The sequence below is a fragment of the Balaenoptera borealis genome (genome assembly GCF_965194805.1).
Source record: "Balaenoptera borealis genome assembly, chromosome: 2".
NCBI lineage: Eukaryota > Metazoa > Chordata > Mammalia > Artiodactyla > Balaenopteridae > Balaenoptera > Balaenoptera borealis.
In genome coordinates this window covers 58,289,417-58,577,774 of record NC_138867.1, presented here as the reverse complement: position 1 = coordinate 58,577,774, position 288,358 = coordinate 58,289,417, and the positions used below count along the sequence as shown (strand labels likewise).

General features: G+C 42.3%; 2 protein-coding genes and 5 long non-coding RNA genes across 40 annotated transcripts in view; 4 read left to right on the top strand and 3 right to left on the bottom strand.

The window, feature by feature from the left end:
* Positions 1-3,908, top strand: part of LOC309622582 — a 17,425-nt gene extending 13,517 nt beyond the window's left edge. Inside the window, exon 2 of the long non-coding RNA XR_014240999.1 lies at positions 1-3,908. This exon is cut by the window's left edge and continues 8,813 nt beyond it. This is a non-coding gene — a long non-coding RNA (uncharacterized lncRNA).
* Positions 3,909-54,932: 51,024 nt separating this feature from the next.
* On the bottom strand, positions 54,933-140,131 carry LOC309619378. Of its 9 annotated transcripts, none has more exons than XR_014238909.1 (4): positions 131,819-137,994; positions 120,328-129,357; positions 100,260-100,342; positions 54,933-55,038 (listed from the first exon to the last, which is right to left on the bottom strand). It is a non-coding gene; the product is annotated as an uncharacterized lncRNA (long non-coding RNA). The 9 variants fall into 9 exon arrangements; XR_014238907.1 differs by lacking the exon at positions 54,933-55,038 and adding an exon at positions 139,672-140,131 and having other exon boundaries at positions 81,635-100,342; positions 124,957-125,104; positions 134,305-134,431; XR_014238908.1 differs by lacking the exons at positions 54,933-55,038; positions 100,260-100,342 and adding an exon at positions 139,672-140,131 and having other exon boundaries at positions 118,087-120,585; positions 124,957-125,104; positions 134,305-134,431.
* LOC309619437 lies at positions 55,024-164,317 on the top strand. The gene is made up of 3 exons (XR_014238960.1): positions 55,024-56,293; positions 163,450-163,679; positions 164,188-164,317. It is a non-coding gene; the product is annotated as an uncharacterized lncRNA (long non-coding RNA).
* LOC309619434 lies at positions 100,337-102,874 on the top strand. Its single transcript, XR_014238944.1, has 2 exons — positions 100,337-101,494; positions 101,841-102,874. It is a non-coding gene; the product is annotated as an uncharacterized lncRNA (long non-coding RNA).
* LOC309619267 (uncharacterized protein) lies at positions 163,816-223,130 on the bottom strand. Of its 26 annotated transcripts, none has more exons than XR_014238839.1 (5): positions 222,992-223,130; positions 219,981-220,081; positions 217,591-217,690; positions 196,085-196,224; positions 194,326-194,908 (listed from the first exon to the last, which is right to left on the bottom strand). XR_014238839.1 is itself a non-coding variant. In XM_082374337.1 (3 exons), exons 1-3 carry the CDS (start codon positions 217,782-217,784, stop codon positions 165,574-165,576), a joined length of 576 nt encoding a protein of 191 aa, XP_082230463.1. In that variant the 5' UTR covers positions 217,785-218,528; the 3' UTR covers positions 163,816-165,573. The 26 variants fall into 26 exon arrangements, 1 of the variants encoding a protein (XP_082230463.1); XR_014238841.1 differs by lacking the exon at positions 217,591-217,690 and adding an exon at positions 201,324-201,448; XR_014238846.1 differs by having other exon boundaries at positions 220,008-220,081.
* ZNF366 (zinc finger protein 366) lies at positions 170,948-241,721 on the top strand. Its single transcript, XM_082373508.1, has 5 exons — positions 170,948-173,335; positions 218,510-219,870; positions 223,031-223,222; positions 233,403-233,577; positions 236,538-241,721. The coding sequence occupies exons 2-5, from the start codon at positions 218,524-218,526 to the stop codon at positions 237,059-237,061; spliced, it is 2,238 nt and encodes a 745-aa protein (XP_082229634.1). The 5' UTR covers positions 170,948-173,335; positions 218,510-218,523; the 3' UTR covers positions 237,062-241,721.
* A 12,334-nt stretch (positions 241,722-254,055) lies between these two features.
* LOC309619426 lies at positions 254,056-274,741 on the bottom strand. Its single transcript, XR_014238942.1, has 2 exons — positions 260,118-274,741; positions 254,056-260,087 (listed from the first exon to the last, which is right to left on the bottom strand). It is a non-coding gene; the product is annotated as an uncharacterized lncRNA (long non-coding RNA).
* Between the last annotated feature and the right edge of the window lie 13,617 nt (positions 274,742-288,358).

The window sequence follows — 288,358 nt, the reverse complement described above, 5'->3', positions numbered from 1 at the left end:
CTTTAGACTGGTAATCATGTAGGCTAAAGCATGTTCAAAAAAAAATTCTACATTTTTTTTACTCCCCACACGTTTTATGATTTTGATGTTCTTTTTTACAGTTTCATGTTTATCCTTTTTCTGTTCATTGTAATTATCATCACTTTCACCAGAATTTTTTTTAATCTGTGTACTGGCTTATTTAAGTGGTTTACTTTCCAACTGTGATTTTCTCTTTTCTGTAGATTTTTGCTTCTTTTCTATTTAGAGAAGACCTTTCAGTATTTCTTTTAGAATAGGTATTCTTTTAGTTTTTGCTGTATTCTTTTTGTTTTTGGCTTGTCTGAGAAATTATTTATCTCTCCTTTTATTCTAAATGATAATTTTGTTGGATAGAGTATCATAGGTTGCAGATTTTTCCCTTTCAGGACTTTGAATATATCTTGCTACTCCCTTCTGACCTGTAATGTTTCTGTAGAGAAATCAGCTGATGGCCTTATGAGGGTTCCCTTGTAACTATCTCTTTGTTTTTCTCTTGCTGACTTTAGAATCCTCTCTTTACCTTTAACTCTTTTTTTAAAAATAAATTTATTTATTTTATTTGTTTAATTTTGGCTGTGTTGGGTCTTCATTGCTGCACGTGGGCTTTCTCTAGTTGCGGCAAGTGAGGGCTACTCTTCGTTGTGGTGCACGGGCTTCTCATTGCAGTGGCTTCTCTTGCTGTGGAGCATGGGCTCTAGGCACGTGGGCTTCAGTAGTTGCAGCACGCGGGCTCAGTAGTTGTGGTGCACGGGCTTAGTTGCTCTGTGGCATGTGGGATCTTCCTGGACCAGGGCTTGAACCCGTGTCCCCTGCATTGGCAGGTGGATTCTCAACCACTGCACCACCAGGGAAGCCCAACCTTTAACTCTTGCCATTTTAATTAAAATATGTCTTGGTGTGGGTCTGTTTGGGTTCATCTTGTTTGGGACTCTCTGTGCTTCCTGTACCTGGATATCTGTTTCCTTCTTTAGGTTTGGGAAGTTTTTAGCCATAATTTCTTTAAATACACTTTTGATCCCTTTTCTTTTTCTTCTCCTTCTGGGATCCCTTTTATGTGTAGATTGGCACAGTTTATATTATTCCATAGGTCTCATATACTGCTTTCAATTTTTTCATTTGTCTTTCTGTCTGCTCTTCTAATTGCGTGATTTCCATTATTCTATCTTCCAGATCACTTATTCGTTCTTCTGCATTATTCAGTTTGCTATTTATTGCCTTTAGCTTAGCTTTTGTCTTGGCAAATGAGTTTTCTAATTTTAATTGGCTCTTCTTTATAGTTTCTAGTTTTATTTTACAGTAATCTGCATTTCTATTGATAACTTTTCTTAATTCCTTCAGTATTTTTATTACCTCTTTTTTGAACTCAGGATCTGGTAGACTAGAGAGAGCTGTTTCATTGTACTTTCAGAGGAATCCTCTCGATCTTTTAGTTGGGAGTGGTTCCTCTGCTTCTTCATTTTACTTATATTTCTCTGACTCTATGAGGTTAGAAGAAACTGTTACCTACTGTGGTCTTGAAGGGCTGTTTTTATGTGGAAGCATCCCTGTGTAGATTGTGTGAATCTAATATTTTTGGCATGAGGGTTGTTTTTAGTATGGATGCCTTCCATGTCTTTCCTCAGTGTGCTGGCTGTTATTCCCTTGATAGGGGGTGTGATTGGTATTGTGATGACCAGAGCCTGCATTGGATATTGAGCAGAGCCTCCTCTTCACTCTGTGGTTGTCAGAGCCCTGTCTGGGACAGGGTGTGCTCCCCAGTTGTTGGAGTAGAAGCCCCCAGATCCATTTCTGAGCTGTGGTGTGAGGTAGGCGGGACTGGAACACTTCTGCTAAGAGAGGAGCTGCTGTGTATTCCTCCACAGGAGCTGTCTACTGAGAGGTGCACTCTGTGGTGTCACCTGCCACCTGTTGTGTGGGCTCACAAAGTATACTGTTGTTGGCACTGCCCCCAGCCCCACCACAACCATGGGAATGCAGGCAATCAGCCCAGGTGTCCCTCAGGTGCTGTGCTCACAAAGCCACCAGCACAGACTCATTGGCACAGATTTGCTGAAGTCAGGCACCAAGACTGCTATAGTCATGCACCTGGATTGGGAGCTATGACATTAGCCCAGACTCTGACCCCGCTTCTGCATGCACATGTGCCCTCAAAGTCCGCAGCTGCTGATGCTGGACCCACCCCAGCCATGGGAGCACCAGTAATCTGCTCAGATGTCCCACAGGCACTGAGCTTACAAAGCCATTGGCGGCACATGAGTCCACGGATAGCACAGCACTGGAAGATGGCTCAGATTTTAGTCCTGCTTCCGAAGTTGCACAGCCCCTGGGAATGGGCTCAGATTTAAGACGTGCCTTTGCAAGTGGATAACCCACTGGTGCTTGCACACTCCCAGAACTCGTCAAGGTGGAACTGTGCCTGCTGTAGGCACGCTGAAAATGAGGCTGCTATGGCAGGGCCCTGCCTCTCCCTTTGCAAACATTAACAATGTGGCTCCTATGGCAGACCCAGACTCAGTTCTGTGTACCTGATTGCAGCTCAGACCACACTCCAGCCCCTTCAGGCTGTCTCCGTGCAGCCAACCCCAGTCCTCTCTCCCGGTCTGTCTGCTGAAGCCCGAGTTTTAGCACCCAGCCCCCATGCACACCAGCATATCTGTATCTTGGCCTGGAGAGTGCAGGGAGGTGGCCAGGACCCTCTGTGCTGGTTTCTCTCTGTTCTGCCTGCTGCAGCCCAGCTGCTGCACTCTCCTCTGAGGCTATGAAGCTCCCTTTCTTCCCAGCTGATCTCCCAAGCAGTGAAGTGTGTTCCCAGGGTGAGGGAACCTTTCCTCTTTCACAGCTCCCTTCCAGGAGTGCAGGTCCTGTCCCAGTTCCTTTTTTTTTTCTTTTATCCTACCCGGTTACATGATGATTTTTCTTGCAATTTTGTTTGTACGAGATCTCCCAGCATTCAGTAGGTATTGTGTGAGAATTGTTCCACATGTAGATGTATTTTTGATGTATTTGTGGGAGGAGGTAAGCTCCACGTTATTCTATTCTGCCATCTTGATCTCTGCCCTCACTTTGGTATTATGAGACCTTATATCTATATCCATCTCTACATCTGTGTCTCTGTTGCTCTCCATTTAAGTCTATATCTTTATCCATATTTCCATATCTATATCTATCTACAAGGAAGCATATAGCTTGTATTATTTTACAACTTGCTTTTTTATTTGTGAAGCAAGTCTCAGGCACCATATCATTTCATCTGTATTTCAGAATACATACATCTTTTTCCTAGGGGTGTTCATACTGCACTGAGATGGTAAGGGAAGTGACAGTAATGTTGGTATCAGTCATTGCATTTGGGTCACGGAGAATAACTGGGCATTTCTTATTCTAATACCTTTCCAGTAATAGCAACAACAATCACTAACATTTATATAACGATTATAGCTTTTTCAATCTCATTTTCTCATTTTATTCTTTTCTCATTTCATTTTATTAGGAAGCACTTTTATTTGTATTTTATAGATGAGGAAAGAAAGTGCAGAGAAATGACAAGACTTCCTCAAATCGATGTAACATGCTATCAGTCTAGGTCTGAATCCTGTGCCCCATCAGTATCCAAGAAGATGCTTTGGGATTTTAATTGGATATTAATTAATAATTTGGATTGGAAGTGTTCTCTTATCAAGACAGAGAAGGCAAGACTGAAGTAAGTATTTGATTATACATTTAATAAGATTCTACATATAAGAACTTAATGCCAAACATACAATATAAAATAATTATTCCCCTCCCAAAGTATAAATATACCCTTAAATTTTAGAAAAGACTGCATACCAACTGGCCTAATTGGTTTTGTTTCTGTCTGTGAATTTTTGGACCTTTTTGTAAAGTAACTAACATGGTCTTCCCTAGCATATAAATTTGGTCACAAATTTTAAGCCTGAAGCCATATTGTTAAGTAAGAACAAAGAGCTAGTTAGGTGATCTGTGGAAAGGTAGACAATAATGGATGTGCCTCCTCTCCAGCAGGGGAAATCAAGCCCTTCTCCTTGTTACTCCTCTCTATCAGAGCAAACTGATTACTTGGATGTGTTTTGAATAGTTCATCTAAAATGGCTCGAGGCAAGCAGACACTTGAGGTTTTATAATCAACCTTCGGGCTTCTATGGATCATTCTTATGCACAGAAGGCATCTTTGACAGGCTTACAATCACACACAGGTTTTTCTGGGGGATTAAGTTGGTTATTTTTGTATGCTGTTAAAAGGTTTTCTATCTGAGTTGCCAGGTTTCCACGGAGAGAAAGAAACAAGTATTTTTTAACTTGAAAAATTCCATGATAATACTAGAATTAATAACTAACAATTATTTTCATAGTGCTTTGGAGTTTATCAAGAGCTTTTAATTATCTTATTAACAACAACTCATTGAATGTGGCATTATTTTCACTCTCGTATCTTTTTAAAATTAATTAATTAATTTATTTTTGGCTGCATTGGGTCTTGGTTGCTGTGCATGGGCTTTCTCTAGTTGTGGTGAGTGGGGGCTACTCTTCGTTGCAGTGCGTGGGCACTGCAGTGGCTTCTCTTGTGGAGCATGGCTCTAGGCACGTGGGCTTCAGTAGTTGTGGCCCACAGTCTCAGTAGTTGTGGCTCGTGGGCTCTAGACCGCAGGCTCAGTAGTTGTGGTGCATGGGCTTAGTTGCTCCACAGCATGTGGGATCTTCCCTGACCAGGGCTCGAACCCGTGTCCCCTGCACTGGCAGGCAGATTCTTAACCACTGCGCCACCAAAGAACTCCCTCACTCTCATATCTTAGATGAGGAAACTGAGACTAAGAGAGTGACTGAAAACTACATCTTTCAAGCACAGGTTCCAATGTTTCCTGTAACCAAATCTGTTGCCTTGTATACTCAGCAATCATAATGAACAGTGATTTCAGTTTAAGGGATTATCCTTTTATATATCAAGGGTAATGTCTCTCTTTGATGATAAAGGTTACCCAAAGAGGAAAGCATCCAATCTGTCACCTTTTCATGCTTCTGGCTCTACTGAGGGGAATGCCTTTTGGTCCCAGGGAAAATTATTTACCACACAGGCAGTCCCCAAGGAAGCCCAGGGTTTACACATGTGTCTAAACACTGCTTGACGCTCTGACCAGGAGCAATTTTCCCAGAGGCTACAAGCACCCTGCACCTTTTGGCTCAGTTTCAAACTGGAGACAGGCTTGGAAAGAAAAGATCTTTCTCCTTCATTTCCCTGGGGAAGTCTTGAGAAGATGTCTCCTTTGTTACTGGTTCCCAAATTGCCCTCTGAGTGGTCTTGGACTGATCTAGAGGGGTCTGCAAGAAGTTAATGGGTACTAAGCATGGCCTGTGAATGAGATAAATGAAGTGTCTCCCATGGAAGTGTTACTATTTTTCAAGTAAATGAGGTTGCTATTGTACTTAATTAAAATAAAAATTAATTTAAGAGCAATGCCAAATGCTTAGTAGCATTTTGCCATGATATATGTTTGTAACCAATGGTTATGAAAACTACTGCCATGATCATATGGAGAATGGCATTTTTTAACGTGCAAATCTCCTCTTACACAGAAATGCTGGGAATGACTACTTACCTCCAGAGGAGCAGGACATCAGAAGGCAGTTTATTACATTCTTTTTCATACTGCTTAACATACTGCTGAAAGTCACAATATCTCCCATTATTGATAGGATGCGGAGTTTTCTCCTATGAGGATTGAGCCACAGGGATCCTCAGAGATCAGCTAGTCAGAGTCCTCATTTTAAAGATGAAGAACCTGAAGCTAGGAGAGGTGAAAGGACTCACCCCAGGGCACACAGTTGAGGTAGGCTGAACCCACATCTGAAATCCTTTGACTCTTTGAATCCAGAGTACCCACTCTGCTGCCACCACTTATAGTAGCCGTTAATTATAGCCTCATTATCTGAATCTTCATAGTAGTCCTGTGAGGTAGATAGTATCATTTCCTCTTTACAGATGGAGAAACTGAGGCACTAAGACATTAGGAACTTGCCCAAAGTCATACGCAAATCACTACAGATTGAGTGGCTTCAACAACAGAAATTTATGTTCTCACAGTTCTGGAGGCTTAAAGTCCAAGATCAAGGTTGTGGCAGAGGTTGGGTTTCTGGTGATGTCTCTCTTCCTAGCTTGTGGCAACCACCATCTTGCTGTGTTGTCACTTGGTCCTTTCTCTGTGCACGCATGGAGAGCGAGTTCTAGTCTCTCTCTTCCTCTTCTTATAAGGACACTAATCCTATTGGATTAGGGCCCCACCCTGATGTCCTCATTTAACCTTAATAAGACTTTAACCTGCTTAAAGGCACAGTCACATTAGTGGTTAGGGCTTCAACATATGGATTTTTTGGGGGGGGGGTTGAGGGGGACACAATTCAGCCCATAGCACTCTGTGTTTCAAAATATTCTCCAGAGGCATGTAAAGTTTATGTGCCTACCATCAGTTCATAAAGAGTTTTCCCCTGTATCCTTGTGTACCCTGTATCCTTGCCAACACTGGGTATTACTATTTGAAAATGTTTGTCAATTTGATGTCCAAAAAAATGGCCTTTTGTGGTTCTAATTGTAATAATTTTTCAAACATGTATGTATTTTTGTTTTATGGATTTCCTATTTATTCCATTTGTCCATTTTTAAATTTGGTATTCATTATTTGATACGTATGTGGGCATATATACCTTTTGTCACATATTATGAAAATTTTTTTAAAAGTCATTTTTACTTTTAAGTTCTGTTAAGGGTTATCACCATTTTAATTTTGTTGTGATTTATTTGTTAGATAATATTATACTTTAAAATTGATTATTTTTCTTTTTAAATATTTTATTTATTTATTTATTTGGTTGCCCCAGGTCTTAGTTGCGGCTCTCTGTTCCTTAGTTGTGGCATGGGAACTCTTAGTTGTGACATGCATGTGGGATCCAGTTCCCTAACCAGGGATTGAACCTGAGCCTCCTGCAGTGGGAGCGTGGAGTCTTAACCACTGCGCCACCAGGGAAGTCCCTAAAATTGATTTTTAATTACCAGCATTTATCTCCCCTTCTTTATTTTATACAGGAAATAAAAGTTTATTGTAGCAAACCTATAAAATTTAGATAAGCAAAAAAGAAAAAAATCACTTAGATGTTACCTTGGTAACTGTTTTTGTGTATATTCCTCTAAACTTTCCTATGCAAATACATATATTTATGTAAATACATGTATTATACATAGACTTTTAAAAGTTGTTCAAAAAATGGGATCGTACTTGTATCAAACCCAAATTAGGCACAACCTGAAGCTGTTTGGCCCTGTTTTGCCTTGCTCCCCTGATGGAGCTGCCCAGGCAAGTCTCACCTGCCACCACTGTCCTTGCCAACCGAAAGGAGGGATGCTGCACCTGTCCTCTGGCTGGACTGGAACTGCAGAGGCTGTGATATTCCCACTGGCTGTCTGGAGAGGCTAAGTGACACAATCTAGAAAGGGGGAAAGGGCTAATGCCTTTGACTTTGACCAGTGAGAGGAAGATAGGAAGGGACCAGCAGAGAAATTGTTCATCCTTTCTCCACTCAGTGGATTGTTCTGAGGAGCAGTGTTACATGTCACCTCTCTGGGGACGTTTTGTTTGAGCAACCAGCTGTATTGCTTAATAACATGCCACAATGTATTTGCTCTCCCTCTTTCCCTGACCACTTCCCTTTTCCTTCCCTAATGCTTCTCTAAGATTGTAGCTCCAATGAAGCATTAGCACAAAAGCTTAGCCTCATTTCTATGAGATAATTTTGGCTAATACTATTTTTGTATTTTTATCCCAGGATGGCAAATAGGTCTGTTTAATCTTACACATTAATTCTGAGAATCTATATTATACATAGACTTTTTAAAGTTGTGCAAAAATGAGATCATACTCATATTGAACCCAGTTCGAACCAGTGTATTGGTTGTGGCTATTGTGAGGATTGTATTGGGAAAGATTCTAAAGCTCTATTCTGATCTCAGCTGGAAAGAGAGTTATGATTTATAAGCAATATCTGCAGTGCACGTTTAGAATGGGCTTGGCAGAGCAGTAGAATGCATGAGCCAAATTGACCTCCTGAGAAGTTATCCAAGTTTATATGGCAGGAGGGGTGTTTTTCCCACACCCAACATTGAATATTATCATTCTTTAAAAAAAAAAAAACTTTTCTAGTTTTTGGGTTAAGATAAATTATACCTTATTTTATTTTCTATTTCTTTGATTTGAAAGTAATTTTTCATATCATTACTGAGTTTCCTTTATGAATTACCCAATTTCCTTTCCTGTCCCTTCCTCCTTCCTTCCTCCCTCCCTCCCTTCCTTCCTTCCTCCCTTCCTCCGTCCCTTCCTTCCTTTCCTAAATTTTAAATTTCATTTTGAAATAAAGTAATTTCGATGTGTACTATTTAAAAGTCAGATAGTAAAATGGCTAATAACAAAGAACAGCTGCCCTTCTCCAATTTTTCTACCCCTGAGTCCTCTCCCCATAAAACCATTTCCATTTCTTTTAGCTGTCATTTCTTTTTGGGGTAGGGAGAAATTTGTCTCAGTGTTTCTAAGTAATATGCTTACACTGCTACTTCTTGATTTTTCAATTGTAGATATTATCCATGAACTTTCTACTATGGAAGATAGGAATTTATCTTCCTACTATAGAAGATAAGAATTTCCTGTCTTACATATTTCCAACTGCTATCTCCTCATACCTCCCCCCATACTTTTCCTTCTTGCATTCTCCGGATACAGATGGATAATAATTTTGGGATAAGTCAGTATTCAGGATACACATTGTTACTACTATATAAATACTGTAACAGCTAAATCTCAAAGTGTATTATGATTTCTTGTTCAACTCCCCCACCCCCACCCCACCCCAGAGTTGATTGCCTCAGTTTTTGTGTTATATCACTAATGTAACTCCAGACTCTCTGGTATAAAACCATTTGGTATAACCAAAGACTTCAGATAATCTACTGATTCTACTTTTTTCTTGAAGGCCCTTCTGAAACCCCTGACCTCTGCTCTGATCTTTTTTGGTTGCTTTCTAAGCCTGCTGCCTAGCCATTCTCCTGAGATTTTTCACCACCATTCTGAGAATTCCCTTCATCTGACTCATATATCAGATTCTTAGCTGCCTGGATTTTATGACTTCTTTCTTTGTTTTACTCCCTTATTTTGATAGAGTTCATCCTCTACTTGCTTTTTCAAGAAAAGATGCAGAGGAGGTAAATTTTTGAAAACTGGATTTTTTTCCTCTTTGGCCATTTAATGGATGGTTTGAATTGGTACAGAATTTGACAGTGCTGCATTAGTCAGAATAGGCTAACTGTTGTACCAAACAACCCTCATATCTCAGTGTCTTAACACAAAGAAAAGTTTTGCTCAGTGCATTTTATGTACAGTTGTTTGGTGGGTAGCTTTCCACATGGTGTTTTAAGGACGAAGGTTTTGTCCATCTGGAGGCTTTACCAGGATCTTGGAGTCTTCCTCTAGGTCTTCTGCATCCTTTCACATGACAAGGAAAGAGACTCTAAAGGACCATGAGGAAGATTTTAGAGGTCTGGCCTCGAAGTAGGTTTCACTTCCACTCACGTTCCATTGGTTAAAACTCAGTTACCTGGACCGCCTAAGTGAAAGGCAGCTGGGAAAACACTTTCCCTTGTAACTTTAAAGGCATTCTTGTCTTGTGTTCTGGCTTGCCATGTTCTTATTGAATCGTCTGATACAATTCTCATTCCTAATTCTTTGCATCTAGGTTGTCTCATTTGGTGATTGACTGATGAAAGTCCAGTGGAAAAACAGATGAACGAGGGAGAAAAGTCCACGAGAAATGTACTCCATTGTCACATTGTACACCTAACCTGTGGGGGGTGATTTTGCCCTGCAGGGGATATTTGGCAATGTTTGGAGACATCTATGATGGTCACAACTGGTGTGTGCCTGCAGGTGCTACTAGACTCTAGTGAGTAGAGGCCAGAGATGTTTAGTAGAGGCTAAACATCCTACCACGCACAGGATAGCCCCCTACAACAAAGAATTATGTGGTCCAAAATGTCAGTAGTGCCAGGGTTGAGAAACCCTACACTAAATGTTATGTCTGTGCTTTTAGGTTAGAAGGAATGGTTGCCACCACCACAATAGAAGCATGCATAATGGTAGCACACAGAGAGATATGATTAAATTTCCCTGGAGGATAGGGAGGGTCATAGATGTGGTCCTTGTCTTCTGTGTAAGGAACTGGTCTTAATTACGTTGCTGTATCTGGGCTTAGGTTATTGCAACAGGTGATTCTGGTCAGTACCAAATTAGATCAATTGGTGAATAACTGGCATCTTTATGATACTGAGTCTCCATGACCATGAACATGCATTTCTGTTTTATTTTATTATTCTTTTTTTTTTTGAATTTCATGGTGAGCAGATTTTGAAAATTACCAATAATCATTTATAGCCAAGATGCTATACATTTAGGTTACACTCTTTTATTTTTATATTTATTTTTGGCTGTGTTGGGTCTTCGTTTCTGTGTGAGGGCTTTCTCTAGTTGCGGCAAGCGGGGACCACTCTTCATCGCGGTGTGCGGGCCTCTTCACTATCGCGGCCTCTCTTGTTGCGAAGCACAGGCTCCAGACGCGCAGGCTCAGTAGCTGTGGCTCACGGGCCCAGTTGCTCCGCGGCATGTGGGATCCTCCCAGACCAGGACTCGAACCTGTGTCCCCTGCATTAGCAGGCAGACTCTCAACGACTGTGCCACCAGGGAAGCCCAATTTTAGTATTCTTTATTGACTTTCAAAGTAAAGTTTTTAAAATTTCCTTCATTCAGGTTATTTTCTACTTTTGTTGGATTTATTCCTCAGTATCTTATTTTTTGTGTGTGGTCACTGTAAATGTTATATCTCTGCTTTCTTTTGATAATTTGCCCAATATTTCTTTTTTATTTTTAAAAATTTAAAGTACGTAGAAAAATAGAAATAGTACAACAAACGATGATAACTTTAAAATTTTATATTTTCGACTATTTATTTACTTATTTGGTTGTGCTGGGTCTTAGTTGCGGCAGGCGAGCTCCTTAGTTGTGGTTCGCGGGCTCCTTAGTTGCAGCTCACTGGCTCTTTAGTTGTGGCACGCAGGCTCCTTAGTGGTGGCATGCAAACTCTTAGTTGTGGCATGCATGTGGGATCTAGTTCCCTGACTAGGGATCGAACTCGCGTCCCCTGCATTGGGAGCGCGGAGTCTTAACCACTGTGCCACCAGGGAAGTCCCATAAAATTTTATATTTTCTAAGTGCTTACTCTTAGTATATAGAAATGCAATTATTTTTGTTTGTTGACTTTTTATATAACTTCCTTGCAAAACTCTTCTATTAATTCTAAAAATTAGTGTAGTTTTTCCTATGTAGGAGATCAAAACATTGGCAAATAATGACAGTTTTGTTTCTTCCTTTTCAATTCTTATACTTTATATATTTTTTTCTTGTCTTACTGCCAAGGTCAGGACAATATTGAATAGAAGTGGTGAAATAGCAGACATCTATTTCTTGTTTCTGATTACAAAGGGAGTACTTCTATTTTGTTTTCTTCCTGATTATTAGGAAGATGCCTCTGTTAAAGGAATTGTTCACTGTGGAGTGTAATGTTTGCTGCAGGATTTTCAGTAGTTGTCCTTTATTAAGGAATTTAGTTTCCATGCTGAGTTTGCTTAAAAGTTTTTAGGAAAATAAATGTAGTATTTTTATCAAATACTTCTCTGCATCTGTTGTGATGTTTATATAATTTTTCTACTTTAAGCTGTTAATGTGGTGAATTACATTAATAGATTTTTCTAGTGTTAAATACTCTTGCATTTCCAGGATGAACCAATTTAGTAAATATAGATTATTTTTATTATTCACTCTGGATTTGATTTGTTAATATTTTGTTCAGGATTTTTATATCTATATTTAGAAATGCTATCGATCTATAATTTTGCTTCCTTATACCAGCCTTATCTAGGTTTTGTATTAAGATTATACTAGTCTTTTAGAAAGACTTGATGACTATTTCCATTTTCCCCCTTCTCTGGAATATTTTGCATAAAATTGGAAAGATATGACCCTTGAATATTTGTCTGAAAATATCACGTGGGTCTAATATTTTCTCTGGGGGAAGATTTTAATTACTGATTTGACTTCTTTAGTGTTAGAAGACTAGTAGGGTTTTATATTTTGGTAAGTTTTTTTTTTTTTTTTAAGAGGGAGTTTTTCATTTTGTCCATGTTTTCAAATTTGTTGTTATAAAAGTGTTATTCTTACTATCTTTTAAATCTTTTTAAAATTTAGAGTTTATTCCTAATATTGTTTTAATTTTATTTTTTAATAATTTCTTGCTTGAAGCTTTTAAAGAACAACTCTGGCTTTGGTGAGCCTCTACAAATTTTAGTATTTACCCTTGAAATTTTAATAAAATAACCTATATGTTAGTAAATATGTTTTTCCTCCTCCAGAACAATAAAAGGACCTTAAAAATTTGAAAGCCACAATCATCCTTCCTTTCTGAATTGAATCATTTCTTTTCTTTTATTGGTATTTTACCTCCATCTTTTTTAGTCCACAAATTACATATTATTGTTTGATATTGTTTTAATTTGTCAATGTTCATTTAGAGTTGCCTATATCATTATCATATTTTTAATTTTGGTCAACATTTCTGTTAGTATCGCAGACCTCCTTCTGGAAAATTTTCCTTCTTCTTGAGTACATGCTTTAGAAATTCTTTGTTGAGTATCTCAGATTTTGTTCTTCTGAAAATATTTTTATTTTACCTTTATTAATTATTGAATGGCAGGTTTTTCTTGTTTGTTTGTTTGTTTTTGATGAAATTGTAGGTCAGTTTTACTTATTTTTTCTCAGCACATTGAAGAAACTATTCCACAATGGCTTCCACTGTTGTTGAAAAGTCAGCTATGAGTCTATCTGCCTCTCTTTTGTAGATAATTTGTAGTGCCCTAGCTGCTCTTAAAATAGTCTTGCTATCCTAGGTTGTCTTCTACTTTACTATGATGTGTTTTAGGTGTGCCCTTACACTTATTTATCCTGTTTGGGATTCATTGTGATTCTTGATTTGAGAATGCATGGAATATTTTTCCCACAATCTCTTCAAATGTTGCCTTTCCTTTATTAGTTCTATAATCTCCTCTGTTCCTTCTGAAACTCCAAGTAGACATATGTGGGTCTTTCTCATTATATCCTCTGTGCCTCTAAACTTCATTTCTATATATGAAGTGTGTGTGTGTGTGTGTGTGTGTGTGTGTGTGTGTTTTGTTCTTTGTATGCTGCATTGCATATAATTTCTTTCTGGTTTAATAATTCTCTCTTCATCTATGTCTAATCTGTTGTTTAATACATCCATTGAGTTTTTTTCATGGTTCCTCTTTTTAAAAAATTAACAGACTTTATTTTTTAGAGAAGTTTTAGGTTCACAGTAAAACTGAGTGAAAAGTACACATATACCCTCTCACCACACACACCCACAGCCTCTCCCACCATCAATGTCCTGCACCAGTGTGATATATTTGTTAAACAATCAATGAACCAACACGGATACATTATTATCAACCACAGTCTATAGTTTATATTAGAGTTCACTTTTTGTGTTGTATATTCTGTGGGTTTTGACAAATGTGTAATGACATGTATCCACCTTTATAGTAGCATACAGAATAGTTTCACTGCTCTAAAAATTCCTTGTGCTTCACCTATTCATCTCTCCTTCTTCCTAAACCTGTTCCATTGAGTTTTAAATTTCAGCTGTTTTATTTTTTATTTCTAAAAGTTCTATTTGGTTTTACTTCAAATCTTGATAGTTTATTGCTTGTTATTTATTTTTTCAGTTTTTTCTTTTTATCTCTTTGATCAGATTATAATACTTATCTCAAATTCTGTATCTGGTCATTTTAATATATAAAATATTAAAATATCTCAAGTGTTTGCAGATCTGGTTCTGTTGTATATTCTTCTTGTGATTTGAATTCATGGTGGCTTGTGTGTTTTTTTTTCCTTTTTTTTGGCTGCGTTGGGTCTTCGTTGCTGCGCACAGGCTTTCTATAATTGCAGTGAGTGAGGGCTACTCTTCATTGCGGTGCATGGGCTTCTCATTGTGGTGGCTTCTCTTGTTGCAGAGCACGGGCTTTAGTCATGCGGACTTCAGTAGTTGCAGCACATGGGCTCAGTAGTTGTGGCTCACAGGCTCTAGAGCGCAGGCTCAGTAGTTGTGGCGCACGGGCTTAGTTGCTCCACAGCATCTGTGATCTTCCCAGACCAGGGATTGAGCCCGTGTCCCCTGCATTGGCAGGCGGATTCTTAACCACTGCACCACCAGAGAAGTCCTGGCTTGTGTGCTTTGTGATTGTGTGTGTGTCTCTGTGATGGAAATTTTGCTTGAAATTCTTAAGAGTCCTGGGTTGTCAGAGTGCTTCTCCAAGGAAGATCCATGTCTGCTTTATTCAGCTGTTTGAAGGTACCACAGACTTGGGATCACTAACCACAATTCTTACATTATAGTTTTTTTTTTAATTAATTAATTTTATTTTATTTTTATTTTTGGCTGCATTGGGTCTTCGTTGCTGCATGCGGTATTTCTCTGGTTGTGGCAATCAGGACCTACTCTTTGTTGCAGTGCGTGGGCTTCTCATTGCGGTGGCTTCTCTTGTTGCAGAGCATGGGCTCTAGGCGCACGGGCTTCAGTAGTTGCGGCACGTGGGCTCAGCAGTTGTGGCTTGCGGGCTGTAGAGCACAGGCTCAGTAGTTGTGGCCCACGGGCTTAGCTGCTCCGTGGCATGTGGGATCTTCCTGGACCAGGGCTCAAACCCGTGTCTCCTGCATTGGCAGGTGGATTCTTAACCACTGTGCCACCAGGGAAGCCCACATTATAGTTTTTTAAGGACCACGTAAGTAATGCAGATTTGGGCATTAAGGGCACTAGTCCTTAATCTTCTTAAGACTAGTCAGAAGGTACAGGTTCCCCGAGGAGACTTTTTATTCCTGACTTCTAGAGCCAGGATAGAGACAGATACTATTTGTTTTTCTTGCATTTTCTGTGGGTCTTTTTTTTTTTTTTTTTCCTATTTCTCTCTTTCCCTGACAGTGTATCCATTTCTGGATCTCAGATTGTCACCTCCTTCTACAAGTCTGAGACTTTGTGTGCTGGCACGAGCCTTTGTTTGTAGCCCCCTCATGTCCCCATGCTATAGACACAGTTACCCAGTGGCTTCCAAGCTTCTTTACTTTCCTAGACTCATGTTCTGGGCTTTGGCAGAGTACTCTCACCTTCTCATAGCCTCAGATATTCAATTAAATATACCTATCTGTCTATCTACCATCTATATATGCTTTATTTATATTTAATTGAGGTTTCAGGATCTCCATTCTGCCATATGCCCTCCAGTCAGTTTTTATATTCTATTATATTTGCTGTGCCTAAAATCCTTTCTCCTAGCCTTTTTCTTTCTGTAGAAACCCATCACAACTTCATTTAGTGAGAAGAGTGAAGCACTAGTTCAAAGTGATGATATTATGTGTCAAAAGTCATCAGCTGTCACCCTGGCTGTGCCAGTTGAGACTTATTAACCTCCCTGCACCTCAGTTTTTCTGATCTAGAAGGGACACACAGTGTTGCTCTAGAGATCTCACAGCCTCCTTCTAGCCTTGACATTTGATACAGAGCACGAATTCTTTCATGAGCCTGGCCCCTGTGGCTGTCGGCTCTTGATTAATGGTTTAGCACACTATTTGTCCTTCTGAGTATTTTTAAACACAGACATTTATTTTAGCTTAATTAGCCAGGACTCTTGTGTAGGCCTGTCTTGGTGCCTCGCCTAGCCTTGGAGATGTTGCTGAGCCTGTCTGAGCCTGTGACATATTGGAGAAAGACAATGTGGAGCCTTGGGGGTTGGACCGGGAGGCACACTGGTGAGAAGGACTTTGTTTTCACACTGCTGTTTTAACATTTTCCCTTCCTTCCTCCCTGTAAAGGATAAACTCAGTTTCCTCTTTCGTATGTAGGGAAAAACCCAGTTCTTTGCTACTGTTTCTCTCCTGTGAGTGTCCTGTACTACTCACACAGAACACGTGACTTCTGGCACTTCTGGTCAAATGTGTGTGGGTTCTCACCACAGCAAGCAAGTCTCCCACACAGCTGGATGTCCTACAATTTAACTCAATTCTGACCTGGAGATTGTCCGATCTCACAGGTAAGGGCTCAGTCCCGCGCGTCTGCGTGCACATACACACACACACACACACACACACACACACACACACACACACACACACACCGCGCCTTCAAAAGCCAGTCACAAGCTCAGGTCATCACCTGTGCTTCTGACTAAGAGGCTGTATAGTTTGGAGGTTCCAATGACCTCCTCCACAGATTTGATTAATTTGCAAGAGCAGCACACAGAACTCAGAGAAACACTTATGAAACAGTGCACCTCAGATTGGGATTTGAACCCCTTTGCCAGGACTCAAACCCGACCAAAACCCAGATTGGGACTCGAATCCACACAGCCGGGACTCGAACCCAGCCAAAACCCATGGTCTTCCAACTGAGATCACACACCTGGTTTCAGGACTTAATGAAGCTCGGGTTCTTGATGTCTCATCACAGAAAGAATTTAGTGAGAGACAAAGTGATGGGTAAGAAGTGGATTTGTTTAGAGAGAAACACACTCCACAGACAGAGTGTGGGCCACCTCAGAAGGTGAGAAAGGCACCAGGGTACGGGGTTGTCAGTTTTTATAGGGGTGGGTAATTTCATAGGCTAATGAGTGGGAGGAGTATTCCAGCTATTTTAGGAAGGGGAGGGGATTTCCAGGAATTGGGCCACTGCCCACTTTTTGATCCTTATGGTCGGCCTTGGAACTGTCATGGCACCTGTGGGTGTGTCATTTAGCTTGCTGATGTGTTACAGTGAGCGTATGCTGAGGCTCAACATCTAGTGGAAGTCGACTTGTCCGCCATCTTGGACCCATTTGGTTCTAATCAGTTTACATCATGTCCTTGGGCTGTGTCATTCTTTCAAAAGTTGTGCCCTGCCCCCTTCCCTCCTGTTTCACTTACTTACCTTTACCAGTGTATTAAAGAATATGATAAAGGATACAAATAATAGCCAGATGAAGAGGTACATAGGGTGAGTTCTGGGAGGGTCCCCAGTACAGGAGCTTCTGTCCCTGTGGAGTTGGGGTGTGTCATCCTCCTGGTATAGAAGATGTGTCCACCAACCTGGAAGCCCTCTGAACCCTCTACTATTGGGATTTTATGGCAGCTTCGTGTGTAGGCATGATTAGTTTTTAACTCCGTTTCTAGCTCCTCTTCCTTCTCTGAAGGATAAAGGGTAGGGCTGAAAATTCCAAGCTTCTAATCATGGCTTGATTTTTCTGGTGACCAGCCCCTACCCAGGAGCCCACCAAGAATCACCTCCTTAGAACAAAAGATGCTCCTAGTGCTCTTATCACTTAGGAATTTACAATTGTTTAGGAGCCTTGTGTCAGGAATGCAGTCAAAGACAGATATTAGAGCAAAAGATACTTGTAGTGTTCTTATCACTTAGGAAATTATAAGGGTTTCAGGAACTCTGTTCCAGGAACTGGGGGCAGAGACCAACCTATATTTTCTCACATTCCCATTCTCTCTTCTTCTCCTCCTTTCCCCTCATCTACTTCTCCCTTGTTCCCTTCTTTCCACAAATATTTATTGAGCATAAAAAGTGTGGTGTGGAATACAGTGGTGAACAAAACAGATATGGTCCTAACCTTTAAGAATCTTACAATCTAGTGAAAGACATAGATATTAAACCAATGTAACAGATATGAATTTGTGTCATAACACTTGGGCACAAGAAATGTCATGTCACTTTTTAAAAAAAATCAAATTACTTTTAGCTTGGACAAATAGTTATTTGGGTCAAGGAATACAAATGTAATTTTTGGGTAGCCTGTGTCCCTTCCATGGGGCTTGCAAAATCTAGGGGATAATGAAATTTGGGGATTTAAGACATCTAGGAAACTTGGGGAAAGGCTTCTGGTCTTTAGCCCATCAACTGGCCATGCAATAATCCCAGTCCAAGCCTGCAGCATTCACTTAAAGGTGGGAGACACATATGTATTGCAAAGCATAATAAAACCCTTTGAAAGAAAAGAAAGCATGCTCTTCTGGGTTTTTCGCTCTAGTGTGTTTTTAGTACATAGAGATACTTTTCTTCTTTTGGCTAAGCAAACAAAAGGGGTCTAGTGCTTTGATGGAAATACGAAATTTCTGCTCTGCCTAGAGCATATGCGTCTTCTCTGCAGATGTTTACTCAGTTGGCATGATGAAAACATTAAACCAGAAAAAGAAACATAAATTTATGCTTCCATTTTATGTCTTTCAAAATGGTGACTGGCATAAACTCAGCACTCACACACCGAAATGAACCAAATATATAATAAGCAGGACTAAACTTTCCTATTAGTATGTAAAACATTATTATATTCTCCCCAATTTGAAAAATTTACATATCTCATTATGAATAGGATGCTCAGAATGCTATACAGAATTTCATTTCACCCTTTTTGTGCAACACCTGGTTTCTAAGAAATATTAAAGAGAAAATCTCATAGATCTCTATTTACGGAGTCTGGTGTCTACCCTAAATTTGCATTTGCAAACTATGATTGCATTATGTTCCTAGCAGACTGGCATATGAACTTACATATACAGACTTGCATATACAGGCAGCTTCCTTAAAGCCTCCTTTATTCAGGAGTGTTGGAAGAGGGGAAATAGCCACTGATAAAGATATAGTTGAAATTCATCTGAACACATTCTTTTGTATGTGTTTAACAGAATTTAAATGTGCAAGAAGATTACATTTGACCTTTTTTTTTCCATTTCAAAGAAACTTCCTTTAAATTTTTTAGTTTATGTAGCTGAATATATAACATTCCAAATCCTTTCCTAAAAGACTGAACTGTTAAAGGAAAGAAATAAAGAGTACAGCAGTAATAGTAATTCTAACACCCTCTGGGAAGATTGCATTAACTTTTAATTTGCAGGCATTTGTACTTTACAGTGGAAATCAAATATGCATAATCTGGAGATCAAACTGTTCAAAACCCTCAACCTCATAAGTTATGACCTATTTAGAAGGCAGACAAGAGGTTAATCTTGACTCTAGAAAACGGATTTATCTTTTAAAACTTTCTTGATCCTAGAGCATCTCAAAGAATTGCCAAGGGAGGGAACAAATTGCCCTCTAGAAGCTTACATAGTAAAGAGATGTTTTCCCAAGGACGGTGTTTTGGTTGCTGGTAGTCCTGTAAAGACTTTAAGTAGTACATAGACACTTTTTAAAATGTCAGTAATTATATATTTTTTGTAATGTGTATATTTTTTGTAATTTGAAAAAAATTAACTTGGATATAATTTTTCAGGACAAGTCTTAAGGAGGTGGCAATATCAGATGCATTGATATAAAGAAAAATATATTAGCTAAATAATAATAATATGGGGGATATTCATATATGACAAATTTTCTCCACCTTCTGTCTTAACTGTCTGAACATCTTCAAAAGGTTTCCAGGCTGTTCTTTGCCAAACTTTTTATTCCAATCTCACATGTACTGACATTCTACTCTTCCCTTCCCCAGCCTCTAGTACCCTCACACCCTCTCCCTAGTCTTAGGTGACACCATGGTCGTGAGAAAGCCACACTAAGGAGCAGAGTTAAATATAACTCAGAGTCCTTAGATAATCTTCAGTGCGATGTTGCCAAAGTGGGTCCAGGAATGGCCTACATCAGAATCATCTGGGCTACTCATTAAAAATGCAATTTCTATTCTGGGGTGAGACCAAGGAAGATAGATTTTTAATAAGCACCCCAGTTGATTCTGATCCTAAGTAAAGTTTAAAAGAGAGGCATTGGTGATGGAAATAACTGAAGACAGTCCTAACTGCTTATCCCAGGGTAAGCAAAGGAACCCAGGAAACTCATCTGGGTAACAACTTCTTTATCCAATGGAATATCCTTATCATCTAACTTGAAAATTATACCTGGAAAAATAGAAGCTCTTTCTGGACTTTTGAAGTCAAGAGCCCCTTTCCAGCTTGCTGTACTGCTTCTGTCTATGGCTTGGTCCTGGCCTCCTTAAACAACAGCTTTGCATACAGGCTGCTGATGGACAAGCCAGATCTCAGGGAGATGGCAAATACCCAGCAGGAAAATCGTTATCCCTGGGCCCAGCCCAGTGATATCTACTGTAATCTTCTTTTTAAAGAGAAAGTGCTGTAGTCATAAGGCTCCTACATTCCATCCTCATAATCTTTTTTCCCAAATTAAAAAGGTTTCAATTTCACAAGTAACCTTGGTTACCTGGAAATCCAGGTAGCACGTCTACTCCCATGCTTTACAAAGGACTTGATTTCAGTGATGCCACTTTGGTTAAGCTGAAGAAACCCACTAAAGAAGATAGGGGTGAAATGGGGAGTAATCTGGAATGTGGATAGACACTGGCAAACTCCTTCCAACTGCCATATGTAACACCAGCTCCATCACCAGAAGAAGCCACCCTAAAACAAATTTCTTTGGAAACAGAGTTGAAGTACTAGTAAATTCATAGAGATCTCTTGGGGGAAGTTTATTAAAAAGCAAAAATCATTCAACAAATAATGCTGGGACAACTAAAGATATCCACATGCAAAGAATGAATATAAACCCTTACTTCACACAGTACACAAAATTAATTTAAAATAGGTCAAGGACATAAAGGTAAGAGCTAAAACTATAAAACTCTTAGAAGAAGACAGGCATAAATCTTTGTGGCTTTGGACAAGACAATGTGTTTTTTTTTTCTTCAACATGATATTAAAAGTAGAAGTCACAACAGAAAATAATAGGTAAATTGGACTTCATCAAAATTAGTAAGTTTTTTTTGCTTCAAATGACACATTATCAAGAAACTGAAAAGACAACTCATAAAAGGAGAGAAAATATTTGCAAATCATGTATCTGATAAAGGATTTGTATCTAGAATATATAAAGAACTCTTACAACTTAATAAAAAAAACCTGATTAAAAAATGGGCAAATATCTTAATAGACATATCTCCAAAGAAGATTAAAAAAAATGGTGAGTGAGTACGTGACAAGATGTTCAACATCATTAGCTGTCAGGGAAATGCAAATCAAAATCACATTGAGATACCACTTCACATTCATTAGAATAGGTATAATAAAAAAAATAGTAGCAGATATTGACAGGGATGTGGAGAAACTGGAGCCCTCAGACATTGCTGCTAAGAATGTAAAATAGTATGGCTACTTGGAAGAACAGTCTGGCAGTTTCTTAAAAGGTTAAACATAGACTTACCATATGACCCAGTAGTTTCACTCCTAGGTATACCCATGAGAAATGAAAACATACATCCTCACAAAAACTTGTACATGAATAGTCATAGCAGCATTGTTCATAACAGCCAAAAAGTGGAAACAACCCAGATGTTCATCAACTGATGAGTAGATAAAAAATGTGGTATATCCATACAATGGAACATTACTCATCAACAAAAAGTAATGAAGTACTGATATATGCAACAGTATGGATGGACCCTGAAAATATTACGCTAAGTGAAAGGAACTAGTTTATAAAACATCACGTACTGTATGATTTCATTTATGCAAATGTACAGAATAGGCAAATTCATAGAGATAGAAAGAAGATTGATGATTGCCAAGGGCTGGGATGGGGGCTGGGGGTGGGTGGAGATTTGGAGGAGAATTGGGACTGACTGCTAAAGGTTCCTTTTTAGGGTGATTAAAATGTTCTAAAATTGATTGTAGTGATGGTTGCACAACTCTTTAAATAATCCAAAAACCATTTAATTTTACCTTTAATGGGTGAATTGTTTGGTATGTGAATTATAAGCCTCTTATAAAAAATGAGATGGCCAGGTGGGTACTCTTTAAATAGGAGGAATGGAGATGTGTTTTTTGTTTTTGTTTGTTTGTTTGTTTTGGTTGCACAGTTTGTGGGATCTTAGTTGCCCAACCAGGGATTGAACCCAGGTCCTAACCACTGGACCGCCAGGGAATTCCCTACATGTGTGTTTCAATCTAGTGAGGCAAAGCTTCTTTCTGAGTTCTCAGGGAACTGAGTGGACTGTGTAAAATAGATGGTCCCCTTGAAAAGTGTTTACTGACCTTCTGAAGCAGATATCGACAGTCATGAAATGTATGTGCATGGAGATTGGGGCCAGAGATAGATTCAGGGCCTATGTGTTTTAATAAGAATGGAAATATGAATGTGTAATGGGGAGGGGAATAGGCAGAAGAAGAGGAAGAGGAGGAGGAGGGAAGGAGGAGGAAGAGGAAAAAGGGGAGGAGAAAAGTAGGTAGATAATTTGACTGCATAAAAATGGTAAGTGGGAAAACTATTAGACCTGATCAAACCAGGACTAAGAGTATCTCACCTCTCCTACCCTGGACTTCTGTCTTTCAAGTATCTGCCTCTGCTGAGAGTTCCTCTATGGACATCAAGAACAATCGTCATGCAGACTCTTTATACCCAGTTTTGGCTTCTGTTCCTCTACTTTGCTAAATTGAGCTGAACATACATGAGCCTCACTGTTCCTCAATCCCAGGATTGTGCTCTTCTAACAGTCTTACTCCTTGAGGGCAAAATGGGGGCTTCAGAAGTATGCTCCCAGTTCTCCATTCCAAAGGGAAGCAGCTAAAAGAAAGAACCTAATTTGGGTCCCCTTTTCCTAGTCATTAAAAACTTGGTCCTGTAATATGGATGCCCCACTGTATGTCCTTCAGTGTCCCTGATGCATGAGGTTAGAGTAAAGGATCCTGACAATAAGAAAAAAGGAAAGATTTGCAAATGCTTGGATTTTGTATCAAAGTAATACTAATTATATTCATTTACATGATTTGTTTATGCCTGGTTACCAGGTAGCACAATGATTGTTTGTACTGGGAAATCTGAGTCAGATTGATTTTATCGTGCATTTTGATTACTAAATTCTTTCCTTGAATGCTCTATTTTAAGAGCTTATTATTTGTGACATGGTCATGACTTCCCATAGCTGAAAACAAAATTAAAGGGAATAATTGTGTGAAATGTTTTCTACTAAACCTAATAATTAACTTTTTCTCCAGTAGTGTTTTAGGACAAAAATCACAATATGGCCACATTTATACATGCTCTTTTATCCTATGGCAGGGCTAGAATCGGAAATGGACTTAGTTTACAAATTTCTGTGATACTCATCTGTGCCATATGATGGAATTAAGGCTTATCCTATTTAGAAAATGCTTTCCTGGGGATAGAAAGGAAATCAGTGCTATTTGGTCTTCCTGGTACATCCCAGAGAGGATGCATTCTCAGTGGCATACGTAGGTCATTGTTCTTCCATTCTCTTCAGTTCTTTCTGCAACTGTTGATCAACCCTCCCTAACGACAGTGATGTTTTAATGCTCTTTTGATATCAAAGAATTTCAATCAATCCCTTATTTCCTGTTGATCTATACCCTTGATTTTCAAACCATTTTCTTGAAGGAGACTTGAGCTACCATTATTCTTACATTTTATGGCCAGTGTGATTGTCCCTTCATTTATTTTCAGCAGATCAAGCATGGTCACTTGTATACCCTTTCTTCAGTCATTAGTCATCAAAACTATCCACAGAAAAGACAATAATGGCTGGAGGACAGATGTCATCTGAGTGAATGGAGTAGATGGTGCCCCTCAGATTGAGAAAATTAGATTACGTCGTGTTAGAACCCACCAGCTATGTGTCACAAACTGTGAAGGGTCTGAAATTCTACCCTCCTTGCTAAGTAACAAGTTAGCCTGCCACAGTTTCATGGATGCTGATAGAGGACATGGGACTCCTAGGTTAGAGATAAAGAACAGTTTATAACTCAGAGCTCTAGAGTATTAGCAATATTGAGTGGGTTCCCTGAGCCCCAATTCTCATAGTGTGATACTACTAGGGCCAGGTGATACCTGCACAGGTAGAGTGTTGCATTACAGAGAGCCGTGGACTTAAAGAACCAGATCTTTTACAATGGGCAGTCAGCAAGGCTTCCCTTTGCTCTGGAGGGAGACACTAGCTCTGTCTTCCAAGATGTTTCATTATACAAACATTCTTGAAAAGGTGGTCAGGAACAAAGGGCAGTCAGTGCCTGACTTGTAGGACATGCAGAAACATGAGAAACCCACAGAAAATTGTCTCCCAGCACTGAGAACACACAGTAGCATGCTGTTCACTGCACGGACTGGCTAGCTGTGAGAGAATTACACACTAACGCACAATTCAGCACCAGAGTGAATTAATGGAAACTATTTGAGATAAATGTGCTGTATAGGCGGTGCTGAAAGAGGCATGCTCCTTTCTACCTACCTGATGCCTGTCTTGCCTCTTCAGCTGGCCTGTAAATTCCCTGTGTGTGTGTATATATCTCTCACAGAAGAGCACAGAGTTGATTGACAATGCTAAGGACAGTGTAGGAATTGAAGGATTGCTTTTTCTTCAGAGTTCAGAAGGCAACTCTACTAGGTCTCCTCAGGGCTGACGATTGTCAAGTGTTAGCATTTTCAGGATAATTTCAGGTTACTTTCTAGAATTCTGACCCAAAGTCCAGACAAACTCTTTCCAAAATATGACCACCTGGAAAATCTGTTCACACTGGTCCTATTAATAGGCACCCACATCCTGGAGGACTCAGCTGGGATCTTGTTTAAAGGGGGCAAGGATGGGCTTGCTTCTCCAGTCTGATTGGGGAGGCTTGCTCCGCAAGGGGCTGTGGAGCTGCAGAAGTCTATGCTGGTCGTGAGGAGTGAGGAGGGCAGGCCAAAAATGGGCAGGAGGAGAGGCTTCCTGCTGCTGTGAAGATCTCAGTGGTGGGGGGGGGAGGGTGCAGGGGGTTGGACACACCCTTAACATTTACCCCCTAAATGCAAAAACAGTAATGCTTAGCGAGTAAAATTTGGGAAATACAGACAAGTAAAAAGAAGAATCTGACCCCAGAGTTTCCCACAGCTAACGTCTTGGTGTATATGGAGGCCAGAAGGTGGATGGTGATGTGAACAGGGTATGTGATCAGTCAGCCTGGGTTTAATTCCTGACGCCACCACTTACACCTTGGGTGATTTCTTTAATCTTTTCAGTCTCAGGGTGCTCATACCTACCCCATTCTATCGCTCTGAGGATTAATGAAAGAGGTAGCTCAGTGCCTGGCACACAGTGAGCACTCAACAAACATTAGCTATGATTATTATTATCATTATTCTTTTCTCCCCAAAATACTATCATAACTTACATATTATTTTGTAACCTGGTTTTTAAATTTAGCGACATATCATGAACATTGCTTCTGATTTGGGATTTTTTTCTTCAGGCAAATGGAACTCTTACTAGGCAGGGGATGTAACTCAGGTTGACCACCCAGGAAATAACTAGCCACTCTCTGAAGACGTGCCCAGGCAAATCTGGCCCTGATTTGGGCAGTGGCCGGTGAGGAGAAGGTACAGGGTCATAGGAGAAACAAACAGAAAAAAACTGATCCTTTCGAGGGCTGCAGTTAGGACTCTTCAAATTCAGCCTGGGCAGGTGACTCGTGCTTTTTCACCTCCTTCTCACAGCTGAAGAAAACCTTTGGTTTGGGGACTTAAAAGAGAGTTGTCTGATCCAGCTCATGAAGCAGGGTGACATAGTGCGTTTACAGGTGCGCTGGTGTCAGACATTTTTACGTTAGAGACGACACACTTCTGTTGTTCCAGCTCCTAGCTAGAAACCTGGGGAATTCTCTCCACTGAGCTGTCCTTTGGGCCTGTGGGCACCCGCGTACAGGGCCCAGAAGACAGCTTTGTTACAAGAAAGGAAAATCAACATATTCTGCAATAGGCAAGTAAGCACCCAGAACCGCGCAACACTTCATGGCTTCAAAATAGTCACCCCTAATGCTATCCCATACACATGCTCCCCATAGTTTTCCCTGGACGTCCTGCATTGAAATCCTAGCTCTGCCATTTTCCAGCTCTGCGATCCAGGGTAAGCAACTTAACCTCTCTGTGCCTTGCTTTCCACATCTGTAAAACAGAGATGATAATACTACTTACCTCATAGAGTTGTCACAGATGTTGAGCCCGTGTATAAAGTGATTAGATCAGTGCTGGCATATGGTAAATAATGATGATTATTGTTTTTAATCATTATCGTCATTACACAGGAGCCCCAGGGTCCGTGGCTTGATTAGGGCCATTATTGCTGATTTTCCACCAGTTTGTCTAGCTCCAATACACACTAGGTTAGGGTCCTTCCTCGCCTTAGCACCTAGGAAGGTGGCTTTATTTCTCTGTGGAGCGGTGACTCTCCCTCTCTGTGCTGGGGCTCACTTTCCCTTTTGATTGTGGCAGAAGCAGTAGGGTTTGTTGTGTTTTCTAAAGAGCCCACTGATCACCCCCAGTCTAGTCCCATCTTGACAGCAGGATGGTGTGGCCCCTCTTACAGGTAACCCTGCTGTCTAGGAGCCTCCACTATGCTCTCACTCAGTACAGATGTTAAAGTAGTAGGGATTCTCTCAGAAAGCTTTTCTGTGCCCTGCAGGCCCGCATGCGTTTCTCCAGTGGGAGGTCAGAGCTCCCAGGACTTGCTGCTGCCAAAGAGGGCTCTGTGAGCCTAACGGCAGCACGGCTTTCAGGCATTTGCCCCCTTGAATGAGTTTTAAACAAGTCTCTTCTGGAACACGTCTATACTAATAATGCCTTGTGGTTTTGCGGTGATTATACCCCGAGCCTGGCAGCTCCGTGACAGGACGGGGCCTGACAGGGCCTCCTCCCTGCCGCAGTTGTGTGTAGGGAGATAAGGTGTCTTCAGCCCTTCTCTGGAGCAGGAAGCGCACAGCTGCAGCTGAGGGGCAGCATGGGGGTGCGTGTGGAAAGCCGCTTCCCGGAATAGCACCATGCTGTGGCGCTTACCCTTAACGAAAAGGCCGGGGTGGCAGGACTGAAGGTTTCGTGCTGCTCTGCGACGCTCCCAGGGTGGCTCTAGCGGGACAGTGGCGGCCACCACCGGCTCTGGCGCTGCTAGCTGAACACAGCCCAGGGCTCAGGACTGGAGTCCTGTACTCAGCACAAAGAAATAAACACGCAGGGATGGCGAAGTGCCCGGGGCGCCCGGTTTGTAGGGGTCGGCCAAAAAGTCCGTTCGGGTTTTCCATTCCGTAGGATGTCACGGCAAAGCCCGAACGACCTCTTTGGCCAACCCCATAGTATTGTCCGGCCCTTACCCAGCCTGCCCCTGGGTAGCAGCCCCAGCTCCTGACCACTGCACAGTTCTGCCCTGTCTCGGAATGAGATTCCTGCATCTGCATCCCAGCCCCATCCCCCAGGGCGACTTTGGGTAAGATTCTTTTTTTTTTTTTTTTTTAATTTATTTATTTATTTTTGGCTGTGTTGGGTCTTCGTTTTCTGTGCAAGGGCTTTCTCTAGTTGCGGCAAGTGGGGGCCACTCTTCATCGCGGTGCGCAGGCCTCTCATTATCGCGGCCTCTCTTGTTGCGGAGCACAGGCTCCAGATACGCAGGCTCAGTAGTTGTGGCTCACGGGCCCAGTTGCTCCGTGGCATGTGGGATCTTCCCGGACCAGGGCTCGAACCCGTGTCCCCTGCATCGGCAGGCAGATTCTCAACCACTGCGCCACCAGGGAAGCCCTGGGTAAGATTCTTGACCTCTCTCAGCCACGGTCTGATCCTCTGTAAAATGGAGATAGTAGTACCACACTCATGGTAATGAGGATTTAAATTAGACATTTTACCTAGAGGCTGAGCAGAGGCCGGGCCCATGGCGACTGCTCGATGAGTGCCAGCCAAGGTGTCACTGTTGTTACTCCTCAGAGATTTGAGCGTTCGCCTCGTCCTGCATGTCAGCCTATCAGCTTCCTGAGTGAGGAGGAGCCTCCATCTCTCCTCTGCGTGGCAGTGCGGTGAAGAAGGGGGCACGTGGACTCCGGAGTCCCTCTGCCTGGTCCAACCCTGCCTCTCCCGCCATCCTGCTGTTTAACTTCCGTCACATTCCTTAACCTTCCTGTGCCTCATGTTCCTCTCCACGCGTGGGAGAGCGACAGGATCTGCCTTCTAGGGGTGTTGTGAGGATTACTGCGTTCATCTACAAGAAGCCCTTCTGCTTGGCACTGACGAGTGCCCAGGAAGCGTTAGCCATGATTGTGCATGTCCAGGCACAACCTGGTACAGTGCCACTCATCAGTTTGGCACTCAACAAATGACTCTGCTGGGTTGGGTCCAAAGTGGTGGACCAGCCACCTTTCGTTCTGTCCTCTTCCCCACTTCTCCCAGTTTCCACTGAAAGTCTTTAAACATATGGCCCACGAGAGGCAACAGAACTATGCTGTGGTGGCCAGCTGCCCTTCTTTGCCAGAGATGGAGCGACTTCTCGGGTTGCAGGACTTTCCTTGCTAAAGCAGGAAAGTCTTGGGTAAACTAGGATGGTTGCTCACCTACTACTGCTCGCATCTGCCATTCGTGGGGCTGGAGCTAAGCTGTTTGCTCCTAGAGCTACTGCATGGAGGGGCTGCAGTTTACGGGATGCCTTTCCCCTGCTCCCACCCTTGTTATGAACGCCTCCCCTTCCCTCAGTGCTACGGAATCTGCTTGCAACCCGACTGTGCACCCCCCAACCAGAAATGCTAGCCTGGGAGCCCAGGGCGTAGAACATGTTGGCCCGGGTGGTGGAAGAGTATCTTGAGCAGCTCACAGTTTGTCTTAATCATGCTCCTGGGCTGATTTCTTGAAAGGATGGTGCTGGTGGGAACTTGGGGTCCTATTTAGCACCAGATTTGAAGTTGATACATCTGATTCTTATCTCCACTTTCCTTTCTTTGAGCTATGTGACCTTGGGCAAGGCATTAAACTTCTGTGGGAATACATTGTCTTTACCTGTAAAATAGGAAGGAATTGGATAATCCATCTAGATCATTCCCTTGTGCCCAGCAGGGCAGTGGCATTGGCTTTGCTGGCTGGGGCCTGCAGTCTGGGGCAGGTGGTGCTGGCTGAGAGGTGAGGAGGGCAGGATGCTGCCCGGCTCACCTGCTTGTGCTGTGGCTGCTCTGCTCCTTCCTGGTGAACACTGGGTCATTTCCCTTTGATGGAGGCCCTCAGTGGGCCCAGTGCCTTCACCTGCTGTTACGTGAGGCTACCCCCTGACAGCATGAGGACGAGGGCTATAGCCTAGGGATGGTGGAACCTAGAGCTGGAAGGAGCCTAGGCCCCTCATGACATTTTGGAGTCACCAGACTCTAGAATTCTTATTTTATAAGGGAAGAAGAAATCTCTGCTGGACTTAAGTCAATATTTTAAGTCTCAGTTACTAGCCGCCAAATACAATTTCTAGTTGATCTATCTAACAGATGTGGAGCACAGTGCAGAAACAGATCTAATTTTTTCCCCTAAACGTCAAGAGTGAAGGTCATAGAAATCTAACAAATAAGAGCTTAATATTTAAACACAAGACAGTCAATCTTTCCCCGTATATAACAAGAGAAGCTGACTAAGCCTGCCTTTTCCTCCTATGTCCTCCATAAGAATGATGCTTGATATACAGGTTTCCCCCACAATCTGAAAGTAGAGAAACGTTTGCTAAGCTGAAATGGCATAAATCGAAGAAGCAGTTAGGACACATGTTGCTAACGGATGCACAAAATAAATCGAAATAAAGCACATATGCTCACAGATGTTTTTCAGAGCTATGGCGGCTTGATGCTGAGATGCTAAGTGTAGATCCTGGGGAACGAGCTTGGTGGTGCCACTCTCACTGCTCTGCTTGGGGTGTGCACTGTCTCCATGACTCCTGCAAAACAAATGTTGAACGCTATTTTCACTTTCAACCTTTCTTTGTAAAAGCTAAAATCCTCTTCTGATTTCTTTCAGTTAGTGAAAACAGGTACTAATGTAGTTCTTTTGTAAAAGCGAATTAGCATAAAGTGAACTTTGGAAAAGTGGAGGTTACCTGTACCCTTAAATCCCAGTCCCTCTAAGATTTGACATCAGAGAATTAAATTCACAGAACTACGTTTTTTTTGTTTTTTTTTAAATTAATTAACTAATTTATTTGGCTGCACTAGGTCTTAGTTGCGGCACATGGGATCTTCGTTGGTGCGTGCAGGATCTTTTAGTTGTGGCATGCGGGAACTTTAGTTGTGGCATGTGGGACCTTTAGTTGTGCCATGTGGGACCTTTAGTTACGGCATGCAAACTCTTAGTTGCGGCACGTGGGATCTAGTTCCCTGACCAGGATCGAACCTGGGCCCCCTGCATTGGGAGCGCAAAGTCTTAGCCACTGGACCACCAGGGAAGTCCCCTAAGTGTTTTATTTCATCTTTGTTGGTATTAGATGGTAAGCCCGATTCATCTTTTTTTCTTAGTAGAGTATTCACAAAAGCTCAAAACTTTTATCAGAAGTCCAGATTGTTTTATCTATCTGCATACCACAATTATGGTTGTATTTTTAATAATGTTAGTGGAACTAGAGTTTTTAAATTCATCTAGCACACATTTTTACTCATTCCAAGCAATAATAAGAATACCTTGTATTTATTGAGTACTTACTCTTTGTCAGTCACTGATAAACACTTAACCAACAGTCTCATTTAATCACCTCAGCATTCCTACAAGATAGATGCTATTATTATCGCCATTTTGCAGACGGGGAAGCTGAGGCGAAGGGAGTTTAAGTAGCCTGCCCAAGGTCACATAGCTAAGAAGTGAGGATGGGACATAAACTCAGCTAGTCTTAAAAGTAAACTATCCTGTCCTGAGATAGATGAGTGACTTTGAACAAAGCTATTTCCTTACATATCAAAAAGGAAATGTATTTTCTAGAAACTTTACTTAAATTTGCCCAAAGACATATTGAATTCACCCAAGATCTTGGGCAATCTCTAGGAAGCCCCTGGTCTTAAGGGATGGTAAAAAGGATATTCCCTTACTTGAAGGCAAGTAACATCACATAAAATATTTGTGCATTCACATTCTCATTTAGAACATCTGCATTCCATAACCATTCAGTTAGGTAGGGTAGGAAGGCAGGGGAGACATTCAGTATTCAATGCCTGGTAAGTAACCAGATGCTTGTCAGAGCGGTAACCTGCTTTATAACACACCATTTATTGGCTTCCTTCTCTTACTTGTCTCACTTCCCTTCTTCCTTATCAGCTCCCTGGGATTACCTCCCAAGTAAATGACTTGCATTCAAATCTTTGTGCTGTTATCTGCTAGGGAACTCAGACTAAGTCTCATGTTATCTACAACATCCGTCATCCGTCCATCTGTCCATCCATCCATCCATTCATCCATTCATCCATCCAACCTTACTAACCTATATGCCTGGAAACATATGAGGTACTCAGGATAAGAGATAATTAAGTCACTGCCCTTGAACTAAAGTTGTTCCATTGAATGGCTTTATGTTTCCCATATCACCAAGCAGAGATATTGAATACACTGACTGCGAAAACAGCATTGGAAAGACTGGAGAATTCCCTTCTCAGAGTCTTGAAGAGGGCTTTCCCAGCAGAGTCACCCTTGCAGGGGCAAACAGTGCCTGCCATATGGTGGCTGTTCAGGAAATATTTACTGAATGAGTGTGGAAATGGGCAGAATGAACAGGTGGCTTAATTATAAAGTAGATCAGGTTTTCTCTAGGATCCATCTCTCTTGTTCCTGAATCCTTGCCCCCAAACATTGTAAATTTATATCTAAAAATACAGTCTCAGAAAACTCAAGAAACTCACTCAGGTAAGATGGGTGTAAAATCTCTCTTAACAAATATTTTACACTTGAAAGAAGAGGGGCAGGGAGACAGTTGAACCCAAAAAAGGCCCTCTGCACTGGTGTGGAGAGATTTGAGGGTGACAGTCTTTTCTGGTACATCTCAAATCGTAGAATACAAATAAGGTTAGCCCCAGCTGCAAGAATGAACAGGGCCACGTTTTGAATTCTTGTTTTATCAGTTACTATGTGCAATCCATGGGGTGTTGCTTACAATTCCTGTACGTTTGGGAGTTCTAAGAATGACAGCTCTTAACCCTCTCCACCCTGCCTTGTGGAGAGACCTGATGAGCCCTGATCCCTTCAGAGTTGCCACAAAGATGAAGCGTTCAAATAATCAGTGTTACGGGAGAGTTCAGAGTGGGCTTTTGGTTCATGGTGGGCTCTTGGAGTACTTTATGGAAGAAAAGGGGCTTGAGCTGGTTCTTGGAACATGGGTAGGATTTGGCTGGATGGAGAAAATAGTAACAAGTCCTCACTTATCAAGTACTTACCGTGTGCAGGCTCTGGGGTAAGGGCTCCCAAACAGCATTCATTTAATCCTCCCAAACCCAAACAAGCACCTATATCATTATCCCTATTTTAAAGATGAATGTTAGAAAAGTTAAATAATATGCTCATATCAAAACAATGAAAAAAAGGCAGAGCCAAGGTCAGATTCAGGCAAACTGCTATCCCAGACATTTTGAACTGCTCTACAGCTATGCTATTTCTTGGGGGCCAGTATGGAGGGAAGTTAGAAAAAAAAGTTTTCTGCAATGATCATGGCTTTGAGAGTCCATCCACTGCATCCTTGGTAGTGTGTTTCAGACTATAGGTCTGAAACAGTCAGAGTGGAAGCAGGAGCTATCTCTGTTCTGTTAATTCAGTGTGTAACACACCACTAGGCACTCACATCTGCGTGTTGGCAGTGGGTCCTTCAGGTGTGTGCTCAGGTTTTTTGTGCAGAGAAGGCCTCAGTGACCCAGGTGAATTCTAAGAGGGAAGTAGGCTAAATTTTTCTGACCAACACTGAGTGCAGTCCTGGGCTGTGGAGCAGAACTGGGCCCTGTCTTCATAAGGGCTCATCCTGAGACACACTGAGGGTCAAGTACTCTTGTTGTACCGTGGCCTTGCCACCAGATTTGTTGGGACACATGAATATGGAATCCACACAGGCCTTGCTTTCCCATGTGCCTCATTTACTGCCACTTGTTGTTTCTTTCTTTTAAAAATTTTTAATTGTTGTAAAATACGTATAACATAAAATTGACCACCTTAGCCATTTTAAGTCTAGAGTTTAGTAGTGTTAAGTACATTCATATTGTTGTGTAACCAATCTCCAGAGCTCGCTTCATTTTGCAAAATTGAAACTCTATACCCATTAAACTATTCCCCATTCTTGATTCCCCCAGCCCCTGGCAACCACCATTCTATTTTCTGTCTCTATGAATTTGACTGCTTTAGAAACCTCAGATAAATGGAATCATACAATATTTATCTTCTCCTGACTGGCTTACTTCACTTAGCAAAATGTCCTCAAGGTTCATCCATGTTGTAGCATTTGTCAGAATTTCCTTTCTTTTTAAGGGTGAATAGTATTCCATTGTATGCACACACCACATTTTGTTTATCCATTCATCTGTACATGAACACTTGGGTTCCTTCTAACTCTTGGCTACTGTGAAAAATGTGGTTATGAACATAGGTGTGTAAATATCTCTTTGAGATCCTGCTTTCAATTCTTTTGGGTGTATAGGCCATTGTTTCTTATGTCCAGTGACCACAGTATAGGGAAAAGAAGGAAAAAACTGCACACACACACACACACAAAAGTAAAACTTCACAGATGACCTCTTAAAAAGCCGTAAAGGCAGTGTAACAGCCCAGCCAAGGGAGGAAAGGAATCTGCAGCCATACTAAGCAGTTCCAAAGGCAATTTCTAAGCCCAAAATGTTGGGCAGCAGGCAATCCTTGTGGGGCTAGAAAAGAATCTGGAGCTGCCATATCTAATTCCCTCATGATCTCTTCAGTGGCACCACTGTTGGGTCCTTGTCTTAGGTCCTGCATTCAGCTGGACAGTATTTGGAATTTGTTCTCATAAAGACATGAGTCTGGATAGGAAGTTCTAGATCCAAGCCATAACAACCAGCTACTTCCAGCTGTGCTCCAAAGACCCCAGACAGGAATCAAGAGTCTTGAAAGAGATTTTCCTGTCTCCTTAGCTGTGGAAAGAAAGGCTCAGCCTGTCACCAGAGCCCAAATGCACACCATCTGAGCTCTCAGGGCAAGCTGGATAGAAGTGTGATTTGCTCCAGCCTTGCTGTTTAGGGCTAGATGCATGGCAGATGTCCTTTACAGAGACCATATGTTCCCCTCCCTCTTCAGGGAGAGGGTGGAGGGCTGTAGGATGGTTCCATGTCCCTTAAAGGGGCCTAGTCCTGGGGGAAGAAAGATAGCTCTCAGCACAAGGTGATGATGCCTCATCTCTCTGGCAGGGGCTGTCCCTTCTAAGGCTCTGAGCTGCAAGTGCCAGGCTGCGACTGGCTCCAGGGAGATGAGGGTGCAGCAGAAGGCAGTGGAAGCCAGCTCAGGGTCCAATAGTTTTGTGCAGAGAGCCCACAAAGGAAGCTCTGGTGCTTTTTATTTTTTTATTTTTTTGTTAGTTTCTGCTTTATAACAAAGTGAATCAGTTATACATATACATATGTTCCCATATCTCTTCCCTGTTGCATCTCCCTCCCTCCCACCCTCCCTATCCCACACCTTTAGGTGGTCACAAAGCACCGAGCTGATCTCCCTGTGCTATGCGGCTGCTTCCCACTAGCTATCTATTTTACATTTGGTAGTGTATATATGTCCATGCCACTCTCTCACCCTGTCACATCTCTCCCCTCCCCCTCCCCATATCCTCAAGCCCATTCTCTAGTAGGTCTGTGTCTTTATTCCCGTCTTGCCACTAGGTTCTTCATGAACTTTTTTTTTTTTCCCCTTAGATTCCATATATATGTGTTAGCATACTGTATTTGTTTTTCTCTTTCTGACTTACTTCACTCTGTATGACAGACTCTAACTGCATTCACCTCATTACAAATACCTCCATTTCATTTCTTTTTATGGCTGAGTAATATTCCATTGTATATATGTGCCACATCTTCTTTATCCATTCATCCGATGATGGACACTTAGGTTGTTTCCATGTCCTGGCTATTGTAAATAGAGCTGCAATGAACATTTTGGTACATGACTCTTTTTGAATTATGGTTTTCTCAGGGTATATGCCCAATAGTGGGATTGCTGGGTCATATGGTAGTTCTATTTTTAGTTTCTTAAGGAACCTCCATACTGTTCTCTGTAGTGGCTGTATCAATTTACATTCCCACCAACAGTGCAAGAGTGTTCCCTTTTCTCCACACCCTCTCCAGCATTTATTGTTTGTAGATTTTTTGATGATGGCCATTCTGACTGGTGTGAGATGATACCTCATTGTAGTTTTGATTTGCATTTCTCTAATGATTAATGATGTTGAGCATTCTTTAATGTGTCTGTTGGCCATCTGTATATCTTCTTTGGAGAAATGTCTATTTAGGTCTTCTGCCCATTTTTGGATTGGGTTGTTTGTTTTTTTGTTATTGAGCTGCATGAGCTGCTTGTAAATCTTAGAGATTAATCCTTTGTCAGTTGCTTCATTTGCAAATATTTTCTCCCATTCTGAGGGTTGTCTTTTGGTCTTGTTTATGGTTTCCTCTGCTGTGCAAAAGCTTTTAAGTTTCATTAGGTCCCATTTGTTTATTTGTGTTTTTATTTCCATTTCTCTAGGAGCTGGGTCAAAAAGGATCTTGCTGTGATTTATGTCATAGAGTGTTCTGCCTATGTTTTCCTCTAAGAGTTTGATAGTGTCTGGCTTTACACTTAGGTCTTTAATCCATTTTGAGTTTATTTTTGTGTATGGTGTCAGGGAGTGCTCTAATTTCATACTTTTACATGTACCTGTCCAATTTTCCCAGCACCACTTATTGAAGAGGCTGTCTTTTCTCCACTGTATATGCTTGCCTCCTTTATCGAAGATAAGGTGACCATATGTGCGTGGGTTTATCTCTGGGCTTTCTATCCTGTTCCATTGATCTATATTTCTGTTTTTGTGCCAGTACCAAACTGTCTTGATTACTGTAGCTTTGTAATATAGTCTGAAGTCAGGGAGCCTGATTCCTCCAGCTCCATTTTTCATTCTCAAGATTGCTTTGGCTATTCGGGGTCTTTTGTGTCTCCATACAAATTGTGAAATTTTTTGTTCTAGTTCTGTGAAAAATGCCAGTGGTAGTTTGATAGGGATTGCACTGAATCTGTAGATTGCTTTGGGTAGTAGAGTCATTTTCACAATGTTGATTCTTCCAATCCAAGAACATGGTATATCTCTCCATCTATTTGTATCATCTTTAATTTCTTTCATCAGTGTCCTATAATTTTCTGCATACAGGTCTTTTGTCTCCTTAGGTAGGTTTATTCCTAGATATTTTATTCTTTTTGTTGCAATGGTAAACGGGAGTGTTTTCTTAATTTCACTTTCAGATTTTTCATCATTAGTATATAGGAATGCAAGAGATTTCTGTGCATTAATTTTGTATCCTGCTACTTTACCAAATTCATTGATTAGCTCTAGTAGTTTTCTGGTAGTATCTTTAGGATTCTCTATGTATAGTATCATGTCATCTGCAAACAGTGACAGCTTTACTTCTTCTTTTCCGATTTGGATTCCTTTTATTTCTTTTTCTTCTCTGATTGCTGTGGCTAACACTTCCAAAACTATGTTGAATAATAGTGGTGAGAGTGGGCAACCTTGTCTTGTTCCTGATCTTAGTGGAAATGGTTTCAGTTTTTCACCATTGAGGACAATGTTGGCTGTGGGTTTGTCATATATGGCCTTTATTATGTTGAGGAAAGTTCCCTCTATGCCTACTTTCTGCAGGGCTTTTATCATAAATGGGTGTTGAATTTTGTCGAAAGCTTTCTCTGCATCTATTGAGATGATCATATGGTTTTTCTCCTTCAATTTGTTAATATGATGTAGCAAGTTGATTGATTTGCGTATATTGAAGAATCCTTGCATTCCTGGAATAAACCCCACTTGATCATGGTGTATAATCCTTTTAATGTGCTGCTGGATTCTGTTTGCTAGTATTTTGTTGAGGATTTTTGCATCTATGTTCATCAGTGATATTGGCCTGTAGTTTTCTTTCTTTGTGACATCTTTGTCTGGTTTTGGTATCAGGGTGATGGTGGGCTCGTAGAATGAGTTGGGGAGTGTTCCTCCCTCTGCAATATTTTGGAAGAGTTTGAGAAGGATAGGTGTTAGCTCTTCTCTAAATGTTTGATAGAATTCGCCTGTGAAGCCATCTGGTCCTGGGCTTTTGTTTGTTGGAAGATTTTTAATCACTGTTTCAATTTCAGTGCTTGTGATTGGTCTGTTCCTATTTTCTATTTCTTCCTGGTTCAGTCTCGGCAGGTTGTGCATTTCTAAGAATCTGTCCATTTCTTCCAGGTTGTCCATTTTATTGGCATAGAGTTGCTTGTAGTAATCTCTCATGATCCTTTGTATTTCTTCAGTGTCAGTGGTTACTTCTCCCTTTTCATTTCTAATTCTATTGATTTGAGTCTTCTTCCTTTTCCTCTCGATGAGTCTGGCTAATGGTTTATCAATTTTGTTTATCTTCTCGAAGAACCAGCTTTTAGTTTCATTGATTTTTGCTATTGTTTCCTTCATTTCTTTTTCATTTATTTCTGATCTGATCTTTATGATTTCTTTCCTTCTGCTAGCTTTGGGGTTTTTTTGCTCTTCTTTCTCTAATTGCTTTAGGTGCAAGGTTAGGTTGTTTATTCGAGATGTTTCCTGTTTCTTGATGTAGGCTTGTATTGCTATAAACTTCCCTCTTAGAACTGCTTTTGCTGCATCCCATAGGTTTTGGGTCATCGTGTCTCCATTGTCATTTGTTTCTAGGTATTTTTTGATTTCCCCTTTGATTTGTTCAGTGATCACTTCGTTATTAAGTAGTGTATTGTGTAGCCTCCATGTGTTTGTATTTTTTACAGATCTTTTCCTGTAATTGATATCTAGTCTCATAGCGTTGTGGTCGGAAAAGATACTTGATATGATTTCAATTTTCTTAAATTTACCAAGGCTTGATTTGTGACCCAAGATATGATCTATCCTGGAGAATGTTCCATGAGCACTTGAGAAAAATGTGTATTCTGTTGTTTTTGGGTGGAATGTCCTATAAATATCAATTAAGTCCATCTTGTTTAATGTATCATTTAAAGCTTGTGTTTCCTTATTTATTTTCATTTTGGATGATCTGTCCATTGGTGAAAGTGGGGTGTTAAAGTCCCCTACTATGACTGTGTTGCTGTCGATTTCCCCTTTTATGGCTGTTAGTATTGCCTTATTGAGGTGCTCCTATGTTGGGTGCATAAATATTTACAATTGTTATACCTTCCTCTTGGATCGATCCCTTGATCATTATATAGTGTCCTTCTTTGTCTCTTGTAATAGTCTTTATTTTAAAGTCTATTTTGTCTGATATGAGAATTGCTACTCCTGCTTTGATTTCCATTTGCATGGAATATCTTTTTCCATCCCCTCACTTTCAGTCTGTATGTGTCTCTAGGTCTGAAGTGGGTCTCTTGTAGACAGCATATATATGGGTCTTGTTTTTGTATCCATTCAGCCAGTCTGTGTCTTTTGGTGGGAGCATTTAATCCATTTACATTTAAGGTAATTATCAATATGTATGTTCCTATTCCCATTTTCTTAAATATTTTGGGTTTGTTATTGTAGGTGTTTTTCTTCTCTTGTGTTTCTTGCCTAGAGAAGTTCCTTTAGCATTTGTTGTAAAGCTGGTTTGGTGGTGCTGAACTCTCTCAGCTTTTGCTTGTCTGTAAAGGTTTTAATTTCTCCATGAAATCTGAATGAGATCCTTGCTGGGTAGAGTAACCTTGGTTGTAGGTTTTTCTCCTTCATCACTTTAAGTATATCCTGCCACTCCCTTCTGGCTTGTAGAGTTTCTGCTGAAAGATCAGCTGTTAACCTTATGGGGATTCCCTTGTGTGTTATTTGTTGTTTTTCCCTCGCTGCTTTTAATATGTTTTCTTTATATTTAATTTTTGATAGTTTGATTAATATGTGTCTTGGTGTGTTTCTCCTTGGATTTATCCTGTATGGGACTCTCTGTGCTTCCAGGACTTGATTAACTATTTCCTTTCCCATATTAGGGAAGTTTTCAACTATAATCTCTTCAAATATTTTCTCAGTCCCTTTCTTTTTCTCTTCTTCTTCTGGGACCCCTATAATTCGAATGTTGGTGCGTTTAATGTTGTCCCAGAGGTCTCTGAGACTGTCCTCAGTTCTTTTCATTCTTTTTTCTTTATTCTGCTCTGCAGTAGTTATTTCCACTATTTTATCTTCCAGGTCACTTATCCGTTCTTCTGCCTCAGTTATTCTGCTATTGATCCTGTCTAGAGTATTTTTAATTTCATTTATTGTGTTTTTCATCGTTGCTTGGTTCCTCTTTAGTTCTTCTACGTCCTTGTTAAATGTTTCTTGCATTTTGTCTATTCTATTTCCAAGATTTTGGATCATCTTTACTATCATTATTCTGAATTCTTTTTCAGGTAGACTGCCTATTTCCTCTTCATTTGTTAGGTCTGGTGGGTTTTGACCCTGCTCCTTCACCTGCTGTGTGTTTTTTTGTCTTCTCATATTGCTTATCTTACTGTGTTTGGGGTGTCCTTTTCACAGGCTGCAGGTTCGTAGTTCCCGTTGTTTTTGGTATCTGTTCCCAGTGGCTAAGGTTCGTTCAGTGGGTTGTGTAGGCTTCCTGGTGGAGGGGACTAGTGCCTGTGTTCTGGTGGATGAGGTTGGATCTTGTCTTTCTGGTGGGCACGTCCACGTCTGGTGGTGTGTTTTGGGGTGTCTGTGGCCTTATTATGATTTTAGGCAGCCTCTCTGCTAATGGATGGGGCCGTGTTCCTGTCTTGCTAGTTGTTTGGCATAGGGTGTCCAGCACTGTAGCTTGCTGGTCGTTGAGTGAAGCTGGGTCTTGATGTTGAGATGGAGATCTCTGAGAGATTTCCACCGTTTGGTATTACGTGGAGCTGGGAAGTCTCTTGTGGACCAGTGTCCTGAAGTTGGCTCTCCCACCTCAGAGGCACAGCCCTGATGCCTGGCTGGAGCACCAAGAGCCTTTCATCCACACAGCTCAGAATAAAAGGGAGAAAAAAATAGAAAGAAAGAAAGAGGATAAAATAAAATAAAATAAAGCTATTATAATAAAAAATAAGAAAAAAATTATTAAGAATAAATTTATTAAGAAAAATTTTTTTTTTAATTTTTAAAAAGAGATTAATTTTTTTATAATAAAAAATAAGAAAAAATTATTAAGAAAAAATTTATTAAGAAAAAAAATTTTAAGTTTTTAAAATAAAAAATATGAAAAAACTTATTAAAAAATTTTTTTAATTTCTAAAAATAGAAAATAAGGAAAAAATTATTAAGAAAACATTTATTAGGAAAAAAAATTTTTTTAAGTAAAAAAAAAAAAAAAAAAGAAAAAAAAAAAACCAAAAACGGAGGGACCTAACCCTAGGACTAATGGTGAAAGCAAAGCTATACAGACAAAATCTCACCCAGAAGCATACACATATACACTCACAAAAAAAGGAAAAGGGGAAAAATTAATATATCCTGCTCCCAAAGTCCACCTCCTGAATTTGGGATGATTCGTTGTCTATTCAGGTATTCAACAGATGCAGGTACATCAAGTTGTTTGTGGAGCTTTAATCCGCTGCTTCTGAGGCTGCTGGGAGAGATTTCCCTTTCTCTTCTTTGTTCATACAGCTCCCGGGGTTCAGCTTTGGATTTGGACCCGCCTCTGCATGTAGGTCACCTGAGGGCGTCTGTTCCCCGCCCAGACAGGACGGGGTTAAAGGAGCAGCTGCTTCGGGGGCTCTGGCTCACCCAGGCCGCGGGGAGGGAGGGGTACAGAGGAGGCGGGGCGAGCCTGCAGCGGCAGAGGCCGGCGTGACGTTGCAGCAGCCTGAGGCGCGCAGTGCGTTCTCCCGGGGAAGTTGTCCCTGGATCGCGGGACCCTGGCCGTGGCGGGTTGCACTGGCTCCCGGGAGGGGCAGTGTGGAGAGTGACCTGTGCTCGCACACAGGCTTCTTGGTGGCGGCAGCAGCAGCCTTAGCATCTCCTGCCCGTCTCTGGGGTCCGTGCTGATAGCCGCGGCTCGCGCCCGCCTCTGGGATTCACACTGATAGCTGCGGCTCGCGCCCATCTCTGGAATTCGTTTAGGCGGCGCTCTGAATCCCCTCTCCTTGCGCGCCGCGAAACAAAGAGGCAAAAAAGAGTCTCTTGCCTCTTCGGCAGCTGCAGACTTTTTCTCAGGCTCCCTCCCGGCTAGCTGTGCTGCGCTAACCCCTTCAGGCTGTGTTCGCGCCGCCAACCCCAGTCCTCTCTCTGGGATCCGACCGAAGCCCAAGCCTCAGCTCCCAGCCCCCGCCCGCCCTGGCGGGTGAGCAGACAAGCCTCTCGGGCTGGTGAGTGCTGCTCGGCGCCAAGCCTCTGTGTGGGAATCTCTCCGGTGTTCCCTCTGCGCCCCTGTTGCTGTGGGATCCGCGCTGATAGCTGCGGCTCGCGCCTGTCTCTGGAGCTCGTTTAGGCGGCGCTCTGAATCCCCTCTCCTTGTGCGCCGCGAAACAGAGGCAAGAAAAAGTCTCTTGCCTCTTCGGCAGCTGCAGACTTTTTTCCGGACTCCCTCCCGGCTAGCACCGAAGCCCGAGCCTCAGCTCCCAGGCCCCGCCCGCCCCGGCGGCTGAGCAGACAAGCCTCTCGGGCTGGTGAGTGCTGCTCGGCACCGACCCTCCGTGCGGGAATCTCTCCGCTTTGCCCTCCGCACCCCTGTGGCTGCGCTCTCCTCCGTGGCTCCAAATCTTCCCCCCTCTGCCACCCGCAGTCTCTGCCCGCGAAGGGGCTTCCTAGTGTGTGGAAACCTTTCCTCCTTCACAGCTCCCTCCCACTGGTGCAGGTCCTGTCCCTATTCTTTTGTCTCTGTTATTTCTTTTTTCTTTTGCCCTACCCAAGTACGTGGGGATTTTCTTGCCTTTTGGGAGGTCTGACGTCTTCTGCCAGCGTTCAGTGGGTGTTCTGTAGGAGCAGTTCCACGTGTAGATGTATTTCTACTGTATCTGTGGGAAGGAAGGTGATCTCCGCGTCTTACTCTTCCGCCATCTTGCCCAGACCCCTCTGGTGCTTTTTGTCTCCACTCTGCATTCAGGGAGTTTCTAGCTGGCACTCCCCTATGGGCTAAGTGAAACAGGCCTGGTCCTAGAGGTGTGCATCCCGAAGGCTGTGTTTTTTGGCTTGGGATGGCAAGGGCTCCCTATGGCTGCACAGACTAGCCCCTCCTCAGGGTTTGTATTTAGAATCCTGTTAGAGCTGGAAGGGGCCCTAGAGATCATCTGGTTCAAGCTATTTTATTGAAGTTTTAATCAAGCTAGACATGTGAATGACTTGCCCTAGGCCACAGCATTAAAAAAGAGCAGATCCAGCAGTTTAACCTCAAAGTTTCTTTCCTCTGCCCTACAGGACCTCCTCCGAAGTTAAGAATACAGACAGTCTCAGGCGAGTTGTCTCCAGCATGATAAACACAAGCTTCAATCTGAATGAGGCCGTCATAAGGACCTACACCATGCAGGCAGGTAATAACAGGTGCATGCAGGAAACGGAAAATTGGGCTTTGGTCAGTTTAAGAGATGACTCTTCTTAAAATCTCCCCCAGGTAATAGTTCTCTTCTGAGACTTCAAATCTGTAAACCTAAATGATCTTTTCTCTTTGTGGATCTGTCTTCCGTTTTCTCCTTGATTGGCTTTCTGGACCTGGACATGTCTGACCTGTCCTGAGAGAAGCCAGGTCAGGAAACATAAAATCTCCCACACGCAGCCCAGACCCTCCGGATTGCTCACCTATGGCCAGTCCCTGCGGGTCTTTTGTAAAGTGTCTTCCCCCTACCCACCGTACCCCCTGCCATGCCCCAACACTGGTGAGATGCTTGGAGGGGGGTCAACCATAACACGCAAGACCCCAGGATTCACATTGTTTATAAAGGGAGCCCCAGAAACTGGGCATCAGTTAGCCCTTTGGTATTATTTGAAGCTGTATTTTGAGGACTGGACTTCGGGAGGAACAATCATGGAAGGGGTTATCTCAGCTGCCTGTTCACCATGTCACATCTAAAGGGATTAGAGCTGAGGTATATCTACCCGCATCAGAAATCTTCCCCCACTAGACAGAGAGTAGTTTGAAGAGAACACCGCATTCTCTCAGAGAGTGATGCCCTCTGTGCCTTTCCAGGGACACAGCAGCAGCTCCTATGCCTGCTCCCTCAGAGGTGTGTCCATGAGGGAGCTTGGGAGGCACTGGACCATGGAGCTGCAGGGCTGGAAGAGACCTTGGAGATCATCGAGACCTGTGATTTTCAAATGTGTCTTCAGCAGAAGAAACTATCCAAACAGAGTCTTACAGGGAGGCTGTAGCAGGTGCTAGTGGGCTACCTGAATATATCCCCTCAGTCCACCCCAGGGGTGACCTGCAGCAGATTCCAGATGCTCCCAACGCTCTAACTGGCCAGGCCTAATTCTCATGTACTTTTTGGAATTAAAGGAACAGTCTAGTCCCTGCTGTACATCCTGAGACTGGGAGAAGGGGTTTCCTAAGGCACATCAGGGGGTGTTATTGGAAGAAGAGTAAGTAGATGCTGATCAGGCAGAAACAGCAGTTGTCAATTCTAGCAGTATTACTCAGATTCTAACGTGCATACAAGTTCCCTGGGAATCATCTTAGACATCGATTGCTGGGGCACGCATTTGAAGATTCTATTTCAGAAAATTTGCAGCAGAGCCCATGAATCTGCATTTCTAAGGAAGCTGATGTTGCCCGTGCCTGGCTATTGCACTGTGGTATTCAGTGACCATTAAATTTCTCAAGCCACTGCTGAAGCTCCTGAAGCAGTATGCCTCTGGAGACAGGCTTCTTTCAGGAGTTTGCAGAATATGGCCGGAGGGAAGTTTGCTCTGCTATATTTCCCTGGGTATTACCATCCTCTCTGCTCTTCCTGAAGATCAGAAGATGATGAGACTTGGCTGAAGGATGCCTGTGTAGGGTACCCAAAGCTGTCACATAAAGGCTTGTCCTCCAGGTCTCTTCAGGGCAGGCCTCTTTCTGCTACAGATCCTTCCCTGGGAGGTGGCCTTCTATCTTGGGAGGAAAAGAGAGAAAGGGAGTGCAGTGGAAGGACCCAGGGCTAGGTTGGGCCATATGGGAGTGATTTGTCCTTCCTGAAGAAGGAAGTTTCTGAAAGGGGAGCTAGTGACCTTCGTCTCCTAACCGCTCACCTTCAGCGGAGGGTAGGGAGGGGTTGGATTTCTAAGACATTTGAAAAAGACCCATGCCCTGGTTTTGCCACATGCTGGGATAGGCTCCTTTCAAACACATCCAGACGAACCTAAGAACAGACCCACTGTGACAGGAGCTGAGTTGAGGTGAGATCTGATCAGTTCCATGGCTGCCAAGGCAGAGGCAGCAAACTCAAGTCCTGTCTTACCTACCTGAGCCAGCAGAAATGCTAAAACTCCAGGGCAGCCCAATAGAAATACAATGGAGATGGCATATGAGTCATATATGCAATTTAAAATTTTTCTAGTAGCCAGATTACAAAAGTAAAAAGAAAACAGGTGAACTTGATTTTTTTTTTAAAGATGTTTTTGATGTGGTTTTTAAAGTCTTTATTGAATCTGTTACGATGTTACTTCTGTTTTATGTTTTGGTTTTTGGCTGCGAAGCATGTGGGATCTTAGCTCCCCGACCAGGGATCCAACCTGCACCCCCTGCATTGAAAGGCGAAGTCTTAACCACTGGACTGCCAGGGAAGTCCCTGAAGTTGATTTTAATAATATATTTTATTTACTCCAATCTACCCAACATATCATTTCAACACATAGTCAATTAAAAAATCATTACTGAGATAGTCTACATTCTTTTCTTCGTATGTTATCTTTGAAATCTGGTGTGTGTTTTACAGTTGCAGCACATCTCACTTTGGACTAGCCACATTTCAAGTACTCACGAGCCACAGGAGACTAGTGGCTGCTGAATTGGACAGCATAGCTTTAGTTCCAGCAGGCCAAAGCTGTCCTCCGTCTCTTCCCCATTTTCTTCCTCTTCCAGAATAATGTGGGTGTCACTTGGATGCTGAACCGAGATAGTACCAGAGTCGGCAGGCAGAGGCTTAGCTGCAGAAAGCTCAGACTGAAGGATGGCAATGGCTTGTTCTGTGATCAGTTCTCCTCTCTCTTGGTGGCTCTGTGAAATGTGTGAGTCATCATGGGGCAGGGAGGCTGGCAGGCATAGTGGGTGAGGTCCTCTCTATTCTGAGGTCTCCTTGAGGGCCTTTGTGCGTGTGAGGGCGGGAGGGAGGGAGGGACAGACACAGTGGAGGATGGGATGGTGAGGGAATATGGAGGGATGTGTCTGGATTCACAAAAATAGACCTGTATCTGTGGGCTGGTTTCAAAAACTCAAAATACCATTTCCTTGTGTAGGGGAGGAGCAGGACGAAGGAGATATTAAAGAGCTACATGCTTTTGTGATTAAAATACTGAGGAAGGATAATGAAGACCAGGGCCCTCGGAAATGTCAGGATCTGGGACTCTCTTTTAAATTGGATCCTAGAGTTGTCTCAATTTTCCAGAGTTGTGTCTGAAGAGCCATTTTTCTTTCCTGTGTCACATCTGTTTTCAGTACTTCCTATTTCATTTGAACATTTAAGAAAATCTGTCTCATGTACAGCCTCCCACTGGCTTCTAAAAGATGCAGATGTGTTATCTTTGAAAAACAATTGGTCATTTTGCTCCCTCACAGGACGTGGTTACAGAGTTTGGAATCTTTTGGGAGGAGTGCTTTACTCCATTAAAAGCAATAGCCATCGCCAGGGGCTATGAGTGAAAGCTAGGCTTGAACCCCAACTTGTTACTTGCTAGGTGTCTGCCAAGTTACCTAACCTCCTTGAGCCTCATTTTCTTCTTCTACCGCATGTGAATAATAGTTCTTACCTCACTGGGATGTTGGGAGAATCAAGTGAATAATGTGTGTACTGTGCTTAGCACAATGCCTGAGCCACGCCAGTATGATCGTTTCTCTGTAGGAAACGCCAGCTCTTCTGTAGCTCAGTGCCATGGCTGGCCAGGTGGAATCCTCTCATTTACCAAACTACAGTATGTTTAAATTAGACAGTGCAACATGAGAGATGTGGAATATGACACACAGAGAAGAGGGATTTGGCCACAGCTGTTTAGGGAATTGGTGGCAGAACTCAAGACAGAACAGAATTTCTATTTTCCAATGCTTATTTAACAGGGTTTTCTGGGTCTCAGAACCAGTGTCTTAAATTTCAGAAAGCATAAAGAGGAAACAAATAAGGCAGGGTGTGAATATATAACCACAGAGCAAACATAACAGCCTAATATAAAAAGGCAAAAAAGAAATTCTGAACTATAAGTGCCAGAAATTCTATAGGATGGGCTAATATGTAGTCACTAAAAATCTGTATGCTGAATATTGATTTGACATGGGGAGATACTTTTGATCTGCATCAAGTGAAAGAAAAAAAAGGAAATAAAATTTCCACGTAATTTAATGCTTAAAAACTAAAAACATTTTACATATATATATAATCTCTAAAACCAAAATACTCTAAACCAGATGTTATGTTTGCTTATCTCTGTTGGATAATAGTTTTTTCTTGGTGCTTTCATGTATTTTCTATAATGAACACTCGCTACTTTCATAATCAGGAAAAACAGTGAAGGTTATGAAAGATTTCCAGTCTCTAGTTTCCACCAGGGAGCCTGTAGCTCATTCTCATCTCTCTCAGCCTTGCAGAGCTCCTAGTGGCTTCAAAGCCTGCTTTGTTTACAAAAGGATGATTATGTGGGGTGTCCAGGGAGATTGACTGAGAGAGAACAAAGTGAGACATGTTTTATTGAAGACACTATCCAGAGTCAAGACACTTTTCACAACAAAAACCTTTAATGAATTCAGAGGATGGCTGTTCTAGTCAAAGTAAATTGGGTAAATGGGAAACGGGAATGTTAGCAAGCTCTGTGAGGGAGGACGAGAGACTTCTTTGTTTTTCTCTATAGGGAAGAGATTACAAATAAAGTTCATGGTGATCGTGATTTTTATTTAGTTAGGGATGAGTTAACTCAGTTTATCAGGACTCTGATGAGGTCACTGGCAGGATTTCATCCCTCCCCCTCATTCCACTGGCTTTCTGACCACCTTCCTCCAAATCATGTGTGGATTCTGCTGCTGCTCTCCCAGGCCTCAGGGTCTCACCTATGGCTGTCTTCCCAAACCTGCCTAATTCTGTTAATGCTGCTCAATTGAAGTTCTTTTGCCTTGGATCCCGTGGTTCCTCTCTGCCCAACCACTTTGAGTCTGTCCATTGTTCCCACATTTCTTTGTTGCATCCACCCCTACATTTGACCCTTTTCCCATTCCTCAGGTCCCTGCACTGCAGCTTTGGTGCAAATGGACACTGACCGCTCAACGCAGGCCCACCCTATGAACCTAGTTCTGCCACCTCCTGATTTTGAGACTTTGGTCAATTTACTTAAGCTCTCTCAGCTTCAGTTTCCTCATCTGCAAAATGGTGATAATAATAGTTACCTGAAAAAGTGAACAATTACATGTAAAGTGCATCTAACTCATCTGGCACATAGCTAGCATTCAATTAATATTAGTAGTTACAGTGCTATTATTTTATTACAGAAGCAATGGTAACCCATCACGTAGTAAGAGCACAGGCTGTGGCGTCAGACAGACCTTTTTAAACTGCACCTCTGACTGTGGCTACGTGTGGCACACCTGTGTGCTTCAGTTTCTTCTATAAAATGGGATCACAAAGAGTACTGACTCTAGGACTTGCTGTAGAGACTGGAATGAAATAATGCACATGAAGCACTTACAAAATGCCTGGTACAGAGTGCCACAAAATGTTTGCTATTGTTTGCATTATAGATGACGGATTTTTCTAGGAAGGATGACTATGAAATTAGCATTCCAGAGTTACATTTGAATTCTAAAGTAGATCAATCAAGATTTCATGGTTGTGCTGAAGAATCATAACAGTACACGAGTGAAATTAGAATAAAAACTGGCATGCTGAGTTTTTCCTCTGTCCAGGAGAATGAGCTCATTTTGTCCTAAACCAGATTCTATTTGTCTCAAGTGCACATGAACTGAAACCAAGGGAGCTCTGAGTGGGTGAATCTGGCGGCTAATGGTAATGTGTTTGGATGCACATGTAGACCGTAATGTTAAAGATATAGTCTCTTTGCTTTACATGATATAAAGTAAAAATGGTAATTCAGAAAATTATGTTTTGTTCAAGGCTACAAAAGTGATTCAAAATCATCCCGGAAATCACTAGGAACAGAAAAATACAACTTTATGGAGTCAGCTAGGGGTGGCTAGTCATCTTCTAGAGAAAGCCAGCCTTTGGCATCATTACAAACGCTCCCTAATTTAGAATGACCATAAAACTCAAGGAGGAAGACTTTCCTCCTTGAAGGAAACATGTTTTATGAAAACTATGTCTGGTCACCACTTAGTTCAGCTACACATGAATTTCCATTTCTTAAAAGCCTCTAAAGTGAAATCTATCTGTTAGAAAACATCATAATTGAATTCTAGATTTACCAAAACAAATCACTCAAGTACTAATGCAATAAGAGGGTTGTTTTGTACATGAAATGGGGCTTTTACAACAGATATTAAAAAGATTTTATATCCATTGACTCATTAATGATGACTGGGCTTTATGAACCAGGTACTAGATGATTTTTCGAAGAAAAAATAAGCACCAAGGAATCCAGGGACCAGGGCTAGGCTCTGAGTACATCAGTGGAGAGTTGCACATCAGACTGAGACTTCTGTTTTCAAACCTGGTTTCCGGGGCCACATGATTTCCCCACCCAATACCTAGGTAATTGGTTTCTGCAGCAGGGAAGAAGTCCTTGAGGTTAAACCTGTTTACAAAGAAGCTCAACAAAGAACAACTGTTGTTCTTGATTTCAAGGTCTATATGAATTCAACAGAGATGATTAAAAAGGAGGGGAAGAGGGACTTCCCTGGTGGTCCAGTGGTTAAGAATCCACCTTCCAATGCAGGGGACACAGGTTCGATCCCTGGTCAGGGAACTAAGATCCCACATGCCTCGGGGCAACTAAGCCCGCCTGCCGCAACTAGTGAGCCTGTGTGCCACAGCTGCTGAGCCCGCGTGCTCTGGAGTCTACACACCACAACTAGAGAAGCCTGCACGCTGCAACTAGAGGGAAGACTGCACCTGCATCTGGGACCCAATGCAGCCAAATAAACAAATAAATAAAAATTTAAAAAAAGAAAGGAGGAGAATATTCAAAACCAAATAAAAACACAAACCTAGCAGCTATCCTCAACTAAAGAGTAGTTTGCTTAGCAGAGACTTAAGTAAAAGTGGAAGAGTACGCTTTTTAAAAAAAAAAATGGCAGTATAAGGCCTATGTGTAAATGCTACAGTCAGTATTTTGTATGTCTCACAATAACAATTATCAGAGAGTGTTTAACTCCCATGTGTGTCTAGTGCTATGGTGCTATGGTACCTGTCATACAAATCAGTCTAAGCAGAAGGGAGTCCTTCTCTTACACTTTAGCGTGCTAACCAGTTGCTGCAGGTGCTTCTTAAAAACACTGACTCCGGGCTTCCCTTGGTGGCGCAGTGGTTAAGAATCCGCATGCCAATGCAGGGGACACGGGTTTGAGCCCTGGTCCGGGAAGATCCCACATGCCACGGAGTAACTAAGCCCGTGCGCCACAACTACTGAGCCTGTGCTCTGGAGCCCGTGAGCCACAACTACTGAGCCCACGTGCCACAACTACTGAAGCCCACGCGCCTAGAGCCTGTGCTCTGCAACAAGAGAAGCCACTGCAATGAGAAGCCCGTGCACCGCAACAAAGAGTAGCCCCCACTTGCCGCAACTAGAGAAAGCCTGCGCACAGCAACGAAGACCCAACACAGCCAAAAATAAATAAATAAATAAATCTGTTAAAAAAAAAAACACTGACTCCCAGGCATCACCTCCAGAGGCTCTGATCCTGTAGGTCTTAAGTAGCTCTGGGAATCATCATTTTTCTTAAAGAATCACATCAGGTGGTTCTGATATAGATGGTCCACAGACTGCACTTTGAGAAACACTTGATGTAGCAAACACAGTAAGTTATAAACCAAATTAGAACACTACACACATTGCAAAGGAGGAAGACTAATAAATCCAACAATATAGTTATATAACAGTTCCATAAGAAAGGCAAGATATTTAAAAGTTGTCTGAAATCTGTGTTTTAAAAAACTTGCAGGTAAGTATTTAAAGGGGCTCGTTAGCCTCTACAAGAGGCATAAAAGTGAACCTAAACCTAGCCAGTTTATTTAACAAATGATATTATTTGATACCATGCATATTAGTATTTAGTAGTAGTTGAGTGATTCTCTACCTTGGATGGATGCATATTAGAATCATTTGGGAGCTTTTAATAAACTGATCCCTGGGCCCCAGCTCCAGAGATGACGCAACTGATCTGGACTGGGGCCCAGGCACGGGCATGTTTATAAAACTGCTCAGGTAACTCTAATGTGCAAGTAGGGCTAAGAATCACTGTGCACCTCCTGTACCCATCCCCCCCCCCACACACATGCACACACACACACACACACACTTTTTAAAAAGATAGGTAAGGAAACTACATTGCAGAGAGATTAAGCAATCAAAGGTAGGCTTGTCAGAAATTAGACAGCAAAATGCTCAGGGGGGAGGGAAGATACGCTGGTTGAGAAGAGTTTGTGAAATCAAGCTGCTACTGGTCTCCCTGCAGCCCAGGAGATGAAAAATCTGCACTAAACAAAGGGAATTGCTGGAAAGACTATTTTGTGGGGCTTAAAATCTTCAAAAATGTGATGTTTTTCTTTGATGAAAAGGGACAGAAAAGCACTAGAAGGTGTTCCAAGGAGGCAAATTAATGCCTTTCCTCTGGTATGTAGAAACCAGGCGGTTGTGTTGCCTGATATTCAGGAGGCAGCATGGCACCTACCACCCTCTGTCTTTTTCCCCACCAGAGGTGCTGGCTCAGTTATCCTTTGTCAACAGCACTCTCTTCCCTGAGCCTAGGCCCAGCCCCAAAATGCTTCTTAACAGAGCACTCGCCCACCACCAGTGCATCACACTGGGCACATGAATTGGAATCTACCCGCCTTCTCTGGCATTGTGAGAATAGTAGGCTCTTTGTACTCAGACTCAGCTTGGCCCATTCCTAGCTGTGTGGTCTTGGGCAAGTTACTTAAGTTCCCAAGTCTCAGTTCCCCCCTAAGTTAAAAAGAAGCGAAACAAATGCCCATACTGTAGTATAATGTAAGGTAAGTGACAAATGGAGTGTCTGGCACATAGTAGGCCCCTAGTAATGGTAGCCAGAATTATAGGTTTTCTGTAAAGTTGTGGGTGTGAATATGATTGTCAGCAACCTTGAGCTAGAAATATAAAACTAGGTGAGACTCAAACATGGAGCCTTGGAAGGCCTCATCCAGTAAGAGCCCAGGCCCATGTGGAACCCTATATTTTACAAAAAAATTTCAAGCTTTGGATGAAATCAATGGGATTTGCCAAATCACATGAGTTCACTGCATGGCCCGCTGACTGTACATGGAGCAAATGTTCATACTACCGAGCGATTCTCTGCTCCATGATGTTCGCAGTTAGTCCCTGAATTAAGAGAGCAGCAGGAAAACCTTTCCAACAAGAACGAGAGATACTCAGGAGCCAGAGTGTGAAAAAAGGAAGCAAATGGAGAGAGGTCTCTGCCCACCCCCTTCTTCCACCTCCCCTGCCCAAATTGTCATCTTCTCTCATTTATCCTAACCATAGCCCCCACAAGGTATGTTATTATGATGATGGTACCAATTTCACCAATCAGAAAACCCAGGTCAGAGAAGATAAATGTCCCTCATGGAAGTGGTGGAGCTAAGATCTGAGTTCAGACAGTTAGACTCCAGAACCTGAGCTCTTTGCCAGGTACTAGAGACACAGTCATCAAGATTCCTTGCCAAATTAAATAAATAAATATATCCTTCCAGTGGAGCATGTATGCCATATTCTTTTATTTCTTGATCACAGATTATTGAAATAATCTATAAGCAACAGTCCACTCTCATTAAGAGCCCCGATCCTTCCCTGTCAGTTATGTTTGATTCATCTAGAGAATTATAGAGGGCCAAGGAGTTGTAAGCTAATAAGCAGTGGTTATTTGTGGATATTTATCAATTGGCTTTGATTTTCCCAAGTTAAAGAATGAGGAGATTAAAATGCAATCTTTTAAAATACCCTTCTATGTGAGAAACCTCATAAAGTAATGCTTTGGGTCCTTTAAGAATTAGAACTGCTGTCATTAGTGAGGAACACAGAACCCAGTCTAAAGAAAGTAAAATAAAAACAGTATCTTTATATGCTGTGTGCTACAGAATCAAGGTAAATTCTCACGGAACAAAAATAAGATAAATAATTAAGCATGCAAAACAATAGTTTTTCCTTTCAGTGGATTATTATGTGCACTGTGGTGTTGGCCTCTCCGGACTGGTGGCCATGGACTTGGACCTCACTGCCACCAAGCCATGGGAGCATTTGTGGAGGGGCTGGGGTTTTGTTAGGTGTTTGAAAGAGAATAGAGCTGGCAGATGCTCAGAAATCAATGGGTTTTAAACCTGTACAGAATGCACTTTCTTTTCCTGCAGATATAAGATAGAGGATTTTATTTTAGAGAAGGATTTGTGGTTTGAATTAGAATAGCACTATTGTGACAAATCTGGCTTTCAGTCTGAGTGAGAGATTTGCTGAAAATTATATCTATGCCTTCAGTGGGAGCTCACAGTAAGTTGTAGCTTACTCCTGTGTTTTGAAAATATGTTCATAAGCAGTAAGAGAGCAGAAGTTCTTTAGAGTAATATTGACTTAAATGTCATTTTCTGTCAGCCTAGGAAATTATGATGATTTAGATTTGGTTTCCTGGATGAATGCTAAAAGTAGTTCGTTAGTATAGCAATAGAGTTTTGGATGCTTCTAGGGTTTCATGGGGAAAAAAAAGGCATTTGGTCATATTTGGACTATAACCTTGAAGTGCTTAAAAGTGTGGTGGGAAATTTGGACCAAATTTTCTAAAACAGTGTATATTTCTCTCTCATAAATCCACCTTTCAAAAGGTGAAGTAAAATGTCACATTGGGTAGATCAGAGATTATTCATTTGGAAAGTTTATGAGATGATATGGTCCAGGCAATGAATAGGATTAAGTATTCCATGACACCCAGAGAAACATCAAAGAGAATCAGACTAGAGATCTCAGAATACCAAATAAATCTTCAAACCTATCGGTTTCCTTCAAGCTCTAAAATGGATGGATTGCATGACCTGACAAATATTAATAATGGCATCTAAAACCATTTCTGCCAGAATTCTCATGCCCTGGAGGTTGGGTTGGGAATGGGCAGAGTATGCAAGGCATAATTGGAACTGCTTAAACAAAAAAGTACCTAGAAACCTCAATATATTTAGAATAATACTTTCCTCATTAGGAAATTAATTAAAGTACGGACAATTATATTATCAAGTCTTTAAGAATTCTTTAGAGAAAACAAGGCTAAGTAATGGTATCTTAAACTGCAAAGACAGAAACCAGGAATTGCTATGTTTGAACATTTGACCCATAAATTCTAAGGAAACTAAAAGAAACCAAAAGCTAATTTGTAATGAATTAATTGAAGATACAAGCACTATTCTAGAAATTGGTTATGAATCACTCAAATTAGGGACATTAAGAGGAAAGTAGATTATGGTATTCTGGGTATTTTGCTTCCTTTTTCACTTGTTTTTATTATTTTATTTGGGTCTGTATATTTTTTTTACAATATTATTGGATTTTTTCTCAATTCTTTGTAACTTTTTAATGAAACTAATCCATCAGGTTATAATTCAATTTGGGAAATAAATAAACAATAAAATATTTTTGACATATTTTAATAACAATGTTTTCTTAGGGGGTGGGGGAGGGAGTACCAGTAAACAAAGGAAATAAATTACATATTGTTGGTCCTAAAATACCTTTCATAGTTTACTGTGAATCTTTTTATATTTAAAAATTTGAATTTTCTTTGTTTTCAAAAACTAATTGACCATGGAAATTTCTTTTAAACATTTCCATATGCATTTCCGCCCCATAATTAAATCAACTGCTGATGTTACGTTCCACTACATAAATCAAATTTGTTCCTATTTCAGGAACCTTGCAAAACGTCTATAAAGCAATAATTGGAAAGAAAATGCTGGCCAAAACATTGTTAGCAAAATAAAATCTAGTGAACGTCAAATTGATCAGATAATTCCAGAGAGCTGGGAGCCAGTTCTTTGGCCACAAGGACATCAGACTTAAGTTGAACAATTCAGACCTATAATATTTCCAAATGCTTTGCCCATCTTTAACTTTGCATGACTTCTGGATTAAGTAGACAACTAGCATGTTCTATCCTAAGTACAGTTGTCTCTTGGTATCTGTGGGGTACTGGTTCCAGGATCTCCCATGGATAACAACATTCTCCGACGCTCAAGTCCCTTATATAAAATGGTGTCGGAGGGTCAGCCCTCCACAGATGTGGAAGCCATGGATACGGAGGGCTGACTGTGCAGTCCTTCTCTGCAGCTTTGTTGCGCTCAAGGGAAAAAACCTGATAATTATGACCAGAAGGGAGGAGTAGAAACTTCTAAGCTCTCAGGTTTTAAAAAGCCACGTTTAGAAGTGTTAAATTGACTTTCATTTTCAAAGAAGGCATGTTCTAGGGCGATCCCTCAGCCTGTAATAGTTACAGAGCTGCTGCTAATGCTGGCCGGCTCCCCCTTCAGCGGGACTTCAGAGAACAGTGAGCTTGTCCTCCGTGGTTTGTTCACGCGAATTCTTCTTTTCTAGTAGCTCACCTGTAAGAAAACAACAACAACAAAAAAACAAAACAAAACATGAAAACCTTTCCAAACCGAGGATTATGCACGTGATAACTAGAAGAGGTTAAAAACAATCTCATTCCTCCAGTCCGTTGGCTGAATTAGCTTATTTTACTGGGCTCCTTGGCTATCCTTTCGTGGTTTTTCTGTGCAAAAATACTCTTAGCATCTGCATTTAAAAATCTGCAGCATCTCCTCTCAGTTACTCTGGATGTAATCTTAATCCACACTGTCTCATAAATTAGAAGCCTGTGATCCCTACTACCTCCTTTCCCTACAGCCATTGTCCTGTGGCTCCTGAAAGCTGTCTCTCAGATTCATCCCAGTCCTCTGTCTCTACTGACAAAGTCTTGGTTCAGGCCAAGCAGCATTAACCTGGATTTGTGCACTATTCTACTGAGTCTCTTCCATTTCTTGCTCTCTTTACACGGTCCCTGGTCCCCTGTGGGATCTGTGTTTAAAAGCTCTAGTGAAAAGGCATTCAGGACTGTCACTACTTAGCTTCTAATCTACCTCCCTAGCTTCTCTCAAAGCGCTACCATTTACCTCTTTGTACAGGCCTCAAAACATGGACGTTTTGGGGGAAGTTTGGGCTTTGGGGGCAGGTCATGGTTCTAATTCTGACTCGGCCTCTTATTCATTGATTAACTGTGGGCCAATTAATAACTCCATATTTCATGCAGTGTTCTGGGCACTGGGGTTGGGGTAGAGTGGGATGGGGGTCTATAGTGAACAAAATAGACCAAGTCCCTGCTCCTATGGAGTGTGTGGTCTAGTGGAATCACTAGGTGCTTAGGACAGCATGTTTCTAATAAGTAAATTGTGTCAGAGATCATTAGTTGCCTACCAAAATATCCATTCTCCCCATCTCCCAGATGGGAATTTGTTCTGCTGAAAAGATGGAAGTTCCCATATTCCCTTACTGCTTGAGATGGTCACTGCAATGTAATTGAAAGTCATTGAGTGGGGCTTCTGGGAAATCTATTTAAGACGGGGCTGACTCAGTTGGAAAACACTTCCATTTGCAATTTTCTCCTTCCTTTTTCTTCCCAGTTAGAATACAGATATGATGGTTGGAGATCCAGCAGCTATCTTGGCCAATGAGGCAGTTTTGAGAATGGGAGCCTTTTGCTAAGGAAGGTAGAAGACAACCAGGTTACTGGTGACTATGGAGCCTCCATATCAGCCTTGGATTACCTGTCTTGCGACTTCTATGGGAGAGAAAAATTCAGTAAGTCTCTATCTCATTCAAATTTTCTTGAGTTGAGTTTTCTGTTTGTGTAGTTGAACCCAAGCCTAAATTATATACAATGTAACTATACACAATCACCACTTAAATGCTAGATTTGGAAATCATGACTTTAAAGAATAAGTAACAAATTACTTAACTGTACTCTTGATAATCATCTCTTGTTCTAGTATCATTTAAATAATCACAATGATGATAATAATGTTTAATAGTAAGATAATATTTATGTAAATAAATCTTGCCTTGACATAATCTACCTTAAATCAAACCTCAAGTTATCTAAAAATTGAGGACAAACTTACAGTACTGTACCTCATTCTTGCTTCAAATTGGTCTTAGTTTTCTCTACGTAAATTCTGAATTTTCATATTTATTTCAATTTCTGAATATGGCCCAGGATTGCCAAATACTTAACATACATGCCACCAGTGCACAATCCTGTGTCCATGCCAGACATTAATAATTGATTATGGCATTTTCTCTGTCTCAGGCTCTTTCTCATATACCTTTTCAGCACAGTGCCAGGCAGCTCCTACCACTGGATCAGAATTGGCAGCAGACATATATTTATTGCAAGCCACTTTCAATAACTGAAAATGTTGGGCAGAGTTGAATATTATAAGTTAATTTTTTTCTTCGAGTTTTCTTTAAGTATTGTACTCTAAACTTCCCGTTCATTGAGTGGGCATTGCTTTTATGTCTTAGGTTTAAGGAAAGGCAAATGGGGGCATATTTGCTTACGGTAGTTCTAATATCAGTATAGGTTAGTGAGCTTTAGGGAGTAGGTCACATTCATTTGGGCACCTACTGTTTTTAAAGCATTAAATAATAAGGATATAGAGAGAAAGAGGGAAATATAATGGTGTCTTCTCTCCGTGGATTTATAATCTAATAAGAAGTATAGGATAAATCCAAAATTTAAAAATTATAGGGCTTCCCAGGTGGCGCAGTGGTTGAGAATCTGCCTGCCAATGCAGAGGACATGGGTTCGAGCCCTGGTCTGGGAAGATCCCACATGCTGCGGAGCGGCTAGGCCCGTGAGCCACAACTACTGAGCCTGCGCATCTGGAGCCTGTGCTCCGCAGCCAGAGAGGCCGCGATAGTGAGAGGCCCGCGCACCGCGATGAAGAGTGGCCCCCACTTGCCGCAACTAGAGAAAGCCCTCGCACAGAAACGAAGACCCAACACAGCAAAAATAAATAAATAAATTAATTAATTAATTAAAAATTATAGATATCATCAGTAACAGCTAATGGTGTGCCACAGATCTACAGGGAAGAGAAATTTAAATTTCTAAATGCTACCTCTATCATAATCATTGAAATAATAATAGCTAACACCTCATGAGGACTTCTATGTGATGGACCCCATATACTATGGTTTTTCTATACATAGAGGAGGCTGCATGGTTCATCCAGATTCCTCCTTCCCCAGGACCTCCCTCTAGATACACAAAGGTGGACTCGCAGTGTCATGTCCCCTACATGACTGTTGGGGCTTCTCCTCATCCCATGGTTGGTTTACCCAGCTGATTGACTTGATCCAATCTGAGCCAATGAAATTCTCTCTCCCTGGAATTTACATGGGCAATGAAGAGGCCAGGGTCTGTAACCGTTGAAACTGAGCCACATATCCACGTGTTCCAGAAAGAATGGGCACCACTGCTGCTGCTGGGATCCCGGAATGGTACTAGTTCTTGCTCTCTCAGAGATTTACCAAGCTCGACACCATAAGAACTGTGGGGAGGTCTGTATGTGATATGAGTGTTTTAACCCACTCTTTTTCCCTTCTTCCTTGAACACCGAGGTACCCCACTATTTCAATACTTTACTTCTTCTTCTCTTTCTTTTTCTTCTTCCCTCCTTCCTTCCTAGCCAGAATCAGATGTAAATCAGAATCATATTTGCAGTGAAAGAACTTTTCCTAATACAGATACGTTATTTTCTTTCATTCTCACTACAACACTAGGAGGAGATAGCGTATCGCCAATGATCAAATAAGGGCATTAAGGCTTAGCGAGATTATAGAATTTGACCCAAGATCACCCAGCTATTAGGTGGCAGAGCCAGGATGCAGACCCAGCTAGATCCATGTGATTCTAGAGCCAGGACTTTAGGAAAATGTTTGGTCCTACAAGTGGTGAAGCAGCATTTTCCCATCCTCTGTTCTCTAGAAGATCAACAGATTGCTTTCAGATAGCCATGGTTCTGGACACAGCATTATTAGAGCTCAGGAAAAGCCACCCCTGAAATGTGGATCTACCTCATCTCTTCTTTTTGACCTCACTGTCATTGGGGTGCTTGCTTTCAAATACAGCAAAACCCAAGTGGAAGATGATAGCACATAGTTTTTACTCTATTTGATATAGCGGGTGATGTATTTGTGCTGTATTTGATAGGGCAGATGAAGATGATAGCAACACCAATAATCTCTTCCATCAATAATCTCTTCCTATGATTTTCTTGAATATCCCCTAGCCATGCCCCCTTCTTTCTTAAAACGTAGCTTAAGACTTACTTCCAGGAAGATTTTCTCAATTGATTTTATCCCATGCTTTTAAAATTTTTAACAGAGGTTGGAATGAAAGGGAAAAAAAAAAGATGCTCATGCTCAAATCTTGATGCATTGTATCCTGGGTATCTTCCCTGTTTTGGAATGGGGTGTATCCTCCTTTGTCCCTCCAGGGGGAGGGACAAAGGAGGATTATTCTACCTGCTCTCTAGCCAGGAGGCTGACTTCCTTGGACCACATAAGGGGGCTTCATTTGGTCTTGGCCAATGAGAGAGGGAGAGCAGTAGATTAGGGAGAGGAAGGAGATGGAGATTGGGGTATTACTCCCTGTCTTCTCCCTATGGGGTCACCTCAGGCTGGCTGTTTCTCTGGACTAAAAGTCACTTCTCTTACATTATGCTTCTTCTCAGCACTTCTCAGTTTGGGTTCCAGTAATTGCTCCTTCCCCTCTCTCCTTCAGCTCTAGGAGTGGTAGCAGCTCCACTAGTCCTTGCCCAGGGGTTCTGCACTACCCCTTATGGTTTCCTGTGTCCTGTCTGCTTCCATAAATAGTCCTTCCTTGGATCATCCTCATGTAGTGCACTTCTGTTTCCTGCCGGGGTCCTGAGTGATGCTATTTCTAAGTGCTTCTCCTAACTAGTCCTTCTGTGCCCTCTTGCCCTGCATTTTCATTGACATGCAAACTTGTTTTGTGTTCAGTACTCTCTGGGAGAGTCCAGTCATTCAAAACTAGCCATTAAAACTATTATTCAATAGGCAGTCACTCTGTAAATATATATTGCATTAGGCTAACCAAAAATCATAAATTCACATTTAGAGCGAAGACAATGTTGGTAGTGAGTCTGATTTACGGAAATCATTCATTGTACTCCTTTCCCATCCCTGCCCCTTTAATGGTATCACTGTGTGTATTTTCAGGGGACATCCACATGTCTCTGTGTAGAAAAACTGGAAGGACTGTGGATGTCGATGTTTTTTGGACAAGCACTTACTGGGTTTGCTCTGAAAATTCCGTTCAGTTGAATTCCTCAGGCTACCTGGAAAAATATGCATAACCCTGAAATTTGAGGACAAAATCAGACTTCCATCCCAGAGCTGTCTCCAGATTATGTGTCATAATTTGTACCTAATATTTTTACAATCAAATTAGAACTGACCTGATTGTTAGAAGCTAGCATGGCTTTTATTTTTCCAGTTTTTTTTTTCACACTTGCCAACTTATAGTTAAAGATATGGAAACTCAGAAGGTCAGACAACATCATCCAATGGTAACTTACTGTGCACAATGACTGTCTTTGAATTTAGTTGTGTTGCCCTCAGTGGGAATGATTTGGTTGTCCATGAACATTAGATCCTGAGAAAGGCTATTGACTATGGGACTTGCTTATGATGATTTGACTATGATTTAGGATATAGCTAGCTTTATGCAGACTTATTCAGATTTTGTAACTGAATCATTTACTTTCTCTATGGGGGAAGGTGTGGAATTCATGGCATAGTAAGCTGATTGAACCATGAACACAAAAGCCCTGAAATTTAGGGTAGAGAATTCATGCAGAAAATACACTATCAGTAAAGTCATCGCTGTTTTGCTCAAAAGGGATGGAAGGTATGCTTGATCAGATTGCAGCAGGTACTGCCTGGCTTGAGAACATGAGCCCTCAGGAGGGGGTCAGACAGAGCTTTATTTTTTCCTGGTTGAAGTTCTTGTGCACGCGGTAGATCTCTTAATTTATTATGCAACGTCAGTTTCTCTATATACTATTTCTTCTGCCAAATCACCTATTCTTTGTATGACTTCATCTCAAAAGTCTGTTCCCAGTCTCCAAAATCATATGTACATGTAGATCTGTATTCACAAACAGCCATGTTCCATCTTCCTCAATGTTGGGTTCTACCGCTAGAGTCCTTACCAGGATGGCTGCTCTTTAACAATTAAAGAAAAAGAAATGGAGATTTTAGAGATTCTGCTGATTCAAGATTAAGAGAAAGGAAGGTGTATGACAGGTCAGGCTTCTGTGAAGCAGACTCTCAGATGGAGATTGGGGCGCAGTATGTTTATGGGGGAGTAAGGGAAGCAGGCTCAGCGGAGGGATAAGCTGGCCTGTGATGCAGCCGCAGCAGACGCTGCCGCCAGCCCCACGGTGAGGCTCTGGAGCTGGTCTGGCCTTGCAGAGTTATCTGCGGTTGAGGCAAAGGGCCAGGTTTTTATACTGTTGTGTACTGATGAGAAATGCTATTTCCCAGGCAGCCCCAGGGAATTGGGGTGTGGCCTTGGGTTAGGCAGCTGTCTTCAGCTTAGGCAGTCACTGGTATGAGGGCTCAGCTGTGAGCTAGCAAGACCCAGCAATCAACACTGCCAGCAGCTGCTGGACTGAGTGCTTCCGTTCTGAAGGGTGGAGAGCAGCACGACTGCTGGGCGCTGATCCCATTTGTTCCTCTTGGTCAAAGTCTCCCCTCTCTGTCTAGTTGCTCTGGTCCTTAGCTAGGAATGTGAACAGTAGAGAGCTCTTGGATTAGAAAATATTCTCTTTCTTTTCAAACTATGCAAGAACTTTCTAAGATGACCAACCATCTTAAAGTGCAGATGAGCTTCATTTGTTCAAAATATAACTTGCCTGACCAAATATATTTTCATAAAGAGAATGTTCCCAGGGACACCCCCGTTACATAAGGCTGAACGCATGGGCATATGGACGTGGGCTGTGTACATTTCACAGAGGTCTTCCCCAGGGGACTTTAGCTTCCAGTGAGGTCAAATCTTACCCTTCTCCAGAGGTAGCTCAAGATCTGGCCTTTGGAAAGTCACTGTTTTTGGATTGGTAAACTTGAAAACTCACTTTTTTTTTGGTTTTAACTCTTCTTGAAAAATCTCACTTTTCTACCATAGGAAGTGAAAGCACAGAGGGTCTTTCCTTCAGAGGCAGCCTGGGGTTATGATGTGAACATGGCTTTGGGGTCAGAAACCTGGTTCCCTAATCTGGCTCTTCTGTCTATTAGCTCTATGACCCCCAAGCAAATCCCTTATTGTTTCTGGGTCTCAGTTTCCTCAACTTATGAGATGAGTTGTAGTGAAGATTGTGTTAATAAACACGAAAAGGCTTTGTAAATTGTACTGTACAGTTCGAATGTCTTGTTACACTTGTTAGAGCTGGAAGAAAGCTGGGTGATTATCTTGGCAAGATCTTCAGTGGCCAGATGATGCACAGAGTCCCAGGAGGTCAGAGGACTCGCCTACGTTTGCACATCTGGTTAGTGGCAGAGCTGGAGCCAGCCCCCAGCCCTCTCAGCTCCCAGGCTAGTACTTTTCCATGACACAAGTCTGCCTCCAGTCTCTCTCCCCGCAGTTCCTCTCACTGCAGCATGGAGAGACTGTGTGTGCTGCTCACTCCCATGGAGCTGCCGAGAGGATTTCAGAATGGCATGATGTTTGCCAAAGCTTTGAGTCTGTAATCTGGAAACAAGACACTCTTCAAATCTGAAGAACTCTTATTCAAAAATTGTTACCTTAGTCATAATGCTAAAATCCCCTTGGGCTACAGTAAAGAGAAGAGCTCATCTTGTACTGGTAATAGAATTACTGAGCATGTACGTCTATTTGTGCATGCGTGTGTTTGTGTGTGTGTGTGTGTGTGTGTGTGTGTGTGTGTGTGTGTGTAGCTAGTCAGACAGAGGAAGACAGGGAAAGAAGAGGAGAGAGAAGAGAGTCTCCTTAAAAAACAAATTACTGTACCATATATTTTGTATAATTTCCTACCCCCTTTATTTAATAAGTCCAAATTAAGAGTTCTTGTAATTCTCTTGCATCAGGAGATAGGCTCTCAGCATCCTTGAGTGCTGCAGGGCCTGCAGTTTTTCTGCTTTTCTGTAGATATTCATTTCCAAAATTTCATTACCATCCCCCATGTGAGTCACTCACTCCCATGCAATCCATTTAAAACATCCAGCACACTCTGGGGGCCGGAAGGACAAAGCTCAGAAAAGGCCAAGCCTATTCATTTGGTATGTTGAGGAGTTGCCAGTGTGAAATGGGAGAGGAGACCCAGCAGGGTTCCCCCAAGGTAGCCAGCAGACATGTGGCAGCATCTGATCCCTACCCACCTCCCCTCTCCAGGAAGGTGCCCTTTTATTTTGCTGTATGCTTCATGCGTGGGAGTCTGGAGGCAATACAATTGGTGAGCGAGAACAGAGATGAGAAAAATTCCTCTAGCAGGATAATAAAAATGTAAGCTGAATATTGTTAAGAAATATTTGCACATGCTATGTACAGGCAATCGCCTCTATTCAGGAATCAGAAGACTGGGATTCTAGCGCTGGCCTTGCCATCAGCTGGTCGTGTGATCTGGGGCAAGTTTGTGTTCGTTTCTTGTGTTGTTTTTTTTGGCCACGAGGTATGTGGGATCATAGTTCTCTGATCAGGGATCGAACCCGTGCCCCCTGCAGGGGAAGCGTGGAGTCTTAACCACTCAGCCACCAGGGAAGTCCCTGGGGCAAGTTTTTTAACCTCCCACGAACTTCAACGTCTTCAGTTATCAAGTGAGGATAACGAAACTTGTTTTAGTTATTGCACGATGAATGTAGAAGTGCTTGGTGATGTGAACAGCTTTATACAAATGTAAATTTATTTCATTTATTAGCTATGAATTATTTACCTGATTTCAATATGCTTCTCCTATATGATAGGCAAGCATGTAGCCTCTAAGGGGATCTTGGTGGCTGGCTCCCTTTGCCTTTGAAAGTACAGAGCAGCACAGCAATGCTGTCCTGCTTTTCCTTATTAAGAAGGAAGTCATCAAGGGGTAAATCTGACAAAGGAGCCTCATGGAAGCTTTTGAGCTATTGCCTTGGGCTGCCCTAACATTGGAGTTTGGCATCTGGGGCTGTCATGCTAAGCAGGCCAGGAGATTCCTCACAACAAGGTGTCACTAGAAGGTGCCACAGCGTAGCCCTTTGGCATCAATCATTTCCAGCTATGCTTAGAAAAGCTAATCAATTTTTCATCATCCCCTAGGAGTACCAGCTTGAAAAACACAGTGTGAAAAATGCCCAAGGGATGCCCATTCTCTGCCTTCTGCCATAGAGGGGTCCATACAGAGAGTCCTGCTGGCAGGGGTAACTCCCACAAATGAGCTACTGCCTCAGGAGCAGGTGGTGAAGAAGGAGGGGGGCATGGCTCCCATATCCTTATTAGCAATTTTCTGTGTGTGGCATTTAAAACTGAAGAAGCAGTTAGATACTAGCTCTTGCCTGAGCCTAACACTCAGAAATTCATTCACTAGGTTGCTGCTCTCAGAAACACTATTACCTGAGCACCAAAGTGCTCTCTGCCCTCAGAATGGACGTAACTGTTTCAGAAGTGGTTCTGTTCTTGTACCTGAATATTTTCTCTGTCCTCAGAATTCCTCAGTGGGGAAGAGTCATGCTGCTCTATACATAAAAAATTCAGCATATGGGTTCAAGAACTTTCAGGGACTGAATACATCAGTATACCAGAGTTGGGTTGGGTGTATTGATGTTTGGTGGCTAAGAGATTCTTTCCTTAAGCTCTTCAGCATCTAGCAGAATTACTTCAATTTTTATGTTGGAGGAAGAAAATGGAATTTGTGGTCTACAAGAGGCACAGCTAACCTAAACTTGGAGAAAAGGGGGAATTCCATGACCTTGGCATGGAGTTAGGCCCAAGAAGTGAAATGCAAATCTTTTCTGATTCACATCATTTTGTAGTATGGGTTCTCTCAGATTCTGGAAGCCTGGATTCCTTCAAATCTGTCTATTTAGTTCTATAGGAAGAAAATTCCAGAGGTTGTAGAGAAAGTAAAAATTAGAGACAGAGACAAAGTGAATTGTAGGTTTAAGGTAATTGGAGTAAGGGCTTGATGATCCAAGTTAAAATCCTGACTCAGGTCAGAGACCCTAGGAAAAATCACCATTACTTATCTGAGCCTTAGGTTTACCTGGAAAAAAAATGGAGGCAATTGTAGCTGCCTTCTCCACTAGCATCCCACCTATGTCACAGTTGTTATGATGGGCATGAAAGTTTTTTGCAAACTATAAAGCACAATGCTTCCAGGATGAGACATATCTTGCTCATGTATGTGCACATGAATGTATGTAAGTGAATATGAACCAAGCATTTCGTTCACATGTGGGTTTGAGGTTTTTATTTAAATTTTCTTTTTGTTTGCTAATGGGGTAAATTAGGTGCCAGTATGTCAGGGAAGAGACATCATCCGCGATGTTTATGACAGGGTGGACGCATCAGCCAATCTGTACTCCCCTGTAAACTGGAAATCTACAAGTGCAGAAATTATGTCTCAGTTCAACTTTGTCCTGGGGTGGGTGTCACATGAGTCTTCAGAGAGAGACAGGTGGGCCTGTAACAAGGCCCCAAGCGTCAAAGCCCTGCTGTAAGAGAAGAGTGTCAAAACCACAGAGGGGACTCAACATTCCTTTTCTATTCCTAGAAAGTCCCATGATGGTTTAAAATATTTTCCTTCACATCTTCCTGGTCTGACAAAACCTTTATCTGACCTTAAAAACTATTTTCAAGAACTATTTTAAGGTTCTGTTTTGATTTGGTTTTGGATGAGATTCTTAGGGAGAAAGAAATCTTTAGTTTTTTCTTTTTAAAACAGGCATTTTTACATGAAAATCCCCTTGAATTAAAGCGACAGTCTCTATGTAGGGAGAGATCACTGCTCTGCAATGGTCATTATAGAATTAGTCACAGACTTTATATGCAAAAAAAAATTGTTTTCCCTTCCACTACAAGGAAACTATCGAATTCCAACTCCACAGTATTAGGCCAAGTTCACTCAGTATGGCTTTCAAGCACAACAGACAAAGCGTTGAATAAGCTTCCCACTGGCATTGCCCTAAAATTGCATCGCTAACCTTGGAAGCTAAAGCCATTGAAATTAAACAACAGACCAAACGTAAAGACAACCTATTGTGTTTCCATGTAAAAAGGACCCTCAGGTTTCCTTGCGAAGTTCAAGACCAGTGGAGACTTAGAAATGTTTCCCAAGAACAACATTTTTTTTAATCTTTTTTTTTTAATTGAAGTATAGTTGATTTACAATGTTGGGTTAGTTTCTGATGTACAGCAAAGTGATTCAATAATATATATATCATATATTTATTCATACTCTTTTCCATTATTGGTTCATTACAGGATATTGAATATAGTTCCCTGTGCTATACAGTAGGACCTTGTTGTTTATCTACCAAGAATGATATTTTTAAGTGAAAGAGAGAGACTTAGTAGACAAATTTTGTGGCAGCTAGTATTAATAGTATAAATGTACACTTTATAATGGTACCTTTTATCCAGAGAACTCAATGAACCAAAGTATCAAGTACTCACCAATTTCTTAGTCCTTACATCTTTAAATTCATTTTATCCATAGACTTTATGTAATTTTCTATCAGCTTTTGGATCTGGATGGCGGAGGTGGTGGTGGTGAGGGGGACATTGTGTCACCATTGGATCTCTTTATCAGTTGAGATGGAACTCAGATTCAGAGGATCCTTCTTCCTGCAAGTCATATTGAGTTTTTTAGTGGACCAGAGACTAGAGATCCATTGGCAACAACCTCTACTTCTGTTGATCTAAACTCCTGATGGTCTTTTTCAAAAGTGTATTTCTGTATGGTAATAAGTTACTTGAACCAGTAGAGCCTTCCGTTGCTCTTCTCTTCCACTTTTGCTTTCAGGGTAACCAAAGCTCTTGACCCTCATCAACGTGAGTGAAATAAGAGAGTGAAGGACTGAGAGGTGGTTGGTTTCTCCATGTATTGAATAGTTCTACTGGGCTTTGATTCGTGACTGGAAAATCACTGGCTTCTGGCTAACCTGAATTTCTGTGTCTTCATTTTTAACCTAATATTGCTGCCTTAATTCAACCTGTAGGTGTCTGTAGTAAATAAAATCGCCGGTAATGACAATAAAGCAAGAGATATATACTTTGAAAATGTAACCTTGTGGCTGTTATAAAGTACTGTGAATTGTCTGCCAGCACACTTCGTAATATCTTGCAATTTTAGTAGGAGAAAAAAACGTTAGCCCCTATTTTGCTGACTAAGGTCTTGCCCCTACCATCTTATAATTGAGAATGTTCAAGATGGTCTCATTTCAGCATTAGTGTACATTGAGTATCACATTCCAAGAATTAAATCAGATGAAGAGCTAAGACCTTGTTCCAATATTATGAAGAGGCCAGGGGAAGAATGGGACCTGATAAGCCATCTGCACTCATGCTCCCAACAAATCTGCACAAGTTGCCTGTAAAGTCATGGTCAGTGGCAGCCACCTTGATGGGAGGTTCTCTTGACCTTGGGGCATCTCTGAGCATTTGCCTTGGGGCAAATGAAACCTGAAGCACCGTCTATACTTTTCAACATGCTCAACTTACTCTAAGTCCATGGATGATCACCGTGCTGCCTGAATTCTGTAACTAGCCTGTGGCCAACTTTGAGAGTGGTGGCTGGTTCTGGTCCAGTGACAACCACTCCAGCTGCAGTTATAAGTCATGGGGAAGTTGTGAAAGAGCCTCTAGCAGAGGCTAGCAAACTTGAAGCTGTTCGTTTAGAGACCACAGAGAAACTGATACCAATAGCTGAACCTGTCCTATCCAGAGGAGGGCGCCAGCTTCAGACATTCCTCTCAATTTCAGTCTCAAGCCCCATCCTTCTCCTCATTGTTTCCTTTCAGTGTGCCAGTCTGTGTTCCTTCCCCATGACAATACTGTCTTGGTTTTTAAAGAACACAACATTCTGCTGCTGTGAATAACATCATTAAGGTTGTTTTGAATTCCAGAACATTTGATTGAGGTGGCTATTGGTATAAGCAGCATCCTTTTCTCCAAGGAATAAATTCCCAGTCCCCCCTTTGGAAACTGACTCATAGCAGGGCAATGGCACAGAAGTGTGAGAACTGGAGGTGAAAAGTTGTGTCTCCAGTTAAAATTGGAGATGATACTTAGAAATTATTATTTGAAACCCTGAAAAAAAAAGAGTGTTGTGTTTTTTTTTTTAACCTACTGACTCACTGATCCTATTTCCTTAAGACTTTCAATTCAGAGTGATATAATTTACCTACAATTATCAAAACATTTTTTGTGTTTTACTATATCAATAGCAATCAACACTATAGAAATTCAAGACAATGTAATTTCATATAATTTTAGAAATGATGTAATTAAAATGAATCCTAAAACCAAAGGAAAAAATCCAAGGAAAATAACAAAGAGAAATAGATTGGCGGCATAAGGACCCAGGAAACATTTTTTAAAGAAAAACACCTAAACTATTTTGATTTGATTTTTACCCTCCTGTGAAGGTAACAAGGTTGTCTGAAACTTGGGAAACCATTGGTAGAAAACTGAAATGAAACAAAACAACACAAAACAGAACTGGGATCAAATCTTCACCAAATCTGTTACCCTCTCTAAGAGCCAAATGTAACTTTGAAACTTGATGCCAATGCACAAGTGGTCCAAGTTACTGCCTTTGCTCTTTTTAATATGTTGGCTGATTATGGAGCTAATAATAAATATAATTGAAAATCACTGTTGGATCCTTTGAAGCTTGCTGCCAAATAACGTTTTGTAGAAGAATATATTAAAAAAAAAACCTTGAGGGAAACTTCAAACAATACTTTAAATACTTCAGAATCAACAGTCCTAGTGTTAGATTTACCTCAAGAAGTTCATAGTGATTGTAAAATATAATATTAACTCAAGAAAGCACTCACTCTAATTTCCCATCTCTAATAAATGTCACCAGGGCAGTCATTGTCCTAATTACTTCATTTCTGCCTGGCTTTGACTGAAGTTAATTTTTTATTCTGAAACAAATATGTGACCAGGACAAAGTACCCAAATTAATCAGCTATTGTTAGTCAGTTTCATCCATGGCTTTGGAAATGATGCCATTAAGACAATGTGGCTCTTTAGCAGAAACAATGTCATTCTGCCCAGACTTTCATTTTAGGACAGGGTTTCTGCAGTGAATTAAGAGTCTCTGGAAATGGTGCAGAGCTACAATAACAGCTTTCTGGTTTTGATTATAAGGCAGAATGATTTCCGGTTTTCTGTAATATTTGCATTGTGAATGGGATTCCATTTTTTCTCATTTAGATGCAGTGATCAGATGAGAGAAATCTGAGCCCATTCCATCAAAGCTCCATATTGTGACCAGAATACAAATCACTCGATTCTGGTTCCTTAAGAAATATAGCTTATTTTAAAACAGAGAGCGTATTCGGGGCACTGCACAAATGAGAATTAGAGATGGTGTTCAAGAAACCATGCACACTTGAGCTGAAGTCACGATGTATTGCTCTGGGTTTCATGGTAGCTAAGAGCATATCTCTAGCAAAATGCTTTCATAACACTCTTCTAGGGCACTGAATTTTGAAAAGCAAGTGTATACAAATAAATACAGCTTAAACAGAGGCGGGGTGGTGGGATGTTATCCCAACCATCACCATATTCATGACTCTAAGGAGATGGCTAACTGAGATAAGAGACATCAAAGCCCATTGATTTCAGCAGAGGTGTGAACAGTGAGAAAAACGGCGTGGTGAGTTCTAGTCTCCATTCAGACCTGGGAAAATTACTGAAGTGCCTTTCCTTTACTTAATTTTCATCCCCTGAAAATGGGATGGTGATGTGTATACCTAACCACAAGGCTGATCAAAATCTCTGGAAAGGGCTTTTTCAGAGACATGGTCCTCCATGCCCAATGATCAAAAAAAAAAAAAAAAGGCTCAAGGCTGAAGTAGACTTTCTTCAAAGTAAAGTGAAACCTCTTATTTCATTATTATTGTTTATATTTTCAGTCAATTAGTGCCTCTTCCAAACCCCTGGCATTTCCTGTGTAGAAAGATTTTTTAATGCCAGTTTGGCTTCACATTGAACAACGTTTATTTTTCTCCCATGTGACTGTCCTAAAAATATTTGAAACAGCTGTCATGATGCCCTTAAGTATATTCTCTCCAGGCTAAACAAGTCCAGTTCTTCATAGGCCAGGGTTTTAAGTTCTCTTGTTGTCTTAGGCTCTCCTAGCTGGATGAGTTTAAGTTTACAAAGGTCTTTTCCAATGGTGAGATATTGGGAGCAGAATATGGGGCTCAATTGTGACCTGTCCATGTGGAATCTGGCAAGAATTGTTGCTTCACATATTCAGCCTACCATGGCTCTTTAAAGACAGCTGAAGTTGAATCAGTTATTTTTGGAGGCCACATCATATCATTGGCTCATGTTGAACTTGGAGTCAATTAAAACCACAAGTCTTTTTCACACATGCTCCTGCTAAGCCACTGTGTGTGTGTATAGCTATATATAGTTATTATCTGTTGAGTGCTTATTATGGGCAAGGCAATGTGCTAAATGCTTTGCATCTTTTGCATCTCATTTAATCCTCACATGAACCCAATGACGTAGTAAGTATCCGTAGCCCCTATTGTGGGTAGACTGAGGCTCATACAAGCAGAGACTTGCCTAAAGAGGTCTGACTCCAAAGCAGATACTCTTGAACTTGAGGCTATTTGACCTTCTAAAATTGCATGATGTTTTTGTTGCTAACATTTCTTGGAAGGAGAATGCAGAGGACCCATCATCAAAGAGCAGAACCAGTAAATATAAATCAGGTTACACTTGCCCTTCCTTTTAGCCAGCTGAGATCTTTTTGGATCCTGGTCTTGTCCCCAGATATATTAGCCATTTCCTTAAAGCTGCATGCACCCATGTATTTCATCAGCTGCCATCGCTACTCTCATTCAAGTCATTGCTTCAAAAAATAGAACCAGGCCAAGGACAGAGCCTCTCAGTCCACACCAGAGCCTCCATCAAGTTGGCATTGATCACCACTCTGATCACGTTACAAATCCATGGTACTGTGATTCAGCTCACATTTTTTTTTCCTCTTGTCCATCATGAAGACCTTGCCACATCCCTTGCTAAAATTAAAGTGCAGAATTTCTAAGCCATGCTGCTATTGAGGCTAGCATTACTGCCGCAGAGAGCAAGAAGGAGTGTTCTGGCAAGATTTGCTCATTGTGAATCTGTGTTATTTTTAACTGATCAGCATTTCCTGTGCTACGGAAGCATGGTCCAGTCCTAACTCTCCATTCTAGCCTCTGGTTTGGGACTGATATCAAGGTCACCACTTTCCAGTTTATAGCATCAGCCTTCTCCTCTTTGAACATTTGTTCTACATGTGACCACATTTAGTTTTCCTATTTTTCAAAAGAAACATTAGTTACTGTGGTTGGGTGTGCAAGTTCTTTTTATATCTTGGAAGACATTTTTTCTTGGCAAGTAGATTTGAACATATTTAGGACACCTTATCATATTTGCTGAACTTTTTTTCAGGCTGAATATAATTTTATTTTACAAAGGAGACAGAAGTAAAATGATCTGCATTTTATTTCTTTCAAGCTATTGAGATGCATTTGGTCTTATCAGTAAAGCGTAATACATCATTACTTCTCAGTTTTGGATCTGCTTTTAAAAACTGGTGTTCCAAGGTATGTACACACCCTTCTGATATGAAATAAAGATAATAATATAGGATGCATCAGTATCATAGGAAAATAGCAGATTAGGAGGTAGAACTCATACTATACTAGATATTTGCAAACTGTAGTATACAGTATAACTCAGCTGAATGGAGAGAATAGAACTTCTTCAGTTTTTTGGTAACTAAATGCCAAACCTTTACACTAACTTTAGTCTGATATGAAAATTTAAATTGTTTCTCTAGGAAATAATGTCATTGGAATAAAAACCATCAGTCTCTAAAGGTTGCTTTCACCTTTTCTTGCTTCTTTCCCCAAGATGATATTCCAGTAGGAGGGGAATTTTTATGTCATCACAGCCTGTGCAAAGATGGAATGACTGGCCTCATGCCAGTTCTCTGTTTACACTGTCTCCTTCATGATTGGCCTCTAACATGATGGCCTGGGAACACTTGGCTTTTGGCTTTCTGGGTGCTCTGGTGGCCTCCAGATTTGCTATACATGACCAATGAACTTATGATCCATTCTTTTGGTTTGTATGTGCTCCCAAGAAAGATAAACCAACCCTCTGGATGACTCAACTTTCTTTCAGCTCTCACAGGAGGCAAATCCTAGGGTTTCTATGACTTCTCTATCCAATACCCTGGGCGGATGGTTCATCCCAGCCTCTGTTTCTAGGTCAGCTTGTCCTACCACACTGGACCTCATAGCTTGTGTTCCATCAAATATCCATCCCATACAGGAGCTGGGGTTAGCTCATGAGTGCCAATTAGACTTCTCTCTATGTGATCATGCATTTTGACCTCTACTCCCAGAATCCAATGTGGGAACTAAGCAAAGATAACCTTGCCCTTAGTGCTCCCTCAATGTATTTAACACCCCCGCTTCTGCAGGCCAAGGCTCATAGAGGAGAAGTCAGGAACAGATCTTACTGTTTACCCCTTTGACTTCTCTCAATTCTCCTCTGCTCCCTTTCCAATTTCTCCAAGACAGGAAAAGAGCTGGCATTTCTTTGGTTTCCCCAACATTATGACTTAGTTCTTTCTAATTCTGGCTAAGCTATAATGGTAGGTGTTAGTATCTCCTCCATGTAGCAGTAATTCTTTCTCTCTGAGCTGAGTCCACAGAGTTCAGTTGTTGATAGACTGAGGGGAAGACAGAAGAATTTGAATAATTTTGCCTCAAGGCAGTGAATGGCCTGACTTTCAAGGCTATCTTCCTGCTGCTTATTTTTATTTTATCTAATCTAATCTCATCTAACCTAATCTAATCTAATCTAACATACATATGTTCTATATATACACAATATATATAACTATATGTATATATATGCATGTATGTCTGTATATCTGTATATATGTCTGTATTATAACTTGTTTAAAGGTCTATTCCCTTGGGTGAATACACAAAGCTTCCTTACTGTGACTTATTCTGGCCTCTCTAATGAAGTACCTGGCACTAAATGAGTGGGGCGCTTGGGTTGTATCCCTCTCCATTTTTAGAGAACTGCCTTCATTCGCTTAGGGGTAGACAGCAATAATTACTGTTAGACAAGGAAACAGGAAGTTCCAGTATCTTTTCTTTGGATGTTAAAAAAGTGTATATTGCTCTCATAAAAATTTGCAGCAAATGACTATGTTACTCTTGGGAAATGTATTTTGGATTCTGAAGTTTCACTTTCATAAGCCTCAACAATGTGCATTTGATTAAAGAGGAAATGGCAATGGGTCAAGGCAGGAGGATGGATTTGAAGTTAGGAAGGCTGAATCCTCAACCATTGGTAGTAACTTGCTGGGTTGACTCAAGCCAGTTGCTTGATCACTGCCTGCCTTGTTTCCCTGTGTCTAAAGAGAGACAAGAAATCCTTCCATGGTTAACACTTGCAAAGTAAGATGACACCAGGAAAGGAAGTGACTGCAAGTTGCCTATGCTTTGCCCTATCACTTTTGACCTCTTTTTCATATATGCTTTGCCAGTTGCCTCTAAAAATACAAATCCGCTGGTTCCACAGTTCTAGAACCATGTGACTGTAATCCAACTCCTGGACCAAGTAGAGAAAGTGAAAATATTCCTCTTACTCTTCTGCCCTTCTATCAATGACACAGCGGGTAAGCAAGGCCAAGATTGAGGGGCAGAAACTCATAGATGATAAAATTAATTTGTCTCCACAAAATAGTTGGAAAATTTGTATATATATATATATTTTTAACAACATATATACTCCATCTATTTCTTTTAAATTTTTAAAATTTGTGCTTGGTCTACATGTAAAGATAGAGAAATGGGAATATTTTTTTCCTATTATTTACAAACTAGTATTAACCCTTTGGGTCTTTTCAATCACTGCCTCCTTCCAGCAGTCTGGGTCACTGTCATTTGGGGTCACTTTTGGCCCCTGGAGCCACATCCTTGTGAGGCTGGGATTGTACCTCTAGCTGAGAGTGAGCAGAGAGAACTGTGCTCCATCCTGGAACTCAGCAACCTCTCAGTTCACCTTAGAACTGGCCAGGCCTCAAGTCGCTCCCAGGGCACTTGTCAATAGACCTAACCTCCTGAGGAAATGGAGTCTGATTTCCCTTGAAGTAAAAGTTTAAGCATTGATAATGACCCCAGATTATACCAGGCTAAGACAAAATCTCAGGAGCCAATGTAGGGAGCAAAGATATTTCTTTCCTTTAAGGAAAGAGGGTAGTTCCCCATCTCTCACCTTTAGTGAAGGCAGGCCACAAACCACAGCTGATGGTGGGATTTGATGTGGTAACAGCCCAAATGCCCTCAGCTTCCAGTCAGTGCACAGGGACTTTATGATCTGTGGTTGGTGTAAGCCTGTGCTTTTTATGTCTCTCCCCATGCTCTGTAGCTTTTGATTGATTGTGGAAAGGAGGAGGAAACTGTTAAATGCATGTATTCGTCTTTTTATCCCTTTGCTTATATCATTCTCATCACTTCTCCCGAGTCACACAGGAGGGTCTTTCCTGCTTATTTCCATCTGCAAGCCTGAGACCCAGGGGAGCCAGTAGTGTAGTCTGAAGGCCTGAGAGCCGGAGAGCTGATGGGGTAGATTCCAGTCTGGGTCTAAAATCCTGAGAAGCAGGAATGCTTAGGTCAGGAGAAGATCGATGTCCTAGCTCAGCAGTAAGGCAGAGAGTGAATTCCTTCTTCCTCCTCCTTTTGGTCTATTGATACCCTCAGTGTGGGTGGACGATACCTACCCACCCTGGGGGGGGCCCTCTGCTTTACTCAGTCCACCAATTCAAATACTAATGTCTTCTGAAAATACCCTTACCAACACACCCAGAAATAATGTTTAACCAGCTACTTGGGTATCCTGTGACCCAGTCAAGTTGACATTTAAGAGTAATCATCACACCGTCTCCACAGGGGACATTTTTGTTGGATTTGAAAGAAAATATTCTATGTGCAAGCCAAATTCTTTTCAAAGTTAAGCACCAAATATAAGATGTTAGCCACATGATTTATTTACAATTTGGGATAATCCACACAGCTTGTGAATGGATCTCTCTCAGTATATTCCTGCTAACCAACTTTAGTAGCCTTTTTCAGATCTCCTTGCTTGATCGATCAATACTATATATGTCCTTTGATTGCCTTAGCAGCAAGGTTAGAATCTTAAAGCAAAGGTAGTTTTATTTTGTTGGAGGGTGCAGAGAGGAATTGACGGAAGGAGTTCGGTGCCAGGAAGGTCCCCATGACTCTTCAGTGATTAGTGTTGTTCCATCAGCAGGTACAGAGCTAAGGGACTTTGACTCTTACAATCCTTAAATCCCCTGGGGATAGGATTCATCCCACTGAGCTGGCACAGAATACAGGCTCACTTTGCTTCTTGGGTGAATGAAGGAAGGACTGCTTTGGCATGCTTGGATTTGACCTGTCTACCCCTTCTTGGACTTGTTCCAGCCCTTTCCCAATCTTAAGGCTCAATACCTTATTTACTCAGGGTAAAAAAAAAGTGGGTATAATCAATTTAATGAGTTAATGACCAAAGCTCAGATGCTACGCCATAGCTAAATACCTTGGTGACAATTTATGAACCTTGAATCCTAGTGACCAGCCCTTTTCTGCTTGTGAGCAGCATTAGCTTGAACCACATATTGGGGATTAATTGTTCTTTACGCTTACGGGAACCCAAACTAAGAAATATTTGGTTCTAATGATGGTGAAGGAGAGTCAATAGGTTGTATTATGGTATAGATTTCCCCTTGTTGTGTCTCTTTTTTTAAAGTTACAAAAGAACTGTTTTAGGCTTAGACGTATTCACCAGCCATTTAGTACTCTTAGACACATTGCATATTTAATGTTCCACTTTACTGCTTGATGAAAGAAATAAATGCATAACAAAATGCTTTGAAAAATGCTCAATTTTTCAACTGTTGATTTAATATATAATGGTTCAATAAGGTGATGAATCGCCCTGGTCTACAACTACTGAAAAATAGAAAAATTACCCACACTGATATGTTGAATCTGTGAATATTAAGTTTGTCAATGTAATTTATGACTAGGCAGGTAATATACCGGTAATTTGCATACTAATTGCTATGGTGGAAGCCAAACGACTTTAATTCAGCAAATTAGTCTGCTTAAGCAGAAGCCAGCAATTGCCTCTCTGTTATAGAGAGACGAAGCTTATTTAGCAGTGAGAAAATGGAGCTCTGGCCAGGAGGTCTTTCAGAGCTGTAGAGGCCCCCTGGTGGCAGGCAGGCCACATGGTTGCATAGCCAAGCAGCGCTGCGGAGAGCCTACCGTCAGCTTCTCAGAGCCAAAGCCCAGTGGATTTTCCCAGTGATTCAAATTCAGAAAACAGAAGAATGAGGTCAAAGCAGTTCACTCTGGGTAAAAACAATACACGCTTGTGTGTCCATAACAGAAGCAAATGGAAAATTGAAGGCAGAAAAATAATCCATTCTGGCTTCCTTGAAGAGGTTATTTTAATGTGGCATATTTTCTTTAACTCCTTTAAAAACAGATTTGATTTTCTTTTTTAAAATAGGAGTGCGTCTGGAGAGCTGTAGGATAATCAAATGATATTTTAATGCTACGGGAGCAGGAGGCATACAAAAAGATGTTCGGCCTCCTCAATAATAATGAAAGAAAAGCAAATCAAAATAGTGAGGTGTAATTTTCTAGCAAAAACGAAAAAGATTAAAAGCTTTTATTGTTGTCAAGGGCATGGAGAAATGAGCATATAAATTGGCATAACCTTTTAGGTGAGCAGTATGGTGGTAGCTGCAAAATTTTAAAATGCACATATGCTCTGACTCACCAATCCCACATCAAGAAGTGAATCCTATAGAAATATAAATGTATAATGTGAACTATATGAAATTACTGTGATCAACCATTTTGATATACAAAAACAGCAACTTAAATGAGTCAACCTAATACAAGGATGTGCAGTGTAACATCTTGTAATGATTACAGTCTGGAAAAAGCCTAAATGTTTAGCAATAGGAAACATTAAATAAATAGTGGTACATATTTTATGAAGCTTTTAAAAAGCATGAGGTAGAGCTAATCTACACTGAAAAGGAAAGGTGACCATGGAATATTAAGTAAACAGACCAGGTTGAGCGACATTATGCGTAATCCAATTTTTGCTCTTAAAAAAGTATTTGTGTGTATATATATTTATGTATTTCGATTTGTGTATAAGGTAGGTATAGGAAAAGATTGGACAGTTAAATCCTAACATTTAACCACGACTACCTTTAGAGAGTGGCACTCAGGATGGAGTCTGGGGAGAGGCATCTTCTTTCAACTTTTTGTACTGTTTGAATTCAACATAGCCAATGTGCCCTTTTCATGGTTAAAAATCCCCCACAAAAGATAAGGAAAATAAGACATAAAAACTATGGGGGATTTACCCAATTAAAAAGAACAGTTTGTGAACTAAGTGAATATTCAGTGATATAATATTTGCTCTGTTTGGCATGTTAAGATTTTTACATATTAACATTTTAAAAAGTGGGGCACACCTATATGTTTTGCGTGTGTAAGTGTATTTTACTAGCCGGGGTAAAAATTAGGATAAATGTTGTATTAAAAGCAGTGATATATGAACTAAATAAGCTCATCAGCTTCAAGAGTACCCAGTGCCAAATCAGCTATTTTCTATAATCATGGTGACCCTCAGTTTTAGAAAACAGAAGGACTTGCAAAGGTACATGAGGGCATGAAAGTCAAGGAGGATCCACTGGGCTAGATCACTAATTGAAAACACTATTTTATCCTCCATCTTTATTGCTACTAGAGCTACAGGAAACTTCATGGTTCTTAAGTGTATACTTTGATGAAATTTGACAAATGTATTCAGAGATGTGCTGATAAGCTGGCTCTCTAGAAAAAAAAAAAAGCCTGATTTGTAACATTTGTTGATTTTCCTGGTTTAAATAATCCCACCATGGCTGATTTCAAGCTAGCAATGGTTTAACAACCGGCTCTCAAAATTATCCTGATTATTTAAGAATTGCCTCTCAGGAGCATGAGAGCCAGACTCAGCCCACTGCTGAATGTATTCAATTGCGTAACCATCACCCAAATGAAGATGCAGAACCTCTTCATCACTCCAGAAGTTTCCCTCATGGTCCTTTCCTGTTAATCCACTCCTCACCCTTCCCTAGAAAACCATAATTCTGACTTTTATTGCCAAAAATTAGTTTTTAATGTCATATAAATGAAAGTCTAGAGAATATTCTTTTGTTTGGGGCTTCTTTTGCTCAACTTAATATTTTTGAACTTCATCCATGTTGTTGCAAAAGACACTATTTAAAAATCATTGCATTTTCCTATAAATCTATCATCTGTGTCCTTGTATGGATCTTTGATCCATTACTGGAATAGAATCTACACTTTAAAACATAGTTTTCCTTCTTCAAAACTCCTCTTTCTTATTTTCTTCCTCTAGTTGCTCAGTGTGTAATGTTGGACACACCACACATAAGATGTAAGAGAAGCAGGAGATTCTACAATTCTTAAATATTTCTATATTTCAGATCTCACATTTTATCAAAATGAGAATTGAGTGGGGAAGAAAATCATGGAATATCAGCAGACACCGTTCCCCATTTGATTTCTCTCTTCATAGTGCGCGCATGTGTGTGTGTGTGTGTGTGTGTGTGTGGTGTGAATCTCTGAATATGGTTAAGCAAAGCCTGGCCACAAGATAGTATGTACCAGTCAGACTCCAACCTAAAAACAGCCTGACTTTGGTCCACCAGCTGGGAATGTTTTCCATGGCAACACCCTAGTCTCATCATAAAGACATTAGAAGCCAGAGGATAGGGATAAAGGCCTGTAATGTCCAAGCAGAGGGCCCAGGGACTGAATGCAGGAACTTCTTAGATAAATTGAAGAGTCTGATGGCCATGATGCTGTACACTGTCACTAAGCATTTCTATGACACTTTATACCATTTCATGGTATTTTTAAGTCATTTCCTTGGGGTTTTCCAAAAGAGCCATTTCTAACAGTCCTAGAATTGTGACTGTTTTTACCAATAAGAAGAAAAACAGTGTGATCTTGAACCAGTGGGCACTTCAAATCATCTGTTCCCAGTGGGAGCCCACCTCCCTAAATTCTGATCAGCATTTTTAAATGTATCACTTGGGGTTAGGTGAAAATTGGGAATGGATTTCAGGGAAGAATTTCTGAGTGCTTATGTTGATTGGGTTTTTATTATAAACAGAGCTAAACTTTTAGGTTGAAGTAAAATGCTGTAGTCCCAGAACATAGCCCTCCCCTTTCAACCAGGACTAGCTGAAGCCTTGAGATCCCTGGATCTTGAGCACGGGCCAAATGGCTGTCCCAAGTGCCTGCGGGAGACAGGTTTGAGTTTCCGCAGCTCCCTGCTTTCCAAGCATGGCCTCTCTCTGCTCTGGCCTAGCTCCACTCAGATGTCTGCTTGTCCTTTCTTTCCTGTTCTGGGAGAGTGCTGGGCTGAGACAGGGCAGTTTAAATTGTTGAGCTCATGGAGACCTGGGGGAAGAACAAATACCACAGCTGCATCTGCACTGAGGGCATGTCTCCCACAGGCTGCTCCCGGCCAGTGACCACCTGTGGCAGGGAGGCTAAAGCACACCCATTCCAGGGAAACATGGGACTACTTTGCCAGCTGACTTTGGCCTCAAGAACCTCCCAAAGGTTTTGCTGAAACTTCCTTGAACTGCACAACAGTCTAGGATGCTTTCACCCAATCTGCTCCCTCTGTCTGTCATTTAGGGTCCGAATTGCATGTGCTCTCCTAGCCTTCTCTGGCTCCCATTGTATTTCTTTCATTCAGGCACCTCCACTAATAAAATCCTTGCACCTTTAATCCTTGCTTGACATTTGCTTCTCAGAATATCCAGTCTAATACAAGCTATTCAAGAACCTCCTGCACGGCTATAGGGAAGGATAGTGAAGGTGGGATTCAAATATCAGGTAGATGGTGACTTGCCGACCTGTAGGTTCTCCCCCAACGCTGGCATCTAGAATCCACTTTTCTAAGTACCCTGAAGTGCTCTCCCTGTCTGTGGCCAAGGAAAGGCTACTCGGCAGCAGCCAGGAGAGGGGACTGTGGAGGAGCAGCCCTCAGCGTTGCCTGGCGTGGTGTCCTTCCCCAGCGTGTGCTTTCATCTTTTTCTTGTCCATGCCATCTCTGTGGTATGCAGGACACCTCCAGACATAAAAGGGAACCTGGGCTTGAAAACAACAATGGAGGTGGGAATGAAGGAAGAGCAGACCACCCTTTTGGTCTCATCAAAAAGACATTAGAAGCCAGAGGCGAGGGGTGAGGCCTGCAATGTCCAAGCAAAGGCCCGGGAGCTGAATGCAAGAGCTCGCAGATAAATTGAGGATGTGAGAATCTGGACCAATGTCCTCACTCGCTTTAGAAACAGCCATAAGACAAAAGAATGCTGTCCAGACACTGCTTCTTCCAAGTGAGCATCACAGAAGGCAATAAGAGTTTGCCAGCCCGTTCAGATTTCAACAATAGGCAGTAGATGATGGAGGAGCCAAAGAATGAGAGAGAAGAGACTGAGGATCTCTGCCTTTCCATCACATTTCTAGCTTCTACATGTAGCCAACTATTGAAAATCTCATAGGAAAGTAGGGGGACAAAGATTCTAAAGCAAAGATCTCCCACCCTCAAAGGGCCACTGACTCATTAGGTCCTAAGAATGTGGTCAGAACCAAAGTGAGGTGAAGAAGCCTGCTTTCATTTCGGGAGGTCCAGCTCCACCAAGATCTGGTCATTCTGGGTCTCTGGGATTCTCGGGGTTGGTTTGTTCCAATCTGGCTTGTTCTGGCTGGTTTGTTCAAAATCTGTCTCTTTTATAGTGGCCCAGAGCCCAGGTCAGTTCAAGGCCTTGCTGGAGGCAGTCAAGAGACAGCCACAGCTGGGTTCAGCTTTTGAGCCCAACCCAATCCAGATTATACTCTGGGGACTGGGCTGAGCCATATTAACATCTGCAAATTTGAGCAGGATTTGGGACTAGAAAGGGGTGGCTGATATTTTCCAGGGCTTATGCTTGGACCACAGCACAGTTAGGCTTTGCTGGACCCCCCGAGTCTCTCAGTTTTGAAGTCTCTCTAGTTGTATAAAGAAGAGACCCTTGTGTCCCAGGCTATTACCTTCTTCTCTTGCTAAGGATTTCATCAGGGCTGAATCTGCACACATGTAAACCACCACAGAAATGTGTCTGGTGAAATTTTCGGTTTTACTTAATTTTACAAAACAAGTAGGCATCTTTTCATCAAAATCATAAGTTGGAAAGATGAAACAGAAATTTCCAAACTTGGAGGACAGAGAAGGGGTATAGGGGAGGCATAGCAGCTTGATGTGTGCTTCTTAAAACATCAGACTTTGAGAGCAAAATTAAACTGTTCTCTGTCCCAATTCACAAGGCAACCCTAAGCATTTAGACACATTTGGCTAAGAGGAGCTAGACACACTGAATTAGCTTCCAGATGCACAATCTAAAATATAGGCATGCAGTTTGAATACCAATTGTCCCCTTGCCAAACCTAGTAAATAACAAGCCTTCTTGGGGAAGATGGTCTCATTTCAGTTCATCCTGCTTTTGAAATCTTTGCAGCCGGCAGAAATTTGACACATCTATATCTTTCCTCCTCTCTGAGGAAAGAAGTCTTTCCTAAAGTTAAGCCCCTTGGCAGGGTCCTCTGAGGTTGTTCTATTATGGGCTGTAGGACATGAATTAATTCTCTCATTTCTATTCTGGACACAGTTGCATGCATTTGAATTCCACAGGTGCATGCTTTTTATTTTAAAAAAAAAAAAAGGGCAAGGGAAATGGAGTTAGACTTTGGGAACAATTTGTTCCATAGAAGAGAGTGACTCATCGCCCATAATGAGCAGTGTCAGCCAGAGCTGCAGCAAACACTGAACGGTCCCATTCATCAATTATTCAAGGGCCCTCTGCCTACCAAGGACATTCATTAATATATTGAGGACCAATTGGTTCTTCCCCCTGTTACTTGTGTCCATCCAAAGGATCTGGACTTGCTCGCCATTCTGACTCAACAATGGAGTGCATTTCCACTGAAGATAAGGGGTTTGGTCAGGGAGAATTTCCACCAGAATGTTTCTCCCCTTGTCTGAGGACCCAGTGGCATGTGCTGTGAAGCCCTTTTTTGAAGCCCAGGAAGCAGAGGAGGACTGTGCTCTGTAAGTCTAAGTTCCAGGAACAGCTCTTGTTCAGTCAACAAGTCTGTGTGCTAAGGCCTTGCTAGCATGTGACTGGGAGCTTGCTAGATATGCAGATTCTCACCTCCACCCAAAACCGACTGACCCAAATCTGCACCCTAATGAAAGTTAGCTGTAGGAAGTGAGAGGATAACTGAATGCTGGGGATACAAGGTATCCTGGCTGCTGCCTTCCCAGAGCTGTGGTCTGGCGGTGGGCGGAAGATGATGTGTTACAGAGAACTCATTCCATGGGGGGAGCGCTGAGGTAGAGATCTGTACAAAGCCTAGATAACCGAAGAGGCAGTGGTTCATTCCTCCGGGGGCTTGTCAGGTGAGGAAGCGGTGGTAGATCTCCCACTGCCTTAAGCCAGCCCTTCATCATCTCTTACTTGGACTGCAGTAAGAGTCTTCTTGCCTCCACTCTTTGGAGCCCCTCAAATCCACTTCCTAAAGTAACCCCTGAGTTAGCTAGCTAAACACCAACTATCCCTCCTCTGCTTAAAGCAAAGTGTAAACTCCTCAGTTAGCACACAAGCCATTTATCTGGCACACACAGACCTTCCAATGTCCAATTCCTGCTCTTCTCCAGCCTGCCTCCTTCGCCCAGCTCTCCAGAACTACCCATGAATTCCCTCACATGTCTTTCTGTTTTTGCCACTCTGCCTTTTCAATGGCTGTTTCCTTTTGCCTGGACTGTTCTTCCTCCATGTTTACTTGGTGAACTCCTCTTCATCCTTCAAAGCCTTTATTACATCCTCTGTGAAGCCTTTTGTGCACTACTCCTGGAGAGCATTAATAATTTCCCACTTTGCTCTACTTCTGCACTTTGCAAATCTATTATTTTATTTATCAGATTCTATTGTTATAATTTGCTTAATGGGAACTTCACCTATGATGGGAGCTGTGAGTTTGATCTTTAAAGGCAGGAAATGTGTTCATTTGCATACCTGGACTGACACTTGTTTTTTGGATTAACTATGATTGGGAAAAATCTGGAAAGCATGAAGATGCTGGACATGGTGAAAGATCTCAGTTCTTTTGGTCTGTCTTGAACACTAAGTGAGTGAGTGGGTGCAGATATTAACTGAAAAGGGAGGAGGGGCCTAAGTTGGGAAGAGTTTGAACCCTGAGAAATGCTTGATGTTATTTACAACTGGAGAACCATGGGACTAGTCTTTGTTTGGGTAGCTGTCTGGGGACAGATTGGATATAGGTGTCAGCAGTGGGGGAAACAGGAAGCACTGAGACCTGAGAAGCTGCTTTCATAACAGCCTGGGAAAAGAATGACAGAACAAGGACTAAACAAAGGGTAAAGAGTCAAGTGTTAGCTCTCAGAAAAGTACCTTAAATGTGGGTGTAAGCAGTGATCTTACTGTTTGGAGTGTTTATGCTGAGGCCAGTGTGTTACCGGAGAGTTGGCTTTTGTAGAGCAGAACTTTGAGAAGTTGGGTCAGTGGGGGTGAAGCGTGGGGTGGGGGAGGGCAACAAAGCGGGGATTCTGATTAATTTAACTTTATGGTTAACTCAGCTTTTGTGAAAACTCGTCCATTTTGTTTTCATCAATATTGAAAATTTTTTTCTACCATGACTGCTCTCCTACCCTAACTTATACAGTAGAAAGAGCATCTCGCATTGGCCTTTGAGTGGGCCATTGGTAAAAGGAGCACCAAGCATACACGGGTGATTTGATTGTAGTTATAGCTCTCTCATGACTTTATGCAAGTCACTTAATCTTCCTGGGCCGCAGAATCCTCACTTTAAAACGGAGGCATTTGCCTCATACAGGGCTGATGGGAATGTAAAATGGTGAGCCGCTGTGGAAAATAGTCCGGTAGTTCCTCAAAAAGTTAAGCAGAGTTACCATATACCCCAGCAATTCCATACCTAAGAGAACTGAAAACAGGTTCAAACAAAAACTTGTACATGGATACTCTTAGCAACATTCTTCATAATAGCCGGAAAAAATGGAAACAACTCAATGTACGTCAACTGATGAATGAAAAAAAATGAATTTTAAAATGTGGTATATCTGCACCACAGATATATTCAGCCACAAGAAGGAATAAAGTTGTAAAAAAGGACACAGGACATGGGTGAACCTTGACAACATGTTAGTGAAAGAAACCAGAGACAAAGGTCACGTATTGTAGTACTTCATTTACATGAAATGTCTAGAGCAGGCAAATCTATAGAGAGAGAAGATAGATAAGTGTTTGACAAGGACTAGGGGGAGGGAGAGATGGGGAGTGACTGCTTAATTGGTACAGGATTTCTTTGGGGGATGATAAAAATGTTCTGGAACTAGATAGTAGTGAGAGTTGCACAACATTGTGAATAAACTTAAAAAAAAACCCCTACTGAATTGTACACTTTAAAATGGTTAAAATGGTGAATTTTATATTATGTGAGTTTTATCTCAACTTGAAAAATGAGAAAGTTAAGCTCAAATGTTTCTTAAACTCTAAGACTCTATAATTTACTGAAACCTCTCTAGCACACAATAGGTGCTCAAGAAATACTTGCCGAACTGAATTGAAAGGAACACTGGAGTGTGATTCTTTGGATGAGAGACAATACTTTGCTACGTGTAGAGATATCTGGATCAGATGACATCTTCAGGTTCTTAATATAGTATATCTGTGGGGCAGAATCACCTTTAAATGAATGCACTTCATCAATGGTGTACTGGTAAAGGGAAAAAGGAACCATCCAATAAGCTTTACTGATATAAAGGATGTGTAGCACACAATTTACAAATAATAATAAAATATAAAATACTCTTTACTGTAAATTCCATATAGCCAATTGATTCTCACAGAATGCTTTAATCGATTTTTGCTGAACTCTTGAATCTGCAGCCAAGCTATGGTTGCAATTGAACCATGATTTAACACATGGAGTTGCATCCCAGTCTTCTAACTCTTTTCCCAATCAACTTATCATCATTTCTCTGATATGTAATCTATTGTTCAACTATTTCTTTCCCTTGTACAGATTACATCCATGAAACTGAAACCTCTTTCAGTTTTGGCACTATGCATTTCAGAAATTCACTTATTCATCAGTGATGTTAGCAATTTCTTTGCTGAATTGGATTATATTTTTGAATACTGGAAGAATATTTCCTCATTTTGTGTGTGTGTGTGTTATTCACAGAGCATTGTCTATAGAATGACAGCTTTCAAGTTTAATCTACATTATTATTTTCTCTATCTTTTTTGTAAGTCTAGACAAATGATAAAATAATAAATCAAGCCCTGAGTTATAGCATTTTCTGATTTCCATAGTGTAAGTACTCCCGTCGTGACTGATTTCAAGCTACCAATGTGACATCACTGAACACGCAGTTGGGGAGAGAAGCACAGTAGCTCACCATTATATAACATTTCCACTATACTGATACAATAGACATAAATCATCCACAGAACACAGATAATAGTAAACTAAGTACACAGTAATGAGTTTTGAATATTTATTACCTCTGTTTTTAATAAAACATTTAATTATAAGTTCATATGATTTTATTTTTAATAATGGCTGTTTTTTATCAACCGGCTCTTAAAATTCCAGGAAATTTAACATTGGTTCACATGAGCCAGTGCAAGCTGGCTTCAGCACACTGGTGGCCGTTATGATATTTAGTGGCTTATTATACGTTTTTTAGTTAAAGACCCTACTAGTAACTTTATAAATATACTCTCATAGAGATATCAACACTCTTCTTACTGCAAATTCTGTAGTTTAGTGTTTCTTAAACTTTGTGCTACAGAATATTTTTCCCTTGAGATTGTAAAAGGCACTCCACGTTGAGAAAAATGGGAAGGGGTGGCATTCTAGACATAAAGAAGTTTTGAGAAATGTTGTAGGACTTCTCGGAGTCTGTAATATGCTAGCACACATTTTGAATCTATCAGAAGAGTATATAATATTCAGTTATTATATTTATTTAGCAGGATATAGTTTAGAAAATGTGGCTAAACCGTGCATGGACTCCTGGTAACACTGCAGCTTCACCACAGCAGTCTCTGTACTGCTCCCCCAGCACTGTTGAGGCCCCCCAAATCCCTACAGTGGAAATTAGAACTGCACTCCTCTAGATCCCACACCACACCGCGGTCCTTTGCCGCACTCTTAGGGATTTGGGGGTCAGCCTGAATGATTCATGTGGTTAATGAATGCTTGGGTTATCATCTTATTATCCTCTTAGGATGGAGGCCCAATCACACAGGTTGGGCCAATCACACAGGTTCCAAGGAGTTTGTGGTCCCTGTATCTGCTAGGGGACTGATACATCCTTATCTAGAACTCCTCTTCGTCGTATTACTGTAGGGGCACGTGCACGGAGGAGGTGGTGTGGGAAACTGATTCACACACTCCAGTGCTATCCTAGGCCAGTTTACATTCAGATCTTTTCCTTGCTCTTCCTCTGCTTTGCTCTGTAACATAGGTGGGGGTAGGGGGCTGGAGAAGGTGGAGGGTGAGGGGGTGGTCACCAACCCTTGCAGACTCCACTTTCCAACTCCCCTGTTAGCTGGCTCCCAGCTAGGTTTGGTCTCTGGTGAGAGACTGGAGGGAGGAAGAGAAGAGCCAAGGTATTTGCCTCCTGCTTCTGCCTTGGGCGGTGTCTCTGGCAGTGGCTGCGCTTTCTCCATTGTTCTGCTCCTGCAGGACCATCCTTCTCTTCTTCGTTCCATTTACTGCCTGTGGTCCCAACCCCTGGATCCAGGAGCCTGGCTTCCCACTGATGTCTTTGCAGCCTAGAAGCGGTACACCCTTTCTGCTGTTGCACATCTCTGGGTGGCCTCACTGTCTTTTGTTTGGCTTCTCAGCTCTTCCGTCACCTGTTGTAACAGACACTAGAGCATGCTACACTTATCCTCTAGGTAGCAAATTTACAAGCCAAGGCTACTTACTGGAATACCTGAGACTCGCTGGCCAAGTCTGGGTCTGACCATTGGAGAATATTCAACCTGTGTTTAGCACAAGCTGGAGAATGAATGTTCCCAGAAGTAGCCACAACTCAGAAGGAGTGTTGATACAGAAATACCCCAGCTCCCTTTCCCACGGGGGTGGGGATAACCCTGAAGCTACACTGGCTTCCAGGGTTCCCTGGGATTGGGCTCTCTTTCCACACTGGGATTATGTTTGATAATGGACCCTTTAGACTGGTTTCCTTCCCTTGCCCATCCCACTACTTCTCTACCTGTATTCCCTGGGATCACCTCCCAGTGAAACTGCTTGTGCGGGAATCCTTGTCTCTGGCTCTCCTGGGGACCCTAGCCAAGAAAACTGTAACTTACTTCCTGCATTAAATCCTCTCTGCTTTAAGTACTTGCTTGGTTTCTGTTTCCTTGGTTAGGCACCAACTGACACACCTGCACCCTGACACAGGACCGCTGCTGTAGCCTACCTTTCTGCTTTGCTGGGAAGGGGGAGGAGACTTGCTAGGCTATCGTTTCTCAGCACTGCCCCCAAAAGGTAGGTCTGGTGCAAATTATGTATATAAGAGGCAGAGAATCACCATGACCACTATGCATGACATCACTTAACAACTCTGCAAGGCTGAGGGAAGGGTTTGATTCTAGCCTGTTCCATTTCAGATTCTTTCAGATGCATCACTCTTCTAGTGGGGAAATCTTAACACTCATCTTACTCTTTTGTTTCTCAGGATTAAATATGCCCACTCCCATTCTCTGGTACATGGGGGCATCTGCCAAAGCAGGGGGCTGCGAAGAGCCTTCTGGTGACTTTGCTCAGTGCTGGATTACTCAGTGGGTGGGCTACTCATGAGTTTATGGCACTAAACAAAGAGCGTTGGAGGGGAATCCATATGATATTTCAAAACAAGTATTAAAGTCATCATCATGAGAAAAAGCCCCAGAATTTTGATGCACTTCGTTACGGTTGTTTTATGGCTTAGTGTTGTGGTTGTTTTGTACAACATCTGTACATCACATGTGCGACTATCAGATGGATACACAGCCCTGTGTGAATGATGCCCCCTGGAGTTGTGGGATGCAGCAGCCCTGGGAGAAGGAGGCACGAGCATAATTTTGATGCTGATGGATTTCAATCCAGTCTTGGGTCTTTAACCTACAGGGGAAGTCGAAATCAAGACATTACCAGTGACTGCGTGGCAACCTGATTCCTAGGAAGTCAAAGGAAGAGAGATCTAGAAAAAAAAAGTGTCCGTTTAAAAAGAACCCCTCTGGTCAAAGGGGAAGCAGGCTTGGTGAGATGTACCAAGGGAAATCTCCCACTTGGGGTGTTCAGCACAAGGAGAGCTGAGGAGGAGAGAGGGCCCTTGGCTCACACAGCCAATTGCAGGCAGAAGGAAAGGAAAATAACATGATTAGCATGTTTCTCTCCTTCTCTTGATTAAGATGACAGAAGCAGGCAATCTGCTTTTGGTGCAGAAAGGCCACCAGGAACGAGGGAAGAAGCATCTGTTCTGAGAAACTGCTGTTTAAAAATGCAAGACGTACACAAAGCAAAGGAGGAACGCTCCATAGGGCAGGCCACTGGCTTGGGAAACAGGGAGAGCCGGAGGGGTACCCTCTGAGCAAGCCTCAGGTTGCCCCGAATCCCAGCAGTGGGGCTATGTGGTCGCATGGAGGGCCTACTGGTCTTTCCGCCAGATGGCTCTTGGTGGTGATCCCTGGCTCTGAGGTCCAGCTAAGGGACGCCTTCTGTCAAGAGAGAAGTGCCACCCCTCCCCCTACCTCTGTGGCCAGCCATCCTCACTCTCACTGACCAGTGCTGTCCATTTTCAGAACGAGTGACGGTGCCCACCCTCACACCTTCTCCTCTGTTCTCTGCCCAAGGGGTGACGGTAACTATTTTTGACAGAACATAGGATGAGACAGTGTTTCCAATGACCTTCAATGACGAGGTCACTCAAAAGCCCCCAGATTTGAAGAGCCTGCATGTGTCTAGAAGAATCAGGAACCTCATTCGAAGGTGCCAGCAAAATGGCCTGCTAGCAGGACCAACTATCTGAGGCCCTGAGAGTTACACTTGGCCTCTAAACCCTCCCTTTCTTGGGGGACTCAGTCCAGGTACAAAGCAAGCTCCCCTATCAGGCACCCCTGGCTGCCTTTGATACTCAAGTTCACCACCACAAAGACTGTTGGTCAGAAGGGATGTAATGTGACCCAAGGTCACACCTTTCTGAGGGCATGTATATTCTACCTTGGTTAATTTGTAGACCAGACTAGATTGTAAGCATGTGCAGAGAGGAGCCATCTGTGCATTCCTCGTGTGATTGGCTTAAAGCTCTTACCATAGCAGGTACTCAATCACTATTTAAATTTGTGAATAATCAATTGGTCCTCAGGTCTTGCAACTCTCCCAGTTAAAGTAAACCAGCCTTGCAAATAAGAACAGAAAATGGAACAATCTTCTTTTCCAGAGTCCCAGGGTCTTTTTTCCCCTTCTCACCTGGTAGAAAGGATCATCTTCAACCAAGATTTTCACAGTAAAATGGGAGTAATAATAGAACATTTTTACAAGGGTTTAATGAAGTCAGGTGTATAAAACAGCACAACATATAATGATTACTTCTATTATTGTTGTTATATTATTATTATATCGTTATTTCTAAAATGAAGCATATTTTCTCTAGGAATTCTGTGAGCAAAAGTGGAGCCCTCCTACCCTCCCCTTCAAAAGAGAAGAGGGCGCCATATAAATGTGGCAGATGCAGAAGGAAGCTTGTGATAGTCAAACTGATATGCCATCAGCTCCTGGCAGCCAGTTCTCAGTGACTAAGCATTTGCATTCCATAGCCTGTCTGCAAATCCAGTGGTATCCACAGACACATGTCTTTCCTTCTTTTACACTCTGGCCAACCATTGCCAATTCCTTGAAAGAAGTTCGGCCTGCAGCCCTGCCCTGTGTTTGGATGGGCACTCCCATTTGCTTGTGGCTTGCTTTTAGGTCAAGACAACTTATTCTCAGGTTCCAGGCTGTAGAGATTACTAGCAATCGTAAAGGAAAGACTCACTGGCATACTTGTGCTCTGTGACGTCACAGCCCTGAGCATCACTTGTCTGAGAAGTCCAAGAGGCAGGTGGTCAGCCAGGATGACTTTGGTTTCTTGACCTGCCTTGCCAAAAAGGCCCTTGTTGAATTACATTTTAATGTTGTCTCCTATTCTTTTAAATCAAGGGTTAATGTAATAACAGTCATTTGAAGAGTGTTTATGTGTGTTTTATAAAACCCTCGTAGAACGCACTTTTATTATTGCTGGTGTTGGTATCCTTAGTCCTAGCTCTAGTGATAATATCTTACATTTGTAATATGTTTAGTGGGGCAAGTCATATTATAGATGAATAAATGAAGTGAAAGAACTGAAGTGACAGTGTGAGGCTGAGCTGAGCCTCAAGCAAAGTGTTCCAGGTGCTTGCACTCCCTAAGCTGCCCTCCCTTTGGACCACACTGGCTAGCACGCTGTTTTATATATAATGACCCATATGATAAAGTCCTCTAAGAATTGGGACCAGACAAAAGCCCTAATCGCCTGTGTTCTTGTATCAGATCATGTTTTCTTTTGGCTTTGGGCTGCCAAGCAGTGGAGAAGCAAAGTAAAGATCAACCACAACCGTATGGCTTTTGGAATTCAAACTTCCTCATCCCTTTCTATTTCTTTTGAATTTCTTTTTCTATGTTAATGGGCTGATTGTCTGTGCCTTTTATTTTATGCCATTTCAATCCTTTTGGGAAGTAAATGGAGAGTGCATTTCAAGAAAGACAAATTAGTCAGCCACTTCAGTTTTACCCAGTAGGAAAAAGGACCACAGAACTTTTCCTTTATTCCAGATGTTTTGCTGCTCTGCTCTCTAGGGAAAGATCTTTTCAGAGTAAGGTTGCCAGATAAAACACAGGACACCCAGTGAAGCTTGAATTTTTTATAAATAATGAATAATCTTTAGTATATTGCATACTAATTTTATACTAAAAATTATTTGTTGTTTCAAATTTACCTAGATGTCCTACATTGTATGTCAAGAAAATGTAAATTTTTATGTCAATTAAAATTTACCTCGATGTCCTATATTTTATCTATTAAATCTGGCAACTCAAGTTCAGAGTGACAAAAGTCCTTGCTTTTGCACCTATGCATAGAATAGTTAACAATAAAAGTGCAAAATTCAAAACAAGTTTATAATAAGAGTTAAAACCCCCCAGAATGAGCTGGAAACCTTTAAAGTCAAATTTTGAATAAATGGCTTTTGGAAAGTTCACTGTCCACGCCTAGAGGTGGCAGGCTCTACTGAGGCTGGATCTGACTGCAGTTTGGGACCCTTGAAGACGACGTGGACCTGCTTATCATTTCCCAGGAGCTGTAGAGCAGCACTTGACTGGGTCAGCCTCTCCGCCATGTACCAATACAAGTTTTGGCCAGTTTCCCCAACCTTTGATTTAGAAAATTGCAAATTTAACTCCTACCTCCATGTAAAAGAGGCCAAATTCTTTCTCTACCCCAATAAAAAAAAAGTCTGCCAGTTACTTCTGGGATCCCTAGGGGTATTTTATAGGAGCTCCAGAGTGGTCTTGGGCCTCCCCTCCGGTCCCATCATGGTGGTCTGCAGCCCTCATCCATATGAAGGGGGCCTGGCTGCTGAAACACAGTCAGTGAGCGAAGTGGGTGTGTCTGCTGGCTCTCTCTACCACCGGGCCCCCTCTGCCTGAAACCCCAGAAGATGACTTCACAGTCCCATGCTTCCTCCAGCCTCACCTCCCTGCTGTGCTCCAGGAGGAAATGGAGAGGATCATCTTCCCTGCACTGTGTCCCACTGCTAATGCAGGGGCCCTCCACAAGCCGTCAAGTGCTTCAGGACCACAGTGCCTTCTGCCTCTTCCTGAAATCCTCTCCATAGGACTTAAATGGGGGCAGGGCAGGGGACAGACACCCCATGTCTGCTTTCTTTCTCCCAGAGAGCAGAGCTCAAAGCTTCCTCCCTATAACAATAAAAGCCTTCATGTAAATCAGCTTATGATATGGACTGGTCTTGAACCTTTTCCAACAGTTTGCTAAACACGCTTAAACTTAACTGAAATTCAGTAGGGAGCAGACCCTAAAGCTCACCCTGTGATCCTCTTGGCAAAAATCATGTCTGACAAGGGAACCCTAGTTGGTCTTAGAGAAGGCTATGGTTGTGATCTTAATCTGCTTAAATCTGTGTCTCAAGGACATTGGTACAAAAGGACATTAGGCTGCTTGTCAGATGTTATTTTCCTTTCCTCTTGATGCTTCTCTTTTGGGGACATGAAGTCCGAGATGTCTCAAGCTTCCCGTGGGTGTATAGTGGTTTACCAGCAGCCGACAACCAAAGCTGCTGCAGGAGTGATCTTGTGTCCGGGGGCGAAGTGTCCAGCTGAGTCAGAGTGTGCTTCCCACTGCAGACATGGACAATCAGTAGCTAAAATCAGGCCTTTATAGGGCACTGTACCACAACCTCTCCTTTTCCTCCTGTACTCTCCCCTCTCTCCTCTTGTGTGGGCAATGGATGATGGTGCCTGCAGAGCACTTGGAAATGCCATCTCCATGTGCCAGAGCTTCACTTCTCAGCAGGGTGCTCTGGCTTAGCTTTGCCCTGCAGGTGTCCCTGGGTGTTAATTTCCACATTAAATTCTGACCTAAAGGTACTGAAGGGGACAGCCACATGATGCATCCGTCCTTCCTAAGGAAGGCGCCTCTGATTTTCTCACTGTGATTACTCAAGTGAATCTGCAGCCTCAATAATAATACACATGTGCTAACCACTAAGTCAAAAGCCCCTGGAGGACAGGTTCCCCCCCAAAGCAGAACCTGAGACAAGGATTTGGGTGTAATTAGTTTACTTAGGAAATGATCCGAAGAAGCACGGTGAGCAAGTGAGGAGATGAGACAGGGAATGGAGGAGAGACAGTAGAAGGAGCATTGATGACATTTCTGCTGTAGGGCTCCGTTCTCTTGGGGGCGGGGGGGGGGGGCTTGAATAGTCCGTAAAGAGCATACCTCACACTGTCCCACCCAAGGGCAAGGAAGCTGGGGCACATATCCACTAACTTCCTCCCTGCATGGGCTGAGGGGCGCTCCTCTGCGTGGGCCAAGCATGCCAGGGCCAGAGAGCACTCTGAGGCACAGAGAGGCCTGAAGCCTTTGGCCTGGATGGGACCTGTCTGCAGGTGACCTCCGGGATGGGCAGACTATGAGTGGGCTGCGGACAACTGCGGCTACAGAGACTGTGCCTTCTTCCTCACTACATCCTTAGCACCTAGACCGCGCCTGGCACTTCATGGATGTTCAACAACCATTAGTTGGATGAGCAGGTGGATAAAGGAAGAGCACATATGCACAAATATAGCTTAATGGTTCAGCAAAGGCTGCTCAATTGTCAAAAACCTTTTGGGACCTTTTAAAACCAACTCAAGTGTCAGTGACAGTGGTTAGTAGTGGGCAGGTCAAGATAATCTGCTTGCAGTTTGAAGTCCTTAACCAGAGTAGGTGGGGAGGAACCAGCAGGGCCATTAAATCCAAATCCAAGAAAGGGAGTCTCCCTATAAAGCACCTTGGAAATGATAAAGTGGATGTAAATCGAAGATACTATTATATTATTACCTATTTTCCTGGGTGTTTCTGGGCACAGGGGATTCAGAACCCCACTGGGCTGCCTATCTCATTGTTATGAAGCTTTGGTAGTTAGACAACCTCTTTTATTTTATTTATTTTTTTAACATCTTTATTAGAGTATAATTGCTTTACAATGGTGTGTCAGTTTCTGCTTTATAACAAAGTGGATCAGTTATACATATACATATGTCCCCATATCTCTTCTCTCTTGCATCTCCCTCCCTCCCACCATCCCTATCCCACCCCTCTAGGTCGTCACCAAGCACCGAGCTGATCTCCCTGTGCCATGTGGCTGCTTCCCACTAGCTATCTATTTTACGTTTGGTAGTGTATATATTAGACAACCTCTTTTATATTGAACCATAATTTGCCTCCTAATTGCAAATTCGTTTCCAATGTCTTCAAATTCCACTCATCACTATTTAGCTGTGTGTCTGTGGTTCAGTGGCTTATAGTTTCTGTGTGTTATCTTCCTCACCTGTAAGATGCCTATGATAATACTGTAATACTTTCTGCCTAAGAGCTGGACTCTGCTTTTCAACTGCATCATTCAAATTCAGGCTCCACCATTTAATAGCTTGACTTAGAATGGGTTTCCTTAACCTCTCCATGCCTTTGCTTCCTGATCTGCACAACAGGGATAATAATAGTACCTAACTCATGAGGTTGTTGTAAAGCACTTAGTAAGTGATTTATGTGTTAGTTATTATTTTATCTCTTAGGGGTGTTTAGGTATTAAACAAGATAATGCACATAAAGCTTATGTAGAGTTCAGTGCCCGATACAGGCTCAATCAATATAAGTCATTATTGCTACTTTTTAACTGCAGCAATATTAAAGTACTTTGTCAATTATTTGTTCCTCTGGCTTCCTCTCTTTTTCAGCTAAACATCCATTCCTCCCAGCATGCCTGGTAAAGTTTCCATCCCCATATACCACCTGACCTGTGCAAATGTGGTGTGACCAGTATCCTGTCCTCCCTACACTGACGTGCAGCATGACTGCTGTGATTGTGTGAGGTGTATCCTTTTAACTTTCTTTGCAATCCCTCACACAGCAATTATCATCAGCAAATGGCATCTAATTAAAACACTTACAAAAAGACTGGAAAATAAGACTGTACCCTACAGTTCCTGCTGTGTCTGCAGAAACCCAGCTTTATCTTTTGTCAAATAGCCTCATTTTTTTTTTCTTTTGTCCAACAGATACTGCTCCTTTAGCCCAGTCAAAACAAACAACAGAACCTATGTTAGGAGCTGATAGAGAAATTGCATGTAAGAGTGAGTTAAACTATGGCCAAATTGTGAGATTATGAGAGAGGAAGAAGGTGTGAATTTTAAAAAAAATGAGAAAGTTGAGATTCAGGTGAAGGGTCATGTTGCAGAAATGAGGTTTCAGGATTCAACCTGGACAAGCTTCTGCTATGGCTACATCCTGGACACTGTCATCCATCTGACATTAGCTTTATTTGGGTCCTAATCACCAATCATCCTTTAGATCTCCTTTTCTCCCCCAGCTTTTGATCTCTCTGAGGCCTTGGGCCTTTGGTTCTATTGACTGCAGTCACCATCTTGTGTTCCCACCTCCCTGGTTTACCTCTTAAGCTTATAGTAGCTCTTTCTCAAGTTCTTTCATGGGCCTGCCTTAGATCTTAACATCCTCCTCTATTCATTCCCTCTATATCCGTTCTTGCGTATTCTTAATGACATCCGTGCCTTCAACTACCATCCATGCTCTTACAACCTCAAAGTCTAAATCCCTACTCCAAACTTCCCTCTTCTCTTGTAGACTGGCCCATACATTTTTTTAAAATTAATTAATTAATTTATTAATTAATTTATTTATTTATGGCTGTGTTGGGTGTTCGTTTCTGTGCAAGGGCTTTCTCTAGTTGTGGCAAGTGGGGGCCACTCTTCATCGCAGTGCGCGGGCCTCTCACTATCGTGGTCTCTCTTGTTGCGGAGCACAGGCTCCAGACGCGCAGGCTCAGTAATTGTGGCTCACAGGCCTAGTTGCTCCGTGGCATGTGGGATCTTCCCAGACCAGGGCTCGAACCCGCATCCCCTGCATTGGCAGGCAGATTCTCAACCACTGTGCCACTAGGGAAGCCCCATGGCCCATACATTTATATCTTCTAACTAGACATTTTTATCTAGATTCCCCCCAAACTCAAAATGTCCAACCTGAAATTCTTTACCTCTTCCCGCATCCAACCTCTTTATCATGCTGCATTTCCTATTTTGGATAATGACACAGCTATCGAAGCCTGAAACCTAGGAGTCATTGCAGATTCCCTTCTTCTCCACTCCAGTGAGATTCCCACTGATTGTATTTTTTTACATATCTCTTGATTCAGTCTTGTCTTTCCCTTGATCCTTGTCATGGCCATTATTCAGACATTTCCCCACCTGGACCATTTAAGCAGCTTCCAATAGATCTCCCTGCTATCATCAGCTTTCCACCTCTTTTCTCCTTTTAGCTCTAGCCTCCACATGCCTTCAGAGTCATTTTCCTAAGCTGCAGATGTTGTCATCTTCTTTGACATGACATTTACAGCTCTTCATCAACTGGACTCTCCTTACCTCTCCAGCTATTTGTTAATACTTAAGGATTAGTATTTTATCTGTTGAAATCAGTCAATTAAAAATATTTCTTAACACCTTCTGCATGCTTAAGATTGTGTTAGCTCTTGTGGAGGTCATAGAAGAAGTTTAGTACATGATCTTCAACTTCTAAGGGCTTTGAAACTAACATGAAAAGAATTAGTGTATAATTAAGTGCTTAATTGTGTGGTGTAGACCATAAAAGCAATATGAAATATCTTTCCAAATTGGTTTTCTAAGGTTCACAAAAATCTACAAATATGTGTACACATATAAATTACGCATGTGTAATTCCTTCATAAAATGTTTATAATATGGATTTGCCTGGGTAATGTTAGTTATTTATACCGTGAAGCAAGAAGGAGGTCACCTCTACCAGGCAACAAGCGTTTATTAGTTTGAGTGCTTACTTCACAAAACTACTTATTTTATTGCATATTCATCCTACTCTTATCTTAGTAGGAAAGAAAATGATCTCTGTAATTGAAATAAAAATGGGCTGTTGCCTATACTTCTTGGAGGGATATAAATCAGACAAGGTCAATGTCAGGTCAAATAGGCAAGGTCAGGAAGAGCTCATAACTGTGTTATGAACTGCATGCTTGTGCTGCCCACCCCATTCATATCTTGAAGACTAATCCCCAATGTGTTGGTATTTGGACCTGGGGCCTTTGGGAGGTAATTAGGTCATAAGAGTGGAGCCCTCATGAAAGAGATTAGTGTCCTTGTAGGAGGAGATGGGAGAGAGAAGGCCTCTCTCAGCCACATGAGGGTGCAGGAGAAGGTAGCTACCTACAAGCAAGGAAGCAGGCCCTCAATAGACACCAGACCTGTTGGTGCCTTGACCTTAGATTTCCCAGCCTCTAGAACTGTGAGAAATAAATGTTTGTTGTTTAAGCCACCCAGTCTATGGTATTTTTATTATAGCAGTCTGACCTGATTAAGACAAACTCATTAGCCTGACAACCTAAATCAGTGTATTGCCCAGCGGCAAGACAAAGAAATCTAGCTCAAAGCAGAGAACCTCTCCAACAGATGGGACCCCTGTGCAGTCTAATGCAGGTCTAGCTCTCTCATTATGAAGCCTTGTCAGCCTGCCCATTGTGATGCTCTCATCTTGTTAAATCCCTGCACAGAATTCCACAGGGAGGTCGTAAGCACCCAGTTTCCTCCTCTGAAAATAGATTCGGCTTTGCAAAAAGGAAATCAATTTAGACAAAACATGGTGCCCATTACTTTCCCTGTGAAAATTGTTCTTAGGGGAGATATCAGAAGTCCAGGGAAGTAATATCATCTCTCCTTGTTCTTGCTCATTAACTTGTACCTTGAAACAAAGGGAACTGGTGCTGATGGGTTTAAATCATGCTGGAAGGTTTTCCTGGAGTGGCCTGAGCTTTAGACTATGAGCCAGGAAGCTTGAGCCTCGTCCTAACCCTGCTGTTAACCAGTTGTCTGTGCCTGGTAAGCCCATTAACTTCTGGAGTCGAAACCTCCTTATTCCTTACAAGGTCTCACTAGCGATAAACACAGTTTATGTGAAAACATTTCAGGAAGTTTGGGGCCCTAAAAATGTAGGATATCTGAGATTCCTCCTGTGACCCTTTAAAGTGCGCTTGAGCCATTTATTCCCAAGGGCCATGACCCCTTTATGACTTGCCTCTATGCCGCATTTCCCTTCATGATAGCACCTGCTTACTTGTTCCAGGGCCAAAAATATCTTTAAAAGGACCTGTTGTATTAATATAGTGTTTTCAAGTTTTGAAAACACTTTTACACATAGCATTTCATTTAATCCTCATAATACCACTTTGAAATAGGCAGAGCAAATATTACTTATTCTTATTTTAAGGATGAGGGAACTGAGGCTCAGAGTCTAGGAGTGTTTCCCTTCTTTTGACCTCTCCCCACTCCCTAGCTTCTCTCTCTGTTTCTCCTGAAGTTCACATGTCATCCTCTGTGCCTTCCAGGTTAGAGCCCAGAAGCTTGGATTGGTCTCCCTCATTTCTCAAACACCCCCCTGCCCAAGACAGATGTACTCTCTTGCTCCTTTAAATCTCAGGTTTTCTACAATTCTTTATCTGGGAGAAAAAGAAAAATCCCAGTCTTTCTGCAAGCATATTTATTTCCTGCCTACCCTAGGCCGGGTACTCTGCCTGTTCTCATCCTTCCTCCCTTCCTTTTTACTCTCTATCACTATGAAAATAATTTACTCAGCAAATATTCCTTGAGTTCTTACTTTTTTTCAGGGCACTATTTAGATATTTAGTAGTGAAGGTAGCAGGTAGGTGCAAGATGCTCACAGTTGGTGGGGGCAACTATATTTGCATTTTTAAGTGGTGTGTCTATTTTATGACTTCCCTGTGTTCCTCTACGTTTGTATTTTCAGTCTTGGATTGTAAATTACATGAGGATGGGTCCCTGCATTTTGTTTCTTTTTTTAAAATTTTTATTGAAGTATAGTTGATTTACAATGTTGTGTCAATTTCTGTTGTACAGCAAAGTGATTCAGTTTTTTATATATATACACATATTCAGTTATATATACATATATATGTATATATATTCTTTTTCATATTCTTTTCCATTATGGTTTATCACAGGATATTGAATATATTTCCCTGTGCTATACAATAGGACCTTGTTTATCCATCCTATATATAATAATAGTTTGTTTCTGCTGATCTCAAACTCCCAGTCTTTTCCTCTCCCACCCCCCTTTCCCCTTGGCAACCACAAGTCTGTTTTCTATGTCTGTGAGTCGGTTTCCGTTTCATAGATATGTTCATTTGTGTCATATTTTAGATTCCATCTATAAGTGATATCATATGGTATTTGTCTTTCTCTGTCTGACTTACTTCATTTAGTATGATAATCTCTAGGTCCATCTGTGTTGCTGCAAATGGCATTATTTCATTCTTTTTTATGGCTGAGTAATATTCCATTGTGTGTGTGTGTGTGTGTGTGTGTGTGTGTGTGTGTGTGTGTGTGTGTGTATGTATCCCACATCTTCTTTATCCATTCATCTGTTGATGGACATTTAGGTTGCGTCCATGTCCTGGCTATTGTAAATAGTACTGCAATGAACATTGGGGTGCATGTATCTTTTCAAATTATGGTTTTCTCCAGGTATATGCCCAGGAGTGGGATTGCTGGGTCATATGGTAGTTCTATTTTTCGTTTTTTGAGCAACCTCCATGCTGTTTTCCATAGTGGCTGCACCAATTTACACTCCCATCAACAGTGTAAGAGGGTTTCCTTTTCTTCACACCCTCTCCAACATTTGTTATTTGTAGCTTTTTTAATGATGGCCATTCTGACCAATGTGAGGTGGTACCTCATTGCAGTTTTGATTGGCATCTTTAATAATTAGTGATGATGAGCATCTTTTTATGTGCCTATTGGCCATCTGTATATCTTCTTTGGAGAAATGTCTGTTTAGGTCTTCTGCCCATTTTTCAATTGGGTTGTTTGTTTTTTTGTTATTGAATTGTAGGAGCTGCTTGTATACTTTAGAAATTAAGCCCTTGTCTGTCGCATAGTTTGCAAATATTTTCTCCCAGTCTGTAAGTTGTCTTTTCGTTTTGTTTATGGTTTCCTTTGCTGTGCAAAAGCTTATAAGTTTGATTAGGTCCCATTTGTTTATTTTTGCTTTTATTTCTATTGCCTCGGGAGACTGACTTAAGAAAACATTGGTACGATTTATGTCAAAGAATGTTTTGCCTATGTTCTCTTCTAGGAGTTTTATGGTGTCATGTCTTATATCTACGTGTTTAAGCCATTTTGAATTTTTTTTTGAGTAGGGCATGAGGGGGCCTGTAAATCACTGATTTACAGGCAGGTGTCCAGCTTTCCCAACACTTCTTGCTGAAGAGACTGTCTTTTCCCTATTGTATATTCTTGCCGCCTTTGTCAAAGATCAATTGACCATAGTTAGGTGGGTTTATTTCAGGGCACTCTATTCTGTTCCATTGATCCATTTTGAACTTACCTCTATTTGATGTATGGAGAGAGATACTTCAACAGGGCATTTTTGTCTACTTCAGTGACTTCCACCAATATCAAAACTCAGGACTGGTAGAAACATGAAAACAAAACAAAACAAACAGTTTGTCCTAAAAGAAATAGCTGAAGAAATGGTGGCAAATACAAGATCATTTTAATTATTGAATGGGGTACGTTCTTTAATCATTACTCGTAAGACTACAGAGATTCTCCTATACCCAGCTGCTGGGTTAATGGAAGTTTTCTATAAAGAACCAGCTATGTTTACAAATGTTTATTTGTGCATCTGCTACATGAACCCTGTAGTGAAGTGTAAGTTCAAAACCTTCTTAATTCATTAGTTGGTAACTTATTGATTCTGAAAGCTACAGACCCTGTGCCTTGTCATCATTTTTGTAAAGCATTCCTCAGGGTGGTATTCACTGTAAAATATTGAGCTAATTAAGAGTTTTGGGACCCCTGATTAACTTGCACAGCAAAAGCTGTGTTAAGTAAATTAGGTCCCAAATAAATCTAAAATGATCGTGGAAAGTCATCAGCTAAATAAAGACGCTGACAGCTCACATAACAAGATGCAAAGCAATGGTAATTAAGAAAAATAATCACCTTTGCTGCTGAGAGGACAGGTTTGACCCCCAGTGAAGTAACTTGCAAGGCATCTGTTTGCTATAAGAACTCTCACTGCTTTGTTCTGCTGTGAAGGGCAAGAGGGGCAAGAGACAATTTTCTGTATTCCAATATTCACTACATACTCTAATGGAGAGAATTATGTTTAAGGAATAACCCTGTTTGAGGCAGAAGGACAGAGTCACAGAATTACCCAAGGTCTCCTTTAACCCGAGGTGTGGTAGACTCACAACTCCCTTCTCCCTGCTCTCCTCTATTGAAGAGGCAAGAAAACTAAAACTTCATCTTTTACAGGTAGGAATTGTCATGTGACCCAGTTCGGCTACTGAAATGTGAATGGGAATTGCTGGATACAGGTTCTGGGGAAGCTTTTCCAAAGGGACAGTTGTGACTGACTTGCCCATTCTGATTTTGCTCCTTTCTTCCTGCTTGGAAGGTGACCAGGATGCCCACCTGGAGTAACCATGTTTGAAGGATGGCAGAAGAGGAAGCCAAAAGGAACCCAGGTTGTTTACTCCTGGGCACTTTCTCACTTGAGAGAACTCCTATCTGCTTAAGCCATTTTCAGCAGGGCTTTTGTTGTTTGCAGTCAAAGTATAAGCCTAATTTTTTTTTTTTTTTTTAATTTTATAGCTACTTTATTTATTTATTTATTTTTGGCTGTGTTGGGTCTTCAGTTCGTGTGAGGGCTTTCTCTAGTTGCGGCAAGCGGGGGCCACTCTTCATCACGGTGCGGGGACCGCTCTTCATCGCGGTGCGCGGGCCTTTCACTATCGCGGCCCCTCCCGTTGCGGGGCACAGGCTCCAGATGCGCAGGCTCAGTAGTTGTGGCTCACGGGCCCAGCTGCTCCGTGGCATGTGGGATCTTCCCAGACCAGGGCTCGAACCCATGTCCCCTGCATTAGCAGGCAGATTCTCAACCACTGCGCCACCAGGGAAGCCCTAAGCCTAATTTTAGGATCTTTCAGCTCAGAGGATAATTCCTCAGTGGTACTGTTGGGTTCAGTAGAAGTAAAACAACAACGATATTGTATTCATCAAGGTAACAATTTACGTTAGGAATTTTCAGACAATGACATGAACTCTGGAGAACTCAGGGCCAGACCCACAAATACAGACCCAGTGAAAGCACTGTTTCCATTGGGCCCTTAAACCTCTCAATCTGGTGACAATACTCTTCCTATGAGATAACTTTCCATCAATTCCAGTGGACTCATTTGAAAAGCAGGATTATATCTTCATTACTGAAGTCAGTAATGATCTTACTGACTTCTTGGAACAATGCAGCTATGTTTGCTCTCTTAGGATCTAGTATTTAAACCCTTCCTGCTCCAAGGAATGCTTCTAAAGGTACAAAGATAAGGTGCGGTTTCCTGGCTATATCACTCCACCTACCATACTTGAGTTCTTTCACATAATCCCAGAAAATGAAGCAATGAGGACAAAGACAAATTGAGACCTAAAAGAGAGGAAAAAAGGGAGAATGGGAGGATGATGAGCATTAACTCCTATATAATATGATCTCCTAGGTCACGATCTGTTTGTCGTGCCCCTCCACATATACATTGGTCACTCCTTGAGCATTCAAGTAACAGGACGACAGTGGTCAACCGGTAAAGTGAATCATGATACTTCTGCTTGCTTCCTCATTGTATTAGGTGTCTATACAGAAGAAATGGATTAAGAGTCCATTTTTCTCCCTTCCAATAGCCTAGTTGGATACATTTTAGGAGACTTTTTATACTTAATTAAGGGGCACACTGGGGATTTGGTTATATTCCTTCTTGAGATATTATTTCTTTACTTTCCGCAACAAATATTTATTGAACACTATATTAATTATCTATGACTCCATGACACAATACCCCCAAACTTAAAACAAACTTAAAACAAAAAAATAAGCATTTATTATCTCACACAGTGTTTGAGTGTCAAGAATTTAGGAGCAACTTAGCCCAGTGATTCTGGTTGTAGTCAAGATATCATTGGGGCTGCAGTCATCCAAAGGCTTGACTGAGGCTGAAGGATCCACTTCCAAGATTGTTCACTCACATGACTATTGGCAGGAAGCCTCAGTTTGTCACAGGCTGTTCATAGGAGACCTCACTAGATAGTGCCATTCCTTCCCAGAATGTTTCTCAGTGACTCTTAGCTCCACCCTCTGAGTCATCTTTCCTTTTCCATCAAAGGTAACTCGTGTGCAGCTGTATAGTTTTCTCAGCTTGTTTCTTCCTGTAGAAGTTTGAGTCGAGAGGCTGCTTTCGCTCTTATACTATCTCTGTCTCTTTTAATGAAAGCTGGCTATATTTCTGGAAATACAATCTGTGGGTCTGATAAAACTTTGTAGGTTTGCAGTCTTATTGGGGTTCACTCCATTAGCAACATCCACAAATTGCTTCAAGATAAGCCCTTCTTTTCTTGAGCTTCTCTGAGACTGTAGAGGGACAGCATCCTTAAACTTCTTAGAAGCCCTGTTGACTTAATAGTTCTCCAAGCACAACCTTGGATCTTTCTGAGATCTTAAAGGATTTAATAGTCAGTTCCTTGGCTTCATCTTTAGACCATATTTTTCTAAGAGTACCCTCAGAAGAGTTTCCTAGAAGGGCAAACCGGGAAACTTTAAATAAACACTTCCTGGGATTTTTGTGTTTATCAGTCCTTCCTTTAGCTTATCTCTCTCCTCTTAAATTTTACCATAAGCAGCAAGAGGAAACCAGGTGGCAGCTTCAACACTCTGACTGGAAATCTCCTTAGATCAGCCAGTTCATCAGGTATATCTTCTAATTTCTATTATGTTGCTGAACATTTTGCCACTTCATAAGAAGGATCAACTTTCCTCTAATTTCCAATAGCTTTTTCCTTTCTTTCCTTTAAGCCTCACCTGCAGCCTCCTCAAAGGCTATCAAGCTTCTACTGTCAGACCCTTCGGGGCTGTTCAGGCTTCTCTAATAGTTTTTTCTAAGTCCGCGCAACTTCTGCCTGCTTCCCTGTTTCAAAGCCATACCCATGTTTCAGATTTTTATTATAGCAGCACCATTGCACTTTCGGGTACTAAAATCTGAATTAACTATCTATTGTGTAACAATTGCTCAAAAACTTAACATCTTAAAACAAAAAACATGTATTGTCACACACAGTTTCTGTGGGTAGGAATTTGGTAACAGCTAGCTGGGAGGTAATGGTGCAGGTTCTCTCATAATATTGCAGTCAAGATGTCAGCTAGGGCTGCAGTCATTGGAGGGCTTGACTGGAGCTGGAGGATCCATTTCTAAGAGAGCTCACTTGGCTGTTGGCAGGAGGCTTCAGTCATAGGGCTGCTTGAGTATTCTCATGGCACGGCAGCAGGCTTCTCCTAGAGTGAATGATCTTGCAAGAGAAAGCAAGGCAAAGCCATAATGTCTTTCATGACCAAACCTCAAAAGTCACAAACCATAATTTCCTCAATAACCTTTTGGTGGCATAGGTCAGCTCTATTCAATATGGGAAGAGACCGCACATGGGCACGACTACCAGAAGGTGAGGATCTCTGGGGCCGTTGCAGAAGCTGACTACCACAAACATTTATCAGGGCCAAGGGTCTATGCAGGGCACAACTGGGGACAGAAGAAAAGGTCCCTTTCCTCAAGGAACTTTTATTCTAACTTCGGTGATTAGACATATACACAAAATAATGTGAAAAAAATCATTGTATTTTATAACCAAATTGCTGGGACTGTAAGGAAAAAGCACTCACTTGATGCTGTTTCTGTGTTTATTTCTTCTACTAGTTTATAAGTTCCTGGCAGGGCCTCACTCATCTTTATTCCCCACAGGGCTCAGCTCAGGGCCTTGCCAAATAGATGTTTAGTAAATAGTTCTTGAGTGAACAAAACCCTATAGCCAGGTCAAGGAAAACTAAAAACTAAGAATAGGCCGTTGGGTCTAATGATTAAATCTCTATTGTTTTAATTGTTTAGAAAAATGATTTCAGGAGGCAATTGGAATAAAATTGAGATTACAAGGAGTTAAGGAGGTGATGAGAGTAGATCAAGTTTGGCAGTAAAAGGAAGGATAGAGATGGGGTTTAGTTTAAAAGGAGTTGGCTAAAAGCTTGTGTTCTAAGTTTAAGGGAAATTTGGGCATTTTTCTAGGCAAGAGAGGAGTCAGAAAGAAGAGAAGGGAAAATGGATGAGACAGGAACTTTGATAATTGATGGAACAATGTCCTAGGAAGGATTCACAAGCACAAACAGAAACTTGGAAAAGAAAAGGGACATTTCTTCCTTTGAAAAAAGGATAGACGATAAAGAGGCATTTTAGAGTGATGAAAAGGGAAGTTTTGTTAGGTCATGTTGAATGGCCTTGATTATTTTTCAGTGAAGTTGGGACACTGGAAGGGGGAAGAGCTGTTGGAAGGAGCTTGGGAAGGAGTGACCTCGATACTCCTGGATGGTAGTGAGCAGCCAGCTGAGGTTGGGTCATCTGGGTCTCTAGGGGAACCAACGTGAATGGTGGCATGATGCCCTCTGGCTTCACGCAGCAGGCTGTGAGGAAAAGGACAGGAAATGGATAGAAAATAACAGCTGTTGATACAAATGGCCATGGTGGGGAATCTTGGGAGACCTGGTGCATCTGATTCCCACCCTGATTGTTCCTGTCACGTGGTGTGATTTCTTTCCTTTGAAAATCACTATAAACCTTAGGCTGAGAAGAAATGGCATAATCTGTCACTTAAATGTGTGGTGTGTGATGGGGAAAACACGGAAAAGGCTTTAAATCTTTTTAACAATTCTTAGCATGAACAATTTAAGATTCAGTCACTGATTAGCAGTGCTTCAGACGAAGTAAATAATGTCAATATCCTCTTTATAATTCAGCCCCTAGGAAATAAACACTGAGTTTTCATGACCTTCCATAGGTCCTATAATGAAATACATAAAGCCAACTGCATTTTATGGAAAATATTCTCAAAGATACAGGAAATAGTACTGGACCAGGACTTAGAAGACCTGGGTTCCAGTTCAGCTCTGCCACTATCTATCTGGCTCTGGGGAAGTCACTTAATCACTGCTGGGCCTTAATCACTCATTTGTAAAATAGGAAACTGGATTAGATGCTCTCTAATGCCTTCCAGCTCTAGCATTTCATGGTTCTATGGTTTCTAGCCCATCAAATCACCTAGATTTTCCTCTGTGAGTGCCATGAAAGTTGAACACTAGGGGTCACATTTAGATAACCACTCACACATTTGTCTGAGTCTGGTAAACATGCCCCATTTCCTTCAATAGATGGTTCTCAGCAGCTAGATGATGATTGGTCTTGTTTCTCACTTAAAATGTTCTTAAATGGGATTGTGTTGTTTCCCTTTCTAGGGGGCTGAGGATTCTGGGGGAAAGTGAGGAACTTTCTTGATTCAGGCCTTTCCCTTTGGGTTCATGCTATTTTTTCTTTCACACAGGACCCCAAATTAGGCCTGTTGTTCATTCACAGGGCAGATAAATTCTTCCTGAAGCTTTCATATTTTTCCTCGTCAATACTCTTTCTTGGCTGGGTGGGTGGTACCCCCAAAGTAGATCACTTTTAAAAAATCAGAGTTGCCTTCATGGAAAACCATTTTTGAGAGCTCCTCATTGAATGATCCGAATTTCTTCCACAACCTGTTTTCGTGATCTATTTTGCTTTCAGGAGAAGGCACCTAGAGATGGGCTCCTTCCCCAGTTTCTTTGCTAGAAGGTCTCTGCAATCTTTCTTTATCATGTTCCAATTTCAGCATTCCTCTGTCCAGCCTAAGTCACATTTCTCCTACCTTAATGTTCAATTCTCAGGGAAGGTGGGGAATTAAAATTATTAGTCAACACAGGGAAGGAAAATGTTATAAACCATTCCCACACTTAATAGCAATGCTTCCTTGCATCACAGTTTTCCAAGTGTTTTTACATATATTATTTCCTTTGAGTATCACTTGTGTTCCTTACACTCCCCCCCCACCCCATCACGTGTCTCCTTTGCTAAGAAATAAAACCTAAGAGGGACACAGGACAGAAGGTAAAGCAGTGAAGGCAGCCAGCCTGGAAAAGTGGGTGAAACTCTCATCTTGGCAACCTGGATTAAGTCCTGACTCTGTGCATCTCTGGGCAAGTCACGCTCACTCTCTGAGCCTGGATTTCCTCACCTGAAAATTACGGATATGAATCCGCCCACTCTACCCACGGGCTCTGGGCTATCAGGAAGATGGTCGTTTCTTACCTTCCTGCAACCGGTTTGCCCTGCTAACTTCCTGAATGAGAGCTTAAAGGAAATGCCAGTCAGAGGTCTACTATTTACTCCTGACTGCCCCCTCCTCCCAATCCTGGTACTCTGAGCTATGAAGACAACCTGGAAGAAAATCAGAAGGACCTTTCCTTCCTCCCTTCAGGCCTAGAGACAGCAGGGGGACCGGGATCCCTGCATCCTCTCCTTAAAGGACAAAGACAGTCCTCTCCTCTTTCCTCCTGCTCTTGTTCCCCCAGGAGCCTCAGTGCCTGCACGTTACCGTCACCTCACTACTCCAAACTCCTCAGATCAGAGGACTCTGGGGGTGAAGCTTGGGTGACACGATGGACCAAGACTTGCACACCCCTTGCTTTTTCTACTAATGCTTTGCTCCTACTGCAGTTTTGTGGTAACTCTCCCAGGGTAGGAAGTTGTTTAATTTCCTCCACCTCTTTTCTAGACTTAGAATACTCTCCTTTATAGCAAAACATGCTGGAAAGTATTGGTGTTGGGGTCAGAAAGATCCATGTTCCCCGGGCAACTAGTCGGGCAGGTTATTTAACCTCCCTGAGCCCTGGTTTTCTGTCAGTGCAGGATGTGGCACAGTGTGGGGACTCAGGATGCTGCGTGGGACTTTTCCTGTTGTCCCAGGATTTTGGAGAAAGCAAAAGTGAGCACAGTAGGCACTAAGCACTCTGCATTTCAAGTTCCACGAACAGTCAGTATGCTTAGGAAGAAAAGAGAAGGAACCTCCACCCCATCTATAGGCTGGAAGGATGTAGAAGTGGATCCCTGTGTCCATAAAGAGGAGCTCAGAGGGTAGTGGAGAGGCAGGAGGTGTGGGGCTGCCAGGTGGCCTCAGGGTTCCGTGATGGGATGCCCAACCCAGCAGAAGAATCGCAGTGTGTGGGTCCCAAGGGAGATACAGATGCCCCTTTGGGGAAAGAGGTTCAACAATGGAGGGGCTGGAGTGAAGCAGAACCCCACCCTAGGAAAACCTGGAGTGCCATCTGTGTGTAGAACACCCATTAGCAGAGGCCACCAGCAGTAGGCAAGAGTTTGGCCCGGAGTCGGAAAGGTGGAGAAGGAGAAGGTTCAAAGGCAGAAAAAAAGAGAAAACAGTGTGAAGAACAGATTTCATTTACTCTCATCCCAGAGCTGAGGGGAGAGGAAGAGCTGAGATTGGAATGAAGTTTTAAAGTAAGTAAGATTGAGACTTAAATATCAAACTGAGATGGCTCCAAACACTATAGGTGGTTAAGAGTGTTAGCAGAGAGAAGCTGGCAAAGGGGCATTTATGGACCAGTTACCATAAATAGGAAAGGAGGGTATCAAGAGAGCCTATTTAGGAGTAATTAGGAAAACTAAAAAAAAAAAAATTAATTAATGTTTATGCCTCAGTGAGCTGAGTTTTCTCCTCAGTAGTCCAGTTATATCAATAATTGGTAGTTTATTGTTTGGGTGGCACTTAAACCCTTTCTAGCTGCTGCTGCTTTCCCCATAAGAGAGATTCTCTTTTTAAAAATATTTTTTCATTATTTGCCTTTCTATTTGGCTCCCTTTCAAATCTCTGTGCTCGTTTCTTCAGAATGCCCCATTTTGCCTAATGAGTTCTATTTCTTTTCTCATCTTGATGAATATTTTAAACATATTTGTTTGAAAATCACTTTCAGATTAATCTAATACTTGTAGTTCTCTGGGTATAATTTCTCCTGTTTTTGTACTGCTGGTTATCTCTGAGCAAACTGCATTTCCTTATTTGCTTCAGCTTATGTACAGTGGAAATCATCTTCTTCAGTGTCCTATGCATACCTGGGCCATGGAGAGAGCCCTTCAGCTCTGTTTTGTGATCACCTCTGACAGGGTCCTAAGATGTTTGCCAGTTTCTCAACTCTGTGCTTCTCTCTTTGTGTCTATGTCTGTCTCTCTGTGTGTGTGCAGGGAAGGGTCTGGCCATACAGCTCCATGCACAGCAGTCTGGGGGCTCTGATTTTTCATGGCTGACTCTTCTACCAGTAACAGGGATTGGCAGTTGCTTCCAAACCAAGTCTATGAACTGCAGACAAAGATTTCCTCAACTTCCAGCTTTGTCCAGGGAGTCAATTCAATTTCCCCACTTGTGCAGGGCCTGTGGCCTCTGTGACGGTTAATCTTATTTGTCAACTTGGCTAGGCTGTGGTGCCCAAGCGTTTCATCAAATACCAGTCTAGATGTTGCTGTGAAGGTATTTTTAAATGTGATTAACATTTAAATCAGTAGACTTTGTGTAAAGCAGATTCTCCATAATGTGGGTGGGCTTTATCCAATCAGTTGAAGGCCTTAAGAGCAAAGACCAAGGCTTCCTGAAAAAGAGGGAATGCCTCCAGATCGTAGCACAGAAATTCTGCCTGAGTTTCTAACTTTGGCCTCAAAACTGCAACATTACCTTTCTTATTCCCCCCAATTTAAAAAATTGGGGTAAAATGCATATAACATAAAATTTACCATCTTAACCAGTTTAAGTGTACAGTTTAGTGTTATTAAATACATTCATAATGTTGTACAGCCATCACCACCATAATATTACCACAACTCTTTTCATCTTGTAAAACTGAAACTCAATACCCATTAAACAATAACTCTTAAGTCCCCCCTTCCCAGAGATCCTAGAAAACACTTTCTATCTCTATGATTTTGACTACTCTAAGTACTTCATATAAGTATTTGTCTTTTTTATGACTTTTTTATGACTGGCTTATTTCCTCATAATGAGCATAATGTCCTCAAGTTTCATCCATAGTTTAGCACGTGTCAGAATTTCCTTCCTTTTTAAGGCTGGATAATAGTCAATTGTATGTGTATATTATGAATGTATACACCACATATTGATTATCCATTCATCCATCTATGGATACTTGGTTTGCTTTCACATTTTAGCTATTTTGAATAATGCTGCTATGAGCATGTGCGTACAAATATTTCTTTAAGACTCTGCTTTGAATTCCTTTGGATATATACCCAGAAATGCAATTGATAGATTGTATGGTAATTCAATTTTTAATTGTTTGATGAACCCAACATTCTGTTTTCCACAGTGACTGTACCTTTTTGCACAAAGGTTCTAAACTTTGCCAACACTTGTTATTTTCGATTTTGTTGTTGTTGTTGGTTTTGTTTTGTTTTGTTTTTTATAGTAGCCATCCTAACAGGTATGAGGTGGTGTTGGTGCTGACTTGCAATATGGATTTTGGACTTGCCAGTCCCTATAATCATGTGAGACAATTCTTTAAAATAAATCTCTCTCTCTCTGTGTGTGTGTGTGTGTATATACATATATATATATGTGTGTATATATATATATATATATATATATATATATATGTTCTCCCATTGGTTCTGTTTCTCTGGAGAACCCTGGCTAATAATCCACACCCTGCCGCCACCCCATGATGGTTCTCTCTAGAGAGCAGTCAAAGGGAGCTCCTTAAAATGAAAATCAGCAAGTCACTATTCTGATCAAAAAAATGCTCCAACAGCTTCCCATTTCAAACAGTGCAAAAGCCAAAGTATTTACAATGGCCTGCAAGGCCCTAGGTGCTCTGGCCTGCCTATTCCTTTTCTTTTTCTTTCTTTTTTTTTTTAAACATCTTTATTGAAGTATAATTGCTTCACAATGGTGTGTTAGTTTCTGCTTTATAACAAAGTGAATCTGCTACACATATACACACGTTCCCATATCTCCTCCCTCCCGCATCTCCCTCCCTCCCACCCTCCCCATCCCACCCCCCAAGGCGGTCACAAAGCACCGAACTGATCTCCCTGTGCTATGTGGCTGCTTCCCACTAGCTATCTATTTTACATTTGGTAGTGTATATATGTCCATGACACTCTCTCACCCTGTCACATCTCACCCCTCCCCCTCGCCATATCCTCAAGTCCATTCTTTAGTTGGTCTGTGTCTTTATTCCCATCTTGCCACTAGGTTCTTCATGACCTTTTTTTTTTTTTTTTCCCTTAGATTCCATATATATGTGTTAGCATACTGTATTTGTTTTTCTCTTTCTGACTTACTTCACTCTGTATGACAGACTCTAACTCCATCTACCTCATTACAAATACCTCCATTTCATTTCTTTTTATAGCTGAGTAATATTCCATTGTATATATGTGCCACATCTTCTTTATCCATTCATCTGATGATGGACACTTAGGTTGCTTCCATGACCTGGCTATTGTAAATAGCGCTGCAATGAACATTTTGGTACATGATTCTTTTTGAATTATGGTTTTCTCAGGGTATATGCCCAGTAGTGGGATTGCTGGGTCATATGGTAATTCTATTTTTAGTTTTTTAAGGAACCTCCATACTGTTCTCCATAGTGGCTGTATCAATTTACATTCCCACCAACAGTGCAAGAGTGTTCCCTTTTCTCCACACCCTCTCCAGCATTTATTGTTTGTAGATTTTTTGATGATGGCCATTCTGACCGGTGTGAGATGATACCTCATTGTAGTTTTGATTTGCATTTCTCTAATGATTAATGATGTTGAGCATTCTTTCATGTGTCTGTTTGCCATCTGTATATCTTCTTTGGAGAAATGTCTATTTAGGTCATCTGCCCATTTTTGGATTGGGTTGTTTGTTTTTTTGTTATTGAGCTGCATGAGCTGCTTGTAAATCTTGGAGATTAATCCTTTGTCAGTTGCTTCATTTGCAAATATTTTCTCCCATTCTGAGGGTTGTCTTTTGGTCTTGTTTATGGTTTCCTTTGCTGTGCAAAAGCTTTTACGTTTCATTAGGTCCCATTTGTTTATTTGTGTTTTTATTTCCATTTCTCTAGGAGCTGGGTCAAAAAGGATCTTGCTGTGATTTATGTCATAGAGTGTTCTGCCTATGTTTTCCTCTAAGAGTTTGATAGTGTCTGGCTTTACACTTAGGTCTTTAATCCATTTTGAGTTTATTTTTGTGTATGGTGTCAGGGAGTGCTCTAATTTCATACTTTTACATGTACCTGTCCAATTTTCCCAGCACCACTTATTGAAGAGGCTGTCTTTTCTCCACTGTATATGCTTGCCTCCTTTATCAAAGATAAGGTGACCATATGTGCGTGGGTTTATCTCTGGGCTTTCTATCCTGTTCCATTGATCTATATTTCTGTTTTTGTGCCAGTACCAAACTGTCTTGATTACTGTAGCTTTGTAATATAGTCTGAAGTCAGGGAGCCTGATTCCTCCAGCTCCATTTTTCATTCTCAAGATTGCTTTGGCTATTCGGGGTCTTTTGTGTCTCCATACAAATTGTGAAAGTTTTTGTTCTAGTTCTGTGAAAAATGCCAGTGGTAGTTTGATAGGGATTGCATTGAATCTGTAGATTGCTTTGGGTAGTAGAGTCATTTTCACAATGTTGATTCTTCCAATCCAAGAACATGATATATCTCTCCATCTATTTGTATCATCTTTAATTTCTTTCATCAGTGTCCTATAATTTTCTGCATACAGGTCTTTTGTCTCCTTAGGTAGGTTTATTCCTAGATATTTTATTCTTTTTGTTGCAATGGTAAACGGGAGTGTTTTCTTAATTTCACTTTCAGATTTTTCATCATTAGTATATAGGAATGCCAGAGATTTCTGTGCATTAATTTTGTATCCTGCTACTTTACCAAATTCATTGATTAGCTCTAGTCCTATTCCTTTTCTAATGTTGTCTCCTTCTAGTCTCCCTTTCAGACTGGTTCAAGTTAAAGAGTGTTGCTGTAAAGATAAAGTGGGTAATACTGTGGACATACGTGGACAATACAAAGACAGGAAACAAATGACATGTCAGAGATCTAACAGACTCAGAATTGGGAACTGGTAACTTGAGGATCAAGGCTACTGTTCTGTCTCCCAAGGGTTCATAGTCTCTCTTTGCTCTGCTCCACACACCCCCTCCACCCATGTGTGTTCCTTTCTCTGCCCTCTGCTCACTCATCTTGCACACGGCCTCCAAGTGCCCCAAGTCATCCTAACATGTAGCAGGCACTGATCTAGGCCCTCTGGACAAAGCAGTAAAGAAACCAACAAAAGTGATTGTCTTTCTAGAGCTTATGTTCTAGTGGGGTGGGGCGGGGGTAGGGGATAGGGGAAAAATATAAAATAAGATGTCTATACAAAGTATATATTACACCACAGGGCTAAAAGTGCTGAAACACCACAGGGAAGAAGAATAGAGAAAATTGGAGAGGTGTGATGCTAAACAAGGTGGTAGGGGAAGGGGTCATTGAGATGATGATTAGAAAAATCTGTGGGAAGTAAGAAACCAGGCAAAGAGAGAGGGGTGGCTGGGGAGAGTAGGAGTGAGGTCAGATTGCTGCGGGGTAGAATGCAGATTAGGAAGGGCCCTGAAGGCCACGAAGGTTTTGGCTTTTACTTTGGGTGAGATGGGGAATTTTGAGTAGAGGAATTCTCTGATCTGGCTCCTATTTTAACAAGATCACTCTGACTGCTATGTTGAGAATAGACTGTAGGGAGACAAGGAAAGAAGAAGGGAATCCCTTTAAAAGGTTATTCCAATAATCTGGGAGAGTGATCTGGTAGCTTGGACCTGAGTGGAAGCAGCTAGAGCCTTTTACTACCCTGGTATGGTTTGGGGTCAAATCTTTTTAAAGGGCTTGTGGAATGGATGGGGCAGAGACCAAAACACGATAAAAAATGATTAAAGTCCCCTTTTAATAATCCTACAGATTGTTGCCACACCATCTGTGAGCAGATTTGATCACCAAAGACTCATTTGTCACTCCCCTTGCCATCTCCTTGAGGGGTTGGATAGCACTTGTTCTAAATGTGGAAAGTACATTTTAAGGAAATTTGTTCAGTGAATAATTTAATTAGAAAGGAGCCTTTGCATATTTCACAGGCTTTTATCTCTATTCTGAAATTAGTTGATAACTCCTTCCTGGAGACCTGTAGTCATCCCTTGATATTAAACAGATCACAATTGCCCTGATGGGATTCCAAAGCAAGATTATGCTACAAGGTATTAACCTCTGCAGACCTCACCATTTATCTAGTTGATGCATAGGGCCTTGAAGTAATTTTAAAACTTTTTCCCACATTATCTTAAGAAGATAAATGAAATGAATTGAAACACTGGGAAACTTATTAAGATAGTCTGAGGATCACTCTAAGTGGAAAAGTCAGATTACATCCAGGAATCTCACTTTGGAGGACTCATTCCTTCCCTTAACTCGTGGGGACACCTCCTTTTGTGCACAGTAGGCCCTCCAGGGACAGAGGGAGGGCGAAGCTCTCCCTGGTAACATATTTCTTTCTGGTCTTCAATGGTGACTGTGCGACTTCTGCTCAGGGTCCATAAAGAATGGAAGGAACCAGGCCTGGCCCCGAACCCAGATGTCCCGGAAGCCTGTACCTGATTCTCAAAGTCTCCCCCAGTATGCCTCAGAGTTTGGAGTTTTAGAGAAGGAAGACAAGGCCCGAACAGGGGCTTGGGAACCATGTGAGATCTAGCTTTGTCGTCCCTGAGCACAGGCCAGCGATGGGCAGTATGCAGGGAGAAAGTGGCCCATTGTCTTTTCCACAGCGCCCACAGTGCCTTTCAGAATGAAAGATCTGAATGTTGTCTCCATATTGCTGCTTCTCAGACTTGTGAATATTAACATTTGGTGTCTAAAAGGCCATGGCGGGGCTTCCCTGGTGGCGCAGTGGTTAAGAATCCACCTGCCAATGCAGGGGACAAGGGTTCGAGCCCTGGTCTGGGAAGATCCCACATGCTGCGGAGCAACTAAGCTCGTGCACCACAACTACTGAGCCTGCGCTCTAGAGCTCGCGAGCCACAACTACTGAGCCCGCAAGCCACAACTACTGAAGCCCACATGCGTAAAGCCCGTGCTCCGCAACAAGAGAAGCCACCGCAATGAGAAGCCCACGCACTGCAACGAAGAGCAGCCCCCGCTCGCCGCAACTAGAGGAAAGCCTGTGCACAGCAACAAAGACCCAATGCAGGGGCTTCCCTGGTGGCGCAGTGGTTGAGAATCTGCCTGCCAATGCAGGGGACAAGGGTTCGAGCCCTGGTCTACGAAGATCCCACATGCCGTGGAGCAACTAGGCCCGTGAGCCACAACTACTGAGCCTGCGCGTCTGGAGCCTGTGCTCCGCAACAAGAGAGGCCGCGAGAGTGAGAGGCCCGCGCACCGCGATGAAGAGTGGCCTCCGCTCGCCACAACTAGAGAAAGCCCTCGCACAGAAACGAAGACCCAACACAGCCAAAAATAAATAAATAAATTAAAAAAAAAGAAAGCAAAACTTAAAAAAAAAAAAAGACCCAATGCAGCCAAAACTAAATAAATTAATAAATACATAAATGTAAATAAAAATATGTTTAAAAAAAAAGCCCATGGCAAATTTCCTTTGGCTTTATCCTATTCATTAAAGAAACTAACTTGAAAGAATACACACCCCGACAGGAATCCATGAAGCCATGCTCACTTTGAATGAAATAGAGGGTAGTTTGTAAAGATATACTATAACTTTCCTGAACTGACTGAACTTTGAACAAAAATCTATTGCTCACCCTGGGCTGAAACAAAGGCCCTGAAGATGAGTAAGGAGATTCACGGCGGCCCAGGGCTGATGTGGGGCATAAGGCTGCCTGCCTGTCTTGGGCATCTGTCTGTGGCAGGGAGGGTGCCCAGGCCCATCTCTGGTCTAGATGGGGGGCTGGTTGAGATTCAAGTTTCATCTTCAATGATGGCTTGTGTACAGTGTGTGTAAAATGACTGTCAGCTGAGCTGAAGGGGCTCTGCCATGGTGACGTGTCCTACACGAAGAGATGTCAAACCTAAAGGCCTTACATGACTACGAAAGGCGTATTGGAGACCACTGGGGCAGTGTTCTCCACAACTGGTGGTAGCTTCCCGGTTTGGGTGAGAAAGATAGAAAATGGGAAGGAGAACTCCAGGCTGGGTTCAAGCCCTGTGGCCCCAACCCCAGCTTTCCCTTTTGGGGTGAATAGCCAGGCTGAGCCTAAGAGGAGGAGGAGAGAAGCTTGACTTTCTCCTGCAGTGGGTTAGGAGGCCAAGGTTTGGTGACCACAGTAAGTCCCCAGGATGCTCTGGAACTGATAATAAGGCTACAAATCAAATTAGTCATGCCTCTGTCACCCTCAAGGAGAGATTTCCTTTCCCTGAAGACACAGGCAGAAGCCACATCTGGTTCTGGGGGCTGTCTTCTGAAAGGTATCTGGTCTGCCTCCGCAGAAAGAAACCAGAATGTCCCAAGGTGGCTGTGGTTCCTGGCGCCTGAGAGACCTTTCTGGCACTGTGTTAGAGTTGGAATCCTGGGGCCAGGCCCAGAGGAGTACATTTGGACAACTTCAGAGCAAGCAGGCCTGAGGCGTGTATGGGAGCAAGCTGGCAATGTCCAAAAGCTGGAGGAGGCAAGAGCAAAAAGTGCGAGCAGGCAGGTGGAGCAGGCACTGGGACAGCAGCTGGTTCAGCAAGTTCCCAGGAGCCCAGCTAAGTGCGCAGGCAATCTGGTTAAAGGCTTGGGACCAAATGAACAGAGAGGTCTTATTCCTCACACAGTAGAGTGAGGTGTTGAGAAGGCTTACCAGTCTCAGTGTCTCTTTACTCACCCCCTCAGGAAAGAGAGGCCAGTACCATGTTTCTAAAGTCTGAAAGGCCCTCACATAACAGCCTGTGCTGAAAAACACCCCGCTACGCCCCCAGCCCCCTCCCCAGCCCAACATACACATATACCTCTGGGATGGGAAGTAAAGAGCTTTCATGTTTTCAGGCCCCTTGAGGAAGTTTAAACTGGGTACTCCCTCTGGAGGGGTTAAGGTTGATAGAGGATAGGTCTTGAGTCAGGGATGTAGAAGTGGCTGGACCCAAAAGGGATTGCTGAGGGAATTCCCCGAGCCTGGGAAGATGGAGAAGAAGCAGACAGGGGACCGCAGCACGAGAAAGTGGACTGGATTTGCACTTGATCCCGTGATCAGCCAGCCAGCCCTCCTCCCCTTACCAACGTGTCCTCATTCCCTTCCTCAGTGACCTTTCTCTGACCTCTCACCCAATATTCTGTCTCCTCAATTCAGAACTTAGCGAAATGGCCATGATCTCAGGAACACAGAGGCTTAAAACAATCTTCTAACCATTGCTTTGTCCAGACTATGCAAATTCTGCTTTTGCATCTAAGTGTCAAGACCCAAGAACCCTTTTAAAAGGCAACCATCCTTTGGAATTAAACCTCTCTTAATCTTTTAAATTGAAGATAGATTCCAGGGTCAACATAAAAGACAACCAGAGAAAAGCCTAATCCCCATTGTTTAGCATTTTCCAAAGTTCTCTTCCTTTTTTTTTGCCTTTGCACTATATATGTGTGTTTATGTACCCAGAAATAGTCTACATTAAGTTATGGATTAAGTTTGTTTTCAGCAATAACGCAAATGTCTGAAAGTCTTCAGACTCTCCAACAGCTAACGTATTTCTTTCTGTTATTCATACATAAAAAAGTAAATTTTATGGCCTTGCAGCTGCTAACTTTGGGGTTAGAAATTTGTCTGGTTTAGAAGTTTTAATGTTTCTAGTGGGATATATGAGATTTTGAGGTCCAGAATACTAAGTCTATGAGATAGCTCAGTTCTAGGTTGGCTCTACTTGTCTCTCTCCTAATCTTTCTCCTTGTCAAAAAATAAGAAGAATATATTGTTACAGAAAATAGTTTGCTGAAAAATATTCATTGCCAACACATTGGCATTGTGTTGGTATTTTGGACCATTTGATTCTTTGTGAGCCTGATTTTTATTTATTGGAACTCCTTAAAACATCAAGAGATTTTCAGATTTTGAAAATTACACCAGACTAAGCCTTTTACATAATTGATGCTCCCATTGATGTTAAAGGTAGTAAATGTTGCAGTCATTAGAACTAACTTTTGTATATAAAAATTTGAATACAAATGGGAATAGAGTTTATAACAAATTAGGTTTTTTTGTTTGTTTGTTTGTTTGTTTTAATGATTTATTCTTATTTATTTATTTATATATGGCTGTGCTGGGTCTTCGTTTCTGTGCGAGGGCTTTCTCCAGTTGCGGCAAGTGGGGGCCACTCTTCATCGTGATGCACGGGCCTCTCACTATCACGGCTTCTCTTGTTGTGGAGCACAGGCTCCAGACGCACAGGCTCAGTAATTGTGGCTCACGGGCCTAGCTGCTCTGCGGCATGTGGGATCTTTGTAGACCAGGGCTCGAACCCTTGTCCCCTGCATTGGCAGGTAGATTCTCAACCACTGCGCCACCAGGGAAACCCGGTTTTTTTGTTTTACATAGCCCATATGACTTTTTGATGACTTTGTAAAATATCCAAACCTTAATACTTTATGAAATATGAAATAGTCAAATATGAAATAGTGGTCAGCTATATACTGAACCACTCACTAACTTAATTTTATAATCACTTATTAGGTAGCTTTAATGTACCTGTCACTCTATCAGGGGCTAGGAAGACACAACCCAAATCTTGCTTCTAAAGCACTCTTTTTTTCTCCTAAATCACTCTTTATACTAGTTGGAAAGCATCACACACCTGTAGCAAAGAGTAAGAGAGTAATTCAAAGCAAAACAAGTGCTATGAGTATTCAAAGTTTAAAACTTGGTCAACTGGAACAATAGTCATGATGTATTATTAAGTAAAAAATAGATTATAAAACATTTATAGTATAATTTCATCTTTATTCTGTATTTATATACTACAGATAGTACTATGTATACTGTATTTAAATAGCATATATGTATTTATTATATACCAATATGAATACACATGAAAGGTTAACTGAGATATGGGATTTATGGGGGCTAGTGATTAGCATCATTTCTAAAGTTGTAAGAATAATATGCACAAGCTTGTTTTGCCAATTTCTAACAGTTTCCATAATTGAAACTGGTGTTTCAATTATTCAAGAAAAATGAAATAAGAAAGTTGTATAATGAAAAAAAAAAAAAAGTAAATTTTACTTAATGCTGTTTTGAGTCCTCATCATAAGAACTGTCCTCTCAGTTGATTGGCTAAAGTGAAAAACTAAATGCTAGTTGATTTTCAAAACAAGGTTTTGAGTTCGCTTTGTTCACATGTGATCACGTGTCTTGCTGTGAACGTATATTCAAAAAGAAAATCTCTACTCATTGGATTAACTCTAAAAGATAATGTGTAGCCATAGTAACCTCCTAGACATCACTTTATTAGCCACAAAGCTTAGAATAATTGTTTCTGCATCTATTTATTAAGTGTACACCTCTACTTCCACAAAGGATCTGAAGCAGCCCTTTGGAATATCAATAAATATCTATCTCCAGGTCACACATATAACAATAGCTCACAGTAGTACTTATATGTTTTCATTTTTAAAATATTTAAATGATTTTGTCAAAAGCTTAAAAATAATATATTTTTATATATTTTATATTATTTAAGTTAACTGTAATTTTGTACATTTCCGTGTTCCTGAATAATGTAACCCTATGGAACTTGAAATTCACATTATCACGAACAAGTCGACCATATGGCTAGTTATTATGTGAAGGCCAGCCAGAAGACCCAAGGTCCCCACACTTCTCCCTGTTGTCTTGGACCAGCCGCAGGTGCCATACTGGTTCTCACTCATCAGTATCAAGTACTGGGGAGAATCTTATCGGTTCTCTTTTTACTCAGCTAGTTGGCATGATTTCTTCTTTAATTGAAACTCCATTATTGCATATTCTGTAAACCACCTTTCTTTCTTATCCCCCTTCCCTTTTTTGGGTATCTTCCTCAAACTTATCTTTAGCCCAACTATCTCTTTCTGTGACAAAAATGAAATTTTGTCACAGTTTTCCACCGTAGCTTCCAAGGTCATTTGAAACCTGTGTGCTAGTTACAATTACCAGTCTGCTGTCATGTTAGAGCAAAGGCAGAAATTGTAATTCATTTTATACTGGCTTTTCTCAAACTATATTCCACAGAACACTAGTTCATCCAAATGTCAACGTGCGTTATGAGAAAAGGCTCCATGGTGAGTATGGTTTGTGAAACACTGGTGGTTATAACACACATTAGCATTTTAAAGACTCCAAGAAGTCCTACAGTCAAGAAATTTGCTTAATTTGACTCTTCCCACATTTACTTGCCACAGACACCCCCACTAATACCACTTTTGTGAAATACAATTTGGGACGTAAATACTCACGGTTCTTACAGCCTACCGGGGTAGACAGTAATTATCCAGATGATGCAGAGGAAGATATATTTACAAACTGAGATAATTACTCTTAAGACCCTGACTTAGGCTGGAGGTTGGAGAATATCTTTTCAAGGATGTCACTCTTTGCTCAAGACCTGATTGGTGAGTAGGAGCTAGCGAGGAGTCTTCCTCAGGTCATGTGGTCCATTCGTCTGTCTCAGTGGAATGGCTCCTAGGCTTCTAGGTCAGCTCAGAAGACACGGGCTGGGAAAAGATATTTCATTCTCTGTGACATGTGGCCATCCATTTTAGTCCCTGGTAATGTTGAGATTCCCTTAGAGAGGGAAAGGGAAAGAACAGAGAAGCCACAGAAGCTTTTTGGGGAAACAAGAACCCTCATAGGATTAGGAGACAGCTGGGATGTGGGAGGTGGTAGCTGGAGGGAGGAAAGAGGGAGATGCCAAAGATAGCATCCATTTTTATAAGACTTAAGTTATTTTTACAAATGATCGTACAGACCGTTCAACTGTGGTCTGTGAAACATAGACTGTCACTCGTCAGTCGTTACAGGATATTGTGTAGTACAAACCTCAAGAGTTTGGTATATTTTCCATCGTACACTTGTTACTTGAATGCTGAAATTATCCACCTTTACAGACGAATGGACTAAATTTAGTATTTAAAGGATTGAGACCAAGTGCAGGAGGCATTCACAGTTAGGGAAGCAATTATGGGTTTATTTAAAGACCATAAAGTTGAGAATTCTTTCTTGATTTTTTTTTTTTTCAGGGAAGATGATCTGAACATTCTGCTCCCTTGGACAGGGTATCTAGTTTTAAGAAATTTGATATTCACCTACTTCTAGGCTCCCCTAAATGCAATACAGTACAGTAAGGCAGACCTTAGTGCAATGTTAAACAGATGGTGGTGGCTTGTCAGGAGTAATGTGGTTCTTGATGACTGACCAACAGAGGACTATTGATACATGATTTACCTTAGCAGGTAAATTCTGGCCTGGGAGATCAGATGGTCAGAAATCCAGGAATCTAGCAGAGAGTGACAGAGAGAAAGAGAGAGGGAGAATGAGAAGAAACAAAACACTTAGACCAAGTAGGGAGTGCAAGGAGGACAGATTTTCATGAAAGGATAGGGTCTCCAAGGGTTGAAGCTTAGGGAAGGGGCAAGAAACTAAGAGTGTTAGGAAGAGACTGTATTGCTCTCAAGCAGTGCAAACCTACTGCGCAACATGAGATTTAAGCTTGCCTCAATGGTGCACACTCAGTGTTGTGAGAACTCCTCTTCTGGCAGCAAATCCAGAGCTACTAGACTGGCCCTGAGGGTTTAGGGAACAGAATCAGAACAGAACAAGTTAAAGAGTTGTGGTGCCAGAGGCAGCCCTTAGAAATGAACTCTTCTGGCCGCATTTTGATTTTTGGATTGGTGGCATTGTAAAGTTAGCATGTGACTTTGAGTAGTAAAAACACAAAGGGAGAAGCCCTCTCTACAAGCTTCCTCTGGAGGAAACCTCACTAGTTTGTAGTTGAAGTCCAGAGAAATCTGTCTGTCATTGAATTGTCAGTGTTATGTGTTCTTCAGAGTGTGGGTTCTGGAATCAAACGGACTGAACCTCGAATCCTCACTTAGCCACTCAGTAACTGCTGTATCAGTCAGGGTCCCTTCAGGAAAACAGAGCCATGCCAGTTACTAGATGAGACTTAATACAGAAAACAAATTACAAACGGAATGAAAGAAGTAAAAAGCTAAACAGGAGACAATGAGAACACCCAAAGAATAGCAAAAGTAGGAGCCTAAAGAGTCAAAGGGAGGATGGGAACTGGGAACATGGAAGAAAGGCACTCTTGTGGGATCTGGGACATGAAGAAGATGCAGTTATTGCCAGAGATGCTACCCAAAGCATGGGGGAAAAATATCCTGGCTTCTCCCTTCCTTCAGCTCTTCAATTTCTTGCCAGTGAACCTCTTTGTGAGCCAGAAGCCAGTTGGCAAGGAAACCTAGGAAATACAGTTGCACAGCCAGCAAAGCAGAGGAAGGCCAGGAAATAAGTATGAGAGCAAACAGGCAAATGACCAGCCCAGGAGCTATGTGATCCATCTGCTTAATGTTTATAGCCTCAGTTTCCTCATTTGTAAAATGGGAATATTATTCCTACCTCTTATGGTGTTGGGGTGATTAAGTGACTTAACATATGTTTCGGTTGAGTTTTCTTGCTTGTAAGGAATAGTCTCACACACAGAACTTCAAGTAATTGGAGTGGCAGAAGGGAGACAGCTGAAAGCTATGCGTGAAAGCAGGGAAGTAGAGGTCCAAGCCCAGGGCCAAGCTTCATAGTAACCAAGGTGGAGCCAAACAAGCAGCCTCTGGGAGAAAGGGCAGAAATGACCGCAGAGCTGTGTCTCCTGGAGGCTGAAATCAGAAAGACCCCGGCAATCGCCAGCACTCCTCTGGATCTCTGTGGTGCGAGTTGTAGGATTTTGCTTTCTTTCCTACATTATCATGACTCCACATTTCTCTATGGGTTTGGTTTCCTCTTTCAGCTATCAAGTTGCATCTTCATCTTCCACTCTAAAGCTTGTAAGTTTTGTGATCTCAGGGTTTCTCCTTCCTCATGACTTTGGCTTGACTGTGATCCATCAGAGCCCTTTTGTCTCCTCTCTGTCTCAGGATCTTTCAGCTTTAGTTCGCACCGAAAATTGTTTACCTCTTCACATATTTCCCAATTTAACTTCATTGGGTCCAGAATCTTATAGGGCCAGTTCCTTTTCATCTGGTGAAACTTTTCATTTCATGGCCCCTCATAGAAGCCCTATGGCTTGGATGCCTTTGGGTAAGGAGCCCACCGTTGGTCCAGTCAGCAGTTTTGGAGGGAGTAGGGCAGGGTGATATGGTCCAAAATATGGCTTCCTAGCACTGTCCCTTTAGAAGGGGCTGTGGATTGGTAACCAGCAGGGGGCCTCGCTTCTGTCCCTGGGTTCTCAGGGGTATTTTGGTTCCTGTTATCCCACAGGAGCTAGAACTCCTGGCCACTTCTGCTCACTTATGGTTCAGACCTCAATGGTCCCACTTTCCACTTTTTCTCCTCTGATTATAGCTCATAGAGATAATTATCTTGTTTGGAACATGGCCATGCCTTTTTTTTTAAAAAAATTATTTATTTATTTATAGCTGCATTGGGTCTTCGTTGCTGCACACTGGCCTTCTCTAGTTGTGTTGAGCAGGGGCTACTCTTCATTGCAGTGCATGGGTTTCTCATCAGTGTGGCTTCTCTTGTTGTGGAGCACGGGCTGTAGGCGCGAGGGCTTCAGTAGTTGCAGCATGTGGGCTCAGTAGCTGTAGTTTGTGGACTTAGTTGCTCTGCGGCATGTGGGATCTTTCTGGACCAGGGCTTGAACCATGTCCCCTGCATTGGCAGGCGGATTCTTAATCACTGCGCCACCAGGGAAGTCCCGGCCATGCTTTTCTATTTCCTTTTTTTCTATTTTATGTATCACAACAATGCCTTTGGAGCAAAACAAAGCCTCAAATTTTGAACTTACAACACCATCTTGACAAGAGTTCATGCCAATAATTTCTAAAATTTATGACTAATACAAAGCTGGAAGTTATCAAAAGTAAGTTCTTATGAGAAACTCTTTTAAGAAGAATGGGTGACCAAGTGGAGAAAAGACAAAAGAGATAAAGGTAATCTTAGCTCACAGATTGAGGGAACATGGTGTTGATACCAGTGAAGGTACTAAAAAACTAGAGTGTTGTGAAGAATATAACTTCAGGCATAGGCAGTTTTGGAGACTGAGGTCTCCTTATCTTAAAATCAATAACTCTCTTACATTAACAAAACAAAAACAAAAACCCATAAACAACAGTAACAATAAAATCAACAAACAACTGAAAGACTGGTACTGGTGAGTGGATGACTCAAGTGATAAAGGGAAAATGAGCTCAAAGACAATTTTAGAGATTGAGATGAGGGTGAGACACTTTGTCTTAAAAATCATCAAATCCTCCTTGCCTCCTCCCAACACACTGGCCAAAAAATCCCAAACCAACCGATAAAAAATCAAGAATAGACTGGGACTAGGCAATATATGAAACCATGTGAAAAAAGTGAATGACCCATGGGGTTTGTTGTTGAGTGAACAGAGTTTCTAGGGAGAAAAGGATTATAGCAAAGGATTTCTCAGCCCATCTCAGTTTCTGCCGTACAGGTAGACAGAAAGGAGGGGAAGGCAGAACTAACCAACTCAACTCTGTCCACCAAACTCCAGGGTCTGTGTGGGTCCAGGGCACTGCCCCAGACTGGCTGTGCATGAGGACTCTGTCTTCCCTCAACTTCTCGATGGCCTGTCAGGACTTACACCTCTTGTTTTCTTCACCAAAGCATTTGGGGGAGTCCTCTCACCTTCTGGAGGCGGGGGTAGGGCAAAAGAGGACTGAGAATGTTCTGGCCTCGGCATCTCAGGGAGAGAAAAGCAAGGCTTTCTGAGGATTAGAATGTACACTGTGGGGCTTTTCACTGCCTTTCAGACTTACAGAGTGAACCCAGATTGATTAAGGAGTGAAAGAACTGTCTTCAGAGATGGAACACTTCCTGGTTGGAAATTTTCTGGCTGGACTTACTGATTGGAGAAAGGAAGGCTCATTTAGTGCTGCCAGAAAAGAAAGGTCTGGCTGACATCTGCGGGGTTGTTCTTGTCTTCAGAGTAGACAGGATATTGACTAGCTGCCTCCTGGATGATTGTACTGGGGCTGAAAGGTGGATCTGGCCCTGGAGAGTCAGAGGGGATAAGTCCAAAGTGAGATGAATCTGACATGGAGGAGTGGAGGGTTAGCAGGGGAGTCGAGCGACCTGAGACCCCTTCCGGTTCCTGAGACCCTCTCACAGTGTGGCCTGGACTTTCTTTCCTCTTCAACAAAAAGGAGGATTGCACAAGATTATTTTCAAAGTCCCTCCAACTCTAATACTCATTCATATAGGTTGGGTAGGGGGATGAGGGCAGACAGGGCACAGAGGATGGTTCAGCTGGAAGCCGAGGGTACAGTTTGACTTTAAACATCAAAATGGCAAAAATGGTAAAGAGAAGAAAGGACCCAGTTTCTCTCCTCTCAGAAAGATCAGGAGATTTTAGATTTGATTTCATCAAAGTTTTTTCTTTTTTCTTTTAAAAAAAAAATAAAAGATCATACTGTATTTTACACATAATCCCTTCTAATGACTTCAATACTTCACCAGCCTCTGTGTAGCTACTGGTTTTCACATTTAAGGTGGGAGGTCTTCATTTAAGGATCTTAAAAGTTTGGATATGAAGCTCACTCATGGCCACACTCTGGGAAATTACAGAGGTTGTGTCTAAAGTTTTTGTTCCTTTACTGTTTATTCAGGTCCATCCCTCACCTTTTCTTCCAGATAGAAGAGTCCAGAGGAAATGCGTCTTTAGATTCATTCACTATTTATCCAATATTTGTTGAGAGCTGCTAGGTGTTGAGACCTAGCCCTGAGATAGATGCTGGTGACAAAGGAGGAAACAAGAGAGATGTGATCCCTGGCTTCTTGGTAGCTACAGACAGGTGTGCATGTGGAGGGGCACAGCCTGGAAACAAGAAAGCAGAAAATAAGTTATGTGATTATGTACTGTGATGAGAGCTATGAAGTACACAAAGGGCTGAGGGAGGGGAAATGGTCGGGTGAAGGTGAAGCCATCTGGGTGTGGGGCAGGGGTAAGAGGAACTCTTCTGTATGGGAGAGGTGTCTTTGCAGAGGTCACATTTCCTCTAAAAGTTGATAAGGGAAAGCAGTTATGCCAAGAATGCAGACCTGATTCTGGGCAGAGCAAAACTGTAGTGGCCTCTGGCACGTAAGAGTGACTAGTGAAAGGAACTGATGGATCCCCAGAGCACTGGGAAGATGAATGCACCTGCTCTTTTCTACACACTGTCATATATGGAATTTTAATTTGTAAGATTTAGTTTAGCTATCAAGAATACCTTCCTAAGTTTACATATATGAAACACTGGCAAAGGCTCTTTAAGATGAGTCTGGAACTGCTCAGCAGGCCTGAACTTCTTCAGCACAGGACCTGTCAGAAGTGGGCTCAGCGTGTTGTCTCTTTCCGTGTGAAGACCAAACAGGGATACTTGTTTGCAAAGTTTGGGAGTGGAAAAATCTCCACTTTTTTTTTTTTTAAATTGTTCCATCAGTGGAAGCCCAAAGAATGGAAAATGAATTCAAATGATAATAGTTAACCTTTATTGAACCTAATCTTTGCCAAGCTCTTACTAATTGTTTTACGTGTTTATTTTAAGCTTCATCTTTATGAGGTAAGAGTTATCATTATCCCAGTTTTACACATAAAGGCAAATACAAAGAGGTCCATCTGACCTAAGACCCCAAGGCAGTAGGACTCCAGACCCTACTCCCTTAACCATTAGGCCACACTGCTCGAGGCATCAGTTTCCCATAAGGAATTTGGCTTATACAACATTAGAAAGGAGGCACGGAGTTTCTCTCTGTTTCTAGAGTTCTTTAAAAGAATGTCAGTTTTCCATCCAAGAGTGAGACTTGTGGAACTCAGGAATTTGTACTTTTAGATTGTTGTCTAGTTGATTCTAAATGCTATTGGCTAATGTTTGAAAAGCACACACAGGGACATTCACAAGTATGGAGCCAAGAGGCTGGATGGACTCTGAATTCCTTCAATAATAACAATAACAGTAATAATAGTAATAGTATTAGCAGTAGTAGTAGTAGTAGTAGTAATGTCATTTCTTGAGTGCCTTCTCTGGGCCAGACATTATATGTGTTTCCGTGTGTGATTTTATTTAATCTTGACAACTCTGCAAGGAGCATGTGAGTTTACATTTTACAAATGAGGAAATCAACTCAGAGACAAGTAACTTGTCTAAAGCCATGCAGACAGTGAGTTGCAAAACCGATGTTCAAACCCCATCTGCCTGCTCATGTTCCACAACATCATACTTGGTATCTCTCATTCTGTAGGGTCATTTTTAGAATCCTGGGTAGCCAGATCAGTCTCATTTTTTTTCTTGTCTCATCTCAAAACATAGCCAAATAATTAAATGAAATCTTTCTAGATACCTGGCCTTTGGCAAATTGTTTAGCCTCTGATTACCTTATTTGCAAAATGGGAAAGACAAAAGTAGTGCCTGCCTCATATATTTGTTGTAAGGATTAAATGAGATAGTCTACATAAAGCATTTAAAGAAGTACCCAGCATTCAGTAAACACTCGATGAATGTAAGCTACTATTACTATTACTGCCATTATACTGACCAGATCTTCCTCAAATGAATTTGTACAGTTGTTCCATGATCAGAATTTCTGATAACCAAGATTGATTGCTGGTTTCCTCTTGGCCCTTGTGAACCAGCAAAAATCAGCCTACTCCTTAAAAAGCAAAAGCAAAGAGTCCTCAGATGTCTTTGACCATCCCTCACAAGATATCAAACATGGCATAACATTTCTCAGCTCAGTACCCTCCAGTGGAAGTGGAGCTCTAGTTTGCTTCTGCAAGTTCATCTTCTCATTCCTGCTGCTTTCCCTTTGTCAGGTAAACTTATACTTTTCACTAATCATTAACATCCTCTCCATCCATCCATCCATCCATCCGCCAACCCATCCATCCATCCATCTAGCAAATAATTGTTGAGGACCTAATCTACACCATGCACTCACTCTTCCAGGCACTGTAGATGCAGCAGTGAACAAAACAAAGATCCCTGCCGTCTTGGAGCTTACACTCTAGTGGGGGCTGAGAGATTAACATAAACAAATAAGGCAAGTATAAAATATGACAGAAGCTGATAAGTTCTATGGAGGAAACTAAAGCAGGGAAAGGATATAAGGAATGTCAAGGGGTGCATTTGCATTTTTGGAGAGTGTTTTCAAGGAAGTCTTCACCAAGAAGGCATATTTCAGCAAAGGCTTAAAGGAGATGAGGGAGTGAGTCATGTGGATTTCTGGGGGAAGAACTTTCCAGGGAGAATTTCAGCAAGTGAACAGTCCTTGAGGCAAGCATATTTGAGTGGGAGAGACCGTAATGACAGTATAGTCAGAGGGGCCACATAGAACATTTTAGGCCACTCTAAGTCTTTGGCTTTTACTCTGAGTGACAGGGGATGCCATTGGAGGGTTCTGAGCTGAGAAATATTATGATTGACGTTTTCATGGGAAGACTCTAGCTCCTCCATTGAGAATAGGTTACAGAGGGGCAAGGATTGAGGTAGAGTGGCAATTACATGACTGCAATAATGCAAGGTCATTTAAGGAAAAAAGAAAAATTTTATTAAAAGAATATTGGGTAGCTTATCAAGTATCTGAGAGGTCTAAAAGCCAGCTCTGTCATAGTGTATGTCTCTCCACTGCCAGCACTGCACCCTCAATGTTGTAGCCTGTGCTCCAAATGCCATTGAGGCTGGACCCGTCTGCTAAAAACCACTGCCTAATGTCATCATATGTCACTTCTGATCACTGGGCTTCTAATTCTAGGTCTGGAGGTTATCTGTGATTGGTGGGGCCTGGGTCAGGTAGCTATGCCCATGCTCTAGCTACAAGGGCAGGAAGCAAAATAAGTGTCTGACACTCTCAGCTTCTATAGTGGGAGATGGGTGATTCCCCACCATAGGGACACGGATTTAAAATGTTAATTGGCCATAAAGGAATGACAAGTATCCACAACTGGTGGGGTCCTTCTGTTCCTTAGCCCTTGCACTTCTGCCTGGTTGTGTACCAAATGGCAGTTTGGGGTAAGTCTTCTCATGGTTTTTCCACAAAGGCAGCAGCAGTAGAATACAATTGTTCTCATAGTTATCCACACAGCTATCCACCCCGCACCTTCACAATGTTGGTGATTCAGGTACATGATGTGAGTCATGCTGAGATGTTATTTCCATTGTTCTATAACATTTTACCTATTCCATCATTGAAGGCATATTGATTCCCTCCTCCTGCTCCTTTCATATCACTGTAAATGACAGTTCAGAATGGTGAATATACAGGGAAATCTATTGAAAAGAGATATGTGAAGTCAGGGATGAGTAATGAACACCCTGGTATCCTCACAGCTGTCAATATATTTATCTCAAATCACTTTGTCAAAAGGTGGCTTGTTATTGAATGAACCAAACATTTGAGATAAACAGAATTTACAATCTGCCATTCCTCACTTATCTTAGACTAGACTACCAGGCATTGTGTCACATCCTGTAAAGACTCCTTCTCTCCCCCCGCCCATTTTCTATTTAAATTCAATATTAATAGGTACACAATGACCAAGAAGAATTCACATTTCAAACCCAGAAGCTGAAATGGCCCCAAAAGCCTAATTCATTGTCCCTACTTGCAAAATTGTTAACTCAAAAGTTAATATTTGCAGATAGTTGTTAGAGACTGGGAGTATATTACCCTCTTCCACTCTTGTTTGATCTTATGCTTTCAATTTTTACTCCTTGCTTAAAACTTTCAGTGTTATTAAGTAAAACCTTGATGGGATTTTAGAAGACAGTTCCCCTGCTGAAATAAACTGGGGAGCTGTTAAAAATGCCTGTATCTGGGCTCACTCATGACTAATTAAATCAGACTCTCCAAGGCCCAGCGTCCCACCCTCCTTCATTCTGCAGCCAGCGGCTGAAAACCACTGGTCTAGGCCTTGGAAGCATTTGAATTTGAATCAAAGAACATCCAGGTGGTGGCTCAGCTGGTAACAGAACTTGACTCAGACTAGACAAGGCAATGTAGCAGGTAGTCTAAAGATAGTGTAGGCTTTATATCAGTGGGGGATAAGGTACTAACTTAGGGCTGTGAGGGGGTAAAGTGGTGAGGTTGCAGGAAAAACCGGTGCTTCCTGCCAAGGTCACACTGTTCTATTCTTGAAGAATTTGAATTTCATCCAAGGGTAGAATCAGCCTTAACAACAAGATGGAGGAAAATGGGTTGGAGAGGGTGGGCCTTGCCAGGACCAGAGAGAGATCTTCAGGGATGATAACAGAGGGAACAAGAGGCTTTGGTTTGGAAGGCGTGGCTGCAACGAAGGCGGTGTCCTGAGAAGTGTAGCTCTCAGAAGCAGCGATGTCAGAAGCCTTAATGAGGCACTGCAGGCTTCGGACTAGTCAAGCGATGGGGCCTGGGCATCTCCCGGGAGCACTGGTAGTGTTATTTGGGAAGCCTTCCCGTTTCATAGCCTCCAGGCCTTCCTAGAGATTGTGGTCCCTCTGCACGTCTTAATAAACTGCTGTTGTGATTAAGGCAACTGGGGTAAGCCCGTGTTTCAGTGAAGACCTCTGAATGATACACAAACATGCTTATTTAAGATTCGCTCAACTCAACAAGACAGAAGATATTATTCCTACTGAATAGAAAGAAAAGTGGGAATCAGAGAAGTTAAGAAGCTTCTTCAAGGCCAGACAGCCAAAAAAAAAGGGCAAAACTGAAGTCAAGTTCCCATGTGAATTATTCCAGAGCCATGCCCTGTGCTCTGTACAGAGTCTGGAAAGGGGCCACATAGGCTGTTGGGGGGAAGTTTGAGTATCTTTGGCTTGGCAACCTTCTCCTTCATGGTTCAGCTGAGGGCAATGACGTGGGGCTCAAGGTTGTCTAAAATTTGCTAACAAATGTTTGGCCTCTATCAAAGTTATTCAAAGAATGTGGGGTCTGACTGGATGCTTCCATGGTTTTGTGTTTTTGTACCTCATAATTTCCTAGCAAAAAGCCTTTCTGAAAAATTTCTTCCTTTTCAGCATAGAACTTACAGGAGAAGGGATTTTTCCTACCCCTCAGTCAGTATCAAAGTGGTCTCATGCGTATGGCCTGGGGACCCCGTTTTAGAAGAGCTGGGTAGATAGTGAGTGGCCAGGAGAGAAGAAGCCAGGAGTCACTGTGGGTTCCTCTTCCTGGTGACCACTCACAGATGCCACCCACCCGTAACCTCCAGAAACAAAACATTTGGACCCCAAACCACTGTAGCCAGAGCAGCTCTATCCAGTAAACCAACTCTAGCTCTCCTTGGGAAGTCCATGAATTTAAAAGCTGGAAGGGACCTTAAAAATCTCATCTTGCACATGAGAAAACCATTCCAGAAGGGTTTTCCTGAAGTCACGCAATTAGAGGCCTGTGCTGGCCATCGCTTTGGGTTGAACACAACAGGAACTAGAGAAGCACTTTATAATCAGAAAAAGAGAAAGCTTAAAAAAAGAGCATATGGCTGTTTATGTGTTTTATAATTTAACTGGGGAGACATATCACATACTGAGAGATGAATGACCGTGTGAACTGTGAAAGCGCTGCAGGAATTCAGGGACGGGGGAGCCACGAAGGGCGGGGTGGGCAGACCGGCGTATGCGGAGGGGCCTCCGGGGAGCAGGGCAGTCGGCCGGCCGAGGCGCGGAGAAGGGCGGAGAGCGCAGCGGCGCCTCTGCGGCCGGGCCCAGCCAGCGGAGCCCGCGCCCCCATCCAGCCCGCTCTACCAACCTGGGTCTCGGAGCAAAACTGGGAAAAGCCGCGGAGACGCCTCTGCAGAGTGAGCCCTCGCCTTGCCAGCGAGGGCAGCGAGCCCTCGGGTAGGGAGCGGCTTTGCCATCCCCGGCTCCCCGCGGCCTCTCCATCCGCTTCCTTGGTCGCCTGCTGCCGCTTTAAGCCGAGACGACCCACCGCGGGAGGTACAGCACACCCGGCCTTTTCCAGCTAACTGGGGTGGGGACACGTGCGGAGCCGGCGCTCCCCTCTTCTCCCCCCGCCGCCCCCTGCCCCTACCCCTGCCCTCGCCCTCGCCCTCGCCCTCGCCCGGCACTCCGAGACCTGGGACCGCATCCCTGCGCGCAGCCCCGCCCGCCTCCGGTCTCCAATCCGTCCTCTTAAGAACGAGATCCTGCAACTGAAGGTGCAGCTTTCAAATCCCGGTTTCAATATATTTGTGTTTCCTGTCTACCGAATCCCACTAACTGCTAGTCATGCTGCAGGACAAAAAAAAAAAAAAAAGGTGCCTTCATCCTTCTTCAATGTATTTATTCACAGTAGCCATGATGTGGAAAGAACAGGCACACAGTATAAAATCCAGGAATAGGGCTGTCAAGAGAATGGGAGCAAGACAAGCAGGTAACACAGCCACTATTCCAGAAATCGGGAAGGACCTTGCCCTCCCTTCGCTGCCTTGGCCTCCTCTGCGAGGGAGAAGGGGAGAGGGGCTGGGGGAACACCCCCCCCCCCTCCACCCCATCTTTGCTTTCCTGTTTGCAAGAAAGATAGAGTCGCAGTCAGTTGTCCAAGTTTTGGTTGATTTTGCTTTTTGGAGCCCTTGCTAAGGGCCACAAGGTCCTTCCAGGATCGATAGAAAGCTTTTTCCTCTGAAGTTTTCATTCATTCATTCCACAAATATTTACTGAGTGCCTAATATGTGCCTGGCACGGCCCCAGTGAATAAACCTAACATCTTTGCCCTCATAAGAATTTACATTCTCATGGAGGAAAAAGAAAATAAAGAACATACCTAATAAATAAGTGAATTACATGTTAGAAGATATTTTAAAAACGTAAATCACAGGGGGGACTCAGAGTATGATAGGTTCCTATATAAAATCAAGTGGCCTAGGTAAGCCCGGGTAGGACCACACAATGGAAAGGTGCCAGGCAGGAATGAGACCATCTGCAGATTAGTTACCCCTGCCCCAGGGCAGTCCCTTAGGAGTGCTTCTCTGTGTCCACAGATCTGCATTGAGCGAGACCCTTGAAGTGGGTGGCTGTCTTTCACTTCTAGAGTAGGATGGGAGGCGAAGCATCAATAATTCATATTTTAATAGAGCATTATAGCTCTGACTTCCCCAGCTTCCATTCCTAACCTCTGGAGAACTGGGGAAAGGGTTGTGATTCTTGAAAACAGGTAGGAAGCTGGGGGAGGGGAAAGATGATAAAATCCAAGGAGTTTTGTGCTCTGAGTCCTGGCCCAGGAGTCCTGTGGTTGGCTTCTGAGAAAGCTAGTGTGAGGTGGTTCCAGCTTTAGGGTAGGAAACAGCTATATATGGCGTGAAGTCAAAGGCCATATTTTAATAATAACAACAATAATTAAAATAGCTGGTGTTTATTGAGAGCTTACTATGGCATTGTGCACAGGTTTCACAGGTAGCCTCTTAGTCTCTGTCTTTTCTTCAACTGGGATGTCACGTACGCTCCATGAGAGAGAGGACTTGCACTGTTCACCACTGTGCCTGGAACAGTGCTTGGAACATGGACGGTGCTCACTGAATGCGTGAATGATTGCAAGGCGCTCTGCTGCGGGCCTTACAGTGAGATGCTGAGGAGGTTTTAGGCCCTTTATGTTCTTCAGAGTGTGGCAAACATAATGATATACCTTTTTATTCTTATAGTTAACTGTTCTGCAAATGACTCTAGGCCTTCTTAGAGTGCTTTTTCTTCTCTTTACCATGCTTACCACAGGCAGGGGAAGAAAAGGTGAAACGGAAACTGTGCCCCCTAGAGAAACAGAAACTGATGGCTAAGAGGAATCCTTGAGCTTGTCTTGCAGAGCAACAGATAGGGGAACAGTCTGTTAAAACCCCTCTGCTTGTAACCTGCCTTCACTGATTAAGCTCACTTAAGTTATTTTGTTTTTCTTTCTCTTTTCCTCTCTTTAACTGCCTTCCCTCCCAGCTTCACACAGACCAGTAGTTTTACAGGAATATGGAATCAGCTCCTGCCCAGCGTGAGCTGGCTAAGGCTGCTTGGGACCACCCACCCTCAAACTGGGCCTGTGGAGGTGTCCAGGTGAATGGCCTTTTGACGTCAGAGGGCTGGAAAACTCCACCCTCAGATCGTGCTAAGCGTCTCCATTTTGAATAAACAGAGCATGTAACCCAGAGGGGCCTGCACAGAACACCAATGACCGCACTTTTTCCCTACCTCCAATCACCTTTCCCCATGCCTAAGACCACCCTGCTTATCCCATAAATACCCCAGCCCTCTCACCTTCACGGAGGTGGATCTGAGACCTATTCTCTCATCTTCTTGCGTGGCTGCCTTGTGAGTAAACTCATTTTTGGCTGTAAACCTCAGCTTCTCAGCATTTGGCAAGCTGCTCATCTGGCAAACAGACCTGGTTTGGTAACAAAGGGAGAGGATGGAGGGGAAAGAAAACCTTATCTTGCCATTTATCCATTACCTCATTTAGTTCTTACAACACCTATTTTACAGAAGAGGAACTGAGACAAGTACAGTAGTTGCCAAGGCCTTATGGCAAGTTAACGCCAAGGAGCTTCGGACTCCAGAGCTGTGCACTTACCTGTCACAGTAGCTGGGAGGACAGAGAACACATGTCATTATTTGGATTGTCTCCACTGTCCTGCTTACCCCACCTCCAGGGGCAGGGCAGTATTTAGGGCAGTTTCCTTGCTCTTTAAGGGACTCTTTAAAAGCATGCCAAATCCTTTAACAATTAATTCAGAGCAAGAGACTATGTTATTTTATTTCTTGGAACCAACAGTGAACTGGGTTGAGTTCACTATTACTTATGCTTGGCTCAGTGCTTAAGGAGTATCGGGCCTCCTCAAGATAATTTAGGAGCAGGGTTTATGTTATCACCGTTTGACCTGTTTACCTCCTCTGAGGTTTTCAAGCAACAAGGGTCCATTAATGCCTGTTATGTACTTGGTGCTAAGCAAGTCACTGAGTGGGGAGCAGCAGGAAGGATGAACGTTGCATCAGAAATCCTCCTACCCACTCTGACTGCAGTGATGCTTGACAGTTACTGTGGAAAATAACTAAAAAATGATACTACCTAAAATTTTTTATTTTAATTGTATGTATACATGTAAATTAGTAGATGCACACATGAATTCATATAAATACCTATAAATGTAAATTCACTTGCCGTCTTTTCATGTAAGGCTAAGACCTTTGCTTTGATTATGGATTGGCTGATTGGAGTTCTGTATTGTCTTTCTGGAATAAATGACACCCATGGTGAGTCATCTACCATTTCCAATTTGGGTTTCTTTCAAGTGAATCAACAACCTAAAGACAATTTTCAAGTAAGCTGAGTACAGAACACTTCTAGATTTTGGGGATATTTCTCCCTAATCTTTTAGAGTTGTCTTTATCACAATCTGATTTGATAGCGAGGTTTCTGGGTGTGTGAGATTCAACTTTATGAGTCTTTTCAAAGCATTCAAATTAGTTTTTGTAGAAACAGTTCTTTTTTTTTTTCTCTTTACATGCTTTGAGTTTACCTATCAATTAATTAAATTATATAATTATAATAATAACGCTCCTGGTATAGACGGATATGGGAACAGACATATACTTGGCAGGCTGATCTTTGGCAAACTGTGTGACAAAAAAGTTGGGGCTGAAGACTCCATGAAGGTCTGTAAGTAAGCTCAGCTATAAGGAAGCAGTAACCATGAAGAAGCAGATAAAAAGTTAAGCGAGGGAGGGTTAAGGAGCCTATATGCAGAAAGAAGCAGGGTGTCTGGGAATACTGTGATCCAGGAAGAGGAGGGAATAGCCAACTGCTTGAGCCATCTTACTTCCTGATGGCATTCCGGTTCTAAATTGTGTTGTAATACACATGGATTATTTCAGTACCTTCCTTTTTTTCTACGCTCATGAGTGGATCTCTGTCCCTTGAAGCTCAAAGGACAGAAATGGAACAAGGACCCTTACTGAATACTATGTACAGGCCCTGATGGCCGGGGGGCCAACACTGAAGGTTTCCAGTCTGCTCGGCTCTTTGGGCTGCTACTGTTTTTCCTATGTTGTCTTCTGGGTTTCCCTAAGTCCCTTCTCCTCACTCTTGGGGACTCTCTTTCTTCCTGAATCATCAACATTTCTAGCTTTGCTCTGGCTTCTCTTTTTTGCCACTTGCTTCTCATTTTTCATCACGTTTTTCTGCTACTTCTGTTTTTCTCCCACTTAACTCGCCTGGGCTTTTGAGTTTTGACATTTCCGTGGCTGACTTTTATAACCTTCAGAGGTCCTTCTCTCCTGGGTGTGCTCTATTGTCTGGGGGAAGAACTGATTGTCTTATGTCTTCTGTAACCTTCAAGGTTTGATTCTTCCCAGAGTGCTCACTCCCAGAGGCTTTTGGAAATATTTTCAGGTTTGCAGCTGTAGTGGAGAATAGGGGGTGCCAGATGTCAGAGTAATATCAGTTGGCTCAATGCATTATTATTATTATTATTAGCAGCAAAGTCTTGCCTTTGGAGTCCTTTGCTTATTTTAAAGTTAGTTTGCTTTCCACTCGCTCAAACTAGTTGAGCACCGGAGGGCAAATGAGCCAAGGTGTTTGTTGTGCTAAATTTCAGGAAAAAATCAACCTGAATTAAAAACTGACCTCAGGTAATGGACAGAATAAATATTGTTATATAATTAAGAACTGATGATAGTGCTGATTCTAATACTATCTAGAAAACACTTGAACATAGTAAGCAAATATTCTATCAGGAAATCTGAGTCCATTTTCTTAAGAGATTGGAAAACCTATCCTTTGACTAGTTTGGGAAGTCCCATGGGTCTTTTACATCTCCGATAAAGCTGGAAATAGGGATTAGCTTGGCCTAATACCCAGAGAAAGTAAAGTGATCCAACATCTTTAAAACACCACTTTCTCCTCTGCATGATTATAGAAAGAAAATACGAAACAAATTGGTTCAGAGCACAGCTTTCCCCCTTTCCCTTGTCCCACTTTAAAGGGTAGAAAAACAGACTTCTCATCCACCCTGGACCTCACTGTGGAGCATTATTACCCTGGAGTGTAAAAGACTTCTGAGCACCAAACAAATAAACATCCAGGAATGCATCCCTTCTGAGAGAGTCACATGAAAGCAAAGCAAAGGGAGCTTTGGGAGGAAATATTGAAGGTGTGGCACTTTGTTTCATTCAGGGGAAAAGGTCATGGTGAGTTTCCAAGTCTCCACCCATGCCTTCATCCCTCCCTCCACCCCTCCCTCCATCCATCCATACATGTAGTTTAGGATTAAAGTTTAGATGTAATTTTTGCCAAGGGATGTGTATTAACATATTTATTTGAAATGATAAAAATTTAAAAATACAGAAAGCCATATCTGAATGAAAGTAAATCTGACTTTGCTAATTAATTTTCAATAAAGACAGCTTTGCCAATTATGTAACATGGTGGACCATTTTCTATAAATTGTATGAGCTAAGCTTGTAGTTTGTTTTTTTTTGGGGGGGCAGAACAACCTGTTTATTGACAATAATGATACTTCCAGGGAATATACTGGAATAACTAAGGTTCAAGGCAATATTCCACACATTCTAGAATGAATTCCATGGAGGAATAAATTGCATCTCACTGACTCAGAAGCTATAAATATTTTTCAAGTAATATCTACACAGGATGTTGAATTACAAAGAACTTTGGAAAACCACTAATCATTCACATTCTTCCCCATATGTCACACAGTGTAAAACTGACGGATCTTTTGTGACCTGATGACATTTGTCTCCCTTTCTAAAGGTATTATAATGGAAATGCAGTCTTCTATCATCCTGCTACAGTTGGTATAAATCCACTAGATACTTTTTGTTTCCTGCATTTTATTTATTTTAAGCTTGTAGTTTTAAAATTTTTAAAAGTTAAAATGTTGATTTAAAACATGGTGGAAATTCTACTCTTTACATTTATTTAAACTGATGATATATCTGTCCTCTTAGCGCAGCAGGCAGCGCGTCAGTCTCATAAACTGATGATACATTTTTTAGATGCCAGCTTAAAAATGTGTGAATGGGTATAGAGTTTTCCAAAAATATTTTACCCTGGGGATATCAAAGCCAAAGAAGAGAGTACAATTGCTGTAGAGAATTGTTAAGGGAGCAATGATATTTTAGTTAGAGAAGATGAAGAGAGGCGAGAAATGTTGCTGGTGTGTGTGTGGGGGGATTGTTCCCAAAGAATTCAGTGCAGTTGAACAAATGTTGTAATGACTTGCTCTGCGCAGGACAAGGTGCAATGGGCACACAGAAGTGAGTAAATGCTGATGACATTGCTATGTCCTTAAACTAGGTTAATTCTTATTTTTAAAAGTCTATACAATACACCATTTGGGGAGGAGAAGATGCTCTAATGAAATAAAAATAGGGTATCATAACTCCAAAAATGTTGTGAATCTTGCGAGTGAACCATCTTCCTGGTAGAAAGGGTCAGAGCAACAATAGGCAGCACTGCATCAAACTTTTAAAATATGATCTGGCATGTGCAGGATGTTCATGGCAACACTCTGCATGCCATGGCAAACCAGACTAAGTCAAACGTCCTCTCCCGTAGACTGGATATACGCATCCTGTACGTTTAAGCAACCGAATACTTTTACAACAACCTTCGAAAGAGTCAACAAACTACAACTACACACAGCAAGATCGAATCTCACAAACACAAGGTTGAGTAACAAAAATGACAATGAAGAGGATGCAGTGTAGGACTCTAAGTCCAGAAACAGGCAAAACGAATCCTCATGGTCAGAAGTCAGTCAGGGTCATAGTTATCCCTGAGGAGGCAGTCGCTGAAAGGGACTTGAGGAGGCTTCTGGGTGCTGACCATGTTCTGTCTCTGGACCTGGCTGGGTATAAAGCTGACTGCTTATGATCTGGGTGTTTTTGTGTATAAATGTTAGGCTTAAAAAATTAGATAAACCAACAAGAAACAACAGTAGTCTGGTGTTAAATCAGTCTTGGATTGAATGGACAGCCTTGCTAGTCTGAGAAATTGGACCTGAAATAGGAAATAGAAATAAAGTTACGCCAGATGGTGGGAAGCCATTTGAATGAGTTTAGGATTTGGGGGTGCACATTCAGAGTTCTGCTGGTACTGTTTCCACCCCATCAGTTGTGAACCATAGTCCTTCTCCTCCTTATCCCATTCCAGCTCAAGGCTCTCAGACCTCTGGCTCTTATTTAAACTGTAAATCTCACACAATGTGGAGCTCACCAGCTAGGTCAGAGGCTCGGCCATAGTCCAATTCTACACAAGCCTTTCCTCAGTTGTCTGCAGTACAAACATCCATTCCCTTCACTTTCCTTCAGAATCTGAATAAATCATGAGATGGCTGGAGAGGAAGCTTCACCAGCCTGAGTGACCTGATGAGAAATCTCTCCCGTGAAACCTGATGGGAGGGACTTAGGAATCTCAGCTCCTAGACACCCAGCGGGTGATTTTACAAGTAGTAGGGGATCATCTTCGTATGACTGGCAGAGCAGGGAAAGAGGGAGAAGCCCGTTCTATGACTCTCACAGGAGGGTTACAACGAGCTATGCGAATGGAACAGCTGGGCACAGGCAGGGCTGAGAATCCCTTTTGAAAAACCGTGGCTGACTTACCTAAGACCCATGCTGCTTCACAGTATTTTGAAAACACTAGAAATCACCTTCCAGCTTTTCCAGAGGTGAAGTCACAAGCTCCCAGCTGGATGCAGCTCCATGACATCAAAGCCGTCCAGCTCGGATGGCACATGTCCCCATCCAGGCTGTGTTTGGGCGGGTCAGCTGGCTTGGAGAAAACAACACGCCTCAACGTGACAGTCCCCACATTCTGCAGACTTGAAAGGGAAATCCTCTGGATTCTGACTGGGCTCCTGGGGCTCAGCCCTGGCTCTGCCCTGAGGCTGCAAGAGGAATATGAACACGGAAAGGGCTGCATGTTGCTGTCATTGCTTCTCCAGGTGATCAGAGACATTTGCAGCCCGAGCTTCTTTGTTCTTCACATCCCCTCTTTGCCTCCGCTGACTGGTGCCTCAGAAACCCAGCCCAGCATTTCCCTCTTTCTCCTCACTCACCCTCACCTCCCTCCCACCTACTTCCACTTTTATTGTACATTTCAGCAGAGCGCTTCTTAAACCTCACAATTACTCAAAGGTTTGCCCCCAGCATCGCTGTTGCTCTACAAGGATCAATTCCTATCCCTCCCCCACGCCATTCTTTCATGTTGTCCTCTTGCTTTCTCAGATTTTCATTTTCGTGTTCTTTCCCATTTCTACAAAGGCAGGATACAGAGGAAGGCCAGCAGAGGGCAAAGGGCACCAGAGCTGAATCAGGAGAGAGATGAGCATTTTGGTTTCAGTCACTATGTGTGTGACTTCGGGCAAAGAGTACAGAGTCTTCTCTGGGCGTTAGTTTTCTCATCTGTAGATGGGGTTGGATCACCCATGGTAGAAATCCAATGCCATGTGTTGTGTCAGTATTGGTGACATGGGGATGCAAAGAATAAAACTCTGTCCTGGCTCTTACAAACTTACTGAATAACATTACATTTTTTCTGATACACACACACACACACACACACACACACACAGCTAGAGACTGAATCATAGTAGCTCCTTGCTGTCAGGTGTAACTTAACACCACATTTTATTTTTCAAACTTTGGTGAAATGGAGACAATTCAAGGCTGGTTTTCTTTTGCTGCCACAAATGTCCACATAACTGCTGAATCCTCATAGTGGAGAAAATGGTCTTTGTCCTTACTCAAGGCAGACAAGGACATGACAGCCAAATCCAGAGAGATGGAGTAGACAAAGCAAATCAGAGATTTATAGAGCAGAGTCTGGCAGAACCAGAAATAGAATTATACTAGGGAAGAGCACTGGGTTATATTTGAATTTTTGCAGAATCCACTTAACCTACTTCCTACTTGATTCCTTATAGCTTCCACTAACCCTCGTCCTCAAAGGGACAATCTTCTTTTGATTAACCAAACCCAGATTCTTCCTGTATTTGCACCCAGGCTCTGATAATGATGTGAGCATATTTTGATTACCTTCACATATCAAGGATTAATTAGAATAAATATTTCTCACTTTCTAAGCAATTTACATGGAGATGGGGTTTTGTTTGGGACTAGGGAATGAATGTACACGGGGATTTCTCTATGAATACTCAAAACCCAAGCCAAAGAGACTGTCAAGTTTATTCTGGACTCAATACTGATGTGAGCATATTTTGATACCTTCACATATCAAGGATTAATTAGAATAAATATTTCTCACTTTCTAAACAATTTACATGGAGATGGGGTTTTGTTTGGGACTAGGGAATGAATGTACACGGGGATTTCTCTATGAATACTCAAAACCCAAGCCAAAGAGACTGTCAAGTTTATTCTGGACTCAATACTGCTATATGACCTAAGGATTAAATTTCTATCAGAATATGAAACATGTTGCTTTCCATTAGGAAGAAGAAGAAAATAAATATATCTCAGTGCCTGCTGTGTGCTAGGCACTTTATATTGATATATGTTAATTTATTTGATCCTGACCATAAATCCCCAAGGAGATATTTTATTCTCTTTTACAAATGAATAAACATGAAAAGCATACACAGCAGCTATAGAGCCAAAGCCAGTATTGTAACCCACAGTCCAAAGCCACTGTTCCATGTGGTCTTGTCAAACCACATCTCTGCCATCTTCTTTCACCACATTCAATTTAGTTTTAATTCATTTTGTTCCCGGTACTTTGCTAGTGGTGTGGCAAATACAAAAGAACAAGATGAACCCTTTTTTGGAGAGGTTACTAATTTGAGAGAAATTAGAGCCACAGAAATGAAGTGATTAGAGCATATTATGTATATAATCAACATGTAGGAAGATGTTGCGTTAATGAGTAAATGAAATTCAACCGAGTGAAAGTAGATGGATGTTAAATGAGATCTTATTAGGGAATCCATCCAAGAACAGATATAAAAGGTGTCATGGGAGAGGTGGCACTAGGCCCTGAAAGACAAAGTTAGCAAGATGAGCAAGGAGGTGTGGGCTTACTGGTTGGGGTTAAGAAATTCAATCCTCTGCAGTGTTGAGTAGTTCTTTTTTCCTTTGGCTAGACTGTCAGAGATTGAAGGCAAGAATTGAGGCATCTTCTGGTAATTACCATAGTCCAGCACTAGTCACACAGTAAAAATAATTGAATACTAGTTAGTTGGTTCACTCATGCAATGTATGAAAGTATATATACACCTGCAGGTCCTTTAAATTTAAATAAGAACTCGAAGAAGGAAACGTAAGTCGTAGGTCATCTCCACCATGACTTTCTCGCTTATTCAGATGATTTTGCAACTGTGTCAGGCTGTATAGTTTATAAAGCATCTTCAAATGTGATGCTTATTTCATCCTCACAGTAGACTTTTGAGTATAGAAGGCAGGGATTAGATCTCCATTTCACAGCCGAGGAAACCAAGGGTAAGGAATTTCCACATGGTTATAGGGTAGCATGTTGTGGAGCCGAACTAGAGCGTAAGCCTTTCAAATCAATTTTCTTCCATAAAGATCTTACTACATCCAGTGCTGTGTATAAAACTGGAGTTTGGTTTAAAGTAAATTTAACATATATTCTTGAGCATTATGATCTTCCACTTTTATGACCAGGCTTAAATAAGCCCGGCAACGTGGCAATTTTAGCTTCTTTTGCTTAATGCTTAAGAGTTTAGATACTGTTGTCAGCCTGCCCAAACCTCACCACTGAAGCTCTATAAGTTTCAGTTTGCCCAACTCTAAGATTGAGATAATAATTATACCTACCTCATAAGCTCTTTGTCAAGGTCGAATGAGGAAACATATAGCAAAGAATGAGCATAGTGCCTCTTTAAATATTAGCAGTAGTACTTCACTACTCCTTTGTAATTTTTTCTTTTTGCCTTTCTTGTAAATCAGTTGCCACAGTTTTGAAACTTCATTGGCTTAACTCTTTTTTAAAAAAACTTTATTGAGATATAATTTACATATAATAAAATGTACCCACCAGTAAGATGTCAGAGTTTTAGTTGCTCCATATCCTTACCAATCCTCCTCCTCTTCATTTTAGCTTTTCTAGAGGTTTTGTAATTATATCTCATTGTGGCATTTCCCTGATGGTCAGTGATGTTGAGCATCTTTTCATGTGCTTTTTTGCCATTGGCATGTCTTTTGTGAAGTGAATGCCCAAATCTGTCTATTTTTAATTGATTACTTGTCTTATTATTGAGTGTAAGAGTTCTCTGTATATTCTGGTGCTTCATCAGATATATGTATCATGAATATTTTTTCCCAGTCTGTGTCTTGTCTTTTCATTTTCTTAATGGTATTTTCCAAGGAACTTAAAGTTTTAATTTTGATGAAGTCCAATTTGATAAATTTTTCCTTTATGATTTGTATTTTTGTGTCCTATCTAAGAAATCTTTACTTACTCCAAGGTTGCAAAGGCTTTTGCCTAGGGATATCCAATTGTTTCATCGACATTTATTGAAAAGATTATCCTTTCCTCATCAAATTGCTGTGGCACCTTTTTTTTTTTTATTTTTATTTTTTAAACTTTTTACTTTATATTGGAGTATAGCCGATTAACAATGTTGTGATAGTTTCAGGTGCACAGCAAAGGGACTCAGCCGTACATATACATGTATCCATTCTCCCTCAAACTCCCCTCCCATCCAGCTGTGGCACCTTTTAAAAAAAATCTACTGTCTATGTGTGGGCCTATGTCTGGACTCTCCATTGATCTATATGCGTATTGTTCCACTGATACCAGACAGTCTTGATTACTGTAGTGTTATAGTAAATCTTGAAATAAGGCAGTGTAAATCCTCCAGCTGTGTTCTTTCTCAAAATTGTTTTGATTCATCTAGGTTCTTTGTATTCTCATATAAGTTACAGAACCAGCTTGTCAATTTCTAACAACAACAACAAAAAAAGCCTGCTGAAAGTTTGAAAAGAATTGCATTGAATCTATATATCAATTTGGGGAGAATTCACATCTTAACAATATCTAGTTTCTCAATATTGAGTAGAGCATATCACTACATTTATATAGGTCTTTAATTTTTCTCAGCAATATTTTCTAGATTTCAGTGTAGGAGTATTGCAAAAACTTTGTTAAATTTACCCCATTTCGTGTTTTTAGATGAACTTATAAATTGAATTTTTAAAATTTAATTAACTAATTCTTAATTGTAATATATATGAGTACAGATGATTTTTTTTTACCTTATATGGCCTTGCTAAATTCACTTATTAATTTGTAGATTTCTTAGGATTTTCTGTTTACAGCTATGTTTTCTGCAAATGAAGCCAAATTTACTTTTCCCTTTCCAATCATATATTTTTATTGTGCGTATTTGTTTGTGTATTATGTATTGTGTAGTTTGTTCCTTTTGTTGTTGAGTATTATTCTATTGTATGGAAATACCCCAATTTTTTCATCCAATTACCTAGTAATTGATATTTGGGTTATTTTCAGTTTTGAGGATTACAAATAAAGCTACTATGATCATTTGTTTACAATTCTCATTGTGGACATGGGCTTTAATTTCTCTTTGGTAAATACCAAGGAGTAGAATGGCTGGCTCATGTTATAGGTATACACTTACCTTTGTGAGAAAATGCCAAACTACTTTCCAAAGTAATTGTACTATTTTACATTTTCACTAGCAGAAAATTCTATGAATTTCTTCATTGGTATGTGTTTCCTGTCTGGCAAGTTAAGAGTCAGCTCTCATTTTGTCACTTTCTGTAACGGACATTTTCTTCCTTTTAATACATTCCGTCTTTAAATGCCTCTCTATGCTCCAGCCACATGGTCCCCTCTAAGGGGCTTAAACACATAGAACTACTTCCTGCCTTATAACCTCTGTACAAGTTGCTTCCTCTCCTTTGAACACTCGCCCTTTGGCTCTTCATGCGTGGTCAATTTCTTGTTGTTGAGGTCTCATGTTGTCTATCACTGCCTCTGAGAGACCTTTCCTAACTGTCTATCTAGTTAGCCTCCCATCCCACACCATTCGTCTCTATTGCTTCTTTTTTTGTAGCACTACTTGGAATTATATTATTATTTGTTTATTTACCTGGCTGTGTCTGCTTCTCTCACTAAATAATAAGTTCAGTGAGAACAGTCTTATCTATCATATATTTGCAAGTGCCTAGATTAGAACGTAGTAAGTGCTCAATTAATGTTTGTCAAGTGAATAAATGAGCTTCTCCCCTGGGAGAACCTCAGAGTCCTTGCCATATCCATGGCCTCTGTTCTACACTTGATTGACAGGCCTTGTGCCACCTGACACCCTTGGTGACTCACAATGCACACTCCCATGTTGAAGGCTCTGAAAAGCCTTGGCAGAAAAAACAGATCTGTTTAACTCAGTATTTCTCAAAAGTATTTAATCATTAAACCCTTTCTTTGTGACTTATGTTTTGACCTCCTATACAAAGTGTACTCTAGAATCTTTATTTGGGAAATGCTAGTTAAATTCATAGTTAAGACCCAACTCAGTTAAGCAGAATTGAGTATATGGAATAATGGTCATCACAACTGACTTAAAAAGTTACGCTCAAAGTTAGCTCTAGGAAAATGCCATTAAATCTGCCATATCTCTGAGGCTTTGTAGTTTTAATTGGGGAGATGGCTTAAAGAAGATGGAACACTTTCACTATTTCTACTCCAAGTACTTGTTTTCCTTTATAATAATTAGTGGCATATGGTTTTATTAAAAAGGATTGAAACTGCACACATCACAAATAAGACTCAGTAATGGTTAATACTGGGATGCATACATGGCGTTTTGATATGACCTAGAGAAAAAGATTAAACTTTCAGCTTTAAAAATAATTCAGGTAATTTGTTCATTTGTCTCCAGTTTTATTCCTGAATTAACAATTAAGCTTTCTATGCTTTTTAAACCATTTTTAAAAATTAAATCTAGTTAATTTACAGTGTTGTGTAGTTTCAGGTATACAGCAAAGTGATTCAGATATATGTGTATATATATATATATATATATATATATATATATATATATATATATATATATAAATAACTCTCCTATTAATGATTACTGGAAGACAGTTGTTTGAAAACACAGTTTAACTTTGTGAACAGGATTAAACAAGGAAGGTTCTTATATTTCTATAAAAAAGAAGCTTAGAGGGTTTAGGAAAGGCAATCCAGTTAGAAGATTGATGCCAGAGGGACGTGTCTTAAAGCTGCACTTGCCAGAGAGTTGACTGATATAGGGGGATCTTAGGGAGGTGACAATGGAGATTATGGAGATGCTAAAAAAATCCTCAACTTTTGTCAGTGCCCCATATTCCCTTAATTTTCCACCCTTCTCTGGAAAAGATAGCTCTTTTTAAAAAAAATTTTATTGAGGTATAGTTAATATATTACAATGTGTTAGTTTCAAGTGTACAGCAAACTGATTCAGTTATACATGTATATGTGTATATATATGTTCAGTTATACATATACATATATATGTATAACTATATGTATATACATATATGAATGTTCTTTTTCAGGTTCTTTTCCATTATAGGTTATTACAAAATATTGAATATAGTTCCCTGTGCTATAGAGTAGGTCCTTGTTTTTTATCTATTTTATATATAGTAGTTTGTATATGTTAATCCCAAACTCCTAATTTATCTCTCCCTCCAACCTCCCACCAACCCAGTGCTGCAATTTATGTCAAAGAGTGTTCTTCCTATGTTTTCTTCTAAGAGTTTTATAGTGTCCGGTCTTACATTTAGGTCTCTAATCCATTTTGAGTTTATTTTTGTGTATGGTGTTAGGGAGTGTTCTAATTTCATTCTTTTACATGTAGCTGTCCAGTTTTCCCAGCACCACTTATTGAAGACATTTTCTTTTCTCCATTGTATATCCTTACCTCTTTGTCATAGATTAGTTGACAATAGGTGTGTGGGTTTATCTCTGGGCTTTCTATCCTGTTCCATTGATCTATATTTCTGTTTTTGTGCCAGTACCATACTGTTTTGATTACTGTAGCTTTGTAGTATACTCTGAAGTCAGGGAGTCTGATTCCTCCAACTCCGTTTTTTTCCCCCAAGATTACTTTGGCTATTCGGGGTCTTTTGTGTCTCCATACAAATTTTAAGATTTTTTGTTCTAGTTCTGTAAAAAATGACATTGGTAATTTGATAGGGATTGCATTGCATCTGTAGATTGCTTTGGGTAGTATAGTCATTTTCACAATATTGATTCTTCCAATCCAAGAACATGGTATATCTCTCCATCTGTTTGTATCATCTTTAATTTCTTTCATCAGTGTCTTTTAGTTTTCTGCATACAGGTCTTTTGTCTCCCTAGGTAGGTTTTTCCTAGGTATTTTATTCTTTTTGTTGCAGTGGTAAATGGGAGTGTTTCCTTAATTTCTCTTTCAGATTTTTCATCATTAGTGTATAGGAATGCAAGAGATTCCTGTGCATTAATTTTGTTTCCTGCAACTTTACCAAACTCATTGAATAGCTCTAGTGGTTTTCTGGTAGCATCTTTAGGATTCTCTATGTATAGTATCATGTCACCTGCAAAGAGTGACAGCTTTACTTCTTCTTTTCCAATTTGTATTCCTTTTATTTCTTTTTCTTCTCTGATTGCCATGGCTAGGACTTCCAAAACTATGTTGAATACTAGTGGTGAGAGTGGACATCCTTGCCTTGTTCCTGATCTTAGAGGAAATGCTTTCAGTTTTTCACCATTGAGAATGATGTTTGCTGTGGGTTTGTTGTATATGGCCTTTATTATATTGAGATAGGTTCCCTCTATGCCCACTTTCTGGAGAGTTTTTATCATTAATGCGTGTTGAATTTTGTCAAAAGTTTTTCTGCATCTTTTGAGATGATCATATGGTTTTTATTCTTCAGTTTGTTAATATGGTAATCACATTGATTGATTTGCATATATTGAAGAATCCTTGCATCCCTGGGATAAATCCCACTTGATCATGGTGTATGATCCTTTTAATGTGTTGTTGGATTCTGTTTGCTAGTATTTTGTTGAGGATTTTTGCATCTATATTCATCAGTGATATTGGTCTGTAACTTTCTTTTTTTGTGATATCTTTGTCTGGTTTTGGTTTCAGGGTGATGGTGGCCTCATAGAATGAGTTTGGGTGTATTCCTTCCTCTGCAAATTTTTGGAAGAGTTTGAGAAGGATGGGTGTTAGCTCTTCCTAAATGTTTGATAGAATTCACCTGTGAAGCCATCTGGTCCTGGACTTTTGTTTGTTGGAAGATTTTTAATCACATTCTCAATTTCACTACTTGTGATTGGTCTGTTCATATTTTCTATTTCTTCCTGGTTCAGTCTTGGAAGGTTATACCTTTCTAAGAATCTGTCCATTTCTTCCAGGTTGTCCATTTTATTGGCATAGAGTTCCTTGTAGTAGTCTCTTAGGATGCTTTGTATTTCTGCGGTGTCTGTTGTAACTGCTCCGTTTTCATTTCTAATTTTATTGATTTGAGTCCCCTCTCCCTCTTTTTCTTGATGAGTCTGGCTAATGGTTTATCTTCTCAAAGAACCAGCTTTTAGTTTTATTGATCTTTGCTATTGTTTTCTTTGTTTCTATTTCATTTATTTCTGCTCTGATCTTTATGATGTCTTTCCTTCTGCTAACTTTGGGTTTTGCTTGTTCTTCTTTCTCTAGTTCCTTTAGGTGTAAGGTTAGATTGTTTACTTGTGATTTTTCTTGTTTCTTGAAGTAGGCTTGTATTGCTATAAACTTCCCTCTTAGAACTACTTTTGCTTCATCTCATAGGTTTTGGACTGTCGTGTTTTCACTGTAATTTGTCTCTAGGTATTTTTTGATTTCCTCTTTGATTTCTTCAGTGATCTCTTGGTTATTTAGTAACATATTGTTTAGCCTCCATGTGTTTGTGTTTTTTATGTTTTTTCCCTGTAATTGATTTCTAATCTCTTAGCATTGTTCTCAGAAAAGATACTTGATATGATTTCAGTTTTCTTAAATTTACCAAGGCTTGATTTGTGACCCAAGATGTGATCTATCCTGGAGAATGTTCCATGTGCACTTGAGAAGAAAGTGTAATCTGCTGTTTTTGGATGGAATGTCCTATAAATATCAATTAAATCTGTCTGGTCTATTGTGTCATTTAAAGCTTGTGTTTCCTTATTACTTTTCTGTCTGGATGATCTGTCCATTGGTGTAAGTGAGGTGTTAAAGTCCCCCACTATTACTCTGTTACTGTCGATTTCCTCTTTTATAGCTGTTAGCAGTTGCCTTATGTATTGAGGTGCTCCTATGTTGTGTGCATATATACTTATAATTGTTATATCTTCTTCTTGGATTGATCCCTTGATCATTATGTAGTGTCCTTCCTTGTCTCTTGTAACATTCTTTATTTTAAATTCTATTTTGTCTGATATGAGTATTGCTACTCCAGCTTTCTTTTGATTTCCATTTGCATGGAATATCTTTTTCCATCCCCTCACTTTCAGTCTGTATGTGTCCCTAGGTCTGAAGTGGGTCTCTTGTAGACAACATATGTATGGATCTTGTTTTTGTATCCATTCAGTGAGCCGGTGTCTTTTGGTTGGAGCATTTAATCCATTCACATTTAAGGTAATTATTGATATGTATATTCCTATGACCATTTCCTTAATTTTGGGGGGTTTGTTTTTGTAGGTCCTTTTCTTCTCTTGTGTTTCTCACTTAGAGAAATTCCTTTAGCATTTGTTTTAGAGCTGGTTTGGTGGTGCTGAATTCTCTTACCTTTTGCTTGTCTGTAAAGCTTTTGATTTCTCCATTGAATCTGAATGAGATCCTTGCTGGGTAGAGTAATCTTGGTTGTAGGTTCTTCCCTTTCATCACATTAAATATATCCTGCCACTCCCTTCTGGCTTGTAGAGTTTCTGCTGAGAAATCAACTGTTAACCTTATGGGAGTTCCCTTGTATGTTATTTGTCATTTCTCCCTTGTTTCTTTCAATAATTTTTCTTTGTCTTTAATTTTTGTCAATTTGATTACTATGTGTCTCGGTGTGTTTCTCCTTGGGTTTATCCTGTATGGGACTCTCTGCGCTTCCTGGACTTGGGTGGCTATTTCCTTTCCTGTGTTAGGGAAATTTTGGACTATAATTTCTTCAGATACCTTCTCAGGTCCCTTCTCTCTCTCTTCTCCTTCTGGGACCCCTATAATGTGAATGTTGTTGCGTTTAATGTCGTCCCAGAGGTCTCTTAAGCTGTCTTCATTTCTTTTCATTCTTTTTTCCTTATTCTGTTCTGTGGCAGTGAATTCCACTATTCTGTCTTCCAGGTCACTTATCCGTTCTTCTGCCTCAGTTATTCTGCTATTGATTCCTTCTAGTGTATTTTTCATTTCAGTTATTGTATTGTTCATGTCTGTTTGTTTGTTCTTTAATTCTTCTAGGTGTTTGTTCTTTAATTCTTCTAGGTCTTTGTTAAACATTTCTTGCATCTTCTCGATCTTTGCCTCCATTCTTTATCCGAGGTCCTGGATCATCTTCACTATCTTTATTCTGAATTCTTTTTCTGGACGGTTTCCTATCTCCACTTCATTTAGTTGTTTTTCTTGGGTTTTATCTTGTTCCTTCATCTGGTACATAGCCCTCTGCTTTTTCATCTTGTCTGTCTTTCTGTGAATGTGGTTTTTGTTCCATGGGCTGCAGGATTGTAGTTCTTCTTGCTTCTGCTGTCTGCCTTCTGTTGGATGATGATATCTAAGAGGCTTGTGCAAGTTTCCTGATGGGAGGGACTGGTGGTGGGTAGAACTGGGTGTTGCTCTGGTGGGCAGAGCTCAGTAAAACTTTAATCTGCTTGTCTGCTGATCGGTGGGGCTGGGTTCCCTCCCTGTTGGTTGTTTGGCCTGGAGTGACCCAACACTGGAGCCTACCTGGCTCTTTGGTGGGGCTAATGGCAGACTCTGGGAGGGTTCACTCTAAGGAGTACTTCCCAGAACTTCTGCTGCCAGCGTCCTTGTCTTCACAGTGAGACACAACTACCCCCTGCCTCTGCAGGAGACCCTCCAACACTAGCAGGTAGGTCTGGTTCAGTCTCCTATGGGGTCACTGCTCCTTCCCCTGGGTCCCCATGCTCACACTACTTTGTGTGTGCCCTCCAAGAGTGGAGTCTCTCTTACCCCCAGTCCTGTCGAAGTCCTGCAATCAAATCCCACTAGCCTTCAAAGTCTGATTCTCTAGTAATTCCTCCTCCCGTTGCCAGACCCCCAGGTTGGGAAGCCTGACGTGGGGCTCAGAACCTTCACTCCAGTGGGTGGACTTCTGTGGTATAAGTGTTCTCCAGTTTGTAAGTCACCCACCCAGCAGTTATGGGATTTGATTTTATTGTGATTGCGCCCCTCCTACCATCTCATTGTGGCTTCTCCTTTGTCTTTGGATGTGGGGTATCTTTTTTGGTGAGTTCCAGTGTCTTCCTGTCGATGATTGTTCAGCAGTTAGTTGTGATTCTGGTGCTCTCACAAGAGGGAGTGACCACACATCCTTCTACTCTGCCATCTTGAACCAATCTCATGTGAAATAATTTTTTATCGTATCCTTGACATTATGAGCAAATGTTATAGAGGATCTTGATTCTGTTATAAGAACATTGATTTTTCTTTTTTTTTTAAGCAGGAAGAACCAGAGTCTAAAACATCAGTTCAGTGCTTTAGTCTTAGCAGCTGGGTTGCTTGGAGTTGGCCCTGCACGTGAACAATTCAGAGGTCAGCCAGAAACTTAAGCAGAGTTTATAAGCAGTTTTTAAGGGCTTCTCTTCTCTGACTCTGCCTCTGGAATTTCTCCTCTCCCTTTCCAGATGCTACAGTTGCCCTGAACTCAGCCCCCTGGTTCTTCAAGCATAAGATTACAGGTTTCTATGACCTGCAGATTGGGAACTGGGTCAGCCCTCAGGCTAAAATTTGTAAAACAAAACAAAAGGGACTTCCCTCGTGGCTCAGTGGTTAAGAATCCGCCTGCCAGTGCAGGGGATATGGGTTCGAGCCCCGGTCCAGGAAGATCCCACATGCCACGGAGCAACTAAGCCTGTGCACCACAACTACTGAGCCTGCACTCTAGAGCCCACGAGCCACAACTACTGACGCCGCATGCCTAGAGCCGGTGCTCTGCAACAAGTGAAGCCACTGCAACGAGAAGCACGCACATGCAACGAAGAGTAGCCCCTCCTCGCCGCAACTAGAGAAAGCCCGCGTGCAGCAATGAAGATCCAACGCAGCCAAAAATAAATAAAATAAATTAAAAAACAAAACAAAACAAAAAATAGGATGCTCACCCAGTGTCCTTCCCTTCTTCCAGATTTTATACCCTCTCCAACATCTGCCTGCTTTTTCTTACTCTTCAATGCTTTTAGGTAGTGGGCTCTTAATACCCTGTTACGGGTTTATAGTTATTATTTTCAGGGGGGTTGATTCAATAAGAGTGCCTCAGATATTGCTGGAAGTGGGCCCTGTCCTTGTGGGAGGTGTCCAGTTCCTATAACAATTCAAAGAAGATCAAAGAGGAGAAGAGATATAAATATAGGCTTTCTTATAGGTCATATGATAACTTGTGATAACTCATGTATATGTGAGTCTCTAGAATGGCTTTCCCTGTTTTTTTTTTTTTTTTAAGACTGCCTTACATTTAAACAAGTTAATTTCCTCTCAGAGGCCATTTGCCAGGACTTCTTGCCTGCTTGCAGGAGAGTGCTCACAGAATCCTCCCACAGGCTAGGACTGGGTATGGAGAGTCAGCCTGCAGAACAGCAGTCCTTTAGCAACGTGTCCCCGGAGGCAAACACAGACCAGGGACCTGCCTCCTCTATGTGCTGGACTGGACTCTCCAGTGGCTGCCCCGCTCCCCGGGAATCCTGCCTCTCTGGGCACATTTTGAGTGACTGATAATTGGTTCACCCAGCATCCAAAGTCACTCTGAGTGGCAGGAGTTCAAAACAGCTCTCCTGCTCAAGGAATGTTACCAGGCATCACAGACACCAGAGAGGGACAGGAAGGACAAAGCGAATAGAGCCAACAGTGCCACTCCCTGGGAGCACATGTTCTTCTCAGAACCCTGTACACAACTTGGTGACTAGTTCTTATGCACAATATCATTAGACTGGAAAGAACCCTACTGGCATCTTTCCACCCACACTGAACAACGTAACACTTTCTTCTCCCCACCTTCTCCTCTGTTCTGCTGCAGGAGTATTACTTGGTTTTTTCCAAAGGTCAGGCCTCAGCAAGTACACTGAGGGATGTTATCCCCATTCCCAACATGTAATCCCCAATCCTTCCACCCCTACCACAAAGGAAAGACCAATCATGATTAACTCTTTGAAGCACAGGGCCACAATGAGGGATCTATTGGAAAACAAGAAGTGGGAAGAATTGTTGAGCAGACAGTCAACAGCACCAACTTCACCTGGATATTTTGTATTAAACCTATTTAATGTTTTAAAGTCGTTGTTAAAAAGGACACCATGAATTTCATAATTTACTTGTTCTCAAACCTCACTGCACAAAGTGATCATGTAAGGGAGCTTTAGAAAATGCGATGCCAGGGTCCTTCCTCCAGAGATCCTGGGTTAATTGGTCTGGGGCACAGCCTGGGCATGGGGATTTTTAAAAGCTCTCCAGGTGATTCTAAAAACAGGAAAATTTGAGAAACATCATCATAGTACATCATTATTTTACACATTCTACATAGAAAACAGAACTAGATATGTAGTTGCAGTTAAAAGCTAATGTCAATAACTACAGATGGTCAATATCTGGTGTTTCTTATCTGCTGTAATTGTATGGGCTGCCATGTGTATAAACAAGGTTAAAACTCAATTTTAGTGTTCAGAATAATCATGTGAGCCTCCCCACACCCCCACCCCGGAACCAGCACTAATTCATAGGAAACCCTACATCCCTCTCTAGACCTCCCCCCTCATTCTGACCTTGGAATTGTCCAAGAAAACCCCTGCAGCTTACTCATTCCTAAGGGCCATTCTGATTCTAAGCATCTCACAGAGAAAGAGATGTAGAATTTGTTCCCTCCTCCAGCAGGTCCTCTATCTTTTCCTGTCGTTACTTCTGTTACTGCCACATGACACCCCTTATTTAAGGTAGGTTGATGCACTGTTTGTGGCTACCTTTGCTGGAAGCAACCAGCAATAGCTCTTCAGCTATTAGAAAAATAATAAAGTTAGACTTCATCAGGCACCTACTGTGTCTATTTATCTACACTTCCAAATCTCTAACTGAAAGAAAACATGAAAGGTTTTTTTTGTTTGTTTTTTCAGTTTTGTTTTGTTAGCTGCTTAGATGGAACTTGTGCCAGAAATGCTTCTTTTTAAAAGTAGCTACTGATTTCTTTGCCTGCCTGGGACTTAAGTGTCCCCTCTCAATTATCCAAACATAAGATGAATTGGGACTTAATGCCCTGGAAGGTAAAATGACATTTATGGCCTAAAAAACAAGTTTCTGCCCATCCCAGTGGCCCTTGTTATGAAGAGGTGGCCCATAAAGAGTTAAAAAAAAAAATTGTAAGGAGGGAGATGAAGAAACTTTCTGGGAAGAGAGATGTAAGATCTCTCTTCTGTTTTGAAGTCCAGTGTGATCCTGACTGAAGTACGCACCAGCAGGAAAAGACATCGAGGGCTCTCTCAGGAAAGCCCACAGGGAAGGAGGAGGGTCTGGTTGGTAACCTGGGCTGAGTATCAGGCCTGGATGTCCTTGTGAAGAGACCTGGTCCAGGTCAGCCCGTGGTTGAAGCTGGAACACACCCCCAACTTCCCAGGTATAATGGACTCAACCAAAATGCTTATCTCGGGAGCCCCAGCAGGGGTCCCCACTCAGTCCATTTCCAATCCTGAATGCCCCAGTGAGAGAGGCAGCCCAGTCCCCAGCGCAGCCTGCTGGAGAACCTAGATCAGCAGCCACTAGTCACACATGGCTTTTTTTTAAAAAATTTATTCTATTGAAGTATAGTTGATTTACAATGTTGTATTTCTACTGCACAGCAAAGTAATTCAGTTATGCCTATATACATTCTTTTTCATATTCTTTTACATTATGATGGCTTTTGAACTCTTGAAATGTGGGTAGTGTGAATAAAGATATGTGCTATAAGTGTAAAATGAAACCTGGATTTTGAAGACAATACAAAAAAAAGATCGTAAGATATCGCAATAATTTTTATGTTGACTACATGTAGAAATGATAAATTTTTACATACATTAGGTTAAAAATACATTATTGAAGTTAATTTCATCCTAATGTGGCCACTAAAAAATGTTCAGTGACATACGTGGCCCATACTTGCAGCTTTCATTGTATTCAGTATTTCTATTGGGCAGTTCTGGTCTAGATGATCCTGTTCTCAAGGCTGGAGCCATAGCAGGGATTATCAGTTAGGATGCTTCAGTGTTCAAGTAGTAGCAACCTCAACTCAAAGTGATGTAAATAATAATGAGAAAACAGTACGGGGCCTGGGAAGCACTCGGGTTGATTTTTTTTTTTCATAAATTTATTTATTTTTATTTTTGGCTGCGTTGGGTCTTCGTTGCTGTGCGCAGGCTTTCTCTAGTTGCAGCGAGCGGGGGCTACTCTTCGTTGCAGTGCACGGGCTTCTCATTGCGGTGGCTCCTCTTGTTGCAGAGCACGGGCTCTAGGCATGTGGGCTTCAGTAGTTGCGGCATGTGAGCTCAGCAGTTGTGGCTCACAGGCTCTAGAGCGCAGGCTCAGTAGTTGTGGCGCACAGGCTTAGTTGCTCCGCGGCATGTGGGATCTTTCCAGACCAGGGCTTGAACCCGTGTCCCCTGCATTGTCAGGCAGATTCTTAACCACTGCGCTGCCAGGGAAGCCCCAGCACTGGGATTGTTAACACAGTAGCTCAGTGGCATCATTAGGACCTGGTGCTTCTCACTTTTCCACTTTACTCTGATCTGGCTCAGCTCAAGGGGAATATATCTGTGGAAGTCCCAAAAGTCACATCCAGACATTTTTAATGTGCAGAGGAAACAAAAGGGGAAGGAGTGGTTACCTGTCTTATCTCTCTTATTAGGAGTGAGGAAGTCTTCTCCAGATGTGCCCTCCCTTCCCACCTCCCCCCTTGCTCTCTTGTCTAATGGGCCAGAATTGGGTCAAATAGTTTATGCTAAGCCACTCACCAGCTCAGTAATCGGATACTGCATGGCTTGAAGTAATCTGGAGTGAGACATCTGTTAGAAAGAGAACCAGGACCATGACAGGAAGAATGGCTATTTTGGACTAAACAACCCCTGACATTCTTGGACAATTCAGGGAGAGGGCACATGTCTCGCAAGGGTCATTACACATTCTGCTACCCCAGCTGAGCTGATTTAGCTTGAAACACAATAGAGCTGCTATTTTATTTGATCCCCAGGCTACTGAAGCTTAATAAATATGTTTACATAAATAGACCAACAAAGCAAATAAAATCCCATAGCTCAGTGTGGTGAAAAGGAGAGAGCACTGTATCCTAATCAAGAGACCTGACTTTAATAACACCTTGCTGTGGCACCTGTGAAGCTCAACGACCCTGTCTGGGCTTCAGCTTGTTAACCTTCCAAATCAGTGTTCAAAGATTCTGAGTCAAGATAGCAAAATAATCACATGAATATTTCTCCCTACTTTAATACATAGGAATGGTGATATAAATGGAATACAAAACATTAAAAAATATGTCATACCAAAACGTTCAGGACCCAATTTTAATGTGGAGAGGGACGCAGGGGATGGTTTCCACACACCACCAGGCAATTTTGGGGACACCAGCTTAGTGTCCTACACTCAATTCTGACACTGTGTACCTGAAGATAGTGTCAGATCCCACCAGTTAAGGGCTCAGCCCCACAAGACTGCCCACACCCCACTCGTGTCAGACACCACCTGAAAATCCGAGTTGTCACCTGTGCTTCTGACCAAACTGCTAAGGCTCAGAGGTTCCCACCACCCCCTATTCAGGTTCCACTGATTTGCTAGAGTGACTCACAGAACTCAGGAAACCAGTTTACTTACTAGATTACCGGTTTATTATAAAAGGGCCTAAATCAAGAACAGCCAGATGGAAGAGACACATAGGACAAAGGTATGGGAAAAGTTTGAGGAGCTTCCCTGAATCTCAATGTGTTCCTCAACTCAGAAGCTCTCTGAACCCCGGACTTCTGGGTTTTTATGGAGGCTTTATTACATAGATATGATTGTTTAAGTCATTGGCCATTGGTGACTGATTCAACCTCCAGCGTCTCCCCTCCCCGGGGGTGGGACTGAAAGTTCCAGCCCTCTAACCACATGGTTGGCTTTACTGGCAACCAGCCCCCATCCTTAGGTGCCTCCAAAAGTCAAATCCTTAACATAACAAAAGACACCTATTCGCTCACACCACTTCAGAAATTCCAAGGATTTTAGGAGCTCTGTGTCAGAAACAGTGGAGGAAGACCAAATATACATATTTCTTATTACAAATCACAATATCACTCATACTCAGAAACTAAAGGAAAAATCTCTTTTTAAAATTAAAAATAGCAAATGTTTGGAAAGTTGAAGTCATGGAGCATGTGGAAAGTAGGTTCTGTCAAAGTTCCATTGGAAATGGGGCTAAGCGGACTGTATGCATCATGGCGGACCAGGTTTTCTGAGTTAAGCTGGGTGCTGGGACAGCACCTCCACAAGGGAACTGGGACTGAAATAACCCTGCCTGACCACCCAGCAATGGCTAGACATGTCCCACTTGCCTAGAGGACACAGACTGGAACTGGAGTCTCTGTGTGACTTCAGAGCCACTACACCACAGTGCTCAACCCTTCTGGTCGAAGGACCTGTGGCTACTCGGTTCCCAGGTAGCCCTAGGATTCATGTCATTCTCAAGGTCAGCCCCAGGGATCTGGGTTTTAACTAGGCCTGGGGTCTCCAGATTTCTCTGTGTAGTGCCCACTCCCTACCCCCACCCCACCTCCAAAATGTCTGTTTACTAATTATACACACAAGCAATCATATTAGCTTATTATAAAACAAATGCAAAAGAAATTTTTAAAGGATGGGAAAAATTGTAATAAATCATACTTTAAGGTTTCCTGCTAACTACAGTGGCCCTATTCGATCATGAGCGGATATCAACTGATATTAGTTGAGGTTTTCCTTATTGACATAAGGTGTAAATCTGTATTTCAAAAAGCTTTCTTGATAGTATTTTCAGCAGGCCTCTTTGCAGATCTGAATAATTATTTTGTTTTTACTTTGTAATTTGGATGAAGGCGTAGGAAAAAGGTCAGCGCTGCCATTTTCTTGCTCTTTGCTTAAGCTTGTACTATTAATATTCTATTCAATTTGTAATTTTTTGGCAGGAATATTTTTAAGCCAATTGTTCAAATTGTTAGTTGGCAACATACAAGCTGTATTATGTTACAATACACCGAAAGCCAATGAAGGAATGATGGTATTCGGGTGAACCCCTTTCCATTGTGGAATTCCCAGTTTTCCCTCAGAATAGCTCCAGCTCTGTTTGTGACCTGTGACAATCTTACATATGAACCAAGTGAGGGCACCAGTGTGATTAGGTATACTAAATGTTGATAAATCTAAATTTCTTATGCAGGAGGATGAATATAAGTATCTTTGGGAGTTCTGCCCAGCCTTCTTTAGAGACCAATGAGTTGCATCTTTCATTTGCTAACTCAAGTTGGAGATGCTGGCGAGAGTATGAACAGTCATTTAAAGGGTGTTTATGCTACCTTTAACTAAGGCCTCTCCACCTCTAAATATACCATTTCCGTATGCCATCTCAGATATCTTCTTGCCCAGTAGCTGACAAGGGCTTAAGAGAATTCAATTTTATCTCAGCAGAGGGCGTCCCTTCCTTCTAGGAATGTAGCAAGCCCTTAGCAACAAGAGGCTGTCTTAAGACCTAGGACCTATGAAAAGAGGTCATGAGAGCAGTCTCTACATCTGTAAGGGCTGAATGAAGCTCAGTCTCTATTCATTATTCATTTCTTGGGGGAACCGAAGTCCAGAGAACTGCTCAGAATTCCATGGCTAGCTGATAACTAAACCAGCACCTGAATTCAAGCTCCCCACCCTCTGCCCAGTGCACTCTCTAATATTCTTCACAGCCCTCTTATGTGTACTTGTTAAGCAATAGTAACGCCAGCCCATTTTCATTTAATGTAATTATTGATATATTTGAGTTTTAATCTATCATCTTATTTCATGATTTCACTATGTCCAACCTCTTCTATGATTCTTTGTCTTTTGTTTTCTGACTTCTTTTGGATTGACTAAGATTTATTATTATTTTTTCTTATTTACTATTTTGGAAGATTTACACTAGTTACCTCTTCTTTCAGTGTTAAAAGCTTAGAAACTATTTTTTTTAATATTTATTATTTTATTTTTAACCTTGCATTGTTAACTTATCTAAGTCTAGTATAAATATTGATCTTTATCACTAGCCAATACAATTCAGAAACATAAGCACACTTTAACCCCATTTACCCACATCCCAACTCATTTGCTATTGTTGTCAAAATTTTAAATTCTATATAATTTTAAAATTCCATAGATACTTTAATTGTTTTTTTGCTCTTCATATTTTTCTGTATCCCAAACTTTCCATCTGGATCATTTTTTAGAATTCTGACATACATCTTTTAGAATTTCCCAAACTCTCTCTTTAAAAAAAGTCTTCATTCATCTTTATTATTGAGCACTCCCTCTCTCTCTCTCTCTCTCTCTCATATATATATGAGAGTATATATATATATATATATATATATATATATATATACTGGGAATAGAATGCTAAGCAGGCTATTGCTTTCTTTCTGCCTGTTGATGATACCATTTCACTGTCTTGTGACTTCCATTATTGATTTTCAGAAGTCAGCTGTCAATTTAACTTTATGTCTTTGAAGGTATTATGTCCTTTCCCCTATGACTACTTTTAATGTATGGTATATATACAGTTCTGTTTCTTTGGCTTGCTATGGTTTTACTATGATGTGTCTGGAAGTGCTGAATGGATACAATGTGTAGAAACAATTAGGCTTCTTGAATCTATGGATTGATGTCTTTCATCAGTTCTGAATATTCTCAGTTATTATATCTTAAAAAATTATTACCTTTGGCTCTCTCTCTTCCTCAAACATAAAACCTTCTTTAAACAAGAGTCTCCCTCTTGCTCTCTTCTTCAAACATAGCAAGGTGGTTTTATAGTTTGTGTCTAATGATTTCAACAGATATTAACTCCAGTGCTTATTTTAATTTTCCAGAGCCTATTTTAATTTTCTGTTGTTTCTGCTGGTTCTTGCTCAATGTATTTTGTTTCCCTGTATGGCTATTGATTTTTGATAGTGGTTGGACCTTGTACTTCAAAAATTATTTGTAAGAATAATTTGAGGCTTAGTATTATAGCGTCTTCTTCCAAAGAGGATCTTCATTTGCCTCTGCCAGACACCTGAGGTCCTACCAGTCTGGATCCATCTCAAACCAAGTTCAAGGCTTGAGGTTCCTTGGACCACCCAGATAACATAAAGCTAGAAGGAAATTATGTGCAAGGATTGGTTTACTCATGATTCACCTTACCTGAAGCTGCACCTCTTTGGGACCCCAGTTTAAAGTGGAGGTAGTTTATTAGAATTTCTACCTCTGGTAGGTTGCATGTCTTGCCTTTTGCTCCCTGGCCCCAGAAATTTGTTGAAAGTACAGCTCAGTTTTGCAGCTGTTTCTCTAGGACGGGCAAATGCTCTTAGGGAGAAATCAGATTTAAGTATCAGTCCTGTTCTCTGAGTTCTTAACTTCCAGATTTTGGCTTTTAAACTCCTCACTACTTGGTTAACATTTTGATGCTTTTAAGAAAATATTTTTTATACTTTATACAGTTTTTTAGGTTTCCTTGGTGGGAGGGTTGGTCTAAATTTCCTAGTCATCAATTATAGGGAGTAAAAGTTACAATTTATATATTCATCAGAGGAAAGAAAATTTTTCATAGTCTTCTATCTCTACTTCATGCTTACCAATTTGTTAGTTCCTATAAAGCACTTTACACATGCCAAGGATGTAATATATTCTGTAGAACCAAAATTGCTATGTAGGACTCATCAAATCCTTTAAAAGAACCCAATCTGGTATGAAATGAAATAGTTCATAAAACAATTTGAAGTCATGACTACTTCTGGCCTTTGAAATTCTGTATAATAAACTTATGCCCCACCTACTCATAAGAATATAATGGAAGATCCAGTGATCCATATATAACATATGCACAAAATATATACTTATTGAGGGCACTTGATCTTCCCACTGCATGAAAACCTTTCCCCCTTACCTGGCCTCTTTCAGGTATTTCCTCTATCCTCACCTTCTCAATGAAGCCTTCCCTAAACATCTCATTTGAAATTGCAAACTCCCCCCCATTCCCACACTTCTTTTTTTTTTTTGTATAAATTTATTTATTTATTTTTGGCTGTGTTGGGTCTTGGTTGCTGCACGCGGGCTTTCTTTAGTTGTCGCGAGGGGGGCTACTCTTTTGTTGCAGTGGGTGGGCTTCTCATTGCGGTGGTTTCTCTTGTTGCAGAGCACAGGCTCCAGGTGTGTGAGCTTCAGTAGTTGTGGCACGTGGGCTCAGTAGTTGTGGCACGTGGGCTCTAGAGCACAGGCTCAGTAGCTGTGGTGCACGGGCTTAGTTACTCTGCGGCATGTGGGATCTTTCCGGACCAGGGCTCGAACCCATGTCCCCTGCAATGGCAGGCAGATTCTTAACCACTGTGCCACCAGGGAAGTCCCTATTCCCACACTTCTTAATCTCTTCCTGTCCTGTTCTTCTCTCCATCACCCTCCACCGTATTACATACTATATATTATATATCCTGGCTCTATTTATCACTACCTCTCCAATCTTGATAAATCTGCTTAACCTCTCAATTCTTTGATTTTTCTAGATGTAAAATTGAGCTAAGAAAATTATCTCACCATTCTTCATATGGATGTTTCACAGATGAGTATGGTGATAGATCAGAAAATGATTCTTAAAAAACTATTTAAAAAAATGAAAATTCTAGAACTGAAAATGGCAATATCCAAAAAAAAAATTTACTGGTTGTGCTTAACAGTAAAATAGAAAGAACAGAAAAAAAATCAGTGCACTTTAAAATAGTTCAATAGAAATGATCCAATATGAAGAACAGACAGAAGAGAGATTAAAAAAAAAAAAAGAGCAGATCCACAGGGACCTGTGGACAGTATCAAAAGGTCTAATATATGTGCAATTGGAGTCACTGAGGGAGAAGAGAAAAAAAATGGTGCAGCAAAGAATATTAAAAAAAAATAGATAAAGAATGTACAAATTTGGAGAAAGAGCTGAATTTACGGACTTAGGAAGGAGAGCAGGCTCCTCACAGAACAGATTTAAAAACACACACACACATGCCCAGGCATATCAGAGTCAAACTGCTAAAAACCAAAGTTTAGGAGAAAAATCTTGAAGAACCCAAAGGATTTTGTTACAGACTCATTCCGCACCAAGTAAAATGCTGCAGCTAAAGTTTAGTGGACTTGGAGTACTGGGGGGAATATTTCAGGGGAGGAGAAATGGCTGCTTTTCTCTACAGCACATCCTTTATGTGAGAAGCTCGTTGACAATGAGTGCCAGGTAGGATGGAGGTTTGTGGCTGGAAAAGAGATTAGCAGCCCTTCATTTCGATTTTGGTTGGGTAAGGTCTTCTGGAGGGAGCAGGACGCTGCAGGCTCTGTGGAAGACATAAAGATTTTGACCCAAATGACTCTAAAATCAGGGAAAGAGAAGTGAGCTCCTCATGGTAAACTTGAGAATGGTCTGAACAGAAAGTCTAGAGCTTCTTGGAGCCAGGTGAATTTTTGAAGTGGAATTAGAGAAAATAAATTTGGGGGAAATGGGAAAGACCCAGAAGATTTTGATTATTTGACAGCATTTGCTCCCTTAGCGTGATTTTCTTCCTTTCTCTCACAATTTAGTCTAACCCTTCTTGGGGTGGGTAGGTCTCATGAGCAAGCGCTTTGAAAATATGAAGGCAGATTCTTTCCCTTCCCTTTCACAAATAAATCATGCAGTTCTGGAGGTAGCTGTAGATAAATCAGTTTTCTGGGGCAGAATTTTGGTCCTATTTTGGCAAATGTGGCCTCTTTAGTTCATGAAGGATGATTTTAATGACCGAAAACAAATAAGACCCCCAAATGTAAACCCAAGGTTTGCTGCTTGTTATAATTGTATTTTCCATACTAGACTGGAAATAAAGTCATGGTGTTTTTGTTTGTAATGTAAGCCTCTTTTTCTCTTTTTGTTCCCCTTTCCCCGTCCTATCGGCCATCCCTCACCGTCTTTGTGCTTTAGGATCAATATCCCTGAGGGAAGGGAAGAATAGGCGAAGTTCAAGAAATAGCTGGAGGCGGGTTGCCTGATGTGGAGGCAAGGACCCAGTGTCGTCCTGGGGCTGTGCATGGCGGGGAAGGTGCATCTCCGCAGCATCGTGGCAAGTCTTCCAGACCTGTCTGCAGCTCTTCCTGTAACCAAGAGGCCTTTTCCTGTGTTTGAACTCACCACCAATGGCTGTCCTACCAAAGGTAAACAGCAGCGGTCTAAGCAAACTGCTCTTTTTCCAAAAGAAAGCTTTTAACTTTTCTTCTGGAGGAGACAGAAGGGGGTTGTTTGAGGACTGGGCAGAGGAGGAGCAGGGGGCGGGGAGGCGGGGGTGGTGGTGAGACCAGAGGAAGCCCAAGTGACCCCAAGCCCTGCCCTGCATATTTTTCTTCGTTTCTTCCTTCCTTTCTTTCTTTCTTTCTTTCTTTCTTTCTTTCTTTCTTTCTTTCTTTCTTTCTTTCTCTTTCTTTCTTTCTTTCCTTCCTTCCTTCCTTCCTTCCTTCTTTCTTTTTCTTTCTTTCTTTCTTTCTTCCTTTCTTTCTTTCTTTCCTTCCTTCCTTCCTTCCTTCCTTCCTTCCTTCCTTCTTTTCTTTCTTTCTTTCTTTCTTTCTTTCTTTCTTTCTTTCTTTCTTTCCTTCTTTCCTTCTTTCCTTCTTTCCTTCTTTTTTCTCTTCACCTCCCTCATTATTTTTGGCTAACTCCTTTGTGCAGGCCACCTTCTATTCACGGACAGCGGCTTTGAACATCAGTCAGATCAGGTCATCTGCCAAGCTGTGCGCCTCTGGTCACATCGCTCTGAGGCCTCCTGTTTGTCAGCTTCAAAGTGCCTCACAAGTGGTGACTTGCCTCCTTCCGGGTGAATGTTAAAAGAAGGGGAAGGCTGGACATACTCATGACACTGCTGGAATTAAGGCTGGAAGCTTCTATCTCATTTTGCAGAAGAAGAAATCAGGACCAAAGAAGAGCGGCTGAAAACCACTGCCAGGCCTTGTGGCCAGTAAGTGGAAGAATGGGGGGGCCAGGTCTGCTTGTGTTTAGTTCCAAGGGGTTCTTGCCAGGCCTCACATTTAGAACTGTGTTTCTCAGGCAGTCAGCCTGCCTCAAAAGTGCCTCAGTGATGGTGACATTTGAGAGGCGATGGGGGAAGGGAGGAGAATGCTTACTGGATGGAACTCCACCCTCCTCCTCCAATGGAGTCTCTTCTCTTTGGTCTCATTCATTCATTCACTCATTCATTCATTTAACAAATGTCTATTGAGCAGCTTCCATGTGCCAGTGACTTCCAGACACTGGAGATACAGCAAGGAACCAGCAAAGCCTGGGTTCCCACGAAACTTATATTCTGTTTTCTGTATTAGTTTCTAAGTAAGATTACTTTTTGGTCAAAGGGTTCTGTCAATTTTTTTTTTCTTTTAAAGCAAATAAAATCTTTCCAATATCTAGCTTTCAAAGCATTAACTGGTACCTATCAAACACTCACAACATTAAGTAGAGATTTTGCCACTACATAAAACAAATCAGCTGCTGATCTTCCAGACTCTGACAGTTTAAAATCTATCAAGAAAAGACACCTAAAAAGAAAACTTGCCCAGACAGTATCACTCACTGACAAATGTGGGAGTGAAATAAAGAAAGAAATTGATGGTATAGATGATGAGCTGAACTCTTATAGTCCATTATATTGGTGCCAGGGGGGGTCACTAGTGCATTCTCTTCTCAGGAATTCCATGTAGAATAGGATAAGCATGTGATCCTTTAAAGTTGACCCCCTTTGTTTGGTGGTGAGTGGAGGTGGATGTAACAGTTAACAGCCTTGTTGAGTTTCAGAGTCAAATTGTGATTGCCACGAGCAAATATTCCTACCTGGGAGTTTTGGTTTGAAAAGATAAGGCCAAAAGTCGTAAACTAGCAGCCTTCCTGATGCTAATGTATTCATTATCTTTTGGGGTATAACAAATTACTCCAAAGCCTAGTGGCTTAAAAAAACAAATGTTTATTATCTCACAATTTCTATGGGTCAGGAGTTGAGGGACAGCTTAGCTGGGTGGTTTGGCTCAGGATCTCTGGTGAGGTTGCCGTCGGAATGTGGCAGGGCCTTCAGTCATCTGAAGGCTTGATTGGACTGGAGGATCCATTGCTGAGATCACAGCAGGAGGCCTCAGTCCCTGTCCATGTGGCCCTTTCCACAGGTGGCTTAAGGGTCTTCATGGCATGGCAGCTGACCTCCCCCAGAGCAAGTAATCTGAGAATGAGGGAAGAGAAAACCTTAGTGCTTTTTGTGCCCTGGTCTCCTAAGTCACTCCACATCACTTCTGCCTTATTCTAGTGTTGGGAACAAATCACTAAGTCTAAGTGGTTAGAATTAGACTCTGTCTTTCAAAGAGAAGAGTAAAGAATTTGTGGGCATAGTTTAAAACCGTCAAATTTAGACTCCCTTCAGATTTAAATTTTACTTTTTCATGTAGTGTCTTAAACAAATCACATTTCATTTGTGAATACTTCACTATATATTTAAAAAGCAAACCACCACACCATGATCACACCCCAAATGATGAATAATAATTCCTTAATATCTTTTAAAAATAGTCTGTTTTCAATTCTAAAATTTTAAAATCAAGAAATTCCACATTAAAAGTTCAGATGTTCAGCTTTTTTTAAAAAAAATAAGATGGTCTGGGTCACACTAGGCCTATGTTCTCACATGGTCACAAACAACTTTAGGTGGGATATGAACTCTTCGATTTGCCTTGATCCCCACCACACCCTATTGTATTACACATGGGGCACTGGTTAAATGAACCTGCTTGGTTTGTTTAACATTTGAGTTTACCCCTGGTCTAGGTCCAAGGAGGCTGAAACGTGTGGCAATGGGGTTGAAGAAGGGGGTAGCTTGACCCCTGGTGTGAGTTGGATCCCAGAAGATTAGGAAAGAAGACAGGTTGCAGCAACCTTGGGTCTCATCTATGTAGGGCTGTAAAGACGATAAGGATAACCGTAGAGGTCTGGTCAATATGGTCTTGGAAGTTTGGGTGGGCGTTCCTGTGACTGCACTTGGCACTGAGGGTGTAGAGGCACGAGCAGAGCCAGCCACCTCTGAGGGGACCATGAATCAGCCAACATGGATCAAGCCCCAGTGCTATTTTCTTAGGGCTGTGAAAGTCCTGGGTCTGGTACAACCTAAGGAAGAGTGTGAAAGTCATGAAAAATAATGATATAGAACTGTTAGCCAACTTTACCAAGGAGGGGGAACTTTAATCACACTTAATGTAATGTATAAAAATAAAGTTATTTCTTGTCTCTTGTGTGTCACTGAAACATAGGATCTTAGGGTGCTTGGAGAGAGCCTGTAAGTAGAAGAAAAGGCCTTTATGACCACTCTGGAGGAAGACTGTGGAAAAATGAGCCCTACTGAATAATGGAAGTGAGTACTGGAGGAGGACGCTTGCTCACCTCTGGCCTGACAAGAAACCCACAGGTGCTTTTTAATACAACTACTGCCATCCCCCAACTTAAAAATACTCATTTGCTTCTATCAGATATTTGGAGCTCAGAATGCATTTTCCTGTAGAAACCATGTGTTCCTTGGTGATTAAATCCACAGGCCAGTTCTTAAGATTTAGTCTTGTAACTAAATCATAACCCTATCCATCTACCACATCTAACAGACTTTCCTTAGAGAATTTCAGCCCGGGTCCTAACATGGAATACCTAGAGTACATTTTCCCCAACCCTAGTAGTTCAAACACTGAGTTCTGCTCTATCCCTCAGACTCATCCCTCTTGGGCCAGCTTTGAGAATGCTACCAGCTTTTCAGTAGCAGCATGGGTGTGTGCTGGAGAAAAGGGAGCTCTGTTGGGTGAAAATTAAGAAATGCAGGCACGGGATACACATGAGGACAGTGAGAGTAAGGCAAGCCGACCAAGAGGCTAGGGTGGAGCAAAGGCAGGTAAGTCCTCAGCTTCGGAAGCTCTGGAGATTGGGGATGGGGGTGGGGGCATGGTAGAAGGTGCTGCTGTTCAACAGTGTGAATCTTTCATGAGCCAGCTGTTTGCGTGCCAGGCACTGCCTATATTCACTCTCCAGTAAACCCTTGTCACACAATGTATGAGGGTGGCGCTCAGACTTTACCACCCATGACCTCTCTAGGCACCAACATGTCCACCTGCAGCTCCTGACAGCCCTTCTCGACACAGCCAGATTTGGGCTAGACTTTACAACTCTTCATCTGCTTCCACTCTTGCCCCTCCACAAGCCATTCTTTGCACAGTGACCAACACAGGCTTTCTGAAATGCAAATCTGATCATGTCCTTCTCCTGTGTAAAATCTTTAATGATTTCCCGACCATCATAGGATCAAGTTCAGAATCTGAACTCGGACCCCCCAGCTGCCCGTTGCAGGAGCTGCTGCCTCCCCTCCTTGCCTGGCACATGCCTGCTCATTCTTCAGGTGTCCGTTTATGTTTCATTTTCTTAAGAAGACTTTCCCTGACCTTTTGTACAGATTTGGTACCTGACTACATGATCTCCTAACTCTTAGGTTTCCTTCTCAGAGCAGTGACTGCAATTGTAATTGTTCAGATATCCAAGCATGATTTATTTAACTGAAAGTGTCTCTCTCTGCCAGGAAGTAAAATCCATAAGTGCATTGCCCACTCCTAGCATGGAGCCTCTGGTCCATAAGACATGCTCACTAAATGTTTGCAGAATGCGCCTCTGTGCTGTACATTTTTACCTTTTATGTTATACAACATGTTCTCCAATTCCTTTTATGTTATACAACATGTTCTCCAATTCTAGGGACCAGTTTTTACTGTGTGACAGGCAGTGTTTGTTAGCTTTTGGTTGAAATAGGGCTCTGAGCCAGAATTCCCTGGGTTTGGAATCTTACTAATTGTGTGATACTGGGAAGTAGTGTAACGTCTCCATGCTTCAGTTTCCTCATCTATTAAAAAAGAGGAGGACGGGCTTCCCTGGTGGCGCAGTGGTTAAGAACCTGCCTGCCAATGCAGGGGACACGGGTTCGAGCCCTGGTCTGGGAAGATCCCACATGCCGCGGAGCAACTAGGCCCGTGAGCCACAACTACCGAGCCTGCGCGTCTGGAGCCTGTGCTCCGCAACAAGAGAGGCCGCGATAGTGAGAGGCCCGCGCACCGCGATGAAGAGTGGCCCCCGCTCGCTGCAACTAGAGAAAGCCCTCGCACAGAAACGAAGACCCAACACAGCCAAAAATAAATAAAATTAAATTAAATTAAAAAAAAAAAAAAGAGGAGGAGATAAAGGGCAACAATAGCACCTACTTCAGAGGACTGTTGTGACAATTAAATAAGTTGTGACATGTAGTATGTTTAGAACAGTGCCTCACACATGGTAAGTGTATGAAAGATTTTAGCTCCTCTTCTTCTTTACTCCTAAGAATATGAAAAATAGGTGTTATGTTATTATTCCCACTTGTCAGATAAGGAAACTAGATGCATAAAACAGGCTTTCTTTAGTAACCTGTTTATAATCTTTCATATCATTTTTTTCATGCTAAAAAAAAAAAAAACTAAAAAGAAAGAAAGAAATGAATGTTCTCACGTTTTGGGAGTTGGGACTTGGAGGATATTAGGGCCTGGCAAGATGAAGAGAATAAATCAAAGAAACAAAGGAAGTTTCAAAGCTGTTTCAGGCCCGGGACTTGGCCCTCTCTTCGCACGTTAGTCTAATGCGTGAGAAGCCTACACGAGGGAGGGGAGACCCAACTGCCACAGAATCTGGAAGGGAGGTGGCGAGTCCTTGGAGAGTGACTCAGAGAAGCAGGAGCTAGCATCTCCAGGTTGTAGCAGGAAGTGAGAACCGTGGCTCCCAATCCCTTCCGAAGCGACTCAGGAACTCTGCCAGTGTCTCCAAAGGCATCACCATGTCCTCAAACCAAATCCACTTGAATTAAAGAAAAAAAAACTATGCCATGCGTCCCACGTGAGAGGAAGTAGGTGCAAAGAAACCAAACAAAAGGTTGTGAATCACTGGAGTGGACAATCTTCCTGGAGAGAGGGGAGTCCTGCACCAGGCTTTAAAAAGACATCTGGCAGCGACAGGATTATTCCTGGCAGCCCGTTGTTAATGGCCCCGAAATAGAAACAACCCAAATATCATCTTCAGTAGAGTATATATATAAATTGTGGTACAGTCACAGAATGAAGTATTCTCCAGCGATGACAGTGATTGAGCCACAAGTACACTCAACAGTAGGGGCGAATCTCACAAATATAATACAAAACAGAAAGTACAATTTGATGCCATTTGTTATGTAAACCAGGTAATATGCATCTACGTCAGGTTTGAGAATTTAGGACCATGTGACCCTTGAGGAGAGGTAGAAGGCTGGAGGGCCACAGGGGGTCTCCTGTTAGGTTTCTGTTATTTAGATGTGTTTGTTTTATAAAAATTCACTGATGAATACACTTACTTTTTTGTGCACTGTTCTGAACATATGTTATATTTCAATTCATTCTTCACTTCCCCACCCTCCATGGCCAGGGGTCAAATTAGTCCTGGGATGAACAGATAGCCCTAGAGCTCTGGATATTCAGAAGTTGGAGAAGTACCAGTTAGGATGCTTCAGAAGTGGGAAGCCGTTTTGAGTAGAGCTCATGTTTCTGCAGTGCTGGTTCTGAGTCTTGGGTCACTGCTCTTGTCTCAGTGAATTTTAACCTTGGTGTTTCTCCTTGCCCCCTGACCTTGTAGCCCTCTCTCTCTAATCAAATGATCTCTATAATATCCAGTGCAATGTGGAGCTCACCTGCTGGGTCAGAGGCTCGGCCATAGTCCAATTCTACACAAGCCTTTCCTCAGTTGTCTGCAGTACAAACATCCATTCCCTTCACTTTCCTTCAGAATCTGAATAAATCATGAGATGGCTGGAGAGGAAGCTTCACCAGCCTGAGTGACCTGATGAGAAATCTCTCCCGTGAAACCTGATGGGAGGGACTTAGGAATCTCAGCTCCTAGACACCCAGCGGGTGATTTTACAAGTAGTAGGGGATCATCTTCGTATGACTGGCAGAGCAGGGAAAGAGGGAGAAGCCCGTTCTATGACTCTCACAGGAGGGTTACAACGAGCTATGCGAATGGAACAGCTGGGCATAGGCAGGGCTGAGAATCCCTTTTGAAAAACCGTGGCTGACTTACCTAAGACCCATGCTGCTTCACAGTATTTTGAAAACACTAGAAATCACCTTCCAGCTTTTCCAGAGGTGAAGTCACAAGCTCCCAGCTGGATGCAGCTCCATGACATCAAAGCCGTCCAGCTCGGATGGCACATGTCCCCATGCAGGCTGTGTTTGGGCGGGTCAGCTGGCTTGGAGAAAACAACACGCCTCAACGTGACAGTCCCCACATTCTGCAGACTTGAAAGGGAAATCCTCTGGATTCTGACTGGGCTCCTGGGGCTCAGCCCTGGCTCTGCCCTGAGGCTGCAAGAGGAATATGAACACGGAAAGGGCTGCATGTTGCTGTCATTGCTTCTCCAGGTGATCAGAGACATTTGCAGCCCGAGCTTCTTTGTTCTTCACATCCCCTCTTTGCCTCCGCTGACTGGTGCCTCAGAAACCCAGCCCAGCATTTCCCTCTTTCTCCTCACTCACCCTCACCTCCCTCCCACCTACTTCCACTTTTTATTGTACATTTCAGCAGAGCGCTTCTTAAACCTCACAATTACTCAAAGGTTTGCCCCCAGTATCGCTGTTGCTCTACAAGGATCAATTCCTATCCCTCCCCCACGCCATTCTTTCATGTTGTCCTCTTGCTTTCTCAGATTTTCATTTTCGTGTTCTTTCCCATTTCTACAAAGGCAGGATACAGAGGAAGGCCAGCAGAGGGCAAAGGGCACCAGAGCTGAATCAGGAGAGAGATGAGCATTTTGGTTTCAGTCACTATGTGTGTGACTTCGGGCAAAGAGTACAGAGTCTTCTCTGGGCGTTAGTTTTCTCATCTGTAGATGGGGTTGAATCACCCATGGTAGAAATCCAATGCCATGTGTTGTGCCAGTATTGGTGCCACGGGAATGCAAAGAATAAGACTGTCCTGGCTCTTACAAACTTACCGAATGACATTATATTCTCTATGATACACACACACACACATACATACGCATACACACACATCTTCAAGTAGAGAGATAAATTGATAGATAACTACTGGGGGAAGAAAACTGGATAAATGAATGATCTTATAGTCCATTGAATCCAATTAAAGTCTTACAGAGAGACTGAATCAGAATCATTCTTTTCCTGAATTCACTTGATTTGCCCCTTGTGCTCAGGTGTGACTCTCCACCCCATTTTTTCATAATTGGTTGAAATAAGGAAGTACTTAAAGCTGTTTTTTCTTTTGCTGCCACAAAGATCTGCATAACTGCTGGTTCCTGTTCGTGGTGAAAAATGGTCTTAACCAGATGAATGAAGGGCATAAGACACAACAACACAAATCAGAGAATTTTAAACCATGCTTATTCCTAAGTGAAACAAACCCTAAACAGAGCTCATGCTTGCCCACTGAACTCCTAGGGCCCCTAACTTGGTAAAGGATATTCCCTCCATTTTCTAGCTCTTTGTATTCAGCCTCCCTATCCCTTTTCAAAAACTGTGGCTCATAGCACAGGGAGATCAGCTCGGTGCTTTGTGACCACCTAGAGGGGTGGGATAGGGAGGGTGGGAGGGAGACGCAAGAGGGAGGAGATATGGGGATATACGTATATGTATGGCTGATTCACTTTGTTATAAAGCAGAAACTAACTGTAAAGCAATTACACTCCAATCAAGATGTTAAAAAATAAATAAAATACAAAAATAAATTTTAAAAAATCTACATATTGCTGAAAAAAACCCCACAAACTGTGGCTGACTTATCTAAGACCTGTGCAATATTTAGAAAATAAATTAGAAATCACCTTCCAGTTTTTCCAGAGGGGACCAAATCCAAGAAACATTAAGAATGTAAAGGATGGGACAATGTAAACAACAGTTCTGAGATAACTATGTCCAACAGCAGTGTGGCAAGTTGGTTTCTTTTTTTTTTTTTTCCTTTTTCATCCACCAGCAAAGATGGAAGCTTGTTTTAGTCCATTGTCTTGGTCCATGGCAGGGACCAGTGCATGAATCTGTTATTTGATCTGGGAAGAACTCTAAGGCTCTAGAGTCAGGCTGAAGAACTGCAGCAACGCTGGCGTTTCAGAGAGCCTAGGAAGAGCTGCGCATTCTGGCTGACCCGCGTGCTGCCTGGCCTCACAGGCTGCCGCTTTGCCTCAGTTAGCATGACAGACCAGACTTTCCCTTGCTCAGAGTGGACAAGACATGATTTGTTCCCCTTTGGCTGTGTCAGTTCTGCAAACTAGATACCAGAGGCTGCAAGCTCAGGAGAGCCTGACTTTCTGGAACACCATTTGTTTGGACAGGCCAAGCCAGTAAGGCTTTTCATCTCTTTAAAGCTCCCAGGGCAGAGAGCATATTTGAGGAATTCCTTTTTTCAAAGTTTTTTTTTTTTTTTTTTTTTTTTTTTGCCCCTTCCAACATTTTGTTTAAGAGAAAATGAGATGTCTATCTTCTGTTTCCTTATTTTTTTTCAGGAAAGCAAAGGGTTGTTGACTTCCTCCCTCTCCCCTCCCTTCCTTCCTTCTTCCCGAAGGTACTCATCTGAGAAAAAGAGAACGAAGTATTGTTCCTGTTCTCTTTCTTAAGTCATTTGAAACACTGTCCCTGCGAGTTCTTTAAGTTCCCTGCAATCTGTACACAAGACAAGGAGGGAGAGAGAGAGGGAGACAGAGAGGCAAGGGATCAGGTAAAGCACGGGGGCTGCTGCAGCCACTGAGACTCAGGAGCTGGTAAGTTACCCATGCAATCCTTTCTACTTCCATTTCAATGTCCCTGGGATGGATATTGCTGTGGGCATCTTCAACAGAAAATGCTTTACTGGGTGTAATCCTTAATCAAAGTGTACGACTGAAGGATGGCCCAGAATTTAAGCTTATATGTTTTTTTTAAGAGAATACTGATGTTTTGCAGAGCTGAGGCTGGCAGAACTGGGCATAGAATTGCACTGGGCTAAGGAGGACATTGTGTTAAATCTGAATTTTGGCACAGATAAGATGGCCGGGTTAACCAGGAGCCACTGGAATATGTGATATGTCTCACTGAAGAATTCACTCTTCCTCAGTGCTGTGTCCTGAGAACCTTATCAGGGTGTCTGCTAAGAGCTGTGGTTTGCTCTGGGGATTTTGTTACCCATTGTCTAGATTGAGGTGCCTTCTCTTGTTCTTTTCTTTTCATTCAGCATCCCCCCCAAAGAGAACTGTTAATTTATGATTGTTATTCTGCATCACTGAGGTAGGAGGTAAAAAAGAAGGGAATGTCACTTCGAAGTGTACTTCATGGCAGGGGGGCTTATGTGTTCAGGTTCCACATGAGGGTTGAATGTAAATTTATTATCCACTGTCAGTGGAAGATGTCATCTGCCACGCAAAAGAAGGCGAAGATTTTGGGGCATGTAGCTTTAGTTTTGGAAAACAACATGCCACTAAGAGGAAGATTGAGATTGATCGCTTGTGTCAGTAGGAGTGAAAAACCAAGCTAAATGTTGAAAAATATTTACCCTGCGCCTGGTTTTCGAAGCACCAAATAGAATACAGCAAACTAGTCAAGATTACACACACAACTAGTTTTTAAAAGTCTAACTTACTTAATTAAATTCGGCAGAAAGTATAATGTTATGAAGAAATCATCATGGCAAGCCACAAGGAAGCCAAGATCACATTGTCAAAAACAGGCCAGCAAGGTCACTCTGAAAGACTGTGTATATTTACTAATATTAATCATTCAACTCAGAGAGGTGTTGAATGGGTGAAAGACAAAGGACAGGCAGAGGTTTTCTCTTATATTCATTTCTATGAAATTTACTGATTGAAGTCATCTGGGATGTGAAGAGTGTGATAAAAATAGCTGTTCTCTCATTTATAAATTAACTTGGCCAGACTATGCATTAACCACAATCAAGTAATTAATCTTTATTCGAAACCGAGCCATCATCTTAATAAGAATAAGAAAATATGATAGAACTGGACTGTTATGTGGGTTTTGTTCCATTAGTCAGACTTCTTTTTTCTTCTCCTTTTTTTCAAGAGGCTTTCCTTAGGAGCACTATAAAACGAGCAACGGAAAAGAGATGTGATTAGCGTTTGCCTGCTGAGGAGGCAAAATCATGCTAATAACAGTTGGAAGTGTTCTCCAGCTCCCCTACCACCTACACAGCCACCCCATTTCATAGATCTTCAGGTCAAAAGGGAGCCGGGACTGATCAGCTTGGGCAGTTTTTTTATTTTGCATCTTTTATCAGCAAATGTGACACCAGTAGAAAACTTAGGGCTTCGAGTTTTCTTGCTTCTTTCAGTTTCATTTTTCCTTGATAATGTATTTGATTTTATGCCCAATTAGAACAACATCAGAGAACACTCTCTCATTTGGGTTATTGAATAAAAGCATCAGATGCAACACAATATGAAAAAAATGACAGCAGAGTCACACTGACCAAAGACAAGTAAGGCAAAAGGTGGGTATGCCAATGGCGCAGAAAACAGCCTCGAGCGTGTGTCTCCACTATGGCCCAAGATTAAGGAGCTCAGGATAGATTCTTTCTTTAAAAGAAAAAATATGTATTCAGTATTTCCATTTGAGTCGTTAAGTCATTGCCATGAGAATATTTGTTGGATACTGGGGGGAAAAAATCAGCTCCCTAATGAAAAAAGCCATTGACTCGTTTAGGCTAGTTGCTACCAATCTGTCTTCACTCAACTCCAAGGAGTGAGTTGGCATTTGTGGAAACTTCCAGTGTGTGATTCTTCTTTGGGGTCATCAGAGGCTCTTCTGTGATAACATTAGGGGAACTCCAGCTTGGAATGAGCCATAATTTGACACACAGAGGTTGCATTAATTAATTTGTGCCCAAACTGTACATATAACTAAATTATAAATTTGTCATATAAATGTTAAATTATGTTAGGATGTGTCCTGTAGGTCTGTGTGCTGGGATGTGAATCAAATGAGAGCAAGCAGAACATCAAAAGCACAGGCTTTGTTGTTATACAAATCTGGGTTTGAATTCCAGCTTTGTTGCTTACTGTGTGACACTTACTTCGGCCAGGTAATTACTCTAAGCCTCAGTTTCCCCTAATGTAAAATTGCATCTACGTTATAATAGAGTTGTTGTGAGGATTAAATAAGATTATTTATGTAACATGATTAACACAAAGCATGGCAAGTAATAGGAGTCAACCAATGTCAGTTGTTTTATGTTAATACTTAAGGGTACTGTCTCTTTGGAATGTAGAGAGTAGACTATATCCCCATAATTTGTGTCATTATCCATGATCAATACTATACCAAGGGTCTGTCAGAACAAAAATCATGCCTCATAGCTTTGGAGTTGGCCACACATTGAGTGAAGCTCAATTCTTTTAAAACAAAGGAAAGCAGAGCTTAATATTTTGATGTTCATCTTCACTAATGGCAGAAACGCCAGATTTAGCCTCATTAAAATGCCAGCTGTGTCCAATAGAGGGGAGAGTAGGGAAGAGTTTGTCTTGGGATAAAAGTCTTGAACTTAGATGAATGTTTGAAGAGACTACATGATATTGTAGATATTTCATTCTCCCTTTCACCCACTTCCCCAAGCTCTCGAGCTCTGTGCTCTTGGTGACCTTTTCCCTGGCAGTGGAGGGCTGGAGACTTTTTTTTTGGAGACCATTGTGGCAGTGACTCAGCCAGAGAGAAAAGGACTTGAAGTGACATGTTCTCCCCACAGTGAAGGCTAAGAGATCCCTCTCCTCAAATATTTTAGCGGCAAGCCACTTACTTTATCACCGGTATCACCACTTTGTGGGTGTGTGTGTGTGTGTGTGTGTGATCCAACTGCTATTTTTCTCTCACTCTAACCTTTAAAACCTACATCCTGGTTAGTCTGTTAAGTAATAATGATACTTTAACTTAGGTCTTAGTTAAACTTCCCTCTCCATCTTCCAAAAGCAAAACACACAACCACAGCAACAACCAAAATCACCAATAACACAAACCTTTGAGGTTCTTTTGTTAGAATAAGAGGCTCTGATACAATAGAGACTTGTTTGGACACCTTAACCCTCAGAGAGCAATTTGAAGCTGGGTTTTTCTACCCTAATGTGCAAAATGTGTCTTCTAAGGTGGCTTAGAGCAGGAGAACAAAGACCAGTTTGGGAGTCAGAACACTTCTGTTCTGTTTTGTCCAACCTCTGCTGCCCCCTATACGTGTGACCTGATAGGTTTCTTCACTTGCTTGGACCTCAGTTTTCTCTGTAAAATGATGAGGTTGGACCAAATCAGTGACTCTCAAAGTGGTCTGTGTGTGTGAGTGTGTATCAGAATTCACCTGGGGCTTGTTTACACTCTTCTCCCCGGCCCACTGCACTGGATGATCTGTGAGATTCTTATGCTGACATCCTGTGATATTCTAAAACAGATGGTCACTGTCTTGCTCTGTCTTCTTCAGGATTGCATTGACATTAAATTAAAACGTATGTTTTAAGAGCCATACTTTTAAGCATAATTCCTTTTCGGCATTTGATGTTCTCTCCAGAAATTAGTTTTGGACGTATCAATTGTTATTCTAGAAGCTGTTAGCATTATGGAGTAAGGACTATGCAACCAATCGGATAAGACTGATGAATGTTCTATAACAACATATGTATCATAAAAGAGCAATTACTTAGAATTATAAATATTGTAATTCTGTGTGAATAGCACTCTTCGATTTATGCATTTATATATTATTTGCATCTTACATTAAGATACAAATGCATTCTTTCTTTAATCAAGGAAAACACAGATACTATTTTTTTCTATTCACTTAAAAAAAATATTTGTAGATTCAATCTTGTAAGTTTTTTGGTTTTGTTTTTACCTTTTTACAGTGTGTGTTGTGCTGAGCCTACTTTAGAAGTTAGATCCTTGTCCCTAAGTTAATACTGACATGGAAAGGCAAAAGATTGATAATGGCGTTTGAAAAACCGGCACCCACAAGTCCTGTTAAATCTGCTTTAATCATAAGAAAAATCTGTAGCTTAGAGAAAAATTTCTGATTTCCCTAATTTCATTTCTACCCAAATCTCTTGAATTTTTTTCTCACATGTTTATATGGCTAATAAGTAGAGCAGCACTGAACACAGGTCTCCACCTGACAGAAGCAGAGAGGCAGCAAATATTTTGATGTGCACTCTCAGAAACAGCTAGCCTAATGATGGCTGTTCTTTTTAACCATTCAAATATCAAATACATTTAGATAAAACAATGACATATAGATAAAAGGATAAGATGTCTTCATCAGAAGTTATGTATAATACATAAATTCACTAGACAGTAAGCACCATGAGGACAGGGCCTTTGTTCGTTCACTGCTATACGCCTAGGGCCAAGAATAGTGCATGGCATAAAATAGATGCACAATAAATATTTGTGGAATAGATGACAATAAATAAGTGGGCTATAGAGTGAAATATGCTATCTTAATATAATGCTAAATACAGCAGTTAGTAAGTTGAAAATTAGTCAAAGTTTCTGGGGTTCTGGACAGTGCCAAACTGCCAGCTTGACATGTTTATTCCCACCTGAATTGACTGGAATTATGGCTTGTTCCACCATTACATGCATGGGGCTGTTACATGTATATTAATGTGTCATCTTGGCAAGGAGCCCACCCACTTGCTTATGGGAGATAAACATTTATCAGATACACAGAAATGACTTTGGTTGCATTTTATTTTCCATTTGTTTTCTGGGCAGATGATGGGTTAGCACATTGTTTTTGGCGACAGAGAGAGACAGAGAGAGAGTGGTCATTTGTTTCTCCTTGACTAAAAGAGTTGTGAGCCAGGATTTAGCCTTGTAGGAAATGCTCAGTGCTCTCAGGTTTTTTTATAGGCAGGGCTGTAAATCCAAGTTAAAGGGATGCCACTGAGTTTACACAAACACGAAGGAGTGAATTCAGGGAGGGAAATGTGATATACTTGTGGCACACAATACCTTTTCCTTTATATAATTAGGCACTGGAGACAGCCAAAATGAACAAATCCTGGACTGAGGCAGTTTTGCACTTATTTGGCAAATTTAAAGTGGTAGATACAAGTATGAATATAACAACATTGGGGTCTTAGGTTTCCATTATCCATAGTAGGAACAGAAAAACCTCTCTTTGTTCACATTGATAAAGCCTGTCTCTTTAGTGCCAAATACCAGGGCCACACAAAGGAATTCTGACCCCTTCTCCTATTTTCCTATGATCTGCTACGGCCCCGCTTTGACCTCATTCTGTGACAGCCACTGGTATTAATGGGAGAATGAGATAACCACAGGATCACCACCACCCGCAACACTTATGGAGGAGTCATGACGATGTTTGGGGACTGCCAAGAACTTTACATACATTATTTCACTTAACCCTCCCATTCTAAGAAGTAGGTGCTTTATTCTCCCCATTTCAGAGATGAGGAAAGGCAACTACCTTGTTTAACAGATAGGCTAGAAAAAGTTAAGTGATTTACTCAAGGTCACTGAATTGATGTTCCTTGTTTGCAGGTTTCTCATTAAGGAGGAAGCAGCTAATAATTATTTTTTTTTAATTAAGTATCCCTTAAGGCAGTGTTCCTCAAGTGTAGTCCAAGAACCAACAGCATGGCATCACCTGGGAGTCTGTTAGAAAAGCGGAATCTCAGGCTGCACCCCAGACCCCCTGAATCAGAATCAGCACTTTAACATGATCTCCATATGATTCAGGAGCACATTCAAGTTTGAGCAGCACTGCCTTAGGGCTTTGATCTGTTGTATACACAGATTGACTTCAGAATGTAGGTCCCTGTTCTACAGAGTCCTTTTTTATTTTTTTTATTTTTATTTTTTTTTAATTTTTATTTATTTATTTATTTATTTATGGCTGTATTGGGTCTTCATTTCTGTGTGAGGGCTTTCTCTAGTTGCGGCAAGTGGGGGCCACTCTTCATCGCGGTGCGCAGGCCTCTCACTATCGTGGCCTCTCCCGTTGCGGAGCACAGGCTCCAGACGCGCAGGCTCAGCAATTGTGGCTCACGGGCTTAGTCGCTCTGCGGCATGTGGGATCTTCCCAGACCAGGGCTGGAACCCGTGTCCCCTGCATTGGCAGGCAGATTCTCAACCACTGCGCCACTAGGGAAGCCCCAGAGTCCTTTTTTAAACTTTGAACTTGTCCAAGACAACATAACTCCCTCTTGGATAATGGTGTTACTGGACAAGCCTCAAGTCTATTCAGCTCTGAGCAACATTAGGCATGATTTTTGTGGTCTCACCTAGCAAGTTAACGCCATACCAAGGTACCCTAATAATCTCAGAGAGTAAAGGTCTGGGGTATTGTTTTTCAAGTGTGTTCTGAGAACCAAACATCAGAATCACCTGGGGCCGATAACTAGGTCTTTCCCAGCTCTAATGAATCTGGGGAGGGGCCTAAGGCTCTGACTGTCCCACAGGCTACTGGCTCAAGGTAAGGAAGACCCAGCAGGGGCAGTGACAAGTTTTGAGAACATCATTCCAAAAAGGTGTCCAGCTTTTTCAGCGGTTTGAAAAAATATCTAAAAGCAACGGTATGAGACAGAGTATCTCAGAGCCCTTCTGGGAAGAAGAGGTACGCTGCCAGCTTCTCCCTTTGAATGCTGGAGAATGGGGACAAGAAACCCTGCTACCTGCCTCTGGGAGAAGGTTGGGGGGCGGGTCCCCAGCATCACCGCCAAGGAGCAGATGCCAGCACACACCCCTCACTCTTCCCAGTTCGAAAGAATCCTTAGAGCTTCCTTTGCACTGGGGACTCACCGTTCTCACTTAGAACAGAAATCAAGAGGGGCTATTGTTGGAGGGGTGGGGGAAAGGAAGCAGGGCCGGAAGAGAGTGAGGGAGAGGACCGGAATAACCTCTGGTTTGCTTCAGCCTGGACACAACGCCTTTGCCTGGATGGAGATGGTGGCTTCTCCCCCTTAATCGAGGCCCTCTGGCCTTCCTCACGGGAAGTGCAGGGAGAGAAAGAACTCTGCGTTTTCAACGCTGTTTTATGGAACACCCACCACAAAAGCCACTGCTTGTCTCTTACTGTTTTTCTAATTCAGGCAGTTTTCTTCCCCACAGCATAGTGGAGCTCCCTCCCTTCCCCTCCACCCCTAATAGCTTTTTCAGTTAAAAAAATGTACAAAGGGGGATCTTTCAGCATTATCCTGAAAAATGTATGCATTGAAAACTTTTAAGGTGCTAAGGAGCACCATACTTAACCCATCAAGGTGGGGTTCCTGAGCTACTAGAACTTGAAATCTTAGGGTGAAGAACATGCAAAAAGTTCTACAAGGTTACTCCTAGGTATATCCAGAATCCTGCCTCCTACCGGACTTTTTAAGAGTTGGGGGGAATTCCCTGGCGGTCCAGTGTTTAGGACTCTGCGCTCTCATGCAGTGCAGCCAAAAAAAAGAGAGAGAGAGAGAGAGAGTTGGGCAAACACCATCTTTCTTAACACTCAGGAGATATTCAGTATGTAATGCAGCAAGCAAGTCGGCGTCTCCTCCAACATCATCCAGAGCTCTCCTGCATCCCAGTCACATCAGCACAATCCCCTGTCTCTGGGTCCCCAGGGATGGAGAGTTCTTATCTCCTAGCTGTAGCCTGGGTCGTGAGTCTTAGAGAGGATGTTGGAGAAGGAGTGGAGAGCCCAGTGTTTGGAAAAGAAGGTGCAGCTCAATATTACATCATTTTGGTTTGTCTTTACAACCTTTAAGTGCTCAGGCATTCCACACTTTACACTGGCTCCTTGTGCTCTCTCTGAGCCTCCTAGGAGAGGAATTTCAGCATCACATATTCAGTACCTGCAGTCAGGAAGGACGTTCTGCTGTGAGCAAATCCTATCCCAGAAGGATTAGGACATAAAGTGCTAAATTTATTTGCTTTACAACCAGTATGGATTTTGGGGGAGGGGCAGTTGGTTTACTTAATAGTGTGTTATCTCTCCTGTACATGGCACATGTGCCTTACACATGTGTGTATAAACACACAGACACACACACACACACACACACACACACACACACACACACACACAGACTATCCAAAATCATTGGCTGTTATGGAAGGAAACTGTGGTTTAGCCCCAAACTGTTTATTTGACTCAAGAATGTAGTATCTGATTCTCAGTCCCCTATACTTTCAAACAGATTTACTATCGTAATTATATTTTTCTTAGCTATAATAAAAAAAAGAGCTTGAATTTTGTTAGCTAGTGGCAGTAGGGGAGAAGGTGAGAGAGGACTTAAGTGTTATTGCAAGAAATTCGTAAAGGGTTCCATTCACTTATTGTGTGTTGTTTTGAAAATGTAAGTAATGCAGAAGAGAAGCCTAAACTTGGAGTCAGAGATAGAGGCTTGAGTGTGCTCGCTGACACATGAATAGAAGGCAAGTCAGTGAACCCAAAAGCATATGGAAATTTAGTATATGACAAAAATAGCATTGCATATCAGAGAGGAAAGTTGGATTATGTAGTTAATGGTGTTGGGACACCTAGGTAGCTATTTGGGAAAAAACAAACATATCTCTTCTTTATTTCTTAAGTTAAAATTCCAGATAGATCAGAGATTTAAAATGTTAAAAATAAAAGCATAAAAATAATAGGAAACTGGCAGATTTATTTTTTTTGAATCGCAGGGTAGGAAAAGTCTTTCTAGTTTTATCTAGAAGCCTTAACATTTATTATACATTAAAATTAAAAAGCTTCTATAGGGCCCAAACTCAATAGGCAAGGTCAAAAGGGCAAACAAAAAACTGGGGGAAACATTTTAAACATGTATCACAAAGAACTTAATATGACCAGAAAATGGACAAATGACATGAAACATATTTCACATAAAATGAAACATATTTGGTTCTTAAACATGTAAAAAATAAAAGATACTCAATCTACTTCATAAAAATGGATGCAAATTAAAACTATGAGATACCATTTTTTACCTACTTGATGAAACAAAAGATAAAACATTTATTAGCATATTTGTTTCTGGGGATCTGGAGAGTACTGTCATATATCGATGGTAGAATAGTGAATTAGTAAAACTTTAGAGAGCAATTTGTGAGTGTCTATCAAAATGTAAAAGTGACTCCTCTTGGAAATTATATTACAAATATACTTGTAAGATGTAAAAAGACATACCTACAATGCAAGACAAGAAAAAAAAAACAGATGAGGTATAGCATAATTGTCCAATAAGGGATTGGCTCAATTAAGTACAGTACATATATATAATGAAAATGCTTCTGATTTTAAATTCCGTGCTCTGATAATTTCTTTAAGGATGATCATTTCACATCCATCTACATTCCTCTTGTCCTTTCCCTGCCCGCATGTCACTAAATGCCACATACAAAGCCACAACCAAAGGCTTTGTTCCTTCTCCTTCAGTTGACTCTCAAATCATAGGGTCCCCATTCCCTTGGCAACATGTAAAATATGGGTGTCAACCAGGGTGAGAAAGCAGGCCAGAAAGCCGAGTTTGAGAGGGGAGTGGCAAGGCAGTATAGAGGAGTGGTTACAACCCATGTTCTGGGGGCAGCTGCTTGAGATCAAGTCCCCATCCACTCGCTTGCCAGCGGTGTGATCATGAGTAGTTTAATTTCTTCATCTGCATGACAGACATAAAATAGCACCATCCTCTTAGGGTTTGTTGTGAGGATTAAGAGTGATAATCCATGCAACTGCTTAGCACAGTGCCTGCCTTATAGTAATATTCAATAAATGTTAGCGCTTTTAATTATTTATCTGAACTCTCCCTGCTCATGGATCTGGAGCCTTCCTGGGGAAGTGGGGAAGAGAGGCATCTAAGTCATCAAGCTGTGTACTCATTAGCACCACGAACTGAGAGTCCTGGGGTGATTCAAAGGCTTTTTTTTCCCCAATCCAACAACACAAAGGTAGAGATTGGAGTAATTTCTGCTGCACCCAAGCTAGTATCATTGAGGGAAACTACTTCCACAATTCTATCCCCTGGAGTCAATTATATCCTGAAAATGTGATAAATGCAGGCTGGAAAATTGCAAGATTGTGACATTATGCTGGGGGTTGAGCCAGTTAAATTAATCAGCAAGTTTCAATTTGCATGAAAAATGTTCCTTAAATTACATTTGGATCAAAATATCATTAAATATTAATATTAGGGCCATTGTATAACTTCCTCCCCATGGTAGTCATTTAATAAATATGAGTTGCAGCTTCAAACCAAACCAAACCAGGCCAAAAATCTTCCATCACCATGACGTGCATATGCCCGTGTCTCCCAGCTTCGGTCTCAGTGCAGCCCAGCAAGGGATGTATCTGTGCATCCCTGTAACTTCAAGTGTCTCAGCCATAGATAGCAGCCCTCCAGCAAAAACAATAAAAAATATTTGACGGCTTTTAAGTGAATTGAATTTCCCGTCTGTGTGTAAGGTGATAGTGAACACTCTTTGCATACACTCACTGCCTTATATATTATCAGATCACATTCTAGAACTAGATTCCAGAAGGCATAGTTTAGCTTAGTGGGTTGCCCTGCCTACTAATTCTTTCATGTGTGTCTGTTCTCCCTAACTACATTGGAACCATATTTGTCAGAGGCTGTTTTTGACTATTTTTGTACTCTCTCAGACAAGAGCCCTCCAAATTCTTTTTGGTTTCACATTAAAGCTCTTATTATCCCCACTTTAGAGATGAGTAAACTGAGACTCAGAGAAGATAGGCGATTCGGCAGAAGTCGTAAGTTCTGTGAATCTCCAGGGTCTGTGGAGTTATTGCAAGGAGTCAAGGGGTCTGTATTTGGATGTCAAGTACCTACTGTTTGCACACTGACTAAATAATGTTTTGAAAGTACACTCTGCTTTCAAATCTTGTTATATAGTGGTAATTAGTAAAATATGAATTAATTTCAAATGTTGCTGAATTAAAAATAGCTTTTGGTTATTTTGTATTTTTTCAAACTTTCTGGGGATTTGCAAAATGGGTTTATTTATTTATTTATTTATGAAATTTACAAAGGGAATCATGCTGAAAAACCTGGGAACCACTGTCTGTAGACCAAAGCTGGTGTTCACTAATAAATTACAGGGCGGTATTTTGAATAATCTAGGTCTTCTGGTGGCAGTGAGATTTTCCACTCTTAAACTGCTACCTATACCTATATTTGATAGAAAGTGTCTGGAAGTAGTCATCATTATTGTTTAATTTCTTCCTTCGTCTAACAACTGTCTCCCTAAAGATTCCTTTCTGACCTGCGTGACATTGGGCAATCTCCTTAACCTATTTGCGTACTAGTTTCCTTATTGACAAAATGGGGAAAAGGGTAGAGCGTACCTCATAGGGTGCTGTGACAGTCACGTGAGTTAATGCACGTGATGCCTTAACACATTCTTGTCACATAGGAAACAGCAAATGTGGTCTTGTTGTGTTAGGCACCACTTGCTGCTGCTTTTTGTCACGTAGTTGGAACTTGATAGACATTTGGGGGATAAATTAATGAATAAGTGAAAATGTGGAATAGGAAGAAAGGGCAATTCTAGATATGTAATTCCTCATCTACATTTCCTTAGTCACAGGCAGGCAGTTAGGACAGCAGCTTTTATGCAGATGCTGTGTTTGGGAGTATTTGCTTCAATGAGCTCAAGCTAGAGAGACGATGATGTTTCTATATCTTCTGGTCCAGTAGCTGTTACAAATCTATCAACTTTATGCATTAAATTCATCAAAATATGCATTTAATAGATCAGGCAGGAAGAGTTTGGGCTTGGAGCAGATGTCAAGTACAGGCTTTATTCCTCCTTAGAAACTATAAGAGGAAACAAGATCAGTAAACCATCTAGATAGGAGGAGAGAAGCAATGCTTTCTTGCCACAAACCAAAATGCTGAGGATCACAGTTATAAGAGGGTCAAAGGAAGTCAGAATGACCTTTCATAGCAGGCTCAATGTTTATCTAGCTTAAAATTTCACTTCCAGATCATCCCATGGATAGTTATTTAGCTTTATGCCATGAACAACCTTTGAGCCCAATAGAAACTTTTTTTTTTTCAGTGTTTGCAAAGTGAGGTGTTTAAGGTAGAAGAAAAGAACCCGTTGCTAGACTTTTAAAAATGGGCTGCCCTGAGTGTCACTACTGCCTGACATAATTGTTTCTAACAAAGGTCTCAGGCTGATGGGCCAATGAAGAGATAATCAGCTTCTCCAAACTGGCTGCTTTTCCCAAGACCAGGCAGTAATAATCCTAGCAGCTACTCATCGTTGGCTGTACCACGTGGGCAAGGCTCTGTGCTGGTGCTGTGGACACTACATGAATAAAACCCAGTTCAAGCTTTCCAGAAGTTTCCAGTAAATTAATGGTTATACTGAATGGAGGTGAATATGCTTCCCTGTCACCTCCATCCACTGACACTGTTTCTACTCACTGGGACCACACAAAACAAATCCAGTCCTTCCAAGTATCGGCCCTTTGAAGTATTCAAGTAGAAGCTATCAAGTCCCCAGACCTCCAACACACCTCCTTCTTAACACTCCAGGTTCTGTCAGCCATCTCAGTAAGGTGTGGTTTTGCATCTCCTCACCAGCAGGTTGCACTCCTCTGTGTGCTCTCCAGTGTGTCCCTGTCCCTAAGGTTTGACCCAGAATGCGCCGCCCCCCCATCCCAATGGTTTGGCCAGTGCACAGTAGAGAGAGGGGCTCTCTGAGGCCCATTTTCAGAGCTGCAGCAATTGCTGAGATTTTCCCTCAAAATGTCCAGATGAAAAGGCCTGCAGTAACAAACTAGCAACTTGGAATGAGCATTATTGATTTGTCTTGTTATTTTTCTAGATCTCTAGCCCTAATCTTGTTTCAGGTCTTCCTCCTTCCTCTTTACAACCATGGGAATCTCTTCTTACTAGTATTGTTAGGAAGCCAAAAATACTAGTATAGTTATATTTATTGAGTGCTTTTTTTTCGGTCAAGTGTTTTGTATATCCTATTTTATGAAATCTCATAATTAACCCCGTGAGGTGGTTTTCTTTTTTTTGTTTGTTTCAAGATGAGGAACCTGAGGCTCAGAGATTAAGTAACTGGTCACAGCTGGTAGGTGAAAGACCTACAGTTCAAACCCTGGGCTGCCTAACTTCTCAGTTTATGCTCTTTCTACCTCACTCAGCCTCTCTGTGATATAGCACATTGGAACATTCCTAGCGCTTTATCTGACCATACTAGGTGCTCAATAAATGTTAGTTTCCCTTTCTCTTATCAGCCTTTCTCGTCCTCCAACTAATGCAACCTAAAAATGAGGAAGAAAGTTGTGAGTTGCCAAAAGTATGTGCCAGACCCCTGAGGTGGCCGTGCGCCATCAGTTCCAACATGATGTGCCTTTAGCCGTCTAAGCTCCTTCCAAGGAGCTGTGGACCAGCTCTAAAGGGCCCCTGTTAATCTACTAGCCAACTAGCTTACTATTGAGGGATGTCTAGCGGTTCTTTCTAACCAATCCGCACCCCTTAGAGCTTCCTCCTCCTCAAATAATTCTATTCATTCCCCAAACTTCAAGTAAATTCAGAGTATCTTCAGAGCCACCAGCACCTCAAAACTAGTCCTGCCTTCTTTGGAACTTCGGATCTGTAAATCAGGGCAAGATGTAGGCAGCAAGTGCCATCTCAGGATGAACTTCTCTTTGGCTCCTTCTACTCTCACTGGGGTCCTTTATGCCCCTTTGAGAGCTCTCTAATGTAGCACCGTCAGCAACTATCATACTCAAGTTCAGTAGTTCTCAACTGGGGACAGTAGAGTTCCAAATGCCCCAGAGGCATTTGGAAACAGGGAGATTATCACAATGACCAAGGGGCGCTATTGGCATCTAGTGGTTGGGGGTGGGCAGGGATGGTAAAGTTCTGCTGTGAACCCACACAAAATAGCAATAGTGTCCGCTCCCCTTGAGAAAGTCAGGACCATGACTTTTCTCACCATTGTCTATCCATGCCCAGCACAGCACCTATCCTTCCACAGATGCTTAATACAAATCTCTGAATGAATGTTCTCCTTTGTCACCTTTCCTGTTTTTCTGCATGTCTCTTCTCTCACTGGAGGTTCTGAAATAGAGCTGTCTTGCTTGCCTCTAATTTCTGGAAGTGACTGCAAAAGTGGAGGACTTATTAAGATCTGTCTCATATATATTCTCTTCCTCTTTCCTTCTCTTATGCTCGAAATTTTCAACAGTTTAGAGAACCACGGACCTAATGAATGCCTTCTAAATTGATCAATAAACATTTACCCTTTGAATAGGTCTCAAAGACATGGCTTTCTAGGGTAAATTTAGGTAGGAAATTTTTCCCTCCAATGTGTAGCTAAACACCCTAAAAAAAGTATTAGGTTGATGGCCTAATTCAATGAGTTGTTAATGATTAAGTCTAAGTGATTTGGCTAAAGCAGCAGCAGTGGCCCATTGGCTTCCCCTCTCAGACCCATGAAGCTACAGCCTGGATTGGGTAGAGGAAGGGAGAGGCCTCTTAAGAAGCCAGTGAGGAAAAAGCTAAAAGTTTGAGCTCTGACCATCTTCATCATTCTTACTGAAATGTCATAAAAGCAGGTACTAAGTAGATCAAGGACTCCACCTCCCTCCAGGACAGATAGCCTGTTAAAGGAGAGTCAGAACTGGATCCCCATGAAAGGTCTGTGCTCCCAGCTCTGTGATAGAGGCATGTTGCTGTCGGGTGGAGCATTCTCTGTGGTTGGAAATTTTCAGAGTTCACTGGTTTTACTTTCTGGCTGATTTCCTTGATAAGACACTTAGCTCCTTTCTCTTTTATAAATTTCAGAGAGGAGGTTCTCTTCCCATCATGGGAATTCCCAACTCTGCTCCACTCAAGGGCTCTCTCGTTTTCTTAAAGTGTATGAAGGAATACTTTTAAAAGTCTTAAAATGAAGATTATTTTCATTCTTCTCAAATTGAAAACAACCATCTGAAGAGCAGCATAGCTCAGGGCTGATAAAGAAGGGCTGGGAAGGATCACAAAGCAGAGAAATTTAAATTTAGTAAGGGAGGAAAGAACTAGCATTTATTTAGCACTTGCTATGTGCCATGCAGGTACATAGCAATAGTAACAACTATTAGGTATCTCGTTTTAGTCTTTCCCCAGATCCATGAAGTAGTGTATTAGTCAGGATAGACTAGGTAATGTTTCAGTGACGAGCACACTCTAAATCCCCACAGCTTAAAAAAATAAAGAAAAAAGAAAGAAAACAAGGATTTATATCTCCCTTCCATTACATATCCGTTTCGTAAATAAACAATGGCTTTGACCCAGGTCACCTTAGCTTTAGGACCTAGGTTGACAGAACAGCTATACTGGAAATGTTTCAGGTTGCTATGGTAGAGGGAAAGAAAATTATGGGAACCATGGACTGATTCTCAAAGATTCCACAAGGAAATGACATGTCACTTGTACTCGCATTTTGTTGGCCAAAGCAAGTCACATGGCCATGCCTACAAGTAAAGGGAATAGGGACGTGCAATCTGACTATGTGCTCAGAAGAAGAGCTAGAAATATTTGATAAAGTGTTATTATCCTGTTATTACAGTTAAGAAAAGGGAGGCTTAGGAAAGTTAGTAGGTGGGGGAGCTGGGATTCTGACTGTGTCCTGAGCTCTTTGCTCTTCTATAACAAGTGCATTCTACAGGCACGTTACATACATGGTGCTATACCTTATCTCCACATGCTGTGATGAGCTTAAGTATCCTTGGGGCTTGAGAGTATGTGCACCTCAGTGTGGACAGGTTAAAGCCAAATCCAAGTAATCGTGGCTTAGCCTTTATTTCACATATTTCCATTCTCTTTAAAGGTCTTCAACACGTTCAGTGTGAAATCAGTTTGTAATAGAAATTTCGTCCTTGAACACATGCCAGATTTTTCTTTTTAATCATAGTCTCAGGTATGATAAGTTTCCTTGCTTATTTCTTTTATTTGTTGAATAATGAGAAAAAGGCCACTCTGCCCTCAGTTTGGTAAGGCTGCTGCCTGGTGGATGTTCAAGATCCAGAGGAAAGGATCCCCAACTTCCCTCCATCACCTTCCAGACAGTCCCCAGAAAAAAACATTCCTTGCTCAAAGGCACAGTAAAATAACAAGACTGATTCTACCAGCCCTTAGAAAATCAATCCTGATATTTCACCTCCATGGAGCTCAGAGGAAGTGCCGTGTTATATCAGTTCTTCTTAGACTTTTCTAATCCAAGTACTGCTAATGGGAGAGAAAAATCTAGAAAAGAAATCCTAAGTAATCTGCTTAGGTAGAATTTCAGCCTTTAACCTGTCCTAATTTTTGCATTCTGCTCCATAACATATCCATATTGGTTTGCATTTTAAATGTTTTAAATTACTCACCACTAAAACTGATAAGCCAGAAAGATATTATACAACTTATTCTTTGGTTTTCTCCACCCATTGGAACTTGACTTCAAGCCTTCATAATCTATTAATGACAATATGCTTATCTCCTGAAAGTAGGTCCCAGAGAAACAGGGATAAGGGTAACTGTCAGGTTGGGGATATGGTGGGTTCCTCCTGGCAGCTGGAGTATCCCAGACCCAACAGAGAATAAAGACGAAGAAGAGGAGGAGGGGTAGGGGTTGGGGACAAAGAAGAAGAGGAACATGGAATGGTATCTGGAGACATGGAGGAGCTAGTACAGCCAAGAAAGAACTCCAAACATGGCCTTAAAAAAACACACAGAAAGAACTCAAAACTAATTGACTGATCATGACAGTTGCTAAATAACTACAATTTTTATTAGTTATATTTTCCTCAGCTATTAAAAAAGACAAAGTACTTTGTCCAAAGCACAGCTAGTCATGGCCTTAGGCAAATTAACCTTGCTGGGTTCTCAGCCATAAAGCATGAACTCGAATGCTGCTCAGCTTAATAGAGTGTAAAGTTTGCAAAACTCTTCGAAGGCAGAGAGTACAATTTAAGTATTACGTATTATTAAATAAAATGCCTATTTAGGAAAGGAACTCTCTATTAACGTTACCTTAACTTATTAACGTTACCTTAACTAGTAGTCAACACCCGGGAGAGCTCCTTGTCAAAATTTTTATGACAGAAGGGATCCAGGTGTCCATCACTTAAAATGGAAAATCAAAGAACAAAGAAACAAGCCCAGGCAGTAACGAATGGAATGCACCATTAAGGCATTGGCTTGGTTCAGAGATAGATTCCTGAGCTAAAGAAGGCCTCATTTACTGGAATGGAAAAATATAGGGCCAGGAAATTGCTCAGAGGTCTCTTGTCTTTTCCTGTGCACATGGAGATGCACTATGTGTTGGCTACTGTTTTGGATCAGAATCTCAGTTTTAGAAATAGCCTGAGTTGTGTCCTTGGAAAGGGAGACGGTTGTGTGGTATATTTGTGTGTGGTGGGGATGGAGGAGGGGGAGGTGGAGAGGATGTCGGGGGGAGCCATTTAGATGCTCTCTGGAACCATATTGCTTCCTTGGCCTCACAGACAGTTACCAGAACTGAGCTAGGACATTGGGCAGCTGACCTGGGCTTAGAGAGCCTCCAAGTCTCCTGAACTAGCTCTGAGGCAGAGCCAAGCTGGCCCTGCTGACAACACAGGCCAGTTCTGCCTGGTCACGCTGGATGGCTGGGTGCAAGCCTGCCTGTTTTTCAACAGACATTTATCCGGCAACAACCTCTTGATAGACAGTGTTTTAGGCACCTCTTGTTAGACAGTGTTTTAGGCACTTTAGAGAGATCTGATAGACAGATCTCTCTAAATGTAGAGATCTGAGAGGTATTTTGAAGGTAGAACTTGCTTTTAGATTGGCCATGAGTTAGGGGATATAACAGGAAACAGAAGACAAACATCCCTGTCCTCTTGGAGCCTGCATTCTAGTAGAGGGAAGTGGACAATGAATAAAATAAATAAGTTATATAATATGTTAGAAGACATGGAGAAAAATAAACAAGGGGGCTTCCCTAGTGGCGCAGTGGTTAAGAATCTGCCTGGCGGGGCTTCCCTGGTGGCGCAGTGGTTGAGAACCTGCCTGGTGGGTTCGAGCCCTGGTCTGGGAAGATCCCACATGCCGCGGAGCAACTGGGCCCGTGAGCCACAATTACTGAGCCTGTGCGTCTGGAGCCTGTGCTCCGCAACAAGAGAGGCTGTGATAGTGAGAGGCCCGCACACCGCGATGAAGAGTGGCGCCCGCTTGCCGCAACTAGAGAAAGCCCTCGCACAGAAAAGAAGACCCAACACAGCCATAAATTAATTAATTAATTAAAAAAAAAAAAAAAAGAATCTGCCTGGCAATGCAGGGGACACGGGTTCGAGCCCTGTACCGGGAAGATCCCACATGCCACGGAACAACTAAGCCCGTGCACCACAACTACTGAGCCTGTGCGCTAGAGCCTGTGCTCCACAACAAGAGAAGCCACCGCGATGAGAAGCCCACGCACCGCAACTAAGAGTAGCCCCTACTCTCCGCAACTAGAGAAAGCCTGTGTGCAGCAACGAAGACCCAACACAGCCAAAAAATAAATTAATTAAAAAAAAAAATGAATAAAACAAGGAAGGAGAAAGTATAGGGAGTGCAGGGGTGGGGAGCAGGGCGGGGTTAGGGTGGCCTCGTTGAAAAGGTGATATTGAACAAAAACTTGAAGGAGGTAAAGAGAGAATCATGTAGGTATCCAGAGGAAGGGCTGTCCAGGTAGAAAGGGCAGCAGGTGCAAAGGCCCTGAGGCGGGAGAAAGCCTGGTGTGTGTGAGAAAACCCAGAGGTCATTGGGATTGGAGTGGAGTAAGCCAGGGAGAGTGTGGTAGGGTATGAGGTCAGTGGGGTAACGACATCATGGAGATACTTGCAGACCACAGGGTGGATTCTGGCTGTACTCTAAAATAGAAGATTGTTGGAGAGTTTTAGGCAGGAGAGTGAGAAGATCTGACTTACACTTTAATATAATCAGTTTGACTATTGTGTTGAGTAGGCTACAAGGAGCCAAATGTGGAAGTAAGGAGAAGAGTTAAGAGGCTATTATAAAACAATTTTCCATTATTTCAGAGTAAAGCTCAAAGTTCCTAGAAGAAACCTGTGGCTTGGACCACAGTAGAGGCAGTGGAGGTGGTGAGAAGTGGCTGGATTATGGATAGACACTGAAAATAGAGCTCATAGAATTTGCTAATCCATAACTGGGGTACTCAGGTAGTCTGTCCAGGAATAAGTTAACGAGCTGTGAAGGAATGGTGATGAGGGGTGTTCCTCTCCACTCAAGAGTAGTAAAGAAAGAAGAGCCAGGATTCTGTTTTTTTTTTAATTTATTTATTTTTGGCTGCGTTGGGTCTTTTTTGCTGTGCGCGGGCTTTCTCTAGTTGCGGCGAGCAGGGGCTACCTCTCATTGTGGCGCACAGGCTTCTCATTGCAGTGGCTTCTCTTGTTGTGGAGTACGGGCTCTAGGTGCACAGGCTTCAGTAGTTGCAGCACGCAGGCTTCAGTAGTTGTGGCTCACGGGCTCTTGAGCGCAGGCTCAGTAGTTATGAGCTCTCAACCACTGAGCCACCAGGGAAGCCCAAGACAGGATTCTTGTTGGTACAACCACCTCACCTTTCTTCCTTTGTCCTTCCTGTTAATTGAGGGCCTATTATGTGCCAGGAACTGTGCTGGGATACAATAGTGAATGTGAACTAATGGGATCACTGCAATTATGGAGCAAACAATTTACAAAGGGAGTTAGACATTAAGTGAATAATCACACAAATAAGTGAAAATGACCACTCTGATCTGTGCTGAGTGTTGAAATTAGTATGCCTGCCCTGGTCAGGAAGTGCTGAGGAAGGGATGCTTTGAACTGGATCTGAATAAATATGTATTGATTAGATAAAGGTAGATGGAGGGAAGGGAAGAGTTTTCAGGCAATAGGAATGACATGTATGGAGATTCTGAAAGGAGGGGCAGCACGGTATGGATGAGGAACTGAGAGAAGGCCAATATGAGTAAAATGCAGAGAGCTTGGGGAACATGGTCAAGATGCAGCCGAAGAAATGGATCAGACCATGCTGGGCTTGAAGGCCATGTTCAGATTTTGAATTTTATCCTGAAATAAATGGGAAGCTACTGGAGGCCTTCAAGGAGGGGAATGACATGGTCATATGTGCTCTCTGAGAAGCCACTGCACTGCTTCGTGGAGAATGGATTACAAGAGTGGAGTAAGAATGGTGTGGAAGACTAATTATGAGACAAACGCCGCAGCTAAGGTGAGATCGTGGTTGCTTGGACCAGGCAGTTGGTTGGGGAGGTCACGATGAGGATAAATGTAGAGATCTGAGAGGTATTTTGAAAGTAGAACTTGCTTTTAGATTGGCCATGAGGGTTGATGGAGGGAGAGTTCAAGAATAATTCCTAGTGCTTTGTTTAAAATACTTGCACAAGTAGATGTATGACTCTCCTACTTGTAGAACTCACCTACTTATATTAGGCAACGCCATGGGAAGTTAGAAGTTTTATTTTTCTACAAATATTTAAAAATAAGATTTACTGTAGGGTGGTTTAGTTAGTTTCCAGCCTTAGTGGTAAGAGATGGATAGGATAGGTGACCTCCCCCAGCCCTCTCCAGCCCCAAGGCCTGGTTGTGTAATGAGTTGATGGAATCCTGCCTGGATCAAAAACACAATCTTTAAACCAGCATTGTCCAATAGAAACATAATAGAATGTAAGACACAAATGTAATTTTATATTTTCTAGTAACCATATGAAAAAAGTTAAAAGAAACAGGTGAACTTAATTTGAACAAATCTATTTTATTTAACCCAATAACTCCAAAATGTTATTTTAACATTAATCAATAAAATAACAGTTAATGAGATATTTTACTTTTCCTTTGCCAAATTTTTGAAATCCAGCATATACTTTACATGCATAGCATGTCTCAAATCAGATTAGTCATATCTCATGTGCTCATGAGCCACGTGTGGCTGATGAGCACTGAATAGGACAGCACAGCTCTAAACCATCAAAGCAGCGACACAGACCTTAAATCCATGCACAAAGCCCTGGAAATAGAGGTCCTTCTAAAACAACTTTAAAAACAAAATAAGTAATATCTTAAATAGAGCCTCTTAAATTTTAAAATTGAATACTTTGTCGTTAATTAGCTGTGTGAATTTGAGGAAGTCAGTTTACTCCTCTGTGCCTCAGCTTACAACAAGGAAGTGTGGTGGAGCTGGATAATGTGTAACAACCTTTTCAGTCTCAACACTCAGTGACACCAGGTTAAGAAAGTCCAAGTAGTTCTTCCTTCTCTTCATTATCAGAGCTCCCAAAAGGATCTTTCTTTTCAACCTTTCAAACTCTTCTATGATATCTGAAAGGTGGAAAACGGGCTAGTTTACTAGTAAACTGACACAATTCCAAGAATGTTTTTCATTCCAAGGCAAAAAATTGGATTTTCTGGTGAAATTTGAATACTGATTGGATATTTAATGATTAAGGAAACTACTGATTTATTTTAGATATTACATATAGTATTGTAGCTATGTTTTAAGAAAAAAGTGCTTATATTTAAGAGATACATCCTAAAATAGGTATAGATGGAATAATAAGATGTCATGGATCTACTTCAAAATCATCCTAGTTGGGAGGTAAGGGAGTGAGTAGGTATAGGTGGAATAAGCTTGGTCATAATGGAAACTTGGTATGAGACATGGGGATTCATTATATTATCCTCTTTACTTTTATAGTTTGATTTTTCCACAATAAAAAGTTTTTTTAAAAGATAGATTTCCAAACTTTCTTAGGTTCTACTACTGGTAGGATTTTCAAATGTTCCCCTTAAATACTGTGTATCCTTTACAGTACAGATGTAAACGCCTGCTTCAGCTTTGAGAACACACCATTCTTATTTAATACTGCAGCAGAACGAAGCCCCAGGCACAAAATTCCCATCATAGTTTAAATATGTCTGGTGGTTTTAGTAGTAATGTGACCTTGCCCTCTTGTCCTTCCCTTTAGTATGGGTTTTGGATCAATATTTATAAGCAAAAGGCTGTGCCCCCTGTGTGTCAGGGAGAGCCCCAGACTCTGCCCAAGCCATAGAGGGGCTCAGGGAGCATAGTGATATAAACACATAGGCAAAGCACATTGCAAATCCAGAACAGTGCAGATGCTTGAACCATAGGCATAAAGATTTACTTCTTGTTGGCACCATGGAGGCCATATGCTGCAGAGGTAGGTAGGGGCAGAGGAGCAACTCAGAGGGAGTGTGACCTCAAAGGTCACAAGGCCCACCGGCTGGGACGCACAAGGGAATGTGTGAGTATAGGTCACTTGTTGCCCTGGGTTGCCAGGGCATTGTCTAAATTTCTGGTGTAATGCCCTCTCTAAGTTCAGTGAAAGATTTCTGGCCTCCTCCTCTCCCCCTTGCCCTCTTGAACATAATGATGGTGGATGAGTCTGGAGTCTACCTCCAAGTTTCTGCCAAGACATTGTCTGGAGCTGAATAGTAAACTAAGAACACAGGACTATCTTACAGGGCCAATACCTTCAGGCTCCCTTGCCTTACAAGCTGGATCTTCTGGCTTCCCCACCTTTGGGTGTTTGACCTCTCACCAAGAATTACAGAGCAGGCACTCATCATTTTCTCTCCCCAAGATAACTGCTAATGTCTACATAAAACATTGTCTACAAAGAAAGAGAACAGCACTCAGTCTGAGAATGTTTTCCTTTTGCATTTTCATCAGCCAAAGTAGTATTGATTTTAGGGTACCAACATATGGCATGAATGTTAATTTTAAGGAAAATCTGGTACACTCAACGTGCTGAACCATGCTACTTTCTATACACATGATATTTGGCTTCCGTGGTGGCAATACAGCACCAGATTTTCTTAAATGTCAGGCATTTTAAGAAGTGGTTCCTCCGAATTTAAAATTACAGACACACAAAATAAATGGAAATGCTATGGAGATGTTTTTAAATAAAATAAATTTGACCCCGGGGGAAAACAAAGCAACAACTGACCAGAGACCATGATAGACCATTGGTTGATCATCAAACATCAGCAGAGTGCTGTTTTAACTTCTATGCAATATGTTGTAATCCACACTGATTTAGGCAGATGATAATCTGTAAAGAATGTCCAAATATTTGGGGTGGAAGGAGGCTTGATGGTTCTTCTTGAGGATTCTTCCTGTCTATTGACAGAACTCACCTATGCTACTTAAATCGCGTGAGCAGGTGAGAATTACTAGCGGAAACGATTCCCTCTGAGTCTCTGCATACTCCAGCTCTCAGCAGTCCTCATGGTCAGAACAGTACAGTACTAAAATATGTTGAGCCTGGAGCTCTAAACTTGTTCTCACCAAGTTTCCCTTGCCCACTTTGGTTTATCAAGTTCACCCCAAGTTCTAACCTGACTCTCTCAAGTCCATTGGCTCATTTTCATCTACATACTCTTGGGGATACTTTTCTAGGTCATCATCCACATCATAGATAAAGTGCTTGTTTCAAGTTTGCTTTGTCTCTGCTTATGAGTCTCAGTCCAGATTTCCAATTATTTGCATATCCCTATAATAAGGAGAGATTGAATGGTGTAGTTCCCAATACATTGATAAAACAGTGCAGGGGGAGGAGGAAATTGGGAGTGACACAAAACCTTACATGGACCAGTATAAAGTCAAGGTCATCAGTGGGAAGGTAATATATGAACTGAGATTCCAAACACTTAGGCTCTAGAACTTTAAAAGTCTCATATCCTCCCTGTGCCTTTGTCAGATGGAAACATTAATAAAATCTGAACAAGATAATGCCTGAAACCCTCTCCCAAAGCTTAAAACATTCTCTAATTAATTCTATTCACCTTATGGGATTTTTTTGTGGGGACTAAATGTAATAACGTGTATGAAAGTATTTGAGAAAGTTGAGAATTATCTCAGTATAAGTTACCACAAAATCACAAAATAATTCTCTCAATAAACCTGGATTTGTTTTTTATTCCTATTACAATACTGAGCCAAGTTTAGGAGATTATTTAATTTCAAGGGGAAAATGAAAGGCTCTATAGAAGGTAAAAAGATGCATTTAAAGAAATGGATAATTTAAGAATAAGTTAGGTTGACCCTCCCAGAAATCAATTTAGTGATACGTGTTAAGACCTGAAAATTCATATCTTTTTTTTTATTGGAGTACAGTTGCTTTACAATGTTGTGTTAGTTTCTGCTGTACAACGAAGTGAACCAGCTATATGTATACATATATCCCCCCACTCTTGGGCCTCCCTGCCCCCATCCCACCCGTCTAGGTCACCACAGAGCACTGAGCTGAGCTCCCTGTGCTATACAGCAGGTTCCCACTAGCTATCTATTTTACACGTGGTAGTGTATATATGTCAATGCTACTCTCCCAATTCATCCCACCCTCCCCTTCCCCCCATGTCCACATGTCCGAAATTCATATCTTTTGACTCGGTAATTCTATTTCTAGAAAATCTAATCTAAGGAAATGATAGACACTCAACCAAGATTTACGTACAAAGTTGTCTACTACAGAGTTAATTGTATATTGCATAGAGGTATATAGTAAATAATCAGTGTTGTAAAAGAAAATGTATTCATGCATAGAGGTATATAGTAAATAATCAGTGTTGTAAAAGAAAATGTATTCATGCATAGTAAAAGACTTGAAAGAAACAAACCAAAATATTAACACAGTTACTCTTGGTGGTGGTATTATTGATTATTTTCATTTTCTTTTTTTTTTAAATTTATTTATTTTTGGCTGCGTTGGGTCTTGCTGCACGCGGGCTTTCTCTAGTTGTAGTGAGTGGGCTTCTCATTGTGGTGGCTTCTCTTGTTTCGGGGCACCACGGGCTCTAGGCGCACAGGCTTAGTTGTGGCTCTCGGGCTGTAGAGCGCAGGCTCAGTAGCTGTGGCGCACGGGCTTAGCTGCTCCGCGGCATGTGGGATCTTCCCAGACCAGGGATCGAACCCGTGTCCCCTGCATCGGCAGGCACATTCTTAACCACTGCACCACCACCATTAAGAATTTAAACATTGCAGTATTAAATTGTAAAATGGTAATGAATTTATATTATTTAAAGGTTATTAAAAATAAAGTGTGTAGAGTTGCTCATCTTAATCTAATTCTGGTGCCAACTCATTTTGTCTTTTAATCCATCTTGATCAATAGCCAGCTTATCTCAACTGCTTTCATGACTTTCTCCCAGTTTTTCTGCTAACCACGACACTGTATGGGCTTTGTATTATGCCTGTCATTTGCCAGCAGCCTAGATAGGGCCAAGAGAGCTGAGTCACCTGTCAATTTTAAGGTGTCCACATATGGTGCTCACTCCTTCTTTGAATATCCCACACACTCTTCACATGAAGTTCAGAAAACATGAATTGGCCCAGGACTCGTTTCTTCTAGAATAAGATATACCAAGGGTCACTCTTACATTGTGGTTTGCTTGATTCTCCCTAAGAAGTTCTAAGGCAGGAACGTTCTCCACTCATGTTGAATTTCCCGTCAATCCCTACAGAATAGCTGAAACTCAAAGATTTTCGAAATTATAGGCAATTCCCTAACCTCTAGATTGGATTTGTTCATATTTTTGTTATCATTAAATGGACCCAAATGAGCTACCTCTTACCAGGTGAGACCCTCAGTAGAAAGGTGCTTACTTCTGTCTTAAGTTAGCCTCACCAGTTCTTCAACCAGGACAAATGAAGATGAACACTTGAAAGGGGCCATTTCTCAAGTGCCCCATTAAATGATGTTATCAAATGCACTCTTTTTATAAGAAAGAGAAGGTTAATGATCTAACAGAATCAGCCTATTATTGGAGGGGGCGAGGGGAGTCAGCCTGTTGTTGGTAATGGAGGGGGAGAGGGAGAGAGAGAGAGAGAGAATGCGAGAGAGCGATTGAGATCATCAAAACCAATCATTCCCAACCACTCAAAGTCAAAAAGCTCCAAAGGACAGAAAATAGGCTTTGGGAAAGCACTCAAAAGAACTCTTTCTTTTGCTAACCCTTCCAAGGAAACATCTTTACCCAGAATCTTCTAGATTTGGTCTTGTAGCATTCAGATTCTCTTGACAGGCCCATCAGTACCTTAATTGGCTTTTCCTCACCACCTCATCGATTTGTCACACAATTCTTATTCAATTTAGATCCAGCTATTTCTGCACACTTTTACATTGATTTAGAAAATGTCCTTCACACTAGTTTCAGTCTCTACTCATGAAATGTCATTTGCATTAAGATGACTTAGTTTCATGATTTTGCCTTAGATGGAGTCTCAGGCCTTATATACTTCATTCCAGACACTGTTGCAAAACAAGAGTTTAAGAGGCTGCTTCCTCCCTAAACATATCTGCTTCTTTCTCCCTTTGTCAAAATTCTCAGAGTTGAAATCCTGGCTATGTTTGTATCTGTGGTTTTCATAAGTTTTAAATCTGACATTCAGTCCAATCATCATCTCCAATATCATTCTCTCCAGTCATCCAAATTGTCTCAGACAGGTGTAGGTTTATACAGAGAGATTACACACACCCATGTGAGTGCACACACGCACACACACACACAATTTAAATATGCCAGTGTAATTCTGTATGTTTTGTCTAAACATTTCCTTTATTGATGCTTCCATAAGAATTGGATATCTGGTGTTACTTCAAACTAGGCAAAAAGTTTTTTATAATTTGTCTTTAGAATTGGTCTTGTGCATTGCCTTTTGATGGCTTTTTCCCCGTTTTCCACTTTAAGTTGTCACTTTTGTGATTGATTTGTAGAAGATCTTGGATACCGAGTAATACTAGTTCTGTGTCCTGTGTTGCAAATATTTTTCCAGTTTGCCTTTTCCTTTTGAATGTTATGTGATTTTTGACATACAGACATTTTTTTCCTAATATAATCAAGCTATTCCACTTTTCTAGTTTCTAACTTTCAGCCAAGAGTTTTGAAAAGTCACAGGTTTGAGGCAAAGACCCATGAAAGCCGTCTCACACCATGTTCCTTACCACATCGTTGAAACAACTGGGCAGGGGTTAGAGCTGGGAGAAAGGGTTGGATTTATACGTATCCTGAGGAGAAAGAGCCCTTTTTGAAACTAGAGGAATAGAAGTAGGAGGAAGGTCCCTTGGGAGGAAGGCGGTGTGGGGAGAGATGGTGACGACACTTATGAGTGCCTTCGTAAGAGTCATTTATGTGAATAGAAATTGGATGACAATTCTGTTAGTTTTCCAAGTTCCTGAGCTTTGGGCTGACTTCAGGGGATTTTAGGGGGCCAATTCCTCTCCACACTTGGGCAATCTGAATGATTCAGTGGCCCAGAGTCCCCTGGGGGCAGGGGAACCCTCTCAGTAGCCAGCAGTGTGGTGAGGGGGTGAAAGCTGCTGCCTCACCGCAACTCTGACCAGTCCTCTGGCACATGCCACCATGGCACCTTGGCAGAGTTCCACGCTTTGCAAGGATCTTTCACGTACTCTACCTCGCTTGACTATCTTAGCAACTATGTCAAGCAAGTAGGATACACCAAGTTTCCTATCCTCATTTTTACAGAGTAGAAGCAAACAGAATTTCAAATTGAACTGACTTTCCAAACTCATTCAATGATTGAGTTATGAAGTGAGGTGAGGCGTGCAGTCCACTGCAAAGGGGCATTGTAGCCAATCGGAAGGTGTACCGGCAAAGAAACTGGGCACGTCTGGGGTGAAATGCTCAGCCACTTACTCGCTCTCTGACCTCAGGCAAGTAACTTCCCTTCTGAGCTTCTATTTCTCACCTATAAAATGGAATAATGGTGCCTGTCTTGCAGGATTGATGTGGGGATTAAATGATACAGTGCTCCATCTTCTTCAGTTCTTTTATCTTGTTGACGTTGTGTGTTTTTGAGGGCCTCCTTGAAGCCTGTATGGAAAGAGTGGTATATAGACATTCTGAGGACATGGAGAGCATGAAGAGCCTCTGCACAGGGCCTGGCACAGAGCGGATGCTGCGAAACCCAGCTCCTCTCCCACCGTGCCAGCTTATAAGCTCCCGAGAGCTAAGATGCACACGGAGGCTCTCCTCTGAAGAGTCTTGGTTGGCTTATAATCCCACTCATCCAGAAGCTCTTTCCTATAACATTTAGAGTATTGCTGGCATTAAAGAATATGACTTATTAAAAAATCACAATTATTTGCTCAGTAGGTCATTGTGTAAGTAGGCTCAATGACTAATACGTAAATGTAAAAGATCTTGAAAGAGGATTATTGAAATAAAAGAGTCCAGCAACAGGCCTCAAAACAGAGCTTAGCATCTTGGCTAAGAGCAGGAGTGAGCAAACTACTGCCCCAGGGCCAAATCCAGCCCACCACCTGCTTTTTTTTTTTTTTTTTAACATCTTTACTGGAGTATAATTGGTTTACAATGATGTGTTAGTTTCTGCTTTATAACAAAGTGAATCAGCTATACATATACATATATCCCCATATCTCCTCCCTCTTGCATCTCCCTCCCACCCTCCCTATCCCACTCCTCTAGGTGGTCACAAAGCACTGAGCTGATCTCTCTGTGCTACGCGGCTGCTTCCCACTAGCTCTCTATTTTCCATTTGGTAGTGTATATATGTCCATGCCACTTTGTCCCAGCTTACCCTTCCCACTCCCCGTGTCCTCAAGTCCATTCTCTGCATCTGCCTCTTTATTCCTGTCCTGCACCTAGGTTCTTCAGAACCTTTTTTTTTAGGTTCCATATATATGTGTTAGCATACGGTATTTGTTTTTCTCTTTCTGACTTACTTCACTCTGTATGACAGACTCTAGGTCCATCCACCTCACTACAAATAACTCAATTTCATTTCTTTTTATGGCTGAGTAATATTCCATTGTATATATGTGCCACATCTTCTTTATCCCTTCATCTGTTGATGGACACTTAGGTTGCTTCCATGTCCTGGCTATTGTAAACAGAGCTGCAATGAACATTGTGGTACATGACTCTTTTTTTAAAATTTTATTTATTTTTTATTTATTTATATTTGGCTGCGTTGGGTCTTTGTTGCTGCGCATGGGCTTTCTCTAGTTGCAGCAAGCGGGGGTTACTCTTCATTGCGGTGTGTGGTCTTCTCATTACGGTGGCTTCTCTTGTTGTGGAGCACGGGCTCTAGGCACACAGGCTTCAGTAGTTGTGGCTCGCAGGCTTCAGTAGTTGTGGCTCATGGGCTCTAGAGTGCAGGCTCAGTAGTTGTGGCACATGGGCTTAGTTGCTCCACGGCATGTGGGATCTTCCTGAACCAGGGCTTGAACCTGTGTCCTCTGTGTTGGCAGGCGGATTCTTAACCACTGCTCCACCAGGGAAGTCCAACTCTTTTTGAATTATGGTTTTCTCAGGGTATATGCCCAGTAGTGGGATTGCTGGGTCATATGGTAGTTCTATTTTTAGTTTTTTAAGGAACCTCCATACTGTTCTCCATAGTGGCTGTATCAATTTACATTCCCACCAACAGTGTATGAGGGTTCCCTTTTCTCCACACCCTCTCCAGCATTTATTGTTTGTAGATTTTTTGATGATGGCCATTCTGACTGGTGTGAGGTGATACCTCATTGTAGTTTTGATTTGCATTTCCCTAATGATTAGTGATGTTGAGCATTCTTTCATGTGTTTGTTGGCAATCTGTATATCTTCTTTGGAGAAATGTCTACTTAGGTCGTCTGCCCATTTTTGGATTGGGTTGTTTGCTTTTTTGATATTGAGCTGCATGAGCTGCTTGTAAATTTTGGAGATTAATCCTTTGTCAGTTGCTTCATTTGCAAATATTTCTCCCATTCTGAGGGTTGTCTTTTCGTCTTGTTTATGGTTTCCTTTGCTGTGCAAAAGCTTTTAAGTTTCACTAGGTCCCATTTGTTTATTTTTGTTTTATTTCCATTTCTCTAGGAGGTGGGTCAAAAAGGATCTTGCTGTGATTTATGTCATAGAGTGTTCTGCCTATGTTTTCCTCTAAGAGTTTTATAGTGTCTGGCCTTACATTTAGGTTTTTAATATATTTTGAGTTTATTTTTGTGTATGGTGTTAGGGAGTGTTCTAATTCCATTCTTTTACATGTAGCTGTCCAGTTTTCCCAGCAACACTTATTGAAGAGGCTGTCTTTCCCCCATTATATATTCTTTTTTTTTTTTTAAAGGTAAAGCTATTTTAATTATTTATTTATTTATTTATGGCTGTGTTGGGTCTTTGTTTCTGTGCGAGGGCTTTCTCCAGTTGTGGCAAGTGGGGGCCACTCTTCATCGCCGTGCGCGGGCCTCTCACTATTGCGGCCTCTCTTGTTGCGGAGCACAGGCTCCAGACGCGCAGGCTCAGTAATTGTGGCTCACGGGCCTAGTTGCTCTGAGGCATGTGGGATCTTCCCAGACCAAGGCTCGAACCCATGTCGCCTGCATTGGCAGATTCTCAACCACTGCACCACCAGGGAAGCCCTCCATTGTATATTCTTGCCTCCTTTATCAAAAATAAGGTGACCATATGTGCATGGGTTTATCTCTGGGCTTTCTATCCTGTTCCACTGATCTATATTTCTGTTTTTGTGCCAGTACCATACTGTCTTGATTACTGTAGCTTTGTAATATAGTCTGAAGTCAGGGAGTCTGATTTCTCCAGCTCCGTTTTTCTTTCTCAAGATTGCTTTGGCTATCCAGAGTCTTTTGTGTTTCCATACAAATTGCGAAATTTTTTGTTCTAGTTCTGTGTAAAATGCCAGTGGTAGTTTGATAGGGATTGCATTAAATCTGTAGATTGCTTTGGGTAGTATAGTCATTTTCACAATGTTGACTCTTCCAATCCAAGAACATGGTATATCTCTCCATCTGTTTGTATCATCTTTAATTTCTTTTATCAGTGTCTTATAGTTTTCTGCATACAGGTCTTTTGTCTCCTTAAGTAGGTTTATTCCTAGGTATTTTATTCCTTTTGTTGCAATGGTAAATGGGAGTGTTTTCTTAATTTCTCTTTCATATTTTTCATCATTAGTGTATAGGAATGCAAGAGATTTCTGTGCATTAATTTTGTATCCTGCTACTTTACCAAATTCCTTGATTAGCTCTAGTGGTTTTCTGGTAGCATCTTTAGGATTCTCTATGTATAGTATCATGTCATCTGTAAACAGTGACAGTTTTACTTCTTCTTTTCCGATTTGGATTCCTTTTATTTCTTTTTCTTCTCTGATTGCTGTGGCTAAAACTTCCAAAACTATGTTGAATACTAGTGGTGAGAGTGGACATCCTTGCCTTGTTCCTGATCTTAGAGGAAATGGTTTCAGTTTTTCAACATTGAGAACGATGTTGGCTGCCACCACCTGCTTTTGTTTTAAAGGATTTTTTTCAAATACACAATACAGTAGCCTTTAAAATTTAATTTCATAATTTTAAATTTTATTTATTTTTTTAACTTTTCTTCCAGTTTTATTGAGATATAGTTCTCTCTCTCTCTCTCCCATTTATATACCTATCTCCAGTAAAGTTTTACTGGAACACAGCCACTCCCATTTGTTCACATGGTGACTATAGCTGCTTTCGTTACAACAGCAGGGTTGAGTAGTTGCAATGGAGTCTGTAGGCTTCACAAAGCCAAAAAAATTTACTCTTTGACACTTTACAGTAAAAGTGTGCCAACCCCTGGCTACGAGCTACTACTTCCAGGCTATGTGACCTTACACGAATTATTTATACTCACTATGCCTCAAATTCCTTATCTATAAAATAGGGATAATGATAGTAGTGATTGAACAAGATAATCTATGTAAAATCCTTGCATACGGTGAGTCCTCAGTTAACAATAGCTATCATTATTAATACTTAAACCATTGATTTACAGCAAAGCTCCTTGGGTAAAACACTCACCCAGACTCAGGAACAAAAACCTGTGTGTTTACCCTAGTTTCAAAGGTCCCCCATGCAGATATCAACAGCAGCTAAAATAGTCACCCTTTCTTGGCACAATCATGTTTTCTTAAGATCAGACATTTCAATGCCATTAGCTCAGCTTCCAGGATATTAAAAGCATACTCTACCTTTTCTCCACACTTACTGTGGACATTTGGATCAGTGTCATTGAATATTTTCCAATTGTCTGTGTACCCTATCTGGGAGAGGGGGAATTGAATGAAGCATTTTGTTGGAATTAAACGTCAAGAGTACCAGCTGCTTCCTTCTGAAATTATGAGCTAGATATTCCAAAAGGTGTGAACCACAAATCAAAGTACAAGGGAAGATTTTACATCTAGTTGTTTACTGTTAGAAAACTAAAAAAAAATTTTTTTTTAAAGAAAATCAACCTTGACAAATAGCATTGAAAGCCATTAAGGAAGCTGAAAAAATAGCCGTTCCACTTGTCTCCTAAATATAGTGGGAAATGCTTTCTCAGTGTAAAGAAGAAGTCTTATCCTACAGTTCAATCAGCATATGGAGGTGATTTCCAGGAGAGAAGTGAAAAAAAAAAAAAATCCCACAGCTCAACCTTTCAGAAGTATCATAATCATGTGGGGAGAAAATCGTCTCATACCTCTTCCTTATTGTCAATCTTTGCAGGTTAAAAGAGCCAAGAAGAGCCATCCCTGTGGTGGGGGGTTGAGGGTGGGTGCAAATCTCCAGCTCAGCTTCTTGCAAGGTGGCTAGGCAGGGCCCTGGGGTGGGTTGGTGGCCTGGGAGGAGGAAAAGGGGTCAGGAGGGTTCTCCAGTCTAGGACTTGTATGTGTGCAAATAGGGCACTGTGGTGCCCTCCCTCTCACCAGGTGCAGCATGACCTCTCCAGGATGCTTTCCTTTGTGGATTACCTGGACCCCAAAGTGGCCACTGCCATGGGCTATGCTTCATCAACTCAGCCTTGGCATAGAGGAGAATTTTCTCCTCACCCTCACACCCCATCACTAGGAGCCTGGGCGGGAGGCGGAAAGGCAGGGATGACTGCAAGTCACAGGGATTCTTCCATCAGAATCCCTCCTTTACCGCCACCCTCATGCCCGCTCGTGCTTCCCTAATTGTGTAGGCTCTGTATCGAGCACCTCCCTAAACTAGTTCTTAACCTTGAATGGCCATGAGAATCAACTACAGAGCTCTTAAAAAACACCAATGCCTTACCTGGAGCCCCACCCCCAGAGATCCTGATGTAACACAGGTCTGGGGAGGGGTCTAGGCATTGCATTGATTTTGGGTGTGTATGTGTGGGGGCGTGTTACATGTTTAAGACTTCCCAAATGAACCTAATGTGTCAGCCTACTATGTGCCAGGCACTCTTCTAGGTGGGTAAAACAGTGAAGAGCATAGGCAAGGTACCTGGTCTCACAAAGCTTATGGTCCAGTGGGGCAAGACAGACAATAAATAAATGAATGGCCAAGATATATTCTAATAGTGCTGCCAGGAAAGTAAAGCTGGGACTGTGAAAGAGAGGTGGAAGATGGGGAGATCTGTAACGTTAGATTACATAACTTTAGATTGACTTAGGTTGTTTTCATACCTTGGCTATTGTGAATTATGCTGCAGCAAACATGGGAGTACAGATACCTCTTTGAGATAATAGTTTTGTTTTCTTTGGATATGTACCCAGCAGTGGAACTGCTGAATTGCATGGTAGTTCTACTTTTAATTTCTTAGGGAATCTCCAGGGCTCCATGAGATGACACAGTAGGATTTATCTTCTTGGGAGAGATAATTGGGCATAAGAGTAGGGAAAAAAGTTTCCAGAAAGAGGCTGAATCTAAGTTCAGTCTGGAAGAAGAGGTGGGTCAATAGAAAGAATATTCCTGGATGACCAACCAGTCTAAGTAAGGGAAAAGAGGTAGGAATTAGTTTGCCCCATGTAGAGAATAGTGAAGGCCTGGTCTCAACTGGGGTTGAGAGAATTTTAGAGAAAAGGGGAATTGAACTGGACCTGCTTATAAAGGACTTTGAAGGTCAGGGAGCGATGTTTACATTTGATTTGCTCTGTGTATCAGATGGGGAATGTGTTTAGTTACAAACCACAGAAATCTGAATACATTTTCTTAAGCAAGTAAAGGATTCATTTGCTCAGAAAGCAAGAAGACTAGCACCAAGTGGGTTCAAGAGTTCCACAATGACACTTTCCCTCTTCCCTTCTGCCATAATTTGTGGAAGGCATTGTCATTAACTTTATTGCTTCACGGTTCCAATATGACTGCTCCACCTCCAGCTTCATAACCACATTTCAGGCAGAAAAAAGAGACAGGAAAGGATAAAGTGGGTGGTTTCTGCATTAGGAACGCAAAGGCTTTCTCAGGTATTCCTAGCAGTCTTCTGCTTACATCTGTTTTGGCCAGAACTGTGGCACAAGGTACCCTAACTGAAAGAATGTCTGGGAAGGTTAGTGTTTTTGCTGGGCACATTGTCACCACAAGCAAAATCAGGGTTCCATTTCTCAAGGAACGGGGAATGGATATTGGAGCAGCAATTAGCAATCTCTACACACGATGTACAGCATCTCAACACACGATTGTTGTAGGATCCTGAACAGAGAGTTGTCTTAGGAAAAGTGATGAATTTTCAGGGAATTCCCTGGCGGTCCAGTGGTTAGGACTCTGAGCTCCTACTGCAAGGGGCCTTGGTTCAACCCCTGGTCGGGGAACTAAGATCCCGCAAGTGTGCAGTGCAGCCAAAAATATATTGAAAAGTGATGAATTTTCAGAAGATGGAATTGGCATTGGTATTCAAGGGATTTGGAAGGAAGGAGAAGGAAGATCTGGAAGAGTGGATGGAAACTGTTGAAAGTAACCCTGCAGTGATGTGGTGGGCACTTGAACTAGAATACTAGGTATGGGAATGGGAAGAAGGTGAGAAGCTAATAGTCATGTCCAAGGAACAATGAACAGGATTTTGTAAAGACCATCCAAGAATGAATGGTCAAGATGGAAGGTGTGGACAAACTGACTTCTTGATCCTTTTTCCTATGTAGAAAGTTAACATTTGGGGTGGATGAGACAGAACTTATTAGAAAGGAGAAATTGATAAAGAAAAATCCCAGAATCAGAGACATGTTGAAGCAATAACAAGTCCTAGAGTATATTACATTATATATTATTACATATAAAAACAGAATGAAGTCATTTTAAGACTAGAAAATTATTGCGATTTGAAAATGTATCACTTAAAAATGTTGGTAAGTACCAGTCATTGTACAAGTCAGCGAAGACACAGAAAAGTCTGGGAATTAGTCCCGACCGCAAGGGGACCACAGTGTGTTGTGGAGGCAGATGGCTGCAATACTCCGGGCGGAGGCTACATCAGGAGCGTGGGTACAGACTCGGGGGCTGAGAGGAAGGAGGGACTAATCCCATCTGAGGGCTGGAGCATGCTTTGCGCTTTGACATTTTATGATTCTGCAGTGGCATAAATAGGATCATACTTTTATCCTTAGCTACCTTGAGGCCCGGGGGGAGGACCTGACATTGCCCCCAATCCAACAATCTCATCCTTAGCGTCTTAGTGTTCCCTCTCAGCATTGGGGAAGGAGCCAAGGAAAAACTCAGGGGTGGGTAGAATGGAGAAACTGGATTAGTCATATTTGCAGTGTGATTCTGTAATTACTGTGAATCTTCAAGTCAGACTCATCTTTATCTTAACTTCCAAGGTTGAATGTAGTTTATTTGTGACTTATACACACCTGACTTTCTTCATGCGGTCTTTGTGGTTGCTTATACTTATTTCCTTGTTGATATAAGCCTGGGTCATAAAGCTGCATGCCCAAAGTATAAAGCAGGGTAAACTCTGCCAGGGGCAGAAAAATGGAGAGTCCAAAGAAATGCTTCAAGAGAATTGTTCAGCATTCAAAAGGAAGGGGATTTCAAGACTAATTTTGTCTGAATGTTTGCTGTTTGAAAGACAATATGCATTTTTATATTTTAAATGCAAGTATTTGAATAGCTAAGGCAGTCAGAGTGTACAAAAATTTAAGTTGAAAGGGTATACATTTAAAAGTCTCCTCTCTGCCCAGGGAGCTGTACAACTGAGCAGCACCTTCCTACAGACTCTGATGGGACTGGTCCCCCCTAAAGTGGGTAACCTGGCTGCCAGATAGACTCCCAAGCCTTCCACCCTGAGCCATACAGTCTTGTAATATTACAAGATTCCTGTGTTTCTTGCCAAAAATAGGTTATGGGTACAAGCACATGAGGAGATAAGTCTATATGTTTTGTAAGTATATATATTTTCCAGGAATGATTTTAGTGGGCAGAATCAATAGAAAAATCAACATAAAGCAGATCAGTGAGAAGATCTTGAACTAAAAAGTATAAGGGATAAAAAGAAGAGTAATTATTCATCAGAAGGCAGAAAAAGAACAGGAATCCTACCCATGTAAAAATAAAAAGAAAGGGTGAGGTCACAGATCCATCTGCCCATTAGGATGGGTGTTTCCACAAAGCTAATGAGCATTTGCCAGGAGAGCATGGGGCACTTGCAGTTGTTGAGTAAGTGAGAGAAATGGTGCTGGCCTGCCCCCCTGGGATATTGTTTGCTAGAACGTGGGCATGTTGTGCTCTACGGTGACACGTTCCCTGGGAGTTTCAGCGGCATTTGATCACTGTGTCCTTGGGCATTTGCAGAGCCCTCCCACAATCATTCATATTACTTCAGTGTAATAAGACATTCCATCTTCCAGGTCAAAGGAATACAGCACATACTGGCCAAAGATTCTGAGCCAGGATAAAGCAGAGGGGGCCATGTTTTCTGAAAAGCACAACCCTAGTCATTGCTACACATTCACTAAACCCCTCTCCTCACTGGAGATGTTCTTGGCAGTTTATTGATGTGAAGTTGGCTCAGGATGAATTGGGACAGGCCAAGTAAAGCAGTTATTCCTTCTTTCATGTAACACAAAATTCTGCTTGGGATCACGGAGCAAGAGCAAGCTAGAACGTGGCATTTGTCAAATAAATTCCCAAGTAATGATTAGATCCCAACAATAGATAAGGCAATAGGCAAGTTTCTGACTTTCTACCAGATTCTGTTAGAAATATAAGCTACCCACCCACACAGAAAGGTGACTAGCAGCACGGGACCCAGTCAATGAGTGGAACATCAAACAAATGTGATAGACTTCAGAGAAGTGAGGACTTTTCTTCCAGTTCTGGTGGAATGGAAAGTTTCACCTCTAAGTCTCCATAAAGCCACCAGTCGGTGAGGTTCTTTCCACCTCCTGCCCTGTAGAAACTTGGGACAGTCTGGCTAATATAGTCAGTGAAAGGTATCAGAGAAAGAAGGCAGCTGGCTGCTCAGGTAGACTTCATGGGGTAGCAGCTCCTGGTGGGGCTGCCATGAATCAGGATTTGGTCAGTGGGTTTGGAGATTCATGAGTTCCATTTTGTAAGAGCACTCAGTTAATCAGTCTCAGGGTAAATGATTCATTCATAAGAGTGATCTATGGACCTAACTGTCAATATCAACCTATTAATTGACAAGGGGTAGGAGTATATTTTCTAGTCACCAGAATGATCTTATCCACTAATAGCCAACTACTTTACGTTCAAAGGGTGTTGGAGGAATTAAAGATTATTTGCTGAACATCCAAGAAGGGCCAAAGATTAGAAGACCTTGAAGTATAACTTAATGCACAATCCCTGCCTCACAATGTTCTTGTTGAATAGAATACATGCAAAAAAAAAAAAAAAAAAAGCTAGTATCTGCCATATATAAAGTCTCCCCTTTGGATAGAGCAGGAATTTAGATCATCAAATTATTAAAACCCAGTACCCCTCTTTATATACCATATGCATATTATTGGATGCATTCCAAAGATATGAATTGATTAGAGAGTAGAATCTGGTCACCTTAACTGTTGTTGGATATTTCCCATATATCCTCAATTACTCCTTTTATAATGTACAGAGTAACATTTGTTGTATGCTTCTTTTATATTTTTTAACTTATTTTGAGTTTATATACAGTAAAATTCATTTTTTGAGTTCTATTTGAGTTGTGTAACCACTACCACAATCATGATACAAAAGAGTTTTTTACTCCCCTCCCCACAAAAATATTGCCTTGAGTGACATTTTTAAATAGGTTCCTTCCACAGATGGCTAACCTCATCTATTATGTGTTGATTCTTACTACTTTTGCTTGCCAGATGTCATATTTTCTGGTATTATCTACCAATTCTAAGGCCCACCAGACCATGTATGCAGTCATCCTCAGAGACAGACAAAATGAAGCTTTTGAACATGCATGTGTTTATTTGCTTGGCTAGGAGTGGGTGTATCAAGTTTACTTGATCTGTGAACATAAAACAACAACAACAAAATTGAGATATATTCTAAGGACATTACTCTAAAGAAATTAGGAGAAAAATTCTAACATTCCAGTTGGAGCTCCATCCCCAAGAGATATATTAGCTCTGAGAGATGGGAGAGAGAACTGCTAAGTCATATCTCCAATTCATTTCCTTCCTTTAAATGGGTCATGAGGGCAGTGATAACCCCAACATGCTAGCAACTGTTCCAGGGCTCAAGTAATTATATTTATCCCTGCTTTTCAGAAACTAGACCTAGGCATTAAGCACTTTCCTAAATGAAACCCATATCCATTTAACCTATGCAAGTTAGTAGCTGAATTTCTTGTTGCTGTCTTAATAAGGGCTCTTTACAAAATATATCTCTATCTATATGTAAATGGTATATATGCATGCTCATTATGGACAATTTAAACAATGGAAAACTAAACTTGACTTTATGTTATGTCTTGGTGGTATTTAGGAACTTAAAAAAAATATGTGAGTTCAATTGACTGTTTCACATGTGAACAGGTCTCATCACCAAGTAATATTTTCTGACCAACCTAGAAAACTCAGCTCATGCCATGGCTGACAGATCACATTTTATAACAAAACGCAAGGAATTCAGGTTTATAAATTAAACAGGGGCCACAGGGGCATCCAGTAGGGCTCTGCGATCTGGCTACCAGGCTTCTGGTTCCCTCTTCTTGACTCTACCTCTAACCCAGGGAGTGACAAGGCAGACCATTTATCTCTTTAGAACATATTGCTCTACCTGCCAGATGCATATGGAGATCCTTCTATTCCTGCCAATATCAGGAATGCGAGACTGAATCATTACTTGCCAAACACCTGCAGATGAAGAACTCAACAGTACAACTACATACATATTAAAACAATTATGTTGAATCATTAGAATGTTTAATTCTACGACTCAAAGTCTCTTTCTGTTGTCACAAATTCAGAAAGAACCAGGTGATCCAATAAAATCCCACTTTGGAGGAGCCTTATAACAGGATCCCTTTGTATGAACAGAGAGACGTTGGCAGTTAGTCCATACATTTCCCATTCTGTCCTTCTGTTATCCTCCCACAACTCTCCACCCTTCGCTGCTCTCAGCACTGCTTCTTATTCTTAAACTTCTCCTCCACTTGCACCTCCTCACTGCTTCCGTCTTTGTTGAGGGCAGAGCTCCAGGGCTGACCACATAAGTAAAGTGCTATTCTCTCAAAGTAAAAGGCAAGTCAGTGTCTCCAGTAGTAAAATGTAATGTTTTCCAATGAAACACTGGAAACCTTCAAGGAATAAAGAATGTGAGAGAATATATTCTTTCATGAATTTCAGAATGAATAGAAATCAGTGTTGTAGAGTGGGGATAAAGAGATCTGCCCCTGGGATGCTGACTCACAGTGACTCTTCTAATAGCATTTACTGGACTGACCTCCGATTCCAATGAGAACCACAAAATACCAGTAATTTTATCTGGGGAATATTTATATTTTGGTGCAGTAGGTGAATTCCCAATTAAAGGGCATTATTAGAAGAATTTTTTCCCCAAACTAAAAGTAGTTTCATCTTGGTTAAGCCTTGCATTTCTAATTGGTATTTATGGTTCAAAGAGATTTTGTTTTTGTTTTTAAAATCCATTCATTCCCCATTTCCTCATAACTAACTCTTATGGATAATACCTGTTACAGAAGACATCCTGAGTCCCATTTTCCCCTAACACGGATCAACCCAATATTTTCCTCCTCAAACCATTTGCTTCCTGACTTACAGCCTATTGGGTTTGGCGATTGAGTATATATGGAAGAAAGCCAGGAACCTTAGAGCATTGTCTGACTCTAGCAATGAAGATGCCTGATTATTCGGAGGCCTCTCCCTCTCCACCCCACGTTAGTACAAAGGGTAGATGCTACCAACTTCCCAAACATTTCCTTGGGGTGGAAGAGTGCGGGGTGACCACCCACTCCTGGTTTATGTTTCCCAGTTTCAGTCCAGGGGTCTTTCTTTCTATCTGCTGCCTATTGGACTTTTCAGGCATCTGTTTTCTGACTGAGGTGCAGAATCTTGTATCCTAGCATTAGTATAGCCAGGATTTAGGGCTTACCCTAAACCTGAGGGTCAATTCAGAGAGTGGTATCCTTGGGAACGGAGCCAATCAAGGGCACACACAAGGTGTGTAAGTCAGGGTCTTCCCACAATAACTACCCGAGAATTTATGAGTGTGCTCATGATCTGATTAGGGATGTCCCCCAAAAGTCACCTGCAGTCTAGATAATGTAAGATAAAATTAAACATTTAAAGTTCCATATGGAGACTTTAAAAACAAGAACCATTCATTCCTTCTCTCATCCCACAGCAGTTTATTGAGCATCTACTTTGCATCAGGCATCATGCTGGGGACTGGAAACCCAGCAGTGAATCAAACAGACCCAGTCTCTGCCCTCACAGTCCCACAGGCATTGCAAGAGCTGGTTTGCCAGTGTTGACCCAGCACTGTCCCAGTGTCTGAGACTTTGGGTTTGACAAACAGGTCCTCTTGTCTCTGGGAAGGTGACCTCTGATATTAAAATAGGGACAATTCCTCAGCTTCCCAACGACTGACTAAAATAGCTCATGAGACCACCCAGTCCCCTTCGTCCCCACCCAATCCCCAATCCCTTTTGTAACCAAAGTCATCTGTTACTAATGCAGGCTTGAAGATATGTCCGTAAGAGGAAAGAGCCATAGCGAAGGGATGGGGGAGTATTCTTATACTAGAAGGTTGATCTCCACACTGAATAAATAAACTCATCCTGGCTTTACCCATTGGCCTTTTCTAGTGTGGTTCACATTCACTGCTGGGATAAGACCAGCTCGGGGTAAATGGGTAAAGCCTTGGTTTTGAGGAGGCCCAGATACCAGTCACTGTTGACCAAGAGCTTCAGCTTGGAAAACAGAGATGAGGTCAGTCAGCTTCAATCCACTGATCATCACCCCAACCCTCCTCTCGTGTCTATTCTTTCTTACCACTCAAGAGTACTACCACATTGTCCAGTGTTAATAAGCTTTCACGTACACATTCTATTTTAAGTCTCCAACAATCCCATGGGGATATCCCAACCCCTATTTCATGGATGAGAAAATCAAACCTCCAAATTAATTTGCTCATTTTCCCACAGCTGCTAACACAAAGCCAGCGTTCAAGCCCAGATCCTCAGGCTCCAAACCAACGCTCTTTGCACTCTCCCATAGCTGTCTACTTTGACAATTTCAGTTCTTTATTTTTGCACATTATTTCAGCACATCCTGGTGGGGAATGGTCTTCTAACCTGCTGGTTTTCTGGGAGCAGCCACAGATTACTGGCCAGGGGAGGGGCTGCGGTTCCCCCACCCCCTACGCTGCCCCCAGCACTCTCTTGCCTCCTACATAGGAATCCCACATCTGTCATGGATGCCTGCGGAGCTATTTTTAGAGACAGAGGGGAGCGTGGGGTGGCACACATTCAGGTTTTCTAGGAATCTGTTAATATTTTTGTAGAGGCCGTTCAGAGTTTTAAGTTGACTGATAAATGACCTCCAGAGGAAGACATCCTTTCCCTGCTCTTCCCTTCAACACTCTCCATCCCTGATATGGATTTGTTTTGGGGGTGTAATTCTTTTACCCACCCCCCAGGGCTCTCCTTGGCACCCTGGACTCAAAAGACAGGGATATTAATAACTAGCGGCAGCTACAGCTGACTTATGTCTCAAGAAGTTCAGGAGGAAGCAGACCTAGTTCTCCTTGACCTCTGTAGGGATTGGCAGTGCTCCTTCAGATCTTTATGCAGAAAGGGGCTGCTGTTTTACAGGTCTGGGAAAATGTCCATGGATATATCTCAATGCTTTCTGAAACCTCCTGAGTTACTGATTTTATTCTAGAGCAGGCAGACTACTATTTTAGAGGTGGGGTATGTATATGCACAAGTCAGAAACTGGGTAAACATTTTTACCATATTAAAATAGGGAGGAAATTAAAATGTACATATGTAAAATCTCTGGATTTGGGAGACATAATTCTGCCGTTTATGTTAAAAATCACATCAGCTCTGTTCAACAATGTTTCTTTGCTTTACTAGGTCAATGGTGACAAAATAAAAATGTAAACACTGACAATAAATATGCTTTTGAACTTAACATTATATTAGAAGTGTCACTCCTAATATATTAAAATGAGTGAATTAGTAGACTATGTCACAACTAAAAACAAAAATATTAAACAAAGACCATAATAATGTGTACAAACCAAAATAATTTCAGTTTCAAAATTAGTGATAACACTCCTTTCCAAGTAAGTAACTTTCTGGTATGATACAGCACATGGTATAAAGGTACCAGACAGCATTAGCCGTGCACTTTCAAATAGCTTTTTAACAATAAAATACACAAAAAACTCAATAAGTTATGGCCCATGTTCTGATATGTGTCTATTTTACCAATTCTCCAATCAAGCTCTCTAATATGACGTAGGAACCATTGCCATTTTTAACCAGATAAGAATAAAGCAAAACCTGTTTGCGTTTGGATGGGCTCTGCTGTGGATTGCCCTAGTCACTGCAGCCTGGAACATTTCTCTCCAGTCTGAGCAGCCTTTTTGCAAATAGGATCTCCTATACAACCAACTGTGGCCAAAATGAAATTCCAGAGAAAGGAGCTGCCACTTTTTCCCCTCTATTTCAATAGGACATATTAGCTTTGTCTGAAAGCCAATTATTTTTATAGATGCAACAAATTCGTGGACCAGGGCCACCCCCTCGTTAGCTGTGTGTGAATCCAGGGCTCCAGACCTGATGAATTAGGCAAGAGATGATCTAGGAAATGATCCAAGAGCCTCTGTCCTCTCCGTCCTTGTCCTGGTCCTTTCATAGCAGCTGCACTACTCCCCTCATTTTGATGGCATCCCCACACCCCTCCTGGACTCACAAAGCTAGACACTGCATTCTTGTACTGCTCTCATCCCTTCCTACAAGTACGTGGTCCTTGAGGCAGCAGTGATAGAAGACCTAGCATTTCAGTAAGAATTTTAGGAAGAAGGAAAAAAAGGATGGGGCACAGGCTGGACAGTCAAACTCCCCCTCTTAATTACTAAGCCCCAAACCCACAGAAAGAAGACAAGTCCGGGCTATCTTCCCACTCACAGAAACACAAAGCAAAGACTAATTGACATTATGCTTTAGTTCTCTAACACTTTCACATAACAGTTTTAAAGAATGTCCAAATATTCATATAATAAGGGCACATATTTTTTCCCTCAGTCAGATTTCTGTGTATGAATTGGTAATCCAACAAAAAAGACCCATTTCTGTTCTAATTGTGCTGTGGTTCTCAAACCTCTCATAAAGACACACATGCTATTTGGGAATATCCAGGTACTTGTAAAAACTGCATTTGCCTCACCAGGGACTACAGAAAATCACTGGTCCTCTCACCCCTGGAACCCTCACCCTGCACTGCTCAGCATGTAGTCATTCCCGGGGCCAGAGACCTGAGTTAGTCCAGAACCTATCCCAGCCCTGTCTTCAGTGGCCTGAGGCCAGACCTGACACCTGACCAGGCTGAGTGGTTCTGTGGGAGCCTCTGCTGAGCAAAGGGGACCAATCCCATTCAAGCTCAGAGGATCTAGGTAGAAAGGGCCTTCACTGGAAATGTGAAGTCAGCCACTTGGCTCTTTCCACTTGCATCCAAGTGAGGAGGATAGAAAACTGGCAAGGAGATGTGTGAAAGGAAGCATGGCCCCTGGTTTAGATTCTGGCCCTACGGGCTCTCCTAGATATACCTGATGCTGTCACCAGGACACAGTAACTGGTTCAGCAGGGAAATGACAGGCACCACAGGAGTCACCAACACCAAAGGCCAAGCTTTATTCTGAATGACACCTACGTGAAGGAAGAGACACAAGTGCAGTTTTAGAGACGCACGATCTTGGATTTTTTTCCCTGAAGTTGCTTCAGGTGGAGGATTAGAATGCATAAATTGCCAGGATGACTCTGTAACATTGGATTATATGCTTTTCTTAATCACATTGATCTCATCTGCTCGATATACCCCAGCAGCACACTTTGCTGGGGGTGGATACTCAGAAAGTCTGAGATCTGAGTTAAGCAGTAAAGTCCCTTCTCCTGTGTGGCCTTCAATATCCCCATCCTCCAGCAGCAAAGGCCCCTAGACAGGCAGAGGCAGTGGAAATCAATTCACTTAGAGAAGAACTGACCCTAAAAGACATTTAAAGTGCCATTTGGCAGATGCAATTCCATCTCAGGCTGAAAAGTCGCAGAAGAATGTGTCCCAGTTCTGACTCCTGTTCTGAGTAGCTGTGGGACTCAAGCACGTTGCTTCATCTCTCTGGGCCTTGGTACCCTCATCTCAGATGGGGACAATGGCCAGATGAGGTCTCGGGTTTCCTCCCAATCCAGCCCACTCTCATACCTCCCCTCCTCCACCCCCAGCTATGGTTTTGTGGCTGTGATTTACACTGGAGCCCTAGGGTCCCACTCCAGGAGGCCAGTGCTTTCCACATTAGTAACCGGGTTTGCAAGGGGGAAAATATGATATTTTAAACAGCCTTAGGATAAATGGGGAGCGGTATTAAACAAACATTACTCTTCATAAATTAGTACTGACATCTAGCCACAACTCTTCATGGAAAAAGGGATTTTTTTTTTTTTTTTTAACGATAAGTTTCTTTCTCTTTAAAGGAAAATTGCCAAGGATGCAGAAGGAAATGAAGATGGTCAAAGACGAGGATGTGCATTTCAGTTTGGGCGCGAAGAGGGCCCCCTCCTTCCCCCACGGCCTGCAGCCAGTGGTTTCCCGAGGAAGAGCTCCTCCAAGACACCCCTTCCCGGAAGCTCTCCGGGGGCCGTTTTCCCAGTTCCGGTATGAGCCTCCTCCAGGAGACCTAGACGGATTCCCGGGGGTCTTTGAAGGAGGAGGGTCTCGCAAACGGAAGAGCATGCCCACCAAGATGCCCTATAACCACCCCTCGGAAGAAGCCGCTCTTGCCCTGCACCCGGAGGAGAGCAAGAACCCCGGGCCCCCGGAACTCCGCCTGCTCTTGCCGCCGCCGCCGCCGCCGCCGCCGCCACGGCCCAAGTACGACTCTCGGATGATCGACCTTTGCAACGTGGGCTTTCAGTTCTACCGCAGCCTGGAGCACCTGGGGGGCAAGGCCGTCAAGCAGGAGCCCGTGAAGCCCAGCGCCACGTGGCCCGCGCCCACGCCCCCTCCGTTCCTGCCCACGCCCTACCCCTATTACCCCAAAGTGCCCCCGGGCCTGCTGTTCCCCTTCTTCGTGCCCTCGGCCTCGCCCTTCCCCTTCAGCCGGCACACCTTCCTGCCCAAGCGGACCCCGGAGCCGCTGCTGCCCCGCAAAGCCGAGCCGCGGGAGAGCGAGGAGACCAAGCAGAAGGTGGAGAGGGTGGACGTGAACGTGCAGATCGACGACAGCTACTACGTGGACGTGGGCGGCGCGCAGAAGCGCTGGCAGTGCCCCACCTGCGAGAAGTCCTACACCTCCAAGTACAACCTGGTGACCCACATCCTGGGCCACAGCGGCATCAAGCCGCACGCGTGCAGCCGCTGCGGGAAGCTCTTCAAGCAGCTCAGCCACCTGCACACCCACATGCTGACCCACCAGGGCACGCGGCCCCACAAATGCCAAGTGTGCCACAAGGCCTTCACCCAGACCAGCCACCTGAAGCGCCACATGATGCAGCACAGCGAGGTGAAGCCGCACAACTGCCGCGTGTGCGGCCGGGGCTTCGCCTACCCCAGCGAGCTCAAGGCCCACGAGGCCAAGCACGCCAGCGGGCGGGAGAACATCTGCGTGGAGTGCGGCCTCGACTTCCCCACCCTGGCCCAGCTGAAGAGGCACCTCACCACGCACCGGGGCCCCATCCAGTACAGCTGCTCCGAATGCGACAAGACCTTCCAGTACCCGAGTCAGCTGCAGAACCACATGATGAAGCACAAGGACATCCGGCCCTACATCTGCTCCGAGTGCGGCATGGAGTTCGTGCAGCCCCACCACCTCAAGCAGCACTCCCTCACGCACAAGGTACTGCGGGGCCCCAGGGGAGAGGAGCGAGTCCGGGGCTGAGGGCCCAGGAGACCTGCGCCACTCCCCACCCCTGACACGTGTAACCCTGGGCAGGAGGCATCCCTTACCTGAGCCCAGACGTTCTTCTTCCTCACCTTGAAATGGGGGAGAGTGAGGAGACTAGCCATCAAGCCCTTTCGCATCTCGACTTCTGGAGTCTCAGACCGTCCTAGAAAGAAAGAATGCAGTTTGGAGAGGAGGGTGCGGAAAGATGAAGGAAGCAGCTGCTGCTTGGGCTGTTGCTTCTTCACCTCCCAGAATCCCTAAAATTTTATTTGTGGAAACTTCATCCGGGGCGCTAGCATGAGGGTGCATCAGTCCCTATCTACCCAAGACCAGCTTTGTGCCTGGGATACACTAATCGGAGCCTTCTAGAAAACTCTAGAAAATTCTCTTGGTCTTTTTCTGCTAAAGCTGTGGCTACCTTTTGCTTTATTTTCTGCCTCAACTGCTTCATTTGCAGGTGGCTTTGAGGGCAGCAGACCTGGCCTGGGTCTGGCGGGGTCTGTGCTTCCCCCATTGAGCTGCCTAGTTGGTGGCAGTGCTCTATGGTTTGTATTATAGGAGGCATGAGAGAGCATTCTTCTCTGTTGGGTTTGGTTTTACCTTCCCCAGCCTCAGGTCTTCAAGGAGAAATATAGGCCCGTGTGTCTAAGTTCAGCCTAGTTTGCAAACAAAGCCCTGGAGTCATTCAGGATGAACTAAAACAAGGCCCCAGTGCATTCTTGAAATCTTACCCAGCTAAGCTAACTTGGGTCTGCTTTGAGCTTCCAAGAGGGGAAGTTTGCCCCACTGACCTCTACTCTCACACCCTTGACCTCAAATGGTTTTCTTGGCAGAAGAGACTTCTAGCAAGCCAGAGTTTCTAAAACATTCTTTCATTCTGAAAGGTCAGTGGAGGACTTTGCTCAGCCAAGATAATATTTCTGCTCTGGCATTGTGGGTTTCATTTGATAGGTTAGGACCAAATATGGGCAAAATGCGTGACTGCCTTGTGGGCTCTGCACAAACAGCTGCCCTGCAAAAGGCACCTGAGATGCATCCAGAGAGGAGGTGCCCGCCTAGTGCAGGAGCCGTCAACAAAGAGCCTGAACTGAGAGTCAGCCAGCAGGGGGGCCATGTGCTAATTTCAGGGACTCCTACATGTGTGGAAAAGGAATCAGAGATGCATTTTAGAACAGATAAAAATTCTGTAAGATGGTAGAAAATGAACTCAAAATGGAGAAAACAGCCTGGTATCTGAAATAGGTCTTGTTTGAATTAGGAAGCAAAATGCATTTTAATTAAAGGAGTCAGGAAACAGTGAGAGGTAGCATTTACTGAGCACTTGCTAAGTGCCAGGTACTCTACTTCTCATTTAATCCTCTTCAACAACTGTAAGAGCTACCTATGGGTATCGTTACTCCAGATTTGCAGATGAAGACACCAAGCCATGGGGAAGTCACCCAGCATCTCTGTCTCTAGCACCTGAGCGCTTGAACACAACTATCAAGACTACTCCCTCCTTCCCTTCACCCAGCAGCTCCGCAGGTCCCCTCTCTGAGATTTCATTGATCTTATTAAAGACACAGCAGCTCCCTTTGTTCCTAAAGCTGTGTCCAGTCTCTCATTTACTTGAGGTCTAGGCCAGCCCACATGTGAATTTTACTTTGTTCACAGAATTCTCTTTAGAGAATTCCAAAAACAGTGATAAGTAGGTACTAACTAGATCATAACCAAGTATAGGGACAATCTTGAGAAGAAAGATACTGAAGTAAATTTTAAACCCATCAAGAAAATAGTTTTTATTAATTTAATACTTTTAAACTCACTGTTTGAATATGCAACACATTTTAAAAATTCATCTTCTTAGGAGGACATTAAAATTTAGATCTCTTCATTAGCATAAATCCATACTCATCTGCAATCATCTAGACTAGACAGTATTCCAGTTAGAAAGAGCCCCCGGGGTCTCATGTCCCAGCACTTCAACTTGAGATGAGGAAGCCTTCACCAGGAAAGGCTGCGGGACTCATTTAAGGTTATGTAGCCAGTAAACAGCTGGGCAGAGACCCAAACTCACCCTTTAGTGCCATGGGCTCACCTAAACTGAGGAGTGGTACTCTCTTACCATGTCCCAAATTAAAGAAATGAAAATATAGGCAGAGGGAACCTTGGAACCCCTCCTGCCTTAGGTCACTATGAATATCAGGCCATGTGGGTTTTATAAGATACAGTTGTTAGCCAAATGACTTGTTCTAAACCTGTAATAACCTTAGTTTTAATACCACGGTTCTGGGTCCTTCCAAAAAGTCATTCTGGGTCAAGATTTTTTGTAACAGCCGTTTCAGAGAAGCACTGGTTAGTCAGGATTAGGTAATGCTCTACTCACGCCGTGAGTCCCTAGAAATGCTTTCAGTTGAGGGCATTGATGCTTAAGTATTAAAACACTTCACAAACAGCAAGGGAACTAGAAAATCTTCTTCTTTCCCGTTTTCTAATTCAGAAAGCTGTCCTCTGCCAAATTGCTCTGTCGGACAGAAGCCGGCTTGGAGGAGGCTCCACAGCCGAATCACATAGAGGCCACTGTGGCCCGTGGGAGCCCAGGGGACCATCTCAAGTGGCGATTATCGAGTTGGAATTTTTTGCAGTGTGGATGTGAGTTGTTCTTCTTGGATTTTCAAGTCCATTAATGAGAACTCAAGAGAACATTGGTTTTCATATGGGAAATGATATTATCAGTTTAGGGGGCTTTGTTTTTTCATTATCATGAAAGCCGGATTAGACTCATTTCACATACCATTCATTCCATGGTGCTCTTACCAAAATCTTATTAATCCCTGAGAACTGTTACCATAGAATTAACCCCAGCAGCAGCAGGAACAACAAAAGCAGTAGCTTTCTCTTCCTCTAACAGTCTGGCTAGTTTATGGTTTTTAGAAGAAAAAAAGGATTACGTAATCAACACTTTTCAAGAAAATAGTAGTTTAACAAGGCTACAGCCACACCATTTGGAACTCAACATCTTTCACCAAATCCTTCGTGGATTTATGTGGCAGAGAGAAAAGCAAAGACCGCTGTCCTGATGAAAGTCTGTTACCTGCTAACCACGGTTCTTTCACCTCTTGCCCCCTTCCAGGGCGTGAAGGAGCACAAGTGCGGGATCTGCGGGCGGGAGTTCACGCTGCTGGCCAACATGAAGAGACACGTGCTGATCCACACCAACATCCGCGCCTACCAGTGTCACCTGTGCTACAAGAGCTTTGTGCAGAAACAGACCCTTAAGGCGCACATGATCGTCCACTCGGACGTGAAGCCCTTCAAATGCAAGGTGGGCGGCTGCCCGGGAGGAGCGTGGAGAGGGAGGGCTCAGAGGGCTGTGCAAATGCGCAGGAAGAATCTCCAGGGAACCTTCTATTCAGTCTCATCAGAGGAACCTCTGCGGCTCAGAGTAGGTCTGCGGCCAAGCCCAGGCCTGTCTGCTGCTCTGTGCCTCTCTCCGCCGCAGCTGTGCTCAACTGAGCCCTAGGAGCTGCCCTGTGGGTCTCGCGGCGGAATCAGTGCACAGGGCGTGGAGACAGCCAGTACAGGGAGTGCTGAGGGTGGAAGGCCCATTTGGCGAATGAGGTCGTTAAAGGATGAAGGTGGTGTGAGAGCTGGTGCTCTAGAAAGCAGCAGTCAGGTGTAGCCCTCTTCCCCTTACAAGCCAATGAGTAGAACACAGAGAGGAGTCAGAGAAGCTTCCAGCCCTGTCCCCTTCCCTTCCCACTGCCCCCGCTCCTGCCCTCCTGACACTTGGACTGAGCACTGTAATTTGAGGGGCAGGTCTCCCGGAGGGGATGGAAGAGATTCCAAGGCTAGTCCCTCAGGTGACCTCAGAGATGCTTGCGTCGGCCGAGGAACAACTGGGTGCAAGGTCAGCTGAAGTGCTTCTCGTTTATTACTGAATATGATGGAGCGTCTTCGTTACAATCTCTGTGTCACATTAACTTGGTGGGGTTTTTATTTCATGCGCTAAGGTAAAGTGTGAGCTGGAGATTTGTAAAGCCCAAGGCACTGACGGGTATGACGCAGAAATGCTCAGGCTTCCCAGGCTGGCTCCCCTCCCCCCACATTGTTTCTCTTCTCCACTTCTAAGATGAGAAGGAAGCTTGCTCAGGATTGGGCAGTTTAACTCAAGGAAGGTACTGGCAAGTGACACCTCAGTCACGAGGAGAGGGCTGAGGGGGAAGCAGAGGGAAATCACCACGTTCAGATATCGTTAGAGCCTTTCTGTTTGAAACGGATTTGCCTTCTCTCTGTCCTGCGTGTCTGATGGGGTCCAAATGATATTCTTTGTCAACCCCTGTTTCTGGAGTAGGGTTCCCTGCTTCCAGGGGCTGTTCCTGCCTTAATCCCTCAGCAGCATGTCCCCCCACTTGAAGGAACCCCCTGTGAAGCTGACTTCTTTCCTGTGCTGGCCACTCCTGGACGGGGTGAGAGGGGTCAGGAGCCAGAGCTTCCCTAGACCTGTGTGGGCATTCTCCGGAGGTGGGGGAGGGAGGGGTCTCCCTCCAGCCCTTTTCCTGCCACCTACTGTGTTTCCCCTCCTTTCCTTCAAGTTCCCAGTGGTTTGAAAGTCAACTTATGTCCATCTTGAGTGATCTGAGCTGAAGGCGGAGGCAGCTGCATGCAGGATGGTGTACATAATTCGCAGGGCCTGGTGGAAAATGAACACGGGGCCCCCTTGTTCAGATGCTATTCAGAATTTCAAGACGATGAAAGCAGAGCGTAACACCAAACCCGGGACACTTCTGAGTTCAGGGCCTCGTGTGACCACACAGGCCACACACCCGTCAAGCCAGACCTGACTGCGGGACCCTGTGGACTCCACAGGCCAGCTCTTCTGTCTCCCTTTAGACACGCCTTTGGTTTCCCTTCCGCCTCACTGAGTCCCTTGAACACTTCACTTTTAACAAAGCTGTTCCCGCCTGCCGGGGGTTTACTGTCTCCTACAGTAGAGGTGCCATCAGGGGCTCATCGCCCCTCTTCATTCCTTGTGTTGAGTTTACTCTTGGGCTTCGAGCATGAACTGTATTTTTATCAGCTGGTGGCGGGGCACATAAAGTCGTTAAAATATTCAGGAGCCATTGCATAGCTTGTAGTCCCCTAAAAATCCACGTCCATCCAGCCCAGCCGACTCCCTTCTCCACCTCACCAATTCAGGGCCAGCAGTAGTGGTTAAACCAGGCAGAAAACATCTCTGAAACAGAGGGATACATCAGGGCAGAGCCAATGCAGGAGAAGGGCTTGCCAGCTGTGTGTGATTTGGGGGCACAGAGGCAGTCCTGTTTCTCTACCTCAAGGGCCTCAGAGGGGCCTGGAGGATCTTGGACCAAGTGGTCCTTGAGGATTTAGAGGGTTCTCTCTGGTACCAGTGCATAGAGACCGGACATGATGAGACATGACGGGCCCAGTGATGACAGGCCTCCCTTCACCCCAATGATAGCACACCACACATGGTTCAAAGGGTGTCTGCTGGTCAACTACACAGTTCAGAAACTCAATCTGACGTCTCCTTGAGGGTGGATAAGGCTCCAGATATCTGGTCACACCATCAAACCCCATAAGAGAGGCGCTTGTAGCGTGAAATGCCAGCTGTGATAGAATACAGTTTAACTCTCCAGTGGGAGTTGGGCCTGGCACAGGAATTGGACTGGTCATCTGCAAAGGTCACTTCCTCCTGAGGAGCAGTTTCTCTCAGGAGACCACAGGAGGTCAGAGGCTACCTAGAAGGCAGTATGTATCATTTGAACAAAAAGAACTGGATGTTAAAGTATGTTTTTCAAACTTAGGTGGCCCCTCTCCATTCTTAGACATTCCTGAAATAAGAACAGGTGTCAATCACCTCGATCAGGAGCCCTCTGTCCCCTGGCGAGTGCCAGAACATACTGCCAGGTTCTTCCTCTCTTTGTCCCCATCTCCCTGCAAAGTGCCACCTGCTTGGTGTCCTCTTCATACCATCACCCTTCTTCATTTCAAAGGAATTTCAGAGCATGTCTGAATTTACAGATTATGTAATGGGGCCCTGTGTATTTATAAACTAGCTCCAGATCCCACTGTGGGATAGGCCATCTCCAGATGGTGTCCTGTGGACTTTGCTTCTTACTCATGTTGTGCTGTATTCTTGGAAATCTGGCCCTGGGTAGGGGATCCTGGGGTCTGAGAGTTGGGAGAGGAATAGAGGGCCATTTGCTCATCACCATGCAATTCACAGCCCTCAGAGAGGAGTGGATGGCTGGCTACACGGTGATGCTGGAGAACAGGCCCAGACAACTAAACCCGAGCTGTATTGCGGTAACAGGGAAGGGTTATTCCATTTATGTGACTGACATGGCTGGAAAAAAGAGGCAGACCTTTCTCCAGCCATATTCCAAGAGTTGACTCCATCTCCTTTACCCCAAAACTTGCCAAAAAAAAAAAAAAGGGAGAGTCTTTAAGTAACAGATTCTAATTTCCTGGGATTCTCACCACTAAAAATTCTTCCTAACATAAATCCCTCCCGCTGTGGCCACATGAACTGGTTCTCTCTGGCCCTGGCTCAGTGGAAACAGCTGTCCACAGCAAACAGAAACATTCGTTTACTGCGGGATTAGGCATTAACAATAGGATGGAAAATTCGAGGAGAGGAAAGGTTTCTGTTTTTTTTTTTCTTATAAAAAAATTACTGCCCTTCTGGGTTCTTTTGCTATTGGCTCGACTTCTGGACTGCTTGCTTCTTGGAGCCAGCTGGAGTTTCTCCAGAGACCTGTGCCTGTAGACTTAAGCCATGTTTCAGAAATATGCTTCCCAGATCCTGCGTAAGCACGCAGGGGTTGATTTGGATGCTATCCTCGTAGCAGCCACACTCCATAATAGCAAAGAACCAGCTGCTGTCTTTGGGAAACCTGTCCAGGAAAAGTAGTCATCCAGAATTTCCGGGACAAATTCTCCTTTGAGATGGGTGAAGCCGGGAGCTGCCTATGTTATGAATCACCAGGTCATCTGCAGCCTGGCCCGAAGCAGAGGGCTGAAGGCTGAGGCAAGAACAGATAGAAAAGGATGAGGTCTCCCTGAAAAGGGTCCCCACCGCCTCTGCCAAATTGGCTCCATCTCCCCCCTCCAGCTCTTGGATGCTCCATCAGGGGAGAAACCCAGTGGGGACTTGTAGGGGCCCAGTGCTTGGGATCAGGGTTCTCAGGCTGGCATTGAGGGGGTTAAGGCAGTGACCAGATAGCAGCCTTTTGGCAGCAAAGCCCTCCTCAGCAGAAGGAAGGATATAGCTGTATGAACTGCCTGCTTAACAATGCCCCGCATGTCCCCAGGGGCCCGCCTGCAAATAGATTTCATCTTGCTTTCTCTTGTACTTTTCAAAGCTTCCTGTTTTCTCACGGTCCTTTTGGACAGTTTACAGTCTCTCTCTCCCTCCCTCCCTCTCTCTCCCTTTGAGGAAAGGAACACCCTTCTTATTAAAAGAGAGAGAGAGAGAAGGATGTAAGGGAAGGGCAGTTTAGCAGAGGCCATTCTCCGAGGCTGCAGGCTGCAGCTCTTTGACCTTTCCTCTCAGAATAGGGAAACACAGGCTTCCTGGTGCATCGCAGTCTCAGTAGCGTGCCTCTTTCTGGCTTTGTGGGCCTCTGGCCCCAGCCCAGTGGTTGCCCACTGCCATCACTCTGCCTCTGTGCACAGAGACTTCTCTGTGACTCTGGCTGTCAGTGCTGTCTCTGGGACTCACAGGAAGTTGCCTGGACCCGGGAGGGAAGGGGCGTCAGGAGGCCAGAATTAGGAGCTTCTATGAAGATAAGGGACAGGGCCTCTGCCAGCTGTTTAAAGGGCTGACAGAGGATCAGAGAGCCAGATAATAGGCTCCCCAAAGCCTGCAATCTAGGATGAATCTTCTCTTTCCATCCACATTACCTGGGCTGCGTCAGCCACACCTGCTTCCATTTCTCTTATGCCTCAAGTAACCTGGGAGGTATTTACTGAATACCTTAATATTGAGGTCCTTCCTTAATATTCCTTCCGCATAATTTGGTTTAAAAAGACAGTACCCTTATCCACAAAGAACTTGCCATTTCTAGAATGTAAAATGTACATGATAATGATAGTAATAAGAGCTAATATTTATTGAGCTCTTACTATTTGCCAATCCCTTTACCTGAATCAAAAACCTTCATAGGAGGGGCTTCCCTGGTGGCTCAGTGGTTAAGAATCCGTCTGCCAGTGCAGGGGACACGGGATGGAGCCCTGGTCCAAGAAGATCCTACATGCTGCGGAGCAACTAAGCCTATGCGCCACAACTACAGAGCCTGCGCTCTAGAGCCCATGAGCCACAACTACTGAAGCCCGCATGCCTAGAGCCCATGCTCCGCAACAAGAGAAGCCACTGCAGTGAGAAGCCCGTGCACCGCAACGAAGAGTAGCCCCCTCTCACTGAAACTAGAGAAAGCCCGCGTGCAGCAACGAAGACCCAACGCAGCCAAAAATAAATAAATAAAATAAATAAATTTATTAAAAAAAAAAAACCTTCATGGGAAACTAAGATTATCATCAACATTTTACAGAAGAGAAAATGGAGCAAGTTCTGTATCCTTCTGGGGTCTCCCCACTGCCTCTCTGCTCTGCCATCTCAAAGCCTAATGATCCATGCAACCCATTTTTAAAGGACAGTCCAAAACATTTGTTCCAATTTTCTATTACATTTTGAGGTCCATCTCTCTCTCTCTATTTATGTATTTATTTTTGGCTGCGTTGGGTCTTCGTTGCTGTGTGTGGGCTTTCTTTAGTTGCGGCGAGCAGGGGCTACTCTTCGTTGCAGTGCGTGGACTTCTCATTGCGGTGGCTTCTCTTGTTGCAGAGCACAGGCTCTAGGCGCAGGGGCTTCAGTAGTTGTGGCGCACGGGCTCAGTAGTTGTGGCTCGTGAGCTCTAGAGCACAGCTCAGCAGTTGTGGCACACGGGCTTAGTTGCTCCACGGCATGTGGGATCTTCCCAGACCAGGGCTCGATCCCATGTCCCCTGCATTGGCAGGTATAATCTTTTTTTTTTAAATATATTTAATTTGCCTATCTTATGACCTTATTACATATTAGAGATCTTAACTCTTTTTTTTTTTTGAGCTCCTGACTTATTTATTTATTTATTTAAAAATTTTTTTTTGGCTGTGTTGGGTCTTCGTTTCTATGCGAGGGCTTTCTCTAGTTGTGGCAAGCGGGGGCCACTCTTAATCGCGGTGCGCGGGCCTTTCACTGTCGCGGCCTCTCTTGTTGCGGGGCACAGGCTCCAAACGCACAGGCTCAGTAGTTGTGGCTCACGGGCCTAGTTGCTCTGCAGCATGTGGGATCTTCCCAGACCAGGGCTCGAACCCTGTCCCCTGCATTGGCAGGCAGATTCTCAACCACTGTGCCACCAGGGAAGCCCGGCAGGTATATTCTTAACCACTGTGCCACCAGGGAAGTAAGCAACAGACTTCCACCTCTCTCTTTAAAAGTAGGTATAAAAGTGGGTATTGGTGGAAAAACTGGTATTTAATGTCAGAAGCACACTAATACTGCTCATTAGAGCAACTGAGAGTTCAAACGGGCTGGACTGGTTGAGATGACCACCTGCAAGATGAAATCTGACTCCTTATCACTCCAGCAGCTTCCTGTACCAATACCCACCCTGCCTTTAATCTCCACAGACCTTGGCAGCAGGTGATTCAGCAAGTCTTGACTTGGGCAAGCTCTTAGCCGCATGTCTCATGATTAAAGGGGGCCTTGTAGATGACTGCTTTTCCCAGGAGAAGAAACTAGAGTTTTGATGCTCCCTCCCAACTTTTCTTCCTTCCCGTCTACTCCTCTCCTCTACTACAAGGATTCTGCTTAGTGCTCACACTCAAACCCCACCTGAGGGTGCCATCTTTAATTGTCCCAGTCCTCCTTCTGTGGCCCCTCTTCACTGATGGTGACTGAGAGACCTCTCCAAATTTCACAGACACAAAATATATCCATACATTTGTGTATAGTTATGTGAGGACAATCCTCTGAGAAGGATGAAGAGGCCAGGTGTTCTGGATAAGGACCAAAGGGCTTTGTGGAAGGGTCAGAGGCTGAGAGGAAGAAGCTAAGGGTACCAACCGCTGAGATGTGAGTGATGTCCAAGTACTTCAGGTCCTGAGTTAATTGTTTCTATCCTTCTGCCACTGAGGATTTTGGTTTGCAAACTAATGTGTATAGCTTTAAAGGGGGCATGAGAGAGAGTTGGTGATGGCTGCTTTGTGAAATTTTTGCATAAGGAAGTGATATTTTTCCTGACTTGGTTGTTTATTTCCTAACCATATAATTAGATATTCATTAAGTGTTACTATGTGTGTAGCCCTGTGCTTGATACTGGGGTTGGCCTTAGAGAAGAGGAAGGTAGTTCTTATGTTTCTGAATACTACCTAGGACACCTTTTAGTGCCCTAAACATCTTTCAGGGTTGACACATTATTGCTTAGCCCTGGGAAAGCTCTCCATTGGCTATCGGTAGGCTATCATAAACCATGAAGGGTAACTCTGGTATATAAAAATTAAATTTTATCAACAGCAACAAAATTAGTCTTCTTTACCAATCACACATCAGATAATATAGCTGACCAGCCATGTTCCACAGTGGATCTTCTTCCCTGAGGCTGTAGGCCTTGACTTCAGGAGACAACATCATTTATTAAAATGATAAAACATCCTAATGTCTCCATATACCACTAAAATGTCCCAGGAAGTTCAGTACTGAATGAATTGATCCAGAAAAGCATTAGAGTAGAAAACACACACTCAGCTATGATGATCATAAAAGGTTGCTTTTCTGAGGCTGAGGAAGAATCTGGAAAGTACCCAGCAGTAGCCCTCTTTATGTGTGCACATGTGTGTTGGGTGGAGGTAGAGTGACGGGGGACAGGAGCTGCGACCTCAGGCAGGTGAATTACAGGATCTGCTCTAACCCCAAAGTTACAGCAGTTGCAGCAGCAACAAGCAAGCAGTGGATGATTATCACAATAGTCATAGTTACTGTGCCTGTAGTTTAAGGTTGATTGAAGTGTCTGAAAATATTTAATGAGGAGACTTTATTCTTGTGTCAAAACAAAAACAAAAGACACTCCACATATTCTTCAAGGTTAGGCTAAAATTTCATCTCCTTTATAAAACCCTTTCAGACCAATCCAGCTTCTAATACCTCAGCAACCACAGATGAATAGCTAAAAGTGGAATATCACCCTCCACGGAAGTCACTGAAGGAAGAAGGCACCCATTTCTTCCTTCAGTTCTCTCCGTCTGGCCTATAGGACCATGAGACCCATCCAGGCTTGGACTAGTGCAGTGGCCTAACTGACCTTCCAACCTCTATCTCCCCTCCACCTACATGTCTTGTGCTTAACTACCCGTGGCTTTTGCTGTTTTCAGATCTTCTGCTGCGATGTGCCTCACCCCTTCACTCACTCCACAGAGACTTACTAAGGAACTATCATGTGTCAAGCCTGGTGCTAGGCAGGGACTGTAGCCGAAAGGCAGGCAGAGCCTTCAGGGATGCTGCAGTCTAATGAAGGACTGTTCAGCTCAGCAAGTCCAGCAGCAGCATTGCTCCAAGTAATCAGGACTGTCCCATGAAACCAAATGAGATCTATCTTTTCCGGAATGACCCATGACTGGAAATACCTAATGTAGAAGCTCTAGATACAAATTTTTTTTTTCTTAGCCAGGATGGAGAACTGGATAAACTAAGCTAATGAAGAGAACTCTACCAGAACTCTCACACATGGGCAAAACTGAGCCACAGGCTGATATATCTTTATAAATTGTCTCGGTTGAGAATAAAGAGAAAGCAAGTATCCATACTTTCCCCTAAATTAGACCCACTCTCTCACCTTTTCCCCTCTTGGGTCACCTTTTCCAAATGAATGTGGTGAGGGGTGCTCTGAATACTCAGTGTGGGGTACCAGTATGCTGAGTTCATTCTCGCTAGTAAGGAAGTAAAAAGGGAAAAAGTACGTAAAACCCCCAAATAGGAATCATTTAAAAATACACAACCAGCCGTTTATTATCCATGCATGGATTATCTGTGACAAATCTGTAATCCCAGGATGGCTTCCTCTTACTGCCCCGCATTCTTTTAGGCTAATCTCCCAAGGTCACAGTTGTTAGGTGTACCCATTCTTCCAAGTTCAGCTCAGCTCTCACCTCCATAGCCACCTGAAGAAAACACTGTCTTCATTAATAAAAGTTCAACCCAGAACCTCCACGATGGCCCTGAAAACATCTCTCGGTGAGAAAGGAAGACCGGTGTCAGCTTCGGAGGATGCCGTACCCCGCATGCTCTCCCTGGGCACCTCTTGCTTCATATCACTACCCTCATGACATGGGCCTCTGAGGGTGGGAAGGGAAAAGGGAAGGAGAATGTGCCTCCCGTAATGCTCTGGTCCCAGCACAGACACAGGACCCTCCTTTGCACTCCTCACAGCACAGTCAAGGAAGGGCTGGAGTTTCCAAACCCTGCTCTGCTGAAGCTTGGGGGCAAGAAAAGAAAGGAAAGCACCCCAGAACAACTGCTTCTGTCTTACACCATCTGCATCTGCACACATTGCCTTTGAAAAGGCAGTTCTGTTCTTCCCAAAGGAGCTGGAGAACCACTGCTGTGGTCCTTCATGTATTTGCAATTTGATGGAAATAGAAATTTTAAGAAAGTGAATAAAATATGTTTGCTTTTTGTATACCTAGGATGATATTTTCAGTACTTCAGATCTCTACCCAGAGAAAAGACACACTCCTTCCTTTTAACTCTGAAAGCCATCCCCAAAGTTAGCAAATTTAAAAATTAGAAAAGCATTGCCTGAGATAGTCTAACAGAAGAGTTGTACTGGGGGGACACAGTAGGATGTGGTGATTGACGGTGTGGCCTCTGGTGTCTGAGGACCTGAGTTTCTTATCCCAGCTCCAGCTGTGCGCCTTGGCCAGTCTTTACTCTTAATCCCTCAGTTTGTCCATCTGTAAAATAGGGATGAGAACAGCACCCATCTCATAGGACTGATGTGGGTTAAATGAGATATTCCATGGCAGACTTGGGACAGTGCCTTCCATATTGTAAACGCTCCATAAATATTAAACAAGTCATCGTATCCTTATCATTCAAGTGAAGCACACTTTGAGCAATGGCTTTCAGAGCAGCTTTTCTCCTTTCCAAAAGGTTGCGTTCAAAAGAAGCTTTAATAGCTTTGCAATTTTTACCTTGAGTTTAAAAATCCCAATACAACAGGAATAAAATCTCATGAATCCATCCCTACCTGTTCCACCTCTGAGCCTGGGCTCAATCCAGCCCCTCTTTGACTTCCATGGGGACAGTTTCTTTGGAAGCAACTTAAAAATGCCAAGATCCAAACGAAGTAGCAACACATCCATCCTCACACAGGCCTGGGTGTGGTCACCTGGGCAGGGTCCCCGCCTTTGAGTAACCTGTGTTCTCTTCATCACTGTCTTCACAGCTGTGCGGGAAGGAATTCAACCGGATGCACAACCTAATGGGCCACATGCACCTGCACTCTGACAGCAAACCCTTCAAGTGCCTCTACTGCCCCAGCAAGTTCACCCTGAAGGGGAACCTGACACGCCACATGAAAGTGAAGCATGGGGTCATGGAGCGGGGCCTCCATTCTCAAGGTAATCGCCCTTCCAGGCCCGTGAGTTAACAAATGGGAGCTGAACTTGTCTTTAGGGAGCTTTACTTTGGGGGGTTATTCTTACCGTCATAAAAGGGAGCATAATTTTCAAGCCCACAGCAGAGTAGCAGGAGGAGGTTGGCAGAGTTACTGTAACAAACGTAAAGCTGATATCTGAAGGTAGTAAGTAAAAGTGAATTTTAGGGAGTAGATTAGAATATCATAATGATGCCAGTCGTTACCACTGTTAGTTCTTTGTTCCAGACCCTGCAGCAGGTGCTTGGTCTCTGTGAATCTTTATAGTAACTCCAGGCTGGAGGAACTTCTGTTATGAGGCTTTGAAATATTAACTTGCTCAACTGAAAAGTAGCAGACCGAGAATTTGAACACAGACCTTTCTGACTCTAAAGCCTTATTGTATCCTCTTTATCACACTGCTGTTAAGGGGCAGGTCTGCAAGTTCTGCTGTCAGCAGAAGTGTGTTTGTAGCAGGCTAGGTCTCGTCTATCTGTTCACAACCAGAAACTCGCAAGGACAGTTTTCCTGCTTGGTAGGGCTGATTGGCCCATAGGCAGAGCACTGAGTCTCCCTAGCTGAGTCCTAACTGAACTGATGAAAGTTTCTGCCTCCTTCATGTTCTCGGTCGCTTCCTTAGCAGTGAAGAGTTTATGTTCCACATGTACTGGGTTCGTAGGTTGTCCTTCAATAAATGGGCAGTAAATGCTCTCTGTCCAATGCAGTGTGCTATATGCCATGGCAGATACCAGGGGAATGAGACCATCTTCATTCGTCCTCTGGGAGGTCTGTGTGTGGGGAGAGAAGACACACATATATGTAACTTACAATATCATGTTAACTGGCTGACATGTTCTGATTCACATATGATCCAAGCACAGGGTGATGCACTTAGATATTATTGCTCATCCCCAATGTTCCACAAAGTAGACTGTGTTATTCTCATTTTATGTAAATGGAGACCAAGGCCAAGAGGTGTTACATAAACTGCTCAAGGTCAAACAGCAAGTCTGAAGGCAGAACTGAGATTCTAACTCAAGAATTTCTGGCTCAAGCCAGTGCTTACTGCACTGGGTAAAAACATGGGTGGTTTGTTCATGTTTGCTGCTTCTCCCACCCCTTTACAAAAGAGGTGGTCGACTAGGCACCCGTATTCATGAATAGGATGCACGCGTGCACACCCAGCATGAAACAAAATGATTGTAGCTTTCAGATTTCTCAAACGCCCACTGAGTTTATGGTGACTCTTGGTTGAGAGGAAACTGTGATCATCATAAAACAAGGCCTGGAGTTTGTACAAAAGCCCTGAAAAAATTCTGGTTAAAAAACAAAAGCACTTTATTTCGCTGAGAATGTTCTTTTTCTGAATCATTCTTTGCATCTCTAGTTGCCTGAACTACTTCCCAAGCTAGGCCTGGATTTTTCCAGAATAGGTGAAGTATGCTCAGTCACCAGGGCTAGAGACATAGAAGGTGATGAGGAGACAGTCCTCCATCTGAAAGCCTGACTTGGTCACCAGGACTTACCCCATATGGATACTCATATCCTAACAGGCACCTAAAGACCATCATCCTTCTGGAAAAATCAAGAGCATCACCGTATATCAGAGAGTTGCTTTGAAAGTTTTTAACAGACTTTCAGCAATTTTAATGTTTTCAACTACAAAAGGTGTTAGCATTTCTCCACTCTAGGTTTTGAAATGGCTCAAAAATCAAGACCCAGATTAAAAAGATCCTCCCTGTGCCCCTGACGAGATTAAAGCTACAGACAGCTTCACCGCCTGACCCCACCATAAAGCAGGCAGCACTGGACATCGGCTTTCTTTGTGCATCCCCACCCCAGAAGCCTGCTTCCGCCTGTGCAGCAGGGTCTGGCCGCACCCCAGCCCCCTCCCTCCTATCCCTCTCTTCAGTCCTCCCCGCCTGGTCCTCAGGGCCTGGCTGCTGGCTTACCATGGGCAGACAGCTCCAAGATCAAATCAGGTGGAGACCTACCACATGCCTGTTGGCCGCGGAAAAGTCCATCCCTACAAGGGCCTTCAAACTGAGACTAAAAATGAGACCCTCTTACATCACTGTGCCCAACAGCAAGGACCCTTGTGGTGGGACACAAGGGCTTTTGAGCTCCTCAGAGGACCTTCCTGCGCCCTCCCTACTCTGTCTATGCTTAGGGGGCCCAGTTATGGGGTGGCCCCCTTGGTCCCAAATGGAATATCTGGGGGGTTTTTCAAGATGAAAATATCTTTGTTTTATTTTTTTTCTTATGGTACAATATGTGCTCACTGTTAAAATAAAAAGAAATATATTTGAAGTGAAAAGGGAAATGTAAAAATCACCTCATAGTTAATCATTTTTGAGATTTTTGGCATATGTCCTTCCAGATATTTTTTGATATATAAAATAGAATCTACACTATTAATATATATGATAAATAATATATATGATAAATATATATTTCTTTTACTTAAAGTATATAGAGAATACCTTTTATGGTCAGTAATAGGTCTCTACATCTTCTACACATAGAAGCACCTTCAACACACATAATACCTTCATTGTATGGAGGTACTATTATTTATTTAAACAAACCTCTATCGTTAAATTGATCATTGTTTTCACAGTCTCACTATTAAAAGCGTGGTAATGAGCATCCTTACATATACATTTTGTGCATCTGCCAGACAATTTTCATAGTTTAAATTCTCAGTAGTGTAACTGCTAAGTCAAAGGTGTGCTTATTTTTAAAGCTTTTCTTGCATGTTGCCAAATTCCCCTGAAAGGAGTCCTACCGATGTAGACTCCATCTGTGACAAGGCCCATCTCTCAACAGCCTTCCTGGGGATTTATCTATTTCTAAAATGCAAAAGCAAGCTACACTAACCGGCCCTGGGTTCCACCCAGCGACCTGAACGCTTCCCGGGGCCTGAACGTGCCTTTGCTCCAGCAGGTTTTGGAAGGGGGAGAATTGCCCTGGCGCAGACGGCGGGGGGCCTGAGGAGCCTGGAGCAGGAGGAGCCCTTCGACCTGTCCCAGAAGCGCCGCGCCAAGGGGCCGGCCTTCCAGTCGGACGGGGAGAGCGCCAGGGGCAGCTCCTGCCACGAGGAGGAGGACGACGACAACTGCTACGACGTGGAGCGGGACAGCCCGGGCCTCGGCCACCGCCGCCCGCCGCTCTGCGCGCCCCAGGACCTGTCCGCCAAGACCGAAACGGGCCCCAGGGCGGACGCGCAGGCGGAGGGGGACGCGCCGCCAGGGGACCTCCAGCCGAAGAGCCGGGACAGCCCCGGGCCCGAGGGCGGCCAGGAGAGAGAGTTTGCCCGCAGAGACGAGTGTCCCGGCCTCCGGGCCCTGCAGAGCGCTCGGCGGGGCCCCTCCTTTTCTGATTACTTGTACTTCAAGCACAGAGATGAGAGTTTAAAAGAATTACTGGAGAGGAAAATGGAAAAACAAGCAGTGCTTTTAGGGATCTAAGTGGACGGTTGAAAAATTACACTTGGAAAATAAGCACTAGGCTGTGCAAGTACAGCTTTCCGCATGAGCTCTCATTTGCTGGAGACCAGAGAAGGGCACGAATCTTTACAAATGGCTCAGACTAAATGAGCAGGGGCGTCCTCAGTCATGTAAATGCTTCTCAGGTCATGCATTGGGCCCTTGATTTTTAACACACATGCAAGGTCTTCTTCAATGTTATTTCATGGATCTCCAGTGTAATAAACTGTACATATTCTTCTAGACATCTAACTGTAAGCTGATGCTGAGGTGCTTTTAGAAATTATATTTTCCATTGACTAATACGGTAAATTTCTTTCTAGTTGCAAAAATATGGTGCTTGACATGTTACCTTATTAATGACTCTTTAGTTGAATGTGTAAAAGGTATAATATTTTTCCAGATAGACGAAAATATTAGTAGTTGTATATATTTTAAAATTTGCTTCATTAAATAATCAAAAAATGCCAGAAAGGACACAGGAGGGTGAGTTATTGAAGAGGATGTTCTCAAGTAGTTGCTGCAGATGTAAGATAACATTTCAAGAGAATAAGAAGAATTTTGACTAAGGAAAACCCAGCAATACTTAGATTCCTGCCTGGGTCTGCCTCGTTTGGCTTCTGCTACGTTCATCAGATGTGGCATTTGGAGCATATTTTTAGATGGTCCGACGGTGCTCAGCGTCTGCAGGCTAACCCCGTGTCCTGAGCAGAGCTCCCTCCTGGAGACCTTGCTCGAGGCTTCATGCCCCATAAAGCAGCTGCAGGAAGAGTTGTCACCCCATGAGCAGTGGATTTCTCCTCAGTGCTGGAGCTGGGGGTGAGGGGGAGGAATTCTCCCTGAAATTTAAGCTCTAACTTATTTAGAGTATTAGAATAACCATCAGCTAATCACTAGTAAAGGAGTTTCTGGACTGTATTCTCAATGCTACCTGAACATTAGAATCATCTCAGGGAGCCTTTTAAAACATGCCAATGCTGGGGCCTGACCGATTTAATTGGTCTAGAGTGGAGCTCTAGCACCGGTTATTTTCCAAGTTACCCCAGATGATTCTTATGTGCAGCCAGGGTTGAGAAAGATTGACTAGGCTAAAATAGTGGCTCCCAAGACCCCCTCCCAGGGACTCCATAAATATTTCAGCTTCTGGCTTTAGACTCATTAAGATAGAAAGCAGGAGACCTTGAAATCATACTGCTGACTTAGGCCTTCTTACATGTTCTGTAAGAGCCTCATGAGAGGAAACGCACACACACACACACACACACTGTATAAACACACACTTTTTGTACTAGAAATGATGCCTGTGATGCTTATGGTCACTTAATGTTTAAAAATACATAGCCAGCCTATAGTGACTAATTATTTCTTCCTAGATGCGTGAATCACGAGTCCAGTGAGTGGTAGTGACTGTAAAGGGTGGGTCGAGCCCCGCAGGTAGGCTTCCCTTAGGCACCGGCATCTGACAAATAAAGCAGTGCTGACAGGATGTCACATATGTGTGACTGACCATAAGCAGTGACCCTCTGGTACTGTGTCTGTGTTTATGTAAAAACTGTCCCTTGGTAGTTTCAACTCGTATTTGTAGAGCTAGGTACTGTTTATTATTTGCTTCTTCTCCTCCCAAAGTTACCAGTACATTTCTTTAGACGACCCGGCCCATCTCTGCCTGTGGGATGCTGGCTTTTTCTCTTGGCCAAGGTGCTTCGCCGTCAGCCTCATCTAGTTCTCATCAGTCACACGTGCACTTTGTCAATCCCTGATGCGTTCCTCCCGCTGCCTTGCTTAAGGCTCCTTCGTCCAGCCTCACCACCACTACAACGTGCCAAAGCTGCTTGGGTTGGCTACTGCCATCTGTGCCCCAAGGTCAGAGCACCTGCAGAGGGGATGGTGAAGGGAAGAGTGTGGTTTTCTGCGGTTACCAGCACGACTCTGGGCCAAGAACCCATCCAGATCTTCATAGGGGCAGTTTGCCTTCCACCCATTATTATTAATACAGTTCATCAGTGCCTCTGATGACATCACTCTGGGGCTGGCAGAGTGTCCTGTGAGGCCTCCTCCTAGGGTCCTGTTACATATTCATTGTTTCAGCAGCAAGGTGTTGAGGACCTGCTACAAAGGCTGCAGATTTCCAGTTTGTTCTGGGTGTGCTGAGCTGGAATAGGAACTAGAAAATCTAGAGTAGCAAGCTGTAGACTTTTCCACCCAAAGCGAATCATGTGGGAGTGTTTGAGGAACAAGTTAATGTTGAGATGGAAAGAGTATGGTCTAGAATGCTGGTTTCCACATTGTGTGCTGAGAAGCAAGAGGCCCCTCTTAGGCCCTTCTAGAGCTGCTAGGGGAGGGAAAATTCTCAACCCACATCCCCACTTCACTCAGAGCTGCTCAAATTCCATCTGTTTTATGTTAGCCTTCCAAGTAAAATTTCATTTGGAGGAAGAGAAAAGGGTCTAGGAAAAGTCATAAAAAATTGTTATGGAATGTATTCTAAAACCTGTTTTTCATTCTTGACTCTGGATGTGAGAGACTTCATTAGATATAACCCACTGGTTCATATGCATTGACCTTCTGAGAACCAAGGCTAAAACCTTGGTTTTGTATGTGACCAACATCCTGGTTGGCCTGGGACAACCTGGGTTTATACCTGTTGTCCCCAGGTAGTTACTAAGAGTGTCACCTTAACTCTCAAAAGTGTTCCAGTTTGGGTGATAAATTATATGGGCACCCTGTGCATTAAGTGCAGAGCTAAGGGAAGGGTTGGCCAACCTTGCCTAGAGCTAATTAACCAGAATGCAAGTCTGAAAGAGAAGCCATGAGGCCATCCTCAAGAGAATTAAGGGATGAAACCATCCAAGGTCATCAGCAATCCCAGGACCAAGATAGCATGAAATCCATCACATTGTGACACTCTGAAAATAGGTCACTACCAAATGCTTTCCAGGCTTTTGACCACTGTCTTTGAACCAACCAACTGACCCAGCCAACTGGCATATTTTTCTGTTATCCTTTTTATTCCAGCCTATGATTACCCCCTCTTGTTGCCTTTCAACTCGTTCTCTCTTTTTAAAAATTTGACTCCCCACTGGCCATGAGACTGAGGCTGACTTTCCATGACCCCAGAAGGGTAACTGGTATATTTGTATATGAGTAGTTACATGAGACAGCCCAATGTGCATACTGTATTTATTAAGCCCTGAGGGCGTTTAATAAAATATTAACATCGTGTTTTGAATTATGATCTTTGTCTGCTTTGCTGGAACAAAATGTAACAGAGCTAACATTTAAAATCCTTCACATATTTGGACAACATTACACCAAATGTTGATTTTGTACAGAATTCTGGCTTGCTATTTAAAAATAAAACTCGAAGTGTGTAGCAACCCAAGTTGTGAATATTGCTTTCTGATTCAGTGAAAAAGCAGTTTACCTGAAAATAGCATGTAACCTATATTTTGTTAATTTAAGCAAATAAAGACGTGTTGAAAAAACTGAGTTAATTATTTGTGAATACCTGAAATTTTGCAAGAAAGCTGCTACTGTCAACGTCTTACTCCTGCCCTCAGACGCTCTGCCAGAGCACTTCCTACTGGTGGGCGTCTTGGCCCCAGGGAGACACGGGTGATGTCTCCCTCCCTCAAGGCTTCAAAAAGGATTAATGAACTTCAGCTCATCAGCAGGCAGGTGACATCTTCCTCATGCTCTTCTCTCCTATTCAGAAAAATTAGTTCTGGAAGGGTGTCATGGAGAAGTGGGAGGTTAGAGGCAGGATTACTTTATTCTGCGTCAAGTTCTTTGTACAATATATGTTCTCGTGGGCAAGAGCACAGATTCTGGTGCCAGGTTCCTGGATTCAAAGCCCAGCTCTCTCACTTCCAGTCTTTGGGACCTGAGACCAGTTTGTGAGCATCTCTCTGTGCCTCAGTCTCCTCATCTGTAAAATGGGGCCTGGCACAGCACCTTCTCACCAGATTGTTTTGTGGGTTAAATGAGTTAGTATATGAAGACACTCCTGTGCCGGGCTCACAGTGTACGCCTTGTAAGACGTAGCCATCATTATTACCATCAGTGAATTGGCCAGAAAACTGAACGCTCAGCTCTCTCTCTTCAACAGAGCACTCGCAAAGCTCTGTCGGCATGGGAAGCTGTCCATTTCCCAGGAAGCTTCCCTTTTAAATGTTATATGCTGTTATTTGCCAAGCACTGTGCCAGGTGACTTACACACTCGATCTCATTTAAGCCTCATGCAACCCTGAGAGGCAAAGGTTGCTATCTCCATTTTACTGATGAGGAAATGGAGGGTCAGGAGAGTGAAATGACTTGCTCCAAATTACCTAGTTAGCAAGTTCCTCCTTTGCCCTCCGAGCATATAGCCTGTAGCAGGTTGGGTTCTCTGGAAGTAGATGCTGAGACAGATTTGGGTGTAAGATGTTTATTAGGGATCAGTACCAGTGAAAAGAAGGGGGAGGAAAGAAGATTGAGCAAAGAGAAGCCAGACTGTAATGCATGCCCGACCAAGCCTCACCCAACATGGTGGGCAGCTCCGGGGCAAGGTCTGCCCATCAGAGCTGTGCCACACTGGGCAGAGACGTCCAGGCCTTTGCGCACCTGCCTTGCTCAGTCACCAGATGTGAGCTGCCCAGGAAGAGTGTGACCTCAGGAAGGTGTGACCCTGCAGCGGGGACAGACCCTGAGGGGGTCAGGGAGCTGGTGGCTGGAGGTGTCTGCTGACTGCATTCCCCACAGCTCCGCACAAGGCCGGCTTTGAAGAGAGACTGGGTCACTCATCTCTGCGTCTGCCGCAGCCCACCTTTTGCATCACTCCAATCCACTTCTTCACATACACTCACAGAATATCTTCTCCAGGATTCCAGTGGGCCTCTCTCCCTGAGGGAAAACTAAGAAAAGGGAGAGTAGTGGATAAACTTCAGCCCCATCGCTGCAATTAGTCTAGGAGACACACTGATGTTCATTTTCTCCTTCCTCCGTTACCTGTCTAGATCCCTCTCTGCCAGGCTCAGTGGCTTTCCAGGTGACTTGACCCAGACCCTCATCTCCAAAGGGTCTGAGCCTTGGTCATCATGTTGCCCTGGACCGAATGGTTTTGTCCTCCCCACCCTCCCGCCCCTTAAGCCTTAACCCCTAGTGAGATGGTATTTGGAGGTAGGACTCTTGGGAGATAATTAGGTTTAGATAAATTCATGAGGATGGGACCCCCATGATGGGATAGCTAAGATGAGAGTCTTCTCTCTCTACAATGTAAGGACACAGCAAGAAGGTGGCTATCTGCAAACTAGGAGGAGGGTCCTCACCAGACACAGGAGCTGCTGGCTCACAAGTCTGGATCTCAGACTTCCCGACCTCCAGAACTGTGAGAAATCAACGTTTGTTGTGTAAGCCACTCAGTCTGTGCCCAAACAGACTAAGACAGATGTCCTTCTCAGAATGGAGTTGCTGTACCTGTTTATTTACAGTCACAGGTGGGGAAGGAAATACCAAAAGAACCCTAAGTGGGTTCCACGTGTATTCTTCCCTGACCCCTTGTGTGACAACAGCTTTACTCTCTCCTGATGATCAGGTCGTTTACCTCTGCCAAGATGGTGACTCCTTTCCTCATCTGCTGGTCCCTGGAAGCAAGGACTAAAAAGTGCCCAGGCGACAGACATGGCTTATCATTCAATGGTCCTCTTGCTATGCCCCAGGTGGAAGTGTACCCTCTTTGAGGAGGAGAATTGCTAATCCTGCAGAGCTCAGTGCCACAGGGACGAGAAATACTAAGTCTCCCAGCATGTCACTATGAGTGAAGGGAAGTAGGGCCACTCCTGCTTCCAGCCTTCATCCCTGGACCCATGCGTTCTTCCTGTTGAGGACATAGAACCATATAAAAGTCTTTGATTCAATGCATGCACTGGAAGGTGACACCCCATCCTTGTGGAGCATTTCCTCCAAGAAGAGCTCTAGGGAGCTAGCCACTTCTGGGTGGTGTGTATCTGATATGACCAATAGATCCTGTGGTCATAGGCCCATCTCTCACCTCATTTACTGTAATGTGAATGCTATGGTTTGATGTGATATTATATAGGATTCTGTGCCAATAGAACAAACACTCCATAAGCCTACCCCTTGCAGAGTAGTGCTGGCTGAGGTCCTACCCGCAGAAAGGGCAAGCCTACATCTGAAGTACTATGCATCTATTCCTGAGGCAAAGACCTACTGGCTCTTCAAGTCAAAAGGGACTCGATATAGTCAACTTCTCACCAAGTGACTAATTGGTCTTCTTGAGCAACGGTGCCATATTGGAAGCTCAGCATCAGTCTTCATTGCTGGTATGTTGGATATTCAGCAATAGATCAGCCTTGGTAAATGCAATTCATGCTGTTGTGCTCATGTGTAGCCTCCATCTCTGCCACTGTGGCCACTTCATTCATATGCTCTTTGTTACAGCACTGGAGTGGCTGTTGACAGAGAGCTGAAGTCAACTGGCAAGGTCACTTGTCTGTCTCACTGTTTAATGTTCATCCATGGTGGATGCTATCTGATGGGTGTTAGCATGTGATACAAAGATTTTCATACTTTGTGTTCACTCCCATATGTCTATCCACACACCTCTACTGTAGATAGACAATAATAGTGAATATCTACTTTAATTAGAGTGGTCAGGGAGTGACATTTAATTTGAGAACTGAAGGATGGAAAGACCCAGCCGTGGAGAAAACAAAGGGAAGAGCATTTCAGGCAGAGCAGACAGCATCTGCAAAGGTCTGTGATTTACGGGAACATGGCCAAGGAGAGAAGGACGGTGCGGAGAACACAGCAGGAGAGGGAGGGAGATGCAAGGTGAGGCTGACACGGAAAGCCACTGCGCGTGGGTGTGAAATAATGAGATTTACATTTTCTAAAACTCATCTGACTATCGTGTGAACGGTGGGTTGGGAGGAAGCCAGGATGATGCTGGGAGACCATTAGGAGGCAGTTTTTTTTGCCCATGTCAAAGAGCTTTATTCCTATGTTTTCTTCTAGAAGTTTCATGGTTTCAGGTCTTACATTTAATTCTTTTTTTTTTAACATCTTTATTGGAGTATAATTGCTTTACAATGATGTGTTAGTTTCTGCTGTATAACAAAGTGAATCAGCTATACATATACATATATCCCCATATCCCCTTCCTCTTGCATCTCCCTCCCTCCCACCCTCCCTATCCCACCCCTCTAGGTGGTCACAAAGCACCGAGCTCATCTCCCTGTGCTATGTGGCTGCTTCCCACTAGCTATCTATTTTACATTTGGTAGTGTATATATGTCCATGCCACTGTCTCACTTCCTCCCAGCTTACCCTTCCCCCTCCCCGTGTCCTCAAGTCCATTCTCTACGTCTGCGTAAGAGGCAGTTTTAATAGTCTGTAGAAGATAATATTGGCCTGGATTTAAAAGGTAGCAAAGAGGAAGTTAGAAATGGATGGTTCCAAATCTGTTTTGGAGGTCCAATCGACTTGTTCTGCTTAAAGCAAATTTTAATTTTAATAACAAGATAAACACATATTTTTCTAAGTACAAAATAGAATGCCACTTGATATAAAGTCCCTCTCCTCACATAATGACAGAAAGGATGAATTAGATTTTGATAGCTATCATAAAACCCATGATCTTTACTCTATTGGCAAGAGCATGTTTGCCAAGTAATATATGTAAAAGTAAGTCCATCTGGTTTCTCTCAGTTTTGTTCTGGGTTATGATTGGCGAAAAAGAAAATAGTCAAGACTGAAAAAAGCAGTGAACCTTATTACACGGATCCTGGGAAGAAATGGCAGCAGTGAAGAGAAAGGGACACAGAGTTAGAACTCAGTAAACCAAGGGAAGGAGGCTAGAACTCCAAGACTGTAAGGTGAGGCTCAGAGTCCTTTTCATCTCCCCAGGCCCTCGGGACGTCTCTGATCCAGCCAGTAAAATAATACATGTTCTTGATAATGGATTTGCACAGTCAAAGAACAGTGCATCCTCTCTACCATATTTACTAACTAAACATACTCCAAATCCACTTTCATTTTAAACTATTCAATTCTCAAAGGGTGACAGTCCAGTTATCTGGAAAATTTTATCCAGTACACACATTATTTTGCAACACTGCAGAATAAACAAGATGTTGTCATATTTTGCATCCCAAAGTGAATTGGTCCATGGCACCACAGACAGTACCTTAAGAAGAAATAAAAAACAAAAATGTGTGGCAGGAGTCTGTCCCTGCCCTTAAGGAACACACAGTTCTTACAGGCCTATGGAGGGTGGCAGGAACAGGGTTTTTCAAATCTCCGTATCCAAATCTCCAAAGCCTTACAGCTAAAAACTGTCTTCCCTGTAAAAACCCAGGTGCGCACGCAGCCTGGTTCCCTGAAGCCCCATGGCATTTCATTTTTGCACAGCAGCCCTGAGCCAAGAGTAACTTCCAGTCCCATTAGGAGCTTGCTCTGCAAGCGGAGGAAGAGGAGCTCATTTGAGAGCTGGGGAGTGACCCTTACAGGGTCTCTGGGGACCCAGTATCAGTGGCGCTCACTGTTTCCTCTTCCCTGGATGCAACAATATATTAAGAGAGAAAAAAAAGGAGGTTGGCTCTTTTCATGATTTTCCTTTTTAATTTTTGTTGAAAATGGAACTGTGTTCTCTTGATCCTTCAAACAAATGGAGGGGAAGTGGAAGCCCAAAAGTTTCTCTTAGGTTCCCCGGAGAGGGTGTCTGTGTTTGTAGTGTGATGTGGGAAAAGTCCTTGTGTATCTGCTGCATTGTCACGTTGTACCAGAGTGATTTGCAGTAGGAAGTGTGGGATGAATACCATTTCAATGTAAGAGAAAGTGATGGAGCCACAGTCTTTGAATCAAAGATCTCAATTTGCCCTTCATCTCCAAGACGTACTTCCGCTGACCTCCGCCCCTCATCTTTATTAGATGATGAAAGAAACACAAGAACACTCTCTGAACTTGACCCAAACAATAAGTCCAGCCAGAAATCCTTGCTATTCAGCATGCACGTGGGCAGGGAGGGGGAAAGGGGGAGGGTGCTTGGAAGGACATGCCGGAGATCACAGAGGCAATGTGAAGGGGGGCTATTAGTTTCTGGCATCGTACCTGAAGAATCATTTTAAACTGATGTTTGAAATATGCATTGCAAGTCTCTTCACTGGGCAGATGTTAATAAACAAATGGCCTTTGGAAGGAAAATGGAGAGATACATTAAGAGAAATCTAAAGGGGTTACTTCGTTCGTTTTAGCAATTCATCACATTGAGCATGCTGGCAAATAATTTTATTTCTTCTTCTAGAAAGTAGTAATAATGAAACTGGTCTCCAACCTGTGTCAGATGAGGGAATAGATGAGGTAAAATCTATCAATCATTCTGGACTTGCAGACATGATGGCTGTGTCATTTGCCATTGTTGAAGGGCAGTTTCCCTTCCAACCTGTAGCAAGTCTAGTGAAGAAAACACCTTCACTTAGAGTGGCAGTTTATCCAAGTCAAAATATTATTTAATATCCTCAGCTGTGGTTTTGCAAGACTGTATATATAGAACATTGAGTCAGCTACCTCTTCTCACTCTTTAAAAACCAACTAAAAATAAAAGAAGTATGAAATCCCCAGCAATAGCCACATCTTTACAGGAAGAGAAAGCACAAATCAAAACAAGGTTATCCAGAGCCTTAGAAACAGATAATGACAATGTCACTCTCCCAGGGGACATTCGATAAACGTTCATCAAATATGATGATGCATCTCTGTGAAGCAAGCACTGCAGACAGGGTCTAATCCCTTCAGAAGTCACTCTGAGTGCCTATCTGCAGAACACAGGTGATTTTGTGGATTTCAAAGGACTTGTCTTTCCAAAAGCTCTGTGTGCCTCCAAGATGCTAATCCTCTTACCTTCCAGCAGGGACACTTCACTTTTGATCTCAGATTTATCTAATCAGATGCTTCTCCTCATTCAGACTGTTAGCTGTCTGAGCCAAGGGCTTGGCCACCACTACACCACCTCCAGCAGGGTTTTAGACAGACTTGAGATTGGATGTGGCCATTATCTCTGCTTCTCCTTGGAATACTGTACGAAGGGTATAAAATCGGCACATGAACTTACCAGGAACATCCTTCAAGGGGACCTGTACAAAAGGCTGCTATTCAAATATATGCATCTTTCCATTATGGTTAAAACTCTGTGGAGAAGGAGGGGCTCCCAGAACAGTGGTGTGAGGATCCCAGTGCAACCTCACTCCCAGAGAGACATTTATTAGCCTGGTAAAAATTAGCAAAGATAACCATTCAAAATCTCTGGAGACTGACCAAAAAGCTTACAATTTCAGAAATGTTTATTCAACAAAATCTGCAGAAACTCAGTAGGAACAGTGGTAGGCATGTCTGCACCGCCCCTGCCCCCCACCTGCCCAGATCCATGTTGTGCAAGACTGTTGCCATGGGCTTGACAGCCAAGTGGTAATTCCCATCTCCCCAGCTCCGTGCAGAAGACCTATCCTGGGTGGGTGACCAGGCGGTGGTGTCAGTTCCCCCCACCCAAACCTTTGCTCACTAAGGAGGAGCTGAGCGGGGCAGTGGTGAGTACAGTCCCTCCTTCCCCACAGCCCTGCGTTGTGCAAGAGCTAGTCCAGGGGATTTAGAAGCCGAGGGGCAGCTCCCATTTCCCCCAGTTCCTGGTGTAGGAAAACTATTCCAGGCCAGCTGAGCATCCAGTGAACACCAGCAGATCCCATTTCGCCTGACTCTGTGTTTTGGAACACCTATTCTGGGGGAGGTGGCAGCAGCTGGTGGTGATGTTTGTACGATATTGTGAAGATACTTAATATATTCACAGGTTTTACAATATATTCTTTTTTATTGTGGTAAGAGATGGGTAGCATAAAACTGGCCATACTAACCATTCTTAAGTGTGCAATTTAGTGGTACTAAGTACATTCGTAATGTTGTACAACCTCACCACTATTCATTTCCAAAAAATTTTCATCATCCCAAACAGAAACTTCGTACCCACTAAACAATAAGTATCCCCTCTCCTTCGCCTCTGGTAACCTATATTCTAGTTTCTGGCTCTACAAATTTGACTACTCTAGATAACTTCATATAAGTGTAATCACACAATATTTGTCCTTTGTGTCTGTCTTATTTTACTTAGCAATGCTTTCAAGGTTCATCCATGTTGTAGTACATATCAAAATTTCATTCCCTTTTAAGACTGAATTGTATGATAAACGTTTTGTTTATCCATTCATCTGTCTTGTAGTGAACAGTAGTGTTGTTTCTATCTCTTGGCTATTGTGAACAATGCTGCTATGAACATTAGTGTAGAAATATCTGTTTGAGTCCCTACTTTTAATTATTTTGGATATATACCTAAAAGTGGAATTGCTGGGTCATATGGTAATTTTATGTATAACTTTTTGAAGAACTGCCAAACTGTTTCCTACAGTGGCTGCACCATTTTACATACCCATCAGCAATGCACAAAACTTCCAATTTCTCCACATCCTCTCCAATACTTGTAATTTTCCATTTTTTGGATAAGAGCCATCCTAATGAGTGTGAAATGGTATCTCATTGTGATCATAATTTTTTATTTATTCCTTTATCTGTTCAGCTGCTAATGCTGAGATCCATAATTCATTTTATAATCTACTTGTTTTTTTCTCATGAATATAAAAATAGAAAATAAAAGATGGACTGGAGCTTTTTCCTTATAAACAGAAAGCGGATGCTCCAGTGATTTATATGGGGTTTATTCCGGTTGTCTTGCTGTTTTTTGGTACCTCCTATCCTTCAAAGGACAAAGACTCTGCTTGAGTTTTGAAAAGAAGTCTTTATCCCAGTTGCTTTATTTTGTTTTATTAGTCCATTTTCTTTTTTTGTTCCCTGATCCTATTTTCCCTTGACCCTGAATTGCCAGGTGAGCTAATAACTATAGTAAGCTGGATATACCTTGGGTTGGCCCTTGTAAAACTTGTACTAAAAAGATTGGGGTTAGTCTTTGCTGGGACTTGTCTGTGAATAGTGGGCAGAGCTGCACCTTCAGTTTGGGTGAGGCTGGGGGGTGGTGACACCCATGCCCACGGGAGCAGTAGAACGTGCATCCAACCGGGAGCCAAGTTGCTGGGAACTGTCTATCCCCTTGTCCAAGCTTACAATTTTACACTGTAAAAACTTTAAAAAAAATTAACAGAACACCTCTATGAGACTTTTTTTTGTTTGTTTAGAGAGAGAGAACATGTTTGGCTACTTTAGTACTAATATGAGTCATTTAGTGATAAAAGTCTATACTTAGCCTCTAAAACTAGGGAACAGTATCCATTCATCAAAACCTTGATCCTTACTCTTAAAATTGAAAATCTGTCTGTAGTATTACCAACCATTATTTTCCCATTTGAAATTTTAAAAAGGGGCATCAGCAACTTCATTTATTCATTCAGTGAATGTTTACTGAGTGCCTGCTTTGTGACAGGCACTGTGCTGGGAGGCTCTGGAGATGCCAGAATGAGCATCACACAGTCACCATTCCCCACTGACCTCGGGAGGCCATTTTATGAAAAGGCCATTGGCAACTCTAGATGTGAATGTTGGCTGGGAGGGAGGACCCCTGGGTTCCCTCCTCTGTGCCCTGACAGTGATCCCTGAGCAACCCTGGACCTGTCACCCAGCCTCTCTGGGCTTCACACTCCTTCTCTGCAAAGGGACGGGTTGCCTTGAACAGAGAAGATACAAACACTGACTCCTGCAGGGTCAGGCAAGTAGCATAAAATCAGAATCGGGGCTTGTGTGAGATAATGTAGAGCTGGGGGAACTGTGACCAAGTGGGAACTACATCCGCACCTAACATCATTGAAATTCAATTTTTTTTAAAATTCAATTTTAAAAAAAAATTATTAAAGTATAGTTGATTTACAATGTTGTGTTAGTTTCTGGCATACAGCAAAGCGATTCTGTTATATATACATATATATGTATAACATATATACATTCTTTTCCATATTCTTTTCCATTATGGTTTATCACGGGATATTGAATATAGTTCCCTGTACTATACAGTAGGACCTTGTTGTTTATCCATTCTCTCTATATAATAGTTTGCATCTGTTAATCCCAAACTCTCAATCCTTCCCTTCCTCTATCCCCCTCCCCCTTGGCAACCACAAGTCTGTTCTCTATGTCTGTGAGTCTGTTTTTGTTTCATAGATAAGTTCATTTGTGTCATATTTTAGATTCCACATATAAGTGATATCATATGGTAAAAAAAAAAATTTAAATAAATATATAAAAAGACCATTGATATGAGTGCCCTAATAAACAGCTATACATCAGCTGTATAGAAAGTTCTCAAATTACAAGCAGAATAATTAAGTTCCTGTTGAGGGGATGATTCTAGAATTCTACTCATGTAAATTAACTATGTATATTGTTAACAACTATTACTCAAATGCCTTCAGTGGAATTGGTAGAGGTTACCTATCTAGGCACCTCTCCCTTCCCCCACGTTTTAAATGTCTTCCCTGGCATTAGAAATTCCTTTTCTGGGGCTTTAGAAGGTAATAGTGAAGAAAGACCTGAGTACTAAGTATTCTAAGAACCAAGCAGCATGGTTCCTGCCCTCCAGCGATCTGCTTCTATTTCTCTAAGCAATGAAGTATAACTTTTCTCTTGGCCTCTCAGAAGGGGCCTGGTTTAAGATGGAATTTTAAGTCAAGGCTTTAGATTGAGTTGAAAAATTTTCAAAGCCATCACAACTTTAGGTTTGACCCTTAGGGAGCTCAGAAATGTCCACGAGCTTGCGCTGCTATTTGTCTGAAGACATGGGATGATTCATCTGAGACTTGCCCCCTTCCGCCCCCCGCCCAGCCATCGTATGGAGAATCAACAGCGGTGTCCGCGTTTCTCAGTAGCAGCCCTGGGGTCGGTCCACCCAACCACATTCATGCTTGCATTCCTGGAAGAACCGCATTTCCCCTTAGATTATTCCAGGTCACTGTGGGCTTGGGATGCAGCAGTGCTGAGTGCTTCTATTAAAAGAACACGGTGTCAAGGCAGACTCCATGTGAATCCTGGCTGTGTCACCTCGACAGGTGTGACCTTGGGCAGACTACTTAACCTTTCTGAGCTGGTTTCCTATCTGCCAAATAGAGATGATGCGGATCAGTGGTGACAAGCACAGGCTCTGGGCTCAGACAGACCTGGGCTGTGGTCCTGGTTCCATCTTACACCAGTGATGTAACCTGGAGGAAGTGATTCTCCCCCTTTAAGCCTCAGTTTTCTCTCTGCAAAGTTAGGAATCACATAGCATCTGCCTCATAGAATTGTGAGATTTAAGGGAGATAATGCTTATAGATGCCTAAAGCAAAATAAGCACTCAATACAGGTTAGCTCCTATTACACTTACTACAGTGACCACATGGGACTGCGCCTGGAAAAGGACCTGACACACAGGTGACTTACAGAACATGTCGGTTTCTCTCCCCCATCCTCCTGAACTGACCTGAACACAGATGTGGCATCATTTATACTGCTTTGGGGGTGATAGCATAAGGTTAGGGAGAATTCTTCCACACCTGCACCCCTTTCCTTGCTTCTCATTTTACTCCATTGCCTGGCTTCCCCTTGCAAGAAATCACTCTTGCGAGTGACAGAGACATGCACATGCCTCTCTCTGCCACGGGGCCCAGTCAGGGAGACAGATTCTTGGCCCAGGCTGACTAGCATTTGCATTCTCTTCATTTGAGCTGCATCAAAGGGCATCTAGAGGGATGCCCCAACTGTGACAGAGAGGCAAGCAGAATGGCAGAGCCAGGTGTACTTACTGATATTCCCAGCACCGGCACCAAATTACAGCACATTAATGCCAACTTCTGAGAAAGGCAGATTTCTGTTGCTTCCTGTACATTTAACAAGGATGACTTTTAACTTTTAAAGAAAGAACAATTTAGCAAGCAGACAGCACAGGCTTTTAAGGCTCTTATCACACAAGGCAAACACCTGAGTTTTACCCCAGGCCTATGGTGTGCCCTGTTTTTCAAACTACAGATCTTGACCCATGAGTGAGTCATGAAATCAAGTGGGTTGAGACCAGCATTTTTACAAAATGGAATAGACTAGAATAGAAAATATCCGAGAGTCTTATGCACAATAAAGCTAAATGCTTTTGGTGGTTGCTACTTTTTTTTAGATATACATAGATGGATAGATTGTGTTGTAAATGTTTTTATTACCGTTGGTCATAGTCAAAATAGTTTGAAAGCCACTGAAATACTAGATGTACAGAAATACATATGTGCATTTTATCAAAACAAATGAAAACACCCACTCCGGAGTAAAGAATTATATGCAGATAATGGGAAACCCAAACCATTCAGCTAGTGTCTTCTGTTTTGTTTTTGTGTACTTTATCATAAAAAGTGTGTGTGTGTGTGTGTGTGTGTGTGTGTGAGAGAGAGAGAGAGAGAGAGAGAGAGAGAGCGAGCAGGTGAGAGGGAGGGAAAGACCTCCACAGAGTGTGGTCTTTCAGTGACCTCAAGGTAGCCTCTCCCCTGGTAACTGGACCTGCCTCAGTGAGGGAGAAAACCCAGCTGATTGGATGCAGCTCTTCTGGGTCCCACTGAGTGGGTAGACTTGATCTTCAGCTCCTGAAGTCGTTTCTTTCTTTCGGCCGTCTCACGGTGTCCTAGCACAGAAGGTGTTTGAGAACTTTGTATTGACCTGAAAGTCTGTGCAGGACACAGCGGAGGACTTGTTGAGACAGTTCTCTTTTAATGTCTTTGCATAATGCACCCATAAGGTTTTCCAGCATCTCCTCTGAGCTCACATGAAGTGCCCCTTGTGTGATGGGTACAGTGGGGTCTTCAGGCAGTTCCCAGGTCACAACTCCTATAGATCAGTGCTGGACCGTGAGTGAGAAACCTGCATATCAGCAATTCGAGTTCTAGGGTTTTGTTCTGTGCTTTGACCTGTGCTTGTGCGTGAAAAAGACTGTGTACATATGTACTGTGAAGCATGCTTTGAAATATCAGAACAATCTAAATGCCTACCAATAGGGGATTTCCTAAATAAATGATGGTACCTACCTCCACACGGTAGAATACTATATAGCTGTGGAAAAGAATAAGGAAGCCATTTATATACTTACGTGGAGCGGGTGAAAAAATAAAATTGCTATAGCTTAAAAAAGAAAACATGTTACTCTAAAGGGTCATGCCGGCTTCAGAAATTCTCACAGGGACAGCTAAGGCTCTCACAGCTCAACTGCTCCCTCTGCCTGGACCCACCTCCCTCCCTCCTGCCCCACAGGTTGCTGTTTTGGTTCTCTGTGTGTGTAATGAATCACCCCCAAACTTAGCATCTTAAACAACAATGTGAATTGTTATCCTGTAGGTCAGGAATTCAGGCAGAGACTGGTGACAGGAGCGGGGTGTGTTTGGTTGAGGTGAGCTTACCACGCCCGAGGCAGTGAGGATGTGTGTGAGTGAGGGGCAGGGGCTGCAGCTAAGCCGGAAGCCGTGTTAGAACAAGAGCATCCCTTCTGCTCTAAAGACCTCCCGAGGAGGAAATTCTACTACCAGGTCAATGTCCCCTCTGGCTGTGGCTGCAGTCTGTTTGCTTTTATTATGTGTACCCTGACATCACGGAGAATATGTGCTCATTATTTACCCAACATCCCTTTTTGACTTACTCATTAACACTTTCTCTCTCTTTTCCTTGGTATGATGAAATAATCTCGTTCTTATTATATCTTTTTCCTTCACCATCTTTTTCATTGTGTTTCTATTTGCATGAGTGAAAATGGAAATATAGACTGCAAATCTGAATTGTATTCCCTTACAATCATTGGTCAGTTAAATTATTGGGGTCAGATGATTTGTGTGTCCTGTTCTCCACCACCATCACTGCTCCCCACGAACATCTTTTCCACAGTTCCCTGCATCTTTCACATGCCTTAATCATCAGCTAATTTGACTGTGAAAGGAAGTGGTTCTAAGAGGTGGTTTGAGGACTGTGGCCTCTCCATAGCCATCAGCCCTCATTTCCATCAACTTTAGAGCTGACCCCAAATAAATATACAATCTGACTCAATCTAACTTCAATTAAGCCTCCTAGCCCCGTCTCCCAACGACGTTTGCATCCCGAGGCTGTCCTACACTGTTCAGGGGTAGCTGCTGGTTTGGGTACACTGTGTGACAAACCATGCCTTTGATGTTTCAGCTTCTATTGATAAGGGGATCAGCTGACTGGCTGGCATTCTAGAAGAAAGTCTCTTGATTTTTACTTTGCTGTCAGGTTAAGAGAATGAAGGGTACTTCTTTCTTTGAAAACAGTGGTTCTTATTCAGTCTGCCCAGTACCTTTAACCCAGGCTGCCCTACCCACACCCCAGAGGGTCAGTCATATAAAGAGAGAGAGCTCCAGTCTCCCAGACCCACTCAGGACAAAATGGTCTTTCCTTATTCCTGCTTTTTCTCCTCTCTTCTTGTGTTGTTCTTGAATCCCTGGACCATGAACCTGGCTTCCCCATTTGACACTTAGCATTCTTTTAGACAAACGTTGTTTCACTCTCAGCTTCCTTCACATCTAAGTACCCCCAAAAGCTACTTTGCCTAGTAAGTGCCAGAGCCTAGGATCCATCCATGTCTGGTTGTTTAGCCATTGTCAGATCTTGTGACTTCATTAAAGACAGTTGAAAGGAAAGGAAACTGAGTCATGGGCAAGTTTCAAATTTCCAGATTAGTGTGTCCTTGAAACTAAAAGGGCATCCCAATGACAGGTTCCAATATAAAATCTTAACAGGGCTCCCGGCATGTCTTGGCTGCTGCGGTTTCTCAAGTCACCAACTTCTCTTATAAAGCCCAAGCCTTTCTGGGGTTGATGACACCTGTGTATGACATGTAGACTATTTGTGTGCCCTTCCTCAGTTTCAAATACAGTCCCTGGAAGTATGAAGTTTTAAAAAATAATCTCCCAGTTCTACTGTCATTCTGATTTGTTAGGCAGGGGGAGATCTCCAGGATGATATGAGAAAAACTTATCAAGGAATTTTGCTGTTCTACTACCCCGTTACTCCCTTAATCTCATTCTTCCACCCACTGTCATTATCTTTTAAGATTTTGCCTCTGAATCAATGATTCTAAGAATTGCTTACTCCTCCAGTATCTATGTGCTCAATGATTTTCCAGGTGAAGGTGTCTTGTGGAGCTTTTCCGTGGTGAGGGATAAGGAGATGACTGTAGCTGACATGTCCTGGTCAAGTTAGAACTGGGTTATCTGTTTGGAGGGTGTTTGAAAAGGAAAGCCTGTCATAAGTCACCTGCCACGTGGGAGCAAATGGTAAAATTAGAAGAAACTTGCATATCTAGATGGGATTCTAGATAGGAAACTGAGAAGAACTAGGCATCACAATACTTTTTTATTCCTTCTTGTTGAATAGTCTCTCCTTAAAGGAAGACAATCATGAGAAATGAATGGCTACACACATGACTGGCAGAAGTTCCTGGCAGAGGTTGAGGGCCACTTATAAAGCCTGGAGGGAACACATTTAATAGGTTAATAATAAATGACATTCCTGAAACAGTGATGAGGGGAAAAAAAGTCTAAGAAAAAAATGTAACATCGAATATTATGAAGGGTACAGGAATGAAAGAAAGATGAAACAGAGTATCAGCAGGTCCATATTCAGCACCATATGAAAAAGGTTATTAATGTTATTAAGAGGACAAGTAATAATTTTGAGGAAGAAATAATGGGAAAGGTTCAGGAACAACATTTATGATTTCCCAGTGTCTACATAATAAGCCCAAACTATGGTTGTAATTTAGTATTTTAATATGAGGTAAATGCATTTGTTTGTTGATCCTCTTTTCTAGAAGATTTGGGAGCACAAGGGAAATAGAATCTCAGAGATATTATTAAAATTGGCAGAGATTACTGGTATTCCTAGGATTTCCTTCCACTATTCAGATACCTGTGGGAAGTCTCTCCTTGCTCAAAACAGAGCATTTCATAAATTCCTAATGCCCCTTGCTAACAACATCTTTTTTTCAGAAGCAGATAAAATCAATGCTGACCAAAGCTTAATTTTGAGAAAAAAGCTAGATCCTATTGGTAAAGTGGAAGTGAGGTTATCCTTGGGAGACGGTAGCTAGTGGACATTTGTTATTCTTTAGCACTCTATTCACCCCACTACAGGTAATTGCACCCCAATCCCCTGGGGAGTGATTCCCTCCCCCAGCATTGCATGCAATCTTTTGGGGCATGTCAGTCAAGGTTTCCTGCCTTCCCCTAGCCAAGGGATGGCTGTCGGACCTAGCTAGGCCAATCAGATGCACTGTCTCTCCTAAGACTTTTAATTTTAAGTGGATTGACACAAGGAGAGAATAATTCCTGGTAAGTGAACTTCTGGAGCCATCCTGGTTCTGTCAGTTTCAGAGCCCGGTTCCAAATCTTATTAGTCTGTGAGCTTCCTGATAACCCTCCCAACAAATTCCATTGTTGTTTAACTTAGCCAGAGTCTGTTTCTGCTGCTACTAACCTAATAACCATATTGAATATGACATCCACACACTCTTTATTGAATATTATACTCTATATCATCCTTGTGATAGCCCAGAGGAAAACAGAGGGCATGAATGAGGCATCTATCTGATATTTCAAAAACTCAAAGAGATAGATATGTTGGTATATCTAGATCCTATAAAGGGGGAAGTGGCTTAAGACTATAAAGAAATAAATCTGAAAAAATTATTTTAAAAAATGATCTTGGTGTGAAGGAAAAGAGAGAGGAATATAGGAAGCAAATGGGCCACTTCAATGAAATCAGATTGTAAAAGAACTCACGCACACTCATGCACACACACACACACACACAGAAGATCAGAGAACAGTGCATTACTAAGGGGAAAAAGAAAGGTTGGTATAAAAGAGTAAAAATTGTAGCTGGAAGGCTGAAGCCAAGAAAACAATTTTTTTATGGAAAAATCTGGAGTCATCAAAATGGTCTTTTGTTGGATATGATGAGAACACAAATGGCCAGGATTGTGTACTGAGGCTGATGTCCTAAGGCCAGTGGATGACAGGAGAGGAAAAGAATTTCTTCACAACTCCTAACTGGCTTCCATCTTCTCAATAAAAGAGAAAGATCTTCAGACCTGACTGTGTGGAATAAACATGGTTAGGGGGTCATTGACATCCAAGATAGGAGCCAAGATAGTAAGAGAACAGGATGTCTCTCTGTAAAAGACTGCAGTCTCCAGACCTGAATGAATTCTATCCCAAGGGGCTGAGAGAACTAACCAAAGTAACTGCAGAGTTATTGCCAGTAATTTTTGGAAAATCAAGAAGAATGAAAACGGTGCCTGAAAATTGGAAATGGAATGGAAAAGGTGCCTAAAAGAGGTAGGATAGTATAATATTGGGGTTTGTAATCTACAAATAGTCTACTTAATATGAAGCCTGGTGTTTTGGGAATTACAAGACTTAGATCACACCTGCGGGCTATATAGTGATTATCACAACTTAGGTGAATCCCCTCACGCCATCCATCAGAACAAGTTGGAAAACTGGATTAAAAGTCCTAATACGTGGATTTCTAACTGGTTGAAAACTGCTATACAATACATGTTGAATGATGATTCAACAGCCTTCTGGAGGGCAGGATCTTGGACTATGCTGCAGGAGTCTGTTCTTGGCCACCTTGTACAATATTTTTTGACAACTTATGCCAAAACACAGAAGCCACTTTGTGACTGACTCAGGGCTAGAAGAGATATATACTAAATATATTGGATGTAAGAATGAGTCTAAAAATGATCTCTATTGGTCGTCTATGTACAGAAGTTTATTTATGGATAATTTGGAAAGATGTTTGTTAAGGGTCTGGAAAGATATACACCGAGGTATTCATAATGATTAACTCTGGGTGGGTGGCATAATAAAAGTTTGAATGTTCTTCTTTTAGATTATCTATATTTTATGACTTTTTTTGGTAATGAACAAGTATTTCTTTCATAATAAGAAAAATAATAAAGAGACATTTCAAAAAGAAAAAATTCCATTGTCTGGAACAATATAAAAACAAACCAGATGAAAGTTAACAAGAATAACTATACAGCGTTGTGTTAAGGTAAAAAAAATTACATAAGAGTAAAATGGGAAAAAGATGGGCCTGAGAACAGTTTATACGAAAAATATTTGGAAGTCTTGGGCTCAAAGTCTATATGTGCCAAAAGGGTAGATGAATGCAATCATAGGCAGTATTAATAAAATAGAAGAGTCTGGGAGAAGGGAAGTGATGGTTCCAGTGAATTCTGGTCGGATCCCATAGGGGCATTGTTCTGAGCTCCACACACTAGAGACAGGCATTGATGGCCTAGAGGACGGTCAGAGGAGGGTCATGTGAACAGTGACAGATCTGAAGACCATGTCACTTGAGAACACAGGACCTAGGTTAATTGTTCTAGGTCAGAGAAAAGTTAAAGGTTATGTGACAGTTGTCGGCCACAGCTCGGTCAGTCGTAGGACAGGACAGAGTAGAATCCACAGACCAGATAAACCTACCACAGAGTGGCTATGATTGGGGAAGTTTCTAGCATCTGAGAGCCCAGGAAGGTGGATGGAAACAGGAACATCTTGCAGATGACAGAACACAGGCAGAGGTCCAAGAAAGCGAGTAGTATCAGGGGCATCTGACAGCAGAGAGAGGAGACCCAGCCATATTCTGGTACTTGGAGCTGCCCAGTTCCTGAGGGGCTGGGGTACCAGGCAGGCATCAAAATGGGGATCAAGAGAAAGAGTCAGTTAGCACCAACTAGTGGTTCTCAGGCCAGCAGCATCAGTACCACCCAGGCACTAGTTAGACATGCAAATTCTCACGCCCACCCCAGCCCTACTGAATTGGAAACACCAGCAATCTATGTTTGAATAGGCCCTCTGTGATTCTAATGCATGCTCAAACTTGAGAACCATTGGCTTCGTGATTAAGCACCGGAACTCTAGAGCCAGAATGCCAGAGTTTAAATCCCAGCTCTGCCAGTAACTAGCTGTGTGATCTCAATTTCCTCATCTATAAAATGGTGATACAAATAGTACTCACCTCATAGGGTAGTTGTGAGGATTAAATCTCTCACATACACAAACACACATGCAAAGCACTTAGACCGGCGACTCTGGCATATTTAAGCATTGCGAACATTGCTCTTAACATGAGTCACTAGAACTAGGGTATATTGGTGAAGTAGAACAAACCATCTTACTGCTTGACGGGAAGCACAGAGGCTGAACTTCAAGGCTGCTTTTCTCGGGGTCTCTAACTGGCCTGCAGGAAGGAGGAAGCAGTTCCAGCTGTGGAAACTGGGGTGCTCAGGGAGCCAGGTGGGTTAGGGTGATAACTGACTTTCAGCCTTCAAGCTGTGCTGCCTGCTTCCACATTACTCCTGAAAAGCAAAACGAAGGCTAAGGGATGAAATTTAGAATGTTTTGATTTAAGACATGGAATAAACCTCCTCCAAAAGAAGAAAGCCCTTTCCTACTATGTGTAGATAGTCTGCGACTAGGTCATCACTTGCAAGGGATATCATGAAATCGGTTTTGAAATGGGGAGGGAAGTTGTGTCTCAATGATTCCTTCCACTTTTTAGAATCTAGGAGCCTAGATCTTTGAGCGTTTAGGCCCTGCCCCCTCTCGCTGTGAACGCCTTTTCTATCGACATAAATTCTCCCCTCCTCCCACCACTCCAGTATTTTCTTTTGGCTCACATTTATTTCAGCTTTGGAATCCAGATGTAGCCTGATTTTGAGTCTGGAATGAATTAATATGTAACAAGATGAGTTCTTATGATATGAATTGTTGCCTTTTTGTTTGTTTTTCTCTTCCTTACTCTAGACATTTGGAAAGAAACAAAGGGAATTTTACCCCCTTCTCTCCACTAAGAAAGGCTAGGCAGTTAGCCCTTTATTCTAACCTTCAAGGAGGAGTTAACAGTGGTTTTGTAAATTTTATATGTGATGCTACATATACACACATACACACACACACACACACACACACACACACACACACACACACACACACACACACCTAAGGAAAACTGCCGGACAACCCCAAAGAGGCCTTACTCTCAAAGTATTGCCTTGCATGGAGAATGCCTTTTGTATTTTGAAGATAAAAGAGAGCACCTTTTCTTATTTGGGTCGTTGGTTTCCAGCATACTAGGAGAGAGGTAGGGCTCGCGTTCCTCGTGGGCAGGGTCTGACCAGCAGGACCTGTGTGATGCCTACAGAGGCCAGATGCCAAATGACTCTGCTGGCCTTCAGAGGTGAGCTGGGCCCTTATACCCAGAGCTCTAGTGAAGGTGGAGATCTGCTGAAACAGGGGCCAGTGAGCAGCAACAGTGTGCGGCATAGGCGGAGTGATGCCGAGGGGAACCGGTGTGGAATGATAACCAGACGCCTTTCCTGTCCCCTATACACACACTCACACACACACACAATCACACAATAACACACGTCTTTGGAGACACACCTGTAAGGAGCCAGTGTCCAGGTGCAAGCCAAAGGAAAGGGAAAATATGGAAAATGACAGATACTATACTGACATTGGGCTGATATTGACTGATCCCCCCAAATGGGATATTGGGGTCCGAATTTGGTTCGGACAGGCTAAGTACTCAATAAATATGTGAGGAAAGAATGAATTGCCTAGTTTAAGACTTCGTTTTGTAAAAGGAACTCTTCTTACATTTTCTTAATTCTTAAAAATCTTTCAGGGTGGTGGGATAAGGTGATGTTTGAATGAGGCAGAGCAAGGAAAAAGAGCTGTAGCCCCTTCCCCTGGGAGAAGGTCCACTGCAGAGATGCTGGCGTGAAGGGGAGCACGGAGCAGTGGAACCCAGCTAGGCTGTGTCCCAGGGCTTCCAGTCTGTGTTGGGGCCTTTCAGCCTAGGCATCGATCGCTAATGCTTCCCATTGAACAGTATGGCTTAAAAATGGAAGGAAGGAAAAAATACTTTGGAGGAGCAGCTGGCCCTAGACCACTTAAGGAAGATGAACTCGATCCCACGGCAACCCCAGACAAGAAGGGCCAAGGGTGTCTGAGGCGCGAATGGCTCTCGCTCCCCCTCTCCTACTTTGGGACAGCCACGCTTCTGCAACCCTTGTGTCTAGATTCTCTTTTCCTTTGCCCAGCCGTGTTCCCCTGGGTCCCCCATGAAACACCTGGATTAGACCTAACACACCAGAAGGCAGCTTCCAGCTTCCTTCATAACTCACAACCTCGTCTGACGTAACACGGATCATCATGGTGGACTACGCCTGTCTCTTTTGGGAAAGAGGGTCTGGAAATTATTTCCAGGACTCAACAAAGTTGCAAAATGCCTATCTTTTATGGGGCCTGTGGGGCCTTTCTATCATCACTTTAGTAATGTAGGGGAAGTAAAATACAAAGCAGAGTCCAGTGATGAGAACTTAAAGGCAGTCTCTGCCTTTGATTTGCCTGAGCCTCTGATATTGTGAGCCGAGGGCTGGGAGCCGGGACAAGCTGCTGTCTCTACCTCATCTGTCTGTAAGTGAATGTAAGCAAACTGTTTCCTCTCTTTCTGCAGGTCCTATAGGCTTTTATTTACTTAAGGCTGCATTGTCTTTGGTCTGAATCTTGGATGTGTTCATGGATTGCCTGATTTGAAATCTGGTTAGACAGTAGACCTAGGGAGGCTGCCTCGGCCGAGGAAGAGTAAACTAGCACCTATGGCATATTTCATAGCCTGAGACACATCTCCATCATTTCTGAGAACACGGCCAGAGGCAGTAATCGTATTATGTTATTCTGTGAGAAAATTATTCCCTATCTTACTTTTGAGTTTGTATAAGGCTGATTGTGCTGATGTGGTTAATTTTAAAGAAGGTACTGGTGTACTCATTCTCTCATCATTAAACACACACACACACACACACACACACACACATACACATTTATATATAGGGTACCTACTATGAGCCTCACACTGGGCTGGACTTGGGGATAGGAAGCTGAGAAGGAAAGGTCTGAATGTTTGCCATCCAGCAAGATGAATTACTAAACCAAGGATCAGAAGGCAGAATCTGTGGGGTTCCTTGCTGGATGTTTGAGTTGCATCATACTGCATATTTTAACAGTGATGTAAGCTCAAGAATTCAGGAGAGCAAATGCTCAGAAAAATCTTCAACAGGGACATTCATGGGCAGCTCTTACTTTGCATATAATAGGGCAATTAACAGATAATGCCACGTAGTTTCTGGAGTTTCTGGAATATTTATTGAGCTCTCACTGGTGTGTATGAGGCACTTGTTAACAGTGGTTGTCACTGAGTGACAGCGTTAGAAGGGATTTTCATATTTTTCTGTTTGCTTTTCTACTTTACAAATTTCTTACAGTGAATAGGTATTGCCTTGGAAACTAGGAGGAAATATTATTTATTAAATTTAAATACTCAACACTAGCGAAAGCTTTAAGAGACAGGCCCTCAGTTATTACTGTGAGAGTGTACATTGGTAGCCACTTTCTGGAAAGCATTTAGCAACACATCAAACCCATAAAATTCCACGCATCTGTTCTAGTCTTGATCTGTTTGCCTTCAGCTTACTTTCTCTGCCTGTCCCTAGTCTGCTCTGAATTGCAGGGGGCTGATCCCCATGGACTGTGTGCTTCAAGCTCCCTGGTCACCTGGTCATGCACACACTAGTGAGGAGCTGGGGGATGGGAGGAGAGGATGAGGCAGGTCCCCCCCCCTCAACCTTGGGCGGCACCTCTAAAAGCCACTGCTGCGGATCCAGCTCCTGCCCAACAGTCCTGTCCTAGTTCTAGATTCCATCAGATGCTCACAGAGGGCGAGTGGCTTCACTCCTAAGCTCTGGGTAACCTCACATCCCCTGATGGCTCCGCGGCTGCTTCTAGAACCTGTTTACACAGGTTCAATTTTTTTGCATGAATTCCCCAATGTTAGAAAAACTTGAGTGTTTTTTTGTTTCCCTGATTGGACTTTAACTGATACTCCATTTGACCCGTCACTCACTTCTAGTAATCTATCATAGAGAAATCATCAGAGAAGGTGACATCAAAGATTTATACAAAAGAAGTTCACTGTAGCATTATCATTTGGAAGAAAATTAGAAACAACATAAATATCCAACAGCAAGTGTTATAGGTTAAACGGCGTCCCCCAAGAAGCTATGTTCAAGTCCCAACTCCCAGTACCTACAAATGTGACCATATTTGGAAATATGGTCTTTACAGACGTAATCAAGTTAAGATATCTCATACTTAATTACAGTGGGTCCTTCCTCCACTGAATGGTGTCTTGGTAAGAAGAGGGAAATAGGGATACAGACACACAGAAAAGAAGGCTATGTGTCAATGGAGGCGGAGACTAGAGTGATGCAGTTGCAAGCCAAGGATGGCCAAGGATGGCCAAGGATGGCCAAGGATTGCTGACCACCACCAGAAGCTAGAAGAGAGAAGCAGGATCCTTCCCTAGCATCTTCAGTGGAAGCATAGACCTGCCTATACATGGATTTTGGACTTCTAGCCTTCAGAACAATGAGAGAACACATTTCTGTCATTTTATGCCACCTAGTTTGTGGTCATTTGTTTAGGTAGCCCCAAAAATCTAATATAGTAAGCCAATGATTAGTAAATGTTTTTTAAAAATTGGAATTACCCAAGATAACTGATATATATAATCCATCTAAAAAATAACAGAAAACTTAATAGGAGAGCTTGTGTAAAATGCACATTCCTGGGTCCTAGATCTTCTGTAGCTATTCTAATGTAATAAATCTGGCTTAGCAGCCAGTAGTATGTTCTAGAAATCTTAGCTGTCATCAGGTGGTAGGCCTCTCAGCCACCCCTAGCTGGAGTCAACACAGTTGGACCCTAATCTTGTTCCCTGAGATATAATTTAAAGGATTTGAGAGACGGGGGGTGGGGGCTGCACTTTTCTTGGTTTCCACTCTCCAGTAGTCTCAGACTTCATCGAAGTCTTAATTTGCAGCCGAGTAACCTGTCAATTTTACTTAGAAGAAATGGGTTTCCTTCAGTCAGAACTGGGCAGACAGCATTGAAGCCTGAAGAGGTGTTTGCCAGCTTTCTGACAGCCTCAGATAATGCTCTTCTGATCCCAAATCACAGAAATCGACCCTAGCTAACTTAAACATAAGTAAGTAAGTAAGTAAATAAGTAAACGAATGAAAAAATAAATAAGGCAAACCCAGCAGGAGCTGAACAATCAGCTTGAGGGGGTGCTGGACCCAAGGCAGATCAATCATACACATTAGCAACAGTTCAGGCCACCAACCCCACTCAACAGCATGGATCCTGATATCTGCGCTCCTCAGTTCAAACTTCCACATTCCTCAGAGACAAATCTGATTGGCTCCATTTAGTCCTGGGGTCCCCTGGACCAATCCGCTGCGGTCAAGAAAGAACAGGGTCAAGGAATTCAGACGCAGCAGCTGGGGGCCCATCCACAGTGTCTGTGATTAGGGGCCAGTTCTCAGAAGAGGAAATGAGAGCATGGCAACTGCCCCGAGAGGCTGCTACTCTCCTGACTCCCCTCCCCAGCTCCTACCTTCGGTCCCTCTCCGAGAATAGATTGTAAAACTTCTCCTAGGATAGACCCTTTCTGTCTTCCCTTCCCAGTCCACACTCCACTCCAGACCCACCCATTTCTGAAATGCCCCGAGTCCCCTTCCCGCACAGGTCCCACCCATGTGCAATGTGCATTCTTGTTCATCTTACACATTTGGGTGCTTCTGTGAAATCCCCTCTCTAGAGGGGATTCCTTTAGGATCAGTGAGATGATACTGCTCTTTGGACACCAGGAAATCAGAGCCCATGAATCTTGGTTTGGGTGATTTTTCTAGTGGCAGTTATGGGTCATGCTGAGTCATTCAGACTAGTTTCCCTTGTGACCTCACGCATTGGAGAGCAAACTGGCTGATTGGGAGGTATAGTCTTTGGCCGACTGCAAAACAGGGCTTTTCCCAGTGGAAGGGTTGGGTGGCCAGTGCAGGGAGTGAAAAATTAATCCAGGCACAAGAGCACTGCACCCTAAATGGAATGCATTATCAGTTTTGAAATTGACTTATGTCTATACCACATTGAGTCTCCTCTCCCCAGTCTCTCCCTCAAGGGTGATCTGACCACGCAGTTAAAGTTCAAAGCAGTTTTTTTGGGTACCTTCATATTTTATTCTTTCTCCGCAGACACTACTCTAGCTACCACATCATCAAACATTAGCTACAACAACACAGTTAGCTCTTAAGTGTCATGGCAAGGTGCCACGAGACTCGGCTATGTTGTCCTCTGAATTGAACTAAGAAAACACATCATGGAAATGCTTAGCTTACATTATAACTGTGTGCCACTGGGGCCAGTTACATAACCTCCCTGTGACTGATGGCATAATAATAGTCCCTCCCTCAGGGGATTGTTGAGATGATTAAATAAGTATAGAATAAATTAGGGCAGTTCCTGGCATGTGGCAAGTACTCAGTAAATGTTAGCCATTATAACCATTTCCTACACCCTCGGGTAAAGTTTGATATACCTAGTCTCTGCGAAAACATCCTGCATTGTAAATACTAGTTTATAAGTCTTTTTCACCCCTAGCCGAGGGCACCAGGTGGGAGCCCCTTCATACCTGCATTTCTAGCAGCCAAGGAGCCAGTGATGCTGGATACATGCGTGAACAGGTGCTGGAAAAGTAGGGGGTGTCATTAGGACTGGGATGTAATAAAAAAAAAACTGTGACCCCAAGGTCCTTTAGCCTGTGAGAAGAGTGAATCTGTTAATTGGAGGATTTGCCCAGAGATCATAAAGAGAGAGTGGAGAGGACTAGTTAGGAATTCTGTGTGACCTTAGGCAAGTTGTTTACCCATTCGTAGCCTCAGTTTCTTTATCTGTAACATTCAGATAAGACCTCACAGCCTTGTGTGAGAACTGAGTGTGGTAACAGGAGTAAAGTGCTCGGCACGTGACAAGCATTAAGTAACAACTATACAACAAAAATATAGCTAGTATAAAAGGAAGAGTTTGCCGGCCAGCAGTTGTGAGTAGCTCAATGACAAAAGCCAATAATACCACCACCTGATGCCTCAAGCTCTAGTTTTACCAAGTACCCTCTAGATAGTGATTTGGTTTCCTATGTACACTTACCTAGAAAAAGAGATGGGACTCATCAGCCAACAGGAGTCCACTTGACTCTTTGGGGGTCTTGTTTAAAATGGGCACTTATAAATTTTCTCTGAGAGTCCTACTGAGGTGGAACAACTCGTGGTGAAATAAAGGGGTGTTTCTGGACCTGTAAAGGTTCATGATACCCCACCCCCCATGTGCAAAGGCACATGGTAGCCCCTCTTATTAGGCCACCCAGCCCAAGTGTGTTCACTGGAAACAACAGCTCACCTCCCCCTGTCTCTCTTTCACAGCAAGAAACCACCAATAGATGACAAAGTTAGATAGAATGAAGTTAATGAATGCAGCACTAGTTCATAGAAGAACAAGTTATATTGAAATACTCTTTTATTCTGGGAATACTCTTTTGGAAGGCACACTGATAATTCTGGCTCCTATTTTTATATAAAATATCATATTTTTAATGGTTTGAAAGATATATTATTAGGTTTTTAAAAGTCAAATGCAGAAGACTGTATATTATCCCGAAATTCAGGTAAAAATGTTTAAATGTGTAAACTATCTCTAGAAAGATTTACGATAAACTTGGTGGCCTAGTGTGAGAGGAGCTGGGTGGCCGAAGGACAGGGACGGGGAGATTTTCATTGTGTGCCCTTTTGAATCTTCTAAATTTTGAAGCATGTGAGTATACTTGCTTGTTCAAAAACATTTTTAAAAGGCTAAGCAATTTATTGAAAGAATCCATTTCTGCCACACTTAGTAATTTTCTGAAGTTTCTTATATGCCTACGGTTAATTTACGCTCATGAACTAACACAGTTCAAAAATTGCATTTTAGTCATTCCATTCTTAAGGATATTTACTTTCGAATTCTCTTTTAAACCTCATGTCACTTAGTTATTGATTTCCATTCACTCTTGTTTTTTAATCTCAACAAAATTTTTGAGGGGAATTTTTTTTTTTTAATTTGAAAGGGAGCAAGATAGTTCCAGTGATGGCCAGATAGTGTTTTCGGGGTGGCGGTGAAGGGAGGTGAGGTAAAAGCAAAAAGAAAAGAGGAACAGTTTTTAATGCAGGTTTTCTGTTTCCATTCATTATGAGATCATTCTGATACTTGGTTGAAGATTTTCTTGTTGAACTTGCCCTAAGTCTCTAGTCACCTATATAAAATGAATGAATGATTAGCTCAGAACTATAGCAGATCCTTTGATTTACTGAAGACTCTCCCGACACCATTTCACTCCTAGGCATGGGGTGTGTGATGTATAGCCCCACCCTGCCTGGGGAATGAGACACACAGAGCAAGTTGGGGAGGGAAGGGGAGCATTGCCAGGTCTCCTACCTCTGCTTCAGTTACCTTCCCCCTTCTCAGGTCACCTCCTACCTCAGGCCGCCCCTCCTCTGCACCCTCCCAGGGTCCTCCCCACAATAGGGACACACACAGACACACACTCACACTCAGCGCCTTGGGTCTACCGGAGAGGTTGTCAGACGTGCGCGTGCATTAGAATCACCTGCAGGGCCTTTTAAAACCCAGATTTCTGGGGCCCGCTTCCAGAGTTTCTGATCCAGAAGCCTGGGTGGGACCCAGGAGTTTGCATTTCTAACAAGTTCCCAGGGCGATGCTGAAGCTGCTGACCTGGAAAGCACACGTTGAGGACCTCGTGTTTATATCTCTCCTCTTCTACAGGCCTGGTCTCTGCTTATGGTTCCTTAGAGAGGATCCATACCTATCAGTGATGTAACTCTAGTACAGCGGGAAGAGTTTGGTCTTTGGAGGCAAGTAAAGCAGGTTCACAGACCCTGTTGTTTGATGCTGAACAAGACCCTTCACTTCTCTCAGTCTCAATATCCTCATCTGTAAAGTGGGAATACTAATATCCACCTCATATAGTTAAATAATTTAAAGTATTTAGTAGGCCTAGACCATATTAGATATTCAATAAATGTCAGTTCCTTTTTTTTTTAATTTTTAATTTTATTTATTTATTTATTTTTATGGCTGTGTTGGGTCTTATTTTCTGTGTGAGGGCTTTCTCTAGTTGCGGCAAGCGGGGGCCACTCTTCATCGCGGTGCGCGGGCCTCTCACTATCGCGGCCTCTCTTGTTGCGGAGCACAGGCTCCAGACGCGCAGGCTCAGTAATTGTGGCTCACGGGCCTAGTTGCTCCGCGGCATGTGGGATCTTCCCAGACCAGGGCTCGAACCCGTGTCCCCTGCATTGGCAGGCAGATTCTCAACCACTGCGCCACCAGGGAAGCCCCTAAATGTCAGTTTCTTTAACCCCACTCCCTTTCTTGTTGTGTAACAGGCTGATTACTACTTGAAGTGTTAAGCCTTCTAGGAGTGCCCAGGATGATAAGAGCTATTACTTATATTTGTACGACTCTTCACGTTTACAAAATTAGTTAATACACGTTATCTTCTGAAGGAAGTCTGAGAATCTACATTTTTAACAAACACCCATGATAATTTTCATATGCACCAAAGTTTGAAAACAGCTAATATCCCATTTAACCCTCACAACAACCTGAAAGGTGACATTATTTACCAGATTTTATAGACGAGGTTCAAAGTGGTTAAGTGCCTTGTCGCAGTTACAGAATGACACAGTCCCAAACCTCTGGCTTGTGAACTCAGTTCTTCAGTACAAGGATATTGACTGGTGGTATTTTAGGCATCAGAGACTGGAAAGTAGGACAGATATTTTTGCCTTGAAAAACTATTTTTGGCATCACCTGACGCCTGATGTATGATTTGCAGGGGAATTTGAAAGGCAGGTTGGTCAGTTCACATTCAATATTGTCCAAGTATGTGGCTCCTGTGCCGTCAAGGTAAGGCAGGAAGCACCTGATCCAGGTGTCCTGTGGCCTTTCAACTCTGAATGGCTGCCCAAGCACCTTAGTGACCCTGTTGACAGACAAGCTTCCTCCTTTTCCATTCTTCTTTCCATAGCCCGAGCCTTAATAAGGGAAGGATACAGTTGCTCCTAAATATGGTTCTGGAAAAATCTTAATCCAGGAAAGAGCAAATCTTGGCTTGGACCTTTACAAGTGGGTATGGCCATAAGCCAATACACCACCAGTTGGGCTATTTCCTGCAAAAGGAAATAATTTTCTTATAAACTACCTCCTTTCAGCTTCTGCCTAATTCACAATGTCCCAGAAACCAACCGTCAGAGCTGAACTTAATGAAACAACATATTTACTAGACATCCACCTGGCTTCTTATAACAAAAGTGAAATTCCATGTGGTTATCTATGTTAGAGTCTCACTGTTTAAGTGGCCATTTTTTAATCAAGATTGACTTGATTTTCTGCAACAAACTTATCGTCTTTTGTACTTGAGCTCCTCACCTCCCTGTCTTTGTTCTATGAAAGAAACTAGCATCCAAACCCAAGCAAGATGGTTCTTTGGGACACTAGTCCACCATCTTCTGGATCTGCTGGCTTTCCAAATAAAGGCGCTATTCCTTGCCCACCCAACCACCCACCGCCACAAAAAAAAAAAATTGACTTGATTTTCTCTCTGACCTTCCCATCCCGGAACCTCATTTGCTTTTTGCAAACTCCTCTTGTGCTCATGTGTAAGGAATGCCCCTCAGTCTACCGTGGAGATTTTTCTGTTATATATTTTGAGTAAAGGATGCTTGAGAGAGAAACATAACTATGGACAAAGGCGGTGAAACTAGTCAAAAGAGAAATTAATCCCTGGGTTGGTATAGAGTTTGACAACTAGAAATTGATTTCTTATACTGTACTTAAGGACATTCTACCTCCATGGCCGTGGCAGCAAAAAAATAAGCCAAAAATTTCCCCATGAGCTTTGGGAGGAAAATCCCATTTCCACATAAAAGAAATGTTCTTTATATCCTTCTGCCTCCAATTAGAAAGAGAACATGATTTTTCTTGATGTTGATGTCCCAAGAATTCACAATAAGCCCCTCTGGGAATATGATACCTGTAACTCAGCAGTTAGATCTGGTACTTATGGAAAAGAGCTTGAATAGGGTTATCTACACTGGACCTTGAAATACTTTAGGGTTCAAACCCACTCTTTTACCCTCCTTTTACAGGTGAGCATGAGCCCAGATTGAAGTGGATAGTAATGGACTCTTGGAGGAACCAGTAACTATAAAATAGACTACTTTTACATCATAGACATGGCCAATTTGCAGTGTTCACAGACTATGATGAAATCAAATCAGAAACGTTAAAACCAATTTCTGCAATCTAGCTAAAGACCCGAAACAAAAGTTTATGAGCCTGGTAAGAGGATGAACACATAAGGTGCCTCCTGGGAATATTCTTAAGATCACAAAAATATAAATCACAAGCCATTATTTTCTTTATACACTGTGAATTTCTCCAGTTGGGAATGGAAACTTTCAAGAGGAGTACAAACCAGTTCAGTCCTTTGATATCCAAAGTGGGACTTGTCTTATGGATGTGGACAAAGCCACTCATCTTAGCCATCTTCCTGCAGGTGTGCTGCTTCTTTGCCAGCTGGAATTCTCAGTCAGAGAGTCCAAGACTTGAGTCAGGGTCCTTTATGTTCAGTTCCAGTACAATTTTACTTAGTGCTAGACCTGTACTGATTTGCACTATAAAATTCTGGACTTCAACTCCAGTCCCAAGTAAACCTGATGCATGCTATGATGAGGAAGACAAAGATGGGAAGACCAGGTCCTGTGACAATACAATTTACGTGTAATCCAGAAGTGTGAGCAATAGATCCACTTATTTACCCGGTCATCCATTCAATAAGTGTTCATTGAGCTCCTGGTCAGAGGGCACTTTATCGCTCCAGGGCATGCCATTCACAGATGTTTCCACACTCTGCGTAAAGCTCCAGGGGAGCAAGGGACAGTCCCTGCCTTCAAGGGGCTCAGTGCAGTGAGAGAAAGGCACCAGTGGTCAGGCAATTACAGTACAGAGTGGAAAGATGTAAGGTGGAATAATTAGCACCGGCGAACCTGGAAGCTCAGAGGTGGGACACTGATCCCAGCCTTGGGGGGACCAAGGGCAGCTCCCTGGAAAAGGCTGCACCTGAGAAGGCTGCATCCTGCACCAGGTGCAGACCGGATGTAGCCAGGCCAAGAAGAGGAAGCAGAACAGTCAGGGTGAAGATGCAGCACGTGCAAATGCAGAGGGATGAGGGAGAGATGGTGGGGTAACCAGAAGAAGCCATTTGGACCAACTGAGTAGACAGAGGAAAGAAGAAAGTTGCCAAGAAAAGGAGAGAAGAGAAGGGGGAAGGGGCAGGAGGAAAGGAAGGGGGAGGGAAAAGAAAGGGCGAGCAGGAAAGGAGAGGAGAGAATGTAGCCAGGGCTCAAAGCTGCCTTGATTCTCACCCTCCCGGTGGCCTGGTGGTCAGACTCCCAGGGGCGTCAGCATGTGTCTTTGTTAGCATGTAACCACACTGTTTCTTATAATCAAAGGAATTCTAACCATGACAGGGATTCTTGATATTCAACAGACTGAAATGCAAGTAGGTTTTTTTTTTTATTGTTGCTGTTGTTGTTTTTTTAGCATGCAGCTAATAAGCGTATATAAAAGAGTAGGAAGACTGGAGGTGGAAACAGCTAGTTTTGCTACTTTATTTACACCACTTTCTATTAAAAACTCTTTCTGCCACTTACTTGCTTCAGTCTGCCCACTTGAAGAAATGCTTGCTGGATAGTCCTCTTCTAATTGTTAGGCTCTACAGCTGGGCTTCCATCAATGGGATGATTAGGGTAAATATTGGTTGCTGACTTTTCAAAGCCAGATTTCAACTTAATGACCAACATACTCTAGTAGGAAAAGTGCTACAAAGGAAGTTTAAAAAAATAAATAACGAAACATGTGTTACGTCTTCCTATGCCAACTCTTTTAACTTCATAATTCCTATACTTAAAAAAAAAAAAAAATCCACCCAGTTCAGCGACTAATAACTGCCTAACAACAATAATAACAAAAATAGCTTAACCTTATTTTGGAGGATTGATTCTTTTTCTCTCCACTTTACCACTTCCTACTCAATCATCATCTATTAATTTTTTTCACACCACAGTCAGAAACCGATAACACAAAGTTACTGAACATAAACATTTCTAGCCTACCTCTTTCTTACAGTTTTGTTCCTCATTTTTCTTCTCACTTCCCCTTAAGGAGGATTTTTCTTTCTTTCCTAAATGGGCTCAAGCCCATAATTGGTCCCATGAAAGCTTGTGCAGGATATTACTTTCAAACGTTTTTTCGTTGCAAAATGGCTTTAGGGCTCTAATCCCAACACAGTGATCTCCAAAAATACGGTGGCTATTTTTGAAAGAAAAAAAGAAATTCCAAGGAGTCTGGTTACAAATCAGTAATAGGCCCTGCATACAGTTGTAGCCATCAACAAAACCAGAAAGATTTTCACCTGTGCCCTACTTGGTAAACATCCTTGGTCTTTATTTTCTTAACCACACTCTCTAATTATAAACATCATCTTAAACTGTTAAAAGAAAGCAATGTACCATCGGGGTCATTAATGTTCCTCTTCTCATATCAAGCTTTCTATTGTCTCCTTATTATGTTCTTATTACCAACCGTTTTCAGTCCATACCACCATTCCTTAGCCTCTATGCCAAATGGGTTGTGCCCGAGGGCTTAAAATTAGGCCTCTAGCAATCAAGTGTGGCCAGCCCTCTCCTTCGTTTCCCTGACATCCCTGGGGAACCCTGTCACCATCCTGCTGAAGCCCTCCACAACCTCCTGAGTGAGCCATTTCCCCTGGTGTATGAACCACACTCCATCTCTACTTCCCTCTGGAAGTTTCAATTCTTAAAACTTGCTAAAATTGAATCGCTTCTTAATTTCCCCCCAACAAATTGAATTCTTCTCTAGGGGTACACTTTTCTCTCAGAATGTTTTTTTTTACCTTGTCTCTTACCTTTTTGCTGCCTGCTTTGTAAGCCTCCTTCTCACCTTGTAAGTTTTGTGTTGGTGTTATCCCTTTCTGCCCACTTAAAATGGGCAAAATATAGGTTAATTCTCTTTCTCCAAAATTTTTTTTCATACCTTAAAAACATCTGATGAAAATTGTTCTGTTTATTCAGTTCTCTTTTTTTAATTGAAGTGTAAGATTTACCATATTGTATTCGTTTCAGGTGTACAGCAAAGTGATTCAGTTGTATATATATATTTTCAGATTATTTTCCATGATAGGCTATTACAAGTTATTGAATATAATTCTCTGTGCTATACAGTAAATCTTTGTTGCTTATCTATTTTATACATAGTAGTGTGAATCTGTTAATCCCATACCCCTAATTTATCCCTCCCTCACTCCCTTTCCCCTTTGGTAACTATAAGTTTGTTTTCTATGACTGTGAGTCTGTTTCTGTTTTGTATATAGATTCGTTTGTATTATTAGATTAGATTCCACATATCGGTAATATCATATAATATTTGTCTCTCTCTGTTTGATTTCATTTAGTATGATAATCTCTAAGTCTATCCATGTTGCTGCAAATGACATGGAAATATGCATGCAAATATTTCATTCACTTTTATGGCTGAGTAATACTCCATTTTATATATATATATATATATATATATATATATACACACAACATCTTCTTAAGCCAATCATCTGTTGATGGGCACTTAGGTTGCTTGCATGTCTTTGCTATTGTAAATAGTGCTTCTATGAACATCGGGGTGCATTATCTTTTTTAATTAGAATTTTTGTCTTTTCCAGATATATGCCCAGGAATGGGATTGCTGAATCATATGGTAGCTCTATTTTTAGTTTTTAAGGAACCTCCATACTGTTCTCCATAGTGACTGCACCAATTTACATTCCCCTCAACAATGTAGGAATGCTTCCTTTTCTCTACACTCTCTCCAGCATTTATTATTTTTGATGATAGCCATTCTATTCAGTTTTTAAAAAATATATATTTAAGCAATAGTTTCCCCCAAGTGTGGAATTGGGGCAGTTTTTGGGTAATGATTGGGAGGAGAACAGGGCACCTTTACATTTGATTTTAACTGTTTTTGTTTAAAGTTTTTATGATAATAATGTACTATTTTGTTACAAAAATTATTTTTTTAATTCAAAAATACCTTTACGTTGCTCAGAAAGGGAAAGAATTCCTACCTAAAGCTTTCTAAGCTCCTCTAAGATCATGGTCATCAAAATTGTCATGACCAAATAGTTATCCACTAAAAAGAAGAGGGGAACAGAGACAGGGAGAAACTGTGAACCTCAGGGAGAGAAATATCGTTCAAAGTCAGTGTTCCCTGTACATTTTTTGGCTGTGAGCATGTGACCAAGTTCTGTGAGCAATCACACTCTGAAGGCTGAAACTATGTTATTTAGTCTGATGTCCCGTTATCAACTTCTGATCCAAAAGGGAAAAGTGTCTCTTACTTTTTCCTCCATGCAGTACTATATACTCAGAATTTTCAAAATCAGCACACGTTGTTATGTAATTAAACACACACAAACAAACACACACACTCACACACACACATTCACACTCACACACACTCACACTCACACCCCAAACAAAACTCCTATTCTCCTGAGACTGAGAAATTTAATCAGGTTTCTTTCCTAACACCTAGCACTAGGTATAGTATTTGCCAGGGTCCCAGCAGGGCTTTAGAGGGCAAAGGGCTCTGCTGATGCACACCAAAGAGGGCAGCCTTCCAGGGCCAAGAGCAGAGCAGTGACAGGTGGGAAAAAGATATAGGGGGAAGGATGGGAAAGATTCAGCACAGGTGTGATGACTAAGTTACTTTAGTAGTTCCATCTTTATAGAACATCATATCCAGGTACTGAAGAACATATTTTAAAACTCAGTCATAGCCGTATGCCACAGATAAACCTGCCTGGTGGGTCTAAGCTTCAGGGTGCTGGCAACCAGAGTTGCAGGCCTAGAGAATTAGGAGGAAATTGCCAGTCTCTGGAAATGCTCTTTTCAATGACAAGCTGTTTAATTGTGACATACGTGGGTCACAGTATTCTTTCAAGCCCCAGTGTAGGTCCAGGACCCTTAAATAATCTGTCCCTCAGTTGCCTTCTTGATTCTCATAATCTATTTGCAAATCTCCAGGCCTTTCCAAACGTACTTATTTTGCAGCGTCTAACATTGCAATCTGAAAGTTAGCGCTCTCTCAGCATCATGTTCCAAAATAATGACTTTTTCTGAATTCCTATATAAAGAAAATTCTATCTACAGAATTAAATATGTCCTCAGTGTTTTCCACGCATCAATTTTTAAGTACTGGCATGTGTCTTAAGGTAGGAATTCTTTATTTCTGCCTTCTCACTTCATTCAAAATACCTTCCCTCTTAAGGGAATTTTTTGAGCAACTCTCTGTCTTACCAACTACCTTAAAATCTCTTCTGGAAGCTGTCCTCTGGCAAGTACAGTCTTACTTCTGTGAAAAGCTTTTCCTCCTGGTGGAATCATAAGCAAGCAATAGTCTCCGAGGTTATCTATGGCAACCCCTTCATCTGACTGATGAGAAAAATCCTTCCTGCTTTTTCCTTTTTTAATGACAGTGAATAGATTTCAACTCATCTCTCCCTCTCCCATTTGTTCTCCGTTATCTTTCAATTAGGGTCTAAGATCTCCAACACCTCTAATAACTTAAGATAAAAACAAAAAACGATGGGGTTTCTTTCTCCCAGAGAGCCTTTCCTATATTCCACTCTGCAAATCAGTTTACTGATGACCCTGGGATTCCTTCTCGTAGTGTCGGGAGGGCTTCCAGTGGGGATGTAGACTTTTGCTATGAATGGTTATTTCAGTTTCTAGCTTCTGGGACCTGGTGCTGGCATTCTCAATCACATCTAGATGTACTTTGCTCCAGAACTTTTCTGGATCCTTGTGGTGGAGTCGACTTATTTCCTATCGTGCAGCGGGCACATTCACAAGCACCCTCCACCCAACACACACACACACACCTGATCCTCACAACCCCCTGGGAAGCAGAATTACTGTTCCCAATTTAAAGGGGAAGAAACAAGTCTTGGCGATCCAGTGTCCCGTCTGAGGCAGCTTAGCTAGTTGGGGGCAGAGCTGGGATACAAGCCTGAGTGTTCTGACTTCAACTCCTGCACATGATCCTTTTCAGTACGTGTTACCGACTGAGTGCTCTGTTCTCCTCCTCTCATTTACACCCTGCTCACCCTCTCGGTTCATGTGACCAGAAGAGAGATAAGAGAATGACAGAGAGGGAAACATCACCAGTCCCTCCCGTGGCCCACCTGGAGTCAAGGTCCCCCCAAAGCCATCTGCTTGTTCTTTTATAATCCCTGGAAAGAATCAATAGCATTAATTTTTGACCATTTCTTCTTTCCTGCTCTTCCATCCTCTTGTTCACATTAATTTAATGTTAGGTTTACTGCAACATTTCTCTAATAATAACTTTCAGACTGTGTTTTAGGTTATTTTCTACCTTTATTCATTGCAAGCTCAGTTTTCTCCACTCTCAAAATAATCTGTTAGAGATTGTGCATATCTGAAAACTCTTCCCTATCCCTGTATTGCTTCGGCTGAATACTTTTGGGCAGCTTTAGGGATATAGCAAAAGGGACAGAGGAGAATATATATTCCCATGAACTAGTTTATGGTAGAACCGTCCCCCACAAAAAAGGTTGTCACACCAAAACATGATCCATAAAATAAAAATATTGATAAATTGGACTTGATTAAAATTAAACCTTTTGTGTTTCAAAAGACCCTACTAAGAAAACCAAAACAAGTCTCTTGACTGGGAGAAAATATTTGCAAATCATGTATCTAATAAAAGATTTATATCCAGAATATATAAGAACCCACACAACTCAATAATAAAACGTAACCCAATTAAAAAGTGAGCAAAAGATTTAAATAGGGATTTTAATAAGCATATGAAAAGGTGTTCATGTCATTACTCATCAAGGAAATGCAAAGTAAAACAATGAGTTACCTTTTCACACTCATTAGAATGGCTAAAATCATGACAGACAATAACAAGTGTTATAGAGGATGTGGAGAAATAAGAACCTTCATACATTGTTGATGAGGTTGTAAAATGATAGAGCCACTTTGGCAAATAGTTTTGTAGTTTCTTAAAAAGTTAAACATAAACTTACTATACAACCTAGCTATTCCACTCTGAAGTATCCACCCAAGAGAAATAAAATCAAACATCTACACAAATACTTGTGTAGAATGTTCATCACAGTATTATTCATAAAAGCCAAACCTTATGCCAACTGAAAGAAGCCAGATGTATACAAAAGTACACATTGTATTCCATTTATATAAAATCTATAGAGACAGAAATTAGATTAGTTTCTGAAGCTGAGGGTAGAATGGAGATTTACTGTAAATGGGCATAAGACACTGTCTGAAACACTAGAAAAGTTCTAAAACTGGGTGTGATGATGGTTATACAACTGCCAATTGGTTAGAAATAATGAAACATAATGGGTAAAATATGTGATATACAAATTAGAGAATTGTTTTGCTAACTTTTTTATCTTTAGCTTTATTAACTTTTGAATCTATTAACCCACGCTGCTTTGCTTGGCATTTTTCATTTCTGGGAAAACTCTAGCATCACAATGGAGAGAGGGTCCAAACACATTACACTGTTCCTTGGTGCCATTTGCCCTTGCTTGGCCACTGAGCAACATAAACTACAAATAGACTTTAAAGTGTATGTTGATTTCCTTTACTGGGTTACCAAATTTTGACAATGTTAGTCAACGTCTTCAAAATCCAACACTGAATAAACAGACACATTTGAAATGCTGACTTTTAGACCTGGAAGAATGGTTTCACCTTGTTCAGTTAATTAAAAAATTTAAAGACTAGTGGTGAAGAGAGGCAACATAGTTTGCCTTTATCAGGGTCAAATTTTTCATCAGAATCTGGGTTGTCTGCTACCTGTCAGATTAGGCTTCTTCCTACAAAGAGGGCCTTAACCTATTCTGGTTTTTTATTGGTAGAAGGCCAAGAATGTTTCCCATGTGTCTTCATTCCATTCAAACATCATGTGGGTGGCCTGCTTTAAAGCTGTGCTGTTTCAGTAATGAGACTTATCCTGCTTGGGAAAAGGGCCAGAGTGGCTGAAGAAAGCAGACTGGAGGTGGCTAATGGACAGAATCTCCTTGCTTTGGCTTCCAGTCACTGGAATGAAATTACATTTCCTTGTCAGACTATTTACACAATTGTTATTTCCACATAGATTATAAATTGGCTCTGTGCTGCATGCCTGAGGCATCATATACCATCATATACCAAATATGCTTTAACGTGTTAAAGTAAGAAGTTGTATGATCCTTTACTTGGCAAACATTTTCAGCAACAACAAAACAGCCATGAACAGTGGAGGAAATTAGTTTGCGATTCATTAAACAGCTCCAACATAAGTGCCATGATCTGCATGGATTCCTTGAAGGGCTCACGAACTTGAATTCTGCCTCTGTTTATATAGGGCTTTGGTACTTTTGGAAATGGAAAGGCATCTGATAATGCATGTCTCCAGAAGTATAGCTTTAGTTGCCAACAGCTAGTTGCCAAGAGACACAATAAAGTATTTCCCTTGATAATTTTCTAGACTCGGGTATCAGTCTTAAAATTAGAACTCTTATCAATCCATGGCTTGCTTGATTGACTGATGTTTGGCAGACACTGAGAATGGACTTCTCTCTCAGGGGCAGACTCACATTAGCCAAGCTCACAGGGACTGATATACACAAACCAGAACACCAATCTGTGAACTTAGCATGAATTGTCAAGTCATCCAGAAGACTTGAGGACTTGTGTTAGCAAATTGGTGCATCCCTCCCTTCAGCTTGTGAGTTGTGATGAGACAGAGAAGGGGTTTGGCTGGCTTCTCACTGTGTTAGTCTGCTCAGGCTACCATAACAAAATACCATAGACTCAGAGGTTTAAACAACAGAAATATATCTCTCAGTTCTGGAGGCTGGGAAGTCCAAGATCAAGGTGCTGGTCAATTCAGTTCCTGGTGAGGACTGTCATCCTGGCTTGCAGACAGTCACCTTCTCACTGTGTCCTCACAAGGTGGAGCGAGAGATCTCTCTGGTGTCTCTTCTTATAAGGCACTAATTCTGTTGGACCAGGGCTCCACCCTTATGACCTCATTTAACCTTAATTACTTCCTTAAAGGCCCTATCTCAAATTCAGTTACACTGGGGGTTCGGGCTTCAATATATGAATTTGGGGGGGCACAATTCAGTCTGTAAAACTTACTTTCATCACCTTGCCTCTCCTCCTCCTTCCCTTCTTGTACCTACTTTCTGGCCCATGAATATGGGGAGAGAGGAGATTTAACGAAGCAGGACCATTTGAATTTTTTATTTTATTTTATTTTTTTAATCTTTGGCTGCACCACGCAGCATGTGGGATCTTAGTTCCCCGACCGGGGATCAAACTCGTGCCCCCCTGCAGTGGAAGCACAGAGTCTTAACCACTGGACCACCAGGGAAGTCCCAGCAGGACCATTTATACTTGTCTGAAGCTGGTGTGAGACTTCAGTACACTCTCCAGGCCTGGTAGAGTGTAAACATGACTCCTTCTCTTAGGAAGAATATTTTTCAGTTCTTAGTAGGCCTTCTTGATATGGTTGCTACATCCTCCTGCTCCATGCTTACAGCTCTTTCCTCAGCCCCCAAGAATTCCAGAGCTGACTTCCAGCATCTTCCTGCCAAAACCCCTTCTCCCCTTCAGACGACCTACTTGCACAGACGTGAGTCAATTCCACACCAGCTCCCTCTCATGTGTGGGCCATTATGTCCATTGGAAACCCTCATGCTTTTACTTTAATGCTTTTCAACCCTTTTACTTTCTTCCTTTTGAGTCCCAAACTCTGGGAGAATAGGCCAGACAGTGCAGCACCAAAATCACCTTTGCTCCTGCTGTCAGGGTGTCTCTCATTTTTAGATTCCCTAGGCAGGGGTGAGAATGCATCCCCCTCCTCCCTCCTAAACTGCAAAGGACACATTTCTCACTTTCTGAATAGTGCCCCTGAGGCCCTTCTCTCTTGACCTGAAGGAAGGGGGAATCACCCCCTGACACCTACCCCAAGTCCTCCCTTCTATAACCTATATAGTGAATTGGTCCTTAGCATCAATTCCAATCTCCTTTCTTGTGTGCTTTCTTGTACTGCACTACAGATTCTCTTGCAGTTAGGGTTCTGGAAGCAAATTAGGTTCCATCAATTGATGGCACTTGAAGAAGACTTGGAAGGCAGAATGGAGCAGGGGGACAGGGTGAGGGATCTTCTCACTGCATGCAAGGCCACGGAGATACAGATAGAACTTTTCTGCATCCATGATCCAGTGTCCAACCACTATCTTCATGGACATTAAGAAGTAGTTGCATCAGTGATGGCGAGATGTCCTCCTCCCTGGATCACAGTTCTGGTGGTATGATCTTGACGTCAATGGTTCTAGAGTCCTAGTGTTGGCCTCTTGACTCCTCACCTCTGGATGGTGGCCAGAGTAGCAGCTCCCCTGGGGACCCATTCAGTGGTCCTCTTCTGACAGTCGTTTCTGTAGGCCTGGCCTGAAATCTACTCTTCCAGTCCTTCTAAAATTTTCTAAGCACCAAATTCCTTGAAATAAACCTCATTCTGATTAAAATATCTAGAGTGGTTTCTGTTTCCTGCAAATGATCCCTGACTGATATACCTCCCCTTAGGAAAGGGAGTAGGGAACAAAATTCACTGGCACATCAACAACCAGGCTGACACTTCCGTTTTAGTATTCTCTTATAAACTTCCTGAGGGCAGTCCTCGCGTTCAGTCCTTGTGGAGCCCCCCTCCAGAGCTTCTTGTCATGCTTGATCACATGAAAAGGGCTCAACGTGTTTAAAATAGCACATCGTTCACAATGAAGATAATATCTTCATTTGTGTGTCTTTACGTACTCAAGGATCTATCCAGTGTTTTATTTATTTGACTAATGACAGTGTAATCTTTCCCCAACCTAAAAGCATCCACTAAATCCCTTGACTCTTATTTGACCTGGCCTCAGGAGCAGACAGAAAGGCAGACAAACTTTAGGAGCCTGAGAAGAGCAATTTCTCTTCCAGAATCCTCACTCCACCAACTAACATTGTACCCCAAAGAGACTGATTCTTTGGCTTGGGTTTTTTCCCTGACAAAATACAGATAGCGCAGTCATTGTGATAGTTGAGCCTGTGATCCAGAAGTGCCTTATTTGAGCTCATCCTAACCTGTCCTCAGAGCAAGTGTTGATGAGAAGAAGGAAGCAGAGAGAACACGAGGATGTGGCCAGCAGTACAAAGGAATGAGTGCGTGGCCTGGGAAGAGATTCCCTCCCTCCATTCTCTCAAGCCACCCCATAGAAAATATGAGAAACATCGTCTGAGGTGAATAATTAACTTTCTCTTACTATTATGAAGAGTGTGAATAAAAGCATCTTTAGAAACTTTGCTATTTGTCTTGCTTTATAACATACTCTAAGCAAAAAATGGTTTGCTTGCTCTATAGTTGCAATTTCAAGATTAGGCCTCTAGCTCCTCCTTCTACTCAAATTGCTGCCCCTAAATTCCTCCACTACAGAAATTCTGGAGCTGCCACTGTGACTCAGGGCATTAGAGAGCGGGGGACACCCTACAAGGTGGAAGATAGCTGAGAATGGGGAAATGGGGACCCAGACAAAGTTGGATCTCCTTTGGAATTTGTGCCTGGAGGCAACACACATCATCTCTGTAAACTTCATCTTTGGCGTGCTTAACCCCCAAAATAACTACATGAAAAATCACTCCCTTCCTAAAACTTGCATCATGCTTTTTATTCCAATCTGAGTCATGGCAATGTTCTTTGAGTCATCTGTCAGAATGTAATCAAAGTTTCACAATGTCCTTCCTATGTGAATAGTTTCTGGTTTCTCCCTTAAATTTTATTTTGGCCTCAAAATATCCTTTGAAAACAATGACTCCAGGATCTTCTGCATTCCAAGGATCTCCACACAGTCTTTCAGTCCCTCCTGTGGCCTCCTTCTTCTCTTCGGGGGCCCCCAGCAAGGTCACCAACTCCTTTTGTTCTTCCTTCTTCCCTTGCCTGTTGTGTCACTTTCCTGCCTCCTTTCCTTGCATTATTTTCTCCACTAAAAACTTCTTCTTCCCCCTCTCAGCACTCTTCCAATCCCTAGGGGACAGTGACATTCACTGGCTCGAAAGGGAAGACCCCAGGCTGAGAAGCAGGCAGACAGCTCAGGGCCCTACAACCTTGGACGAGTTCTTCAATGTCTCAGGGCCTCAGTTGTCTGTAAATTCAAATAGTTCTCAGTTCATAACCATACTTGGTTTAAACCACCTGGATAAAAATCCTACCACAGCATAGGCACATTCTACCCTTACACTGAAAGAATCCTACCATTACATGAAGAAAACTTCTTCTTTGAAATTCACTTTCTAAATGTTCACCAATAGGACACTGGTAAAATAATGGTGCATTTATTTTTTAATATGAGGTGACTATGTACAGTGTCTAGAGAGTAAAGAAAGCAATTTGCAGAAGAATACATCTAGTAGAATCCCTGTTTTAAAAAAATCTATGTTCTATGCTATGTGTTAGTAGTATGCTGTGTATTATATATAAGTTTATATATGGTTAGAAAAAATCTGAAAGGATATAGACCACATGTAACAGTGGTTGCTTTGGGGGGAGGAGAAAGTATAGGAAGTGAGGAGGGGAATTTCAATTTTTTTCTTCTGTGCTTCTGAAATTTTTACCAATATTTCTTCAACAATTAAACCAATTTTGAATAATTTGGGGGAGGGTATCTTCTATATCCTGGATTAGAGCTTTATTGATATGCCTAAAATCTTATAAAATAAATGATCTTACAATAGCATTTTCCTTTCATCCCCATTCACAAAATGTCATTCATTCTAAAAAAAAAAAAAAAAAAAAAAATTGAATGAATTATTTGACGGCTTTGGCTTGTGGAGAGGAAGAGCTGAGCTGATCCAAGTTTTTTGTTCTGCCCTCAGGTAGCAGTGACCCTTCAAGTCTTCTGATTTTTCCTCACCTCAAACATCTCAATCACCCTAGCCAGCCACATATTGCCTCAAGACAGGAAATAGGCCTAAAGGCTGAGGTGAAGCAGAGGTACTGAGTTTTCCTTTCCCTTGCTGGGTTCCAATCAAAGAGTGCCATTTTACATGATAAACTCATTACCCAGAGAATAGGCCCAATTTCTGCCTCATAGACTGTAGCTTCTGTAGAATGATTTCACCAAGTCATTTATTTCAAACCTGTTAATATTTCCTGCCAAGCAATTTAGATGTCACATGAAGTTTACTTTGGTGGAGTTTTTACTTATGTCACCAAATGAAGTCATTTCTCTCCGAACCTTTTCACTAATGGAATTTCTATGAGCTTGTTTTGTTTGTAGCTAGTTAGAGCGATGCATAGGTGATTAAAGCAATGAGTTACACACACGTGTGCATACAACCTTTATTCACTACATCTTCCCAGGATAACCTGATACATCTTTGATAATAGATCCTTGCCTGCACCCAATGCCCCAAGGAGGAAATTAGTAAGAAAAACTTAGGAGTGTGATTTCCTCCTTCTTCCCTCACTCTGCCACCCAGCCTATTTTAAGACAGCTGTACGTAAACAGGCTTGTTGCCTGCATGACTCAGCCTCTGTTAATCACGGAGAACAGGAGTTTGTTTGGCAGGAGAATCAGTCACCGTCTCCAAGCTCCTATGCTTTATGGCTGGTATAGGATTCTTCTGCTAGGCGTGAAGATTCAACGAAAATTACATGTCAATCCTATGCATTTATGTGGATATTGGGGATTATTTGTTCCATAACGTTAGTGCATTTCTTGAGGACAGCGTCAACATTAAAACACTCAATATTTTAAAAAGCCTTTATTTAACTATGAGATATCTTTACGTATGCACCTTCAGATTGACACCATCTTTCTTCCTGAGGGCCCACTGTCCCAGCCTTAGAGAAGCCTGCGTCAGCTCTTACCGCCTGCTGCATTGCCTCCTAATTGGGTTCCCTGCTTCCCTCTGGCTCCACTGCCACCACTTCTCTCCATACAGTGCAGAACAATTGTTTTAAAATGCAAGTCAGGCCCAATCTCAACCTGGGTTCAAACCCCTCACTGGCTTACCCTGTACATCCAATAAAGCAGACCCTCCTTTGCATGCCCTGGGCCCAGCTCCCCCTCGACGTTGGCATTGGGCATTGCCCTCCCAGCACTCTAGCCATGCTGGCTTTCCCACCCTTCTGAGACCACGCCAGGCTCCCCCCGTCCTCAGCGCTTTGCACTGCTCAAGGCACCGCCCCTGACTGACTTGCCAAAGTGGCCTCTTCTAATTCTCCTTTACAGCTTCCTATTAGTTTCTTTTAATACCTGTTATCCTCTGTATTTACTTGTTGATTGTCTTCTTCCCCCAGTGCATGAAAAACTCCTTATGGGGATGGACCATTAGAGCTTGCATTCTGAATGTTCAGGGGCCCCGTAGAGGTCTGGGGAGCTGACAAAGATTCTTTACTTGACCAAACTTTAGTCAGGCTCCTGAACCTTCTCCCAGGCCCATCTGTGCACGTCCCTATACAATCTAGCTTAACTAGAACCCTGCTAAGTCAGTTTAACTAGGATTTTCCACCCATAAAATCGGATCACCCTCAACATCTAATCAGGTTCTTCACCCTCCACCATCTCTCAGGTGATATCTGATCACCCTGGCCTGTCTTCAGTAAGAATCCTATTAGGTTGATTTAGCCAAAAAAACCCCTACTCCTGATGTTTCCTCCTAGTCACCTTCCATGCATGGGGCCCCACCCTGCTCTTTGGCTATAAATTCACACTTGCCCAGGCTGTATTCAGAGTTGAGCCGAATCTCTCTTCCCCACTGTAACACCCCGATGCAGCGATTCCTACACCTATCATGATGGTCCTGAAGAAAGTCTGTCTTTCCATCTTTAACCAGTGTCACTGAATGTTTTTTTCTTTCCCGGAGCACAGGTTACAGACTCCTACCACATCATCATTGTGAGTCATCACTAGCAGAATTTACCTTTCAGTTCTTGTTAACGTCATCAACTTAATTTTATTGAATAATTTGTCAACATTAGTCTAAACCTGTTAACTCTTTTCCAGTTAAAATACATAAGTAAAGCTTTTACTGAAACATCAAGGAAGTAAGATATAGAAGACAGCCAGCTTTGAGACAAAGTGTTGATAAGGTTCGCTTTCCATCAGTGTGAGGGGTGCTGTAGTCAATTTTTATGATGGGGTAAAGATCAGGGAACAGTTTGTTAAGACAGGATACAGAAGCATGACTCAGCTCTCCCAAATGAAATCTTTTCACAATGACTTCATTATTTTATTTGAAACAATGGGAGTTCCAGGATCTTTGGCGCATCTGTACTCAAAAATCATCAGGAAAATATTTTAATCCTCTTTTAAAACTCTCTGTGTCAATGCTTCCTTCCATTCGTGTGCATAGTCAGTCAGTATGATCTCTTATACGTGTTCACACAAATCCAAGTATTAAAACAACCAGAGTTTAAATCCTTTTGTTTTCAATATGTTTGTGAAGATTTAGTCAAAGTCACAGGTAAGAATTATTGTTATTTTCTGGGAACTTGGATTCAAAATATAGAAAGTTAAGCATAAAGCTATTATAAGACATATTTTACACTGGCTACATAGTTCCATAATTTTAAAACAAAGCAGCCATGATTGTTGCCACTGACAAAATAGAAAGCTATTAAAGACAAGGGCCTGTTGTGAATCTCATATAACTAATCCATTGAATTGACACAGGTTTATTGAGCTTCTACTACGACCTTAAAAAGGGTACATATGGTCCCTGCCTTCAAGAAGGGACCTCATTCCAGAAAACCCCTCAGTTCCAGACAAACCAGGATGGTTGATCCATCACCCTTGCACTAGAAAAAGTGGAAATGGCTTTGGTGAACACCTAACAGCCACTGGACATTCGATAGGGCCTAATAAACAGCATCATTTACCCCCCGCTCACCTTCTGAAACAATGAACAATAATGTAAGAATGACAAACAGGGATCAAAATAGTCACTGTTTTCACTGATAAGGATAGATCAGAACAAGGCTTTTATCTATGGGGGCGGCTCCCTGATACTGAACCCCAGAACGAGGTAGCCTTTTCCACCTGGCCCAGGCAGTGCTGGACCTCTCCTTATGGGACGCATGACTGGAGGAACAGAGGAGAAATCCCATTCTCCGTGAACAGGTCTACTGCCAAAAAGAAAGAGAAAAAGAAACTGATATTGAACATCCAGTTTATTTTCCCCAAATTGACCAAGTGGAGAAGTCATTCCGTCTTCCTAGGGAGTCAAGAGGAGGAGACTGTGAGTGAAAGGGAGAGTGAAAGAAAATCCGAGCTATTATGTTAATCGATCTTCCATCACAAAGAAGGTGATGCCAGCCAGGGGGAAAGCATTGCCATGTAGTGGCGGTAAACCACGAGGGTGTAACAGCATGACTCCAGAGTTGGGGGCACCCAGGATATCAACCAAGGAGAACGCAAGGCGGCAGGACTAGAATAGTTTTGTACTTTAGTTGGAGAAAGATGCATGAGCAGAAAAGCATAAACTAGAACATAGAAATTGGGATCTAGAACATAAGAAGCTGGATGTGTCTACCTTAGCAAACTCTTATCTCTGAAAGTGGGAGAGAGAGCTGTCAGGGCCTCCTAGACAGTGACATTATGGAGCCAGTTTTTCTTGTTTTGTACCCCTAATACAATGTCCCGCCCCTACCACTGTAAATTAAAGAATCGGTATTCTGGTTTGTATGTATTAGTCTTTGTGACCTCAGTTAACAGACAGCGTCCCAGAGAGGAGAGACCCTCCATCAGCATATTGGACAAATCAGGTTCCATGTCTGGAAGGCTGAAGATGACACCTTGGGCCATCGTGAATTCCCACAGGGTAAACACCACCTTCAAAGTCCCCTTGACGGCCAGCCAGCCGCACTCTTAGAAGATGCCCTGCTGGACCATGTGAGACCAAACAACGTTTCCTTTAAACTGATATTATTACAGAGTGCATGACTGCAAGAAAAGAAATTCCAATTCTAGACTAAAAGGAGATTATCAACAGCACAACTGCAGCCTGGAGGTAATGCTGTGGTGTGTGATGGGAAGTGGGGAGAAGGGAAAGGGAGGGGGACTGACATTCATGGGACACCTACCTTGTTTTACCAGGTCCTGCATACTTATTTTAAATAAGAAGAATAACCAGAGAACAGGCTTGAGAAGGGTAAGTAAATTGACCAGAGTTAGCCAACTAGTAGCTCGGAGGGATGGTATTCAACCCCAGGCCTGGCTAGTTTGAAGAGTAATAATAATAACAAGAGGAGATAATTTGTATAAAAATAAGTATAAAAGTGCCCTTGTAATAAGACTTAGAAATTAGAATGCACAGTTACCTGAGAAACTCTCCTCAAGTTCTTTTTCAAGCATCCAATAGATGTATGCTGTTTGGAATTACTTTTCAGTCCTGTGTGAAGGGAAAAAGATAATAAGCTCAATGAGAAGCTATGGGATTAAAAGAGTGTATGGAGTATCCTTCCCGACCCTGCCCCCTGCCCCTGCCCCGGACCCAAGGCGTATTTAAACAAGCGGTACACAGGAATGCTTGGAGATGCAACGGAGACTCAGCATATGTATGAATTTGTCTTGCCCTTGTGGAATTTTGCTCTTGGATTTTGTAAACCGGTTAAATTCCAAATTAAAATTGCCACACTGCTGCTTGTTAAATATTCACTTCTTATAAATAAATAGGTGCATTATTTACAAAAGGGAAGATTCAATATTTACATTGCTTTTTTAAAGAGCCCCTGGCTGGAGCATGTCACCAGAACCTTCCTCCATGGAGAGGGGATGAGATGAAATGAGGCTTCTTCGGTGCAGATTCTGAGAACAGGGGCTTAGCCTGCACTTGGAAGCCACCTTTGGTTAATGGCAAACTCCAGGCTGCACCCACATTTGGACCTCTGACTCTCCTTGTTCCTGTCCCTCATCAGTGTACCTCTAAGTGGGCATCTGGCCACTTAGGCTAGAGTCACCTGGGAT

Excerpts from the sequence above, each read along its gene's own strand:
- ZNF366 (XM_082373508.1), top strand. The coding sequence starts at position 218,524 with ATGCAGAAGGAAATGAAGATGGTCAAAGACGAGGATGTGCATTTCAGT. Across the intron at positions 219,871-223,030 it reads AGCACTCCCTCACGCACAAG|GGCGTGAAGGAGCACAAGTG; the intron begins GTACTGCGGGGC and ends GCCCCCTTCCAG. Across the intron at positions 223,223-233,402 it reads TGAAGCCCTTCAAATGCAAG|CTGTGCGGGAAGGAATTCAA; the intron begins GTGGGCGGCTGC and ends CTGTCTTCACAG.
- LOC309619267 (XM_082374337.1), bottom strand. The coding sequence starts at position 217,784 with ATGCATTCTAATCCTCCACCTGAAGCAACTTCAGGGAAAAAAATCCAA. Across the intron at positions 170,931-217,590 it reads TGTCCTGGTGACAGCATCAG|CCTCAGGGCAGAGCCAGGGC; the intron begins GTATATCTAGGA and ends TTCCTCTTGCAG. Across the intron at positions 165,719-170,693 it reads ACCTCTGGAAAAGCTGGAAG|ATTACTTGCTCTGGGGGAGG; the intron begins GTGATTTCTAGT and ends CCTCATTCTCAG.